The sequence below is a fragment of the Polyodon spathula genome, chromosome 12 (genome assembly GCF_017654505.1).
Source record: "Polyodon spathula isolate WHYD16114869_AA chromosome 12, ASM1765450v1, whole genome shotgun sequence".
In the NCBI taxonomy this organism is placed as follows: Eukaryota; Metazoa; Chordata; class Actinopteri; order Acipenseriformes; family Polyodontidae; genus Polyodon; species Polyodon spathula.
The window spans coordinates 28420729-28657882 of NC_054545.1; the positions used below are offsets into that span (position 1 = coordinate 28420729).

Here is a 237154-nt window from a genome sequence, read left to right on the forward strand (position 1 = left end):
GAATAAAAGGTGTATGTATGTATATATATATATATATATATATATATATATATATATATATATATATATATATATATATATATATATGTGTGTGTGTGTGTGTGTGTGTGTGTGTGTGTGTGTGTGTGTGTGTGTGTGTGTGTATATTGGAAAATACATTTGTATGCTTTGAAAATGCTAAATAAATAAATAAATAATAAAAAATCACCATTAACTTTACCCTCCATTCACAAGATATGTAACTCAAAGACAATAGTCCCCACCCAGACTGATGATTGTGACATGTACCTGTCCAGTAGCACAAATACTGCACACATTTTGGCACAATTAGCAGTGGCACAGAACCATGGTGTGGGACCTTAAGGTCAGGATTAATGGGATCTTGCTCACAGCTTTCAGTGAACTGGTTGATAGCTAGGGCATCTGTCCAGTTCTTTGATGAGTGCTAAATGTACAAATATAAATATATAACAATACCTATTTTTCAGAACTAAAAGAAGCCCTGCGATCTTCTTGTAAAGTGTCACTACTTCAACACAGAGAAGAGACGAGGATATGGAAGCTGAATAAAAGAGGGTAGGTATACTTTTTTTACACAAAGAGTGACTAATGCATGGGGTGCTGAAGTACTAATACCTCAGACACCAAGGAAATTGTGTAAATTGTTGTAATTAATTACATTAATTAAGGAAGTACCTGATGCTCCTGGGATAGCCTGCCTGCTGTGTATGATTGCCAGCTGTGGATAACCAGCAGGTAGGTGTGTTCCAGCACGGCATCGGGTATAAAGAGGTCCTGTTTGTTCACCTCGGAGCTGCTGCAAGCCCTGCCATTTTCACGGCACCTTTTGAGTTATAGTTTGGGGTATTGTGTTTTATTTTGCACTTTTTGTACAGTTTGCTGTATTTGTCCACTGTGTGTTACCATCGCTGGTAACGTCACATGACCATTTGTATTTACTTTCACTTTCTGTTTGTATGTGAATAAATCCTGCACGTCTGTGCCGGCGTTTCAACTTCAACCCCTGTCTTGATCTCCTGCCTGTCACTCAGCAGCGAATGCACACACCCAGAAGCAAGACCCTGTTACATATGGTGGCAGTGATGGGATTCGCTGTGTTTTGCTGAGGCAAGGCGGGACATCAGGAGGAGTTCGTGATTCCAGGGGGGAGGACCCTGGGGAAAGAGCTGATGCCCCAAACCCCTGAAATTTTTTGGGGGGGGACAAGGGCAAGCCCGCAGGTGACACTCAGCAGCCACTGAAGGCACTGCTGAGGGAGCCAGAGAGGGGAGCCAACTGAGACGTGGGTGAAAAGCCACAGAGGGAGGAGCTAGAGCCCTGAAAGCCAGAGGGGGAGGAGCTACCCTCCTCCAAGGCCAAAGTAGGAGGAGCTGCTGTCCTCAAAGACCAGAATAGGAGTGGCTGCCTGCCTGTCTGAAGAGCCAGAGGAGGCACTACAGTCCAAGAAGGAGTAGTTGCCATCCCGAGGGCCAAGGAAGGAGGAGCTACCGTCCTGACAGCCAGAGGAGGAGGAGCAGGAGCTGCCATCCAACAGCCTGAGGAGGAGGTGCTGCCATCCCCGACAGTGAGGAGAGAGAGAAGTGATGGGTTTCTATGGTGGAGGAGTCAAGGAGACCAGATCCACCACAGCCCCGACCTCCACCCCTGTAGTCCATTCCGGTGCCTAAGGGTCAGCTCCCTCGGCCCGTGCTCCCAGACACCCCATCGTCATGTCTGGACCTCTCATCGCTGGGCCTGGGTCCCAAGTCGCGGCACCACCAGGCACGGTCGTTTGCCCAGAATCCTGTTTCGCTCCCCCTGGTGAACCAGACGTCACTACATTGTCGCAGGGGCTCTCGCCTCTGCCTGCACCTGCAGCCGCCCGGTGACCAGCCTGCACTCTGGTCGCCCTATCCACGCCGCCTGGGTTCCCTGTCACCAGTCCTCGGTCCCTTTTTAAGGGGGCACCAGAATGGGCAGGAGCCCTGCACATGAAGAGTGGGTTTTGTGTGTAAATATTGTAAATAAGTGTGTAAATTGTTGTAATTAATTAAAGAAGTACCTGATGCTCCTGGGATAGCCTGCCTGCTGTGTGTGATTGCCAGCTGTGGATAACCAGCAGGTAGGTGTGTTCCAGCACGGCATCAGGTATAAAGAGGTCCTGTTTGTTCACCTCGGAGCTGCTGCAAGGCCTGCCATTTTCACGGCACCTTTTGAGTTATAGTTTGGGGTATTGTGTTTTATTTTGCACTTTTTGTACAGTTTGCTGTATTTGTCCTCTGTGCATTACCATCGCTGGTAACGTCAAACGACCACCTTTATTTTACTTTCGTTTTATGTTTTTGTTAATAAATCATGCGCGCCTGTGCCGGTGTTTCAACACCACGTCTGTCTCTTTGTATGCTTGAACAGCGGCGACCCACATGCGTGACTCGAGGAAGACCCTGTCACAATATATATATAATATATATATATATATATATATAGTATATATATATATAATATATATATATATATATATATATAGATATATATATATATACTTAGCTTTTAAATGCTACAAATTCACTGGGGACGGCTACTTCTATGGGTTGCATGTCCACAACAATTAGCATTGATCCCATAATCCCATAAAAACATACTGAGGGTGAAATGATGCATTCCTTCACTTCAGTCTGGGGTGACCTGAGATGAATTAATTTGATTCCAGATCCTCACGATTCTCTGTGCAAAAAAGTGCCTCCTATTTTCTGTTCTGAATGCCCCTTTGTCTAATCTCCATTTGTGACCCCTGGTCCTTGTTTCTTTTTTCAGGTTGAAAAAGTCCCTTGCGTCGATATTGTCAATACCTTTTAGAATTTTGAATGCTTGATTTAGGTCGCCGCGTAGTCTTCTTTGATCAAGACTGAATAGATTCAATTATTTTAGCCTGTCTGCATATGACATGCCTTTTAAGCCCGGAATAATTCTGGTCGCTCTTCTTTGCACTCTTTCTAGAGCAGCAATATCTTTTTTATAGTGAGGTGACCAGAACTGAACACAATATTCACGATGAGGTCTTACTAGTGCATTGTACAGTTTTAACATTACTTCCCTTGATTTAAATTCAACACTTTTCACATAATGTATCCGAGCATCTTGTTAGCCTTTTTTATAGCTTCCCCACATTGTTTAGATGAAGACATTTCTGAGTCAACAAAAACTCCTAGGTCTTTTTCATAGATTCCTTCTCCAATTTCAGTATCTCCCATATAATATTTATAATGTACATTTTTATTTCCTGCGTGCAGTACCTTACACTTTTCTCTATTAAATGTAATTTGCCATGTGTCTGCCCAGTTCTGAATCTTGTCTAGATCATTTTGAATGACCTTTGCTGCTGCAACAGTGTTTGCCACTCCTCCTATTTTTGTGTCGTCTGCAAATTTAACAAGTTTGCTTACTATACCAGAATCTAAATCATTAATGTAGATTAGGAATAGCAGAGGACCTAATACTGATCCCTGTGGTACACCACTGGTTACCACACTCCATTCTGAGGTTTTTCCTCTAATCAGTACTTTCTGTTTTCTACATGTTAACCACTCCCTAATCCATGTACATGTGTTTCCTTGAATCCCTACTGCGTTCAGGTTGAGAATTAATCTTTTGTGCAGGACTTTGTCAAAAGCTTTCTGGAAATCTAAACAAACCATATCATTGTCGACCCAAGGGACTTTTTCGACCCGAAAAAAAGAAACAAGCACCAGGGGCCACATATGGAGATTAGACAAAGGGGCATTCAGCACAGAAAATAGGACGCACTTTTTTACACAAATAATTGTGAGGGTCTGGAACCAGCTCCCCAGTAATGCTGTTGAAGCTGACACCCTAGGATCCTTCAAGAAGCTGCTTGATGAGATTCCGGGATCAATAAGCTACTAACAGCCAAATGAGCAATATGGGCCGAATGGCCTCCTCATTTGTAAATTTTCTTATGTTCTTATGTTCTTGTGATAAACTAGTTCTTTCAAGAGTTACTCAACTGGGAGAATCAGCAAATGATCAGTGCTCAGGATTGCTGGGCAGAGAGTAGAATATCTGAGCTTTGATTTACCAGCACATATCTAATTTTTGATCAAGTTGACACAGCTGGGAATCCAAGCTGGGTCAGTCAAGTGTAAAACTGGCATGGACATCTGATTCTACAGGGACTCAAAGAAACCCATTTTCTGTAATGCTTGTAGACAGAAGAAACACCTGAGACTTAATAACAATGTATGTTTATTGTACTACAATGACCCCTGTTGGCCAAGCACCCTGTGAGCTCAAAGTCAGACACCTGCAAGGCTCGCCATTGTCCTCCAGAGGTAAGCAGCTCGCTGACATCTGCTCTCGAGTTCTTGGGTGAAAAATTAAGCTGGCTTAGTTCTGGGATCAGAGCTTTCCGGGTCACCTGAGCCATGTAGGGAATTGCTGCAGTGAGGGGAAAAGCGATTGGGCCTTTTCAAATTGGGAGAACACCAGGGGTAAAATAATAATTGTACACACAAAATAATAAAAACTATAAAGATCTCCAAATGCATGTTGTTTTTGCTGACCACAGATTTCATGATTTACGTATAAGGATCTACTGTTCAATTAAACTATTGTAAATCTAAGTAAAATCTGTTTTCACAAAGAACATTGTGAGAATGCTGGGTACCCCAACCCCTACAGTGCCGCCCACATGTATTAACAACCTTGTGATGTGTGTGCTTTCCTTAAACCATTTCATCAACAAAAACAACTAAATGCATTCAAACTGTCAAAGAATAATATTGTATATTGACACAAACAATTTGAGGACAGCTGACCTACAGTGAATGCCATTGTTAACATATCTGTATTATTTTGTTCTGTCAGTTGCAATTTATCCACCTTGATGGAAACAGATTGTAATGCATTCCTTAAATGAGGTACTGACTATTGTCCTATATCCCACCAATTTAGTACAATAAAAGGCTCTGAATTCAAAGAGTAGCTCTTGCCTACTTATTTATTCTCATCATCAAAAAAGCAGACAATCTTACCAAGTTTGAACATTAACCTATTAACCTTTCTTTACAATAATCTATTTATTATAGAACATTTTGAATATATAAATCAATCCAGTGTTTCCTTCTCACCACATTGGCTGCTTCACATAAAGTTTTAGCCCTTTAGCTATGAAAGATCTCTCTCTCTCTCTCTCTCTCTCTCTCTCTCTCTCTCTCTCTCTCTCTCTCTCTATATATATATTATAATATATCATATATATCTATATATCATATTATATACCGTATATATATAGTATATAAAGTTTCGAGAAGGTTACAACAACGGTACAATTTGTTGTACGAGGTTAAATATCTCGCTCAACTATTGGTTTTTAACCAAAATATGTTTAGACAAATGAATTGTATCCAATGTCTAAATATTTATAATGTTAAACAATCGCGTTTGCAAACTAACTGTCATTCATATATATATATATATATATATATATATATATATATATAATATATATATATAATATATATTTTTTGGAATGTATGTTCAGATTTTAGGTACATCTGTTATGTTTTGGGTCATATTGACCCGATGCAATTTCAAACTAATTTAAACAGCCTTAGATTGATTAAATGTTTTTATTTTCAAAGGTTTTACTCTTTTATTCTCTTTTAGTCTAGGAGCTGGCTGCCAACCTGGGAGATTGTCATTTTGGAATGTCTTTACCAGTGAGATGCTGTTGCAATACTGACAGAGAAAATTAGGCTCTGCCTTGTAGATATATATTGTTTGTTTTTTTTGTTTATAAATATCTCCAGACAGGTGCAGCCATTTCCAGAGATAATAATATAATAATAATAATAAAATAACAAATTAAAGAAGTTTGTTTTATTCCTGCACACAAATCTACATCGATAAATGCCATGGGTCACAGTGACCCAAAACATCTTATTTGTACACATGACCTGTTCTAAAAAAAAAAAAATAAACATCTCAAAGGTTCTGTTTTCTGTGTATAAGTTCATGACCCCAACTTAGGAAAAGTCATAAAATATTTTACAGAAAATGAAAAGAAGCATTTAAGCTAAATTCGATTAACCTTTGATCTCAAGGATATTTTATCCTGGGCTTTGGTTATCCTCCCATGATATATATCTATATATATATATATATAGATATCTAATATAATATATATATAATATATATTAGTAATATATATATATATATATATAGCAGTCAAAGTCTGACAAATACATTTTCTCTGATGGGTGGTTGAAGAGAGGGATTTAAAAAAAACACACAGAGACACAGATGTTAGGTTCAGAAGAATAAGCAGCACAATATATGAGCGGTGAGGAGTGAAATGACTTTGGTTGCATTCCCACTCTGACAAATGATCCAAGACACGTGCATAAAGAATATCAAAGCAATCAATATTCTGTTTATGAAGAAATCTGCTCCAACACATAGCACTCAGTCAATAGCAAGTAGTGAGAGCATAGTAAAAGCCAGATCTACAATAACTTTCATTTTAAATTAAAGGTAAAGGTACTTTAATGTAAAGATGATATAAAGGTAACTTTATATCAGCGTTGTCATTATATTATGTTTCAGGCCTGTTTAATATCCTATCATTATTTGCAATCTCTATCATTCTCTGTTTCTTTCTGCTCAATCATTATTTCCCCGGCTTATTAACTAAATATAATTTTTGTAACCACTTGGTTTGCTTCCTTAAAGCAGACTTTCTGAAGTGATGTGTTTTGACAACTAGGGGTGTGCAGCTGCAATTAATGATCCCCTGAAACTTTGGTTTTGTATAGAGAACCTCAATTTACATTTACATGCTTCAGCTGCCACTGTTTGCCATTTCTTAAACAGTCTCACTTTAGAAATCGTCAGTGTCCTTTCAAAGGTAGATCCTGTGGTTGAAAGAGGAAATTATACACACTGAACTTATATACAGACATACGCTATTAGACAGGTAAGACATACAATATTCTGAAAATGTAGTTGATATTAGCTACCCACCTGAGGCTTTACCACAATAAACTGGATATTTCTTGATCAACAGCAAAGCACATTCTGCTTTGTGAGATAATGTAGGGCAACTGACCTACAAATACAAACAAGTGCAAGTTCTTGTAGTTCTTGTAAGTCATTGTATGAGGCTGGATCTAATTCTTTTCAGTCACCGCACTTGTCATCTTACCCAACATAATGCATTAACAGGGTGAGGTACAGTGTTGCCAGTGAAAGGAAACATCTGACCTACTGTATGCAATTCCAATGGTTTTTCTTGGTAATTGATTTTTTTTCTTCCCATTAGGGGTAATGGAATTCTCACCATCTTCACACATTAAAGTGAAATGTTCTTAGCACATCCTCTTTGTAAATGCTATACAGCAGCAAGGGAATCTGTCATAGATGTGGGTAAAGGCCTCAATTGCCATTAACTGGGTATCTGTGTGTTTTTGAGGAGCAGGAGGGTGTTATTGAGGGTCTGAATCATCTTTATTTCTATTTTACTATCTGTCAGCAGCAGTTTATCTGAACCCTATCATATATGTGTTGTATAGTCATGATAGGTTCACTTTATATTGCAACAATATGAAATGGCTAAACTGATAATCTTCTACTTGACATCACCTACTCCATACCTTATACTTTAAAGATCTCTGCATCCCTTAGCATTCAGTAGTCGAGGTACTGCAATTTACAGGAGCTGAAAACTACTTATACAAAGCTGCAGTGCAAAACTATGTAAAAGACGACCAGCATTCAGAATAACTCAGGGTGTGTTCTACATAACCCCATAGACTGGATATATCAAATGTCCAGAGCTCATAGACACTGCTTGATATAACTTGTATTGTTCTGAAGTGATTCATTAAACCATAGCCAAAAAAAACCTTTATTAATTTATTTTACACTTTGTTAAGCAATTATCTCTGATTACTCGAGACACAAGTCACAGAAAACTACCTTCTTGCAGCATTTTTAAATGGCACCTAACTGGAGTTTTGTTATCCATCAATCACCCTTAAACAATTTTAGTACCCCATCCACACTACCTGTGTAATATATGATCAACAAGTGATTCTTATCACTTATCACGTTTTGTACCACAGTCATTTTAGAGTTTTCCAGTGTTTATACTATCCATTTACCACAGTTTACTGCAGAGTGCCTTTTTCAAAACTGCTTTACCGTACCTCTCTGTGCCATGTCTGAGCTATGCTTTATTACACTTCACTATGCCTTTATTATGGTAAACCTTCATAAGGGGAATACGTTATACATCTGAAACATTCTGGTATTTAATGTCCCTTGCTTTTACAGAGACCTGCTATAAGGCAGACATAAAGGAATGTTGGAATGAAGGTCATATTCATGAGCTAGCACACTTTCACAGACAATGCCTAATTATATGCAGGCAGCGGTTTCATTAAACTTTTTCATTGCAAGTCAGTTTATTCATTTATTCATGTATGTATGTATTAATGTATGTATTTGCTGAGTTATGTACACATTACATAGAGTATTTGACAGCTGGGACAGGTTGTAAAAATGTACGGCATAGGTGTGCTTCAGATTCAACTGTCTCAGGGGTGAATAGCATGGAAATCTCATCACCACAAATCTGACACCTGTATCACTTATTGATCCTGTTGTTTGTAATAAAAAAAGCTTTGGTTGTGATTACTGCACTAAGCTAAATAAAACAAGTGCAAATTACATTAGAAAACACAACTTTCTTTTTTTGTTTAAAATGAGGAAGTGCTTGGCGATCTTTCTGCACTTTCTGACTGATGAGACAGAAAATCTGGCCATTGATAATGTGTGAAAGGCTGGGTTGATCAGACCAGCATTTCTCAAATAATCTGCTATCATTGTAGCAAGATTGTTCAAATCATTTGAGTTTCTTTTTTATTTTATTTTATTTTTTATTAAGCAAATACTGATTCACTGACAAGAAAATGTTAGAAAAGAACGCAACAAAGCTCCTTGTTTACATGTTTGTTACCAGACCGGTAACTTGCCTTCTTACGTGAGTGTTTGGAAACATACAGAGCTTACAAGACAGCAAGTCTTGTTGAAAGGTGAAATAATGTACTAAAAGAGCAACAAAACTGCAACTTTACATGTTTTATGCTTAAGTATTGAAAGTAGCATTTAAAAGGGTTGGGATAGGTAACATTATTAAAAGATTTTGACGAATCAACGCCTCGGTTTGAACAATCACCCAACACCAGCTTTTAGCTGAAAGTCAAATTTTCATCATTGATTTCTGTTTTTTAACAAGCATGTGCAAATAATAGGAGAAATATTGTAGCTCACTTAAATAGAAAAAAAAAAAAACTGCCTAGAAGGACTTGCTCTGTGCATTGAATGATTAGGGTTAGGGTTAGGGTTAGGGTTATGATTAGGGTTAGGGTTAGGGTTAGGGTTAGGGTTAGGGTTAGGGTTAGGGTTAGGGTTAGGGTTAGGGTTAGGGTTAGGGTTAGGGTTAGGGTTAGGGTTAGGGTTAGGGTTGCCTTTGTTTCAAAGAGATGTGGAGTTCAGCAGTTTCGAATCAGATGATACAGACTCCGTAGTCTGATTGATTACATTTACCTGTTATGCTGCAATCCATATTTTCAATTTTTTTATTTAGACACTGCAAGATCTTTCAACTCAGGCACCTTTCTTTTGTATTGACGATTTGAAAGCTATAGTGCTACTTTGGATGTTAATTTATTATTTCATGTTCAGTTTTCACACTAGACACTGCAATTTTTTACTTGCCAGGATTATTTTAGTGGACTGAAAATGTCAAGTGTTTATACATTTTAGCGACTTTTACTGTTTTTCATGTACAAATGTATTTTTCATGATGTGCTTTTGCACTGCGCACTGTAGCTTTATAGTTTAATGTTTGTTTTGTGAAAATGACTGTGTGCTGTGCTCTATCTTTGAATTTTAAACATGCCCAATTGTAAATGTAATCTATCTACCTAATGTTAAAAATAACACTTTTCCCTTACCGACAACTTTACGCCCCTTGGGCGTTGACTCAGCAGAATCCTGTAGTAAAGGCAGTTACTTATCAAATTAAGCAGGGCAGTTAATTGATAGGTATTCAAACATATAATAAATGTTACTGATCATTAGTTGTTTTAAAGATTACAAGTCATAAACTATTTATCTATCATTGCAATCAATCTTTTTCTCCTAAGGGATTGGTATAAAAGAGCGGACTAAATTGCTCTATGTAGTATATACTGTATATAGGCTTGTCTATAATAATAAAGCCCTGCTTCCAGCACTTCTAGCCTAGTGCTTTGTTCCAACCATATTCTAAATTACTTAAGGGGTTATGCTATCTCATTATACCTGTTAAACTTGGAGCTTCCCTGCATGACCATGCAATGCTAATTGTATTACTCTTTCAACAGAGGAAAGCCTGTATAGTAAAAAGCACAATTCAGACAGTAATGGTATGTTGGATATTTTAGAAGCTGCTATTGTACGTAGTCGTTTTTTTTTTTCTACAGTTTCTTCTACTATTTTGTTATGTTACTGTTAATGCCAGTCTGGTAGTTTCAAATTCAGACCTGTCCCACAGCCTAGCATTTTAAAGTGGAATGTTTACAATAAGCCAGATAAGATTTCTATCCCGATTTTTTTTACTGAAAACAGCAAACCTTGATGCGTGTACATGCACTGAGCGAATGCTAGCTTGCAGGGGGTCATTATGAAACAGCCTGTTTGAAAAGGTCATTGCCTGGATTCTGAATTCTGCTATGCGTCTATTTCCATACGAATAAATGTGCTTGCCTGGCGTCTCGAGTCCTTGTATGATCTTCATGTTCAGCGTTGAGCCTCAAAGAAGTTACAGCAAACAGCAATCAAAAGGCAATCAGTGGAGGGTTTGCTTTCAAGGACATCTGGAATTGAAACTGCAAGCAGATTCGCGGATTGTCAGAAATCACCATTAAAATGTGTGTGTGTGTGTGTGTGTGTGTGTGTGTGTGTGTGTGTGTGTGTGTGTGTGTGTGTGTGTGTGTGTGTGTGTGTGTACTAAGTTCTGTTGCTATAACACTAAATTGTAATCATTTTTCTCTGTATCAGAACCCACCTGGCACTATACCTGTAAAACCCTAGTTCCCTGTTCCATTTGAGTAAAATAAATGAAAAAAAAAATCTATTATTTACAGCTCAATTTAGGAAAATGGAATCTTCAGGCAAATCAATAAAAATCTTAAATAACTGCTACACTAATGTTCTCAGTGGTATGATAATGGTGGATCCAACTAGTTAAAAAATATGTCTAGAATTTGAGGTTTTATAAAACGCAAGGTAATGCAGGTATCATTCTTTGCTTTTATTTGTTTTTGTATTATGTTTGTTTTTTTGTTTTTTTCCTTGCGGGAATTGTTGCAATCAGATAACTAGTAAGTGGCTTTTAAGAGGCTAACCACTTAGCAAGCTTCTTATTGAAGAAAAGGGGAATTTGTATACTGTCCTAAATTATATTTTATTAATGAAAAAATGACCATTGCTTTCTAAATTCAGTATTTCCTTAAGAATCAGGTTACAAATTGTTTACCACATATGGAAGAGCTGTTAGAAATAGTTTCATAAGTGCTATCCTGTAAACATATTATTAACAGTAATATACACACTGATGTGAACAACAAAGACATGTGTTGGTTATTTATTTAATTAACTATATGTGGGGCCTGAAGATGTATATCAGTATGCTTATCCATTTGATATTAGGGTTGGTGTCACCATCACTGGGAATTGAACACAGCCCCTAGAGTTGATTATGTTCCACAGTCCATACAAAAGGTTGGAGATTTCCCATGCAGATGGAACTGTTGAGATCACAACCCTCATTTGGGAGTCTAGCAAGATGGAATTATTTGGTGCACACAGCAATGTATTCCTGGCTGTAGGATGTTGTTTTTATTCTTTAAAAAAAAATCTCTCCTCAGGAACAGGGAATAATGTTTGTGTAGCCTACTGGATTGTGCCCTTACATTTGAACTTTTTCTACAAGGTTCTTGATTATCTGTGCTGAAAACGTAAATCATCTCTGTTAATTTTAAAGTATATAATAAGCAGCAGCAATGGAGGATTCCCAACACTGCACAGCACAGATTCATCAAGCGTACCTTGGAGGGACCATTTCTTAGGGGATACATCTCATCTCATTTTAGCGCTTTGGTACAAAGGCATTGGTTAAGCATCAAGTCTGCAAATCACCCCTGTTGAGATGTATACCACTGAGAAATACATTACCAACTGTGCCTCAACTTTGAGTTGCTGCTTCTCGCCTGAGGCTTCATCTCTTACTAACTAAACTGATTGTATATGACAGACTATCATTCAACCACCTGTCTTTTTGTTTTCAGATTGGCTATAATAAGAAAACCTTATAAACCTAATATTGTCTGATTTTGTGGCATTTTATAAGCATGTCAAAACCTTTATATGTCTATTTGCCATATGTAGATAGATATCAAGGACATTGCATGGTGTATTAATAGTTGATTGTATTTTTTTAAAGCTCTTCAGCAGATGCCACCACTGTATCTCCAGTTCAGATTATTCAAAGTTTTACTCTCACTAACTCTATTTATTAACTATGACAGAAGTGCATCAAAACCATCTGTTCTTTTAGGTTTTTTTTTCAGAATGCAGACATCTATAAATTGTTTTTATTATAAATTGTGTTTGTTTAATTAACAACTTTTAAATGCATTCCATAAGTAACCCACGATTGAATGTATGAAAAATAGGAACCATGGCAACACTCTAATTCAAGTGTCTCTAACAACACTGTAATTACAGTGTAATAACACTTACACTGTACACATGTTGCGTTGTGTAGTTACAATGCAGAAACATTTAATTTTGTATGAATTAATGTTTAAATATATATATATATAATATGATATATATATATATATATAATATATATATATCATTTTCACGTATATATATATATATATAGTATATATATATATATATAAGTTGCAAACTCCCAGTGGTGTATACATAACCACATATGACATTACAGTGTAGTTAGAAAAATGTAATGTAAAGTGTTACAGGCACAGTTGTTTATTTCATTTTTTTGTTATTAATGTAACACTGGTAGGGTATATTCATGAAGGTCATTTAAAACATGCATGGCTTGTTCTTCTTTTATCAGTTGGTATTGTTAAGAAAGCTCAGGTACAGAGTATCCAAGACTAGGGGGTCTGGGCTGCTAAAGGAGCTAACTTCACTGTATTTGTCTATGAGTCTGTTATTTGCAAGTTACACTGTAACTGTGCCTGTTTCACAGCTTTTACTGTTTATTTTGTTGACATGTGAAGCCATGTCACCATGTTATTGTTACCCACCTGCAATCAATCACAATCCTTAACATTGTCTTTATTTTTCAATGTGTATTAAGATCAATCAAAAGCTTCCCTTATTTCAAAATCATCTCTACCTGAAGTTTCAATAGAGGTAGAGAGTTGTCAAAAAGTACAGGGGGTTTACTCTGCCGGAACTGTGTTTGATCCTGGTTGCTTTGTTCAACATTCATTTTGATCTTCTCAACTGAATCAGTATTTTCTTCAAAAGTCATTTGAAATGCATAGGTTCTGTCTATCCTTTCATTGTGTTTTTCTATGTTCTTCAAGGAACTGACCCCTATTCATAAATAAATGGCATTGACAAATTCAAAGATTTCTCAAATCAGTGTGTCTTCAGTTGACTCAATCTATGTTGCATTGGAGCATTGCCATATGATTAGAAACCATTCTCCTAAGTCCAGGGTAACTGCCAGACAACTAAATGAATAATGTTTTTTACAGGGTGTAGGGTTTGTATGGGTTGCCAGGAGTGTCCTGATCTGACATTACAAATTTGCAAGGTGTCTACAGCATTTAATTTCTTGGGAACGTTAGGAACAGAAATGCGGTCTTAAGAATGACACTGTTGCCATCACTACAATGTATTTTGTAATTTGTGCAGTCTTAAATATTGTGACTAAAACTGATTTGCAACAAAAAGATGCTGTGTTTATATAAAACAGAATGCATGTCATAAAGGGCATTTTCATGACAAATGAATTCGCTATGTAAGGGGCATTCAATGTTCATATATGTGGTATAGATGGCAAATCTGTCCAACCCCCATGGGAATTAAAACAATTAAAATAAATAATGGTCACCATTTAAACAGCCTTTCCTGGAGATTCATTTAATGAAACCTCACTGTTTTACTTAACCAGATATGAGAGAACTCCATCATTTAAAAAACAAAATTGTTCTAATTAAAATTGTTCTCTGTGTTGACCGGGACCAACTACATAAATATGCAAACAGGAACCTGGGCAATTACAGTGTTACAACTTTAAATCTTAATCACGAAACACACTAGTTCAATAAAACATTGCATTCAGAGAGATCAATGCAGTCTCAGCTGCAGCACAGTGTAAAACAATGACTCACATCAACACTGGCGGCAGGATAAAGATTGAAACAGAGGAAAGTCATTTTACATTTGGACATATTCATGAAGTAATAAAGCACTACATGCTAATTCTTTAATAAAAACTACCCAGAGAGACTTGTAGGTAGTCTTTAAGGGTCAGGGTGGTGCAGCAAGTTAATTTACTCTCTGTCTGTGCTTTTTATCTTTGAAGGCCTGGGCTTGAATCACACTCATGCTAAATGATGTTGGCTGTGTAATGCTTGTCTTCATGGAAGTTCTGTGCCTGGTTGGAGCCAGTGCTAATGTATTGGCCTTAGCTCAAAAACAATGCATACTAATAAGATGGTTTAACTATGTACTGTTCTGTTGCTGGCAAACCATGCATATCATTCTCTATTATTAAGGAAAAAACAGGTGTTATTGGGACCCAAGCACTCCTGACACAAGCTCAGTGGAGGCTGCAATACCAAGCTGAGCCTTTCAACTGAGTTTAGGAGATATGAGGATTGATGCATCAATTAATGCTGATGTAATTTAGTGCTGTTTACTCAGTTAGGCAAATCTCATTTCTGGTGCAGAGTACTGGGTATAATCCCTGGTAGCGTTTCTGTGTTGAGCCTACAGTGGTTTGTTTGTGCTAGTGATAGCTTATACATAGTGTTCTGTGTTTCCGGTTTATTCCGAATTTTTTATTGGAAAATTACAGGATTTTTTTTTTTTTTTTTTTTTAACAGGACATAGGTTTTTAATGATTTATACATTTATGATTGTGTCTATTATTCAAGGAAATACACAATATGTTGATTAAAATGTTGTTTTATTTTGACCCTGACGTTGTAATAAGCAGCCCTCCACTGTATCGTCTGGACATCAGAGGATCAAATAACGTTCAACCGTGGTTCTCTGTCACTTTACAAACACATTATCACCTGATTATGATGGCCAATCAAAGTCTGATTATTGTGGCAATTGCTGGGCATGGTAACAACTAGCTTGATCAAAAACTGAATTTAAATACATGAAAACATTATATTTTTAGTGGATGAGGAGTGGGGAGAAAATATAAATCAGTTTATGAATATTTAAAAGAAATCGAATGTTTCGAAGTACACAAAAAGCAAAAATAACGGTAGTGGGTCAGATGAGGCAGAAGACTGCAAATACTGCTGCATTAAGGTAGATGTTCGAGCAGACAGTAAAAGAACATATACAAAAATAAGCAACACATTAAATTAAAACAATAAAGTGAACTGAGGGACACGCAATACATGTATGCAGCTTTTAAACACGCTTTAATAAAAAGAAATAGCAGAATGACTGTGTTAATGAGTTTGTCAGAGCAATGTGCTTTGCTGGCCACTGTTTACAGAGGTACAGTGCCTATAGATAGTAAGGCACTGTACCTCTCAGCGCATCACCCAAAGAACATCACCCAACACGGCACATCACCCAAAGAACATCATCCCTACTGTGAAGCATGGTGGTGGCAGCATCATGTTATGGGGATGTTTCTCATTGTCAGGGACTGGGGCACTTGTCAGGATAGAAGGGAAAATGAATAGAGCAAAGTACAGAGAAGTCCTTGAGGAAAACTGCAAGAAAGCTGAAACTGGGATGGAAGTTCACCTTTCAGCATGACAAAGCCCCAAAGCACACAGCCAAAGCTACATTGGAATATCTAAGGAATAAAAAGGTAAATGTCCTTGAGCCCAGTCAGAGTCCCGACCTAAATCCAATCTAAAATGTGTGGCATGCCTTGAAGATTGCTGTCCATCAACTCTCCCCAAGGAACTTGACAGAGCTTGAACAGTTATGTAAAGAAGAATGGTCAAATATTGCCAAATCTAGGTGTTCAAAGTTGGTAGATACCTATCCCAACAGACTCACAGCTGTAATTGCTGCCAAAGGTACTTCCACCAAGTATTAACTCAGGGGGGTGAAGACTTATTCAATAATGATCTTTCAGTTTTGTATTTTTAATATATAATTTTTTTCTCAATAAAAACTTTTTTCCCCTTAACAGTGTGGAGTATGGTGTATAGATTAGTGGGAAAAAAAATCCTCATTTTAAATGCATGAAACTCTGAGGACACTGACACAACAAAATGGGAAAAAAAGTTCAAGAGGGTGTAGACTTTCTATAGGCACTGTATGTATCGGTGACTTTGTGTGACAGTACTGTCTGTCCATCAGCTAAAACATTGCCTAATGCTGACAATCTTAATCGTAAATATTTGACAGAAAATGGTGATGCTTTGATAAAGCCGATGGCCTGCACCATCCAGTTCTGTCAATTTTCTTTTATTTTTATGATTTCAAGGAGGATAAACCTGGCTTGTTTTGTGATGATGTTTATACCTTCTGTAGATACTATTTCCATCAGCACAGCGATTGCCCAGACATACTCAAAGTTCCAGCTACATGGGAAATTGTGGACTCGACTTGCACAGATTCTGCTTCATAATACATGCCAGGAACATTATGCTATAAGAAACCAGAACTGCTACACATCATATTACATATGTAAAGTGTGTATACTGAGATTTTTTCCCCCCGATTTCTACCAATGTTTCAATTAAAAACTATGTATTACTGATTGTATCCCTATTTTAATTTATGTAAAATAAACTTTATTCCCAGATTTTTTTTTTTTTACTACTTATACAATAGTTGCTGTAGCATCATAAATCTCCATGTATGAGTATTGTGGCAGTTACCGTGTAATGGGTTTATTCAAATTATCAGCATGAAACCTCAGCTGAACTTGAAATCTAACTTTCGGTTAAAAAAAAAAAAAAAAAAACTGAAACTGAAATCTCCCTGACTGGCAAAGCATCAAATCCTTTATTTAATATTCCATGGATGGCTTCAATCTGTAAAATGATTTTTTATTGTACGAAAAACACCTCTAGTGAATTAACGGAGTTTTCAGACTGAAGTTCGTTGTGTGCTGGTACTGGCTAGATACGCACATTAACATATTGAATAAGCAGAAAGAAGCAGAGCAGTTGCACACTTGACTTCTAATTCCTCCTACTGATGCAATCTCACTCTCACAGGTAACCACTGCTCAGGTGACACGGGGAAGATATCAATAGCTGCTTTAGATTAGCCAGGCTGTTGTCCCTAGTAGGAATAAATCTTTACGATTAGTGTAATTCACCTGAAATGAACAGGAAATGAAATGGAGGACTCCAGATACTGTGACATTGATCTGAAGAGCTACGTTCTTTGTAAGCATATGCAATTGTGAATAAGATAGAGAACAAAATCTGTTAAATTCTCTAGAGAATGGTTCAGTGATTGAACAAGATGGATGAATCACATACAAATCCTCTGGGTTCAAGATGACTGAAAGCTGAATTAACACTGGGGCAATTCCTTCTCTGATAGCCAGACCTAAAGCACATATTGATAAATTCAAGTAGTTGCTGAGGTGGATGTCTTAATGGGACAGTTACCTGACCATTATCCCTATTATACAAATATCCTTACTCCATAGCTAGTCATAGTAAAATTTCATGTAATATTGTTTAACACATTCGTTGTTGAATAAAAGCTGATGTCCTTGTCTAATTCAATTTTACTTGCTGAAAATAACAATTCTTTAAATTGGCAAAAGCAATGAAAAGGAGGAAGAACGAACAATAATATCAAACTAAAAGGTCAGCTTTATTGCTGCACAGTTGCTGTCCTTTTCTCCCTGTTGGACTGTCTAAGATGTTGAGAAATTAATCATTTAAACATTCTTCTTGCACTTCAGCCAGGCCTGAGCAGGGCAGGGCCGTTAATTCATTGCTGAAGAACTCTTCATTAAATCGAAGAAGAGAGAGAGTCTGCTTGGAGAGTAATTGGACCTGGCAAGGTCTGACATGTGAGTGAAATGCATTGATTACGGACGCAATAACAATTAAGCACATGACCTTTTGTAATTAGTTTGGACATGAGATGTAGCAGCAGTACCACAGACATTTATTTAAGCTGTTTGATAAGTTTGTAGTGTAGTTTTGTTCATACCACCTTTCAGTGTTCAGTTTTATTGTTTTCTGTGTGTTTCTTTTTCTGTGTTGGGTTTGCAAGCAGCATGTCCCTATGTTTTGAAGGGGGAATTCAACCAGCGATGTTGCCTTTTATACTGTAATAACTAGATTACTTGAGACACTTTCAGCACGACATAATAAATACTATAAACTCTGTGGGAATTAGTATTATTTTGATTGCATGTAACATATAACTACAGTATAGCTGATTTCTGTTGCAGGGAATTAAGTCAAAACTTCCTACCCTGTCTATAATGCACACAATCATGACTGTTAGTTGAAAAGTTTGTAGCTGAATTTATTGAAGTTTGCACTTGACTGAAGTTGGTGTCCAACTCGGAGCTTGTTTCACCGGCTGAGATGAGAGTATACCATTCATCAAGGAAGCATTCTGGCATGCTATTGTTCATTGTGTGCATAATGGTATGTAAAATAAAGTAGGCTATTGAATTCAAAGTGTATATCCAACCAGCTTGCAGCAAATGTATTTCATTTATAATATTCTTTGTTATAGATGAAGGGGCAGGGTGGTGCAGCAAGTTAATTTACTCTTATTAGAGTTTCATTTGTCTGCCACTTATGTAGGGAGAGAGTAGATTCAGGATACCGCGGACAAGAAGTGGATGATAAGGGGCAATTGTCTGTAGAAAAGCATAGAAAAATTAATCAAAACATCTGAGAATTAGAAAACCGCAGGACAGCACCATTAACTCTATGCAGCAGAAATGTAACTATAAATGTAAAGGATGAGTAGAGCATGTTTTTTCACCAATGTATGGCTCCCTCAGCACCAAGTTTTTTGTCGAGAAGAAAATAAAGAGAACAATTATCATAAACCTTGTCAGCAACCGATATTTATTTTGCAAGTCAAATAGCTTGTAATCATACAAAAGTATCCATATTATAGATACAGTACAGCAACCTTCAAAGCAGTATTGATAATACAGTTATTTTACTCAATTCTGACCTGAACACCCCCTGCTCTATTCAGCCCTGGTCCTCTTTTGAGCAATCTGTGCCAAATTATTTAGTGGTGTGGACTTAATGTCAATTTGGGGCTAGACTGACACCACCGAAATCACTTAGGACCTTTTTTTAACCCAGGTTTCCAGAGCTCGGAAGGCAATTAAATTAACCAGATGTTCTACCTGACCCTTCCCCACTGCTGTAGCCCTTTAGTGCAGCTAGGTAGTCACTGGGGATTTAATTGAACGCTCAATACCTGTTTCCAAATCTTTGTGTTTGCTTATGAATATTTATTAAAGGCTCTTTAGATCTAATTCCAACATGGTTATCATATTTGGACTGCTAATGGGGAGGTGAATGGCAGTGGCCTTTGGCTGAACTGTCAAACTGGAATGATTTGTTGCCACTTGATTATTGCGCATCGAAGATGGAAATCTTGAAGAAACAGAGCAGTCCATGACAAAAGTATTAATCAAGCACTGCAACTTAAATGGTGAAAAGAAAGAATTGATCAGTTGAAAGACAATTAAAGAAAGCCAAACAATTATTCAGCTTTATGGTTTAAAACCATTTACATTGTTCACTGTGTGTAAAGGATTGTGTGCATGCATATATAAAGACGGCCACAGCAATAGTCCCTGGCCTGATATATCCAGTGGATGCGTCTTTATGTTCTCTCTTGTGCTGGAGCTGAACATCTGATAGTTAACTTAAGAATTTACACCTGCTATCAAACTATATTACTGTAGGTAAATCATTATGTCAAGGTTAGGTCAACTTTACAGGAACCCCATGGGAAACTCCAATACATTTTACTCAAATGTCTGCCAAAAAAAGCAATTCACAAGCTGCTGCCATGCCCAGTAGCAATAGGATCAATAAGCAAACAGACAGCTCCACTATATGTGTTAAATGTTCTCTATCTAACAAAAGTGCCTGGTGCTGAGGTCCATTTCTGTGCTGCTGTAACTGGCAGTCTATTACTTACAACTGTGTATCACAGTTTTTGTATAAGTTATGTACAGGTTTTTACGATTTTACAAAAACATGGATTATATACAGCTGTCCATTATATAAAATAAACTTTTTTTTTTCTCATTGGGTGGTTGGAATGCAGCATTCCACACACAGTCCACAGTTCCTGTTGCATTTTAGTGGGGAACCGTTGATTTCACACAGACAGGACACAAAGCTGCACTCCCCTGACTGTATGACTCGCCCTGCAAATAACGCACCTATGCTTTAACCAGATTAACCACTAATCCACTAGCGCCCTCTAGTGAGTCAAGCTTCCTTCTGTTTAGCTGTCAATATGCAGTACCTGTACACCAGATGGAGCTTGACCTTACAATTAAAGGCACTTACTGTAACTGATCTTGCCTGAGATTCACATGTCTACAGTGAACGACAAACTTGAGCTGGAAACCGTCAAGCCTGAATTGGAAACATCATACATCTCCACTAAAGTTTTTGTCCTCACCCTAATAGAACCTCATTCCACAATCTTTTGAGCAGAAATAGAGACCACATTGCGTCCTCAAGCCAACAGAGATTTGATTAGTTAGACACTGTTAAAAGATGTAAGGGAATTTTAAGGATGTTAATGAGAGTGGCACTCACAAGCTGTTCTGACATTTAATGAAGGCTGAACCACACTGTTTTAAAGTTCAATGATAGTAAGTGGGAGCTCAAAAATGTTTCTGAAAACTGTTAATAAAAATAAAAAAGTTATGTAACCCTTCATTGTTACTGATTGCTACTGATATTTTATTTCTGTTCATAACCCCGACAGAAATGTTTTAAGTATCATTTAGAATCTTAAAGCATACAGATTGCCTGTTTGTAAAAGACAGGTGATACATGTGACAATTTGTTTTCTTTTTAAAATACAGTGTATGAAAAATGTGACATCCAACCCAGACACATAGCACAGTGAAAAGGAGAGGAGCTTTTTTTTTTTAATTCTTGTTAATATGTGATGTCAACTACAAGGGCTCTTGACACAAAAAAGAACAAATGTCAATGGCATGCTATTTGTCTTCTGAGGCAAGAAATATGTGGGATAACATTCTTGGACAGAAAGGTGGTGAACCATTAGAACAGGCTGCCAGACAGAGATGTGAATCAGATCCTTCAAGAATAGACTTGATGCTGTCATGAACAATACTGTTTAGCCCTTTCTGTGACCATAATATGTCCTTTAGCTAGCCGTCTGGAGGAAGGATGGTCCATTTAACCACAGATTCCCAGAGGTTTTATTTCCCCTACTAATCTGGTTAAGGTTTTCTTTTTGTTTTTCCTCTGATGAGTGTTAATGGACCATGCTTGCATTAAGCAAGCGAGCACAGGTGGGCCGAATGGCCTTTTCTCGTTCTAGAATTTAATTATGTTCTTGGAAATGTGCCTGGACTGCTGGCAGTTACTGCTAAATTTACAGGTTAGACTGTGTCAGCAATAAACAATTCAATTGGACATCATTTACATTGTCTTTACTTTTCATTAGAATAGAGCCATAATTAGCTTTTGACAGGTGTGGTTTGTACAAAATAGCCATATCCCATCATTTTTGCTGGCTGTCATTCATGAAGGTTCTTTCCTGTTAATTTAAGAACAGCTGTTTTTGTCAGTCTAGGTGTGAATGTAACATTTTTATGTGAATTTCCCCAGGGTTGGTGTCTTGTGGCACTGTTTGTAATCCTCTGGTTTACACTAGTACCTGTGCATTACTGTGGCTGGATCATAGTACCATAACACAATGTACCTGAGCTGACTGGCTTGCTGCATTGCTTGCTGTTGCTCAATGAATAGGGAACTTGATCCGTGAGGTACTAGGATCAAAACCTGCTCATACAATATAGTAGTGATACACTTTCTTTACAAATTGTATTGGAGTGGAGTTGAGAACCACACATCTCTTAATAGACACATTTAGTTTCAAGAGGTGTTGTTTATAGTATCAACACACCAGTGGCTGTGAAACATTGAATGTTGGGGATCATCCTTCAAGAACCCCATTGAATGTCAATGTGTTTTTTAAATGTGAGGGGGTGAATAAATATAAGTCACACTATTAAAGCTCAACATAGTTAAGTTAGTGAGATGAACAAATGCTTTAGCCAACTCTATGTCTACAGCATTTACTTACACAATTATAAATCAATATTCTTGGAACTTTTTTGTCCATTATATTTATGGAAATATGGATTTCTAGTAGTACGTTAACAAGATCTTTTTTTTTTTTTTGTTCTAAAATCAGCAAATTATATTGGTCTATTTTATTTTTCTTGAAACTGGATTTCAAGTTCTCTCTGTAATACTTATGCAGTATTATATATTTGTTTTCTAATGCTTATGCAGCTTATCTTTTTTCCCATCTTTCAATTATATATAAAAAGAAAGTCACCTCAATCTAAACACATTTTATTCTCACAGAGTAGAAATCCAAACTTCAAAGGTTGATTTGTGGGATTAACAGCTCCACTCAGCAGCTAATATTCGACAGGCAATATAAATACTGTACTCTAACACTGTTATCCAAGGACAGGTTCTGTGTAAAAATATTTTCATCTCTTTGTTTTCACCTGCATAGTTACTATTGTCTGGGTACCACAAAACACACCTAATGAGAAAACAGCTTTTTTTTTTTTTCAAAATTCTTATTATCAAGAAAAAAATATTCTTATTAAATTAAACTGGTATTGAAAAAAAAACATGCTAACAGTTTAGAGTAAAAAAAAAAGACTCTAGACCATTGAGATTTATATTAATTTGTTGTTTGGTTCTAGTTATACAAAATTCTCTCTTTTAAACCATTCTTGAAGTCAAGACACATGCCATTGATATAGTCAAAATGCAATTGGACAGGTTATAAATGTAACAGACAGTGAATGCAGGTAAACAGATGGCAATGGAAAGACATATTTCGTCTCTTGTCCACTAATAATAGCGAAACAATCGTCTGATAGATAATTTTAGGGTCATCAGAGACACCCTTGTAAACCAAACGGCTGCTGTAAAGAATGTGAGGGGGTGAAGAGAATTAATATCAATGCTAGCACGTCAGGCTGCCTGTAAATCAGGAAATGTAAACAGTAATGTAGGCGAAGTCGCAATGTGGCTGTTTCTACTCCCGAACTATGATTTATTATCGCGATATAGACTAATAAGGTTTTGCGTGAGAACACAGTCGGAAATTAAGTGGAGATAGACTTAGGACAGAGGGTAGAAGACACTTGTCTAAACAAAGAGTGATGCGGGGATGGAATAGATTACTAAGTCATGTTGTTGATGTTAAATTATTGCGATCATTTAAGACCTAACTTCACAAAGTTTTGAGATCAGTCAGCTACTTGGAGCTGGACGAGCTTCGTACAGTTTCTTGTGTTCTATATTATGATACCGCAAAACCCGTCTACATATAGGAGTAAACCACAGTCTGTAAATACTGTGCAAACCTTCTAATGGCCGCTTCTTCAATACCCAGGCACAATTGCAAGCAGAGAGCATGTATGCATGAAACTGGTTTGTTTAAATGTCCATAAAATATTAAAACACACATGCAATGCTGCATCAATATTTAAAATTCCTAAAGCCCACTGCACAAAACGTACACATTGTAGGGTCCAGTATCCTTGTATATACAGTGTACTGCTGACTCTTCTTTTCACATTTCCTTTTGTAGAGTAAGATTAAAGACTGGGAAATTATCTTGCTTTTATACCTCATTTTGCCACCTCGGTTCTACTATTTTCTGCCACCTTAACATATTTTCATTCTCAGTTTAACATTATTCTTTTAGGACATTGCAACAAAATAATTATAGATCAAACGCGTAACTGATCAACCACTGGCAAAATACCTAATATAAAATATACAAAAAATACAAAATATCTTATGTAAATTGAAAAATAAAGATGTCACTTATCAAACTGAAAAATGAAAACTTATTTTTGATTTCAATCAAATCTCCATCTGGATATCCCCTGTGGGTTTTGCAGCTGTTTTCAGTGTAATTTGAAGAATGTTTTTAATTCTGCTTGCAGAATTAGTATGTATGCAAATTAAATTTGTAGATTTTATTTTTCACTTTGACATTATGGACTTTTTGTGTTGATCAGTGGCAAAAACAGAATAAAATGCAGAAAAGTCCAAGGAGGATGAATACTTTTGAGAGCCACTGTATTTTAACCATGGCACCACTATCCTTATAGCTATTTTTAAAAAGTACTAAAACTATATATTTTTTTAAAAGACTGGTAAATATTATCCCTAAAAGGTAACAATGTCCTTTTCTGGTTGGAAAATGTCTAGTTTCTATGGAGTATAGATTATTTGGTTCAGGTCCATCTTAATTAGCAGATTAGTAATTATCTTTTCTTCCAGTGGAGACAATTCATTTATATTAGCTGACCAAGACAGCTCAACTTGCTGTTTCACGACAAATGATGTCTAAGGCGATGTCGGCATGGAATTCCGAGAGTTAAATATCATCAGCAAAGGACAACAGTGGGCGGAAGCGCAAACTCCAGGATCGTTGCATTAATTCAAAGTGCAAGGCAAAACAGGCAAGCAACTGCAGATCAATTGACTGCAAATTTCAACCTGGGGCGTGAGCAGCCAGTTTCATCAAAAACGGTTTGCCGAGAACTCAACAGAGCGGGATACCATAATCGGGTTGCAGTGCACAAACCGCTCATCACACCTGGCAATGCACGTTTGCGAGTCCATTGTTGCAAAGAGCACAGGTAATGGACTACCGAGCAGTGGAGAAATGTGATATAGTTAGATGAATCAATCTTCACCATGTTCTCAACAAATGGGCGAGTGCACGTGTGGCGCCAACCTAAAGAACTCTACAGCCCTGGGTCCTTGGTTCCAACAGTGAAGGGTTCTGGTGGTTCCATAATGTTGTGGGGTGCATTTTGCTGGCATGGTTTTGGTGCACTTATTCCTTAGAAGGCAAGGTCAATGCTCACTGCAGCATAAGGGGCTTATGGCTATAATTTTTAATGAAAGTAAAATGTATGCAAAATTGCCTTTAAATGGGATGTATATGTTGACTTGGTCCCAGGCACTGAGTATGACAATTTTCCACTAACATGAACTGATGATTTCATTTCCATTTACAAAGCCTTGGACTGAAGTGTTTAGTTTCGAAAGTCTAGGAGAAAGAGACAAATCTTTTGTTAAGCAATGCACAGAACCACGATTCAAATTCAGTGATGCAAGACTGCAGAGATTTAAAAGCAGAGCTGAAACTCGAAAGTCTGTGAACAGGGTAATAACACACAGATGTGCTAGTAAAAAATGTAATCTGAACCATTTCTAACAGGAACACAAAACAAAACAAGATAGACAAAAACTCAGCAAATGTGTGACATATAGGTGCTGCAAACCATTCAAAGCAATGCATGCAAAGCCTGGATTTGTGTTCAGCTTCCCTCACAATGACAGTGCATCTACTGCAACACTTTGCTTCTGGTGATTTAAGACCTTTTATTACACCTACAGCACGCTACTTTATCAGAACAGTGAGTAAGTATTGGACTACGAATCATTAACTTGAATACTGTCGCTCCTTTGATCTGTAAGTATGGGGAGTCACGTGCCCTGACTCTAAACGTAAGGCACAGGCAGGATTCTTACAAACACAAAAAAGTCCAAACAAAACAGCAAATGAAATCAGGTAAGTTATATATTCTCTTCATGCTCACATGCTATGCCTTTCAGGCTCTGAATATTCACTTGCTGGTGTGTGTGTTACCCTTGTGATGGGTCACAAGGGTAACACACACGCACATAGCTTTTCTGGCAAATCTATGAATATATTCAGTAATGCTGAGTGAATATTGAAGTTGAAATAAAATGACATGGACAATATTGCAATAGATTTATATTTTTATGTCTCTCTCTCTCTCTCTCTCTCTCTCTCTCTCTCTCTCTCTCTCTCTCTCTCTCTCTCTCTCTCTCTCTCTCTCTCTCCCTCTCTCTATCTCTCTCTCTTGGCAACATAATGTAAAAATGCAGGTATTTAAAATCTCTTTTTTTGTAGAAAATGGAGCTAAAAGCACTTCATCGCTGGTATTTCGATAATCATACTGTAAATGTGATTAACACACTCTTCACCCTGCTAAGATAAAGCTCAACCTCAGGCAGCATGTTATATTCAATTCTGAGAACAGTTCTCTAATAACTAGACACATTTTAGACATTTTATTAGACAGGATTTTTTTATAGCAAACTAAATGAGTTATTTATTTATTTATTTATTTATTTATTTATTTATCTAAATATTTAATCTGTGATGAAATTACTTGCTGATGTCCACTTTGAAAAGAGTGCCTTGGGGAGAGGGCTACAAGACCAGGCAGCGGGAGCAGCAGCAGCAAAATAGATATTAAGTTGAAATAAAGTTACGCAATCGGACATTGTGACATTGCTGAGGTGACAAGGCTTTAACATTGAGGGGTAGTACATTCCAGACAGTTGATGAGCACTCTAAACATACAAGAATGTTGACATGTGTCTGATCCTTAAGAACCCCATAGCTCCTATTGTATAACGTTTAGTAAGACAGAACTATTGGTCAGAATTAATGATCTGTGTATACATCAGGACAATGCATATTTAAAAAACAGATCACAGGTACTGTACTATAAAGCAAGATCTTCCAGATTACTCCTGTGATTAAACACACTTCCGTCTATCTGAAGAGAAAGCATAGCTGGTCCAGGGTAGTAGATTATTTGAATCTTAACCCAATGCATAGAGAACTGTTTTAGACAAGTACCCATTAAGAAGTTGTTGAATTGTCAGCATTATATGTGCATTATGTATACACAATATATAACCTTTCTGCCTAAGTTAAATAAAGGAGACCATCTTCTGTCTAATTAAAATTTTCTAACAGTCCAATAACGTCTGAAGTTGTGTCAGTAGTTTAAAGGTGCATAAGGGTATCCAATTAGCGCACACTGTGTCACACTAACGACTCTCCTGCATTCAGCTTGTCTTCATTTGGACCAAATGGGTACCTGCAAGAAACACCAAGCGTATCAGGGCAGATAGTGGTTAAATAAGAGGTATTAATGGACTCCACTTTTGGTGTAAGCTGGCCCTTAGCAAATATGAAGTCACACAAAATAAATCACAATTCCAGACACTGATCTTCACTGCAGGTTTTTCTTTGTTTGTTGTTAAATTTACTTGGCAGTTTACTATCAGTTGAAATGTGTTTTTATTAAATCTAGAAAGAAGTGGTACAAATCAACCTTTGCTGTCAAAACCAAGAAACTTTGTATGGATTCAGTGAGCTATTTTTATAAACAATAACAAGGGTTCCCCCTACTGGTAAGCGATTCAATAATAACATCATTTTTGGAAACTCTTTTCTGTGTCTGTGTAGTTAAGCTACAATACAATTTTGGTTTATGTGTAATAAAATGGTCATATAATGTTATGAATGTATGTATATATATATATATATATATATATATATATATATATATATATATATATATATATATATATATATATTCAATATATATCTATATTATATATATGATGCTAAATATAGCATTAATATAATACTGACAGATTATATTCGTTTCTAATGTTTACCTGTGAATGGCTGGGTGCGAAAACAGGTCACATTCCAAAATCTTTTAAAACACCAAAAATGTGAGTTATTTGTTTAGATATACAGTGAAATATGTACAAGGAGGTGGGTGTCACAGTGAAGGATGGTGCAGGAGCTCTCAAAATAAAACAAAAAAAACCACTCCAAATTAACAGTCCTGATATCGTCCTTTCTTTATTCCCTTGCTTACAGCCTGTCCACAGAGTTCATCTACTTATTTTAGAACAAAAATAACAGGGTGCACACACCAGGTAACTAGGGAACTAGGGAACCTTCTAACAGCCTCTCTTTAGCTCCTAGTTTTGAGACAGCACACTCATTTTAATACCCAGAGCACCCCCAGCTGAACCCCAATCCCCTGGAGGACAGATGATCTTAATGGTGGCTGATGAGTGTTGCAGAGACCTGCGCAGTTGCGCTGTCTTCTATCACCAAGATGGCCGCCTATAATTGTGATAGCTATCACAGTCCTGCAGATCCTGGTTCAGCACCTCTTATCCTCTTCAACCCATCACATTAACATGAAAGAGTAAAAGCTGTACAAAGAAAAAAAAGTAATCAAGGCTGTTTCAATTTGTTTGAAATTGCACTGGGTCATATGACCTCCTTACAGAACCTCTTCATCTCAGTGACATTTGAAGGCTTGCATGGACGGCTGCCGCAACATTTCGATGGGGTTTAGGTCTGGACTTTGACTCAGCCATTCTGAAACGCAGAATTTCTTCCTCTGCAGGCATTCTTTAATAGATCTGCTTGTATGTTTAGGATCATTGTCTTGCTGCATGACCCACTTTCGGTTTAGCTTTAGCTCATGGACAGATGGTCTGATATTCTCCCATAAAATCTTCTGATACAATGCAGAATTCATGGTTGTGTCAATGATGACAAGCCATCCAGGTCCTGAGGCAGCAAAGCAGCCCCAAATCATCACACCCCCACCACCATGCTTGACGGCTGGGATGAGGTTCTTCTGTTTGATCGCAGTGTTTGGTTTTCGCCAAACATATAGTTTCTCATTGAGGCCAAAAAGTTCTACCTTTGACGTCGTCTGATCTTTATATAGGGTGGGGCCTCCCAAACTCACCCCTGAAGATTTAACTAATTATTTAAACACCTGATTGTAATTATTCCCTTAATTGAGCTGATAAAACCAGGGGTTCACTTACTTTTTCACATACCCTCAATCATAATTATTCATTGTTTGTTTAATTCATATATCACTTTATTTCAAAAGACATGGAATTGGTTAATATAAACCCTGTTGGATATTTAAGAAAATACTGGTTTTGATTCAAGAAGGCTATCATGGTAAAACTATGGATTTTCCATAATTATCATTGGGGTTCACAAACTTTTTCTCTGCACTGTATACTATTCCTTTGAGTAGCATGTGACACATTTAGATTTTGATTAAAAGTTCTTGGTCTGGGTCCATAGCCCAGGCTTTCTCCAGTTCTGAATCCAGTCAGGATTACTGGGTTGAGCTGAAGAGTTGAAAAGATGACTGTCTTCAGCTATTAAGCAGTTGAAACCGACTGAGAAGATTCACAAGAAATATCTCACAGACATGTACAAAATGCTTGCCATACCAAATAAAGATTTGTTTTATTTAATGAAGTATTGTATTAAGTAGTAATAATATTTCTGTTAGTTGATTGATGGTTATCATTCAAGGTTGGCAAATTATGCTTTTAAGAGCCAACACCAAATCTTGCTTTGAGGTGCCAAAGACCAAGCTTTATCTTTTGAAGGGCTAATGCCAATCCAGAATTATACTGTGTGTCTGAGACAAACATCTATGGAAAAAACGCAGACCGCAGAGTCAGTTTCTGCTCACAGGTGTGGGTGACAGTCTTTAAAAGACTGATACCTGCAAAAACGTAAGTCTTGTTAGCTGGGTTCCCATTTCTACATTTTCATTCCCATTGTCAGTGGGCAAACAAATTTGAACTGAATCTGAGTCCATCAAAGAACCGCACACCCTTGCAACCAAGGCCTTTCATGCAAAAGGATCTAATGACAGCACAAAAGGGACATGCCAGAACCGTTTGTGACACGCACACTATGCCCATTTGATGTACTTGGTAAGGAAGGTGGTTGTTTAGCAGTTCATTATTAGCCTTCCCAATCTCTTCTGTGTGGTATCTGTCCATGATGCTGCAAGGAAGCTTCTTGCCTGATCTTGCCTTTTCAGAATTGCCAGAAAAAAAATCACACTTGCTTGAAAAGTGTTTCTGTATTATTACCTTTTATATTTTGCTTATACATATATTATGTACAATATCTACATTTGTCACTTTATTTACTGTATAATTAATTTACTCACACACCAGTGTGTGTGTAGGTATAGTATAAGAGCGTGTTGTCAACAATGGGTATGAAGGAAAATTGATTAATAATGTTAGTAGATTAATAATGATTGGTGTGGGTGTCTTCTCTGTGGGTGGAGGTGCAAGGGTAGGACTGTATGGTGATCCCCGATATAAACTCAGGCTTCACACACTGGATTGCCTGTCTTCACCATTCACACAACATTTATTTACAGTAACTGCTTCCAACCTACACAAAGACCAGCATATTGTACGACTTCATACAACACACATGTTGCACATAAAAGTAACAAGGCTTGTTACAATACAGTAGCCGTTTTACCTTTCTCCTCCATCCTTACCTGGGAACAGTATCGTTGCAATGCTTCATTAAGAACTCACTCTCTGTAGCAGCCAGTCCCAAATAACCTAAAGGGGCGAGGCTCAATAATTTACCTTAATTAAAAGTGTATACCCTAGGAAGGGATTAGATGATTGTATAAAATATTAAATTGCTACCTAAATATGGTAATGCCACCTTGCAAAACATATAAAAATGTTAAAAACAGGTCATAAGACAGGACTAATACAAGTGAAGCAGGGGAAACAAAGATCAATCTTCTGTCCTTAAAGTGCAGTATAGCACAATTGGAGCCAAAAGATCTGAAAAGTCACAGCTTCACATGCAACTGTCTTCTTACTAACATGTTGACTAATGTTTGTCATTTTGTTTGAATAGCGTACTACATAAAAAATGTTCCTTATAATAGAGTGTGGCCCTTAATAAATCACTCAGAACCTTTTCAAAAGAAAGTAGAATAAAATGTAAAAAAAAACAGAAAAATATAAATCCAGCAATCAATAGCACATTGCTCTTTAATAGTCCTTGTGAAGCCATTGTGAGAACATGTGTCTGCAATACAAATGGCAGCAGAAGAGAAAAAAAAAAACCTATTCATAAAATTCATAAAATTCATAAAAACTGGCTAAAGAAAAAGTAGTGGAGACACATCAACATAATACCTTACATAGAATATAGCTTGACATGTACAAATCAGTGATCATATTATACTGTATCTGTGTCAGCAGCTTTGAGCAGTTGCTGTACATAGCATTTTCATGAACAGTGCACTAGAAGGCCCTATAGATTTAAAACTATAAAGTACCTTGTTGAAAGAAATAACCTAGTTTTCCACACTCAAGGACTCAAGTTGCCTTGCTCTAATTTAATGTCTCTAAAACAAATACAGTGGTCTATCTGGATTATTATAACAAAAACAATTATCTGAATTATTATAATTAAAATATGTAATTCCTATCAAATCAAAATTAAAACCGAAAAAGTGTCCTATGTCAGCAGATGGCAGTATTGGGTTTCTTAATAATTGTTCATTACTACAGATTTACTGTATTAGACACCAACAATAAAGGACAGAAATGACGACAAATGTAATCAAACTACCTGATACAAGTATCATGCTGATTGCCCTTTACCTCAATTCAGGAAATCTGATTGATTCTGAAATATCATGTTTCAAGATGTTATGTTCGCTACCATTCATAGTATGTTTTCTTGGCACAGTAAAATGTGATGCCCCATTCTTCAAAAACAAGACAAGTATCAGATTAAAATATTAAAAAAAATAACAATCTCGTATCATGTTATTTTGATTTGTTTCCTAGATATCTCACCAGGGAGTGTTACCATAAGTCTTTATCAATAGCTTCATGAATATTTGACAAGTGGAAGCACTGTTTGTTAGATGAAATTAACCACTGTGACACAACAGCACTTAAGGAAAGGTAAACGGATGACACTTCATTAATTTATTAGACTACTGTAGTTAATTCATGTCTGTGGGATTGCTTTAGATAATGAAGTAATCTGACACATTTTTTATTGAATACAAACAGTAAAAAAAAAAAAAAAACGTAAAACCTTCCAAGCTGATTTATTTATTTTTTAATCTTGGAAAATGTTCAGCCATATCTGAGTTTTAAAGCCCATAATTAGGTCTGAGATCTCATTTTTAAATCTACTTTAACATATTAATTGAAACAAGGCTGTAGGCATGACATTCGACTGCAAAGTCAGACTATCAAAATCCAGGAATGATCTTTTTTTTTTTTTTCTCATGTATTGCCAAAGCGGCTTTCAAGCCAAAGAATTACAAAGTGATGCACATCAAAGATTACGATGCTGTAATGTGTAGAATGTTTTAATAATGTAAAATAAATTCACTTATGCGCTTTACTTGGGGGAAGTAGGTTCCCCTCACTAATAGGTGGTGGAAATAGATAACTTGAGAGGATTGCTAACCAGCAACCTTGAACCCATTTTACATTGAACACCACTACAACTGGAGCTGGCCTGACATTTTTAAAGCAGTTCAGTTGTATCTCAAATATATAACATCAACTTCAGGAATGTGTTTGAGTGGAATTTTCAAAGGGGAGGTTGAGCTATGAACAGTATTTCAGGTAACCAGCAGTGTTTGTGGTCATGTTGTGCCCTCTTTCCTGTGAACTCCATTCAGAGTGCCCTACCCATTATTTAATTTATGGCTGATTGGCTTTGAATGGTGAATGAGCTAGGATTAGGGTTAGGGTTAGTGTTATATCATCCAAAAAGAGTGACACATAAAGTACACTGTAACATATGCATGCAAACATTGTAACAAGTGTTACTTATAAGTTACATTCCCTAAGGCTTTGATTTAAAATGCATAAGCAGCATAGTTAGAAACTTTGAATACCACTACAGAACAATAAAATAATGCATTCACAAAGCATTCATAGGACACAACTCAGGCCATGCTTGATGAGTGGTACAAATAAGTACTTAAATATGTTGTAACTAAAGCTTTGAAAGCTATAACCTGCCCTTAATTAGGTACCTTTTTACTGTGGTTAAACAGAACAGTCTATCTAAGACTACAACCTTGTGAAAAGGGACACAAAATAATGACAGAAAACTTCTGATTGTTAATGCTGCTGCTGCTGCTGCAATTATTATTTGTGCTGGATTTTTCCCTTAAGATGTTCAATGGGGGATGTACAGTACATAGAATATTTGACTATGAGCTTGTATAGTGTACCTTCAAAATGTACTTTTCCATGTGAGTCGTGTATTGAGACGGGTCGGGTTTTCAGTGCCTACACTTTCGACTAAACTTCCAAGGTTAATCAGGGTTAATGCATGTTATACAAAATAACCATTTCTGATTTCTAAGGACACAACAATTTCATAAGAAACAAATATATATATATATATATATATATATATATATATATATATATATATATATATATATATATATATATATAATATATATATATATTAGGTATTTCTCGGAGACGACTGATTGCAAAGCGTATTCACATGTTGTACATATCTTTCTCAAGGGTTATAATATATATATATATAACCTAATCAATCTTTCTGTTCTAGATCAGTGGTTCTCAATCCTGGTCCTGGGGCACCACTGCCTGCTGGTTTTTGTTCCAACTGAGCCTAATTGAACTAATAATGTGCCTAATCTGATTGCTTAAATTATTTTAAACAGATGGATATTTCAACTTAAGTATAAAATTGTATAAGGAACTTGAAATCTCCAATTTCTTATAAGCCACATAATTGAAAGTCAAATTAAGCAAATTATTAGTTCAATTAGGGTTCAATTAAGTAACTGAGAGCTCAGTTGGAATATATAAACTACTTTGTACAGTCTGTTCTGTGTCATAACTTGCATAACTGTTTGAGAGCAATGTATGGGTTGCATTATACAAAATAACACAGGGATTACGATGACTCTCATAGATGTAGAAAATGAGAAATACAATTCCAGCTGAACAATGAGAAATAGGGGCAGTAATAAATGATACTAAAGTTAATAATTGGAAATTGATTTTGAAGATGATTGTGTCAGCAGTTTAAGGTTAAATGCCAGGCGTGAAATGCTGGAAGCGTATATAGGGTTAAAGATCCATTCCATAAAGCTGATCCCTGTTTGACAGTGTGACTGCAATGTACCAGTTAGGTCAGATAGATGCCAATGTGTGCCATCTGGCATTCATTTAACACATTCATAACTACCTTCCCACATATTTCTCTGTCTGTGCTGCTGAAGTTTAGTTGAGGAAAGAGGGCTCTCAAAGCTGGTGTCTGTTTGATATTGAAACCAAGACTAAACTATTAAAATAATGGAGTTATTCAGCTGAAGAAATGCATAGCCAAAAAGCGAGGGTCAGTTTGGGTTCACAAAACAAAAAAATAAGCCTTTGCAGGAGAAGAGCTTTCATAACAAACCTGGTTTCAAAATTATTTATTAAAAAAGGTATCCTTAAAAGCTTAGCAAGAAGAATCTTTTAGAGCTTTGTGCTTTGTGACATTATTAAACATCAAATTTAAGTGCAGAAATAATTGCCAAGGTGTCATAGCAGTAAACATGAAAAACAAATGTACATTTATCGGAAAATAGGTCCTTGTTCTATTTATGCCACCATTTCTCTTATTTTATAAAGACAGTGTGTGAAAATGTTTGTTTACTGCACCGAGCGCAGCAGTAACATTGCAAAACGGATATCTCCTAACATGGTCATCTACCAGAAATACACAAATAGGACCTCCTTTTAAAGATCTCTCCTCTTTCCAATGATGTATTGCAAGCAGGACTGTCTCACAGTGCCTGAGGAAAAAGAGTTAAAGGGCCAGGTTGCCAGCAGGATATTTAACATTGGGTGGACCATCTAGAATTAAATTAGGTGGCTCAAGGATATCTGTCAATGTGAAAAGGCACTTGCTGGTACTTTTTTTATTTTCTGGTCACCTATTGAAAGTTAATGTACCCCCAGGCCAAGGGTACTAGCCAATGAGATGCCAGGATATAAAAAGACAATTTTCTAAGTGTCTCTAATCGCTGTATATTTACATAGTCGTTACTTTGTAAATAAACATGTACTTACACATAATTACAGTGTTATTATGCATAGTTACAATGTCTGTTAAATCTGTTTGCACAATATATGTACAGTGCCGTGAAAAAGTATTTGCCCCCTGTCTGATTTTCTGCATTTTTGCATAATTTTGACAAAGAATGTTATCAGATTTTCAACCAAAATCTAATATTAGATAAAAGGGACCCTGAGTGAACAAATAACACAAAATGTTGATACTTATTTCATTTATTTATTAAAGATGCCAATGCCCCTGTGTGAATAAGTAATCGCCCCCTTAGACTCAATAACTTGGTACGCTACCTTTAGCAGCAATAACTGCACCAAAATGCTTCCTGTAGTTATTGATCAGTCTCTCACAGCACCGTGGAGGAATTTTGGCCCACTCCTTCATACATAACTGCTTCAACTCAGTGACATTTGTGGGTTTTTGAGCAAAAACTTCTAGTTTCAGGTCCTGCCACAATATCTCAATGGGGTCTAGGTCTGGACTTTGACTAGGCCATTCCAAAACTTTAAATTTCTTGTTCTTCAACCATCCTGATGTAGGCTTGCTTGTGTGTTTCTGATCATTGTCTTGCTGCATGACCCAGCTACACTTTAGCTTCAGCTTCAGCTTCAGCTCACGGATGGATGGCCTGACATTCTCCTGTAGAATTTTCTGATACAGAGCAGAATCATTGGTTCCTTCAATGATGGCAAGTCGTCCAGGTCCTGATGCAGCAAAGCATCCCCAAATCATGACAGTACCACCACCATGCTTGACCGTTGGTATGAGGTTCTTACTGTGAAATGCAGTATTTGGTTTTCATCAGACATAACGGGACCCATGTTGGCCAAAAAGTTCCAATTCTGTCCATAGAACATTGTTCCAGAACTCTTGAGGATCATCCAGATGTTTTTTGGCAAACTTGAGACGAGCATTTATGTTCTTCTTAGTGAGCAATGGTTTCCGCCTTGCTACTCTGCCATGTATCCCATTTTCCCACAGTGTCTTTCTGATGGTGGAGGCAACCTTAGCCGAGGAGAGATGGATGTTGTTATATGGTTCTTTGTGACTTCCTGGATGATTTTACCCCTTGACTTGGAGAGATTTTGGCAGGACGGCCACTCCTGGGAAGATTCACTACTGTCCCAAACTTTCTCCATTTTAACAATATGGCTCTGGTTGTGGTTTGGTGGAGCCCCAGAGCCTTAAAAATGGCTTTTAACCCTTTCCAGACTGATAGGCATCAACAACTTGTTTCCAGAGGTCTTCAGGAATTTCTTTTGATCGTAGCATGATGTGCCTTTTGAACCTGTGTGCTGACAACTTCACTCTGATGGTAAGGGCCAAAGTTAGTCAGATTTATATTGGGCAGGGTTGGCCCAAATCAGGCCTGATTGTTAACCAAAGTATTCAAACAGCTGACCCTAACTAACCCTTTAACTGGGTTGCGTTAACAGGGGGAGAAGAACTTTTTCACACCTAAAGATTGCATGTTTGTTTACCTTGCACACCAAACAAATGAAAGCAGCACCAGACTTTGGTGTCATTTTTTCTCTTGGGCTCCAACTATATACTACTACAAATACTTTTTCACGGCACTGTAAGTACATAATTAGGGCCAGGGTTAGGTTTAGAATTAAGGTTAAGGTCAGGTTTAGAGTAACATTTAGAGTTAAGGTTAGCGTTAGGGTTATATCATACTATGCATACAAATATTGTAACAAGTGTTACCCAAAAGTTAGGGTTTGATGTAAAATGCATAAGCAGTATACTGTACAACACTGTTAGAAACGTTGATTGAATACTGCTACGCAACAATACAATAATGCAGGCTCTGCATTTTTTGAGGATATAACATGGGGAACTAATTTGTTAATTGCCGGTGTTTAGGAGGCAATTAAACAACATGCATTTCCTAGTACATCTTTGCATGACTTCATTCCCATGTGTCAAAGTGGTTGAGTAGATGCTCATTAATTGTACTAACACTATCTTTAAACTGTCACTATTATAACAACTTGCTGGTAGTACATAATACACCATTTTCAAATATAAAAGAGCTTTTGATTTATAATTTGAGTTATACATTTCATAATACATTGCACTTGTTAGATGTATATTACATTTTGTAAGATAAATTAGTAAGGTATTAGAAATCACATTTTAGACTTTAGTGGTAACAGCATTTACAGGTACTTTAGCTCACATTAATAGTCAGAAATGGGAGGGTCTGAATCTTCTCCTTTTATGTTTGTTTATATATCCAAGGTCTGCAATTTGACATAAAATGGGATTCAAACGCACAAGCTTAACCCCACACGAGTCACCCTGCACCATGAATGTGATTCTGAAAAAAACAAATCCCTATAATAGTCTTTTTACCTTTCAAAAACAAAACCTAATTTGTTTCTAAGAAAAAAAAAAAAAAAAAAACATTAGTTTATGGTAACATTCAACAGCAATCAGAAAGAAGTTGTGTGTGTGTGTGTGTGTGTGTGTGTGTGTGTGTGTGTGTGTGTGTGTGTGTGTGTATTTTTTTTAAAGCTACAACCAAATTAAAATGGTCTTTAGTTGCAAGTTTAAAAAAGGATAATAATTTAAAAGCCTGGTATTACATTTGTTTTAGTATCATGTTTATTTTAAAAAGTAACCCAAAATAAAGCTTTACCTTTTTATAAAATACATTATACTTGATGACTAGAAAGTAAGTACTGTGGGGCAGGGCAGCTCAGTAAGATGTACTATGAGATTTACATACAGAAAGCTGGTGTGTACCAGGAATTACCACAAGAGGACATAAAGGTTTACCACTTTTGAATATGACAGAACAATCCGATGCAATCTAACAGGAACTAAGATGTGTGATAACTGTGGGGGGTTCCTTCCATGTTTGCTAAACTATGATACTTTTCAATACCCCCTTGTGTATTGCTGAATCCAAAAATGGAAAAGAAAATCCATTAATTTACATCCTAACATATTTCAATGTGAAAACTTCCATCTGGAAAGTAATTGAACCATTAGGCCCTGATCAACTAATTACACAACACAATTAATTGCAGAACATCAATCTTTTCTGACCTTTCTAATGTAATGTCCATTAATAAAGTCAACCCTCTTGCCCAGTTGCCCTATCTAGCCTTCTTCACACAGCAATTAGTTTCTTAATGAGGTGATCCATTTGCACAACTGTTCCAAACTGGACCATAACTACCTCCAGAAATCTTTAGACTGGCCATCTGGTTTCATGAAGTAGTGATTGACATTATAAAGTACCATCATCATACAGGCTTCTTTAGTTTACCATTCTCCAAGAGCTCATCATGTGAGGAGAACATCTGTTTTGGGGTCAAGGACATATAGCACCTTCATGGATCAACAGTAAGAAGCCAGAATGCTGAAACAGATGCTGGAGTATTTGTTTTCAGTTTTTCTTTAGAGTTTTTGAAAAAAAAAAAAGATCTTGTGCGCACCAGATACACATTCCCGTGACTTACTATCTGCACAGAAGTTAATCTCTTGCTGACTGCAACAGAGCTCGGGTGTTCTCGGTGAATAGGTTAGGAGACAATAACTGTATTTTCCTCATGGCATAACTGGTGTGCTTTTAGACTCATGCTATTTTAATGTAAATACACTATTTAATTTATTGCATCCAATTGCATTCTCTTTCTGTGTGGAACATTTCACCCGGTTACCAAAGCAAATGCAAAAGGAGTAATTTGAGTCATGTTTCAGGAGTTGCAACTTCATTATCTTGATTTATCATGAAGAAAAATATGCACCTATATACCCTTTGCATTATACAGAAGGCTATGGCAAACAGCAGTTTATAGCTCCTGAAGACTAACTTGCAAAAGAAAGCTATTTTACCCCATGAAAGTCTTCATGATAACTAATAAATTGAGTCATATCTCAGTGATTTGTGAGTTATTATTGAAACTGACACAATGATGCACATGCCCAATCCTGCTTTTATCCTATAAATAGATAAATAAATAAACAGAACATATTTTAGAAATTCATACCGTATAGTTGGTGAAGTTTTTCTCTGTCTCCGTCTGGTTTGCTGACTGCTGCATAATCCAGTTTATATCCCGCCCGTCATATTTGTTTTCGTCGAGTTGAATTTGTTTGAATTTCAGAAAATCAGAAAACAGTGACAGTGATGTTTTAACCACCATTTTAATGTTTGGAGCATCTTTCTTTTGTAGTGTTTTGTAATTATTTTTTCTGTTAAGTCACAGAATCGATGTTCTGCCATTTTTTCTTGTTGTGAGGAGTGCAGGGGAGAAAGGCGTTCCTTTGAAAAGGGGCAGGACTGACACTGATGTGAACCAATCACATCAGATGGAGACTATTGACCGGTGGTGTAAGGATGTCAGGGCAATAGTTCAAACTATTTTTGATCCAAATCTCCAAAATTTGGTGAACTAATTATATATATATATATATATATATATATATATATATATATATATATATATATATATATATATATATATATATATATATATATATTGCATTTTTTGTAAGGGTAAAAGAAGACTGTTTTAGTACAGCAACCCACTTGCCACTCAGGGGGGACTGTAGATCAAGCAACTGCCTGGGTAGTCTCCTGACCTGTAGCAGTTGAAGCAGCATGCTGAGCTGAACTATCCCTAGCCTGCAAAAATGGAAAGGCCAATGTAACACTTGTTGGGGGCCCAATCCAAGGTCTGCAATTTGACATGAATGGGATTCAAACTCACAAGCTCAAGCCCACACGAGTCACCCTGCACCATGAATGTGATTCTGAAAAAATACAAATCTCTATAAAAGTCTTTTTACCTTTCAAAAACAAAACCTAATTTGTTTCTAGGAAAAAAAAAAAAAGAAAACATTAGTTTATGGTAACATTCAACAGCAATCAGAAAGAAGTTGTGCCTGTATGTGTGTGTGTGTGTGTGTGTGTGTGTGTGTGTGCGTGTGCGTGTGCGTGTGTGTGTGTGCGTGTGTGTGTGTGTGTGTTTGGGGTGGAGGGGGTTGGATCAAGAGGGTATGCAAAAAAAAAAAAAAAAAAAAAGAATTTGGTTTGCATTAATTCAGGGTCACTCCGTAATCCGGCACCACCTCATGTCAGTGCTACTTAAAATAGGATAAAACTGACCAAAACCGCCACCTGTACTGGTCATTATCTCCTAATTCAAAAGGCTTGCCATATGGTGAGTTCAAGCCTACCTCCTCTGGCGTCTCACTTGTCCATCAGAGTGCATACATTTCCTGAACGGATAACAAGGTCAGTTCTAGCGCTTGTGCTTGTAAACTGTATATTATTAAGTTGAGGAAGCAGGCACAGTGTGTGTTATGTCTGTCATTAGGGCTAACAAAATATCTCTGCTGCACTCTAATTGGACATAGGAGGTTGGGATTACTCACACAAGTAATTGGAGTTGATTAGCTGTGAGTTGTTAACTTGGGGATTGGACCAGAAGTTAATATATTTTTGTTGTTTTTTTTTTTTACATTTTGTTTTTTGGCTTCTATAGAAATTGTGAAGTTGTCTATTATTGTTTTTCCATATATATCAAATTCGATTTTTTTTTATTTTTTTTATTTTTTTTGGGGGGGGGGGGGGGGGGGGGTAAGAATGTGGCAAAGTTAATTTCTATAAAAAGTGAACAACTTCCATTGGAATATTTCATTTTTGTCCCACATTTGTGGACAAAATTATCATTTTATTGACCCCTGTATTTTAAGAGAGTTATAAAAGAATTACAACTTTTAAATCAGTAGGAAACTATTTACTATATAACCTATCTGCTCCTGTTATTACTAGTTGATACTGTTACAGTTGTACAGTTCCTCAGAGAAAATGTGTGTTTTGCATTTACTTCAAAGTAAGGCCTGAAATATCCCAATTTAACAAATTAATTTCCTTTAAACAAACTGTTTTTTTTTTGTTTTTTTTTTAATGTCGTCGGTCTTTGGGAGCTGTCAATCACCATATTGTATATGCCACAACAGATTCTTTACGTTTCAGTAGCCAATTGGGAGGCTAAACGTTATCGGGATGAAAACAGCTGCTTGTATAATTATCAAAGAACAATAATATCAACATAAGAACTTACACAGGTCTTAGAGATGAATTACTGCATCAAATTAAAAACCTGGTTATCAGGGAGCCATTGTCTTGAACATAAATGAAAACTCCTTAATCAGGATTGTAAAAGAAAATAATATTGTGACACAAACCTTTGTTTTTGTTCACCACTATTGTCTGCATATCTACATTCAGTTGCAGCAGGGAGCCACCCTATTTGTGTAAAAGGAAGAGCCATTTCCCTCATGGTTGATGTGAGAACAAACCGTTTTGGAAAAGATTTTTAGCACTAAAGCATGAACAATTGCCAGCACTGTCTTGTGATTACAAGTAAAAAAAAAAAAAAAAAAAAAACATGAATTAAAGGGACCTGCCAGAATCTATAGTTACAAATATTATTTAAAGATTCTTTAACAGTATAGGGCACACAAAGCTCTAATAATTGTTGGTAGTACTAATATGTATATGCATAATGCCCATTCACAATGCACAAATACTATTAAGGTAAAAACATTTGGTGCTTTACTCTAAACTCTCAATAGTATATGTTCAGAAATGAAAAAAATGCAGCCATTAAAGCTACCAAACCAGAAATAAACTGCTATATTTATTTTGAGGAGGTTACAAATAGTTCTTATTAGTTCTAGAATTGGAATCTGCCCCTTTCTGTTTCAAAGAACTTTACACATGATTACAGTTAAAGCTATCATATTGTAGAGATCAAGGTACAGCAAGACCATTTAACATTACAAAAATCGTGTCTATCAGTTGAATAAAGTGCTCTTCACTTGAATGTACTTTTTAAATAAGATGAGAAAAATACACTTGACAAAAGGTCAAAAGCAAATGTAATGCTTCAGTCATCACACAATGACTGCAGTTACCCAGCAAGCCTGTTGACAAATGAAGGACGTGATTATCCTTGAGTCAGAAAAATGTGTGTTCAGTGCAATAAGGGCTTAACCATCTTAAGTACATGCCTAGTATGATGTGTGGCTCTTTAAATCGCCAAATGCAACTCCTGATATAAATCATTTTTTACATTGCTTTGACAACTGGAACACAGTATCACTACTTGCTCCTCAGATTCATCAGAGACTTACATTATCGGTAGGGTCCATTCCAAATTACAGCTATTCTGTGTGTTACAATTTCTGGTTTTAGTTACAGGGAACATATGGCATTGTAATTATTAGGTAAATTCAATGATGTATTTATTAGGTATTTTAATTATTTTAATACTGTATTTTAGTAAGGGCTGACAAGTTTATCTTTAAATTAATTCAATGATCCTTTTTATATGATATGTAGAATTTTCAAATATCGTATAATTACATACAACAAGTCCTCTAATAATAGCTATTATATAAGTGATTTTGATTTTGTTTTAATTAAAAAAAAAGTCTGACATGGTGCTGCTTCCTCTGTGGGTCTGACTTCAATAGAAACATGGCAGATTGTGTTGTGAAACCTTTGTGAAATGTTTTTAGTAAAGTTGTACTGTGTTCTGTTACTTTAGGATAACAGGATTTGAAACTACAACCTATAATATATGTTTTGTAATTAAGAGTGTTACATAATTTCTTACTTCAGCAATTTAATCACGTTCCTTTCAAAAGGTCCCGGTACAGTTAGAAGTAGATTTGAGAAGATACCAGACAATTTCAGATTTATTTTCCACCCTTGGATCTAAATCAAATATATCCATTGACTGTATTACAATGAATCCATTCAACTGTAAGTGTTCACTGTATAGCAACTGGATATAAATAATATGGGTAACACTTTATATTAAGGTGCTGCTTATTGATGTGTTATAAATGTTTTATAAACATATAATATATGCCTAACCCTTGGCGGTGCTATGTCGGACCAGGTCCAATATTACAATTTTCCCTTTCCAGCATAGGTCTCTAGTCATTTTTTCTATGGAAAAAGCAGAGTGAAACCGATAGGAGCCGAATGAAGCTGAGATAACACAAACGTAAACAAAGGAGATAGCTCCTTCTGCATCCAGCACTCAAAGAATATTATAGACATTTGCAGAGCTTTTTGAGATGTTATAGCAATAAAATAATGACTTGGATCTCATTATTGAGGCGTTTGGTGATAAAACTAGTGATCAGGAGAGGATTTATCAGTATGCATGTCAATAAAGAGGTATGAGAAAAATACAGAGAACAAGGGGTGGGGCTTGGCTGGAGATACAGTACTGAATGTCCTTTTGTGATTCAATGCCTTTTAACTCTTTTCAGTCCATTTATTCAGCTCTTGTCAGGCATGTCAGGTCTAATTTATTTTCACACGCGCTGTTTATTTTATATGCTCTGTTTAAATTTTTTTTTTTCAAAGTAGAACAGGTTTAAAAGGCATTGCATGGCAAAACGACATCAGTACTGCATCTCCAGCCAAGCCCCACCCCTTGTTCATTGTATTTCTCACATACCTCTTTATAAACATGCATACTCATAAATCCTCTTCTGATCATTCATTTTATCACCAAACGCCTCAATAATGCGATCCAAGTCATTATTTTATTATTATAACATCTTAAAAAGTTTTGCAAATGTCTGTGATATTCTTTGAGCACTGGATGCAGAAGCAGCTATCTTCTTATATTCAAGAGTAAACAGAGTCTTGGACTTAAATGAGACACACTGAGACATCATCAGAGTAAATCTGCAGGCTTCTAGATAACACTGGAAACTGGCTGATAATATCCAAATGATTTCATCAAAAGAGCCTGTAAAAGGACAACTATTCAAAGCAACTGGATATCCATTTCAGAATCACTGCCGCCAGAGTGGATTGAAATATCAAGGTGTGTATTGTTGAAGAACACTGAAGGAAGAATTCCTCTCTATGAAAGATTTATTTGTTGTCAAACTGCAAGACATTTCTTGAGGAGATCCTGCAACTTAAAAGAAGATAGGTGATTGATCAGACCCATTGGGTCAGTCTTAAACACATGAAGTAACTATGAAATGCAAAATACAAGCACAAAAAAGACAGCAGACATAGTAAACATATCTGAAGACATGCTCTGTGCATTAGTGTTGTGTATCATGCTCTCCCTCATCTGGACTCTGTAATGGAGGCTATCTTGAACATGTGTTGTGACTGGGTTATCAGACATTTTTAGTCTGTTGTCTTTTCTTAGTTTTTATTTTGTATTTTATTACAACATAAACATGTAATACACACATATAAGCATCATTGGCAACCCTGTATGGGCATTGTGTTTGCCATGGCTGGTTCTGTGCCAGCTAGATTTTGCAGTGGAGCAGCCATGGTATTGGATTCTCAAATATTTCACATTGCTTTTATTATAGTGGATCCAGCCCCCTATTAATTAGAAAACATTTGGATCAAGTCTGGCAGTGATCTATGTTCAGTCCTTAGTTTAGCCTATTTGAGATCTTAACCAGCAACCTTCATATTAACAAGTGGTACCTTCACTTTATACACAGTTCATAAACTACCTGCACAGCAGATAATTAAATGACTCAAAAAGACTCAAAATCCATTTAAAATGTCCAGCTCTATGGATCAACAAGTCATAAAAAGCAGATGGGAATATACTAAATTTAGAGCACTGTAGGATGCCATTTAGGAGCTACAATGAGTGTCCACAAAAGTGAATTGCAACAGTCCCAGCCACATAAACCTGCTGCATAAACGTAGGTTTTCACTGAGCTTGGCACCTCTCCAAGATTTATAGGAGGCTGGTTGCTGGAGTGGCTTGTGAGCAGTCCAATCGTGTGTTGCTGTGCATTAGGTTAATTTATTTTAGGTTTCTAATCCTCTGTAATTCAACAAAAGCACTGCCAGGAGACACGATGCCTAGAGCAAGCTGGAAGTGCTTTACTCGGAAATCGTCTGTCCGAATATTAATTATGTATCAGTCCCTCCGAAAGACTATAGTCTGTCTATCTAGAGTCTGTATCAGAGTCCGTTCCCCTTCTCCCCCCCCCCCCCCCCCACCCCCCCCACCCCCCACACACACACACACAAGTTATACCATTTATTTAAAACCGTTTATCCACAGATTGAGTAGTAGCACCGACCTTAATCCTGTTAGAAGGCTTAAATCTCTTGATACGATTATGAAGCACTTGCACAAACCTTAGGGGCCTCTTATCACTGCAACTGAGAGAGTATTGTGTATACTCTTTAATAGGGAAGTCAGGCTTTTCACATATTCTACATTGATCAATGGAATGTTGCCATCTGCCTCATTAAATTAGTTTGTAAAACTCAATCTCATCTTGTTCCAATGTCAAACTGGGGTTGCTAGGTTCCATTTGCACTCTACAAACCAAATTTCATTGGGCATTACACAAAGGCCAAACATTGCATGTGTACTGCATTTCTTTTCATATAACTGCCTGTGGCAAAGTGGCTGATAGTGTGCAGGTGATTTAAAGAACACACAGACAATTGTAATCCAGGTGAAAAGGTTTGTTTCATTTATTTTTAAGTCCAGCACCGGAGGATGAAACAAACAGTAAATAATAATGCTGGTAAGTAATACAGTGGTGTGTATTACTTACATTTATAATCCTGGGCTGGTCCCGAAATAGTCCCGTTATTGTATCCCCACATTAAACACAAAACACATACACAAGTCTGTTTAATTTGTGAATTAGTGATTGTGATATAATACAGTTTACAGTGGTACAAGAGAAGTGCTGTCCCGGGTTTGTGCTGGCCTCTGGCGACAGCTCCAGAACATGTTAGCTGTCTATTGATTTACAAACACAGACGATTACTAACAGACACAAACAAACAAAACACTCACAAATAGTCACAGGTTTATTTCAGCAGTGGTTACTGCGTCTCTCATGGTCCTTTAGGTTCAAGTTCACAAACCAAGCGAATGAACAGATTATGATTCTCCGGCCCGCTTATATGCTAACACGCATGTCCCCTTAGTAAACGAATGCAGCTGCCTTTACAATCTGTGTCTGGTACATTGTTTCCCTTTCAAGTTGATACGTTCTTGCAATGGAGTCTCACCTTTTTCCAGACTGACTGACTTCCCGACCCAGTGAAATAAATGTCAAGTCAGCCCGTCCAAAGAACTCTGCCCTTGCTTAGCGCCATGGAAGCATTTGTGAGTGCTCGCTGAAGTACAGTACACCCATATAAAGCTTACTTTCAGGTAATGATAAGATATATCAACCAGTCAAAAACTTCAGCTAATGCCTTCATCAGTTTTGTGACTTTATGGTATGATATCTTAAAAGCTTGCACTGTGACCCCATTTCTTTAAATCCAGAATGCCTAACAGCATGTGACAGGGTCCGGTTACTAATTTAAAATCTGTGAATGCAGTGAAATGTTTAAGGTTGCTTCATTTACTGTAGCATTATTGTGTCTCTTTGTCTGCTATTTGTAATTTCTGTTATTCTACTTTAGCGCTAGACAAGTGTGTTTATTTGTTTCTATGTCTTGATGTGTAGATTTTGTGTTTTGAGAAAAACATACAAACGTCAAACCTGATCTTATGTGCACCCATCTTGTCCTGGTACAGAATGATGATGTGGCAAGAGGGAGGGGACAGGAACTGCCTAAATCCTACAAGTTCTGCTTTGAGCTCCAGTGTTTCTAGAGCAGAGCTCTAAGATAGAGCTGCTGGGAAAAGCTTTCTGTATATAGTGTATATACAAGTATGAACATTCCAGCTGCACTTTTTTTAATTAACCGAAGTGGTCTCGACAGCATTGTTTATATCCTTCTGGTAACACAGTAGATTCACATATACTGCACCACAATTTATTTTAAAAAATCAGTGATCACAATTAATATATACATACTGTTACTGCAAATTTCTGCATTCTATTCTGCATGTTATTTGTATGTTATATCGTTACAATGGAACCCGTTCCAGAGACAAACGTCAGCAACAGCTTCCTTTATGATCCATGTTGGTGGTACTCGAATCTTGTGTCCCCAAAAAACAAACCAATTTTTAACCCATACATGCTGTAAAGATGTAATTATAAACATAATATACAGCAGTACAAAAACAATGTCAACAGTTTAGTGGACAGACTTAAATTTATTGAGACAGACAAAATGGAACAGATACATTGAAATCAGGTCAGCCAAAAACATCAACATTCCATTTTAACTCCAGCAGAAAAACAAACAAACAAAACATAAAAAAACTCACAATATTCTAGTTCTAAATAGATCTAGCTACTCTGAAGACTACTAACTTAAACACATCTGATGCAAATTAATACAGCTACAGAGCCAGATATGGCATATTCAGTTTTTTTTTTTCTTTACCAAGTAAAAAATATAAAATGAATAAAATAAAAACTTTGCAAATATGCCCATTTGTGTCATTGTGCATTACATAGTTTATTAATGTGTAATATAGTATTACATTTTAAAAAGAAAGACAACATAGAACTGACAAACTTACATGCTATGCTTCTATATAACATGTGTAAACCTTTTGCAATCAAGAGCTGCAGTGACAGAGAGAGGGGCCCTTTTCAAGCCATGTCTGTCAATAAGTTTTAAAGCCAAATTAGATCCCAAATGAAGCTGGAGGAGAAATATGTCAGAATTGTCACTATGGTTTACCTGGTGCTGTATAAACTGTTTTTTTTTTTTTTTTTTTTTTTTTTTTTTTAACATACATAAGACAGTTAACAAAGAGATTAAACACAAGCTGTTTTATCTGCCATGGCCTATTACACCAAACTGAACTGTAACTCCTAGGGTGTCTGTCAATGTCAATGTGTGCATATATCTTGTAGCAGGTTTTGTATCTTTTGCCAAGGACAATTTAATTCCCTTTATTCCTTTAAAGTACAGTGTACACTTTGTTCGCCTTGTGGTGTATATATTTCAGGTTTTGGTTATGAGGTCTCTAACAGGTTATCAGGGAACTGAGTTCTGATGTATTATATAAATGCATTTATAAATGCAACTAATTTGATTTGCTAGAAGTAAATGGGCTACACTGTGAGACATCAGTAGATTAGAAGAGTGATCATGCAGTTGCAGAAGGAAATGTATTCCATTTCATTTTCATCCATATGAACCGCAGCACAGTTCAATCCCCGTTTGGGTGAAGTTTACATGTGTAAGAATGAAATTGCTACACTACAATAAAATGAAAAGCCAAAACAGAAAATAAAAACAAAGCAATGCAATAGAAGCTGAAGCTGGGCAAAATCCATCATAATTGAATTTAAGTGAAAGAAATCTGATTTTCTTTCTGCAGTGCTAGGGAAAGATTAAGACCAGGAAGAGTCTTCTGGGGACATATACAGATGGTTAAGCATAACCTTTGCAGATGTTTGACAAGAGAACAGGGGAAACTAGTGCAGAGGCAGAACTGCTTTCCTTCAGCACAATTGTTTGTTTAAAATCCCTGTCTAGTCACTGTCACTGTGATTTCAACTAACACACTGCAAATGTGGGACCCCAGACTGTACACGGGAGTTCAAAAAGTGATCAAAACTTTTAAACTAGAGGAAATGTGATTATTTTGACAGCACTATAGTGTGTGTGTGTGTGTGTGTGTATATATATATATATATATATATATATATATATATATATATATATATATATATATATTACTTTGCCAATGGAACCTGTTGTGGAATAGTAAACCAATATGACTTTATAATGGCTCATAGCAGGATTGCCGTTGTAGTTTTTTTGACATATTTACAGCTGTGCAATGGTTTTGAATAGGTGGCACTGGAAAATAATGCTTTCTTTTTATCTATAGGGCAGGCAAGTGCAGTGTCCTTACTTTTTAACAGAATAACCTCATTTTATAAAATTATGTAGCTGCTCTAAATAATCATTGTTTGCATATTGTGTGTGTATTGGCATGTTTTTAAACAACATACATTTAATTGTCTAAATAAAAAGAAAACTTACCAAGTCTTGCTATTTCAAATATTTCAAATGTGTTTTGCTTGTATTTCATTTGACAATCTTGTAAAGATCTGCACACTTAACATTCCCCGTGAAGGACAAAATGATTATGATTTGGTGAATGCCACATTTCCTGTTTTTTTTTGCCTTTAAATACATAAGACACATCACTATTTGGGCATTATTAGTGCCCCAATATACAAGGCAATGTACCACAATAGAGGACAAACACAATTTGTACAAAACTGTTAAAACTAAGAGATTCCCCAACTATTCTGACCCAAAAGTATAGGGGGTAAGAATGCATGTTGCTTGAAGTTGTTAAACCCTCTATTTTGAACAACAGTTCTAAACAAGATCTTGACCATAGAATTCAAACACCTATAAAACATGAAAATATAATAGTATACAGTGTGTGATTAAATGGACTTGAGCAAACTGCTTTAGATTAGCATTGTATTGACCTGAACTGTGGTTTAGTGAAGTGGTGATTTAAATAATGCAAGACAGCAATTGATGCATCAGTAATTGACAATAACGCATTGGGAAGACACCTAACCTGGTCTAACCATTTCCACCTTGTCCTCTCCACTGTCTTCTTTCTTTACAACTGGAGGGTCACAGCTTACCGCCATACAGGGTTACAGGTTGGGGCACACTCTGATACATACATTCATTTCTGGATTTCTATGAAGTACATTAAAAGGAAGGTAATATCTATCCATGTTAAATAGTGATGTACAGTTGAAAGGGTTTTTTTTTTTTTTTTTATTATTCTGCGATATATGAATTATAATATCTTGCTTGTATGTTCTTGAGCATTAGATTCTCTTGTTAGCAGTGATGTTCCTAATGTTAAATCAAATCACATGCGCAAACTATATATCTAAGAACGTACATGGTATATTACACCCAATGCATGCCCCTTTCAAGAATTTACTAGAGGAGATATTTTGTCAGGGATGTATATTTGGACTAGCCTACCTTAATATCAGGAAAGTTTGGTAAGGCAGGGCAATCCAGTTTTATTTCAATTGTCTTAAATTGAATATTACACCAATCCAATGTCTTATCAGTTATGTTTCCCCTGTTTCGATTGATATTATTCAACATTGCTTTAAAAAAAAAAAAATCATGGACTAGCCTATATATTTGTTCTAGTTGACAACAAGCCCCTTTCATTCACTGGCTGTGTATTTTGTTTTGGTATATAAGATTTGTTTCCCAGAGGAACTGAGTGTACTGATTAATTAATTACCCTCTTTTCTATCTAATTTTCAAAGTTAGGCAAAAAAAAAAGACAACCAACACCACATTAAACTTTTGTCTGTGTTCACTGCTAGCAAGTAGGTACAGTAATAGTATTTAAACACACATGGCATGTCAAAGCTGTGTGCTAGGTCTGCAGTACCTCCTGTATGCCTGTTCATTGAGTTATATCACTAGGTTTGTGCAACATTTACAGCAATCTTTAAATCTAAACTGTTTATGTAGACTACCTTCAATTAGTATGTAGATGTGATCTCTGTGAGTTGATTCCTCTATAGGAAACTTCATAGTATTTCAACTAAATGAAGGGCACAGTTAACCCCAAATTAAACGCATTAAAAACAGTATCTGGTGGTCTCAAGTTGCTAACCTGGGCATGGCGTCATTATGAACCCAACAGGCCTCTTCTTTCTGTACAAGATAATGTCAATTGTCATGCCTCACTTCTTTAAAGACTACTCACACCTTAGAGGTCACGTTACAGTAATATCAGAATTTATCTCCAGATATATCTGGCCGGTAAACTTCATCATGTCTGCTTTCAAAACCTATCAGCTCTGAACACTGTGAACTCCTTCAGTGCCCTATGGCTGACAATGTGTGTTTTGTGAAGTGAGAAATAAAATCCTGCTTCTGAGACCAATGGATTTAGGGGTTGCGGTGGAAACCTAAGAACCAATGTAAAGAATACACCAGACACTGCTAGAGTTATGAGCCGTTGAATGAATAGGGATAGGGGATGTTTTTAAAATCTACTTGGTGTTTCAGTTTTTGTTCATTGTATGAGAAAGGAGAAGAGGTGGAATGGCTTATAATCTGCGCAATCAATGAGAGTCCCTTTCAAGCCATCGGAAAACTACCACACGTATCCGACCTCATCGTCCTTGTCATCCTCCTCATCCTCGTCATCTTCGATAGTGCCTCTCGGGTGAACTCTGACCTTATGCTCCTTCTGCTGCTCAGCCTGCTCCTGATCTTCTTCCTGGTCGTCCAGTAGAACCACTGCACCGCCGCTCCCAAAATCACCAGAGGTCTCCTGGTCCTCCTCTACAGACAATAAAGATCAGCAGCAACAATGAAGACAAGGGCTGAAGCTATGGAGCAGCACTCCAGTGTGCTTATTGACCTCAAAAAGTTTTTACAAAAAGCTATATTACATTGGGACATACCAAAGACTATAAGCGGTAACTGCTGTGTTGTGTTTACCTATTTTTTCCTAGACTGTAGTGGCAGTATGTCAGTTTTGAGTAATTATTTTTCCTAGACCTCTTTTTTATATCTAGAGTTGATCTTCAAATGTAGGAGTTTTTGCCTTCACTTTATTTATTTTTGCTACATATTTTCTGATTAGATCTCCAGTGCTCACTGTACAGTATATGAGTTCCTTTCTACTTACCACAAGTGGGATTTCCATGTTTCCTGGATCCTGCAATCTCATTGCCATATTTATCCACACACCAGCACTGCCCAGTGCTACCATGGCACTGGGTGGACTTGTAATACCCTTCCTCGTTGCATCTTGGGATGAAAACACCTACATACAATGCAAAGTAATATCTTTAATGTTCTAATTCCAAATTAATATGACAGTGTGTATTTTTTGTTTAGGTTTTGTTTAGGCAAACTTAAGCAAACAAACAGACAAACAAACAATACATTCATTTATAAAAAATGTGATAAAAAAAAAATAATCCCAATTAAACATGGCATGCATCTATGCCATGAATCTAAACCATGTGATATAAATTTCATGATTTTTGGTAGAACACTAAAGCACACCCTTTTGTATATACTCAAATGCACAATATTTTCTCAAACTAATACATGATTTTAACTCACTAACAGGTAGGAGAAACAAATCTTGAGGATCAATCTGAGGATGCCTTCAGCAAATCCAATGTGATTGTTAATTAGTAGATTACTAGCCATGCTCTCTAAATTCCTGTGCATTATTTTACTGGATGGTTTATGACTTAATTAAACCCCAAATTGAATCCAAGCACTGAAGTTTTACATAAACTGTATTCTGCTAGGGAACAAGCTAAATATATTCTTCTGAGTAAAAAAAGAAATGGATGAGCATTTCCAAGAAATGGAAAATGGAAGAAAAAAAAATACTCCCTAACATGAAGCTTTGCAATTTCTCCTTTATGGAGCAACATTTTCCAGAATGATTGGAGGGAAAAATGTTTTTAAACCTGACCTGTTTTAGCTCACTGCCGACAAAATGTTATCGTGTTAAAGTAATGAAATAATGCTACCACAATCAAACTTTTATATCTGGAAAGCAAAAAGCATGCCATTGGGTCTTCATCCATCAAACCCGCCTTTTTGACATGAACTAATTACCCAGCAGTACTCACCTACAAGAGTCGTCCGTCTGCTCTGGTTCTGAATCCTGCTAATTTCATTCTGACATGGGAGTCCTGGAAAGGAATTGAAGCAGACAGCGTTATTTCCCAAAGGACATTTTGTAGCAAGCGAGTGGCCTGCGATTCTCCTTCAAAGCAGACAAGGCCTGTTATTTTGCATGGAATATGGAGGTACATTTCCACTGGTGACCCTCACTGTTCTTATAGCTCAGGTGAGTGGACTGGGTTTAATAGAGCTGGACACTGGTTTTCACTGCTGCGCAACTTCTCAATTTTGGTGTTCCAAGTTTGCTAGAAAGTTGTTTTTTTCCCGTTTTTTGGGGGGGTAGGTTGAAAAACTAAATTAAATTAATTTGATGATGACATTTCAATGATTAAAATTTTATCACTGACATCTACTGTAACCAATGTGCTTTTGTATTTTAAATGTGCACATTAGAATATTCAGTGCCAAAAAGAAACTAGGGTCAAGCCATAAGTCTCACTCTGTGGTCTGCAACACAAGCTGTTTTGTCAGGATTTTGCAAAGAGGTTCATTTTTTTAAAAATAGGGTCCTTTACCATCTGGCTTCTGGAAGCAATAGCACCACTCATTGTTGGACAGCTTCCCATCCTTGTAGGAGTCACAGGAGTTGAATAGAGGCTTCATGCATTGCTCGTACTTGTCCAGGTAAATGCCACTCAACTCGCTCTGGTCAAGCAGAAGGTCGTAGTTCATGTCCAGCTTGTTGAACATCCAACCCAGTGAGTCCTTGCAAATGGGGAGGATGCTGGTGTCAAACCCTGGAAAAGAAACCGATGATGGGTGTAATGACATGAGAATACTGTGGGGAGGGTATAATTGTACCTTTACAATTGTAGCTTCAACCTGCTGATAGTTTTGGGCAAGTTCAACCTGAATGAAGTGCCATATGTAGTCATGTAAAATGGAACTGACACTTTTGCAGTGTGTTATAATACCTACAACACCTTACAATAACTAATACCTAGACTCACAGACGGTACCTATTGGTACCTCTCATTTGGGTATAAATAAAAAACACTAAAATAACCCCCAAGTGTTACTTAAGTGTTTGGTACAGTTGTTAATAGCAAGAGTATTCTTCGAAGTAGCATTGTATGAAGGAATAGCCTTTTTAGTGTCTTAAAAGGCTTCAGAGTGCAATATTTAACAAATAATATACAGCAGTATCAGCCTGCAGTTTCAAGTGGTATTAGTCTTAATTTCCCAGTGTGCCATACTGCCTTTAGGATTCTAATGCATAGCAAATGTGGAACAAAAAGTCAGAAAAGATGTATTTTATTCACTCTTTACAAAGACTTCATGGCAAAAACTTTCTTTTCAAAGCTCTACTCCAAATCGTCAAATGCAATTTTTGGGAAGGAAAAAAAGCAACCAATAAGTACACAGCTCGGACATGTAAGTGTTTGTAAGTAGTCGCGTTTTTTTATTTCATTCAGAAAATCAATTGTACAATGTTGCAGCATTTCTGGTAATTATCCTCCATTAAAGGCCTGCTAGATTAAATAAATTAGTCTGCCAAAAGTGTAGTCTAAATAACGTTGTTTGAAGGTTGCTGGATTACAGTGTTAAGAGTCCTAATAACTTGGTTCAGCTCACACAGTTCTGCACTGTGGTGTCATCTTTTGCCATATGGTTCTAAAAATTAACAGGGTAGAGCTTCTTCTAACAGTGATGACCTGCATGCCTGTCCAAACTGTCAGATAGTGTTCTCTAAGCAGTTTGAGATTATAGTTCTTTCATAAGGTTATGTATGTCAGGAGGAACACATTTGAACAATGACAGTGGTACCAGTGACTCACTTATATCTATGAGAGAAAACAAAATCACATCATATGTTTAAAATAAGCTGGTCTGATTATACCATGGCAAACTGCAAGCAAAAATACCACTTTATCCTTTTGTATTTTAAATGTGCAATGCAGTAATCATTCTGTCTTGTGAAAGCTCGATCCCCTGTTCAATGTTATTAAAATGCAATGTTATTAAGCTACCCCCAAATCCATAGCTTACAATAACCTGAATTTGCTTTACAGATTAAAGAAAAAAAACAAAACATTAAAATAGATCAGAACAGACTGAAAGGTGTTTCTTCAAGTGGTTTAGCCCTTATCCAGAAAATTGATAACATGTCTGTGTATATACAGATAAAATAGTATTGGGCACCATGGGCCATCTAACAGGGATATGCAGCTTTTATATATTACATAAAGGATGTGTGTATATTGCAGAAGTACTCACGACCTGTTGCTGAATCTGAGCTTGCTGTGGGTTTCACATCTCTATTGGCATCTTGATGGAGAGCCCCAAACCAGTCCTTCAGCCTGGAGGCCAAGTTCCTCAGCTCCCGGTCATTGCAAGCTAGAAGACAAGCAAACAAGCAATTAACTAGAAGTAGGAGCCACTGTCACAGGAAATTGATAGAGCGGGAAATTAGTCGATATCATCTACACTAGTCATGCAAGAATTTCAGATTTTTAAAAGGGAAGGTTTTCCGATTCCCTTTTGTTATTGTCAACCAGTCTGTATCAGGTTGTGGATCGGTTAAACTGCAGAAGAGGGACAGAATGTGCATTACTAGGTTTTAGTATTTTTATGTGAAAAGAAATACAGTTGGTAGTGTACACAATCGAGGTGCTGCTCAATGTTTGTTTTAATTATAACGAACAATGAATGAAGTATGAAGTGCTGCTGTGCATTTATTTCATAAAATAAAAGATTTAAACAAAAAAACACAAAACAAAACACTTCAGAAACCAAAAAGGCTTGATGGCCAAAACAAACAGACAAACACAGTGAACACTTCTTGTGCTGGTGTGAAGCCAGCACGAATAGCAATTGTTATTCCCTTTGTTTATTTCTACCGTTCCTCCTCTGAACAAAACCCAACCTCAAGTGAGAGATCCCTGTCTCATTTATGCAGCTGTGCCTGGGCTCAATTGATTGTTAATCATTCATTGAGCCGAGACACATTCTACCCATGAATTGATATAGCCGGGAAGGCAATTAATCCTTCCCTGCTGACGTAAAATATCCAGGCACACATACATTTTAAAGAACAATAACCCAAAACAAAACACAAAATACGCACAGGGGCAGGGTGTATCCTACCTCACAGGAATCAATATATGTATCTATGGGGTACCAAAAGGGTGAAATATACACTCAAATGTAAATAGTACACAGAATAGATTTTTTCAGTAATAGTCTTTTTTAAGTCACACTACTCTAGATGCTGAATCTTCTCTCACCGCACATTTCATTAGAAGATGATGCAAGAAAGATGCAGGTTCAAAATAGCACTAAAGAGAGACTAATCTTAATAAATTCATATGTGCATGTTACCAATATATCATCTATGAAATATAGTAGTAATAAAAACTAGGCACATCATATTCAGCACTTGAGCTTGAAAAAGCATATATGATACTGTAACATTATGTTCAATGTTAAACATAGTTTAATTGTTTAATCTAACAAAACAGAAGTTGTTCTCACTGTACAATTGGATGCTTTTGCATTTGGGAACAGGCTGTATATACAAGCATCTGCCCAACATATTAACCATACCCTAACCTGGGAACTGCCAGCTGTTTCTTAATATCCCTGGTATGATTGGTTTAGAAATTAGTAGTTCATAACGTTGAGGGACAAAGAACATAAGGACAACAGTGTTTTGTAGTCTGCAGACAGATTTGTATTAAATGTAACCAAAGATTTTCCAACCCTTCTAGCATTTCAAAGAATTGAAGTGTTATTATGCTATAGGTAAAACTATTTTAGCATCAAATATAAGAAAAAAAAAACTCAAATATACATTTATGTGGACAAAAACCCAGGAAACCCCCCAAACTCATTTTAGATCTCTAACCCTGATATTTATTGCAGATTGAAGACATATTGTGATCTTAACACAGCTGTGTCCACCATTACTACCCCAGTAACCATCAAGATTAAAATACCGAGGTTAATGGCAAGGTATGCAAGCATCAGCTCTTCCGTGCTGAAACTATTATTCAGAATTATAAAGCACTTACAATTTTAATGTTCATGGAGCACTGTAGTTATTTCACAAATCACCTTGTGTATACAGTATAAGATGTACAATGTGTGGAAAAGTTTGTTTAAACATATATCTAATTTAATATATTTAATAATAATAATAATAATAATAATAATAATAATAATAATAATAATAATAATAATAATAATTTAAAACGAATAATTTAAAAAAATTAATTTATCAAGTTCACCAAGACATTTGGATATTTGGATTTGGACCTAACCTCATTACGTTCCAAGGTAATATTAGTTATACCAAGGTTTAATACTTGGTTAATAGATTATTATTATTATTATTATTATTATTATTATTATTATTATTATTATTATTATTATGTATTAATTAATTTATTTTTCCAAAGTGACTCCAGTATTTGATTAGATAGATGAATAAAAATACATTTGTCACTTGGTAGTAAAAATGAAAAATGTCAGCAAATGTATTTCAAAGGTTTACAGAAGCCATCAGATAGACTGCCCTGCTCACTATTGAACTGGGTGAGGTTCAAAAAACCAGCAAAACAGTGGGTGTAATATTACAGTGAAAGTGTGAAATCCAATGATTGTATAGAATCCCTAGTGATTCTACACGATCACTGCCAGTTTAGTGAATGTATGAAATTGAACTATGTTTACACATTCACTGTCACATGTTAATGAAAGTATGAGACATGTATAAAATTGTACATAATAACAATTAAAACAAAAACAGATTTGTATTAATAAAGGAGCTGCTGTACTGTACTTATTACAACATTAGCACTCATAATCCAAACCAAGGATATTGTTATTTATAAAATAAGTCATATAAGCTAGTACAGTCAGAATATAGCAACATACAAGAAACATATAGACTTGCAGAATTTATTTATTTATTAAAAAAAAAAAAAGAAGAATCACATGGGGAGCAACTTTATCTTCAAAGAAATTATAATGTAATACATGACAGGTGCAAAATGACCATTAGAGATTAGGAGATTTTGCCACTGATCAACACAAAAAGTGTCTATAATGTTGAAAAATATAATCTACAAATTGTTCTAATTTAATTACAAATACAAAACAGAAAATAATTGATTGCATAAGTATTCAACCCCTTGAGTCAATATTTGGTAGAGACACCTTTGGCAGCAATTACAGCCATGAGTCTATTTGGATAAGTCTCTACCAGCTTTGCACATTTGGACACCGCAATGCTTTGATTGGGCCACTCAAGGACATTGATCTTTTTGTTTTTGTGCCACTCCAGTGTGGCTTTGGCTGTTTGGGGTCATTCTATAGGCACTGTATATCTATCTATCTATCAATCTATCTATCTATCTATGTGTGTGCGTATATATATATATATATATATATATATATATATATATATATATATATATATTATATAATATATATAATAATATATATAGCTACATAGTGTGTAGCAGGGAGAGGGACATACTCCTCCCTGTCTAAAATAGGTGGAAACATACTTTTTTTTTTTAAAGTTAGTTCTGTTGAGTTGGTAATTGCATGTAAAGTAGCAGCGAGAGGGATAGATTCCTCCCTGTCTAAAACAGGTGGAAACATATGTTTTGTTTAAAGTTAGTTCTGGTGATTTGTTAATTGGTAATTGTTTAATTGTTACTTATCCCCTGCACCTGGCTATCATTGTAAATTAGAGCCAGGTGCAGGGTATTTAAAGAAAGCAACCAGTCTGTTCTGGGCTGCTGGTGTGTGAGGAACCCGGTTGATGGTGATTCTGACCGAAACAAAAAGGTAGTGTGAAAAAGCCTTTTTTGTGTGTTCTGTTTTGTCTGAGTGTGTTATAGATAAACAGCTTAGCTGTCCTGTGTTAGTGAGGTTAACGTGTAGTGTGTAGTAGTTAAAGCTCATGAAAGAGCTAGGTGTTTGTTTTGTTTATTTCTGTTTATTAAAAGTGTGCATAAGCTCTTGAAAAATCAATTTCAGGGTCCTGAATTAAAGGGGCAACGAACCTTGAGTTACAGAATTCATATATATATATATATATATATATATATATATATATATATATATATACTTTCCCTTGCATAAATATTATAGAACCTTGCAAAATATACCCACCAACAGTGCTTGTTTTGGTTTTTTACAATGTCAGGCGGTTGTCCATTGATCAGTCACCTGTCCACTTGCTGCCAATTGGAAACTGGCTGTTGCCTTTTTGAAAAGCATACTCAGAGGTGTACATCTGTTTAAATTGATAGTTTTAAATGTGTACTTCAGGACATGCTTGCCCCATAACTGCGTGGATGCATAATACACTGCTATGCGGCAGGATTGCTCTTAGGCTGCCAGGCAGCAAAAGAACAGACCGGGAGTAAATTGTTTATCTAATGTGTTTAAGGTTAACCAACGAAAGGCAAACTTGTTCACGCATACATTAGATAGACAACTGCCAAGACTCCAAAGCTCTCCTTATTCTGCAGTCTGGTACTACTCCCCCAAAATCAAATGCAAATGTTTTGTTTTTAACTCGGCCATCCCCTATCTACAAGAGCAAGATCATGGTTTTACAAAGTGTCAGACACACCTCAAAGCGGTGTACATATTTAACAAATTAATAAGAGAAATATTTAAAGTAAGACAAATATAGAACACATGCCTAAATAAATGTACCACATTCCTACTTTTTTCAACAGTATCATAATACTACTAATAATAATAATAATAGTAATGATAATAGCATATTCCTGGATGTTTCTTGTGTACCATAAATACAAAAATAAAAAGTATTACTAGCCTAGCTATCAAATAATATGCTGACTGTATGAGAACATCTGCTCTTTTAAAAGTCCTCTATACATGTGTATGACTGCACATTACAAATAAAGAAAAAAAAAAATCAAATCTTGATGGTGTTTGTTTCCCTGTCGTTTATTTTGCATTACAAATATCACTAGTTTTAGAAAAAGGTTAAAAGGTTATTGCTTTTTCTTCTGCATTGTCCACGTTTAGTTATCTATAACATGCCTTGCCTGTGACTTAACATGCTTTTACACCAGTAACACCAGCTTGCTTTGCTTCAAGGCTAGTATTTTTGATAGTTAGAAAGCAATTAAAAACAAAACAGGAAATTATACTAGCAATATCAGTTAGATATACAGTGCCAATAGTAAGTATTCACAGTTTGTTGTGTTATAACCTGAAATCTTGATGCATTTAAACTGGATTTTTTTTTTCCCCTTTGATTTACAGAACCTACTCAACACTTTGAAGAGGCAAGAGAATTTTTATTGTGAAACAGTTAATGACTCATTTTTTTAAAAATGACATGCCTTGGCAAAATTGTTCAAGCTCTGTCAAATTGGATGGGGATCATTGGTGGACAGCAATCTTCAAGTTTTGCCACAGATTCTCAATCGGATTCAAGTCCAGGCTTTAACTGGGCCACGCTAGGACATTCACTTTCTTGTTTTTAAGCCACTCCAGTGTCGTTTGCCTGTGTGCTTGGGGTGATTGTCCTGCTGAAAGGTGAATCTCCGTCCCAGTCTTAGGTGTTTTGCAGACAGAAGTTTTCCTCAAGGATTTACCTATATTTAGCTCCATCCATTACTCCCTCTACCTTGACAAGCTTCCCAGTTCCTACCGGTGAAAAGCATCCCTGTAGTGATGCTGCCATCACCATGTTACACAGTAGGGATGGTGTTACCTGGGTGAAATTTTGTGTTGGGTCTGCACCAGACATAACGCTTTACATTTATGCCAGATAGTTAAACTTTTGTTTCATTGGACTACAAAATTGTTTACCACATCCCTTCAGAGTCTCCCACATGCCTTTTTGCAAATTCCAAGCAGAATTATTTTTATTTATTTATTTTTTTTTTTTTCAGAAATGGCTTGCCACTCTTCCATACAACCAGATTTGTGGAGTACCTCAGCTATTGTGACACATGGACAGTTTCTCCTATGTCAGCCATGGAACACTGTAGGTCTTTCACAGTTGTTATTGGCCTCTTGGTGACTTCTCTGACCAATGCTGTTCTTACCTGGCTGCTCAGTTTGGGAGGACGGCCTGCTCTAAGCAGTTCTGTGTGGCGCCGTATACCTTCCACTTCTTAATGATCGACTTGACTGTGCTCCAAGGAATATTCAATGCCTTTGAAATCTTTTTATAGCCCTCCCCTGATATGTGCCTTTCCACAACTTTATCCCAGAGTTGTTTTGAAAGCTCCTTGGTCTTCATGGTAGTATCTTTGCTTTGAATCCACTACCCAATTGTGGAACCTTACAGAGACAGGTGTCTTTAATCTGAAATCATGTGATGAACCACTTTTATTGCACACAGAAGGACTCTATTTAACTTACTGTGTGACTAATGAAGACAATTGGTTGCAACTGAGCTTATTTTGGAGTGTCATAGCAAAGGGGATGAATACTTATCTAATGAAGACTTTTCAGGTTTTTATTTTTAATTGATTTGTTTTTTCACCCCAACCCACACACACACACATTTATTGACACCTTGAATGTGTTGAAAATGTCGTGTAAATCAAAGGGAAAAAAATCCCACTTAAATGCATCAAGATTTCAGGTTGTAACACAACAAACTGTGAAAACGTCCAAGGGGGGTGAATACTTTCAATAGGCATGGTAACTGTGCTCTGTATTTGAGTGTGTATGCCTGAATATTCAATTTCCTAATGCAGTTTTACTGGGTTTAGGTATTATGGATTTGAACTACGCTGAAAGAATTGATTTTTTTCTAACATGAACTGTATACTGTCATGTTCCCATGGCTGTATTCTCCAGGTAAAATAAATAACACATTTCAATTGCAAACTCTTAACCCCCAAGGAAGGATTAAAAATGAATAAATAAATAAATAGTACAGTCATATTTTCAGCTGATAAGCCTGCCTTGGGACATATAATTGAATGAATAACTTTTTTATATATATATATATATATAACAGATTTTTTTAATCCCCAGTAGGTTACATGCAGAAAACAAAAACTAGCTTTCTCTGTGATATTTGAGGTAACACCATTCCACCAGTACCTGAAGGATGGTTCTGAGGGGGATATTCTCATTTACATTGTAGATTCAATGGAACCAGAAAGATTTCCAAGGTCAACTGAAAAGAGGACAGGTAAACATCCTCATTCTGGACTGCTATTCATATTTGCCAGTGCAATTTAACAGGGTAGCCTAAAATCGTAAATACCTGTAGGAAAAGTCGACACAGCTCGCAAAACCCATTTTATATTTTATTTTAATGGGGCTTGACACAACATCCGACCTGGGCGTACAGCCAAGAAGAGTAGAAACCCAGCACTGCTTTTGTAAGAAGATTTGTCCGAACATGTGTGTTATAGTGGCCCTGACCTGCATATACTCCCTCTATCTGAGTTTGGCAGGAGTAAAGCACAGTAAAGCGGACACAGGGAGATAAGGCTTCCACGCAATCACAGAGCTCGCTCCTTCCCTTAGCTCTATCTTCCATCTCTATCCACCCTCTGGCACGGGTTGCCAACACGTCAATCACGCGCTACTGGTAGCCCACCGGTCACTGATCAATTCTTCTAGGTACACTTGCACAAAGTCAGGGATTTTGTAGGCATATAATCAGGTGTATGATTAAACAATCATAAAATAGGTGCTAATGATCATCAATTCAGTATGTAGGTTGAAACACAATCATTAACTGAAACAGAAACAGCTGTGTAGGAGGAATAAAACTGGGTGAGGAACAGCCAAACTCAGCTAACAAGGTGAGGTTGCTGAAGACAGTTTACTGTCAAAAGTCATACACCATGGTAAGACTGAGCACAGCAACAAGACACAAGGTAGTTATATTGCATCAGCAAGGTCTCTCCCAGGCAGAAATTTCAAGGCAGACAGGGGTTTCCAGATGTGCTGTCCAAGCTCTTTTGAAGAAGCACAAAGAAACGGGCAACGTTGAGGACCGTAGACGCAGTGGTCGGCCAAGGAAACTTACTGCAGCAGATGAAAGACACATCATGCTTACTTCCCTTCGCAACCGAATATGTCCTGCAATGTCATCAGCTCAGAATTGGCAGAAAACAGTGGGACCCTGGTACACTCATCTACTGTCTGGAGAAGTCTGGTGAGAAGTGGCCTTCATGGAAGACTTGCAGCCAAAAAGCGTGGAAACGAGGCCAAGCGACTCAACTATGCACGAAAACACAGGAACTGGGGTGCAGAAAAATGGCAGCAGGTGCTCTGGACTGATGAGTCAAATTTTGAAATATTTGACTGGAGCAGAAGGCAATTTGTTCGCTGAAGGGCCGGAGAGTGGTTCACGAATGAGTGTGTGCAGGCAACAATGAAGTATGGTGGAGGTTCCTTGCAAGTTTGGGGCTGCATTTCTGCAAATGGAGTTGGGGATTTGGTCAGAATTAATGGTCTCCTCAATGCTGAGAAGTACAGGCAGATACTTATCCATCATGCAATACCATCAGGGAGGCATCTGATTGGCCCCAAATTTATTCTGCAGCATGACAAAGACCCCAAACATACAGCGAAAGTCATTAAGAGGCTGCCTAAATCCACAGAAGAACTGTGGTTAGTTCTCCAAGATGTTTGGGCCAACCTACCTGCTGAGTTCCTTCAAAAACTGTGTGCAAGTGTACCTAGAAGAATTGATGCTGTTTTGAAGGCAAAGGGTGGTCGCACCAAATATTGATTTGTTGTAGATTTTTCTTCTGTTCACTCACTTTGCATTTTGTTAATTGATAAATATAAACTATTAACATGTCTATTTTTGAAAGCATTCTTACTTTACAGCATTTTTTCACACCTGCCTAAAACTTTTGCACAGTACTGTGTGTGTATGTGTGTGTGTGTGTGTGTGTGTGTATATATACTGTATATTGTGTGTGTGTGTGTGTGTGTATATATATATATATATATATATATATATATATATATATATATATATATATATATATATATATATATACACACTGTATATATATGTTTGTGTGTGTGTTACTTCATAGTAAACAATACAGGCCTATCAGCAGTTTTGGAATCTAATGATTAGTTACTGAGTTTAAAAGAGTGGGAAAATTAATTTTTGTATCTAAGAGTAAAAGACTACTGTATTTGCCTGATCTGTGGTAAATATTGCAATCTCTTGACTAGACTTAGGCAGGAATTTAATGACATATTTCATGATTTTCAGCAACTGCAATTTTGTGTAGTGTTTACTTAAAATCCGTTTATGCATGTGGATGTAAGTGACATTTCTGAACAAGCGGGGTCATTGTTTAATCTGCATTGTGTTGAGCTGGAAGCTTCAAAACGATATTCAGTTGAAAGCAAGATACCCAGTGTCTGACTTCTGGACTGCAGTGGATAAGGACAAGTGCAGAAATCTCTGCACAACAGCAATGAGAGTGGAGTCCTTATTTGGTTCCACATATCTATGGGAATCTGCCTTTTCAGATATGAACAGATATGGCTGCACTAGTGCACTGATAGTGTAAGGATTATTGTCCACATTGTCTTCCTGCAATGATTTACAGGACTGATCTCAAACTCCAGTGCACTAGAGCAGACATTTTGAAAAGAGCTTTCAAAAATAATTTAAAATTATAGTGAAAAAGTTGCCAGGATTGTCAAGAATGAAAAGAAAAATGACAGGTACATTATATAAACAGTTGTAGCAACACGTGGGGACGTGTAACATTATATTATTCAGAACCCACTACTTACTCTGTAAACAGGGTTATAGTAAGTAAATATACTGAAATCTGTATCATGTACTGTAAATAGACTAGACTTAATATCCTTCACAATAATTCCTTATCAATACATTTAAATCTATTATGCACCTAGATTTCATCAAATATATTTTTAAATAGCACCTATCTTAGGTGCCCAATGTATTGTGGGATTTGTGTTGGTTCATTGTTTAGTTTTAGTATGCCCTCTCATTCGTTTCTATACCTTGCTGACTGTGGCGCCCACAGGCACACTTCTGTTGAACTATTTACATTCATGTGTAGATCCAGGTTTCAGGGGGCAGAAAGTTTCATCGCGTTAGCTGAGGCAGAGGTTTATGAATCACAACCAGCAGGCTGAATAGACATATAAGGGTTTAAAAGGCCAGAGGCGTGTTATTCAAAAGTGCTGATGGTAAAGGCGTTGCAGATACCTCAGTGCATTACATGGGCTTTGATCTCTCAGTAAAGAGCCAAGCCCTGGACAGAGGGAGATTGAAGGGGATGGATTTGAAGAGTGCAGAAACCTGCAGGGGATGAGGCATTCAACTTTATTTGTATTTCTCGGAATTAAAGTGTTTGAAATACTCCTTCAAAACTATGCTACAAATCCTTTAAATTCTTTCCCTTCTCCCCAAAGTGGTATTTTTTCTGAAAAAAACAGACTAATATCTTAAACATGTTTGTCTCATCATGCATTCCTGGAGAAAAGGTAAATGTTCCCAAATGTTGGGAAATAAGATGTTTTAATGTACTGTATGTCATATGAATATATTTCATCCAGTATTAAATACAAAAACGTATCTAAAAGTGTATTGCTACATAAACATAACAAAACTGGAACATGGAAAATGTATTCTTAATTGGGGCACTGTTGCAAGATCCCTACTACTATAATTCTACTATGACGACGACAACTACTACTATGACTACTACTACTACTACTAATAATAATAATAATAATAATAATAATAATAATAATACATTTGAACCCCAAAAAGATGTGCTCACTGTGAAAAAACTGTATGCATGAGAAATTAAGACAATCTTTGTACATTGTACTAGACTGATTTAAGTATCTTATGTTTTTCACTAATTGAAATCCACAGAGGATTTTGTCAGGCATACCAGGTGACTATATGCCAGCAGTAATCTGCAGAGAATGTCCTTGTACTTACCAAGACCATTAACTCTCTGCAATAACTATAAATGATATAACATTCTGCTCTCTTAGCCTCAGAACCCCATTCACTGTACTGTTTGTAAATTCTAGGTCATTTTGGCATGACAATGCAGGTAAATTGCTTTACGACACCTCAGAAAACTGTAGTGGTATTATAGTGCTGTGTTGTTTACTCTGGTAATTCAGTCCTGCCAATACCTCTAAGAAACTGTCTATCATCTCTTTCCCTAAGGCAACTAATATGTAGCTGTTATAATAAATTACAGAGCATCCTGTCTTGCTGTTCCAAGTTTATTGCCATCAACAAAACTAGGAAACTGAAGCTATGTGCAGTTCTGATCAATGTAGTTTCTACACTGAGGCTCTGCTGATCTAGACATCTACTTGAACTGAATAACAGTATTCTGTCTTCTGCTCATCTCTGGAAATGTCTCTCCCAGAAATTGGCTTGTGCTCTAGAGATGACATGCAAAAGGTGCTTTTTTGCATGGTCTGAATAGACAAGGTGCAAAAATGGGCAGCGTGCACTGTTTTTAATTCTGTGATACGACATATTCTGTGATAAAGGCTAAATCATTAATATTTCTTATTAGATTTATCTTAAAATCTACGATTGGATGTTTTTGAAAAGAATATCAGCTTAATCATCAACATTTTCTTGATATCTGTCTTAGCTGTTTACATCAGATATGCTTACCCACCCTATATCCTCATACTTAGCCTTGACAGGTCTTTTAAGGAGAATATTTAGTAAGCCTGACAAATAATCTCCTGAGCAGAAACAACTCCAGAGAATCACATAGAACACATATAACAGGATATGAAACAGATAGCAGCTAATAGGAACATGTAGATGATATTTAAACTGATCCTGGAGGCTAGGAGAAAATGTAGGACTAATTAGGGAATGCTGCACAAAAGGAAAAAGTTATATATTTGTGAGACAGAACTCTTTTAAATTTCCCCCATACAGCCAAGCTGACTACACTGTGACTGCCCATGCACAACACAACTCACTGTTATTGATACAAATGACACACTACATCATTTTGTTTTCTTGCAGGTGGTCTTGAACATGTTAGCTCAATACAAGTAGCTTCTTTTAGTGACGTCCTATCGGGACACCAAACATTTCCTGGTTCTAGATTACAGGGAATTCAGCAATACTTATATTATTTCCCAGATACAATCATGTAATTCTCTCTCTCTCTCTCTCTCTCTCACACACACATTCTCTGTCGAGAAACAAATTAATCAATTCTGTATTTTTTCCTTGCAGATAGAGAAAATCCACAGCAAAACCAAAGCAATTACCAATAATTTACCCCCAACTGAAACACTAAATTGTGGGGCGGTTGTCAATGCCCCTTTTGGAGGTGGATATTGAGAGCTTTAGGTCAACACACCATAGCAATAGGCTTAATTATGCTTGTAACCCATGATAGTTACACTACACAATCATTTATATATCAAAGCAAACATAAGCTTGTTGTGTTTTTTTGTTAGTGTGGGTCGTGGATGTTATTATTCTACTAAAGGTAAACCAGGACTTGGAAAGAGAATAAGAGAAATTGAAAGAGAAACATACCTCTTTGTCAGTGGCCAAACATCCCAGATATTCTATCTTTTTAATATTTGAAAACATTCCACTCTTACACCATGCCAAAGAGGGACACTGCAGAGTCCAATTTTATTGTTATTATTACTCACCAGGCACTTAATATTCCATTACCTGAGATTGCAGATTGAATTATAACCCTAGCAGTTCAAACAGAAACTGCAATTTCTCCTGTTTGGAGGAAGCATGAAATGTCTACACATTCACAAAGTATTGCATAGTATTTGTTTTGGTTTTAAATGTTTTAATTGTTAGGTATCAGTTTTCTCAGAATTATTTACTTTTGTTTAGCATGTATTGAAAATGAACTTGCTGTTACACATCTATCATTTATTTATTAGTGTATGTTATCCAAAGATTATTTATTTTCATATTTCAATAACCTACTAAATAAAAGTTACTGTATCACCATAAGCAAATGGTAGCGATAGTTCTTCGTGGGTAACTCAATTCATGATTCTTCTATGCATACACTATACTCTCTTGCAACCTCTCTATAGAATGTCCAGCATGTTTTATTTTCACAAATGGTGCTTGGTTCTATGGTTCTGGATTGGAAAGCTTTGGAGTGGCTTTTCCTACTTCAGATAAAGTGTCTGCAGCTCAAGCATCAGAAGGGTGCTTGCATAGGCTTCCCTATCCAAGGCTTTAAAATCATTTTTTTAACCTGAAACTAAGACAATGTTAAATATGCCTGTATTGTTTTGCTGAAGACTTATTTTTTGAATATGTAGAAAACAAAAGGTTAACAGGTCATTATCCCTAGTATCTCCTGTTGTAAAAGCATTACTCTGCTAGTCTATGAGACAAACAGGTGGTTTTACAGAACCTGATTGGCACTGATCTTGGATTACCTAAGGTAGTTCAAGATTAGTACTAACCAGGGTCTGTGAAACCAGCCAGAAAAGTATAAAGGAGATATATCTCTGTCCAAAACACATATCCTCAATTATGTATGAAGAAAAACAGGAACAAGGTAAGCAAAATAGAGATAATGTTGTTGATGCTAATAAGATGCAAGGAAGCCCACAGCACTCGTTAGGCTAGTCATGCCCCTGTCTGCTCCATTCTGATGCTGAATCTTTTATGCTGTAGCATTAGAGAGCCCCGAAGAGAACTCAGCAAAATCACAAAGTCAGGCAGTACAGATGCTTCTTCGCATTTTTATTTGTGTAGTTTGAGGTGGGAAAATTGGTTGACAGATAACCGTGATTAACAGTTAGAAGAATAGAAAAATGCTCTCTCTCTCTCTGAAAGAATTATTTACATTTCACAATAACAGAGGTTCAAATGTCACAGAGAACGCCTTGTCTGAATTCTAAATGGGTCTTAACTGTTTTGTTTTCGTTTCAAGCTATTATATTTGTCTGATGATGGAAGGGTCACCGGTATCTGTAATACATTTCCTCTAAGGTTATCTAGAAATCATCAGTCAGGAGCAAGAGAGAATACTGCTGTCAGTTCTGTAATTGTGAAATATATTATTTAAAGCATACATTAAAATAAAAATCTCTGACTGAAAGATTGCAATGCAGACACCGAAACGTAAAAGTAAAGCTGAACTTGAATGTATTATTTAGTTAGGTGTCTTTAAAGGAAAAACATATCCTTGAGAAAAAAGGAGGGGGGTTGGATATGAGTGGCTATGGGTAGGCTTGATAACCATACAGATATAATTACATTACAGAATATATACAATTATATAAAATATGTATGTACATTGAATATATGGATGCCTCAGGTGTTGGGCTGCACGAGACGAAGTCTGTATATTCAGCGTATATGGGGCCTTATTGCATACATATTTTATATAATTGTATATATTCTATAATGTAATTATATCTGTATGGTTATCAATCCAACCCACAGCCTCGCCATGAAGGGACTTATTGCATTTATAATCCAGGTCAAATAGTGGATTTGAAGAAAAAAAAAGCAAAAAATGATTAGCTGTATTATAATATCTTTATTTTTATATAGGACCTTTCATAGTGGCCCACCATCACAAAGTGCTTTATAGAGGTAGGCTGTGAACTGTGCATTATATGCAGAGTCACTTACAATAGTACATTGATTTTATATCTCATCGCAGGATGGAGCACAAGGAGGTTAAGTGACTTGCTCAGGGTCACACATTTGAACCGGTAAACTTCTGGTTACAAGCCCTGCACTTTGACCACTGGACCACACTGCCTCCTAACAAAGTAGTCCCACGTACAACTTTGAACTACACATTAAGTTAATCTGAGTACATTAATTTCACGAACGCAAAAGAAAGTACATTTGTATTTTTTACATTGTGGACATTGCCAGTGAAAACATACACCAGGGGGCGGAGTTTAGACAGCACTGAGGTATTTTTTTTCCTTGTCACTGACAGTGCAGACACACTGAGCAGAACAGGCAGGAGGAATAAAAATAAACACAACAACGTATTATCGGGTTTCAGTAATTATTCAGGTTATGTGTCGAGAGGGGTGGATAATGTGTGTCTTCTTTGTGTTTTTCTGTAGCATTTACAAACTGCTGAACATATATTATTTTAAGTGACAAAGTCGGGGTGACAGTGTATATATCTTCCAGTTCATTTAATTATTCATCCAAATCGGCATGTCTGCTTACTACTTTGGAATTTTTGCAGGTAATTGGTCGCTCAGTTTCACAGTTACAGCTGTACATCTGTAACTGTAAAAGCAAGATGGCTACAACTGTCCATATCCATCCAATATACAGACAGCTGAAACCTTGTTCGACCAATCACATTGCTTGTTTCACATTCCACTGCCATAAATAAAATTATAAAATATATAGGATTATGGATCTATGTTGGATTGCATTAAAGTAACACATATTTCAAGTACTTTTTTGTGTACTTATGTTCACTACATAAAGTCTATGTCCACCCCAATAATATCTAAAGATAGTAGTTAAGAGTTCAAATAAAGCTTAACCATAAGAGAGATAGCAGTCATGCCTACAAAGAACGAAGTATAGTACAGTAGCATGGCTTCAAAGAACAGGACTAAATGAAAAACACAATGTAACAATAAAACCCAGCATGTCTGAAAAGCCATGGGCAGGACCACCTGCAGAGAACACAGCTCACATCATTCCCATTAGTTGCACTCCAGCTGAGTTATGTTGCAACATAGATATGTTATTATTTTTGCACTGGGGTGAAATCTGAACAGTGCAGTGAAGGTGAAACCGATGTAAGTATGCTTGTACTGGAAGAACGTTCAAACCTGAACAATAGATCCTTGATTCTCAACCTCCCTTATCAACACTGTATCTGTATGTGATGGTACTCACAAACCCCTGATTTAAAACTTTGAACACTTTTACTTTAAAGTCTGTTTTGATTAATTACATGCAGTTTATTATTCATGGAACTTTTACTGTACTGGAAATTTCCGGCATATGACTAAAAGGGGATAGTAAAAAAGAATGTCTTACATAATGTGTGTTAAGTAACTGAGCTACTCCATGACACATTTTAGTCTGCTCATCCAGATCCCTGAAGAAAACAGCTCTGTAATGAAGTTAAGTGGGCTGACTCAATGAGTTGCTCTGAGTGGCTTAGTTAACAAACATACTCTTCTTTAGTAAACAGTTGAAAACACTGTGATGAGTCACAGAGTGTACTTGTACACTTTTATACTAATAGATTATTCCTATATTTTTTGGTTGCTGGTATGTTTTATAGCAAAGCTGCCGATAGGCCTCTGCGCGAGCTGACGTGTAAGCCCGCCCCCCTGGGAGCTTACTATACGCAGCACGCGGAGACTCTCTTCCTCTCTTGCTCTTCAGGCCGTGAAGGCTTCTGGAGCGACCTTGCGGCTTGATGGTTATTTTCTCTTTCAGGGAACCGGGGTTGCATCCGCAACCTATCGTTCCCTTTCAATTCGAAAATAACCATCAAGGTATGGGAACAGTCCCAGCATGCGCTGACACAGCTCCATGCTCATTGTTTCTCTCAACAGGGAGAGACACCGCTCCAGCGAGGCAACTCTTTGTGTCGACAAGGTCGCTTCCATGGACACTGAGTCCAGATGCAGACCCAAGAATTCGGTTTGTTGGCTTGGCACGAGGCGGCTCTTTTCTTAATTGATCTTCAGACCTAGCCGCTGAAGATGGTCTGTAACCATTACTGTCTGCTGTGCCAATCGCTCCTTCGATTGCGCACAGACGAGCCAGTCGTCCAGATAGTTCAGCAGTCAGACGCCTTGAGCACGCAAGGGAGATAGAATAGCGTCCATACATTTCGAAAAGGTTCGAGGAGCTAGTGACAGTCCGAATGGGAGGGCATAAAACTCGTACACCCTGCTCTGAAATATGAAACGCAGATAATTCCTGTGACCCGGGCAGATGGGAACGTGAAAGTACGCATCTGTCAGATCCACGGTGGTGAACCAGTCGCCGTGTTGGACAGACTGGATGACGTGCCTGTGCGTAAGCATCCTGAATGATAACCGTTTTAGGTATTTGTTCAGTACTTACAGACCTAAAATAGGGCGGAACCCGCCATCCTTCTTGGGCACTAGGAAGTATTTGGGATAGAAACCCTGGTCGATCAGAGCAGGGTCTACTTGTTGAATGGTACGCTTCCTGAGCTATGCCTGTATTTCCACATTCAGAGCTGAGAACTGAACCGAGTCCTTCACTGCAGTTACGACCACCCCCCTGAAGGGGGGAGGCTTTAACCAGAAATGAACGGTGTATCCGATGGATATAGTCTTGCACACCCAGATGTCGTTGGTCGTTGCAGCATCCACAGGTGGAAAGGACGCTAAACCAGCTTCACTGGCCCCCTGCATAGTAAAGGCCGAAGCCTTGCGAGAAGTCGCAGGAGCAGAGGCCGAAGCCCCCCAAGTAGGCTGCTCCTCCTTAACAAAGTCCGGGAATGCCGGAAGCATTCTGGACTGATAGGACTGGGCTGAAGGCAACTCAAACAGAGATCGCCGGGGAAGCTCTGTCTTAGGCCAATTGATGCCAAAGTGGTGGGTTGCTCTCTCCACCACAGACCACATAGGGTCATCGGTATCCAGCACCTCGGACTCAGTGTCCTGATCCGAGTGCTGGGAGGCTACCTCAGCCTCTATACTGTCCCCTTCCAGGATGTCAAATGCATCCCTGGAAACCGCGTCGATATCCCAGTCCTTCTGAGGTTGCATTGGAAGGGAGGCTACCGGTGGAGGTTGTGGAGGAGCCATAGGCTGGCTAACGACGGACCCAGTTGGTTGTTCTGGGGCTCGAGGCACCGCATTGGCGAGGGACAATCATCATAACCTCCATGAACTGAGACATCTTGGAGGTTAACTCCACCACCCCCATCCTGTCTCTGTATCGCCTATCGCGATAAGGGGAGTGACAGCGTCCTCTGCGTCGAGGCGATCTGCAGGGCGATCTATACTCCAGACAAGGGCATACCCTAGAAGGGGAGGGGCTGCGTGACCGAGCACATCTGGCGGGGACCTCTGACCAGCTGTAATCTGGGAGGCCGGGCTCGTGGAAAGCTGCAGCCGCCCTGGCGACGTCGCCGTAGACGACAGGTGGCTGAAATGGTGTGGGAAGATCCCGAGGAAGGAGAGTGCCCACCCACTGATTTCTTAGCCCTTTGTCGAAGGGTGTGTGTCTGGAAGCCAGCACAAAGGTGGCAAAAGGCCCTATCCGCCAGCGCGGATGCGGTGTGCTCTGGTCCGAGACATGCCACGCAATCATCATGTGGGTCACTGGCAGGCAGCTTTGCCTGACAGGACGCAGCGATGGAAGCCCGACATCTTCGTCATGCACGGCACAACAAACATCGAAGGTGCGTAGAGAATGGAGGGTCTAGCGTCAAAGAGCTGAGCATCGAGCGTCAAAGCGCCTAAGCGTCGAAGCGCCAAGCGTCGAAGCGCTGACGGTCGAGCGTGTAGTGTCGAAGCGCCGAGCGTCAAGCATCGAGCATCGAAGCACTGACGCGTCGAGCGTGTAGCGTCGAAGCACCGAGCGTCGAGCGTCAAAGCGCCGAGCATCGAGAGTCGAAGCGCCGATCGTCGAAGTGGCGAGCGTCGAAGTGGCGAGCGTCGAGCAGTGACGCGTCGAGCAGTGACGCGCCGAGCGTCGAGCACCGAGGTGTGTGCGTCGAGCACCGAGCGCTGAACCATCGAGCGCTGAGCGTCGAGTCCCAAGCGCAGAAGCTCTTCACCAAGCGCCGAGGCGCTGACAACACGCGGAGTGCGAGTACCGAGCATTGAGACACTAGCACGAGACGCCTAAGCGTCAGCTGACCCGCAGAGCGGAGATGCTAGTTCTGGTACAGTGTCTGATGAATACTAACCTAGGTGCTATGGGACTAGTGCTTAGTGACTGTATGAGTGACTGTAGGGTAGGCCGTACAGCTACCACGCGGTGGGGAAACACACAGCCGTGGAAAGATTTATATAGGGCTGCAGAGCAGACTCCACACACACGTAGTCTAGCCAGAGGCAAGACCGAGGCTGCAATGCACGCGTGGCGTGGCCAAAGCCAATAATATATATATATATATATATATATATATATATATATATATATATATATATATATATATACACACACACACATACACAGCTCTGGAAAAAATTAAGAGACCACTGCAAAATTATCAGTTTCTCTAGTTTTACTATTTATAGGTATGTGTTTGGGTAAAATGAACATTTTTGTTTTATTCTATAAACTACTGACAACATTTCTCCCAAATTCCAAATAAAAATATTGTCATTTAGAGCATTTATTTGCAGAAAATGACAACTGGTCAAAATAACAAAAAAGATGTAGTGTTGTCAGACCTCGAATAATGCAAAGAAAATAAGTTCATATTCATTTTTAAATAACACAATACTAATGTTTTAACTTAGGAAGAGTTCAGAAATCAATATTTGGTGGAAAAACCCTGATTTTCAATCACAGCTTTCATGCGTCTTGGCATGCTCTCCACCAGTCTTTCACATTGATGTTGGGTGACTTTATGTCACTCCTGGCGCAAAAATTCAAGCAGCTCGGCTTTGTTTGATGGCTTGTGACCATCCATCTTCCTCTTGTTCACATTCTAGAGGTTTTCAGTGGGGTTCAGGTCAGGAGATTGGGCTGGCCATGACAGGGTCTTGATCTGGTGGTCCTCCATCCACACCTTGATTGACCTGGCTATGTGGCATGGAGCATTGTCCTGCTGGAAAAACCAATCCTCAGAGTTGGGGAGCATTGTCAGAGCAGAAGGAAGCAAGTTTTCTTCCAGGACCTATATGACAAATATAATATATATACAGAACCCAAAAACACACAATTAAATATTTAGAATAATATATAATAAGAAAAAGACGAAGACCACGACAGTAAACAAAACGCGATGCCGAAGCAAAGCGTGAAGGAATATATATAAAGTAATATATAAAATATATATACACACAATTATATAAACCAAAATACCAATAATAAGTGCAACTGAAATAAACTGAAATAAAAGGGGCAAAAACCAGCTTCTCAAGCTTAAGCTTAATGAGTACAGTCTGTGCGAAGCTCTAGTACCTACCGTTACAAAGGCTGAAGACAAAAGAGGAAGAGAGTCTCTGCACGCTGCGTATAGTAAGCTCCCAGGGGGGCAGGCTTACATGGCAGCTCGCGCAGAGGCCTATCGGCAGCTTTGTTATAAATCAGCCAATCCTTACTGCCTGACGGCAATGTCCCATACCTTGATGATTATTTTAGAATTGAAAGTGAACCTCAGTTATTTATTGACTTGTGATTTGTAACAAGGTGATAACATAGTTTCATCAAACAGGGAAATTATACAAGTAAATCGTCACTAAATATTTTCTTAATACATCTACCCCTTTGTCCACAGTCCAGCATAAGGCAGAAACAGAGAGAATGATTAATTTCAGCCTGTACCTGCACACCTTGTCCATTTCTTTTCAGTTGTGTGCCCACAAGTGTGGAACTACGTTGCTTCTGTGAGTAGAACAAGATAGAAGAGAATACCAGAGGCAGAATTCATCCTGTGAATGTAACAATACAGCAGTGTTCTGCAGGCTTTCTGATTGATAAGCAGCCAGATATGGAAACCTTTGTGAACTGCAGGGACGCCTACAGCATACAATGTGAGACTCCTCTTTCAACAATACGGTAGACAATATCGATCATATTGATTTCAATTCAAGCTAATCCCCAGATACAATATGAAATAGATGCTTTTAGTGTTTGTTATACACACACACACACACACATCCACCCTCCTTCAGGTTACGAGCAGGTATTTTTAAGTATAATTTGTAATGCACTTCAAATCACTGCTGTAACCAGACTTTCTGACGCTGCATGTGGGGGGCTGGGGGGGGTGGGAGGGGGACATTCTTGTATTCTATTCAGTTCAAGCCTACTAATTTGGTTTCTTTCTACAAAGAGGTAGCAAGTGTAAAATTGTTATCTGAACTGCAGCATGTTTTTTTTTAAATGCCAATCCTCGGCTAAGATTGATTACTCTCTATTTCTACTTTGGTAGAGCTCAACTTGGCAAACATAGTTAGTCTACTCTAAAATAGATGAAACTTTAAGAACGAAAGGTAAAGAAATGCAGGGAAAAAATATTCTGTAACCTAAATATTTCTTTCTCTAGGTACAATTTATTTAGTCAATTATTGGTTGATTTGCAAGCAGTGTAGATTTTTTCAATGAAGTCTGTTCCGTGTAGATTTATTTATTTAGAAAATCTGTAGGTTCTGTCAGGTTTTTAGTATAGACACTGAACAACCAACACCACCTTAAACTATGTTGCTAATAATGCATTATTATACATAATATATGTGTATATAGCCCCGATCATGTGCGTATTTTTGTATTTTATGTTGTCTGTTATTTGTATTATTATAGTGGTGCATAGAGTGTGGATTATGTAGCACAGGTAATGTATATTTGTATTTAGGCACAGGGATTGCACAATCACTTCACGTGCAGATTAAAATGGGTATTTGTATGGGGACACAGAAATTTATAATTAGTTCACATGCAGACTGTGCCGAGATTCAAGTGAATGATTAGTAATCAAGTCTCAGTACAGCTGCGCAAAAGAGTGACTGATTCACATACACGGGGCTGGGTGTACAGTGAGGAGGTACGGGAGAGAGAGAGGAGAGAAAAAGAAAATAACAACAATTGCTACTCGTGCTGGCTTAGCACCAGCGCGATACTTGTTGTATTTAGGGCTTTGTTTAGTGTATGGGTTTGTCTGTCTATTTTGGCCATCGTGCCTTTTGTTTTGAGTGTTTTGTTTTGTCTTTAAATGTTGTATTTACAATAAACCGGCGCAACAGCTCAATTCACTCACCACTCTGTATCCTGCATTTCCTGACCTGACTTAATCACCAGCCAGCGTCTTTGCAGGTAGTGTGTGATATTAGAATTGAATGCCCACCCAAGAGATGAATAACTACATTAATAACTATGAATAACTAACATTAGTAATAGAGTCGCATCCTGGGCATTGTTACTGTACTGCTGCTGTTATGCCAACCATAAAATTGATCTTTATCCAAGAGCAACTCCAGTTACAGCCAAGCAGTTAACATGTAACCCCTTTACCACTTTAGTTGTATGATCACATTTTTTTCTGAGATTGCAAACCAACCCTTGTTGTATTTCAGAGTTGAGATTCAAACTCCAAACCATCCTCGGAAACCAAACGTAACACTTCAGTGGGTTAACAGGGTCAAATCAATTGAAAACAATGACACACTACTGCAAGATGCTGTAGCACTGCACCATCTGCTAGACACAATTATTTCTTAGCTTGAACAAGACACATTCTCAGTGGTGTCTCTTGTATCGTTCACTTCAATGGAGACTTTCACTTCTGTTTTCAGATGATTCTTCAAAGATCAATGGATGTGACAGTGTAAGGAATGTTTTTGTAGATATGGGCTGTCTTTGAGATGTCATGTCGCAAGGATAGAGACCCACTCTGGTGCATATGGTCCTTCAAATTGTATCACTAGAGACAAAGCACCATATGGCTGGCAGGGCACTACTGCAACAATAAAAATAAATACCTGTAAAGCAAGATTTCAAGCTTGAGTCATTTGACATTTTACCTATGGCACTGTCATTAATATAGCAACCTTTAAAAGTTACCAAATAACAAAAGAGCAAAGTAACACCAACCAGCTAAAGAGCTTTTCTTTTTCCAAACACTCACTTTGAATGCAACAGTCACTCAAATTGACGTTTGAAACAGTGAAGCTCTTGTCGACAAATATCAGGTTGCTCTGATATTGAGATGTCCAGACTTTATTTTTTTTTTTTAATCCTGTCAGTCTGGCACAATGTTAATCTAAAACATCCTCCATCCTAATAAGGGAACACATCTGTCAGAGGTAGAATGATGAATGACAGCACACCAGCAACTGCCGCCCTCTATTTATATGTAGGGCAATTGTGGACAGGTGGGCACAGTTTGATGCCAACCCTGAAGGCCAGCCTGCCTCTTACTTGACTTGAGGGGGGCATGAGCAGTAGGCTTGTTCTGCCCTTATGTGTTTCTATTCCAGAGCCTCTTTTCATTACATTGAGTATGCATGTGGGTCACTGTTTACTGGGAGCTGGGCTTATCTAATACTGTCAAACTTTTTGACTTTGAAGATTCAATCAGGGTGTATCTAAGAAAAGGAGATACATCTGTTGGCTACTAAAGCTGCCAGGCTCTTAATAATGTAAAAGTAATTTTCCAGCTAAACCGTAGTCAAAAAGGTAATGTATTTGATTGGGGTTAACTTCCACATTCCCAGTGTGAAAAAGGGGGAGAGAAGACATAGTACAGTGCAGAAGTGTCTTGAGTTTGGAAACACTTGGATCTGGTATGGTCACGAATTGGTATATAAAGGAAGGACAGCGGATCTGAGAACTAATGCATGAATTCAATAAATAGTGTTGTTTTGTTAAATGTATTATTTGGTTGTTCTATGATGCTATTAAGCACTGTTGTCCAAAACATTTGCCACTCAAAAAAATAAGTAATATAGATACCATCGGCAGGCATGTGATCTCAATCCTCATGGCGTATGAATGTGTACTTTGACCTTTTTAAGCATATCAGAGACAGGTTGGATAAATGCCACATACATAAATCAGAGAAGGGAAATCAGAACAATAATCTCGGTTGAGTGAAGATCTATTACTGCATACCCATGAGAGATAAAGGAGCTGAACTTGAGTGGTGTAATGAAGGACTAGTTAGCCCAGGAATAGACCTGGCATTTATGATTTGATTGGTTTATGGGTGTTTACATGTAACAGGAAACAAAATCTGTCCAAAATCTGTTTGTTCTGTGTGGAGAACCTTGTGTGCCAATTTGCTTGAATTTATAGCTTTATGCCTTAACAGTAAAGCTGTGTGTGTGCGTGTGCCTGTGCCTGTGTGTGCCTGTGCATGTCAATGTGTTCTTAAAGTTAACAGGAAATAGTTTCACAATTATTGGTGTACTGCCAGTGCACTATACTCTCTTAACTTTACTATTTTTGTTATTTTCTTCTGCATCCCAGAAGAAACAAATGAATAAGGAAATGCGAGGACTGGGACAAACCCTCAATATTTTGCTGTTTTCCATTGACTTTCCATGTCTCTGCTGTTAGAGTCTAGAAGATTTAAATAGTGATTTATGTAAGGAATAAACAACAATGACAAACTATGGAGTTTGTCGTAAGATATTCTGTAAGATATTCTTACAGTTGTTTACACATTGTTTATGCCACTTAAAAATTTCTTCCTAATTGATACTTGTTCGATAATGAGATTCAGTTGATTGTTCAGTTGGTAATTAGATTTGTTTTTTGTTCTTTTATAACCTACCCATCATCATAAAAAATATCTGCAACAATATTATAAGGATGCTTTCTTTTTCGATAAGCAATGGATTAATGAAATGTGATATGAGATGCAACATGCTTTTTAACTCTAATCTAAGATCTTCTTCACACAGGCAGGTCCCTCTCCCCCAAGGGCCTGTAACGTATTCAGAATAAAAAAAGATCCCTCCCAAGACATAAGTCCTTCTAAATGAAGTCTAGCCATGCTACACTGATCCTCCACGCTTCATAAAAGCACAGGGGTGGACAGAAATAAACACTAATTATTCTTCACCCCTGAAGAGCCAGGAAACAATGACACAAGAACAAGATAAATTAACAACTTGGCAAACACCACAGATGAACTCTTGTTGAATACAGAACCAGGCAATAAATAGAGCAAACCACCACAGGGGAGAATATGTGACCCAAAAACAGGAGCAGTTCCCCTTCTTCTAGAGACTCACTCTAAGAGAAATAACATTATTTAAATTTCTCTTTTTAATAAAATCACATCAGCGCCCATTCTCCAAATGTGGTTAACCTTTTCACAGCCAAGCTTATTAGAACACTAAGGCCCAAATTTATAAAGAAAGGGGGAACACAGATCGTAAAAAGCCACGTAATGTGCGTGTTCAGTACAGCAGCACGCATTGTCAAAATAACAACCTATTTTATAAGACTACTTAGATAAAGCAGGCAATTCCGCAATCAACCAATTTAAATATCCCTCAACGCAATTAGCGGTGGAGAATTACACACCTCTCACAATAAATAACGGGTTTTGGTCAACCCTGAGTGTGTAGGCTACAAATTCCAAAAGAAAATGAATGGCACACAAAGACCTCAGCCTGGTACTAGCCATAGTGATGAGGGTGCTCAGAAGGAAATACTGAAATTTATATGGAATAATAATACGGAATTGGAGATTTCGGTACAAGCAGTACTTGTAACACATGAAGATGCATTACAAGCTCGAAATACATCACCAGGACAAATGAATAAAATATGGAGTGAGCGGTGGCTTCTTAATAAACAAATGTACCATGTCAGAGTTTGTAGTAGGTTGCTTATACTTTATGACACATCATCCAGTTACTCTGCTTCGCATATTAGTTCAACTTCTTATTTCATATAGAATAATTCCAGGTGTATAGACTTTTCAAACTTCAGAAACAATAAGTTTTATTTACTTACATCCATGGCAGTCAAACGGGTGGATAATCCTTCTATCTTCTTAAAGTCTTATGCGTTACGACTCTCCTATTTCTTATGTTTGTCTGTATTTATTACTATATGTATGATTTGAAAGCATATCTGTATGGTATGTATGGTCAGAAAACTGTATTTGCTCTAGCTACAAACTAACTGCGTCATCTGTCCGTCTGTGCTTTTTTTTTTTTTTACCGTTTTCTTTCCAACTCGAATTTAACAGTACTGCCTGAACCAGTGTTGTTAAATTCCAGAATGCCATATTACAAAACATAAATTCTGAAGGCATTATTAAATAACGGTGGAGGATGACCCCTCATTGTATATGAGACTCTTTTTTTTATTTTGTGCACCTCGGAATATCATTCCATCTTTTCTTAATCTCCTCCACTGTTCTTTTGCCTACACTCCAAGTAAAGGCTCTCATTAGAACCTTGCTTTGTCACCATAGGAAGACCTTTTTAGATGCTTCTAAGAACCTTTTTTTACATGGATTCTACATTCTCTATTTGTAGACTTGTTGTTTTGTCATGTAAGCTATGAAACGCGTATTGAAATTTGGAGTTTGCAAAACAATATGGTTCCAGTATTATAAACTATAATTTACAAACTGACTTGATCAGAAGGGTTAAAAAATGAGCTCTTTGCAAAATGTTATTAAACATTTCTTTGTCCTTGAAAACGATGTCTCCTTCTTTCTGCAGACAAATCTCCCACATCACCTTGCCTTTTATTTAGCCTACTGTCTGACTGCTTTTCAGAGTTCTTAAAATAATCACACAAATATGAGGCCCGCAATTACCATCAGCTTTAATAAATTGGACAGAATATTTATTAGACCTCATTTGCAAAATCTCTTCCCAATTTTAGCAGTTTTGTTCAGAAACACCCAGAATTACATATGCATATACAGAATTACATATGCATCAAGGGCTAAGGCACAGACACATTGCCCCTGCAAATCACGTCTTAATTGTGTCTTTATACCATTGCATGTGATTTATAAATCCCATTCAAGAATTCAGAACCCTCAGAGCCTGTTTTACAGTCATAAAACATGCACAGTCCTTTTATAAATCTGGGCCTGAGTGTCCTGTTTAGATATTGTCTAAGAGAAAACACTTTCATGCATTAATAAAATATAGATTTCAGACAGGACATCAGAAACCTTCAGCGGTATCAATACATTATGTGTCATGAGTTTCAGAAACAGTGCTATCAAATCCCAAAAGCTTAACAATAAGTATCGTATATAACAAATTATACTGTAAAAAATACTTATTATAAAATGGTATTCATACATTTAAGTGTACAAATACTGTCATCAGTATATTTTTAAGTAGGTCTCTGAAAATTGTTCTCCAGATGAGTCATTGCTATTCCACTTGATTCATATTCAAATATCCTCAATAGTTTCTTTCGATTTTCTAAATGTGCTTTTTTTGTATTAAAGAAATATTACCAGAACAGTATTGGCATATGTTAACTCTTGTTTTTATGCTTCAGCAGTAAGAGGTTCCATGGCATTTCAGCTACCGTTGGGTATCTTGAGGGAAGCCCACAGATAACCCTGGTTAGACATTTCATTCTGTTTTGACAGTGACAATAAACTCAACTCTTTCTCATAACACTGACATTCTCTATAGCCTAGAGATGAGTCCTCTGTCTCATTCAGTGGATATTTAACACTAATTTAAGACATTACTGTATATTGCAGATAGAGAATGGCTTTTAAAAAAGGGATGAATTAAGTGCTAGCAGCAAGGTTTTTTTTTTGGACTTTACTGAGCAGAAGAGTAAAATTGAACATATAAACTGACTGCTTTGATAAAGAAAATAGACAAAGGAACTATATTCTCTTTTGAGTGAGAGATTCAATATAAGCCTTGTAGCTGCTGTTATTGTATATGCTGTTTTCATCTCAAAGAAGATGCCATTACTAGCAAAAGGAAATTACAGGAGGTAAAGAATGACAATTTTTCAGTGACAGAATACCTGTAAAATTGGATAGCCGGCCAGAATAATCATCTATCACAGTGCTTTCGATAACAAAAAAAGACCTTTACTGACAGGGGTGTAGTGGCAAAAAGAAAAGTAGCTGAATAGCCTTAAAAAACATTAGAAATTCAGAAAGGAGATTTCCACAAATGGTTTGAATTGAATAATTCTTTATTGCATTTGACAGAGCTATGCCCATGAAGCTCTATAGCCACCTGTATGCTGGCTGAACTGTGATGACCATTGATTGATGACAGCTACAGCCAGTGGGCTGGACAAGAGGCACTCTGGACCACCTTCCCCCAGGACAAGGCATGCTGCAAGGTGGAGGCAGGGGAGGAGGAGGACCAAACAAATATATGATTTTTGGCACCTAAAATGGAACGTGTTTTTTTGTTTGTTTTTCTTTCTAGAATTTTGATGTCATCGTGACATTTTCTTATTACACTTTTCTAGATTTTTGGAAATGGGTGTTCCAAGTGTGGAATGCCTGGAGGGGTAGGCCAGTCAAAATGTGTCAGATGCAAAGGATAATGTGTGAAATTCAAGACGCAAATTTAAGAATCATCATCTTACTAAAATACACTTCCTTAACTCCTGTACACCCTGTTGCAAATCTCATGTTAAGATAGGTTCATTCTTCTACAGCAAAACAAATAGCAAAAGTGAAATGGCACAAAACTACGTTAGTGCTACCCCGCAATTGTCAAAAGAACATTGTTAGAAACTTCACAGCAGATCTCTCAAATAATCTAAAGACAGATTAATCTGTTTGTAATGAATAGGTTTACATATATTATAAATGCAATATGCAAGTATACATACATACCTACAGACTGTGGCTGTTACATCATTGACATCTCAGCTGAGCTCTCCATTTAGATCAATCAAAAAACCTTGAAAAATATTTAAATATAAAATACTTTCTTTGAAAATGTATTCATCTGAAGTAAAGAAATTGTACGTTTTTCACCAGGCACCTTTTTCTTTTTTTTTGAAGTTCATGTTCTAGTAGAGCGATTGTGATAGTCACAATGCTGAGTGACCAATAAACAAGACATATACTAACATAAAGAAGCTTAATTGAATTAGCAGTGGTGTTGACACAGCTTCAGCATAGCCCATTATGGAATCCTTTTTGTGCTTAGAAGGAATCTTAACAGAAACATTCAACAAATAATTAATTTTAACAGTCCTTGGTGATACAAACAAATAAAGATGAGCTTTATTTTTACATCTGCTGTAAACCAAGATAGCCATGGTTAGGTACAGTAAGTAAAAATGGAATGCTTCTGTAATAAAGATTAAAATCTTACAAAGTTGTTGCAAACACCCATTTTAATACAATGGTACAGTCTTGTGATGCTTACTCAATGAAAAATGAGCATAGGCCCTTTTTTATTACCATAAAATGATATGGTACTGGCATGGTACTTTTGCTGTAAACCCTTGTCAAAACAAATGACAGGGTCAAGGTGTTCTTTTAACCAGTAATAAAAGCATGACAGTTATAGTGTGCTACTGCATTTTCCATTGCAAATGCTGCCAGTTACTTGAATTCTATTAAAACATTTACCAGGTTTTTTTGCACTTGTTTTTTTAGTAATATGAAATGAAAAAGTTATTTATAATCCAACAGGTGTACAAAGGACGTCTTCCCAGTCACATTGTAAAATAAAAGAAGAGAACAGGAAAAAACATCATTTATTTAAATGTATATTAATAAAAGGGCATTATGTGGACCTGTGTATGTGAAAGTCTGTTAACATACAATGAATTATGGGCTGCAATCTCATCAGCTGTGTATATAAAGTGTGTACATAAAGTGTATAAATAAGAAGGTGAAAACTGAAAGGTTAAACAGTTCTTCCCATTGTAGGTGTGATGAATGAAGTCATTTTTTCACAGCCTTTAGGCATTTTGATGTAAGGTAATAGAGGAATAATATTCTGTTTGGTTTGATTTTGAACAGATATGTAGATAGGGCTCCATTTACATCAGGAAAGGCTATCAGAGAGAAGGACCCTAAACTTTTCGACTGCCGAGACACTTGTGCTGTGTGCACTCTGACACTAAGTATCAGGAGTTAATATTAAGCTATTCACCTTAACGAATATGAGTTGTGACCGGGATCCAGGAAAAGTATTTGTATGAAGAAAAATACAAATACCAAATAAAATGTTGACTTTAGGTAATGAATAAATGATGGAGCAGCACCACAGCACACAGAAAAGTGACACTTCAGTTCACTCCAGCCCCACCAGACCGCTATTCAGAGAATTATTAAATTTACTTCCATCTCATTGTGATAAGGCGAAGGTGCAACGTGATTATCTGTTCGGCACAGAGATGCTTTGCCATGTCTTTGCATCACTCCGACTAGATCATTGTAACAGCTTTCTGTACTGGTTTCCTCTACAACTGGCAGCTGGTTCAAAAGGCAGCCGACTCAAATCCACTGCGACTGTCACTCAGCAGACTGAGCAGATAACCTCTGTTCTGTTTCAGTGACTCGAGCTGCCTACAAGGCTCCGACTATTAGTTATTTATTTTTTTTGAAGATATGGCAGACAGATGTATACAGGAAACCTTTGACCTTAGTGGAACAACAAACTGGATTGAGGATTGCATATAGAACTGGCAGAAGCCCTAGTTTGATATGAAATGAAGTTTTACAGACTTGCTGCAGGATGTAAATGGAAGCATGAAATCCCTGTTTTTGTGGGCATGTCTGGCATGATAAGGTGTTACTTCAGTGGTGCTGTGGTTTTGTTTTACACTGTGTTTTACATTGTGGGAATGGGCATAGTCCTAGAATATACTGTATTCTTTGTTTCTGCTAGGATGCAGTTTAGTGGGTCTATTGTCCAATATTTACTGCATTGAGTAAATGTACAACCCTGCCCCGACTATTTTTTCCTGCCGTTAATGCCCACACAATTATTAGGAGTCTAAAGCATCAAACTCTCTGGCAACATACTGTAGACAGCAAATGACTACCTATCAACTCATTGAAGAGTTTTTGCACGTCAACAAAAGGGTTGTACGGAGCAGATGGCTGACAAAAAAAAAAAAAAAAACTGAGCATCTCCTCTTAATGGGGTGGCCTGACAGAGTAAATACGTTTGGTCTGCTACTCTGACCTCACAACTCTGAGAGCAGCAGGACTCATCAAGCCTGAACATTGGAAAATGGTTTTCATTTTGAAAGCCATCTTGGGGAATGAAAGAGGAGAACTTGTAGAGAAACTTCAGTTTGTCTTTATCTAACAACTGGAGCACACAATATACAGAAGTAAGTAACAGTAAAAATTCCTTCTTTTCTGTGCAGGGTAAAACTTTAATCAGCCAAATGAATACTGGGAAGGGCTTCTGAACCAGACTTTATATGACCTTTGTTTTGGTCCCAACTTTTTATTCTTTATTTGGTTTTCTTCTCTTTCAAAAGTTGATAGCATCATTTTGTTTTACAGTATGTGTGCCTGAACCAGTTGCACCTTCTGTAAATACTACAAAACAACACCACTCAGGTGTTTTTCAACAGGTGGTCATATAAAAACAGTCAAACAGCATACGGCCAAACTAGAGTTGCCACCTGTCCAAGTTTGATCAGGACAGTCCAGGAATTGGCATCTGTGTCCGGGTGGCAGGAATTAACAAACCTGGATGCCCTAATGTCCAGTTTTAAGTGAAACGCATAAGAAACACCTTTAATATGTTCTTTGACATATCGTATAACGGGACAGTTGCAGTGGAATTTTGGCTTTATTGGTGGTTTGGATTGGATCGCCAATAAATCTTCCATCAATCAGAGTGTGGCATACAGTGTGCAATCCTGCCCTCTGACAGACTGGTGGTATGCAGCACAGGCTAAAGAAGCATGCACTGGACAAGGGAAAGAATGTGTTGGATGTCAAAGTGAATATGAGAATGGCAGTGACTGATGAAGCCAATTTGCTTAAAACATTAAAATCAGACCAAACATTTCCATCAATGGATTTAGGAAATCTGGAAATTCGATCAGAAACTCAGAGGAGTGTAAACTGCACCTGCGCTCTTCAATTGTGCTCTTCCTCGGTGCTGAGTACAACAGCTCGACACCAACCACGCTCTTCATTGACGCCGGCCCTAACGTCGATTGAACTCGGCACTGGGCGCGCTCTCCCTCGACGCCAACTGACTCGGCACTGTTCCCGCTCACTTCGGCACCAACATCGACACTGATTGGTCCATCCACCTCAGCGCCGACACCGACACTGACAGCTCGGCATCGAAGCATACTGCTCGGCACCGACGCCCCCGCGCCATGTCAGTGTGCTCTGCAGGGTCCTCAGCTGGTTTTCACCAGTGTGACCAGTGTGCAGGCAAGCTCCCGAAGCAGAAAGGGCACACCACTTGTACTCTATGCCTCAGACCAGACCACGCGGCCAGGGTGCTGGCAGGAGACTTGGACTGCTCTCCCTGTCAACGGTTCTCTAGAAGATCCAAACGCAGGAGGGCAGCCCTCTCCCCAACAGATTCCCATTCTTCGGGGCAGGGAAGGATGCGATCCATGGTCCAGTGTCCTTCTCAAAGGGCCTCCGGAACCCCGCCTACCACTGTGACTAGGGAGCTCACCCATACCCCTGGTTCACCCTCCCCTACCCCACCACTGGTGCTGAGGTGTAGGCTCCCCTCTGTGGGATCGCGGTGGACACCGCCGAGGGGGCACCACTTGAGAGGGCACTAACCGGGAGGTAGGTGATTGCCACAGTGGTACTGCTCCCCTTTCCCTCATAGGCACAGACGCTCCCCTTCTGAGTCACCGGAGAAACGCCAAAGCTCTGTGTAGCGGCGCTATGAGTTGCTGGCTCAGACAGTGAGAGCCCAGAAGACCACGCTGAAGACCCTGTTACAGGCTCAGGGTAGACTGCCCCCTGCTACCAGGCAGCCCCAGCTTCCCCACTCCCGCTCTCCGTCCCCGGCCCCACCAAGACCCCCAAGCCCTGGCGAGCTGTCTTTTATGTATGGCTTCAAGGTCAGACGTATCCGACCCCCGCCACTTTGGTCAGGCAGGCCACTGCGGGGAGCTCCATACCGCCCCTTCCGCATACATCTCAGAGGGAGGAGTTCCGGGCCCTGATGCAGTGCACAGCTGCTGCCACGGATGTTTCCTGGTCTGCGGAACAAGAGGGAAAGGGGAATTACTTTTTGAAGCAAAAAGGGCACCCACAACATGCCCTTTCTGTAAGTCCCTGCTGCACACCGCCAGAGCCCAAGAAGCTGGCCTGGGCACGTTCTCTCCCATCGGGGACACGGTCACTGTGCTGGTGCAAGAGTCCACCTTCACCAGAAGGGATAAAGACCCTTCCTGCCCATCAGAGCCATGCAGGACAACTGACACCATACAAAAGAAGGGATATGCTTCAGCAGCATTGTCAGTAAGAGCGGCAAACGCCATGTCCATATTAGTGCTCTACCAGTCACAGCTAGGGGCAAGACTGCAGTAGCGGGCAATAGAGACAGACACAGCAGAGCTTCACACGGTGACGGGAGCGATGACTGACCTGATGGGGGAGTAAGGTCAGGCATCAGGGAGGTCTCTGGCAGTGCTGGTGGCCGCTCGCCAACATATTTGGCTGACCCAAGCCAAGGTCGTAGAGACAGAGAAGGTTTCATTGCTGGATGACACTATAACACCAGGGCAGACATTCGGCATGACTGTTGATGTTAGCCTTTAGAGGTCCCACAAGTCCACAGAGGTCGCTTCATTGTTTTCGCACTGTCTATCGCCAGCGCCCTAGGTGGCCTTCCCAGCCTGCTGGGGCAACTGGGCCTGAACTCCGCCCTCCACCCCAGGCCAAAAAAGCAGGCAGAGGTTCTCTGGCTAGAGACCGAGGCCGGGGCCTAAAAAAGATGTGCCCCTCCCAAGCCCATGGGAGACTGCGCCTGAGGGGCTCCGGCTACTGGCTCACATCGATCGACCTGCAAGACACCAACTTCCATGTGCCGATCCATCCCACGAACAGAAAATATCTAAGCTTCAACTTTCAAGGCAATGTGAACTAATTCTGCGTGCTGCCATTTGGCCTCTTGCTGGCGCCCCGCACATTTTCAAAATGCATGGATGCGGCACTGGTTCCACTCAGTCTGCAGTGTATTCGGATCTTGAACTACCTGGACGATTGGCTAGTTTGCACAAATTCACAAGCACGCGCCGAGGCGCACACCAGACATGTTATAGATCATGTGACAGACATCAAGAGAAGAGCAACTTCGTACCGTCTCAGTCCACAGTGTTCCTGGGGATCAAATTGAACAATGTGAGCATGCTTGCCTCACAGTCGGAAGACAGGATTCGGTCGTTGGAAGTCACGCTGTCCCAATGCAGAGTGGATGCTCTTGTACAGGTCAGAATATTTCAAAGGTTGTTGGGGCTGATGACAGCTGCCTCGAGAATCCTTCCCCTAGGGCTGCTCAGAATGCACCCGCTTCAAGCCTGGGTGAATACGCTCATGTTGAACCCGGTACGCGATCAATACCGGCTGCTGCGAGTGTCCAGACAATGCCGGAAGACATTGGAGTGGTGGCTCCGCTCCTGCAATCTGTGCCTCAGATTTTCCATCGGCTCCCCTCACAGAGGGGAAGTTGTCATACGGACAGACATGTTAGAAAGTCTGTAACAAAATTATTCAAATTTGCTTCAGATTGTTATTGTCAATACGTTGTAGGTACATGTACTAGCCTACTATTAAGACACCCTACTATTAAGCTTTATCGATAATGTTTTCACATGTGGCAATACTGTCCTTCCATTACTACATGATATTATACTGTGAGCAAATGCCTATTGTTAAAGTGTAGTGCCACATAAGAACAATAAATGTTATAACTTATTTTTAGAAGGCCTTCTTTGTTGTTCTCCAAGTGGCTGCAGTGACAAAATTTGTAGATGCTATAACTAGTTACTGTAAATGAGATACTGTTTTAGCAGACACATTTCATTAAGTAAACATGTATTTTAATGTTTTTTTTTTTTAAATTGAATTACTAAATAAATAACGTTTGTTAATAATTAACACAATGGCTGTAATAATTCTTACCGTCACAAACAGGCTTTTCAGACTTAGAATTCCAGTGGCTGGAAAAATTTATAAAAAAAAAAAAAAAAAGGTAGGTGGACAGGATCGTCGCTTCCGAAATTGCATCAATTGCATCCCCACAGCTACTTGTCTCAGGTAAGAAATATGTCTCGGTTTGGTCTGTGGAAAAGGTGGCAAGCCTAGTCCAAACAGTTACTTAGACATTTACATGCCCAAGAGTATGGATTTATTATGTATGTATTGTTTACTTTGTACTGTATTGTTCCCTCTATACCCATCATGTTTTCCCATGGTGTCCAAGTCTTTTTAATTAATTATTGTTTTTAATCCAGACCCTGGCAGGGGTTTCACAGGTACAGAGCGGCTGTAATTGTCCTCCCACTGCTAAACTGACCTGTACTCTATGGTTCCATACACAGACTAGTCTCTGCTGTCAGAAGGTATGCCAAAAAGATTAGCTAAGCAGCAGGGAAGCAATTTCAAGCTTCCTGGCAGTTTTAGAGACAGAGTGTGTGTATACATTTTGAATAAAGCCATGCGGACTATCTAGACAAAATTAACTAAAGGAGAATTAATGAAAACAAGCAGTGAAAAAATTGCATGACAGAATGATGTAATGCCAGAAATCACGAAATAAAGGATTAGGATGTACATTAAGTTGAGTACTTCTACACCTTTAACAATAATACTAATTATTGTTGTGAATATCTAACTAGTAGCTTTTGGGTATTAGACAGTGTGTGGAGGTGGAATAAGTTTCCTCAGATTTATTTTTCGTCTGCATCATGTAATAAATAACACACTGAAAACACACACACACACACACACACACACACACATACATATATATATATATATATATATATATATATATATATATATATGAAATGTCATTTCACATAAAATGTGGCAAATCATACCCCCTGCTATACAAGTGTACACAAAATGCTAACAGCATATAGCTCTGTGGGTCCAGTAATACTGTAAGTGTCCTTGAACCTTTCTATCTTTCTCAAATTAGGTTAACATTTATCAGAACACTTCCATACAGAGACTTGCTGCTCTTGCTAAAAGCAAATCTTTCACTCTGGAAAAATCTCTTCACCTCAGTTTAATGCCTTTTTGCTTTGCTGAACCATTGTATTAAAAAAAGCAGCTCCCAGATCATGATATTCCTCTTCGAATTCAATTTAGCCTTTTCTGAATCAGACCAGGTTTATACAGTTCTTTCAATTAATATTTTGGCATCGATAATGTTATGGAAGGAAGGGAAAGAGGAGCTAGGGGCTTATTAATGAAGGCGGCCATTACATTTTTGTGTTGCTTACCCGAGAGAAGAGTTTACATGTGGCATCTATACCACATATTGCCGCTGGAGGATGGTTGTTTAGTTCAAACCAGATGAGTGACAGGCAGTTACAATTTCTGCAAAAGGCATGTTGTGGTCTGTGGTTACTGCCATCCCTGTCTGTACCTGTACCGGGGGAGCTCTGTGTCAGGCATGCATTCAGTGCGTGAAGCAACCTCACATAGTTGACTATCTATGGTGGTCTCGCGTGCGATAAGTCCTCCTTGTCTGTGTGTGCTTCTTGGACCATAACAGTCTTGCCTAATACTAAGCAACGCCAGAAAAAGACATACTTTGTGTAAACTATGCAGGACTGATTTTAACCGTGGGACATGAGAGCAAAAATGATGATGTTTGTGGAAAGTACGAGAGATCACAAAAACACCAAAAAGCCAGAGACACCCAGAAAACCAGAGTTTCAATAACATCTTTTGTTGCCAAAGGAAAAACAGATCTAGACACTTACATATGCAGAAACCTTTACATGTTGTGACTATTCAACAAATCTGTAGTAGACATTTTTCCAGGCACACATTGCAAAGTGTTCTGCAGGAAAGTCACATAGTGAAAGCGTTTCTCTTACAATTATATCATCAACATTACTTTAGAAATTCAGATGATATACACCAAGTGTGAACTTAAAATAGAAGTTAGTTGATAATGAAATTTTACTGATGGTTACTGTTTATCCCCCCATCAAATACATTAACTCTACTTGTAGCCAACCCATTAAGTATTGATTGTGTAAAGCTCCACCATGTTATGTATTTTTGCAAACTTAATTTCTCTGTTTTAGAAAAATAAATTTCCATTTATGAAAATTTGTAAATCTAATATAAACTGTATTTGTAGCCTAATGAACTCAGAGTCTCATCAAAAAAAAAAAAATGTCCTATCATAGGAGAACTTTTTAAAGCAGGCAACAAACACTCTCTATAGCAATGGTTCACAAACTTCGCAGTACTGCAACCATCTTCTACCAATAAAAATTACTTTGAGACCCCACTGCCCTGTGTTACTGCAGGATAGTTAGTATTAAACATGTATTACAAGGCAATATCAACAAAATAAAATAGTAATTGCTTATTTTTACAGCCACATATTTTAATTGCATTTCAGTACTTCCCTAATGGGAGCGGTGAGCTTGCATGAACCGTAATTCTTCAATTTGGGACAGAATGGCTGTGATGTGTGTGGCGTCAGGTTCCAGGAAAGCAGTACACAGAAGGCAGGAATGCTGGGCAAAAACTGTGTGGCTGCACAGTGTTTTATTCAACAAAATAAAGACTTCTGAAAACACAAAATAAAAGGGAACAAGGGCCAAACAAAACAGAGCTACAATACAGAAAATAAACAGAACAAATACCTCAACAAAACAACAGTAGCAGTCTTTTTCTTACAATGCTGTCTCGCTCCTCCAAACACTGTTCCTTCTCCTAACTCCAACCAACACTAATGAGCCTGGAGCTGGGCTTATATACCAGGTCGTTAGGAGTTAATTGCACAATTGACAATCAAACCATACCGAAACAGTACTGAAATATCTGACGAGACTGGAGTTCTTATCGGTATCGTACCAATGCTGTATTACATAACAGCGGATCCATTTCTAACAGATGTGACAGCAGTTGTCATGGAAACGAGTTCAGAACCCAAACATTGCCGATTTAAATCAGGGCTTCTCAAACTCGATCCTGGGGACCCCCTGTGGCTGCTGGTTTTCATTCCAACCGAGCTCTTAATTAACTAGACCCTTAATTGAACTGATAATTTGCTTAATTAGACCTTTTTACTTGTGTTCAGCTCTTAAACAGCTGCAGTTCAAGTTACTTATAAAATGTTATAGCTAACTTGAAATATGCAACTGTTCAAGAGCTGAAAACAAGTAAAAAGGTCTGTTTCAGCAAATTATGAGGTCAATTAAGGGTCTTGTTAAGTAATTGAGAGCTCGACCGAGTTTGAGAAGCCCTGATTTAAACGTACATGAATGTGGACAGGTATATCGCAACTGTATCAGTACTGTACCAGTATTGAAAAGTGAGTTAGGACAAGAAAGTGGTTTCGTACCGGTACATTCAATACCAAAACAAACTGTACTAGTATCGTACCGGTACAAGTATGAACAGGGCTTCATACAACTACATTTTAACTAATAAATAGCCCGTTTTCAAACATCACAAATAAAAAATACAACAGTAACAATAAATACAAATAATAATGCAACGCCCAAAAACTAACACAAAGTATAGGGGGGCGGGCATCCCATCACAGGGACATAAGAAATGTACAAAAACAATAATTGCAGGGGTAAATAGATTTTATTTTATACAACAAAAAGTATTTATCTCTACTAAGAATAGTGCACAATGTATCAAACTGTGTGACTGATATCTGTGTTAAGACTCCAAGATTGGTACATCAAGGCTGTGGGATCATTAATATCTTACTCTATTATCCCCTGTGTGTTTTGAACTTATATGGAACTTACAAATAAATCTGAAATGGTCTGGGTCTGGGTACAACTATACACTGCTTAATTTGATTACAGTACTGTCACATGTGTACAGCTACTACACACTGAGATAATAGGATTCGACATTGTAAATTGCTTCCAACTTTGGAGTTGTTTTTCTTAAACCAGCACAATTTTTATTGTTCTTTCAAACCTGAGCCAATTATATATTTTATTTGGCCAATAAAGAAACTTATTCCATGATGTTATGATCTGTGTATTACTGCAAGATTTATCTGACACAACGCTTGTTGTGACTAGCATAAAGCCAGTGTATACCATTCCTGGAATTTCTAACAAGGCTGTGCTCTTTTGAGTAAAATAAAATGACCTTTCCCTTGTAAGGTCAGTAGACATTCTTGGAGCAAGTACAGACTGTGACAGAGAATGTCAAGTGGTACAGGGAGAAATTAATGTGTGTTTGCTACAAAAAAGAAAAACAAAAGAAAAACGCAGTTCTGTCATTTCCCGAGCAAGGTTAAGACAATAATGAAATCCAAGCAAACAGGGGCTTCCAAATCGAAACTGAAAGTTATTGTTTGAAATCCTGTTATGTGAAATGAAAACTGGATTAAACACCCACAGAGATGTATTGCTATAGACGCTGCTTATGATTCAAAGACATACAGAATTATTCTGTGTTTGCTCCGCTTAATTGACTATGATGATCACATTTGCTGACACACTAATTTACTGACTAAACTTTCAGATAAATGAAAGGTCTTGTGCAATTACAGACTAGCGAGATTCACTCATGATTGTAATTAACAGGCACATTATTGTGATTCCTATTTAAAACTTAATTTGATATGGTTGAATGGCAGCAGGGGTATAACACTGGGTAGCATCTGTTTCACAAATAACAAAATATTAACAGAACACTGTCTTTAAAATCCAAACTGACACACTTAAATTATAACTTAAAGGTCTAAATAAGATCAAATACATGCTAATCTAATGTATATAATGTTCACCCTATATTATTTCTATAGGTGTTTTTATTTGTTTTGTTTTGTTGTTTTTTTAATTAACTTTTAAATTGCACCTGACAAGGTAAAATATGCCTTTTTTTAATGTAGGAAACAAAACAAAAAAATCATAAAACATGTAGTAATTTGCCAATCTTAATTGTAAGATTGTTCAAATGGATTTATTTAGTATTTAGATATTCTGATATTCTTTTAGTATCATTATTGTACTCAGAAATGTATATAAAGGCAGGATGTATTCAACCAGTATTCATATAATAATGATGCATGTGAATTATATTAAATGTACTCTTCACCATAAAGATGTGAAGACTAGATACATACAACCTGTGGTCTACCTAATTTATCATATTTTGTCTTCCTGGCATGCTACCTAGTATTGCGGTTCCTTGAATAGCACATCTTTGAATACTAAATGAAGATCTTCCACTTTGGCGACATGTACATTGGTATCAAATTACTGGAAATGTGTCTTGAAATGAATTAAGCAGCCCGGTGGGTGGCAGTGTCCCAAACATGGATGTGGGGATCGGCAGGATGGAGCCATTCATGGAAGCCAGGCTTGTTGTGACGAACAGTTATAGACCTGAAGTATTGGCTTACTATATATGTACAGTGCTAACATTTTACAGCTCCAGTCCCTACCTTGTGCCGACTGTCGTCCTTCACCCCGGTACCCTGCAATACTGACTCCAATCCAACCAGCTCTATCATTATCACACTACAGTTCTGGGTTTCCGCAGTGTAATATTATTGGGGTGTTTTTTTTGTTTGTTTTGTTTTTGTTTATTTTTTTTTCTTAGTGTTTGTTTTATGTTCCATTATTGTGAACCACTGTAGTATTCAGTTGTGAAAATATTCTGTATTATATTTAAAACAAAATATATATATTTAAAAAATAAATAATAAAATAAAATGTATTGGAGCTTTAAGACCGTCGAAAAAAATATATATATATATATATATATATATATATATATATATATATATATATATATATATATATATATATATTCGCGGTGATGATTTTCAGATTTTGTCCAGTATTGAGATGACAACACTGCATATATTTGACGAAAACAATCTTAATTTAGTTTAGTCAGATTGGCAGCTCAATGTCAAAATGATCTTTAAAAAAAATCTAAAATCGCTGATGCCTATAATTGAAAATTTTAAAATACAGAGTGTAAACTTTTCAAAACATCTGCAGCAAAACAAAGCTCCTCCAAACTAAAATGAGTAGTTTGTTTTATAAAATGTAACTTGAGTAGGATTACCCCAGCTCTCAAACTCCAGTACACAGGGTGTCGGTAAAGATTCCTGTTGAACCATGCAGTGCTTCTAGCTATTAGCTCTACCCATACAACATGCCTTGTTCAGAACCTGCCTGCCAGCCGATACCAGGGCTCCAGCAAACCCTGACTCAACCAAACAACCAACATCTTCGTCCAATGTCTTGAACAAAGCAATCCTAAAACAAATCAAATAGAGCTACAGGAACTAATCTAACAGGAAAACCCACCTGATCAAAGCACAGATACTGAACACAGGCAACCTACATCCTAGCTGTTGCTGTTACCCCAATCTTCAAAGCCTGCACAGGGGCCCTTGTTTTCCCTTTTGGTGAGTGCAAGCCCTACACAGCTGGCACTACCCTGCAGCACCCTGAACACAATCTCTGTGAATGGTAGAGTATGAGGGTTTTCAGAACACAGGTGTACTCAATTACAGTTCATTTTACTCAAGAACACATTTTTTCTCAATCTCGCAGATGGAAACCAGATTGATGCTGTATGGCAAATAGCTTGAATTTATTCACAATCAATGTAATTAGGATTAAAAATTATACTCCACTGTGACAAAATTGGTACTTAACAGTGTAGTTAGCCATGATTCTAAAAAGTGAATCCCATAAAATGTATGCCAATTGCTACTCAACATCTCTATAATAGAATCACATGTTACTTAGAAAACATATTTTCTTACAATCCTGCCAAATGTTGACCTTTATTGTCTTTCTAGTTTCTGAATGTGCGACTAATTAGGAATGCAACACTAAAGCTTGTATTCTGTTGCGGAGGAGTGCTATCTCTGAATGTTAAAATCAGCCCTATGAAATAAGTAGATGAATAAATCATAGTGTGCTGTTTGTATGATAATACCTCACACTGTCTGTAACCTCATCTCATCATTTGAATTTCAACACAAACTATTGTATTTGACTAAAGGAGCATTGCTGGGTCAAGGCTTTCTCAATGAATAACTAAATGAAGCAGAATCTTCCCTCTGTAATACTCTTTGTGTTAACTTAGTACAAGCTGCAATTTATAGACGGTTATGTGCCTCATACTGTACAAGTACATTTCACACCTGTCTCGTTAAATAAGTCCCATTAAAAGCTGATTTGAATTTAACTGGATTAAACATATTAAATTCAACACTAGGCCTGATTTATAACCTTACTACTTAGTTTACTCCTTATCCACCATACATGTAATGGTCTTCCAATTAACAGTGCTTTTACACAAAATTATGACTGGTTGACTGTCACATAGCAACAGCCAAGGAATATGACCTTCCCATACATTACTTCCTGTTTCTCCTGAAAGGAGGTCAAGGAGTACACACAAACGGATGACCAGTGTCTGACTACATTTAAAATATGTGAATTATATTTAAGATGCACTTAATGGAATCTGAGAGAACTGCGCAGTGCATGCTTTTCGTGCTCATAGAGAAAATACAGTTCAGGTGATACAAAGTGCAGTGATGTTGTCTGGGTGTAATGCAGTTCTTTTACGGGACAGCTCTGGATCGTGTTAGCCATCCAAACAATAACAAACAGTAGATGCTTAAACAACAAAACAAACAAACATTCACAATATCTCAGCACAGTTCTCCTTTCTGTTATATCCAGTTTTAACCATTCAGAAAGGAACAGATCACATCACTATGTCACTATGTCCCTTTTATATACCGTCAACCATGACCTATTGGTTAATGAGTGCACCCACTCCTCCAATCCATGGATGCCACACCATTAACCTTCTAGTGTTTCTAGATGGCCGACTTCCTTCTAACCCTGAGAATGAACTTTCGGGCCATCCAGTACAAGGTTTTCCCTTTACTCAGTGCCCTCACAGGTCGGGAAGGAGATCTATAACCAAGAATCATTCAATCTCTGTCACAGTAAGCCATAAAAAGTAAGGCCATCAACAGTGCACACAACAACTGCATATTAAGAAAGTGAATTGCACCTACCGTTCTTCTCATTCTTGGGTCTGACTACCTCCTGGCCAGGCAGACAGGGGCAGGGTCCTTCACACTTCAAAGACATTGTCCTCCCAGACGAACAAGTCTGGAACTCCAGTTTACACTGCAAAGATAATGAAAAATCTCTTGTAAATATAACGATGCAAGGACTGACCTTTCACCACCAAATGTGCACATTTATTAGAACACCCCATTGCTTCTGTTGTTTAGATCTGTTGTGCATATTAAATCAATCCACTGTAACTGGAAATCTGAGAAAACTCTCAAAATAGACAAATCAGTAATTGACTAGTTTAATAGATTTTACTTTAATAGATGACACATGCAATTCATTTAAAAAAGTAAGAGAAGGGGAACATGCAAAGTTCTCCGTATAGGACCATTTGGAGATCACTTCACCACATTGAAGACATTGAGAAATGCCTTCAAACCCGGTCAAATGAGTCAAACCTGGGGCGCGAGCAGCCAGTTTCATCAAAAACGGTCCACAGAGCACTCGGGATACCATAGTCAAGTTGCAGTGCACAAACCAGTCATCTCATCACATGCATGTTTGTGAGTCCAGTGGTGCAAAGAGCACAGGTAATGGACTACTAAGCAGTGGATATGAAATGTGATATGATCAAAAGAATCATCCTTCACCATGTTCTCGACAAATGAACGAGCGCACGTGTGGTGCCAACCTAAAGAACACTACAGCCCTGAGTGCTTGGTTCCAACAGTGAAGGGTTCTGGTGGTTCCGTAATGTTGTGGGGCTCATTTTCCTGGCATGGTTTGGTTAGACTCATTCCCTTAGAAGGCAAGGTCAATGCTAATCACAGCTTAATGGTACTGAGTGATCATCTTCACCCCATATTGCAGCATTTCTTTCCTGCGGGGGGGGGGGGTGTCTTCCAGGATGACAATGCCCCCATCCACAGAGCACGTGTGGTCGCCCAATGGTTTGATGAGCATTACACTGATGTTATCCATTTGGAATGGCCTTCACAGTCACCAGATCTGAACCCAATTGAGCATTTGTGGGATATTCTGGAACGATGCCTGAGACAGCGTTTTCCACCTCCATCAACCAGGTGTGAGTTGATTGACTTTCTCGTGGAAGAATGGTTGGTAGAATCTACTCCATGGCACATACAGGCTGTACTGGATGCACGTGGTGGCCCAACACCCTATTACGTGACTTTACATTGGTGCTTTCATTTTTTTCTCCATTACTTGTACATATGGTTGTACTTGTGTGTGTTTAATAAAGAGCTCAATATTAAAATCTGTACTGTACATTACATTTGAAGAAATTCACTTCAAAGAATAATTGCATCCATTGCTAAGCATAATTGAAGAGCTAAATTGCCACAGATTGAAACTGATGACTAACTACCTCAGAAATACATCCTATATATTCTAGGTGTTAGTGGTAAGAATTTTTTATTCGGTGTATCATTTTAAATTGAATCTCTGTTAGATCGCAATATAGATCCCCTCCACATTCAATTTGTTAGCTTAGTCATCCCAGTCCTAACTTTTACATATTGAATTTGCAGTTTCTATGAGGCTAGTATTAAAGTCATCATTTTCAATTTGATGGCACTTGGATACAGAGGCGACTTGTGGCTTGGAAAACTGATGCTTATTGTCTTCAGATAGTTTATTAACAGTTTTCTGCTGTTTAGATCAAAACAAATAGCATTTTTTTATATAATTTTTTCCTTTCCCCTACTACTGTCAGGCCACTCTTCACATCTCTCACTCAGTGTTCCATCACGTCGCGCGTCCGTTTGTATTGTAAAGTGTAAGCTGTGTGCATTGTCCAATCAGTAGAGTTCTAGGTTGAACCTCTCATGAATGACAGTAAATATCCCAAACAGAAATTTGGAACACGCGCTTTGGCAGACAGCAAGCATGTTATTGGTCAGTTGTGAGTGGTGGTTCATGTTTAATGATTGAAAGCGATACTGACAGAAGCGTATTGAGGCCACCAAAAAAAAAAAATATTTTCACTACTTTTTTTTTTTTTTTTCCTGTAACAGTGGCTAAGCCACACGTCACCTCTGCTTGGATCACAATATTAGGTTCTCTGAATTACATGTGCTGGCAAAAATATCACCATACCAATTTCTATATGTTGAATTATCTTTTCCCAATATTTCAGAAATGCATCCCTCAAATTGTGTTCGCTCTACGATCCCAGAACTTTATTAGGATTCTGTGTTGAAGAGCTCCAGTTACCTACCCCAAGGGGGAGTTGTTGTATTTATTTACTCAAATGAATCCCATTATAAATTACAATGAGACAGTTGTGCTAGCTTTCGTCATGGTGGTACGCCCAATAATTAGGATCCACAGGCTTGACATATACAGAATTAATTGGAAGACTACAAATTAATCAGCAAAGGTAATGTAGTGGGACTGAAGTTAAAGAAAGTCCTAATTACACAGAATTGAATTTGTTTTGCCTTAAATCTTAATGAATTACTGTGAACAACATGGTACATGCCTTTAATGGTGAGAATGTACAGAAAACTCAAATTTGACTTGTACAGAGCATTTGGATTATCTTTTAGAAAGTTCTCACTCAGCCACTGGTAGAACATATCATTACATATATACTGAAGCTACACATGCACTTCTTTAAAAAAAAAATACATGAACTGTTTTTAAAATATTTTCAAATATTTCTTTACATATTGCGTGATGCTTATAATCATTCTAAGGATGGAATAAAGAAGCCTGATCAACATCAACAACATATCAACATGCAAGCTCAACAACATATCAACAGCATATCAACATGCAAGCTGAAAGCAAGTGCAAATCAAGATAAGACATACTGTAGAGAAACATGATAATAACTCCATAAATCATAGTGTAGACATGATGGAACAGAACACAGAACCAGTTAGAATGATTGCAAACACCATAAGAAAGTTAGAGGAAGGTCACAGATTACAAAGCTTTAACCTCAATGTATCTAACCGACAGGAAACAGAGTCTACAATGGGAGTGCATCACAAAATGTCTGTTATGCATACATATCATGGGAAGTCCTGATAATATGATGTAATTGAAGATGTATCTTAAAATCCAGGCTTTATAAGATAAGGCTCTGCCTTTTAATAGGAATTATGCAAGCACACATTCATATAAATAGTGGAATTATGGGGCAGCATTGCTGGGAATAAAGTAGGTCCCAATATGTTACATTATCATTGTGCTATTTTATGTATATGAGTCCTTAAAAATGGATAATTAAACAAAATCCTCCTTTTTACAGTTCAAATTCCTTTTACACACAAGTGTTATTAATACAGTGCATGAAAGCAGGGATGTAACATCTTTCACATTACATTTCCCTTCTCGTAGTCATTCTTGCCATTTACATGATATTAATTATTTGGCTATATGTGGTGCATGGAGTGTCCTGCCCCTTTGTTTATGTTGTTTTGTTATTATGATTTACATTTATATATGTTGACGAAAAGCCGGGTTTTAATTTTTATGCGTCATTTAAACTGAATGACAAACACCAGACCAAACCTACAAGTTTCTTTTATGTTAGCTTTTCTTAGGTTTGTTGTCAAGCACAACAACAGTGAAATTAAACTCCTAAGCATAGTGGTCACATACTGAACATCAGCTCAATTGAAAACAAATGGGTTTCTACACTACAACATAAAATTAATTTCTGTTCCTACAGTCATACAGGCTATTTTTACAAATTTGGCACCTAGAATTTTTTGTAGAATTTTGATGCCATCATGACATAACCGTGTTACACTTTTCTAGATTTGGGTGATGCCCATTCCAAGTGTGGAATGTATACAGACGGGGATGACCAGTGATCATTTGGTATGGTGTGTTTTTTTATATAAATATATATAAAGTCGAGACATACACACCTCCAGACTGTCGCTATTAAAACCACTGAGATCTCAGCAGGGAACGGTCCGTGTAGCTTAATCAATAAAGCCTTAGCTAACAGTCCTTAAGATCATAGCATCGAAATCCCCCTATTGGAAAGTATTTTAATATAAAAGTTCTTGTCTTGCAACAATTATAATAGTCTTTCTTTGAAAATAAATTGATTTGGAGTTAAGAATCATAGAACTACAACTAGGTAAAATTTGAATGTTTCCGTAAATCACGAAAATCAATCGAAAATCTTACAAAGTCATTGCACGCTCCCTTTTTAATACAATGTGCATTTAATTAATTGTACAGTTCTCCAAAATACTAGTATAACCCCTTTTTAATTACCGGCACCCACTAGTCCAGCACTTAGAACTTTGTTGTAAACCCATGTCATAAGACAAAAATGAATTTGAATTTGTTCAGGAATAGTACGGATATGCATCATAGCATGCTACCTTTATTTTTGTTGTAAAAATAGCCAGTTTATGAATTACTGTAAAAATACAGATTTCAGTCTCCACTAAGGACGGTTAGATGTTTAAGTGAACCTGCTATGCAGTGCCCTCTACCACTGTACTCACTTCACTCCATCTAGTAATGTTCCCTTTAGGACAATCACTGCAATCACAACACGTATAACATGTATCTGAAAAGAAATACTGCAAATACAGGAAGCATAGTTTAACTGATTGCTTTGAAAAGCTGTGCAGGACCCTAATGCAAAGGCAGGACACTTTTGATGCAATCCCAAAGGCAGAGATACCTGGTTCTGTTTGTAAACCTACTGGTACTGTTAATGTTGGTGTATCTAGATTTGTATTTAGACACGAGGATTGCACAGCACTTCCAAATCCTTCTCAAGGTTATTTTCCTCAGTGTGTTCCAACATACAGAGCCTGATGTCAAAAATATGCCTTGTTTCTGTTGTTTGATAAATGCTTTGGTTTCTAGATAATTAAAAACATATTACATATTTCAACATCCTGGAATTTACATTTTGCCCTAATTGACTGTTGATAGATAAGTGTTGGTTTGGCAGAGTAATTGGACACTGAGAATTACAAATTAGGCTAAAATCCAATGCATTGTTACCAAAAGCAGCAAGCAATCTGCAGGGACAGTGTAAAGTGATTTTCTAATAACACAGCATGCACCCGCAAATAATTCCTGCTTTATGCAAGGCATATGAGATTATAGAAAGATATTGAACACTAATTTAGGCATTAAAGTGAATGTTTTCCAAGGTGTCTTACAAAAGTGTACTTTACTTAGTGTATGTCAGTGAGTTAATAACTCACACTGGGGTCACGCTGTTGTTGGTGTTACAGTTTTTTTTTTCGATTGTTTCATGAAACTGGGGTCCACTTGATCTTCATCATAACCTAATGAGCACAACATTATTCTTTTTTGCAAAACCGCAAGTCATTTCTCATTGCTTTCACACACAATGCAAATGCTAAGGACATTTTTGCAAAACAGTAAATGCAAAACTCAGCTGAGTAAATCATGTCAAACAAAATTAAAACATTTGGTCACAGCTGATACAAATTACTCAAATGAATATAAACCTCTTCTGCACATGTGCAAAACTTTGCACACTTGTTCAATCAGCAATCAGTCCTTATTCATGCATAAAAGAGGTCACCTCTGAGTTGTTTTTTGCAAGAATGGACCAAGTAAGAGGCCGAGGGCGAGGGCAAAGGAGAGATAGAGGGGCCCACAAAGGAAGAGGGGTTCCGATGCATGGTGGTGGGAGTAGCTCAAAGGGGAATACAAAGAGTTAATGTTTCAAATGAAATCCTTGCCACAATTATTGACTAAGTTGTCAATCATGGGCTTTCCATGAGAGAGGCTGGGCAGCGGGTCCAGCCCAATCTCAGTAGATCAACTGTGGCATTAATAGTAAGAATATTCAAGAATGAGAATAGATAAGTTACAATGCTATGCCACACTGTATTTCAGTACAATATATGTGTAAAACAGTTGTTCTGTCAATGCCCTTCATCTGACCATCAAAAGGTCACAATTTGTACGTATTTATTGTATTTATAGAAATCAAAGACAACCACATGCTGGTGACAGAGGCAAAGTCTTCACTGCGGCACAGGAGGCTGCCATAGTGGATATGATTGTTGTCAACAATTCCATAAGATTTCGAGAGATCCAGACAGCAGTCATTAAAGATCACAACTTGTTCAGAAATATCAACAGTGTGAGTTTGGCCACTATTGATCGGGTTCTTAAAAGACACAAAGTGTCCCAAAAGGTCCCATTCCAAAGAAACAGTGACACCGTGAAGGAGACTAGGCTCCAGTATGTACAGGTAAGGGTTTGTCACTGTAATGCCTTTTCTAACAGTAAAACATTGCATTGCATGCAGCTGGAATATTTTGCAATGTATTTACTTTATGTATACATAAATACTGTGTTTCTATTGTATTTTTATCTTAGAGAACAAAGGATCTTAGAGAATAATGGAGAATAAAGGGGTGCAGACATCACCATGTGTGCCACTATTTCCAGAAATGGTGTTATTTGCCACATCCCTACAACTGGCCCATACAATACAGAATGTCTCCCCTCATTTCTTGATGCATTGCACCAGAGAGTGGTACCACCAGAAGAGAGAGGGTTGGTGAGGCCTGACATGTCCCACTTTGTCATCATATAGGACAATGTTGCTTTCCACCAGTCCCATCTGGTTACTGAATGGTTTGCAGCCCACCATGAATGATGATGCAATTTCTCCCTCCGTACTCTCCTTTTCTCACTCCAATCGATTAATTCTTCTCTGTGTGGAAGTGGAAAGCTTATGATTACCGTTCACATGACCAGATGTCCCTCCTAGATGCAATGAATGCCGGTTGTCTGGCAATCACTGCAGAGGACTGCCAAGCATGGCTGCGCCATGCAAGGAGATTAGTTTTTTTTTTTTTTTCCCCAGCAACAGTATTCATGATTTTTATGTAAGACTCATTTATGTTATTGTGTTTCAAAGATTAAAAAGAAAATGTTCAAACAAAGTTTCTGATGTTTTGACACATTATTTGCTTTTTGCGTCTTTATTGCTGCATGGTTGACTCCACTGCATTCATTTTGCAATGTATACAGGATTTTGATCAGTAGTTTGGGTTTTGGTCATCTTTGGACTGCTACATAATATTTGAAACAATTGTGCAGAATATCACTGAATGCTTACTGTACATTATTTAGAATATGTTTTATTCTGTAGGTTACTATAATTTTGCTCATTGTAATGTTGATCATTTGAATATGAGTAAAAAACACTTTGTTTTGTGTTTGACAGCATTATTTGCTAATGGGTATTTTATTTAGCAGTGCTTCAATGATTAAACTTCAATAATCAAAGCATCTGATGTTTTGGTGCTATGGTTTGCTTTTGCATGGTGTATTATCTCATTTGACACAGTAGTATTTATTTTGCACTCTGCATGGGAATTTGACCCCAGATTGAGCAGTTCAGCATCTTGTGTTAAGAGTTCTGCACATTGGAACTCTGGATTGAAAAATGAGTCAAAGCAATTGTAATGGTACATACTATAATTATAGCATCAACAAATGGCACAGATATATAAAAGAGGTATATTGATAGTTGTAGTTAGTATTTATTGGGCCATTGTAAAATGATTATTGAAATAGAATACAAGTTGTATGTTTTGATGGAGGTAGTTGATTTTGTGTCATGTATTTAATATTTTGAGAGTCTTTGCATTCTGCAAATGAAATGTGTCATTTTGGCCAACGTGTTTCAGTTTGGGGCTGCGTGAATTCGAGAAAAACTGTAATGAGTGAATGTTTAATCTGGATTAACTGATTGACAAACATGCTCACCAGTTATTACACATTAATAATATGTAATTTTAAAAAAGTATATAAACATTTTATATAAAAAACATTTTAGGGTGTGTGTGTGTGTGTGTGTGTGTGTGTGTGTGTGTGTGTGTGTGTGTGTGTGTATATATATATATTAACAGGGGCCGATGCTGTAGCATTTCAAACGTATTTAGAAATGTTACATGGTAAATATACCTGCTACTAAAGCCCACCATGCATAGTCCCCAGCACTTTGTTTGAGTGGGAAAGGGTGTGTTTTGTGTTGAATAGAAGCTGCTTGCCATTGCACATGTTATTGAATTCCAGGAACACAGCAGCCACTGCATTAAGTGATGCAACGGTTTCATTGGCTCCCACTATGATGCTCCTTATGTCGTCCCATGAGCACTGCTGAACAGTTGACCACGACTTAACATGGCACGTCATATCACCAAAAAAAATGTAATAAATACAGACTAGGGATTTTTCTAATTTCACTTACTGTACATTCCCTTATTTTTTGACAAGTCAGTGTAATGTATGTGTTTGATATAACAGATATACTATATACTAGCAATGGCAGATAGTATTAACATCCAGGAGGAGCGTTTTTTATTTTATTTTTTTATTTTTTTATGAAGGGAGGCTCTGCCTCCATGGCAAACTCCTATCTCATGTTAAACACAGTACTAGCTGTAGAAGATTGCATGATCTGAGCATGGGTTTCAATTGGAGGAACCACCCACATCCTCTTTCCCCCTGCTGAACCACTGCAGTAATGAGTATGAGTTCATTTATAAGTGTTGATTGAAATTTTGCATCAGAGGTAAGAAACACGGTATATTTTGTTATTGTTTTATTTTGGTGCATGTCTTGTGCAGAAGTTCAATGTAAAATATAAGCTAACGCAGTTGATTGGCTAATTAAGACTCCTTTTCCCTCTCTAGATTATACTGAAAAACTTTAAAATCTGAAGGGAGGCCACAGACAAAAATTGAAATTGCTAATAAGAACAGGTCATTTCATAGTGGTTGGCATGACAGAATGAATTGGCTGACTGGAGGTGTAGCAAATAACAATAACTTTTCAATGACTTTGCTTGCATGATCAAAGTATGCTTTTATTGATTTAAAATGTCTGGATCAGACTATAAAGCATCAAAGCAAGTTGAGAGACCATGTCAGTCGTGAAGTTAAACTTTAACTTCTGGGGCAGGTTAGTGTGTTTTTAGATTTTTTTTTTTTTTTTTTACTGAAAAATAATATTTATCCCAAAGAAAGGAAGCGGGGAATTCTTCATGTCTTCTCTCTGTCAGTCAGTCACAGAGATGACACTGGGAGCGTGGGAAGGATTTTTTTGTTTGTTTGTTTTGTTTTTATCAATCTATTCTAGAAGAACTCAGAAGGTACACAACATAACAGAAATTATTTACAGAAATTACTGTTTCTGTTTGTTTGTTTTTTTTTAATTACTTTTGAGAGGAGTTTTCCCATCAGCCTACTTTGCTTCAAGATTTAGTTGAGTAATGTATCTTGCTCCAGAACTAAAGTTTGTCTGAATTGCTTCTTTTATATTACATAAATACGTTTCATATATACAGAATGGTATCTAAATTGTGTTGGACATTTATTAAGTTTAACAAATTAAGTCAATAGGGTGTGTTTGATTTTTGTCTGATTTTCACATGCTTTAACAACTTTGTTTAGAAACTATTTTATGCAAAGTATGTTAAAATGATGTGGTCTTGAAATCTAAATGCCATATTAATGTTGTATTTTAAACATACGTTGGCAGTGTGTAACAGTTACGTTTATTAGAATAAATTACAGTAGACTACCGTTTTCTTTTTTCTGCTGGCTGGTGGAGAAAATGCGTTTAACAGCTTTAAATTGGGATAAAATGTTAAGATGATATAAGTGTTTTCAGTCAGAGTAGAATAATAAGATTCTTATATCTGCTCCTGGTGGCTTAAGGGGACCCCAAGACCTCTGCTTTTTTGCTGCAATATTTTTTGACCACCAGCCTCCACTGGTTTATATAATGTATGCTTTATCATATTTGATAAAGGGTGAAGTACCGTGACCTACTGGAAAGCATACAGCAATGTTATGTATTTTTTTATAAACCAGAGAGTTACAAGATCAAACAGATGTATGCCTGTTTCTGGTGGATGCTGACCTAGTCCCCAAGAGGTAGGTTAATATAGTATAGATGCCTTTTAATTTGCCAACCCAGATATTAGTATTCTTGGAAAGCTGTCCTGTTCTGAACATAGTAAAGCATTATCAATCCTGGGAAAACAATCAATCTAACTAAAATTTATATTTTTTTACCAAAACTAATTGGACGATTCAGTAATATGCTTTATATTTTAGTTCATCAAATACCGGCCTCAAATGCATCCTTATACTGACAGAGCAATTCCAATATACAGTTTGGTATCTGAAAACATAAGAAATGGCAAGGTTCCCATTTATTGCACTAGCCAACATACCAGAACAGGCGTTATGTACTGTAGTTATATAACAAAGAAACATATTATAAATGTAGTAGTAGAAGGTGAATATTGAGTGTGGTGAGCTACCTCCCATTACCTTGTTTTATTTCTTTATTCAAAAGTATTCATAACAGCATTGCCTCATACGACACAAACCCTGTACAACTGACACAGCCACATTTACCTTGGAGGAGTATGTGTGCCCGTCGGAGCCACACACAGGGCTGGGGAGAGTCGATGGGCAGGGCTTGCACTTGGCTAGGTTTCCAGCTCCCATCCAGTGTTTATGAGCTAGGTTTCCTCTCTTAAGTTGCAGGCTGCAAAAAAAAAAAGAACAGAGGTGCAGACCATTAGCCAATGGTAATAAATGCGGACAATTTTGTCTGAATAATTAGCTTGTTTAACATTGAACTTTAACAAGGAGCCTCCATTACACAGAAAATATATAAAGCATTTTGGGATATGAATTGTTGAAAATGTGTAGGTGGCATTACAAAAACACACAGTAGCACTCCCTTTTAATAAGTTGTTATGCAATAACTAGTGTCATTGTTTTCTCTCTGATCTTTTGTTCACATCTCTCCACTGCCACCCACATTAAACTAAAAATAAAAATGTTGCCCACTTCTTCCCTTAATAAATTAATTGTCTGTAAAACATATTTCTTTGCAGTTATTGACTTGTTTATTCATAAACTCCATTCATGTGAAATCACTGATTTTGATTGTCAAACTGGAATTCAAAGTGTGTTTTGTTTCTTTGTTTTCCATAAAAAAATCAGATATCCCTGGTTGACAAAAACTACTACTGTGCAGCATTTTTCTCTTTTTTCCTCAAAATAATTCAGCTTGATAAATGCAACTGTCCATAGCAGCTGGAAGATGCTCATACACCTCAGGCAGCTGGAGCAATATTGCATTATTCCTAAAATTAACACTAAGTAATCATCTGCCCAATAGCCTTTCACATTATATTTCTTTTCAGACTGGTTGTTAGTTTGCAGGTTACACTGACAATATTCCCTTCCCTTTTTTATTCTGGCTTTGTTCCATCTTCCTTTAAATACCATTTGAAACAATAATGTGATATTTTTTTCCATCTGCTATATTAAGGAATGTGTGTAAAATGTATGTGTTATTGCATATTTAGTATAGGGTTAAACACATTACACCATGAGTATGGCCTCATATTTACCAATGAGGTAGGCAGAGGATTGTGGACACATGGCAAATGGCAAATGGCAAATGGACCAATGCAATGGATACAGTGATAGTCGGAGCTTGTATTACCACTATTAACCCTATTTAAGCAATGTGTATATTGATCAGATTTCACAGTGCCCAGAAGTTCCATGTGTTTCTGTGCCATGAAACGACGTACTGTAACTTTGTTACTGCCATGCCTCCTCTGCAGTCCTTTAACATTCAGTGAGGATTTTGAGGCTGTGCGTTTCTTTGCCATTGAGGTGGAAAAATACATGAACCTAGTTTGGAAAACCCCAAGGAGATTGACTTGGCTAGCTTTTTTTTTTTTTTTTGATTAACCGCATTAAGGAATAGTTTATTTCCAGTTTATGATCTGAAAGGATTTGCTCAGCAATGTACAAGGGGAAAAAAAGTAAAAGCTGAGGGGCTTCATTATACAGTTGGTTTAATATTCCAAGCAAATCATTAAAAAAAAAAAAAAAAAAATCAGTGACAGGTAAATATTTCATATTCAGTGTAGTATAATGAACATCTTTGCATGCCAACTCTGCACTTACTATGCATTGTGCGCTAATTACTTAAAAGAGTACTGAGCTGATTAAATTTGATTTACAGTAAATAGTAAATTACCGTAGATTGTCCATAATTAGTGCTAATCAGAGTCTGTGAAACCAGCTATAACTATTTCAAATATTATTTAAACTTTTTTTACTAAATGAATCTACTCAATTTTATACACATTTTTAAAAATGTAAATTGCATAAATTGTACTGATAAACCACAATAAAAAGCATCAATAATGAAGTGTGTTGTAAAATAAGACTAGCACTAGAACCTGTCTTGGATAAGCTGGACTCACCTGCATTACATGATGTAACGCATACTAAAACATTTCAAACAAAACTTAATAACCTCAGTCAGCTAATACAAGATTCATCAGATTTGCCAATGTCAACAAGAAGAACTGTACACTTATCCTCTACACTGAGTCCCCATGGAAACTGGTTCCTTACACTCTCCAAACACAAAATAAATGTGTGGAGATTGATTTTTTATTAAGTTATAATAACTCTCAACCCTCCAGCTAGGACACATATTGTCCCCACTTGAAGCACATACAGCATGATGCAGTTACTAAACGCAAAGCATGATGTTAAAAACAATCAGCTCCAAGCTGTGCTGATTCTGTGCCCTACCAAACACTTTTTATTAGCATGTAGGTTTATTAAATTCTCATGCAGATGAGATCGAATTAGGTTTCAAGCCACTGCTTACAATGACAGGATAATTCATTGGAATTCTCCTGCAAATGAAGCTGCACCTGCGTATCCACACACAAAAAAAAAAAAAAAAAAAAAAACAGTGTGTTTCCCAGATCAAGCCATTCTGGGAAAACTATTTGGAAATGTGGTTCATAATTTATATTCCTGTGTCTGTGTGGATTTGCTTATGCAATGCTACTATGTATGTCATTTCAAATTGAAAAAAAATAAAATAAAATTGAAAAGGCAAAGTGACTGTATTGGGTAATCACTGTGAATATCAGTCTGTAAAACAATTTGCTGAGTGTGTGCTTGTGTGTGGTTTTCAATCTTAGTGAATTGCTAAAGATCTCAATTTGATATTCAGCCCCAACTAGTAAAAGCCTTTACTTTCATTACAAGAGGTTTTCTAATGCAACCAGGTGAACACTTCCCAGTTTCTCTATTTTAACTATGGGTGTGTGTATCCTATAAAAGACTAGAAAGCAATAAAAAGGTTACCACTATTCTGGAAAAGAGGTAACTGCCCCTTTCCTTCACAGTATAGCTTAAAAACTAGAACCACATCTCCATCCTCCATCTCTTTCACACTCCACTTCTTTTCGGACGTTCATTGAAATATGTCACCCGGTCTTGGTTGTCTTCCGATGGTTGTCATACTGTATATCTCACCTCATGAGAAGGGCAGCTGCTTCATTCCTAGTAGAAGGCATATACCTTCTATGAGTACGGAAGCAACAAAAAGACAGTAATGTCCCTTTTCCACTGGCACATCCGAGCCATGAGTGGTTGCAACCCTGGTTGTACGGATGGTTTTCCACTACCTATTTGTTGTGCTGAGGGGGAACCAAACCATAAAACTCTTGCCTCAGAACACACCTGAGGAGGACCAATGGCGGGAATAATGATTTTCATCATTGTGTTGCATCATTCAGTACACTCGAAGAAGACAAATAACATGGTGGGTAGCAAGTCAGAGGAGAGAAAAGTACATTTCAGTTGTATTTAGTAATATATGAAGAAGGAAAATGAAGTAAAACACAGTCATAACCTCTGGATCTGACAATCTCAACTCATATACAGTGCCTCTTAATACCACATCATCTACATGCAACTTGGCATGTTCATTGACACGAGCAATCAGGCTCCTCCTAGAAATGTGGTATAACAGGCTTATACTGATGTCTTGATATGAGGCAGTGTAACATGTTTACCTTGCCTTGAGAAGGTATACTGGGGGAATTCAAATATGCCATTTTCTTTAGTTCCATCCTTCCTATGGGCCCCCAATGACAATTGTGGTCTTTCATGCCCTTGGTTCACAGGGATGTTTCACAGCTATCCCCAGGCTCAGTCTCACCACCAGTGTATAACCACTAAACTGTTCAGAAAAAGGTGGATAATCACACCTGTTTATCTTATTTTAGTTTTGTCTCCCTCATGAGGTAATTAAAAAAAAAAGGAATCTGTTGAATGATGCAGTCTAATTAATACTTTGTTCACCTTAGTTGTTGGAAAATGTACAGGCCAAAAAGCAATTAGCTGCTAGCAGCTTTTAACATCTATATAACAAGAAGTGTGTGTTTATTTATTTATTTTTTCTAATGTTAACATTTGTCTTATTTTTACACGTGTGGCTAATAGGCAGTCCTGGAGAATTACTGTAGACGAACAATGGACCTCTTGTAAACTTGGTAAATCTGAATTCATATCTCTTTAAATTTCAATAATATTTTCACACTTCCATTTACTGTTTATGACATTTTCTAGAGGTTCTACTGTAAGCTTGTACTGTAATTACCCTTTCACAACCACATTGGTGGCACTAAATCTATTAAAAAGCAATGACATTTTCCTAAAATGTTAGCCACCGTAAATTCCTATATTGTATGCCTGCTTCTGAAGTATACATTGTCTATCACAAATGTATGTTTTTCTCTCTTTAAGAGACTCTCCTCATGACAGAAGAATACTCCCCTTAAGCAGGCATATACATGAAACACAATTGTTCTCCCTACAAAATCCCCTGCCAGTAGCAAAACATGGAGTATTACTGTGCAGATGGCAAGCTCCTGCTCACATGTATTCTATATAAGCACATGATTCTAGTGTCTCCTTCATAAGAAATAGACAGACCTTTGCGGTTCACTGGTTTAATTTCTCAAATTGGATGTGACAGACCTGAATTTTTCTTTTCTGTGTTGTTGATGAGCACTGTCACAACATTATGCAGGCAATCAGTTTCATTAGGAGGAAATATTAAAACAAATAAATAAAAATGAAAGTGTGCAGCTGCAGGTGGGGGGCCTGGGAAATTGGATTTGATGCTTCAGGACAGGAAGGAGGAAGTTGACTACTTTAGCTACTCTGCCTCAATCACCCGGCTGGTCATTTCAACAGTTTATCTCCTAGAAAAGTGTCTCTATCATAAACCATTCTTTATAACCAAACAATGATTCAAGCACAGCATTTTCAGAATGTCTTTGCAATGCCAATAATGGCTATTATGTGCCAATGCAAGCAGGGGTATATTTAACTTGGTCTCCACTTATTATGTATTTGTGTCATGGCTCACTAATGCAACTGAACGTAGGGAGATTAAGAGGCTTAGAATACCCTTGAGTCATTTGCTGTTATCAAGGGTCTTAACACAAGACAGAGCAATAACAGTGACTGAAACACAAACATCCTTGACCTTGGCAGTGTCCTGGGCCAATTCACTTGGGTAAGTTTTTTGACAGGGTGAACTCAGCTTGACAGGTTATTCATTGGTGACATCAATGAAGATTTAACAACAACTGTAATTGTCTTACATATTGAGGTTGCTTTGGAAACCTGAGAATGGAGGTTGTAATTACTGGATAATTATTGGATTACTGATAATGTGATTGCCAGGATCCATTAGGAGTGGGTAGATGGAGAAAGCTCAGCCTCTATATTAAATATATTGTGGTAAGCAGGTAAACTACAGCATACATTATATAACATGAGATTTGCTTTTGTTATCTTTTGTTATATGTTTTGTAATCTGGGAGCTGCTATTGTTTGAGCACATGTTACAGAAACAGCACATGTGACTAAATGTTATTCACATTCTATAAACCCCTTTAAGCTCAATGCACTTTGTCAACAGGTTTTGAAGTGTTCCTCCATGTCAACTAAAACTGACACCATGGGCAGCATTTTCAAAAGGTCATAAATGATAACTCCAGTGTTAATCAAGAAATCGGTAGGTAGCATTTATTTTGGCATTTTCAATCAGCCGTTAAGCCTATTTTGTTATTAAATAATCGTCAAAAATTCTGTTGATTTACGAAATAATGTTAATCTCGTAACGAGCACTATTTCTTTTGCTTGCGTGTGAATTTAAAAGCAAATCCGTGTTAATTGTCATCGTTTATCAGGAGTTAATTTGCACTTGGAAAAGGAGTATTTTAACTAACGAAAGAATGGAAACACCACTCTAAAATAAATAAACATGCAGGGCTTTCTACCACCCTGCTACACCTCCTGATTAGAGGACCGGAGCCTGAATTGAATTAGGCTGAGCGGACAGTTGAATTATATATAGATAATTCACACGTGCAACAACAATCGTTTTGATGCAAGGAAGACATAATCTAGTGATGTCCCATTGGAAAAGGACATTAAAACATCAAAGGACTGTGAGTTAAAAAAGGCACGATACACAAATGATCTCATGAAAGTGGCTACTCAGCAGAGTAAAAACACTATAAATATCCAAGCAAAGCTGAACATTTTGTGCTCCACATCGAATGTTAAACAAGGTGCTGTCACTCTGCTAAGCAAAGCTGCAGCTTGTGTGAAATAACTTTTATTGAAACTTGTTGAAGTAACTATAAGTAATCTACCTCATATTGTTGTGTGAAGAATTTCTTTAAAAGTAAACTTGCTATATACTTAATCTATATACCATTAATAAGCTTAATGTGATTCTAAGTTTGTCTGCATCTTCTCAGTTGAGGCTGTGTGCTTGGATGTGGGCTTGTGTGTGTGTGTGTGTGTGTGTGTGTGTGTGTGTGTGTGTGTGTGTGTGTGTGTGTGTGTGTGTGTGTGTGTGTGTGTGTGTGTGTGTGTGTGTGTGTGTGTGTGTGTGCGTGTGTGTGTGTGTGTGTGTGTGTGTGTGTGCGTGTGTGAGCAAGCTACTACGTCACAGCCTGCTTGCTTGCTTGCTGGTGTGTGAGGAGACAGGCAATGTCATATTTCAGGTAGTGAGAGTTTTTGAGACTAAGAGATTGACTTTATAGCTTTTCTGATTTCTGTTTATTATTTGTGTACTTAATAAAATACTACTATTGATTAACCATACCTTATGTCTATATGTGAATGTATGTGAATGTATGTTCATCGTAAATCCTTGATCTTTGTAACACATCAATTAAATATTGTTAGTAAGAAAACTAATCAACCCAGATAAACATTAAATGATCAATTATTGAATTGTTCCTACAAGGTTTAACCATGAGTGAAGTCAAGACTCCATTTATAATCCCTAGTCACCCAGATCTTGGCTATTAGGTTCATTATACTTTTGAAAATCAATGGAAAATTGGTTGAAAGCTGTCACCTACCTGTGCACGAACTGATTGTGGTTGGTGCAGATGGCTGTTTGGTAGTCATGTGTCATGCACACCTTATGAGGAGGGCACTTTACTTTCAAGCAGGGGTCTTTTGTGGCATCTAGAGCTGAAAAAAATGTAAAGAATTTTAAAAAAAGAAACAGGAAAATAAGGATAGTATGCACAGTTGGCAAGAGACAAAGAAAAAAGTCTCAATCAATTGTCATACAAACAAAGCAGTGTCATTTCACTTTCAGTAAATCCCCATTTAGCTAGAGGAACTAGAACAATAGTGTCAAGACAGTCGGACATATCGGCTGTGAAGAGACACTGTTCGTGCTCACCATGAAGGATTTATTAGTCAAGTGCTAAGTGCAAATATTATTCACATGTGCTGGGCAAGTTTTATTAAGCTTCACCACAAAGCCTGCTAGATTTGATATAAATACACACACACACACATATAAGGGTATGACGACTACCAATTTCACACAATGTGGTATAGTTAAAGTACAAATATTGTATTATCTGTGATAAATGTTTGTTTGCCAGTTACTGTATATGTTACGGTAAAAGTCAGAATCTGGTCAATATTTTGTTTTACCAGTAAATGTCAACATTTACCAAATAAGGTGGTAAATCCCCAAAATTATGAAGAAATAAATAGCTTTTTTTTACATTTACCGGTTAATCTTATGATTTACCAAATGTCATACAGGTATATTATTAAAGAATGTATTTATTCCTCAAAATGACACTTTGTTTATGACCCAAAACGTGACAAATACAGGCATTATATATATACACACTTATTGCAGCATGGTAGACTCTTGTGGCACTTTTTAGTTACACAGGACACCTGAAGCCTTAAAATGTGTGAAAGCGAGACATTCGGTCTTTAGCCAAAGCCACTTGGTTATTCCTGTAATTTACTACATTTATTTCAGAGATTTACTGCTTTGTTTGGTAAATGTTGACATTTACCAGTGAATCTTAGGATATGCCAATATTCAGACTTTTAATATAACATATATGGAGTGAAGCTAAAATAGTAACGCACCACTGCTAACAGAGATGTTCTGATGACCTCACTTCCTATGTACTAAACAAGCTGCAAAGAGTTGTGGGCTTCTGTGGCAGATGGTCAAGGGTTAGAGAGACTCAGACACAGAAACTGCAGTGAAGCGCCAATGCGCACGTTTAATAAACAAACACTAAACAAAACACATTAGCAAATGTGAAAGTTGCTAATGCACACAAAGGAATTCATTAATGATAAGTGATGGCTTTTCAATGAGAAAATGTTGGTTTTAAATTACATTTTAAAGGAGTAAAACATTAATCACCAGATCTCAATCCAATTAAGCATCTGTGGGATGAGATGAAACAAGTTATTCGGAGTAGAGATCCACTACCAGCCAACTTGACACAACAGTGAGAAGCATTGGAGTCAACATGGGCCAGCATCCCTGTGGAACGCTTTTGACACCTTGTAAAGTTCATGCCCTGACGAATTGAGGCTGTTCTGAGGGCAAAATGGGGTGCAACTCAATATGTCCTTCAATAATTACAAAACATACAGGTCTATATATGTATATATATATATATATATATATAATATATATTATATATAGATATATATATATATACAAAAAAAAGATCATCAGTATAAATATAGTACAGTGGCATGTCTTTACAGACAATAATATGGCTATAGCAAACCTATGATTTTATTATAATCCAAGCCACAATCTCCTTGTGGCTGGTTCTTATATTAAAGAATGTGAGTAATCCTCTCAATCTTATACATGTAAAACGTGGAAAGATGAAATACCAGTGAGCACAGGCCGGGTTACTAGATATTATGCTGATGAATCTCTGTTCTTTTTCAATTTGATCCAAAAATGCATTATCAGACAGGAGAGTGTTTATCAGCCGTAAAAAAAAATATGCAATCATGGATTGTCATTGTTCCTGGTAATGGCTTCTGCTGGAAAAAATAAATGAATCTGAAATCATGTTTGAAACTCTTTCCATCTGAAAATTGGGGCTGGTATTTGTGACCTCTGTGATATGAAATAAGGGCAATAAGCACTGGTAGCATCTTTGTATTTTGATAAGTGTGGCTCTTGTCATTGTAAAGAAGGTGCACAGCATTGCATGAACAACTCAAATATATGTAGGATTCTCTCATCACTTGAAAAAAATACAGGTTGATGTAATGCACAGATATTGATTGTCAGCAGTGTAGAGCACAAAAGAAAGTAGCAGCTTCGGCCCCAAGGAGTCAGGAGACTCTTTGAACCTTGAAAGGAGTCCTAAATGGCAACTCCATAAATAGAGTCCTGAACATCATTAACTAGGTGACCCTGTCTCACAGCTGCTTTATTAATATAAAAACGAAACTGCAGGAAAAAGGTCCAAATGAAATGTATGTTCACAGGGAAAATCTGTCCACATACAAGGCAGAATGGTTCACTGGGGTGGCAATTGGGCCTAGCGATGGATGCATAGCATGGAAATCTAAAAAAATACAGATTTGCTCCACTAGTGTTGTAATGGAGGATTATAGGTGAGGTAGAAGAGGGAAGGGTTGCAATTGTAAAGTGTGAAAGCAAAAAAAAATGAAAATAAAGAATACTTGTCTCTTTTCCCATTTTGGTGTATGTGCCCCAAAACCAGGAACAGAACTCAAACTGATGAAGACATTTATCAAACTTTTTCTCTTCTTCACTATGCTGGGTCAGACTGGTTTATAAAGTCTAGAAGTGTTTAGTCTAGTATGTAACAAAGAATTTTGTTTAAGTGTTAACTGTGCTCATTTTGAGAAGATGAACCTTCTTTAGGACTAACAGAATTCATGCATGTATTATAATAGCCACTGAATAAGGAACAGGCAACTTGGAAGAGGCTATCTATTTAATAAAGTGACATTCTTTGGAGCCTATCAGCAAAAGCAGAAATATAATGAATAATTAGCACATTAATTTGACAACACTTCCAAGTCATTTGTATTTGACAGAGAGAACCATTCATCATTGCTGCTGTTAGCATCACCATGGCAACCACTAGTTCATACTTTCCTGATCCAGAACAACTCAAACACAGCTCCTGTTTGATTATCCAGAGCCTGATCCAAAAGTCTTGATGAAAGTCTTTGACTTTCATGTTACCCAATATAAAACACTGTTGAAGGAATCTGAAGGAAAATAAAGTCCGAAGAGCATTCTACGGAAGTTAGAGATAAAGTAATACAGATACGTAGATTAGGGAAAGGGTACAAAATAATATCCAAGTGTTTGGATATCCCAGTGAGCACAGTTGGATCAATAATCAGGAAGTGGAAGCTGCATCACACCACCCAGGCACTGCCAAGAAAAGGCCGTCCCTCAAAACTCAGTGCTCAAACAAGAAGGAGACTTGTGAGAGAAGCCACAGAGAGGCCAACAATCACTTTGAAGGAGATACAGAGTTCAATGGCTGGGAGTGGAGTAATGGTGCACCAGTCAACCATATCAAGAGCTCTGCATAACACTGGCCTGTATGGGAGGGTGGCAAGAAAGAAGCCATTACTCAAAAAGTACCATCTGAAAGCACGTCTGGAGTTTGCCAGAAAGAATGAGAGTGACCCAGATGTGATGTGGGAAAAGGTTTTGTGGTCAGATGAGACCAAGATAGAGCTTTTTGGCCAAAACTCAAAGCGCTTTGTGTGGCGCAAACCTAACACTGCCCATGCCTCAAGACACACCATCCCTACAGTGAAGCATGGTGGTGGCAGCATCATGCTGTGGGGATGCTTCTCATCAGCAGGGACTGGGCATCTTGTTACAATTGAAGGAATGGAAGGAGGAAAATACAGGAAAATACTGAAAGATAATCCGCTAAAAAACTGCAGTCCGCTAAAAAACTGAAGCTTAGGAGGAAATTTACCTTTCAGCAGGACAATGATCCCAAGCACAAGGCCAAAGCAACATTGGAGTGGCTCAAGAACAAAAAGGTGAATGTCTTACAGTGGCCCAGTCAAAGTCCTGATCTCAATCCCATTGAGAATCTGTGGCACTATTTGAAAATTGTGGTCCACAAGCGTCGTCTAACCAACCTGAACAACGTGGAGCAAATCTGCCAAGAAGAATGGGCCAAAATCACTCCGACACTGTGTGCAAAGCTGGTACATACTTAGCCCAAAAGACTTAAAGCTGTTATTGCAGCAAAAAAAGGGGGCTCTACCAAATATTAATGTGTGGGGGTTAAATACTTATGCAAGCAAGATATTTCATTTTTTTTATTTTTCTTAAAAATATTTCCCAACATAAAACCAATGTCACCTTACATAATTGATTCAGAGTTTCAGTGTTTAAAAATAAAATATCAAAAAGAACGAAATTTCAATGTACCATTTGTAATTCAGTAATATGAGAGAACTGGTCAGGGGTCTGAATACGTTTGCAAGCCACCGTATATTGTCCTAAGCAATTGTTTATCCAGAAGTCCCCTTCGTTTGACAATTTTCTTTGGCTGCAGATATATATTTGGGGAGTACAAACTGAAAAGACAGGACCTTCTACTACCCCAGACAACAGAGTTCAAGGTTACGTTTAGAAGCTGATGTCCACACTACATGTGGTCTCTTTCAGACTGCTCTGCATTGTATATTACACACACACACACACACACACACACACACACACACACACACACACATATATATATATATATATATATACATAATATATATATATATATATGTGTGTGTGTGTGTGTGTGTGTGTTGTGTGTGTGTGTGTGTGTGTATATATATATAACAACTTACAGCTGTTCTGCAGCAATGGAAATAAATTAAGCTGACGCTAACAATTCCTACAGGTGTCCCAACTTTTGTTGATTACTTACAAACCCTCTGTCTGTATAAAAACAGTGTTGGAACAGACTGTGTTACTACACCCTCTTAAGCATTATTTGGACAGTATTGTACTGCAGGAAGTAGTATATTGCTATCATAATCGTGAGAAAAAAACAATTAACAAAGGAAGACAGACAGGCCATTATAACCCTTAAAAGTGTAGGTCTTTCCTTTAGAGAAATTGTAAAGAAAGTCAACGTGTCAGTAAGTATAGTTTCCTACACAATCAAAAGGCACTTGGAAACTGGAAGAAACTCTGACAGGAAGAGGTCTGGCAGACCCAAAGCCACAACAGAATCAGAAGACAAGTTTCTGAGAGTCAACAGCTTGTGTGATAGGCGGCTCACAGGACAACAGCTTTAAGCACAGCTTAATACTGGTCGAAGTAAGCAAGACTCAGTTTCAACTGTGAAGAGAAGACTTCGAGCTGCAGGTTTGACAGGTCGAGTGGCAGTAAGAAAGCCATTGCTAAGATGGCAAAATAAGAAAAAGAGGCTTGCCTGGGCCATGAAGCACCCCCAGTGGACTACTGAAGACTGGAAGAAGGTCTTATGGACCGATGAATCAAAATTTGAAATCTTCGATTCATCACGCAGGGTTTTTGTACGCCGTCGAGTAGGAGAAAGGATGGTTCCTCGGTGTGTGACACCAACTGTCAAACATGGAGGAGGAAGAGTGATGGTCTGGGGCTCTTTTGCTGGATTCAGAGTCGGCGACTCGCACAGAGTGAGTGGCACCCTGAACCAAAACGGCTACCACAGCATTTTGCAGTGCCATGCAAAACCCTCTGGTATACGTCTAGTTGGTCAGGGGTTCATCCTACAGCAAGATAATGACCCAAAACATACCTCCAGGCTATGTCAGAACTACCTTAGAGAAAAGAACAAGATGGTAAGTTTCAAATCATGGAATGGCCAGCACAGTCTCCAGACTAAAACCCCATCGAGCTGGTTTGAAATGAAATGGACAGAAGTGTGAAAGCAAAGCAACCTACAAGTGCAACACATTTGTGGGAACTTCTGCAACAGTGGTGGGAAGAACTTTCCGAACAATATTTGATTTCCATTGTTATATCTGCAGAAGGTGTTATATCTGCAAAAGGTGGCCACTTTGAGTCAAAAATTTAGATTACATTTTGTTAAACAAAACAATTCCATGATTTCTTTTTTATCTCCAATTGTTTATTTGTTCTATGCTTTAATTTCAGAGTACATTGAGACATTAAACTACGTACATTTCAATAAAAACTGGAAAAATGTATATATATATATATATATCAGGGTCAACTCTATATTGTGGTGTATACATATGTGTTTGTGTGTGCTCTGTGCTGATGAGTACTGGTGAATACAATGCATAAGGAACTCATTTTTCATAAATAATTTTTTTGTGTGCATGTATAAATTAAATCACAAACTGACAGAAAATGGAAGAAAATGTTCACTGTAAACAACAAGAAAGAATATGGATATTACCTCATAACTGCTAAAGTTTATTTGACTGTAACTGTCCTTTGCGATATAATCACCATTGCACAACACAAAAGAACAACAAAAATAACTCTTATATAGCACTTTTCAAAGCCAAGGCCATTTGAAAATTCTTAAAAATATTAAATTAAAGAAACAAATACAATCAATTCAATTAAGTACATTTAGAAAATACAAAATAGAATACAAATCCAATAAAAATAGCAGATATATTTTACCTGACTTTCTATCCGTTTTATGTGTATCTTAATATATCCATATTATAATATCTATATATATAATATGTATTTATAGATATATATATATATATATATATATATATATATATATATATATATATATCTATATAATATATATATATATAGATTAGTTTAGATCTGCAAACAATTGAAAATCTTCAAAAGCAACACCAGCAACATGGAATACAAACCTGTTCTTCCCTGGAACAACAACATACGTCAGGATCTATTAAGGTCTGAGGTGAAAGCCTTGCAGTACGGAAATGTAAAGGCAGCTGCATCTCAGACAGTTTAATTATCCAGTGCTGCTGTGTGACTACAGCTTGCCACATTTTCAAAGATTATTATTGGCCTGTGTATGTATCTCCCCATTACTCTGTTCAATTTTGAACAGAGTGCTAGTCTGTTGACCTCTCTGTATCAAAAAATAAATAAATTTGTATCTAAATGCTATTATCTATGAATATGGTATTGTTATTACAATTAGTATTTTTGTTGTTGTTATTTGTAGTAGTACAAAAGGATTAATATCTGATACACTAATAATGTTACAATTAGACAGCTCCCCTCACTTGCATGTTATCATCTAATTAAAAAGCTTGAATGTTCACCTTAATTCAACCCTAAGATATATATATATATATATATATATATATATATATATATATATATATATATATATATATATATATATATATATATATAGTACTGTGCAAAAGTTTTAGGCAGGTGTGAAAAAATGCTGTAAAGTAAGAATGCTTTCAAAAATAGACATGTTAATAGTTTATATTTATCAATTAACAAAATGCAAAGTGAGTGAACAGAAGAAAAATCTACATCAAATCAATATTTGGTGTGACCACCCTTTGCCTTCAAAACAGCATCAGTTCTTCTAGGTACACTTGCACACAGTTTTTGAAGGAACTCGGCAGGTAGGTTGGCCCAAACATCTTGGAGAACTAACCACAGTTCTTCTGTGGATTTAGGCAGCCTCAGTTGCTTCTCTCTCTTCATGTAATCCCAGACAGACTCGATGATGTTGAGATCAGGGCTCTGTGGGGGCCATACCATCACTTCCAGGACTCCTTGTTCTTCTTTACGCTGAAGATAGTTCTTAATGACTTTCACTGTATGTTTGGGGTTGTTGTCATGCTGCAGAATAAATTTGGGGCCAATCAGATGCCTCCCTGATGGTATTGCATGATGGATAAGTATCTGCCTGTACTTCTCAGCATTGAGGAGACCATTAATTCTGACCAAATCCCCAACTCCATTTGCAGAAATGCAGCCCCAAACTTGCAAGGAACCTCCACCATGCTTCACTGTTGCCTGCAGACACTCATTCATGTACCGCTCTCCAGCCCTTCGGCGAACAAACTGCCTTCTGCTACAGCCAAATATTTCAAATTTTGACTCATCAGTCCAGAGCACCTGCTGCCATTTTTCTGCACCCCAGTTCCTGTGTTTTCGTGCATAGTTGAGTCGCTTGGCCTTGTTTCCACGTCGGAGGTATGGCTTTTTGGCCGCAAGTCTTCCATGAAGGCCACTTCTGACCAGACTTCTCCAGACAGTAGATGGGTGTACCAGGGTCCCACTGTTTTCTGCCAATTCTGAGCTGATGGCATTGCTGGACATCTTCCGATTGCGAAGGGAAGTAAGCATGATGTGTCTTTCATCTGCTGCAGTAAGTTTCCTTGGCCGACCACTGCGTCTACGGTCCTCAACGTTGCCCGTTTCTTTGTGCTTCTTCAAAAGAGCTTGGACAGCACATCTGGAAACCCCTGTCTGTCTTGAAATTTCTGCCTGGGAGAGACCTTGCTGATGCAGTATAACTACCTTGTGTCTTGTTGCTGTGCTCAGTCTTGCCATGGTGTATGACTTTTGACAGTAAACTGTCTTCAGCAACCTCACCTTGTTAGCTGAGTTTGGCTGTTCCTCACCCAGTTTTATTCCTCCTATACAGCTGTTTCTGTTTCAGTTAATGATTGTGTTTCAACCTACATATTGAATTGATGATCATTAGCACCTGTTTGGTATAATTGTTTAATCATACACCTGACTATATGCCTACAAAATCCCTGACTTTGTGCAAGTGTACCTAGAAGAATTGATGCTGTTTTGAAGGCAAAGGGTGGTCACACCAAATATGGATTTGATTTAGATTTTTCTTCTGTTCACTCACTTTGCATTTAGTTAATTGATAAATATAAACTATTAACATGTCTATTTTTGAAAGCATTCTTACTTTACAGCATTTTTTCACACCTGCCTAAAACTTTTGCACAGTACTGTATGTGTGTTTTATATATATATATATATATATATATATATATATATATATATATATATATATATATATATATATATATATATATATATAGAGAGAGAGAGAGAGAGAGAGAGAGAGAGAGAGAGAGAGAGAGAGAGAGAATAACAGATGGTTCCACAGACTCATCAAATGCAGCATGAAGAAGTTTTTGAAGCTATAAACCAGACCATCGAAACTTTGGTTTCAGATGCAATGTGACACTTTCAGTTTCAGAAACAATGTGCCACAGAGCTGTCTAGTCTAGTCATTCTGTCCCCCAGTTAAACTTGCTGTTAAAGGCCCTGGTGAACATGCAAAACATGTTAGAGTTGTGTTACAGTAGAGTCAGAATGCAGGGTATTGTTGTTTCCAAAAAAACAAATTCAATAACATGTGTTTTATTCAAATGTAGAATATTGTACGGTATTAATTTTAAATCAAATACAAAATCAGGTTCAGGCTCAGGCTTGATATGTGGGGTTATAATATATTTCATAAGGTAGATGATATCTGTATTGTAGAATAAAACAAAACATCATCAAATAAGATATAGTTTCAAAACAGTGTATAAATGTATAGTTGTGTTCATTGAATTTATGTACACTGTTATCATTTTTAAGAATGGTCGATTATTGTTTTTAACACCAGTCATAACACATATTTTTATATTATTCAATATTTAAAACAAGGGTGTTATTTCTTCTTTTTTTATCTTAGGTGAAGCCTGCTTTATTATGCCTTCCTCAAGATGCTTTCCTCCAGTTATTTTCCATTATACACAATAATTCACGAGGATATGTAGAATCTGGCAGTACCGTATCAAGAAAAAAAAAAAAAAAAAAAATATGAATTTGATCTGCAAGCCTTGGTTAATACATTCTGAAGTAACGATTTTCAGTAATAAGTCAGTGAAAACAATTACGTTTCTGTTATCAAAGGGCTCCAGGTCCACTGCAGTTTGAAAACTATTTTAGTAGTGAAGATGCTATTATCTGACTGCAGTTTTTGATGGCCCATAATCATAACACATGCAGTATACAATTCATTTCAGGTCATTCCCAGGACAAACATCACACCCAAATGGCTTGAATTGTGACAGCTAATACATTCATGTATATGTTTCTATCTCACTCGTGCGCACTGTTCAACCTTTATATAACAGATCATACAGTATCTACGCATTGTGTCAACCAGCCGAGGACTGTGTTTGAATTATGTTTAATAAAGTTATGCATTCTAAAGCAGATCGATACACATTGAAAAAATTGCTATTAATACTGTTTACTATTATGTGTGTTCTCTTATCTCTTATGCATTTTCTGCTAAGATCATTATTTAATATGCTTACTGGCTAGTCCAGCAAAACTTGTCTCTTTTACACTACAGCTTCTAGACAAGATATGATTTTAAAAGGTAGTTGCAGAGGGTGCATAAAATTAAGCAGCCCCTGTGACTGAAAAAAGTGGCTAGTAAGTCTGGTAAATAATGGAAGAAACAGCATTAAGGTATTATTTAAAACACACATAATACAGTATTACACAGGTAAGAAAATACATGTAGATGGTATAACTATACACAATTGTGGTGTGACATTTTTAACTGAAGTGACTTCTTAATAATACAAATATGAACCAGTTTTCGGTGCTGTAGCAGAGCAGTAGGAAAACCGGCAGTATTTTTTTATTTTGTGTTTGTATTATGATTTATTTATGTATTTAAATATGACCGTGAGAGCTGTGTGTTTGTTGATTGTTTAGCAGCATGGATGGGTAGCCCCATCTGTCTTAGAAAATTCGTGCAGAAGGTGGTCGTACCTTGATTTAATTGATTCAATCAAGAGATGGTCACCTGTTTAAAAACCCTGCCATTTCCAGAGAGAGAGAGAAAGAGAGAGAGATTAATTTAAAATGAAACATATAGGTTCAGTGAAGACGATTGCCCAGCCTGACCTTAGGTTTAGTTGGCTATTTTATTTTTGTTTAAATAAACAACACGCAGTGTCTTTTTGTCCTGCAGTACTGCCTTTGTTATTCTTCCTGCATCTGGCCTGATGCCAGCACAATGCCATTCCTATCAAAGGTGCTTTACTTCTTCTAAAACACTATTTACAAATGCTTTAATAAATGAAGGTCATTTTTTTGTAAGGTTCAATCTTTTGCTATAGGTCTGTGTCATCAATACAGGGAGTATTACCACCCCCACACACAAAAAACAGTGACTCTTCAATAGCCTTGTTAATAGGCTGCTGCCCTTTTTCATTTGTATTATAATGCTCCAAGCTCTGTTGTTTAGGAGGAAATAATGAGAACGATGAAGAAGGATCCTTTTCAAATATGCGTTTGCCAGGCTTAGTGGCAGGATGCCTGTCATTATTTAAATTGCATTTTAGCTTTCAGGTTAGCTGTTTATTCTTTGTTCCAACAAACAGAGGTGAACAAAGTGTATATAGCTCAGTCTTGGATTTAGAAGATTGTTTTCTAATATTGGTATTAGCTCAAATTTATTTATTAAATACCTCATTGGTTATTAGCACTAGACCTACAAAAAAAAGTGCTGAAAATCCAAAGCAACAAGCCTGGATAGGCTTTTGCTGCTGTAATCCTGCTTCAGTCGTTGAATAACAGGGCAGAATATTGCATTTTTCAATTGTAATATGTCAAACGATATAGCGTTGAACAAGTATAGACATCTAAGTGTTTGCCTGATTCATCAAATGAACTTCTTCAATTTTTTTTTTTTTTTTATCATTTGTATTTCAATTTCAGTTTAAGTGTCTTGGCTGTTATATTTGTACTCATTTGCATGTCTGATGATTGTGGTTTCTGGTTTAAATCTTTTGCAGCTGGGGGATCATGGGTTTGTTGGAAGAATCCCTAGTTTATTCAGACAAGGCAAGTGTACAGTGCTGTTTCCTCATTATTACACGATGCAATAATTTAGTTACAGTAATTCAAGATTAGGCCATGTCAACAATAAAGTGTACATGTACCATACCATATTGTATAAGTTCCCTTCACTAATTTACTGCTTTCAGTATTCCATAGTTTTTTGATGTGTCAATAGGGAATGACTGACAACTAATATATTGTAATGACCCTGAGCCTGCTATAACCACGTTCAGGAAGGTTCTGTGACCCAGGGTCAACAGTTCAATTGCAGCAGGTGTTCACAAACGTCAGAGACGGGAGGATCACAACCAATAAGGGGCTCAGCTTGTCACGTGAGTAGTACCCAGTTGCAACATTGTTGGCACAAACCAAGGGACGAGATGTTGCGACTATCAGGGGATTGAGAGCCGAAAGCAGTGTCATCCTGGGAATGGTGACTGGTTTACAGGAGGGCATGCACAGGGGGCTAGCCCTGGAGATAAGTAGCGCTTTGCTGCTGCTACTGCTGCTGAGCTGCTGCTGAGACAGAGAGACAAGTTGGCGAGAGAGAAAGAGTGCAACAGAAACAGCCAAGGGGAGCAGAAGCGGGACTACAGAAGCAAGGAACCAGAGACTGCATTTAGTGGCTGTAGCACATGGCCAAAACAGTGTGCTTTGGACTTTTTATTTTATTACTTGTCACAGACTGAGTAGCACTACGCTGCTCAGCTGTAAGTGTACCACTGCCTGTTGAGAACCTGCAAATCCTGTGTGAGCCTCCTTCACTTTCCCCGCAAACACTGCAATATATACAGGACTTACTTTCGTAAAGACTTCCTCGCACTTTAGACCATTCTCTGAAAAAAAATAATGAATTCTAACCACACTTGCATGGCTCCCCCTGCACTCCAAGCACTAATACTTTAAGTAGGTGACCTAACAGTTTCTGATTCTGGAAGACAACACTGCCTTACAGAAAACTGGGTAACTGTAACATAAATAACTACTCTATGTGGGTACAAATCTGTGTGTTTTTAGTTACCGTATTCCTTCAAATTTAAGATGCAGCCCCAATTTACCACCCTCAATTTGAGGAAAAGCATCAAATAAATATGTATTTACAAAGATACAACCTCAATTACACTGTTGAATTGTACAAAACTGACACGAAACAGTGTTGTTGTAGATTAACCACGGAGCTTATTTATTGTGCTGTGTATTATAGTACTTAAGATGGGGCATCTCTATTGTACACACACTCCTCTCTCACTTATAGCATCACGCATCCCGACAGCAGCAAGCACGACATCAGACGACATGTAACCCAGCAACCACAACAGCATTGATCACATTGCAAACACAACAGTCAAAACGGTATGCACAATACCAACTAACAGGACATAACATATGCATATGGAGATTACTCACACCCATTTTTCTCCCAATTTGTGAACAGTGGCAATGCTTGGCAATGCGAAAAATGGGGGGGGGTGGTTAATGACTCTTTGAAAATGGCTGGCTGTATGTCATGGATGATTCAAGATGTTTACAAAACCAAACAGAAAAAAGTCGTCATTCTGTTTGTGTAACGTACAAACACATAAGCCCATCTGTAGAACAGAAGTCAGTCAATCAGTATTATATATATATAATATCTCATATATATATATATATATATATATATAATATATATATAATATAATATATATATAGATAATATATATATATAGCATCTTTACATGGATATTAAACTGTTAGTTTGCAGTTTTCCTATGCTTTTCCCATGTTTACATAATGCATTTAACATAGTATAGTGTACTTTTCCATGGTTTTTAATATGCTTTACCACACCTCTCTGAGTTTAACAATGCTTACCAATAAGTGACCATGCTCTTACTGTACTTCATTTCACTTTCCTATGTTCTTACTATGGTAAGCTTTTATAAGGGAAGGATGGTGTCCTTCCACAGTTAATAATTGTTTCATTTCAATCCTGGATTCACGGGGCGGAACAAGGCCACCTGCTGAGATGTTTTAGAACATAAAGTTAGTAATTCTCGATCGCTACCTGCTGGAATGGCGTTTCCGTTTTTAAGTTTATTTAAGGTCCAGTCCTTCTAGTATAGTCACTCTGGAAGTGCATCCTGAGCCTGGAGTCGTTTAGAATGACAGATTAGCTCCTTGGGAAGCTGGAGTACTGAGAGGATCTTGGTTGGGAGGCAGCTGTTGGGATCTCACCAAGCCATTGAACGGAGACTGGAATGGATTTGACCCTGATTTGAAGCTGCAGTGGAATGATCTGCTGCAGACACAAAATCCTGGGAGTCCTCTGAATCTGAAGAGAGATGCTGTAAGTAATCCACATTTACTCTTTGCTGGTTTAACAAAAATGAATGGGTCTTGCAGTCCACTTTGGTTTACACCTGAATGAAAAAACATGAGACAACTAGAAGGAGGTGACTAAGGTTTAAACAGAATAGATTTGATTGGTGTTAGAAGATGATAGGGCGCACGGGCCTAGTACCACCCCCTGAACCACACTTATAGGTTAACATTCATAGAAAAGTTTAAAATGAAATGAAAAACCTTTCAAGCATTGTGGGTGTCACTGTGAACTATAACTAATGGTCTTTTATTGCAGAATGACGTATCTCTGAATGGCAATTTGTCTTGTCGTAATCTCGTGCAAGACTCCAGTTTAATGTCCTTGCTGGGATGATCAGTTGGCAGTTTGAAAGGCTGAGAGCAGAGCCTGGCTGCTTCTCTTCAGTTATACAGTGTGTATTTTTTTCTCCATATAAAGATAGATAACTGTACTGGCATATAGTGAAGTCACTACTTAACAACTGAACATATAGGATTAATTGCAATGACCTTGGCAGAAAGCTTGTGCTACTAAACTTGGTCTATATTATACTAAAATGACATGCTTGACAAGCTTATCATATGAGTCTCTCTGTCATTCACTTTCATTGGGATTCCAAATCCTGTTATTCTGCGGTAACACAACACAGAACACACAAAGGGTCCATTCAGCATAGCTACAGCAGCCTGTTGCTGAGGCGAATGGCCAATCAGTTTTATTAAAACGGAGGATCTTAGAATAGAAAGACCACAACAGCTGTCATACAGTACAAGACAAATTGAGTGTACTATCTCGCTATCACTTAAATATAATGTAAAGATTCTAATCTAAATAACTCGTGATCAACATTCTGACAGCAACTCGACATGGAACAAAATACCCAGTGCCATGAGTTGTAGCCAACTATGATGCAAAGAGAGGCTGAAAGGCTTAAACCGATAAAAAATACAGTACAATGTGCTAGTAATATTTTATTTTTTGCACTCAAAATTATTCAATTAATTTAGCTCAATAAGAAAATGTAATTCATCCTTGGGTATATTAATTCCAAATAAAAAAAAAAGCTCTTGTTTGTGCATCATGGATTTCAGAAGCAATTTCGGTGCTCTTCAATATGATATACCTGCAGCAGAATGAATTGACTCCTTCTGCCCAAAAAGATAAAATAAATGACGAATCTGTATATAAAAGGGACGGGTTTGTAAAGGTTCAGGTAGTTTTGAAGCGACCACAGGTGAGGTAAGGAAAAGTAACAACAGTCCTAAAGACATCCAATCCAGCCAGACAATGGGATAATAGTATAATAATATAATAATAATATAATAGTAGAAAACAGTAGTGGATGCTTTGAGTAATTTGTTGATGATCATAATGTATCAGAGTAGAAAAGTGCAACATGTGTAAGACTTTTGCACAGCAGTGTGTGTATACATATATATATATTGTAGCGATCCCAGTTAACGCAGGCAGGAGCATCACACAGGCCGGGGCAATCCACACACAGGTGGAGGGCAGGCATGGACCCGGGACTTCTTGCACTAAAGCATAGCACCGATACCGCTGTACAAAAAAGTCGGCTCCTTTGCGAGGAGCGTATATAGAGCTTACGTCTTTGTATGTGATTACCAGTGGATGTCGGGACGATATATATATATATATATATATATATATATAATATATATATATATATATATATTATATATATATATATATATATTTATATATAACATGTACCCACTATTGGGATTCATTAATTGTGGCATAAGGTTGCTGAGTTTCAGTTGTTCTGCCTTGCCATCACCTTCAAAGACATGCAGGTGACAATTTAAGTAAATTGCTGTCTCTGGGGCTCCTCTCCCCAGTTATAAACATCTGCAGTAATATCTGTTATTTCAGTAAGTAATTTCTGTGTTTAGACAGGCAGACAAAAAAAAAATCTAATCAAATGTTGCACTCATATCCATATCACTTAACTTCATACAGAACTTCAGTCCAGGGCACCCTGAAATCCCCTGCAAATCGTTGCAAGATTAAAGACCCTTACACACCAGGTGCCCACCCCTTGGGTGTATTTTATTTTTTATGTAGGTATTCATTTGTTGTTGCTATTATTATTATTATTATTATTATTATTATTATTATTATTATTATTATTATTATTATTATTATTATATAAATATATTGTGTTTATGTGCGGATGGACAAAGGCCGTCCAACATGATTATTTATTATTTAAGATGACGGTGAAAAGCATACTTTTATGTTTTTATTTAAAAAGCTCGTGCAGAAGGTGACCAGTGACCAGAGATGATCATCTGTATAAAAACCTTCAGCTTTCTGCGCCTCAGGAGAAGAGTCTGGTCTGAGTCTTATTGTGTCAAAATAACGTTAAAGACTGACAGGCACTTTTATAACTAGTCTTTCTTATGTCTATGTTTAAATGTAGCAGTTTCAGTCCCAGATACAATCATAGAGTTTTCAATGACAAGATCAGACATGATAGTAAATAGTCATTAAAAAGTACAGTCACAACCATGGTGGATGGTTAAAAAAAGAAATATTTGTCTTCCAATTGCTGGGACTCCTTTGGATCATGTGAATGTGTGGTTCCTAAGAACCAGCAAGTCACAGGAAAGGACGCAAAGAGGAAATGCAAAGGTGTTGCTGAAAATACTCCCTAGAACTATATCAAGAATTTGACATAAGCATGCAGTAATCAATAGAACTGCAACGACTCTAGAGTAGAGTAAACAGTTAGGCTTATCTGATAAAGCAAAACCTAATTGAAAGTCATCTGGTATTTTCTTTACACAGTGTATTTGCATGGATTGGCAATCATTCTTGACATTAAGTAGCATCAAGTTGCAGAAAAATGATGATTGTGTTTTATTATTAATTATAATACAATACATGTACACTCAATTAAGTCTGTCTTGATTCCTCTCATTGGTGTTAAACCACACAGGCGACGAGACACTCTTCAAATTGTAATTCGTCTGAAGTAAATGACAAGTAACTAGGATTGTATTCACTCACTCAATAGTCTAATCAACATTATAATCACCAGCCACCTGGCAAACAAAACAGTGGTGATCTTGTATAATTGTGAAATGCCATTGTTAATCCAGATACTAAACACGTTGCAAGTGTAGGTGTGTAAATCACATACTTTTTACACTCAGCAGACCAGGCTTAGTAGAATTTTAACTAATTGCACTTCAGCTCATAAATAATCTTTACAGTGTCCATTATGAAGAAATTATATACGATTTAGCAGAACACCTGATTGTGGAACTCCTTGTTAGCTCAATCAACACAAAGTATTCAACCTGTGATAACACATTAAATAGTCTTATACTAAAAGATAAATGAAAACAGACAGATAACTGCAAATAAGTGTTTTAGATAAGTTCAGTGGTCTGCGTTCTTCAATGGTGTTATCTTTCCTAGACCTGTAAACAAGATCTGCGGTATTGAACGAGTAGGTGTAAGTGGCTCCCATTGATCTGAATGGGATTTTCCACACTACTGTACAGATAGGTGTGTGACCTGTGTTGCTAGTAATACTCTTTAAATGTATATCCCATCATGTTTAAATAGAGATTGATCATTGGGACTGCCATTAGGATGCCACTATAATACAATATAAGTGTATTAACCTGAAGACACCATTAGCTGACCATTGCATTATTATCTTTATCTGGGACAAATTATGCACAGTGATGTAAATAAAACAACACAATGATATTGGACTATACCAAGGTATGCTGATGGATTACCAGTGTGTATTCCTTCATTACAATTACACTGGCCAAAATTGGGAAATGTATACAACAGAGGTACTGTTATACCAATGGTCGATATGAATTTATATTGCTATGTTCCCTTTAGTGCAGTTTCAATTTTATTGTGATTCTCATACCACATTAAAGATCATATTCCTCCAGACTGGTTTGTCTCCAAGAATGTTAAGAAACCTTTTTATAGGGTAGGCTGATGTTCTATTTTTGGATGAGTAAACTGTCATGACTTTTTGACTAGAGTTTGAGGCTTGTGTGTTGTTAAATGTATTTTGCCTTATTTTATTTTACCTTGTCAGACGTCCCTTCACTGGCAAGGTCTTTATTTCTGGAATGCGTGCAGGAAAGGGTTTCTGTCACCAAAGGTTTTGTGTTTCCCTGTTTCCTTGTTTGAAATGACAGTGCAAGGAGAACTGAGTGGCTTATTCAACCTGGACTTCCTATTCAAGGTTAATCGAGAGCTCGTCCTTTGACTAAATAAACTTGACAGACATTACTTCCAAGTAACTCTTAAATAGTATATAGTAATTAGAAAAGAAACACAAATTATTTGGCAAAAATGTTGTTTATGTCACTATAATACTACATGTATACATTGTTTATATACAGTCCTTAAACGAATGTCTCACTGATAATATATCTATAGGTGTATCAGATGTAAAATCTAATAAATATTTGAAAAGGCACTAAATCATCAGCCGTGCTGTGCTGAAAAGGAAAATCAATGCTTCTTTTAGCAGTAAGTTATAATGGACGTACAGTACAAGTGGATCATTATACATTTATATGGTCATTTTGCATCTTACATGACGTTTCTCATGGTAATAGTTCACATTTACCTGTACTTGTATGTCACACAGGCAGAATTTGAATGCCCAGCATGTTGGTTTATTAAATAAGACTTTTTTCAATGCACATTCTAGTGATTTGTTTTCTTTTTCTGTCTTGCGTTTTTTTTTTTTTTTTAATACAATGTATTGTATTTTCCAATTATGTTTATAGAGTGGCCCTGTGGGAACAGTATGTATCTTGAATCAAAGTTCCAACTGTGAACAGAAAAACGCATTTGATCTTTTCCTGCAAATTAGATGATTCGTGTAGGCCTTTAACTTTTGTACCATTTTCTTATCCTTTATTGGAAAGGTCACTTCTTTAATCATACAAATGTAATGTTAAGGGAAGAAAAATAATATGCTGCCATTTTAAAGGGATGACAAATGGACCTAATCTCATTATTTTGTCATTTTCAAAGAAATGAAGGAAAGAGTCCAATAGATAATATAAAAAAGGAGAGTTTTAAAGTTTATGTTGTGAATAATGGGTTAGTGGCTTTCCAGTGCAATCAGCCACATTCTACCATCATATTTATTAGCAGTCACCAAGAGAGGTAATTTAGCAGTCCTAGTCAAGTTTGTAGTAGGCATAATGGAAACACAAAAATATATGCTATTAATGCCAAGTGTTATCCAAACTTTCAATACGTATGCCACCAAAGAGCTCAGAGATTATCATTGGAATTGGTTATATTCATTTCTCACGTAGATCCTTTGATGTAATCTGGTTGCAGGTTCCTAAGGCTAGATTGGATTTGCAAAAAAAAAAAAAAAAAAAACAGAGCTGTTTTACTGCCACTAGAATTCTATGCCCATATCTATCTGACATTATGGGACAACTACATTCTTCAAAATCCATTTTCAGCCCATGTCTTTAGTCTCTCATTTCCTAAAACAGCCCAAAACTATGTGGAATAGACCAGGATGCTATCAGTGTTGGGTCAAGTGTCTGTCTAAAGTCATCATTATTACATATTTCTTTTCTGGAGCTTGTTTTACAATTTGTATTTACTGTTTATTTTATTTCATTTATTTCATTTATTTATTTATTTATTTTTGCAATTACTCAACGATGAAAGTTTATAAATCCGTTTTTGGGGTTATTGTTCAAGAACTAAAATGCTCCATATAATAATATCTGTAAAGTACAATATCTTATTAACATATAGTTCATCCCCAGCCAACACTGTAAATACAACAAGTTGTAGTTACGAATGTCATAATCACAACTGAACAAGCACAAAATGTCAGTTGGAAGAACAGGACTATACAGCATGCAATATACACAGATGGGCAAGCATCTCCTTACTTCCTGATACCCTAAATGTTGTAAGACATAGAAAGAACTATTCAGTTTTCTCTAGCTATAAGTAAAAATGTAAGTTTGATATATGCACATACTGTAGAGACAGATTCTAATGCATACTGGTGTCTGCACTATATCCCAGATCCCTTGACATGCAGCTTGTATTTACTCAAACTGTATCTAATCAGAGCCAATGAAGATAGAATAAAATGTCTCTCAACAGATAGCCAGCATGAGTATGAATCATAAGCACTAGTTAGTAAAAGTCTGAATCATAAGCCTTAGTTTGAAAAAAAAATACATGCTGGAAATGAATGGAAACAAATGGAGATGAGTTTTGCATGGCAGAGGGAGATGAAGAGATGAGTGGGCAGAGGAGAGGAAGAGAGAAAGCGAGACAGAGAGATACTTGCTGTAATAGAAGCTGCAGCCAACACATGCAATGTATTAGATTTTTGAAGCAATTGATTATAGTGCTGTCCTGTTCCCAGTTTGACTCAGAAAGAGGTCACATGCATTGATTTAAGATAATGCCTGACCGAAGTGCGTTACAGGAAAATTGGTGTAAATGGAAGGATTACTTAAATGCACAGAAGGATGCAAATATATCTCAGTACCATGAATGCAAAAGTCCTCATTCAGGAGGACTGACGTACCAGACCCTCTATGCTAAACCACAGGCCTACTGGATTATGCTGGCACAGTCATTACAGTATAGTAAAGCCTTAAAAAACTTCCAATGAACAGACTCCCAGAAAAAACCTAACAGACTAAAGGTGAAGGAATTCCATTTCATACTCGGATTTACAGCCAACAAAGAAACATTCAGCGGCAGAATCATCACAGACTTACGTGAGAAGGAAAATAAGAGACGGTAAGCTTACATTTGTGTCTGTGACTCAGTGAAAAACACTTCTCTCCAAAGGGCAATGCTCGCTCTGCAGGAATGGTGAATTAACTCAGAAGATTATGTGGTCACTTTTCACAACAAGATCAGACATGAGGCTTAGAAGTGTGTGCCAGGGGTTGAGGGTTATACTTTCTTTTTCTGATTTTGTGCAGATTTAAAAAAAAAAAAAGAAAGGTGTATTAAATATCTCTTCTCTGACATTGTAGAGCAAAGACTACACATGTATTAAGGGGAACTACTAGTACCCTTTCCATAATCTATTATTGAATCGTCTCAGAGAGTAGCACTGTATATTAGTAATGACAGGTTGCATAGCACAGTGAAAGTCAGCAGGCTTGGAAACAGCATGTCTTCAATGCAATGGCACAGGCTTGTGGGAGAAGTGAGGAAGCACTGCTACTTTAAATATTATGCTCAATCGGAAGAACAGGACTACTATTATGCACCACAGACCACACCTAGGAACTCTGTAAGGTATTTTCAAAGAAAAAACAATATTTCATTTTTTAAAACCCAACAGATTTCCTTGCATACATCTCATTTAAATTCAGATCTTTCGGCTCTGGTGTCATACCTGCTTCCTCAATAACATCTCAAAGCAGCTCAGTCATATGCTTCATACAAGTGTGTTAGCTGGCATGTTGTATAGACACTGCTCCAAACAATTAAGAGGTATTCAAAGATGTCTGTATTAAGCAGGTGTGTACAGCTTTGCATTCATTTCCAGTATGCATAAGCAATACCAGGCCTGCATGAGTGTACAGTATAGACTGAACTGTTGGGTATTTGCTTACACGGGATCTGAGGATGTATTTCACTGAAAGAGCCAATGGGAATGATATTCTTTACTGTGTATATTGTGTTTTGTCTCTGTCATTGCATGATGGTGCCTATGGCCTCTTCTCTAAGTTCAGCTGGTACACACCTACAGGATTAGTTCTGTGGGGTGTTTCTTACTGATGTAATAGGGGCAGAGTATGGCAGGAGGACAGGTCAAGATCTATTTTGAGGCCACATGAAATTTTCAAAGATCATCAGGATGTGATGATTGAAAAATATAATGACATACAATGCTAGGGTCTTCTTGTAATTGTCTTCTTGTCAGACACAAGCTGTTTTTTTTTTGTTTTTTTTATATATCATGTCAACAGACAAAGGCTAGATCCCTATCCCTGTGTGCTTTGTGCTCACCTCTCCCTTCCTTGGGTCTCCATTTTGCTGAGCCAGCCCTGGTTGTGCGACCTGTTTCTCCTTCCCTCCCGGCTTTGAAGTCAAGCGCTGTGAAGGCAACAGATCCATGAGTATAATATATTTCTTCCACAGGACTGGCCATGTACTCAGAACATCCACAGTAAGCATTATTGTTACAGCAATAATTGTAGCTGATTCAATACTACTTTAAGAGGATTTGGCATTTAAACAAAAAGAATGAGGTTCTACAAGCTAATGACAAAAGATTACCAAGACAGTGCTTGTCAAGGCAGGTGAAATGTATTTGTTCTTACAATATACAGGTAGTGGACAAAAAAATGGAAGCACCACTGTAGTCACTTTATAGGGCGTTGGGCCACCACATGCGGCCAGTAGAGCCTGTATGCGCCGTGGCATAGAGTCTACCAGCCTCTGGAATTGTGCAGGAGGGGTGTGGCACCATTCTTCCACGAGAAAGTCAATCAACTCACACCTGGTTAATGAAGGAGGAAAACGCTGTTTCAGACATTGTTCCAGAATATCCCATAAATGCTTGATTGGGTTCAGATCTGGTGAGTGAGAAGGCCATGACATATGGATAGCATCAGTGTCATGCTCATCAAACCACTGGGTGACCACACGTGCTCTGTGGATGGAGGCATTGTCATCCTGGATGACACACCACCACCCCCCACCCCCCAGAAAAAAAAAGCTGCAACATGGGGGTGGATAATCACTCAGTAGCATTAAGTAGCGATTAGCATTGATATTGCCTTCTAAGGGAATGAGTGCACCAAAACCATGCCAGGAAAATACACCCTACAACCCTTTACTGTTGGAACCAAGCACTCAGGGCTGTAGAGTTCTTTAGGTTGGCGCCACACGTGCACTCATCCATTTGTCGAGAACATGGTTCAGGATGATTCATATTTCACATTTCTCCACTGCTCGGTAGTCCATTGCCTGTGCTCTTGGCAAACATGCATTGCCAGATATGACTTGGTATCCCTCATTTCGCGTGAGGTTCCACATGTCCATATAGTGGATGGATACAAACTGTTGAAGCCTTGTCAAACATTCAAAATTACTGCGCTGCCTCACAAAATGTAAAGTAATTATCGGTTGTCATCTTGCTTACATTCACCGCTGTACAGCTGTAACTATGAAACTGAGTGACCAATTACTTGCAAAAAATCCCAAAGTAGTAAGCAGACATGACAATTTGGATGAAGAACAATTAAATGAACTGGAAGATAGCAAAACAGAAACCACCACCCCCACCCCCACCCCCCAAAAAAAAAAAAAACACTGTCTTTATGTTCACTCACCCTGACTTTGTCATTTAAAATAATGTATTTTTAGCAGTTTGTAACACTAAAGAAAAACACAAAAAGACACTTGTGCACATCATCCACCCCTCTCTGACACAGATCTTGAACAAATTACTGAAATCCGACACATTTTGTCGTGTCTAAACTCCGCCTCCTGGTGTATTTTTTCAATGGCAATGTGCACACTATCAAAGAAATGATTTACTTTCTTTTACATGTTTTAATTAAATTAATTTACTCGTCTTAACTTAGTGTGTATATACATGGGACTACTTTATTTAACGCTAATAATTATTTGCCTTAAACATGATTTATGCTTTTTTTTTTCTTCAAATCCACTGATTTACCTGGATTATAAATGCAATAAGGCCCTTCAGGGTGTCCATATACGTTGAATATGCAGACTTCTCGGGGGTCACAAGGCCTGGCGGCGTTCATGAATTTGACATAAACTGACACCCAGCCGGGCCTTATTTCATATATATATATATATATATATATATATATATATATATATATATATTATATATAATATATATATATTATATATATATGATATTATCTGAATGATTGTCTGAATAGGAGGGTCAGGAGTGAACAACTGACCATCCTAGAAACATCCTCATATAATATAAAAAAAGATCCAGGGGGTAATTAAAAAGGTATCGGTATTAGTCTACTGACTCCATGGACCTCTGTACCTGTAGTAGCTTTTATTGATGAGTAGGTTGTAAGATTAATCCTGTTAACAACCACATCTCTCTTTAAAATGAACGCAGCTAGAAAGAGCGTTATTGTTTTTCAAAGATCATGTTCTGTAATAAGTATAGTATTAAAAAAAAATAATGAGTTGTTTGCATGACTTCAAGGCATTTCATCTTTCTCCTGCTTCTATTCTGCAGATAAATTATTTCTTTAGCTACTCATTAAATGTGGAATTACAAGAGGCTTGGAGCTTGTATTACAGAATTTATCACAGGAAAAGATTTCTAGGGGAGCTCTTGCAGATATAATGGTGTGGAATCCCAACACATTGTCTATGAAGGTTTTGCTTTGTTTATTACTCATATCTTGTAATGTTTTGTGGCAGATGGTTTTTAATGGGATGACTTGCTGCACTTAAAGCACTGTGTTATAAATATTGCAAATCTTCATTGCACTTGCTTGGATGAATCATGTTGCTCTACGGTAAGAAGGATATGTTGGGGGACTGTTAAAGGAGTTTATAAATATTCACTATGTAAAAGTTTACCTCGGTAATTGTGCAGATTTTCCATGGTAATAAAAATCTCTATGGGCTTTGCAGGTCTTACATATGTTAGGCTTTATTAGAGTTCATTATGCTTTTAATACTGTATGTTAACTCGTATAAGGGAATTTTGCAGTCATAGCTCAGTACAAATTAAGAAGAGATGCCAATAAATGATTATAAAATATAAACACTAATTGTTTTATTGGTTATAAAACAAGGTGATAGTTAAAATAAATATAAATCTTTCAAGAAAACATCTCAATTAAATGACAGCATGTGTTGTAGTTGAAAATCAGAATCATGTAAAAGCACCTGACAGTGGCCTTGAAGATGGTTGTGAACGAACCGACATACATTCAGAGCTTTTGTTGAAATCATTAATTTATATCTATTCTTAAACGGAAGCTTACTGGTGGCGCTATAGGTTTGAACTGAATTAAGAGGGCAATGAGGGCAACACAAGTACCATTTTGGTTGATGTAGCCTAGTGAGGAGAGCAACACAAAAATGTACCCCAAGAAGCTACATTCAAAGAACAGCCTTTAGTGGTGGTGTTATAACCTAGGAGATGTATTTTCCAACCAATATATATGTCCATTTATATTCTACCACATTAAACTTAACTGTCATGCTTCCAAACATTTCCTGTCTACGTCATAACTTTTGTAGACCTTACATAGACTCATCATTTTCAAATGCAAAATATTACTTGGAATCATTTGTTCCAATGGGTTATTTTTGTCTCTGGGCTTCATCTTTCTTCTGGAAAAAAAAAAAAAAAAAAAAAAAAACTTTTCCCATTAGCAATTATTAAATTATTTAAAATGTTTGGGTCTGCTCCAGCTTACCCTGAGGGACCATACAATTTAGAAAGCAGCCATGTTTGAGAGAAGGAAATTTATGAAGGAACAATGCCGAGATCTGCTGAGAATAGCCCTGACAAGCTTCACTGAAATTCACTAAAAATAACTGAATCCAATCAGACTTCTCTGTTATAATAATTGCTGAACCACAGGAACATTCTCAAGGAGGGACTCAAAACATGTCTCAGAAGTAAAAGGCAATCCAATTGGTTTCAAAGACTTTTATCTTGCATCAGCAGTGCTTCTAGCTAAACAGTTCTGAAATCAAGTCTGCTATTTGGGTCTCTTGGCATAGCAGGTGTCATTTTAAACTTTGCTTTTGCAAAACCCTTTCTTGACGCCAGAGCTGCATTATCTCTGCACATACAGGGCAATGTTTTATGCATTCATGATCTGTAATTCATAAGTCCCCGTCCCCCCCCCCCCTCGCTTGACTTTACATGACTTTTCATCTTCATAAAGTCAATGACTCCTGACAAACACACGTCCCTTGTAGCACTTGCCACTTTAGCTCTCTCTCTTAGCACAAGAGGCAGGGAATTGGAATTTAAAGGGCAATTTGGCAGTATTGAAAATGGCATAACACTGCAATTTATCATCCAGCCCAGATTAAGAGACTCGGATTTTTCTGCATACTTCGTTAGGTAAGGAAGGGAGTAGACTCAGGCTGGCAAACTGTTAATGAACTGCAAACAATATAACTGGCATTGATAGACAGAACGGTCCCAAACCAGGCTTTGCAGTGAAAAACCTCTAATGTTGTCAAGTCAGAAGGTTTTGTACACTCAGTGTGTAATACGTGTTTTGTGTCTCTGAATCGGATGACAAATTGTTAACCTGGCCAAATATGAAATGCGTTTTTTTTTACTAACTGAGTGCATTATCCTGGGTTTGTTGACAAACTAAACATCCTTTGCTTTGTAAGCTGTAGTGCCACTCAGTGTTGTTAAGATGAGGTCTTATTTGTATTTCTTAAGAAAGCTTATCCTTCCTGCTTCCCTGGGGGATTTTTATGAAGCTGAAATACAAACACACACACACACACACACACACACACACACACACACACACACACACACACACACACACACACACACATACCTGTGCCCTACTCTTTGCACAGCACTAGCTTAAAAAATACTGGAAGCTTTGTTTGATAATTCAATTTTACATGATATAGATACATGTAGACTAGGGTGTTTGTTTCTAATAAGAAGCAACAAGGGGAGACCTGGAATGGACATCTGAAGTATGCATAGTGCTAAGGGAAGAGGGCAGAAACCCCCTATGGGATCCACCTGCCAGTCATAGCAGTGACACAGAGAGGTGGGGAAGAGGGTGTGTGGGCTTTCCCTCTCTCTGAGTGCCTGGGAGGCAGGCTTTGGGGGGATTTCTGGGCCTATAAAGTAATACTTTGTTGTTCCCTCAGCTCTGCCCCTCTAAGAATGGCCGGGAGAAAAACTGTGAAAGAAATCTAAGAGAGAAGAAAACCAAAAAAGTAGTGGTAGCGTGGAAACCTTGGGCAGACCCCATATGTATAGCGACAGCAGGCTGAGGGAGCAGCGAGTGTTGGATGGAGACCGGGCCATGCAGGCTGCGACGGCCGGGGTAATGCTGCTGAGTGCAGCACCTTTTATTTGTAGTTTTCATTACTGTGTTTTATTTTCCCTTTTTCTTTCGCCTTTTCGTTTTCATTATTCTTTGAGCACCTGCGAGTGTGCCCGCAACCCACTGCGTACCTTAACGTGGTACTCCGGAGGACCTGAATACCATCGTTGGTAGCCAGGCCATGGACAACAGCACCCTCTGCAGGCTAAAATAAATTATTGAAAAGCAACATAAATATAACTGAGCATCTGTGCTGTGTTTTTTCAAACGCACTTTTGTCTCCTGTGTCAGTGACTACCCACATCCTACCATAGTGTTATATTGTATTTTATCAGTAGCTAAAAGGTTAGAGTACAATTATTAAATATTCACAAGAGTGTTCTTTTTTCATATAAGATTAGCAGCCGGCAGCACTGGCTGCTGTGTAATTATTTTGCTTTATCTGTTAATAAAACTCAGCATCATTGATGTTTCTTCGTGGAGATTGAAACATGTTGTATTTCAAACTGAGAAATGTATTTTCATTTTATCTACATTCCAAACAAAACTGATTCAGGTAAGCCAGTGAATGGTCTTGTGCTGTTTACTTTTAAAACCCATTTCTTGAGGGATGAACTGGTTTCCTCTATTGATTCTGGGCTTTAGTTCTATTAAGGATTCAAGACAGGTGCCATGTCTTCAAGACCGGTTCAATTTCAGTTCAAACTGACATTCAAAGCTGCTGCCAGCTGATGTATGACTCCTTTTCTCTTCCAACCTAAGTTATTCCTAATCCTGTCTCTGACTTAAAGGAACTGCACAGTCTGCCACCATATCTCAAATATCTATTCCATCACTGTCACCCAGATAAGGCTGCTCGTAACTCCATCCACAAAGGATGATGCTTTGGATGGAGGCAGGCATGCACTGGGGGTCAGGAGATGTCAGCTTTGCTATGCAGGCTGGAGATCACCTGGACATTGTTGGCCACCAGGAGTCATTCCATCTCCAGTGGCCTCAGTGATGTCCTTAGGAAACAAGTATACTGTGTTGCCATTAATCTGTGTAAATGAAAAATGTACTGCAGCTAGACCACTGCTGCCAGAACAAAACTGAAGACTGAACTCTGGAGAGCTGAAATGTGTCATCTTTATTTATTTATTTTTACGAACTCTCTCCTAACCATTGAGAGTAAGTATGCATAACAAAAAAAAGCTTATTAGAATTTGCTAGGCCATAAAATACTACAGAGAAATTGACATATGAATATGACAATTGGAATATTTTAGGGGAGAATAAAGTATTATACCAGTTTATGTTTATTTTTTTTTAGTCACACCAAATATTTATTAGATTTATTTATAAGAAAAGCTTCTGTGAAAATGTGCTGAATAATTGCAATCTGTGTCTATAAGGTGTTCTGATGTCCAGTTATGCTGTAATTGCAGTCAGTTATCACCTACATATCTATCAATATCTCAAATATATTCCACAGCGACTTTCCTGACACAACATTGATTCATTGTTTACCTGTTACAGATAAATTATTAGATTTGCAAAATGAAGGAAAAAGAATTTGGAGGATGAAATCGACAAGCTAAAAGATTAAGTATACTCTCTTGCTTAAAGGTGTTTTGATGGTAACTCCAAAGAGCCTTTTTATGATGTTTGTAATGGTACCGAGTTGTTCAGTATGCCATTCAGTTCCAGGTTCCAGTTATTGACAATATAATGAAGGCTAGATCAGCCAAACTCTTTGCCATTCCCAAATTTCTAATTTAAAAGTTTATGGTTCATTGCATGGTCCGAAAATGGATGGTAAAAAGTGCTGTTTCCCTGCTATAAGCTTAAATCACAGTGTAGAAAATAAGCATGGAGTGACACATTAAACAATGTCCTTCACGTGCTTAGAAATCATTCAAAAGAAAGCTTTGAAAACCTTGAAAAACGACAACAAAACAGAAACTATTTAATATCTGTTTAATATAAATGTATATATCATACATGCCTTATGTAAATTATGTTTATTTAATAAACATCTCGTCATTCATTTTAGTTGGTGACATTTCACAGAAAGAATTTAATGTATTTACTGCATTTTGATTATAATAATAATAATAATAATAATAATAATAATAATAATAATAATAATAATAATAATAATAATAATAATAATAATAATAATAAAAAAAAAAAATCTGGAATAAACCATTACCCAGATTCTACTAAGCAGTAAATCTATCTTTTACACAGGGCTATATCCCTTGGAAATAATTATAGGTGATAGATCTGCACCGGTGGTTAATGTGTTTCAAAGGTTTCCATTGAAACCTCATTATTTTTAGATATGAGTAAAGAGACTGTATATAAACCCAGTTATAAGCTCCAGCAGACACTTTGATTACATATAAGGGTATGTTTATGGGCTTGTTCACTACAATATTGCCACTCCCTAGTTCTCATTGAAATGAAAAACACCAACAGAAGGCTGGGTTTTATAAAGTCACTGCGATGTGACAAGTGAAGCAGAACGTGATATACAAAGTGATTCTAAACAAAAAACATAATACAACTACAAATGAAACTGTTTTCTTTAAACAGCTTACTACAAAGTTTCCTAAACACTACATTTAAAAAACAGGCTTAAAAATCTTAGCTTTGTGATTAGGGCCATGGCATTCAGTTGGTGTTTTGTACAGTATATTTTAAAGGTCTGATCTCTGTCAGCTCAAGTTGACAAGTAGAGAGGCACAGAGTTGATTATGGAGTTACATTTTACAATCATTTTGAAAGCTTTGTAGTAATGCTGCATGGAATTAAATTTAACATATAGAATATTTTGCTAACACTGTCAGCAATTGGATTATTTGCTATGTGATTAGATCAAATTAGTTTATTTTCTGATATACCCGTACTAAACCCCAACTTTGATGTCCATGCTTTGCGTTGCGTCCATTAAAGTTTATGAAAATTTGCCTGTATTTTATAAAAATATATAACTTGGTTTTAAAGTTTGTTATAACCCTATGTAAGTACTAATTACATCGCCTTAAAAAAAACAAAACAAAAAAACAAACATGGTTGTATATATATATATATATATATATATATATATTATATATTTGTCAATTTTTGTTATATGGAGAACTACAAAGTGGAATGCAATTGAATGTGTTAACTTTATTTAGCAGGTTTTATTCAACTTTCAGTGAAGAAAAATATATTAATTCTATATGGTGAAATAAATTATTAAAATCTAATGTGAAGCCTTTTGCCCTTAACCAGGTCATAATGTCAGCTACAAGGAGTCACATAAACAAGAGACTTGTCTAACACATCCTATGAGTGTGTAATGGCAGTGAAGGGTAGGGTATAGGTTGATCAAATCAACCCCTGAGTCCATTAATGGTTAGGTTGTGAGATTGAATATAATCACATACTGGCATTCCTACTGGAAAAACTTAGGAAATGTGAACAGGAATCCACTAAGGATGTAACCAAGCTATCCAGAACCGATTACATCACACCCACAACTATTATTTGAAGAACAAAAAATACAAATGCTATTAACTTAGGATAGAAAGGACCTGGAGAGTAGGAGATGGAAGGCTTAATATACCATTATCATTTAACTAAGCCACTCCACGTTCATAAAAAAAGGATGAATACGTTCATACAGGAAGATATTTTTACACATTTGGAATAATCGGCTGACCATGTATTTTAAAAAAAAGCACCACCCTTAAAAACATACATGCAATTAAACTGAACCTGGGCAGATACAACCAGAAAGATGGAGAGAAGCCGATCTCTGAGGCAGATGTGGGATGACTCCTACATTCCTTGCATAATTCCTACATTCCTCAGCCTAAGCAATTAGGGCTGCTGGTTCAGCACCACGGACAGCTCAACAGATCAAGTCTATTCATTATGTCTACCACCATACATCACATGGTTTAGATTTAAAGGCATGCAAATAAATAGATAATTACAGGACGGTACACACATTCAGGTATAGTTTTGTAGAGCTTACTGTAGGTAAATTATTACATTTATTTCTACAAAACTAGAATCAAAGTAAGATAAAAAAAAAAAAAAAAACATTGAGCTCTGAATTTATGTATTTATTGTGTCTGTTTTTAAAATGTAGCTGTACATTGCTTCAATAATATGGACCATTACAACCACAAATCTGAGGATTAGAATAAATTTGAAGTGTATTTAATTAGCTCCATTTAATGCAAGCACCCCACTTTCAGCTCCAGAGAGACTTTGAAAGGATCTGGCAAAAACAGCTGAGAACATTGTTTTATGTAAAAAAAAATGTAAAATAAATTAACTTTTTTTGGCATCAATTAAAAAATATGTAGCAGTAGAAATATGTAGCAGTAAACATGTTATAAATAAATAAATAAATTAGAGAAGCATCATGTGTAATTCAATCAATGTATCAAATTATACATTAGTAATTACAATGTATTACCCCCAAATAGTGAGAAACAGTACAGAGCTGTATTTCAAAATTACAGAATGAACATAAAAATATATATTTGAAAAGGATATTAGTTGTTAGATTTTGAGGCAGAAACAATTCCTCATTAAATGGCAAAATAGAATTCAGCCGACTGGTCTCCCTACCATGCAATGATTGCAGCTCAAAAGGGCAAAATCACTGTACAGAGAACGGCAGCAGTTCACATTTTGGTAAACCTTTAATTAGAAGCATTAGTTTCCCAGTCTCCTTGGAGAGATCAGTTACTATGCAAACAGCAGATAGCTCTATAAAGAACCCCAGGTGTTTGGAGGGGTTATGTAATCCTCTGGGAAGCTTGCTTTAGGGTGTCAGGTTTCAGATTCATCATAAGTTATATGAGTGATACCTTAGTTTATTCTTTATTTCATGACAATTAATTAAAAAAACATGCAAGTTAAAATGCATCAATAGCATTTTGACTATGGCTCTTTCAATTATTCAATGGCGTGCTATTTTTTATACATGGTCAGCTTTAACAAAGGAGATCATAGTTTGTTAAACACTTTTTAAACTCTAGGTAGTGTTGGGGATACTTTGGAATAAAATTATAAGAAACCAAGTCAGTTAAGAAAACTTTTTGGCTAGTGCTTTCTGTAGTCTAGTTCTAATACAGGTTAACATTAGCAACACCTATTATCAATGCATGTGTCCTGTAATTGATCTTTATGTTTGCCCCCTATTGACAGTATTATGGCAGCTGTTCCAAGATTGCTGCCCATCCCCTGTATAGGATCAGAAGAGAATGCAGTATGTGCTTGTGTCTATTTATAAGGATTTCAAAAATGCATTGAAACAGAAAGGACAGATATTTTGTGTTCCTAATTTGGTTTGCTGATTTAATACAAAAACATGGGATGTACAGAGTCCTTCACCTTCTAAAGCAAGTGGAAATGCTAGCTCAGGCAGCCCAAGTGTAAAACTGCAAAGCAGAACCCATAAGAGGCAGATAGAGAATGTATATATCCATGCAAGACATTAATTAATGATTCGCAAAACCTATTTATTTTATCCATTCTGCCTTGACAGGATGCCAGCTTCAGTGCACACAGCAAGGGCAGTTGAAAATTGTTTTTTTTTTTTTTTCAAGACTGACAATTGTGCAAGGTTCGCAAAAGCAGTGTTTAGCACTTTTCATTTCGCCATTCACAGCTTACATTCAATCAAGTGTTATTTTATTCAATAGGCAACAAACTAGGCTGGTTTCAAATCATTCTGCTAGATCTGAACAAATATGTTTTTTTTTTAGACTTAATCACAGACATACTGGCCTGGTAAAAGTAATAATACTAAATATGCACATACTGTACACTTGTGCCAACAGGGTTTAACACTCTCTAGTCATTTATGTATTATTTGCATGCATAAGAGTTTTTACTCTAAAAGTTTTGCATACAAGTTTTTACCTGAAAACATCAAGGTTATCGGTCCATAGCCCCGATCTCCTGTTCTGAATGGAATTATGCATTGCTGGACTGCTGGTGAAAAGAAGACAGTCTTCAGGTATTTAGGAAGTTATCAGTTGAGAAGAGTGGAAAAACATATCCCTAGTGATCAGGACATTCATACCAAACTTCAATTAAGACACAAAGTCAGTACTATGGCTTTCTAGAATAAAAATATGTATTGAAAATTGTATTGAGGACAATCATATATATGGTTAAACTCTGCTATATGATAAATTGAGTATCTGAAAATAAATTGTATAATAATACTTTTTAGAGATTAAGCTAAAGCCAGTTGTCATATAGCTTGGTGTATTCTGGGGACTTGTGATACAGAGTCTGCCAACGCTTTTCATTTTTAATTAGAGATGTGGGCTGATAGTCCCGAGAATGGGGTTTAACACTGGAGAACAAGGCTTTTGCAAGCATACAAATTAGACATGCAGCTTTAGAAGAATTATTGGATCGGAGAGGAGCTAGTTGTGATTCTCTTGGCCCTTGTATAACCAGAAGTTGAGTTTTGACTCTGAAAAGTCTGATGCCTCATAGAATCATCTGATTCGGTTTCCCTCCCTTCAGACTGGCTCTTTTTGACATTTTAAAACATACCAGGATCCTTCAGCACCAGCTGTCTTAACTATAATCTTCTATGCAAGTTGCATTAAGGTTTGTACCCTGGATTTAGCGTAGTGTCTTATTTAATAATTTCCATAACTCTAAACACAGTTCCACAATACTTTGTAGCCTAAGCCATTGTAGCTATACAACGTTCCACACCATTGCTCCTCACCTCTCAAAAGCACTACATTTACATAAAAAGTCTCTAACAATTTAAAAACTTGCAATTATGGATTGTATTCCAGTCAGTGGTGCCAGGTGGAGGAAGGTCTTTGGAACAATATACTGCATAAAGCTGCATTTGAGAATCATTCATTTGAGTAAAATATGGTTTAAAAATCATGGCATGTACAATATTCTTCCACTAGACAGTATTATGTGGTAAAAAAAAACAAAAACAAATAATATTAAAATTCTATGCAAATAAAACAATTGATAGGGGCAGGCATTGAAGAAGCATTATATATATATATATATATATATATATATAATATATATATATATATATATATATATATATATATATATTATATATATATATTATAAGCAGTCGTATTCGATCTTAAATTATGTTCATATCTGCTTCTTAAAAAATAAGATTGCAATCACAAACACAGCTCCAGTATCGTCTTTCACTAAGGATCAGACTGTAGGGAATATAACAGTCCCTCTATGCATAGGGACAGTAGGCAATAATGAAGAAGGCAATGATGGGTGTCCCAAATAGACTTAAAGTTTAAGTTTAACTCAGCTTAGCCTTTACACAACTGTAAGTCTAAGAAATCCTTGGTGTGCAATTGTAGATGCTAAGGGTGGAACAGTTTCATTCAAGTGTGGCTCTGGGCTGAGTGTTTAGAAAGTGTCATTCAAATGTACAAATCGGACATAAGTTTTAACCATTAAAACAATAGGTAATATTCACGGAACACTAACTACATTTTATACTGTTAAATTGTCAGCATTTCTTCTTTCTCAATTACCTCTGTATTTCTTTTTCATTTCTTGCTTAAAGCAATATACATCTAAGTGTATAATATTGTATGTATCTGCTCAATTTCCCATGGTATAAATTCTTAATCGTCATGTATTACTTGTTCTGCACTCATGGATATTTGGTATGCTAAATGAAGTCACCAGCATATTTAAACCTTTTGGGCTGTCTCTGAGGAAACCTGAGTAAAGAACGGATCACTAGGGTACTAGGGTGTACCAGTAACACCCGCTCTCCCTAATACACTTTGTAACTCACTGATGCAAGGGCAAGAAACTACCAATACATTCAAAATCACACAGCATGGGGTAAAAAACAGACTTAAAACATATACAAATATTATGCACATTTACAGGATACAACAAAATCCATGGTACTAAAATGTTTTATGTAACTTCATCTGTAATTATGTTACCATTATAAGGACCAGTGTTTGGTTTGTCCAACTATGAAGCAATTCACCGACCTTAACAGATCCCATTGAGCAGATGCTAGTTACAATGAGATGCATCCTGCATTATGTGGGTGGAATATCTCAGGCTCTTTCAAAATAACTAATCAATGTAGCCAACAGTGCTAATCAGCCTGAACAGATCCCGCCTCCAGTACTACTCTGAGGATAAGATTCCTGACCCTGTTTGCACAGAGCTGGTCAGACAACAAGGAACTGCTATCACCGCTAGGTTGCGATTATTGAAGCTTAGACAGAAAGATGAGGATCACTTTGCCTGATTTACCATTAATGTACATAATGCAACCTAAATGGTTGCAGAAGCAATACACTAATGTTCTGTTATTTAGCACACACAATTGCTATGTATACAATTTTACCCATGGAATTTACAGTAGCCTATGGGTAAACTCCCCTTCTCTTCATAAGCCATAAGGCACGACAGGGTGTGGGATATATTCTAATATCCACATGCCCCGGGTGCGTTATAAGTCACAAGGTGAAGCCAAGTATGGATATCTGCCAGTGATTTGCCCGTTTTTGAAAAAGTGCCAACCCATGGTGATATTCTGTAATATCAACACCCCCATGTGACTTATTTTGACCAATCGAGATAGAGTATTTAAAATACCCATTTTATAATTTGAAATGGTATCTTCTGTGCTCATATGGCTATCGTCTTATCAGAAAGATAGCACATCGATCAGCTCAAACAGGGTCTCTGATTAGGTTCAGTACCAGGAGAGAGTGCTCACCACTACCGCACTCTTCCATTCGAGTAATGATTAAGCCAGTGGCGTTGCTAGACCACAATTCTTTGAGTTCATATTTCACTTGATTTACGCAACCCCAAAAAACACCCTCTTCCACACAACCACCACACCAGCTGGAACCCTTTTTACAGGCTGTATATGCCCAGTAAACAATTAGAGATGTAATTTTGCTTTGTGATTCATTGCCCATACCCAGGACATAATCACCTAAGGGGCTACAGTTGAAACAAAGGATGGCTCTCCCCCAGCTGGAAGCCAGTACTATGGATCTGTTGGTTCCATAGAGAAGGTTATATCAATAGAAATAAATTGAGACTCTTCAACTGGGCTTATTTATGACAATTAATCAAACAAGGGCAATTCTTATCAAACTTAAACAAGTGCCCTTTGTAAAAAATTACAGAAATGCATTTTAGAGAATTACAAAAGCTTACAGCAGGGTTTTATTTGGTTGGGCTGCCATGTAACAGAATCATTTGTTCTCAAAATGAATTTGCAAGAACGTAGTCATTTATTTGCCTGTGTACAGAATTGTGGGGTTGAGTACTTGCTGAGCAAATTGATGTGGAGCTGTGATGCATGCTGATCTTTTTTTCTTCAATAGAATAAGAAAAAAACGCACTCACACACACACACACACACACACACACACACACACACACACACACACACACACACACACACACACACACACACAAAATAGGATAGTCCTTGTTGATAGGTTCATAGCACCGGGTCAGAGTAGCATATAATAAATAAATGGTATACATTATAATAAATGTCATACATTATTTGACATTATTTGAATTCAAACATTATACAAATACAATCTGGAGATGAGATTTTAGTGGAAAACCTGTTGCCCTGAGGGTTGAAAAAGTGACAGTGGTCAATAATGACAGTGGCCTTTTTCAACCTGTGTGTGAAAACTGCAGTCATTCTCCGTTTTATTAATTAATTCAGAGGGGTATTCAGTAACACTTGTATGTTTACAGAACACCTGTAACTCTAATTACACTATGTAACACAATTTTTGTTCCTGGGTAGTAAGTGTTATTTCCTAATTGCTTATGCCTCAAAAGTATAGAAAATGGCTATTATTCCCCACAAACTTTGCTTTTGTGACCAGGACAGTGATATTTTGAAATATCACTATTTCCAATGGGAAAATGAGCAAATGTGTGTCTTTTCATTCACATAAAGTCTGAAAAAAAACAACATATGAATCCAAATTAACATGTATTTATACTAAAGTAATACAAAGATGACTACAAAAGATTTAGAAGTGAGTAGTTTTTCGAGATTTACAATTATACTGTAAATACAGTATAATGATTCACTGGGTTATGTATTGGAAAATATTGCTAAAAGCACCTATAGAAACCATTTATAGCTGAACTTTGACTTCTGGAGATATGAAGAGTCCAATATAAAGGGAATCTACACAATACCTGTAAATAACCAGACTTAATAAACTGCAGTCTATTTGTTCAGGTGGGTGCACAGATCAGGCAATTGGTGAATCCAATGGCCGCCTCTAGAGGATTCATTACCCTGCTTGTTGACAGTAAGATTGTCTTTCGCTCCTTTGATTTGCAATTGAATTAATGTGATAAAGAACCCTGGTGGAGGTGCACAAGGGTCAATGCATTACAGTGAACAAAGACCATATTTCCTTTTGAAAAGAATACTGCAGTGAAAGAGTGACAGGCATCAGAGAACACTGCAGTGAAAGAGTGACAGGCATCAAAGAATACTGCAGTGAAAGACTGACAGGCATCAGGGAATACTGCAGTGAAAGAGTGACAGGCATCAGAGAATACTGCAGTGAAAGAGTGACATGCATCAGAGAATACTGTAGTGAAAGAGTGACAGGCATCAGAGAATACTGCAGTGAAAGAGTGACAGGCATCAATCACTCCAGTGACCTTACTTTTTTCTCCTGGAAAAGTAGAAAATGCTGTAGGTTTTTATTTGACCATGGATGAATACGTAGGAGGGTGCCTGCATTTGCTGCATTAAATCAATTTCTAATAGTGCTCAGTGGTGTGTTTGTTTTTTTTTTTTTTTTTTTTTTTTGGGGGGGGGGGGGGGGTTCTTATCCTATATATGTTTAAAGCACAAGAATATAAAAGGTTTCCAGGATGTAAACACTGAAACAAAACATCGCAGAAACTTAAAGTGATTGTAGGTAACAAAAAAATTTAATAAAAAAAAAAAAAAAACCTTGGGAAATATGTTACAGATCCAAGGTCAGGGTTTCCCACACTTTTTTTTTTTTTTTTTTTTTTAACCTGAGATCCACCCATTCAGCTGCATTAAGCACTTCTGCCTACTATTAGCACTTCTTAAGAAAAATGACACATTAAAAACATATTTAAATCTTATTTTTTCTTCATTAGTATTTTATTGTTGCTTTTTGTATAACATATAACATATATACAAACAACGCAGTTGCTTCTGCGCCCAGCCCACTTGGGACTGTGTCACGGCCCATAGTTTGGGAACCCCTGTCCTAGATAATTTCACTACAACATTGACTTCTAAGACAAAGCATGTTACTGTCTGAAAGCATGTCAGTTAAAACAACTAATTGGTTACCGACAGTAATTTTATTTGTATTTAATTTAATTTTATTTACATAATTTAGAAAGCGCATCAGATCACAAAGTAATTTCAGAGCGCTATACAATGTCCTAAACACAGTCTTACATATCAGCCGGTCTAGAATTTATGCAACACATATAAAAGTAATTAAAAAAAATAAGCACAAAACCTACACAACACAACAAACATAAAGATATCGAAATAGAACTTAATAGATTTCTAGATTTAGTGCAATTTACTAAACAAAAATGTTTTTAGTTTTTTTTTTCTGAATCAAATAATCTCTGAGGTGAGGCGGAGTTCAGCTGGACGAGCATTCCAGATCTTTGCACCAATGACTGAGAATGCTTGGGAACCAAACCGTTTTAATTTAAAACGTGGCTGGCGCAAGATCGTAGCATTTGAAGACCTCAGATTCCTATATGGGTTGTAAATCTGCAGTTCGTCAGCCAAATATTTTGGTCGTTGTTGGTAGAGCTTTGTGGATTAGACAAAGTAATTTAAACTGGGCTTGTAGTTCGATTGGGAGCCAATGGAAATCAAGCAATATCTGGGAAGTATGGTCCCGATGATACAGACCATTCAAGAGTCTGGCTGAGGCATTCTGGATGCTCTGGAGCAACCTAGTCCTGCACCATGGCAATCCTACATACAGAGCATTGCCATAGTCAAGACAAGTTGCCACCAGAGCATTCAGGATAGTAGCACAATCTCTGACAGACAAAAATGGTTTGCTGTTTTTTATTATCTGCATAAGGAAAAAAAAAGGTTTTCATTGCATGCCTCATCTGCAGAATAAATTACAGAGAATTATCCAGCCAGTAATGTCATGTAGGCCATGAGCCCTAATCAGGCTTAATGAAGCTGAAGGAGGAGTGGTGGCAATTTGACCCTCCATGTAGAATGAACAAAGTGCAACACTATCTTACTGCATATCTGAGGCGTGAATAACGAATGGAAGTGCACATCAGGTAAGATTTAAGGATCGAGTTTGTTAGCTACCATCACTTTACAATGATGCATGGAACTGCTGCAACACTAATTGTGTATTCCTTCCAAAGGGGTTTTGCTTGGCAAATACAAATGTTTTGTGTCAAGTATAATAATGCAGTATTTGCCATTTCTCAAGATAGCTTTTACTGATACTTTTTTCTGTCTTGATAACCCCTATTTTTATAATGACAGATGTAAAGTGTACATTTCAAGGCCCTTGCATTGTCTGTGGTTTTTTTAGGTTTTTTTAAGCTTTTGTCTGTTGGCTTTGTTATTTCTCATACAGAAGCAATTCTGAGACACCAGCTTTGACCAGCAGGCTTATCCAAGGCCCATTGACTGACTCCCAACTATAGGTGGTGAACATTTAACTCTGTGCTTAATTGAAACTTGTTCCAGATACGTTATCCGTTTTTCATTTTGTCCACTATATCAGATCAGCATACACTGCAAAATGCACTACACACGTAAAACAAAGTCATTATGATCCTACCTTGGTCAAATGGCTTGCTTGGGCTCCAGTTTTTGAAATAGTCATCCTGTAATAGAAAGAAATCATTTTCAAACAAATGAAAACCAACTATAATAACATACATCTCAATAAATTAATAAATGCACTGCACTTTTTTTTTTTAATTTCTAAATATTCTTTCAATTGCTGATGACTGACACAGCATGTAAAAACTACAAATAAAAAAATATGTGAAATATATATTAACAGGTTTATTATCTGTTAATTGTTATGTGCCAGTGAAACAGTGAAACAAGTACTATTAACCTTTAACTGTCAAAGCTTTTTGCTTGCTGTTACAGACCAACGGTTTTCCATTAGAGATGTAAATATCACAGAGCATTATGTAATTATCAAATACTGTCTCCTAATATATTATAATTGCTATTTGTTTTTACATTCATTTGTAATTTATAAAGTATGCACATGTATAAGCCCAAACATTAATTACTTTTATATTTCGTATAACTGGAATACTTTTACTAGACTTAAATATTCATGTTTGCATTGTACAGATATTTAACCTTAGGACAGTTCCATAAAAGACAAGAGCAGCATCTGTGAAACTGAACATTTTGTCCATTACTATTGTGAAATGATTCTGCATCTGGATCTACTCTGAATTACAGGTTTTATTTTAAGGTTGAAGGTACAAGTACTAAAAGTATTAAGAATACAGTGCTTTATGTCCTAAAATATGGTACATAAATGATAATGATTATTTCTCATGAAGACTAGTATCACTTGCAATCACAGGAATTGGGATTTTCGTTGACCAAGTCATCTAAGGTGAGTGTTATGAAAGGAGAATCCAAGAGTTTACTTTTGAAGTTGAGCAGTCCCTGTTCATAAGTTATAAATGAATGAAGCCAAACAAATAATTGTAAAAAAATACATGGATGTTAATCTGAGGCAAGACTGCATAATTAAAGCCATCTAGACTCCTGTTAGAATGAGATATTTTGCTGACAGTATAACTATTGTATAACACAAAAAGCTTATATATATATACTGTGTATAGCGAAATGTGAGGAAGGATGAGTTTTGTGTTAAGATTTCAAAAGCACTCGCTAAACTGGATGTATGCAACATTCAATAGCAAAATAAAATGGAAAATATAACATATAAAACAACTCTAAAATGATATCCACCACAATGACTTATTTCTCCAACTATGGGGGGCAGCAAAATACTAAATAAATACTGAACCAGTAACAGACACCACTGCTTGCATTTCCTGCTGGTGAATTATTTGTCATATGGCTATGGTACTTACTATACTGTAGAACAGTTTCCAATAGATTTCTCAAAACACATGTCATGACATTGAATAACCTTGACGTTGCTGCTATGCTATGACCTCAAAGGGGCTGAACATTTGATGACAGCGCTGATGTTAGATACATCTTTCAATGCCCCACAGCTGAACATGACTAAGATCATCAATACATTTGACCCCTAAGATATCTGTACAGTACAGGATTTTTTTACTTATGTAGCATTGTATAGAGTGCTGTTTTTTCTTATGTGGACCCCTCTGAGAATTCACAAAAAGCAGTGTAATTAGTAACAGCATAGCAAGTGTCCTTGGCAATAAGTTTTCTTTCAGGTGAACGCAATGTTTTTGTTTCAAATTTTACTTAGTAGCTAATGTTTACTGATGTTTTTTGAATTGTGAATATGTCTCAACATTTAAACATTTAAAATTTTAATTCTTAGTCATAACGCATTAACTCACTGGAAAATGCATAACACCATAATATGTGTATTGCAAAGTAGATGCTTTATGAAAACTCAGCTATGTAAGATTCATCTGCTGTTGGGAATTCAGGCTATAAATACATATATAAATAAATTCAGGCTACAAATACAAATAAATGCTACAGGGATGTACATCTCGTAATTTAGAAAGCTTTTGTCACAAATAAACCATCTGTTGGTATTCAGATACAACCAAACCCATTCATTACAATGCAAGGCACAACACTAAACAGGCTTTGCAGCAGTGTTACTTGATGCCAATAAAAAGCATTTAAGTAGGTTTTTGCCTTTGACTAACCAGTGTATCTGTCTGTACATTTCAACTATTGATATCCCTGCACACTTCACTTCAATGTAAAGATTGTCTTGCTGCTTTATGGTTAGAAAACCATTACTGAATATTTAATGGTAATGGATTGAATTGTGATGACAGTAAATCACTGTATGAATACAAATAGCAACCAATAAAACAATTGTGTATACTAAACATATCTCATATTCATGAGGACCTTGGTTGGACAGGGCAGGATATATTGTCAGCATTGTTCCAGGACCCCCTTGTAAATGAGACAATGTAACTGTTTCATAATAAATAAATGTAACGTATATGAAAAGTTGGCTACAATTTTAGCATGTTTTTGAAATTGCCAAATGATTATAATACAATGTCAACTTCAATTTCTCTGTAAACTGTATAAAAGTTGCTCCCACCCCCTTATGTCCTTATTTAAAAGCTAATACTAATGTTGCTATTTTGTTGGTTTTGCATTTCCCTTACAATTTTTATGAGCGTTACAATCATTCTGGCCTAAGTTGGACATTTTTTGCTATAGTTAGATTTAAGCTACCCAGCTACTTTTGATTTCCTCAATGACATGTGATGCTGCAACCTTTTTTGGTGGCTCCAGTTTTATAATTAATGTGGATATATTTTGAGTGGGAGAGAAAATTGTTGAAAAGTTTAGTACAGTCCAAGATCTCATCATAATATATGAAGAAAGATGTGTTTATTATCACACGTAACTCTAAAGCATTCTGCCCAAGCAATATAACTAATTTAAGGCTGTTAAGACTCAAATCCTGAATGAAAAAAGTCATTTTATTCCCCTTTCTCTGGTTTAAGGATAATCCCTGACAAACTCAGTTTTAAACTTTCTATTCCAGTGCTATCTCCAATGTTAGGCAAAACTTATATATATATATATTATATATATAATATATATATATATATATATATATATATATATATATTACTTTCCGTAACTAAAGTCATTATGAAAGGCATCATTTCAGCTAATAGTACACTGGTATCATCGAAGGATTCTTTGTTCTGAAACTACACACACACACACCCTTAATTGTAGGGGCCTGTTTTATAAAACTGTTTCTGATAAATGCCTTCTATAACCCAACTTTCATTGCAAAGCTCTCTGTTTTAATTCTGCCATATGGCCACCTGATACTTCACCAGAGTATAGCTTATATTCTTCTGCCAATATTTCAGCAGTTGTCGTAAAATATGAGACTACTCCACAACTATCTCAGATTTCAATCTTGTATCATCTATTTGTGATAGTGCACTACAGTAGTAGACAAAAGTAATACAACAAAATCATTGAGGCATCCAGGAACTATTGCTTAATTTTCTTTCTAAAATACACATATAGTAGTTTTTTTATTATTATTATTATTATTATTATTATTATTATTATTATTATTATTATTAGAATAAGAATAGGAAGCTTGATCAATATAACTACCTCAGCAGTGTAAAGCCACGATTGTCCAGATAGCTGGATGGATTTCATTTAGAATATAAATTAGTAGTTTAGTGCTTTACTGCTATTCCCTGTAGAACAAGAGGGTGGATAATGATAAGAAAAAAATGAAAGCATACTTGGTGTAAAGTGTTAGGTGCACAACAGGGGTATTGAATGTATGGTAAACTAAAAATATATGACACTGATATTTACACACTATTGCCAGCGATACTTTTCCCCTTGCCAAGAAGGAGGAGAAGGAGAAGGAGAAGGAAAAGGAGAGGAATAAAGCCAGCTAATGCAACAGATGCCATTTTTCATAAACTCAGCTGCTGCCACACACAACAGGCTCTGCTTTGATGTCTCCAGAGGGAGGGATTCAGTCAGACTTTGAAGATGGCAGGTATGATGCATGATACTGGCTTTACAGTTTATAGCATTTCAAAAACTCAAAAAAAAACTAATCTACAGCACAACAGTGTTAATCAGGAGAAGACTCAACTCAATTTATCAGCCCTAGTGATACTGATTGGCTCAACATGACAAAAAACCAAATCAACAAAGGGAAGACTGAGCTCCATGGGTATAAACCTGCCCATGTGGAAAACCATATGTTGCATGTTCACATGCAACATACAGTAGCATGCATTCATCAGACGATGTGAAAGCTACCCCTTTTCATGACTGTAATGGTTCTTTTATAGGACATATATTGCATATGTGTTATACTGGGCCCTGTTTTGGAATGCTCTACATAGAATAATCATGAATAAAAATATATGCTGCCCTGTGTAGATTTTACTTCTGATTGTAGTGCACACTATAGTGTGTGTGTAAGGGGATAGTGTGTAAGAATCTCCTGTTCAAATGAACTAAGAAACTATCAACTAAATTCCAGTTTTGACTTGTTTGCCCTGATACAATAGATACATAATTTGTCTGACATTGCAAAAATATGATTCTGCTTGATTCTGCTTGAATTTACTCAGCTGCCCAGCAACATCCCTGCTTCAGAATGCCAGGACTGCAGGTATACTTGCTGTTATATCTCATCAAATAAAAAATAAAAAACAAGCATGGTATGGTTTGGCTTGGATTGGGTATTTCCATGAAAAATAAAATGAAAGTGAAGTAGGTGGCATAGTAGGAGTTATTCTTTCCTCTGTTCCGGGGTTAATCCAATGATTTTGCTTGTTGCTAGGGGGAATTGTGCTACAGTAAGTGCAGTTCTTTAGATGGACAGACCCAGGATATCACTGACAATCTTAGTACAGGTCAATAAAGGAAATGAGACGGTCCATCTATGTGATCCAGGGGTCTCCAACCCCTGTCTTGGAGAGCTGCTGGTCAGTTACTTAATTGCACCAATTATTGGATTAATCAGTTAAGATTAACAGGTGTTCCAGATCTTTAGCCACTGATGATGTAAAGACACTTATAGAACCTGCAGGATAGGGGCTCTCCAGGACCAAGGTTGGAGACCCCTGTGGTCTAACCTTTTTCTAATAATAATTATTCTGAATGTATGTCACTAAGTTTCATCAATCCTTAACCTTTCTAAATGGTTATACAGTCAAAAAGGAAAATAACTCACCTCCACTTCCTGTATATGAAAGCAAAAGGGGAAAAAAAAAGAAATGGTTACACATCACTGCAGAAGTTGACGTGATGCACAAACACTGAAACCCTAAATCCTCAACTCTTGAGCAGTTTGATTTAAATATAGCCCTATCTTAACTTTTCAGTCATTGCAATCTGTCAGGATTTCTCCCCACAGCACAACACAGCTGTCAAAGGGTGCTCTCTCCAATAGCAATATAAAACTCTCTTCAGATCTCTTTGCGAAAGCTTAATGTCAATATCCTAACAAATCACAGGATTGACAGCAACGAGCACAAACTCTGCTGCTGAAGGGTTATGTGCTTCTCTTCTTACGCTGAGCTGAACCATTACTCAGCTCTCCTGCACCCCTTCGTGAGCAGTTCAGTCTGAAGTCAATACATCTCATTTGCTGGCATCGTCAAAAGGGACTTTTAGTTGCATCCTAATTGTTGGAGTAGTGGTTATAGAAAATGCAGTAACTGGTCTGGACATAATAATGGAAATACAACTAAATGTGTATGGTTATTAACTGTCTAAAGAATGGTAAAATGCATGTTCCAGCATAGCAAACTGCAAACTCCCTATGCAATGTATGATGCTAAACCAAATCAGGGTATAAATATATTTATAGCTTATATGACAGCAGCTTACTTTTTTATGATTTACTAGCAAATTCAAGTTGAAGTGTGGCAGACATTACTTTAAAGATGCAATGCATAACAAATAGTGCAAAGTATTTAAAATCTATTCTTGCAGTCATTCTACTCCAATGACAGAGTGACTGGTTCAATTGCATTGTTCCAAAATATGCCTGGTTGCTAAGCAGATGCAAAGCTCAGTTTAAGGAAAGCAATTCCCTTGAGTTCAGCTTAATTTAAATTTACGTTTCAACACATTTTCTTTTCCATACCTTGTACTGCAATCTTGTTCAGTGTTATATTGTATTATAAAGAAGTTATAAGAACATAAGAACATAAGAAAGTTTACAAACAAGAGGAAGCCATTCGACCCATCTTGCTCGTTTGGTTGTTAGTAGCTTATTGATCCCAGAATCTCATCAAGCAGCTTCTTGAAGGATCCCAGGGTGTCAGCTTCAACAACATTACTGGGGAGTTGATTCCAGACCCTCACAATTCTCTGTGTAAAAAAGTGCCTCTTATTTTCTGTTCTGAATGCCCCTTTGTCTAATCTCCATTTGTGACCCCTGGTCCTTGTTTCTTTTTTCAGGTCGAAAAAGTCCCTTGGGTCGACACTGTCAATACCTTTTAGAATTTTCAATGCTTGAATTAGGTCGCCGCCTAGTCTTCTTTGTTCAAGACTGAACAGATTCAATTCTTTTAGCCTGTCTGCATATGACATGCCTTTTAAGACCGGAATAATTCTGGTCGCTCTTCTTTTCACTCTTTCTAGAGCAGAAATATCTTTTTTATAGCGAGGTGACCAGAACTGAACACAATATTCAAGATGAGGTCTTACTAGTGCATTGTACAGTTTTAACATTACTTCCCTTGATTTAAATTCAACACTTTTCACAATGTATCCAAGCATCTTGTTAGCCTTTTTTATAGCTTCCCCACATTTTCTAGATGAAGACATTTCTGAGTCAACAAAAACTCCTAGGTCTTTTTCATAGATTCCTTCTCCAATTTCAGCTGAGGAAGCAAGCAGATGGTTGTGTTTGCTGTTTTGTGTTTTGTGAATCTTCTAGTCCAGTGAAGGCATCACCCAGCCTGGAAACCTTTATTTTGTAAGTTTTGTTTTGTTATATGTGTTTGAATATCTTTGTTTTGGCCCTTGTGCACTTTTATTTTGCGTTTAATTGTGAATAAAAGTATAATTTTTTTGAACTGCAGTCTGTCTCTGGGCCTCTATCCACTCGCCAGCCTGTCACACACACATACACATATACACACATCCCAGTGGAAAGAGCTGAATGTAAAGCCATGACCCTGCGACTGTGAAATTGGGTGTAAAAAAAGCCTGATGTAAGGACACAAGCAAACAGGGAAGTTTGTCTCAGCAGCAGCTCAATGTGAAGAAGGGATCCATGTCAGGGTAACACTTTGAAGTGAGTGTGAAGGTTAGATGAGTTTGCCTTTATCTCATGTCGTAACATGCTGGCTCCTGTAATAAATACAGTGCTCTGTAATCTGTTTCTGCTGCACAGCTCCCTGCACGCCAGATTTACCACTATAATAAGAACAGGCTCAGGGAAAAAAGAAAAAGATACAAATGCTAGCAAGCCATGTTACTGCTCTCCTATTTGCACAAGAAAGGAGCTTATCAAACTGCAGGTTGCAAACAACCCCTGTGGTCATGGCTCCTTGTTAAAAATATGAGGGCCACCTGTCAACACTGACCACTTTTAGTGCTTGTCCTAAGTAGTTTTTACAGTACAGTGCATGTAACATGATCATCAAATGTATGGAGCTGTACAGTAAATTGTTTTGCCATTTAACATTTAATAATATGGCTGTGCTCAAAAATAAAGGAAACGTTCATACTGTGTTCCCCTTTAAAAGGCTGCCCACAGGATCAGAAATCAGGCAGGATGGTCATGGCTCCCACTTGGCCTATAATGCTATTACATTGTCATTCTTGTTATTAGATGACAAATAACACTGTCTCTTAACTAGAGCTGCTGACTACAGCAATATGAAAGGGGAGGTGATTTGGCTAGTGACAGGATGGACGTGTGTGGTGACGTCAGGCCAGAATGCAGGAAGAAAAACTCAGGCAGTACTGGAGGGAAAATGATGCGGCATGCACCTTTTATTTTCACCAACCAAAAAATAAATAAAATATTAAAAAAAAAAAAAAAAAAAACACTGCTCACAGAGTGAAAAACAAAGTTCAAACACAAACAAAATCATGAACACCAAAACAACCCTTACAGTCCTGCTAGGCAGTAGCCTTCATGGATCCCTTAAGTTTAGTATTTGTTTACTTTCTTTTTGTTTTCTCCTTGCTCCCTCTTGTTCACTCCTCCAAACTCCTGCCCTGAGTGCAGAGAGCTGCAGGCTTTTATGTAGGTGACCTTTTGAGTTTTTTTTTTTTTTAAATTACACTGGCAGAGGACCAGCTGCCAAAACTCGCCTCTGCCAAACACACACACACATAGGTATTCTCTCTTTGCTGGTGGAGGTGGGAGCGGTAAGCAGTCCTCCTATGGAGGTGGATGCAGAACCAGCAGGTACTCTTCCTCTGCTGGTGGAGGTGGAAACAGCAGGTATTCTCCCTCTGCAGTTGGGTACCTGGGCTGTGGACGCACCGACTCCCCCTTCTTGAACTGTGGACGCACCGACTCCCTCCGCTTGGGCTGTGGACACACCGACTCCCCCCTCTTGGGATGTGGATGTTCGGGCTCCCCCTACTCAGATGCAGGACGTATGGGCTCCTCCCACTCAGGTGAAGCAGGTTCACGTGCAGGTTTGGGCTGTGGCTGTTTAGGGTTTCTTCCTCTTGGGTGTTGGCCGGGTCTGGTCTTTTGCCCAGAACCACTCTGTCGCATCCCCAACCAGGTCTCCTACAACTGTGGGTCCCCGTAAGGGCAATCCTCCCAGACGTGCACAAACTCGTCACAGGCGCCACACATAGAAGCCCCTTCCATTCTCCACTGCCATTCTTCAGCTGCCCAGCTGGGGGGTCCAAACTGAGTTGGCACCCGGAACCACCACTTCTTGCTCTGCTGTTCTGGCTGCTGCTGTTGGTGCAGCAGGTTTCTCTGCTGCTTCTTGCAGCTTTTCCTTCTTTCTCCCACCCTTCTCTTCCTCACTCCACACACGAAATAATAAAAAATAATTTAAAAATGAAAAAAACTGCAGTAACCTTTCCGACCTGCATCCAAGAGGTATGGTAATCCCACACAGGACACCACATGTGACAGGATGGACGTGTGTGGTGAAGTTAGGCCAGAATACAGGAAGAAAAACATAGGCAGTACTGCAGGGAAAATGATGGAGTGTGCGCCTTTTATTTTCACCAACAAAAAAATAACTAAAATATTCAAACAAAAAAAAACTATGCTCACAGACTGAAAAACAAAAGTTCAAACACAAACAAAATCACGAACACCAAAACAAACCTTACGGTCCGGCTGGGCAGTAGCCTTCATGGATCCCTTAAGTTTAATTTTTGTTTACTTTCCTTTAGTTTTCTCCTCGCTCCCTCTCGTTCACTCCTCTTTTGCGTGTCACAATCCATTCTGCGCTGTGCAGAAATAAAATGTATGCATCACTGTAACAAAGTGCCCGCCCCTGTGTATTATCTGTTATGTGTTGCGTGTGGTGTGTTTAAATGTTGGTGTATAGACATTGGTACACGGGATATAAACGGGTCTGTGTAACACGAGTGTTTAAAAATGTATATGTGTATTTAGGCACGAGGATTGCACAGCACTTCACGTGCAAGTAAAATGTAGTAATATGTGAGCACGGGGAATTGCACTTTATTAATTCACGTGCTGGGATTCAAGTGAATAATTAATTGGTAATTGAATCCCAGCACAATAGTATATATAGATGCACGTTGGCACATACTGGTTGTTGGGTGTTCGGTGAGCGGAGAACGGGATTGGAGACGGAGGAAATAAGTAAAGTAATAATAATAACAAAGTATCCGCTCACCGTGTTTGTCAGTGTGTCTGTCCGTGCACCGTTTTGTTAAGTTCAGTCTGTTTTTCGTTTGTCTATTTATTTTGGCGTAGAGTGCCGTGTCCTGTGTTTTTCGTGTTTGTGTAAACCTTTTATTTTGTAATAAACCGGCGCCAACAGGCGTCTTCATCATTTCATTTCATCCGTCCTGTGTTTTGTATATTTCATTACCTTTCCTGGTTCTGACGCCGCCCACTTCGGCCGTCCCTGTGACACGTGGTGTCCTAAGTGGGATAACAGCGCCTCCAAGCGTCAGACCAGGAGAGGTGTTTTGTCAAAAAAAAAAAAAAAAAAACCACAGCACAACAAAAAAAAAAAAAAAAAATAAAACATGGAAGGCTGGGACTGGAGAGATGGCTGCCAGGACCTGGAGGAGTTCCTCGGTGGTCTGGAGGACCAGGGCTGGTGCCTTGCCTGTGGGGAGTTTGGGCACCCGGTGGTCCGCTGCCCCTACCAGGAGGGAGAGGAGGAACTGCCGCAGGAGAGGAAGGTGAGGAGGTGGCAGAGAAGGGGAAAGGGGAAGAGGAAGGCAGAGGTCCCACCGCTGTCTCCACAGCCGCACCAGTCTCCTGCAAGGGAGGAAGAGCCGCACCAGTCCCCTGCAAGTGAGGGAGAGCCGCACCAGTCCCCTGTATCAAGGGGAGACTACACACCGCTCCCACCTCCACCACCAGGAGACTACACGCCGCTCCTACCTCCACCGGCAGGCGCAGAGCAGCAGGAGCTGCCTCTGCCTCCGCCACCTCCACCGGCAGGCGCAGAGCAGCAGGAGCTGCCTCTGCCTCCGCCACCTCCACCGGCAGGGGGAGAGCAGCAGGAGCTGCCTCTGCCTCCGCCACCTCCACCGGCAGGCAGCAGGAGAGCAGCAGCAGGAGCTGCCTCTGCCTCCGCCACCTCCACCGGCAGGGGGGAGAGCAGCAGCAGGAGCTGCCTCTGCCTCCGCCACCTCCACCGGCAGGGGGGAGAGCAGCAGGAGCTGCCTCTGCCTCCGCCACCTCCACCGGCAGGGGGAGAGCAGCAGGAGCTGCCTCTGCCTCCGCCACCTCCACCGGCAGGGGGAGAGCAGCAGGAGCTGCCTCTGCCTCCGCCACCTCCACCGGCAGGGGGAGAGCAGCAGGAGCTGCCTCTGCCTCCGCCACCTCCACCGGCAGGAGGAGAGCAGCAGGAGCTGCCTCTGCCTCCGCCACCTCCACCGGCAGGGGGAGAGCAGCAGGAGCTGCCTCTGCCTCCGCCACCTCCACCGGCAGAGGGCAGAGCAGCCTGCTGCCTCTGCCTCCTCCACCAGCCTCCACGCCCTCCACCAGCAGAGGGTGAATGCCTGCTGGGTCCCTGTCCACCAGCAGAGGGTGAATGCCTGCTGGTATCCTTCCACCCACCTGCTGGTATCACTTCCACCAGCAGGGGTGAATGCCTGCTGGTATCACTTCCCCCACCAGCAGAGGGTGAATGCCTGCTGGGTCCCTGTCCACCAGCAGAGGGTGAATGCCTGCTGGGTCCCTGTCCACCAGCAGAGGGTGAATGCCTGCTGGGTCCCTGTCCACCAGCAGAGGGTGAATGCCTGCTGGTATCACTTCCCCCACCAGCAGAGGGTGAATGCCTGCTGGTATCACTTCCCCCACCAGCAGAGGGTGAATGCCTGCTGGTATCACTTCCCCCACCATCACGAGGAGAGGAGCTGGAGCTTCCTCTGCCTCCACCTCCATCAGGGGGAGAGGAGCAGGAGCTGCCTCTCCCTGCACCACAAGGGCCAGGACTAGATGCTGGCGGTCCTCAGCAGCCCTTGCATAGGCTGCTGAGGGAAGCACGGGGAAGAACCTCCCGGCTGCAGTGGCCGAAAAGAGGGCCAACACCCGCACCCCAGCTTGTCCTGACTCCCAGCCCCGCTTCGCCCAGGGATGCCAGCCTCGCTTCGCCCAAGGATGCCAGCCTCGCTTCGCCCAAGGATGCCAGCCTCGCTTCGCCCAAGGATGCCAGCCTCGCTTCGCCCAAGGATGCCAGCCTCGCTTCGCCCAAGGATGCCAGCCTCGCTTCGCCCAAGGATGCCAGCCTCGCTTCGCCCAAGGATGCCAGCCTCGCTTCGCCCAAGGATGCCAGCCTCGCTTCGCCCAAGGATGCCAGCCTCGCTTCGCCCAAGGATGCCTCTGCATCGCCTGGGGATGCCCGCCCTCTGCATCGCCTGGGGTTGCCCGCCGCTCTGCATCGCCTGGGGTTGCCCGCCGCTCTGCATCGCCTGGGGTTGCCCGCCGCTCTGCCGCTCTGCATCGCCTGGGGTTGCCCGCCGCTCTGCATCGCCTGGGGTTGCCCGCCGCTCTGCATCGCCTGGGGTTGCCCGCCGCTCTGCATCGCCTGGGGTTGCCCGCCGCTCTGCATCGCCTGGGGTTGCCCGCCGCTCTGCATCGCCTGGGGTTGCCCGCCGCTCTGCATCGCCTGGGGTTGCCCGCCGCTCTGCATCGCCTGGGGTTGCCCGCCGCTCTGCATCGCCTGGGGTTGCCCGCCGCTCCGCATCACAGCCGGAAGTACTGTGGCCGGAACCCCACGAAGGGGAGCTGCCGGCCACGAAGAAGGGGGAGGAGGTCTGGAGACCGCCAACCCCAGCAGCAGTTTCGCTGCCGGAGGAGGGGGAGGAGGTCTGGAGACCGCCAACCCCAGCAGCAGCAGCAGCCGGAGGAGGGGGAGGAGGTCTGGAGACCGCCAACCCCAGCAGCAGTTTCGCTGCCGGAGAAGGGGGAGGAGGTCTGGAGACCGCCAACCCCAGCAGCAGTTTCGCTGCCGGAGATCGTGGGGGAGGATCCGGAGACCTGCTCCCTCTGCAGTTTCTTCCCTGCAGGAAGAACGGTGGTTGAAGCCCCACCAAGGGGAGCTGCCGGCGCCGAAGGAGGGGGAAGGTCAGGAGACCACACCCCAAGCAGCCTTTCCGCTGCTAGGACTACCCTGGCAGGAGAATGCTACCCTGCTGACAGCATTACGACCTGTGGGCCCCTGGAAGCCTCTGGTCCTGGCCAAGGACTTTGGGCGGGACTTTTGGGCTTTTAAGGGGGGAGGTGGCCATTGAGGCCATGTGTGCTTTGCACAGGAGGGGGTATATGTAACAAAGTGCCCGCCCCTGTGTATTATCTGTTATGTGTTGCGTGTGGTGTGTTTAAATGTTGGTGTATAGACATTGGTACACGGGATATAAACGGGTCTGTGTAACACGAGTGTTTAAAAATGTATATGTGTATTTAGGCACGAGGATTGCACAGCACTTCACGTGCAAGTAAAATGTAGTAATATGTGAGCACGGGGAATTGCACTTTATTAATTCACGTGCTGGGATTCAAGTGAATAATTAATTGGTAATTGAATCCCAGCACAATAGTATATATAGATGCACGTTGGCACATACTGGTTGTTGGGTGTTCGGTGAGCGGAGAACGGGATTGGAGACGGAGGAAATAAGTAAAGTAATAATAATAACAAAGTATCCGCTCACCGTGTTTGTCAGTGTCTGTCCGTGCACCGTTTTGTTAAGTTCAGTCTGTTTTTCCGTTTGTCTATTTATTTTGGCGTAGAGTGCCGTGTCCTGTGTTTTTCGTGTTTGTGTAAACCTTTTATTTTGTAATAAACCGGCGCCAACAGGCGTCTTCATCATTTCATTTCATCCGTCCTGTGTTTTGTATATTTCATTACCTTTCCTGGTTCTGACGCCGCCCACTTCGGCCGTCCCTGTGACAATCACGCAATATGGGAGGAGTGACCGACAATATGTATGATACTGGTATATTCGAAGGTATGCGCCAAGCAAAAAAACAGGTTTGTGACGCGCAGAATAGGGATTGTAAAAGGACTGCATTAACTCCGCGCACACTACCATTCCAGCACTGACTACAAACAGGCAACAATAGGAAATGTGGGTAGCATACAGCTGGTCTGACGACATTTAGATCTGAATGATGCAAGGCACACCCAGCAACAGCAACCCCGACATAGGAGAAGATATGCTGAAAGGGTGTACCGGCCTAGGCACACATATGAGGAGCTCAGCAATGAGCAAGTCGTGTCCAGGTATAATATCAACCGAAACATGCTGACTCATCTATGTCACATGCTGACCTGGCTAGAACAAACCTGCGCAGTCATGCCTTGTCTGATTAATTGGTAGTGTCTGTCTGTATTTGTATCCTGGCTATCGGGACCTTCCAGAAGGTAGCTGGTGATACAGTGGGGATCACCCAGTCAGCTGTGTCCCACCACCTCAACAGGTTCATGATTGCGTTGCTGCGATGTGCTCAGGAACATATTAAATTACCCAATACCAGATCAAACAGAGAGGAGATAATGTGGGGTTTTTATGAGGTTGCACACCTGCCACGCTTGGTAGGTGCAATTGACTGCACACATGTTGCTATTTGGGCACCTGTTCCAGTTGTCCTGTTCTATCAGGATTCCAGTTGTATTCGGAAATTTGAATATCTATTCCATGCCATGTAAACAGGGTATTACGAATTAATCGGTCTATATTCTGGATACCAGTATTCCAAAAACATGATACCGAATACCCACCTAGTATTAGGATACTATTGGAATACTAGCCCTTCTAGACACCTTATTCAGAAAACCATTTTTTTCTAGACACGAGTCGTCGTTTTATAATCTATAATATATAAGATGATGGCTTGTGTGCCCAACAAAGCCTTTGTAAAAACTGTGCACAAATATATTAGTACTTGTATGACCTCAAACTGGTTGCTGACTATGCAATATCTTTTTAGTAGATCAACAGTCAATACTTTTATAATTGTAATCTATATTGTCAGTTATATATATATATAATAATATATATATATGATAGGATATATTTATAATATATATTCTATTGTATTTAATGTCACATTGAGATTAAACCTCTTTTACGAGTGAGACCTAGCCAAGCAGGTAGCAGCAAGTTAATCGGACAACAAGAACAAATACACAATAAAATACAAATAAGACACAGGCAAATCACATTTAAAACAATAATCAAAATACACAAAAGTAGTCAACTATTTAAAACAATTGCAACTCTCAGTCATGAAATCATGCAGTTTACTCTTAAATTGCAATAAAGATATCTGGGTCTGCAGCTTTAGTTTGGACTGGAACTCATTCCAGGAGCATGGGGCATAATAAGCAAAGGATCCTTTACCAGCCTCAGTACGCACATTTGGGATTTTAAAATGCAAAAAAAGAATGAGATCTGAGGTTATGGTTACTATGGGAAACTATTAGGTATTCATTTAAATAAGAGGGTAATTTACATTGAATAGCCTTATATACCAAAAACCGTCTGGGCACTCTTGCTGTGAAAGGCATGCTAACTCTTTCCTCAAGTCAGACCGATGAAACGATCAACCAATCAAAGACCTGTATTTTCTCGGCAGAAGTCCAATCATAAGTTAGCTGAGGAGGGACAAACAGTTCTGTCAACTGTAATTTCTGGCCGTCAATGTTGCTAATTGTACAGAGACTGTTAATTTATTGAGTAATCATAGTCAGCTACAATTAACATTGTAGGAGCGTATTTAAAATTAATCATTATTCTTACAAAAAAAAAATGTCATAACAAAAAAAATCCATTACGGTGACACTCAAAACCTTACAAACCTGGCTCAATCATGATGTTCAAATGGGTGAGTAGAATGAATAACATAACACATTCCTGTGTAGTGTGTATATAAAAATCATTGATTGATGTTAACTTTGCAGGTGAATGAACTCTTTACAGTTACAAATCAAAGATTGTGCTTCCACAGTAGACTTTGTCATGGCATGACTTATATATAAAAAAAAAAATCATTCAGAAAAAAAAAAAAGACAGTATCCAAAGCTTTTTTTTTATTATTATTATTATTATTATTATTATTATTATTATTATTATTATATTATACTTCAAAAACATACAGCTATGTTGGACAAGCTGGCCTTTAAAAGAAACCTATATGGTATTTCCTTGTGATACAATACTTTCCGTATTCAATAAAACAGTAGCGTTATCAGTTCATTAATTTGAAAAGTCGGCGCCTAGCTATGGAGCCAATTGCGTATTTGAATGGTCCATATGCATGTGTGCACGATATATTGTGTGGTCTCGTCTGCTGTCATATCAGTACATACTGTGGCGACACCAATGATAACAGCTTGTCAGGGTACTGCCATTACTAATGGTGACTGTCCATCATTCTGCATTCTCTCTTGGCTGTTGTATGCCGTTGTTATATTGTTAATGAATGCGCAGACAGTTTTGCAAGGAACAAACAGATCTGTGAATTGCTATATTCCAATGTCTCGCGACTGCTTTTTACCATTTTAGAATATCTCTCATTTTGTGCCAAAGCACTATTTTTGCGAGACACAAATTTAGCGAGGGGATTGCACGAAGATCCGGCCCTATCTCTGTATGTGTGAGAAGGAATAATGAACGAGGAAAAGCTGAGCACTAGAAAAGAACTTGCAAGTACATATTATTTTGTCATAAAAAAACACAGCAAGCAATGACAAAGAGAAATGTTTTAAAAGGAATAGAACCATTTTTATCGCTTTATATGAGAAATACACAACGTAGTTGCATGGAGGAGAGATTAGTCAGGTCCAATTAATTTTCACACGCGCTGTTTATTTTACAAGCGCTGTTTAATTTTTTTTTTTTTTCAGAGTAAAACAGATTTAAAAGGCACTGTATCACAAAAGGGCACTTAGTACTGCATCTCCAGCCAAGCCTCACCCCTTGTTCACTGTATTTTTCACATACCTCTTCATAGTTGTGCATACTGATAAATCCTCTCCTGATCACTCGTTTTATCACCAAACACCTCAATTATGCGATTCAAGTCATTATTTTTATACTATAACACCTCAAAAAGCTCTGCAAATGTCTGTGATATTGTTTGAGCACTGGATGCAGAAGCAATTATCTTGTTTTCTTATGTCCGTGTTATCTCTGTGGTGCAGGGGCTATAGGTATTGTTCAGACACGCCCCCCTTTTTCTTTTCACCTTTCGGCTACTATCGGTCTCACTCAACCATTAAAGGTTTTCTCATTTTTTTCAGGAGAAAAAAACAACTAGAGGCCTGTGCTTGACGACTTTTTGAGGATGTTGGTCAGGGTCCGACATCTGGCTGGAAAGGGAAAATTGTAATGAATTGTAATGAATTGTCTGACCTGGTCTGACATATTACTGCAAGTACTATACAGTTAAATTGCTGTACTTCATTACCGAAAAGTTGCTTTTGCCCTTGTTCTTGTATATTCCATTGTTTCTCTTTTTACTGCCTGGTTAAAAATTATTAATTTGAGAATCTACAGAAAACATATGACAGTTATTGTGCAGTTATACTAAAAAAAAGGCTACAGAGGAAAGGTACGCGTACTGTACATACATTGCACATAAAAGTTTTATAATTGCATTTTTACAATAAGTATCTTGTTCCAGATTTTCTATCAGTGCCCATCTCTACTATAAACCCCCTTTGTGTACGCATGTTTCATATTTTTCTGACATTTAACTTTATATAATTCATGTCCCTAAAAACTAATTTAAATGAAGGGGAAAAGCCAGCTGAGTAAATTTTGCAATACATGAGCCGTTTAACCCTCGCTGCTTGGCGCTGAACTACTAAATGAGGTCTCTTAGCCTCAATTAGCATTGTTTTCTTGGGTAAATATTCATTAAAAATACATGATTTAAATATTTTCAAGCATGTACTAAGCTTACCAGTTGAAAAAGATGCAACAAAATCAAATGGCACGTCTTCAAGTAGCTGTACATAAAAAAAAAAAAACACAACATTTGATGTATACTGTCTGAAATGCACAGCTGTGAAAGAAACACATTACAGCAACTGTGCAATTTCAATTTAAAACACAATATCTGATACTATACTAGGTAAAGGCCTTTCATTCAGGAAGTGTGTTAATGTTTCAGCTCCTAGGTCAGCTCTCTTCAGCAGTGTCTTCTAGAAGGGCATAGCATGCCAGTTAATAGGGGAAGCAGTTGGCTGGTTAATGATTTTGAAGGAGCAAGAACAAATCCTCTTTCCAGCGAAATACATAGCAAATGGATGTGCAAAACCAGTAAGATTTATGGAATTATTTTCTTATTACTTCTGGTTGGTGGGATGTGGCATGGCAGAAAAGCCTTGCTGAAAACTATATTGTTGGGATGTAGTATTATTGGGTGTATTATGATTTTTTAAAAAGAAATGTATTTGTTTGGGGTTAAAAACATATACAGGTATTATGATTTAAATGTAATGGTTTGTGTTAATTTAAAATGTGATGTTTTCTTTCTAACTGTTTGGCAGCATGGAGCGGGTTAAAGTCCTGTTCCTCTAAACCTTGTGTAGAATCTGCCTGAGCCTGATTGAATAATTACAGTAATAAGCAATCAGGCTAAGGCACAGGTGTGTAAAAGAGTGGATCAGCCTCTCCTCAGGGTGGGTGTTTGGAAGGAGGAACTTGAATGTGAGCCTGAGCCCAAGCCTGAGTGAAGGCAAGAAGGAAGAGAAAATGAAAACAAAAAGAAAAAGAAAAATGGACAGACCAGCATGATACTTGTGTGTGTGCATTTCAATCAGCTTCCTGGTTTGGGAATGTCACCACAAACACAGGGGTAACAACTTTTAAAAGTTCCCTGAGGTCTGACTTGGGAGCTGGACATTTTCTGAAAATGTATTCTTGAAAGTAACCCAAATACTGATGAAGCCTCTGATGTTCAGCTTTCAAAGAGAGAGCATTTGTTCTGTGCAATGTCTTGAACAAGGATGGTGTTGCATGGATCAATAAACAGAAGGTCTGATCAAGCGCTGATGCAGGGTCAGATTACATATCAACAGTATTTAAAATATCATTCATAAGGGAAAAGGGAAAGTGCTCCCCTTCAGTCTGGCAGGTGTACATGCATCAGCTGTTTAATCTTGTTCAGAGCTGTAAATATTTGTACAGTTGACTCTCGCTAATCTGAACCATCTGGGTTCAGGTTAACAATTTGTAGAGAGTGCTGATTACGATCAGTGGCATACTGTATGAAAAAATTTCCTTTTTAGTCATACTGTTTAGTCATACTGTTTATGTAATCGGTAACAACCTTGTGAATAAAATATGCAGAAATAGCTGTTTCATTATATTAGAATGATTCAGATTATAGGTCACTTTGAATTAGTAGGGTTCATACTGTACTGAATGGTAAAGTTGAGACTTGTAAATCTTTTTTGTGCAGTTGAAAATGTTAGAAATGAGTGCATATCCATTTAACCTTCCAGTGCCGTACATAGTATATTACTATATCCAAACATTTGGAGAACATTGTTACTCTGCATCATTATGTACGCATTGAAGTGGTCATAAAAATATTGAAAATAAAATCAAATTCCATATTTGTCTTCATACAAACCTTTCTTAATTCTGTTATGTTTTCCTCTTTTGTTTTAAAAAAGGCAGCCTATTTTTTTCAGATAAGCAGCTGCAGCAATACCTCGGCTAAATACAGATAGTCTCTCCCCTCCACTGGAGCAAGTTCAAGTCTTAGCAAGGGAGTTCATCTTGTGATAGGAATGCAGAAATTAGTAATAGGACTGGTATTCAACGTCTTTTGTGCTTGTTTATTTATTATGCAGATTAACAGGAAAACCAGTTACAAAATAAAAACTAGCATGAAACAATAGAAGAATCTCACACTGGTAAAAACATTCTTCTTGTCTGGAAATGTGTTTTTGCACTCATTAAACTGTGATAGGGAGCGAGCTGATTTAGCTTTGCGTAAAGCTGGCTTTTGATAATGAGATGTGCAAAATAAAAACAACAAGATTATTTTGATGAAGAAACAAGTAGAGTGATGTAGCCAAGATTCCCTAAATAATCTCACTTAGGATACACTCAAATATGATCAAGGTTCCATTTTCATTTGATATGGGGATCAAAATGAGGTTTAGCAGTGCGAGATATAAAAACAAATGTCAATACTTTGTCAGTCCTATCAAACCCAGTGTTAATTTAAAAAAGCTTAGCAGACACCCCAGCATACTCTTTCATCGCTAGCCGGAAACCTCTGACGATAGCAAACAGAATGTAGGACCTTGTTAAATGTGTTTCTCTCCTCTAAGCAGTGCATAACACTTGTTTTCAGATCACTTATATCCCTGCTGATTTAGGCAGGCAACTGATAGCAAGCCGAGCGTAGCGGGAGGGAGAACAAAGGCAGATTCTGCAGCCAGTAATATGTTCTAAACGTCAGCCATTTCCAACCAACAACAAAAATACCATCCTGTCACAAACACAAATTATAATATTCACTATGAACAGCCCTCTCTCTCAGAGGGTCAAAAACAGACACCACCCGGGAGCTCCAGAATTATCTGAAGATATGTAAACACCAAACTTATTTCTAAGAAAATATATCTACACTTTACTGAAAGGTACTTGTACTTTTGAAATGAACTGCAGGAAATGTACATCACAATCTTTATGATACTGCAAAGTAATGAATTAACTGTTCACCAGAGGCGGAACTTTTCTGGGTACTATACACAGGTGGTTGCTTAGTTAATGTGTTTCTGTCATTCACTTACATTGTAAGAAAAAATAAATCTGGCTTAGCGATGACTAAAAATGTTTTATTAAAAAACCAGGACCCTAAAAAAGAAAATTGTATGTGCCACATAATAACAAGAATATGCAGTTAATGTACCTGTAGACAAGCATCTCCCTTCATTTTAAACTGTGACAGCTGGCTTCACAGACCTTGATTAGCACTAACCCTTAATGTTACCTTATAAAAGGTAATACAGTAAACATGCCAGGTAGTTAGTAGTGTAGGTGCATAATGAAGAAATACAGGACAGGATATAGAAAAAAAAAAATCTTTTTACAATGGAGAGAAAGGGAGAATGTAATAATATACTATATTGTAGATTTAGCACACCCATAAAATGCTACAGCAGTCTTTGAAATTTTCTTTATTTGTATTTAATCTTCACATCTGTGCTCGAAACCCAAGGGTGGTAGAGCACTGGGCAACACCATTGTCAGACTAACACTTTGTGATTACTGCTTGCTGTTTCCAATTACGTCCTGCTTTCTATCTCAAGACAAACAAATAACTAAAGCCCCACCTGAAAACAGGAGTGCTTTTAGATGACAGAGAGATTTGGAAAGCACAATGAGACTAAGTCCTTTTGACGCACTGAAATATCTTAGGGATCTGTTACAAGCAAGGCTCACTCATGTTTAAGTCTCATCTTCCATCAGCCTACAGCCAAGAACCTTGCCCGATTATCTTTGGCACAGTCTAATATAAGCATCTGGGACAAATCCAGGGAAGTCTGCCAGTGCCTCGTCTGTCAATTTAATTGTGTTTACCTTACATTAAAATAAGCTGATGAGGGCCAAGTTTCCAAACAATGACACAACCACATGTTGGAACACAAACAGCAGCTACAAGCGAACAGCCTTCTCTAGTTATAGTTTTAATTACAGCCAAGTTGACGCTATATCTCCATCACTCTGATAGTTTGTCATCACACCATAAGGATACCACTATAATACCAGTGCAGCAAACTACAAAATTATCAGCAATGGCAATGCAATGGATTTGGAACACACATTGCAAAGTGGTGCATTATAGTATCACTTTGAATGGGAAGGTGCGTCATACCATAGCACTGTTTTGGTACAAAAGATCATTTGCTAAAGGAAAATGCTTTGATCCCTGTCCAGCAGCTCCCTGAATCTGTACTATAACTCCCTGTATTCACACATGAGCTGCTTATTTTGGCAAGATTTAGGTTAGCGGTGGAGTCAGCACAACAAACCAATTGCTCTCAAGAACAGCTAGTATGTTATCCTGGCAAGTGTTAAAATTAATACCTGCCAAGCACCCATTCCCTTATTCAAGTTTCCCTGTGTGACCTTGTGTGCAGTCTTATACAGTGCTTCATCTAGCCACAGTTTAAAGCATAATGTCTAAAATCCTTCTTACAGTACCCCTGAGTGTAGTGATTATCACCTCAAAATTCATAGGGCTGCATAATTAAGTAATTGTTTGTCCAGGCCAGCTCAGTGGAGTATTCTGGCTGCTTGATATATTACATAATGTGTCAAATTCTAGATTTCTTCTAGCAGAAAATCACTATGCAAGCACAACAGAGAATGAGCGTGTCATCATCAGTGTGAAAATGAGATAAAAAATCCCCTTCGCTTGACAACTTAGCTTTTTTTTTTTTTTTTAAATGCTGATTGGACAAGTTACAATGCATAAGAAGGTACTTCATCTGAAACTTTAAACTCAATCATTAGATATACTGCTGCACAAAAAAAAAAAAAAAAAAATCAACAAGAAGTCTTTTTTTTTGGCATTACTGAGTAGGCAGGTGCATATGTTCCGAGCTGTACTTTTCCTGTTTGTTACGCTATGGGTTGCACATCAGAGTATAGCCCATCGCTCTTTAGGGTTGAGTCTTTATACTACAGTTTACACAGGCCTGGAATCAGGTTTGGCAACCGCTCCCTCAAAAGACACACTTATTCTAACAAAGCTTATTCTTTTTTTTCTTTTTCTTTTTTCTTGAAGAAACAGCTAGACAGAACTTGCCTGCCAATCACACTCTGCCGCTTGGTGTCTGATAGACAGAAGAAAGAACAATAATAGAAACTGGAAGCAGGCACATCTCACTCCAGTCCCACCTCTGGCGACTGATTACCAGCAAAGCAAGAGAAAGGGAGCAGGATTGCAGTTGACAGACAGTGTCTTAGGCTCAGTTAAGCCACACTAAGTGTGCTTTGATTTTTTATTTTTTTTTGTAATGTGTGGTTGAATAAACTGTTTCTTCCAGCCAGGTAATTGTCTTCTATGCAGACCGAGCTATAGGCATTCCCTATGGTTTATACTGGGAGACTGATTCGGGGTTGATTGGGTCAGCAATTGCTTTGGCTCCTAATCCACACCAAGGCAATAATTAAAGAAAAGCAACTATTTTGAGTAAATTTAATTCTGTGATTAGCCTGAGGCATATTTTACTTGATGTATTTATTTATTATTTTGGGATTGTGAATGTCATACTTTTTGGTGGCGGTTTAAATTTCTATAAAGTAAAAAATGCAGTTGCTATTGGGTTGTATTTCCATTGCGTTATAAAGATGACGCTTGACTTAATGTATTCAGGTAAAAGCAATACTGTAATGATTACTTACAGTAATGACGTGTTTCATATTTTCCATTTTCAGTTATTTTCATGTCCATTAAACCTAAATGAAAGGGCATTTTCAACAAATCTTTATAATAGAAAGTGGACCATGCTTGTTCCTTTATGTCTGCATATACTGTATATGTGTTGCTGAACACACCAAATCCCGCAAGGATGCCTTTTTACCCTGGTGAGAAAGAGCTCATCATTTTCCCTGGCCCTTCTGGTCTGCTCCACAAATCTAAATCACATTAATCATCGAAGTGGCAGGCCCTGCTGAGAGCTACCGTGCTGGGTAATTTACTGTCTAACTTCTATTTATTTGGTCTTCATCAGCTTTTTTATTATACACCTCACTAGAGTGAGCAGAATAGGCTAGACTGGAGGGGGGCCACAAACCAGGGGGGTACAGGCCTAACCGATCTCCCAAACTCTACAAAAAGGGAGTCCTGGACTTGCTTCCACACGGAGCTGGTGGCTTCTAGATTCGTAACAAATATGCTTTTCTGGATTCTTTTATACAGTGGTCCTCAAGATTATGAAATGCACATATCCTTGTTTACCTTTCCTCTATGGTAATGCAAAATACAAGAGCACATGCATCCATCTGAACCTGACTGCAGACCGTGGAACGTGTCTGGTATCAGCTTATGCGATCCAAAAGAGGTGCTTTCCTGACAGCTGAAAAATACTGTGCAAAACATTTCTTCTACCTTTATACTGCTGTTTTGTTTGCAGTCCAGCCTGCTTATAATGACCACTCATGGGACCTGGTTAAAAAGTAGTATTTTCATATCAAGGTGATTTATGATAGCCATGTATTATTTTAGCTGATAGTGTATGGAACACTACCCACATTGCCAAACAGGTACCTCAGCAATAACGACCTATGATGTCACATGGAGAACAAAGCCAGTGCAATTGTATTTTTTTTTCCGAATCCCTCTTGCTGCAGTGATCGGAGACACGCCCCTGTATCAAACCCGAGCGCACTCGGCTGTCAAAACAGATTTAAACATTTAAGTGTAAAACGTTATCGGGATTTTTAACAATTAGAAGGTACGAAAAATTACAGGTACGTTATTTAAACAGTTGTAGCAACAAGTGGGGACGTGTAACGCAATAATAAAACCTTGGGGGCTACTTACTCCAGAATTGTAGACTTAAATCCCTAAACCAAAAACTTTGGTTTTTTGAATATATTAACATATTAAAAAAAAAAAAAAAAAGTCTTCTTTTATCCTGTATCAGTTGCCAATGGCAATTTCTCATATCAGACTCCCCACAGTCAACGTTTACACGTTCCCCTTCTGTTATTTCTTTCAGTTACAGGCTACATTCTCCTGCTGTACAATAGCTGCCCAGAAGGCAGTTGAAACTGCAGGCTATTCATTAAAAAAAAAATAATAATTCAATGGGGCATGATAAAACGTGGCGTCCTCTCTCTTACCGAGTGGTGCATAAAAGAAAGAGCCCTCCCGTGCTTTCGAACGAGCGCTACAGGACAATATGTTCAAGCGAGCAGTGAAGCGAGGGCAGTATAAGCAGCACAACGGATGAAAATGGAGGCTTGGGAAGTGCCCACTGTGAGTACTGCAGGGGGCAGTCTTTCAGGGAATAGTAAAACCAAGTAAATTAACAGCGGACAAGCTGACAAAAATCCCTACATAATCCACAGACTTGCCATGGCCCCCTCAGTGAAGTGTTGAGACTTTAGAATTGAAAACTCTTCAGCGCTACATAAATATAGACAGGTTACCCCAGGATAACGAGTTTAATAGTTTCAGTGCATTTAACCTGAAAAAAAGAGCTTTTATGTACATATTGGTATATTCGATTATTAGTTTATTATTGTATCATTCTTGTACTAGAAGAGTAGTCTGCAGAGTCCTAGAACTATTGACATAATTAAACATGATGTAAAAAAAACAACAACAAAAAAAAAAAACCATGAGAAAGGTATTATGAATATCAAACTGTATTCTCTTAGTAGTCTGGCAGATAACGGGTGTAATCCCTTTCCATAAAAACAACAAACTCGGCAATATCTTTTCACACGGTCCATACTTTTATACTGTATTGCTTAAATATGGAATTCACCAGGTGAGGACTAAAAACATCTAGCAGCACTGGGGAATCCTGCTCTGAGTGACTTTGCTCCTCTGTATCTGCCCTTGAGAGCTCAGTTCTCACTTCCCAGACACCGCCTCCCTGCACCTTAATCAGCACACTGTATAATGGAAAAGGACATGAGAACACAACCTCAGCAAATTCTGCAATTACAGAAATGAGCTCATTAAACACAACTTAGCAGGGAGATGTTTTATAAGACAGTATTCCAGGAAACCGTCTAGACTATTGTATTTTTGGGAGATATTTTTGAACAACTGCCCTCATATTGCCACAATGAAACGCTATAGGGCATCTGAGATAAGGTGCCAATTAATGAGATGTGCATATGATTAAGCAGTGCTCTAGATTCTTAATACATTTCCACTGTGTGTGTTGTCCTGTAATTTGTGTTTCAGTCTGTCAAAACAGCACCTTTCACAAGGAAAAATTAAAAACACCCTCCAACAAGAATAAACCGTATATGGCTGAAATGTATTTTGTTGTAATAATAATTTGCTCACACATCGTCCTACACTCATCAATATACATGTATATTTTAATGAAAACTCCTGTACCATCATTAGCACAAAAAACAGCAGCGGTTAACATGTATAGCATATATTTTAAAAAATGCACCACAATAGATGCTGAATCTTCCTTATCCCAGCTGAGTCCCTCACTTGCATTATTACCCAGGGGATCCGTCACTTGAATTTTTTTCTCCCCAGTTTGATAAAGCTCAAGAGCTGAGCTGAAACTGAATGAGCACAGAACAGCGTGGTGGCTCCTGTTATTTCTGCCTCCCATTAGGTGGCTGTGCTGTACACCAAAACCCTTCTGGGGAAATACAATATGCGGATGGATAAAGTATGTCCAGGACCCCTGCAGAATGTACTGTAACAGATTAACTTTTGAAGTCAAGCATTCTGTCTACTGGACTGAATGTCATATTTAGAAAGTGTTTGCTCAGTCTCTTAAACACTCTCAAGTTCTTTCCTTCTCAGTCTGGGAGCAGGGGATTTTGTCATTTCATTTCAGAGTTTATTAAAGACATTCTTACACAGTAATTTACCTTAGAACAGCCACCAGTGGCTCAGGAAAGGATCTGTTTCCACAGCTTTCTATGTGTTTTTTTTTTTAGAAAACTACTGAAAGAGGACTTTACAGGGTTTCTTTCCATTATACATTTTTAAACAGTTTGTACTGAGTGATGGAACAATACACTGTGATTCCATGTTTCCATAGTGATTTCATGTAGTTCAGACTCTATTATATAGCTATGGCACAGTATGTACTTGTAAGATATGGGCCAGAACTTTTTAAACACCCAGTAGTAGTATAACTTATTTATTTATTTAGATCTGCTTTTTTAACGTTGTCAGTGTGGAGTAGTTTGTGCAGATTCTACATGTAAAGTCTAATTTGAAAGCGTCGTGGAGTATGCTCAGGTGCCAACAAAATGTGAAAAATGTGAAATGTGAAAACCTTGCAGGGGGTGAATACTTTTGCAAACCACTGTGTGTGTGTGTGTGTGTGTGTGTGTGTGTGTGTGTGTGTGTGTGTGTGTGTGTGTGTGCGCGCGTGTGTGTGTGTATTCTACAGATTTGGCGCTATGTTTGTGGGGATGAATTGGTATAACTTGATCAGACAGAAGGTTAAAATAAAAGGAATATATTGTGATTAGTTACCATAACAACTAAATGTAATATACAGATATGTACTGCTAGTAACATTACATGTTCATCAGATTAGCATTATGCAAACATTAACCTAATAATACAGTCCATATTATAACTCCCATTGAATGACCCTACCACATGACTGTATAACATAGTGCACTGTTGTAAAATGTTTATAAAATACAGTAGGGATATACAGCAAACATCGATACAGTACTACAGTAGCATGGCACTTTGAACTGCCCTTCTCTGGCCTAATGAAATGTGGTTTATTTGTCTGCATTCCCAAAGTTCACCCTTAAGAGCTGAGATGAAAAGCTTTGAAAAACATGCTCCGAGATGTGAGCGTTGGTATTTATGGCTGTCTATAATAAACCTCTGTTCTCTTGGATTTAGCCAAGATTTATCTGATGCCAATTAAAAACAAGCAGTGTATAAATTCACAAGTTCCATCATTAGGGGAAGTAGTTTGATCTCCGTAGTGGCTAGAGAAAAAGTTTAAGAGAATCCCTGCTCAGCTACAGACCCCAGGGATCTTCACACAACACTCACAGACATTGATTGCATGAACTACATCTGTGTTAATTGGGATAAATCAATGCAATGCAGTGTAAAACAGACATTTAAAAAGGTGTAATTAAGGGTGTATTATCATGTTTTCATAATTTTCACTCAATCATTAAAGCATTCAGCTTGTCATTTTTACGTGCATTTTAAGCTCATTGAATCTCAGTTCTTTTGTTCTTCCAGACTCAAGGATGTGTGCAACATGGACATGCAAAGTCCTGTGCTGGAAACTATCCCTGCTAACATTCTCTCTCTGTTCCACGTCCTGTAGGGAATGAGACATGTGCTAGGGACCTGAATCACAGCTTAAAATATAAAAGAAACAGAAAGTCTTGAGACTTTTAAAAGTGTAAATTGTACTAGGTATTTAATGAGCTGAGGCAATTGGTGAACACACATTTAAAATAAGAACTGTGCAATCATCACTGTTTGAAAGTGTTATAAAGATAGTATTTTTTCACTGCCAGTTTCTAATGAAACCAAAAATCTGGAAATGGTCCTTTGAGGGATTTTGGGAGCTCGCAGAAGATTTTATTTTATTTTGCAATGGTATTCCACATAGCACTCGCCAGTTTGTTGTGTACGTTGCTTCGCTCTGTTTGTCATGAATAATAAATACACAGTAAGTACTGGTAAGTAAACACAGTAAGCAAGGCTGGACCTGGTCAGTGCATAAGGATGTTGTCTCCATAGGGACACTCTTTCTTCTAGTACAGAACTCAACTAATGTGCAACAATATTAAAGAGAAACTAGATGTGGGTTATTGAGTTATCACTTCTTGTTTAGATTAACACTGTATCATTTTCTGTATCATTTAGCACACATTGTTGACTTTTGAACCTCCTCAATCCTTTTGATCAGTATACCAAACATTTTTTATTTGAAATTGCCCGTGGTACCGTCAGCCAGAGAGCCCTCGGGTACGGACGTTCAGAATACTGAATGTGCAATATTTCGTAAGTTGCTGTGGTCTCATGTCAACCAATAACGGGCTCACAGTCATAGTACATTTTCTCTTAACAAAGGACCAAGGTCTCAGGACCAAGGAAGTTCATAAAACTCAGTGGATGCAAGGAATATCCCATTAAATCTCCTATTACTAGAATAAAATGTGGTATTGCTTACATCCAGAGAGTTGCATGGAGATGATTAAAGGTGTGCCTGATATATGATGAATTCTGAAAGACTCAAACAGAAAATAATCCAAAGTAAATCTATACATAAAGCATAATCAGTTAGTTAAAATACCAATACCTAGGTACAGGGGTTTCTTTGGTTCACCATTTCAATGCTGCCAAAGGATTATTTTTTTTTAAACAAAATTTAAACTGTCAGTGAGAGTTAAAAACAACTCAATTAGCTACCACCCACTTCAAACCAGTAGTCATTATGGGAAATATAGTGTAGAATCACAGCACAATATACATTCTACAACAGCTCTGGCATTAAGGACAGAAATGTTTATTAAACAATCCTGTGGTTTCTTTTTTCCAAACCCCTATCACATGCCTGCATGTATAACACAAAACAAGAATCCCAACACTCCCTATCGGCTACTCTTCATGGAAAAATAATAAAATGCCTATGAATGGAGAAAGCTCTTCCAATGCACACTGTGTTGAAAAAATACCCTTCATAATTGTACTTTAAACAAATGCCAGCAGACATTTCATCAAAAACAATAGAAAGCTATGGGAGAAAGAAATTAAAAAGATAAAGAAAGAGAACTGAAAAAAAAAACATAATTAAAAGAAACGTTAGTGCTACACCAGACTGATTCTTATTTAAACACACATTTGAATCAAAAGTGCAGAGGCCTGGTTAATCAATTGTCCCTATTAAAAAATAAATGATAGTCTATGAAAAAGCAGGTAGTTGGTGCATATATGAAGCACTAAAATATTAATGGTAGCAACTGATGCATATTGCCAAAGCACGGGGAAACAGCACGTCTCAAAGAATTAAAGTAAAATGTATTAGTTACTTAATCATGCACATGTTGTAATACATCTGAGTCTAAGCAGGGGTGAGGGAAACCAGAAACTGACATACAATATTCCACACTACTGGATAGGAAATGCACTCTTCCAAATAATTTATCTTGCGAATGTATCAGCCAATGATCCAGGAAAAACTAGATGGCAGCTTTTTTTTATGCAGTATAGTGAAAAACCTGATATAAGGAACATTTCTCCAGGTCAAATGGGGGTTCTTTATAGTGACGTTAGCCTGTGTATGTATGTGTGTGTGTATATATATATATATACAGTGCCTTGAAAAAGTATTCAGACCCCTGACCAATTCTCTCATATTACTGAATTACAAATGGTACATTGAAATTTCGTTCTGTTCGATTTTTTTTTTTTTTAAACACTTAAACTCAAAATCAATTATTGTAAGGTGACATTGGTTTTATGTTGGGAAATATTTTTAAGAAAAATAAAAAACTGAAATATTTTGCCTTCATTAGTATTCAACCCCCACACATTAATATTTGGTAGAGCCACCTTTTGCTGCAATAACAGCTTTATGTCTTTTGGGCTAAGTATGTACCAGCTTTGTACACAGTGACAGAGTGATTTTGGCCCATTCTTCTTGGCAGATTTGTTCCAGGTTGTTCAGGTTGGTTGGACGATGCTTGTGGACCGCAATTTTCAAATAGTGCCACAGATTCTCAATGGGATTGAGATCAAGACTTTGACTGGGCCACTGTAGGGTATTCACCTTTTTGTTCTTGAGCCACTCCAATGTTGCTTTGGCCTTGTGCTTGGCATCATTGTCCTGCTGAAAGGTGAATTTCCTTCCAAGCTTCAGTTTTTTAGCAGACTGAAGCAGATTCTCTTGCAGTATGTTCCTGTATTTTGCTCCATCCATTCTTCCTTCAATTGTAACAAGATGCCCAGTCCCTGCTGATGAGAAGCATCCCCACAGCATGATGCTACCACCACCATACTTCACTGTAGTGATGGTGTGTCTTGAGGCGTGGGCAGTGTTAGGTTTGAGCCACACATAGTGCTTTGAGTTTAGGCCAAAAAGCTCTATCTTGGTCTCATCTGACCACAAAACCTTTTCCCACATCGCAGCTGGGTCACTTGATTTTACAGCTTTCACTTTGATACAAAAATAATGAAAATATCTACAAAGTGAAAAGCCATTTCCAGAATTCAGTGTATCAAATAATTGATTATTTGAATGCCATTTTTGATTAGAAATGTATAATTTAATTTTTCAATCTTTCATACTGAAGTACAGAACCTTTTTTTTTTTTTTTTTAAGGCAAACTCAAATGATAGCCAACATGCAGCATAATAAAAGGGTTAATGTATTACTTTGTAAAGGCGCAGGATGGGACTGTAACAATGTAAAACTTAAATTATTAAGTAAAGCCGGTGGACAGAGTTGCATTACTGAAGGTTTCAAAGAAACATCATTCTATTTAAATGAACGTCACAGATCTCATATTTACTGTGCACTGCACATCAAAGATTGCTGTAGTAAAGATTTAATTTTATTTGTAAAATCATTGGCTTCTATGAGAAATCTGTCCCGCTTGCATGTGCTAGTGTCATGAAAGATATTAGCAGATCCAAAACTCCCAATAAAGCTCTGTTGCAGGTACCAGCGTCATCAAAATTGAATAAACCACATCAGCACAATGCATGCTCCAATTATAAAGGCTCACAGATAGATCCATTAAAAAAAGAAGCCCTGCTCTCATATTTAAAACAAGATGACATCATTCCCTAAAGGTACAACTGCACATAATTTCCATTTGGAACAGCTGAGTTGACAAAGAACACCACACAGTACCTGTATTAATATCTCCAACTTTAGGGACATGTAACAATTTCGCTTTGGTACTCTATCTGAGAACAGCTGCTTGATTTAATAGGAATGCCGATTTCTGAATCTTTAATAGGGGGAGAAATAGCATGCCAAGCAAAAAATGTACATTGTAGCTCTTTATTGTACAGTATCTGTGTGGGATTGAAAGTAATAGCACCATCGTAATACAAAGCAATTTCATTTTACGTTTAATTTCTCAGAAATATGGCATCATACTTTATAGTAGTTGACCAATTAAGCATTTACGTATTTTTTTAAGAACATTCAAATCAGCCATCACAAGTTGAATTTGTTGATTCAATGCACAGTTCACACAGCAATGCTCAGGTCAAAATTTACGTACAATTCATGTGTAGCAGCTGCAGATATCTTGAGAGAAATGCTGCCTGAAGTCCATAGACTTTTTGAGCAAGCTGAGGTCTTCGTGAGGTTGCTATTAGTCATCCCTGCTTCTTCTGCTGAAGCTGAGAGGAGCATTAGTGCTCTTCGAAGACTAAAGTCATGGCTTTGTAATTCCATGACTCAGAAGTGACTGAATAATGTAGCAGTTTGCCATACTCATCAAGCTGGACTGGACAATTTGGACACGACAACATTGTACCAAATGCAGTGAATGACCACCATAGGAATGTCTTTGGATTGTTTCATTAGACCTGCAGGGTAGGCAACAGATTATTATTGTTTGGGAATTCTTCTTTTATTTTAGATAGAATAACCATGCATGTCCCAGATACAAAAACTGCCCCCCCCCCCCCCCCCCCACACACACACACACACACACACACACACACACACCACTTTTGAAACAAAAGTTACGCCACTGTTCAGACACAAGTGCTCATTAGAAGATGCTTCAATACCTCTTCCATCCACACTTCAGTCAGCAGATTGACTACTCGACTACATTGTTTAATAAGCTATATAAATACCATCTTACAACCAACACAGGGTGGAAATAATACCTGCAAACGAAAGCTGATGGATCAGTGGACCATGTCGACTTATCATAATAAGTAATCACAATTCTGAAGCACAGAAAATTGGATCAGACGCATAACAAAAAGAAAGTACCCATTATTACTTAGCATGAAGAGAGGAACAAAATTGGAAAAGCACACCAATAGGCAGTAAGAACTTTCTTTTAAAGATGATCTGCAATTTAATGTTTCAAACAGAAATGCATGCATTTATTTTCCTGCTGAAAGTCGGTGTAGTTCCTTTCCAAAGATTTTTGCATTATATAAAATCTACCTACTTAATCAAAAAGCCTGTTTATAGCCTTGTAGTTATTGGACACACTTAACATTAAGTGTCATTAACTACAGGTAAACTCCAGTAACCCAGTAATTGCACATGTAATTGCACAGTAACAATGTAATCATGTGGGTGATTACAAAATGGAAAAGGTTCCAGTTTCTAGCATCTTTTGTAAGTACTGTCCACTATATATATTTTTTTATTTACAGTTTAATTACTACGTCTATAACCACTTAAGCAATTATAGTCTAATTACGGCTTAGGTACCTATACTTATTGTAAAGTGTTATCTAAGTGTTTTTTGCTATTATTCTACAGCGGTATTTGCAGAGTACTCTACGTGAATCCTGCAATACAAAGATAGTTTCCTTAAATCTTTATTAGCAAAGGAGTCTCTAGTAAATTAGTTGAAACATCCTGCTGGAACTAATTCCTCAAGGCGCTGGATAAAAAGGATATGGTATAAAATATAGCACACAAGGATAATCCTCGTTTGGCTAAGAATAATTCACTAGCTATCTTTCAATTAGCTCAAAGTTACAGCACTGGACTGAACATCTCTTCTCCATCCTGGGCACTTGACCATAACCCCTGTTAACACAATAGTGAACGCTTGGTGATAATAAATGGAATTCTAGAGCCATACTGACTGCATTACAACACTTTCACACATTACTGTATATTTAGTATATTTATTAAATTAAAATAAAACATCAGAGCAGCAGTAAATAATAGGAATGCAGTGGACTGGTGTTACAAAAACTTTCACAATTTACAGTACAGATGATGCAATAATCTATATACAGTACGTGCTACAATGCTTTTACAATGCTGTTTGTATTTCACCTTCTTTTACACTCGGGCATTGATTTGATCAGACTGAAACATATCATTTGGGTTCATTTATACTGTATTCCCTCAACCCCTGCTCTATCTGCAGTGATGACAAAGGTAAGAAAGCTTTATGGGAGGCTGGCTATATACTACAATGTATAAACAATACAGCAAATCATGTATTTAGCTCTTACTGTTTGGTTTACTTCCAGTACAGCTTAATACAAAATAACGCAGTGTTGTTTATTGGTTCTACATTGACGTTTATTACAGTGTATTGTGTGTGTGTGTGTGTGTGTGTGTGTGTGTGTGTGTGTGTGTGTGTGTGTGTGTGTGTGAGTTTTAATCGAATATGAAGATTAATATCATGAATCAGGAAGGCTGTATGATTCCTAAGTGAGGATGTCATGAGGGAGTTAAAAAGGCTCTTTTCCTGATGAGCCACATATATCTTTGCATCCTATCTAAAGGAATTACTGTTTTCTATAGACTGTAAAACGTAAGTGTTCTTAAAGGGCTTCAGATATACACATCATTCATCTTCCAGTTGAAGAACTAGGTTAAAAAACTGCCTCTCCACAGTAACTGTTTGAATTGAATGGAAATGTTATCCATAACTTAAAGTGCTCAATCATAAGACCTTCAGCAACACTAATACGTTTCCACCTAATTTATTTTAGTACTATTGATCATTTTTATACTGTGAGTGCTGTATAGCGCTTCTGCTTTTTAAAACTGTGAAGAATGTCACTTTTTCTGTGCTAAATGCTGCAGATGTTGGTGCAGTTAAAGAAATAAGTTCTTGAGGTTTCCACTGAGAACGTTGCTTCCGAAAGCAAACGCAGGAATCGCGAGGGCAACACAACCCGAGATTGGGTGCCAACTAGTTGACTTGCACTTGCCAGCCCATATCTTAACCACTGTACAAAAAGGGCAAGGCTTGTTTGGGTGATCATGTGCACTACCTCATTCATCCAGCAGAGGTCAGTGTAATACAGACTCCTCCTATATCTCTTACCCTGGACCCCAACTCACACAGTATGCTTTGTTTCCTTCTACAGGAACAACATGGAAGTGTAGAATAATATCTATTCTATTTTGTCTAGCATACTGTCTCATATGATATTGTTATTATAAGATGTTTTGCAAATGAATAAATAAAAACTAAATGCACATAAAGATAATTCCTTTTTTGTAACTCCTTAGAGATTCATGTTATATAATTCAATTTTTTTCAGTTTTCTAGTTTTCTGTACACATTGCTTTTACATCGCTTATTACAAACAATACATGAATGACAGCTTTGTTATTTGACAGTTTGTGTGTAAAGTATACCCAATGCACAACTCACCAAGAAAAAAGAAAGCTCCTGTGGTCTTTTTGATAAAAATCTAATTTGATAAATGAGAAAATAAACTGTCATTGCTTGAGTATGTTTTACCTAGCATTGGTAAAAGTTCACTAGTGTCAAACATTGTCAAACTCGGACCAACACACTCTTTAGGAATCAAACAGACAGCCCTCGCTGAACAGAAGCAAACAAATATCTACAAACAAAGGGAATCATCACATTCTCACTTCATACACAACAACCCCTGCCAGACCTCAAACTGCTTTAAAATGGAAATATCCAGGCACAGCTCTGCAGTCTGCAGGCATCAGCCATTGTTCCCCTTTTGAAAATTGTGTTTCTCTACCAAAAACTGGCCTTTCAGAATGGGAGAGTCTCTCTCTCTCTCTCTCTCTCTCTCTCTCTCTCTCTCTCTCTCTCTCTCTCTCTCTCTCTCTGTCTCTCTCGTGGAGGATTGTGGGACGGGCTTGCAGAGAGGTGGAACGCCGGTGCGGTAGGACCGGGAAATTTAAAACTTTATTTATCTATTTATCTATCCATTTATTTATTTATTTATTTTGTTTGTTTGATAGTTACTTAGTTGTTCTTTTTGTGTGTTTGTTTGTTCGTAGGTTAGTGGTGTGTGTGTGTTTGTTTGTTTGTTTGTAGGGTGTTTGGAGATCCCGTTATGGGGTCTCGTTCAGGAGGGCTGGGGGCTCTCACCCGCCGACACGGGTTCCGTTGCCTGCCTGACCCCAGGGTTTCGGTGGAGGAGTGCCTGCTGGCAGTAGGAGAGGTGGTGGGGTTTGAGAATATTATATCGGTGTCAAGAATGAATAAAGCGCTGGTAATATTTTTAGTGGAGGTGTCTCTGGTACACAAGCTGGTAGAGGAAGGATTTACAGTGAAAGGTGAATTTGTTCAGGTTTCCCCTCTAGTAACCCCAGTAACGAAAGTTATTATTTCTAATGTGCCTCCGTTTTTAAAAAATGAGCAATTAGAAAAGAGTTTAGCTCAGTTTGGTAAACTGGTGTCCTCGATTAAGGGAATCCCGCTGGGGTGCAAAAATAACAGTGTTAGGCCCGTCATGTCGTTTAGAAGGCAGGCGTTGTCTTACTAAATGATCCTAATCAGGTCATTAATGTTGCCTGGAATTTTAACGTGGAAGGGATGAATTGTGTAGTTTTTGTCAGTTCGGAGACGATGAGGTGTTTTTACTGTGGAGAACAGGGACACCAGAGGAAAGCCTGCCCGAGAAAGGAGGCTAGAGCGGAGACAGGGTAGGATCAGGGTGATGCTGGCGGGGAGGAAGTCGGGGGTGTTGGGGGTGAGCGGGAGGAAGAGTCGGCTCCTGCACCGCAGCCGCAGAGCGAGCCCGTGCTGACCGAGGAGGGGGCGATCCAGAAGGAAACCGGAGCAGAACCACCAACACCACGGCCTCGCACAAAGAGACCCAGCCGCAGTCTGTCACTGACGGGTTCGGAGGATAATACCGCTACTACTGAGAATGGTGAAGAATCATTCAAGGTAGTAGCGAAAAAGACACGATTTCAACGGAAGGCTGCAGAGCTGCCGGATGGCAGAGCGCAGCCAGTGCAGAACTCCGAACCCGTGCAGACAGGGAGACTGCGGGCTCCAGGCGGGGCGTCAGTCCCTCCCAACGCGGAGGAAGAGAACACAGCGCAGGGTGAGCCAGGCGCGGTGCAAGACTCTCCATTTGCTGAATCTCAGCCGCCTGAAATAGTGACGGCTGTGGCAGAGACCGGTGTCGAGGAGTCGGAGGGAGCTGCGGAGGAGCGGATTCTCGGGGGCGAGCGAGAGGACAGCGCGGATGAGATGGAGGGGGAGCTCTCTGACTCCTCGCTTATCTCAGACATCCCTGATAGCCAACCCGTCAGTAAGAAAAAGTTATACACGCTTGAGCAGGTAAATGATTTTATGATAGAAACAAAAGGGAAAAGGGGAGTAGAAATAGAGAGTTTTTTCCCTGATCTAAGGTTATTTCTCCACTCCGCTCACGTTATAACAAGGAAAGCCACAATAGAAGAATTTGATCAGCCAAAACGTTATAGATTAAAAAAAATTGTTCAGAAAATTAAAAAGGATCTTAAAAGTGGTTCAAAATCTCTTGTTTAAAAATGGCTGTGTTTTATGAAACTTCTTTTATTACTTGTTTTAGTCTGTTAGTTTTTTTAGCTATGATGGAAAGGTGCGTTTTTGTTTCTTTTAATCTAAACGGCTGCAGACAGTCTTTTAAGAGGGCGCAGCTAGTCGAGTTTTTAGAGCAGAAGCAGGCGGGGGTGGTGTTTCTGCAGGAAACGCACTCTGATCAGGAGAATGAGGAGGCGTGGCGAGCGGAGTGGAAGGGGCTGTGCGTGATGAGTCACGGCGCTAGTACTAGTGCAGGAGTAGCCGTGCTTTTTAAACCCAGCCTGGGGGCAGTTTTACTAGATATGGATGAAATCGAGAAAGGGAGGATTTTAAAAGTAAGAGCTAGGCTGGGCAGTACAGTGTATGTTTTTATTAATATTTATGCCCCCAATAGAGGGGGGGAACAAATTTTATTTTTTAAGAAATTAAAGCAAGCTCTTTTTAATATTAATAATAATGATGTGGTGGTACTAGGAGGAGATTTTAATTGTACTGTTAATTTTAATATTGATAGAAATAATGATGAACCACACCCTCAGTCCTCCAGAGAGTTGGCTGCATTGTTAGAGTCCAGTGACCTGGTTGACATATGGAGATGCCTGCACCCCAGTTCAAGACAATACACCTGGTCTCAGTATCACACAGACTGTGTATATAGAGCAAGACTAGACCGGTTTTATACTTCTAAAAACGATTTAAATAAATTTATCAAAGCAAGAATCATCCCCAGTAGTCTCTCTGACCACCACTGTCTATTAATTACAGTAATAATTCAATCAGAACCCCACAGAGCATCTTACTGGCATTTCAATGTAAAATTATTACACGATGTAAAATTTAAGCAACAATTCAAACTTTTTTGGATAATTTGGAAAAAAGAAAAAGCACAATATAAAGATTTAAGACAGTGGTGGGACATTGGCAAAATACAAATTAAATGTTTTTGTCAACAATATACTATAAATGCAACCAGGTCACTGAACACAGCCGTGAGAGAACTGGAGTCCAAAATCCTCCTCCTAGAGGAAAGTTTAAATTCAGAATTTATAGAACAGACCCTGGAGAACCTAAAAGAGCAGAAAATCGTGCTGGGGAGCTTGCTGAAGGAAAGAGTGAAGGGGGCGATTGTGCGTTCCAGATTAATGGAGTTGAGAGACATGGATGCCCCCACTAGTTTCTTCTTCAACCTGGAAAGGAAGAGAACGGACAGTAAACAGTTGTGCTGTATCAGGACTCCTGGTGGGAAAGAACTGCACATCCGGGAGGAAATCAGCAGAGAGTAGAGTTTTTACAAGGAACTTTATAATAAAGAACTGTGCAACATAGAGGACACTGAGCGGCTGCTCCAGGGGTTACCCACCCTCAGTGAGAAGGAGCAGATTCAGCTGGACGCACCGCTGACCCACCAGGAGATGACCGCTGCTGTCAAGCAGCTCTCCAGCGGTAAGGTTCCCGGAATCGATGGACTGCCAGCAGAATTTTACAATAATTTCTGGGATATAATGGGGGAGGATTTGTTCCAGGTTCTGAGAGAGAGCCTCAGCCACAAGGAACTGCCTCTTAGCTGCCGTAGGGCAGTGGTTACACTGCTGCCCAAGAAGGGAGACCTTTGCCAGCTTAAGAATTGGAGACCTGTGTTAATTTTATGTTCTGATTTAAAGATTTTATCCAAAACAGAACAGGCATTAAAGTATTGGGGGTGCGCCGCGGAACAGAAAACTACATGAAAAAGAACTGGGAGGGTTTGTTGGACAGGGTGAGGGGACGGCTGCAGAGGTGGAAGGGACTGCTGGCTCAACTGTCCTTCAAGGGCCGGGTGCTTGTTTTTAATCATCTGGTGGCCTCTAGCTGGTGGCACAAGCTGGTATGCCTGGACCCACCCCAGGGCCTGGTGAAGGAGATCCAGAGAGTGTTGCTGGAGTTCTTTTGGAGCGGGAGACATAGTTTGAGGCCGGCAGTCCTCTACCTCCCTAGTGATGAGGGGGGGCAGGGGCTAGTCAGCATTGCCAGCAGGGTGGCAGCCTTCAGACTGCAGGCGGTTCAGAGACTCCTGTACACTGAGGAGGAGGCTCATTGGAAGAGGCTGGCCTGTTTCCTTCTCAATAGAGTTGGGGGGCTGGGGTTAGGAAAACACCTGTTTTTAATTGAGAACACCAGTTTTAGTAAAGCAGGACTTCCTCCTTTTTATCAAAGTATTTTAAAAGCCTGGCAGCTGGTGAGGGGGGAAAGGGATGTGGAGTCCTTGACAGGGCAGGACCTGTTTGAGGAGCCCCTATTTTTTAATCCACTCTTTCCAGTTAAGTTCCTCCAGTCGATGACGCTCTGTGCCAGTTTTTTAAAAGCAGGTGTAACCAGGATGGTCCACCTGTTAAACCTTGAGCTCTCCTGCTGGCTAACTGCCTCCCAGCTAACTGCACAGCTATGTTGGTACTCAGAGAGGCTTGCAGAAAGACTGATGTGTGAGTTGAGGGGCTGCCTCTCCCCGCGGCTCAAAGCAGTCCTGAGGGAGGAGTTGTCCAGAGGCACAGAGCAGAGACAGCTTTCCTTATTTCCAGGGATGATCGTGTCACCAGCAGTAGGTGAGGAAGGTGAGGGGGGTGGAGAGAATGGAGGGACTTTGCTTAAATTGCAGAATGTGGAGGAAATTATCTTTCACACAATGAGTGGAAAACATATATACAAATTGTGTGTTAAAGCCATAGAGTATAGTAGGCTAAGGGGTCTGGTAGACTCTAAGTGGCGAGCTTACTTGGCTGTAGAGGAGGGGCACAGGCCGGTGTGGAGGGTGCTGTACAAGCCACCTCTTGCCAAGACAGTGGGGGACCTGCAGTGGAAGATTCTAGACTGCATTGTGTCCACAGGCAGGTTTCTCCATAGAGTGGACTCCAGCATCAGTGAGCAGTGCGCTTTTTGCTCAGCAGAGGAAACTCTCTTTCATGCCTACAGTGAGTGTGAGAGGCTGTGGCCACTTTTTAATTTACTGCAGGGAATCCTGAATAATTTAGGGGTCGTTTTTAGTAAGGAGCTTTTTATTTTTGGGGTTCTTTACAGTTTTAAAATGAGAAACAGGTGTGTTCTTATTAATTTTTTAATTGGACAGGCAAAATTGGCTATTTTAAAGACAAGGAAAAAAATCAACTCTCTGGTTCTGGACTGACCAGTTTGGTGGTTCAATTCAGGGTGCTCGTGGTCAGCCAGATCAGAGTAGAGTTTGAGTATTTTAAATTGGTCAGTAACCTGGAGGACTTTCAGGAGAGGTGGTGTGTGGGAGACGCCTTGTGTGCTGTGAGTGAGGAGGGGGAGCTCCAGTTTTTGTTCTAATTTTATTTAATTTTTGTTTTACAGTGTTTTATTTTGGCTTTTATCTGTTTTCAACAAAGAAAAAAACACTGTTTAATATTGATTTTTAATGATCCTTTTATTTTGTTTAAAATCTGTTTTTAAGGAGAACATGATGTATTTTAGGATTTTTTAAATTTTGCTGAGGCAGTAGGAATCTTAACTTTTGTTGTGTTTTACCTTTATTTGAATTTTAATGGATTTTATTTGGAATATTTAAATAAAGGATCTTAAAAGTCAAAGTCTCTCTCTCTCTCTCTCTCTCTCTCTCTATCTCTGTGTGTGTGCTGTGTGGTGAGAGGAGAATTAGCGCACAACGTAGATCTGTCAGACATAATCAGGGACACCATATGTTGTGGGAAATTGCTTGATTTAATTGATCAATTCAGGGCTTCCAGTTTTTTTGTTTTTTTTATTCCCTCTTTATTGAACTGACTTTGGTTAAGCATTTAAAATCCTGTAATGTTCTGCAAGAAAATCAATGGCCTTTTAATTCCCTTTCCCTCCAGCACACCACCAACAGCACATGGACTCTTTCTATACATCATACTAACTTTAGAGCACCTCACAGAGATACAGGAGGGCTCGCTTGAAGATGTGTGCCCTTTCAATGTGTGTTGTAAACCCATGCTTTCTACAAATGAAGAACTGTGTGCTGAAAACACATGGGACTTCAACTTGAGTGGTAGCTACAATAGAGTTCCCTGGCATCCATTAATGTGAAGTGGCATTCGTGTTTATCCCAAACAACTTCCCAAGTTTCATTCATTGTTTGTACAACTGCCTCACTTATCACCCAGTCAACAAAGAAGACTAATATACCTTAAATATATACTTATAGCTTTATCTCCAGTGCTTTTCTCACAATCAGTATGAAAGATTCAGTGCAATGTGACCATCAAAACTGGTACGGCTTTTCTCTCTTTTCTCTGACACATTTTTCACATTGGAAGAAGTTGGAGAAGAATTGAGAAAAGGTTGAGAAGGATTTAGGTTTAAAATAAATTAAAAACACAGATGAAGACATCAACTAAAACATGAAATCCCTGCATCTCAAAACCTCTTAAACTACATGATCCTGTTCAAGATCAATGAAATTACTTTAGATGGTTATATCACTGCCAAGCACCCATGGACCACATCACAAAAATCCACACCACACTCTGCAGTAACTGCAGGCACTGAGAGAAAATAAAAATGTAGAGGCATGGAGATAGAACCAGTTTAATGAGATGTTTTGCCCATGATAAAACCTGGATAAATAAAGAACTTTATTCTCCAGTGCCGTACATCAAACACCTTACTTGTGCTTTTTGAAAGTCAGTGAAATGTCAAACAGTGGGTTTCCAAGACTATGTCAACTATTTAAAGCTCATCATATCTCAGTCCATTGGAATCTTTTTAAATGTCTTCCGGTTAATTAAAATGAAAGCATTTTTAATAGGCTCGGGTCCTTCTGACTGTCAGGGAACAGGCCGCTTGTGGGACCAGGAAGGATACATGTTCTAGTTTATTTTAAATTTTGACATCGGCTCGAGTGCCCTTGAGATGGTGTTATCTTTTTCTCCAATTATCATTGCTTTGCCCGCTTGTGAGTGTAACAGCCAGGTAAACCGTGATAAACGCTTTGCCAAACACTTTTCTATAATTGTGCAATTTCCAAACCCCATTCTAATCCGCCAGCCAGCGCTAAACATCTGAGCATGTCGTATTATTCTTTCATATTAATTGCCCTGCACTGCACATGCCATAATATAGCACAATAAATCGGGTGATTCAACAAAGGAAGGTCACACGACTGCCTTCTTGTGTTTCTCTTTTGCAGCTGATAAAGAGTGACCAGTCAGTTCATTTTAATCTGACAGCTACAGCAGGCCATCCAGCCACACTCAGACAATTAATAAGTGCAGGAGCCTCAATCTTGGAGTCAAAGCCATTTCATTCAAAGACATCCAATGTGTAAAAACTTCCCAGAATTCAAGACTTCGGGAACTATCCCTTCCTTCCTGTTGTTTCTGGCTAGTTTTATAGTTCTAATGTTAGAATGTTTATTCCTTTCAGAAAATATGTTTTTGCACTTGCTTCAATATAGAGTCTGGGGTGTTTATTAAAGGATTGTGGTGTACCCAACCCCAGGAGTTTAAGTCAACTACTGTACAGTATGGGTTCCCTGTCCACAATAGGGTAGCAATGCTCTTCAATTGGGTTAGCATATGGTGTTTGCCTTGGGGGTGTGGAAATACAGTATGATTGGAAGAGGTTCTGGCTATTAGATTAGGTTATGCCCATTAGATGGAGGGGAGTGGGTAGTTTTTATGGGGCTTGCAGACAGTAATCAGAGTACAAGCAGATATAGAAAAGGTGTGTGTGTAGCTTTGGGTCTCCAGTCTAGATTTTATTTACAAATGGGTGATCATGCTTTAATTTAATTTTGTAATAATTAATTAATATGCCCTCCTTATGGATTTTCCACATTTTTGACCAAATGCTGGCCTCCTCACCGTTCCAGCTATTACATTTAAATCTGCAGGCAGTCAGGCATAATGAACCTAATTGGTGGAACTCATTGGAAACCCAGTCAAGAGCCTCTTACCTGTTTCCCATTTAAAGGTCAATTAAAGACTAGCTTGTTTGTGCAATACATTGAGGTCTACTAAGCAAAACAAGCTCTATTAGTCTTGATTTTATATATTAAAATGCATTTGATTAGATGAAAAATCCAGTACAATACTTCCACAAAACTACAATGCCAAACAACACATGAAGAAGAGGTCATAGTGGCAGACAGTTCTTAACACATACAAACTAGAATACTAAAACTACTACGTTACCAGTAGTTACCATGTTTAGCCTGATGGTATGAAGTGAATAGACTTCCATTGGCATCTATTTTTACTCCAAATCACAAGTCACAGTAGTCAGCCATTTTGTAGGAAAACAACAACAAAAAAAATTATTTTAATAAACATAGACAGCCAACTCTAACTGAATCTTGCTCTCTAATTGTACTGCAAATTACTTCCCTTAATTTATTTAAAACATGTGCCTTCAGCAAATGGGTTTGTTATTTTTGCTTTGCTGGCTCTTTATTTGTATGCTTGGATGCTTCATTGTCATACTTTGTTGTTATTGTTCTCCTTTGAGCTTTTTCAATTAGGATGTTGCTCGCTCTTTGAAAGCCAGCGCCGCCTCCTCTGTTACTCAGGGGGATTATTATTATTATTATTATTATTATTATTATTATTATTATTATTATTATTATTATTATTTATTTATTTTATTTTATTTTATTTTATTGTTTTTGCTGTTATGTTCCCCTATTTCCATCCTTATCCTTTTTTGTTAATCTTGTCTTCTCTGTAAAGTTGAATTTTCTTCCACCCTCTATAGGCTGATCTGTGTATGTTAAAATTATTTTATAATTCTCCCACCACTGCAAATCAAACTCTGGATACTGTGTGTGTTGCTCTAGGGGGTTGGTTTGTTTGATTGTTTTTTAACAGATCAGGGATAATAGCCTAAATGTTTACATTTTGACACAGTGAGGATTAAGTCACTCTTATAGTTTAAATACTGAAAGTTACTTGTTATACTGAATCATGCCATCATATCCAATTGTGTGTACAGGTGGAGGCACCCAAGGTAACTTTCCCACACACTTCAGTGTTTCTACCATGGGTTTATGGGGTCCAAGCACCCTACAGTAAACCTCAAATTCGTCAATGCATTAGCATTCACCACGTCAGCACTAATTTCCAAATGTTGGCAGCATGTTGAGAGGGATTTGTACTCCCCATGAGTGCCCATGGTTGCAGCCTTGCCAGCTCAAAACATGATGAGTAATCACCTGTGCTACAACAAACAGCACTTTAAACTGTCGACTTGACAACCAGCAGTCAGGCATCTTAAACATCAATTCACAATTACACATGGGTAACTGTAGCAGTCTCTGTAGGTAAAAAGCTATTTACAGCACAAGCTTTCATATTACCAACTATGCAACATTTGACTTGAAAGGTCCATCTCATCACCTAATACTGTAAAACGATTAAGACTTTCTAGTTAAACTATAAAATTGAACTTGGTTCATCCATATCAACTCCCTACCAGTCTCTCAAGTAGATTATATCATCCGCAGCAAACTGAACAGATGGAAACTCACTGCATTCACATCATTAATCTGTTTCCCTTGCCACTATTCTCACTTACAGCTACCGCCGGGCTGGAGGTTGATGCACTAAGGCACAGAACTTGAGTCCCAGGTGGAGCGACTGCATACTAACTAGAGCTCCAGCCTTGCTATTCCACTGGGGGCTGCTGTGTAGGTAAGTGAAGAGCCTCCTAATCAATTGCAACAGGGAGGAAGGTGAGATATTCACAGAGATAGAGATACCAGAGCTAATCACATATATTAATGGCCGAATTCATTAATCACCATAATGTGATTTGACCCCGGTGAGCAGAAATGGTGTCTTTGAAATGCCATGTAGTGTAAGAGAGTTTGAGGAATCAGAGGAATCAATACATGGGAAATCAATTTCAAAAGATCCCTGTACAAGAATTCATACTGTTGTTGCTGAACTATCACCTATTTAAGAGTTAAATATGAAGGAGGCTATTTTAGCTCTTTTTTACTTTATCGTCATGACGACAACAGTGTATTGTGGAACATAATGTGACGAACACACGATATTAAAAATGAATGCCTAGTGTACAAATTGGGTAATAGCCATTTGAAAAATAAAATATGATCTTAACGTACTGCATCAAATCAATTACATTACTTCATATAATCTTTCCTTTTTTTACAAAGATTTCTGTATCCTGGTAGCTGCAGGTCACAATGTGTTAGACTGTTAGAATCAGTCTGAACTACACACACATACCAGGAAACAGCAGCCATGGTGCTTCATTTGAAATAATAGATTTGCTACAGAAGGGGGTACCAGAGATAAAACCTAATAAGTGGTCAGTATGGTATCTTTCTTAAAGGAATGGTTTATACACACTAGATTTGTATGGCATTTACTGTCCCACCTGTTTAATATCCTATAATTGGTATTTTACATATCGTTTAATAGCTGACACGTTCATTGACAAAGGACAACGAAGACTCACACGACATTACTAAACTGGTAAGAATTTAAATATTACAAAAATATAGTTGATTACAAGTACCACGGAACATATACAAGGCACACCAGCTGATACAACTAAATAGCTAATATAATGAATTATGTAAAGTATTTTTCTTACACAAAAAAAAAGTTCAAAAATATATTCTTTAATCAACCATTTAATTGTTCATTAAATGATCTGATGATAATGAATGAGGGAAAAGCAAAGTTTTTTTTTTTTTTTTTTTTTTTTTTTGTGTGCGTTGGTTCTTTCTATATGCTAGAAACTTATTTTACCCCAAAGGTCCTTCTACCCATTGTCTACACAGTACAATCTTGTGATCCGTGTCTCACATCCAGCCTGTGTCACCTGTGGGGGGATTCTTCAGAGAATTATTTTAGGTGGGTGCTGCCTGTCAGCAAACACCAAACCAATTAGCAGCAAGAAAAGTGAAACTGCAGTGTAAGTAGGTCAGTGGTTAGGGGCCTGACTAAGTCTCCAGAAAATGTAGGCCTAACAGATGTTTCTGAAGTGAATAAAAATAACCACCTCATAAACACATGTTGTCGAGCACTCCCAAAATCAATTGATATATTTTTTAATGTACTGATCAATAAAAGCTACGCTGTAATGACATTTAGTGACAAAATAATGAATGTTAAGCTATAAAATATCTGGCCTTTCTCTTCTTAATGGCATTCTGTTTGTCTAGTATCCAAAACACACTAAATCATTAATAAGTAAAGAAATAGACTGTAGAGGTCCTTGGAGGGGCCCTGTAGAATGACATGACTAATTGCAGGGTTAATTGGCTGCACTGGTCCCTGGCAATAGGTCCAAGTTGTTCACAGTGCTGCATTCACTCAGCTGGGGCTGTTTGTTTCACTGTAATTGTGAACAGAGAAGCTCTGTAGATTGCTTTGTTTATTTGGTTGCTTTGGTTGTCATGAATGAGCGGAGCACACATGGGTTGGCTTAGGGTTGATCACCAGTATAGTTGGGGAATGGGTCAGGGTTAATGCTGGTGCAAGGCAGGTTTTGAACAGACTGGGCCTGCAGCAGGTGATCAATTACAATATCTCGGGATGGTTAAGGTTGCTATAAAACATTTCTCAGTATTACAACAGTGAGCGCTAGAAATACATGTGATGTTTCCAAGTTTGTTATTGCTTTTTGTTTGGATCTACAATAGAGTTAAAGAAAAGTATAAAGGGAAAAGGAAATAAAACAATATAACAAAACCCCTCTTTGAGTACCAGTATAATTCTGTTATTGAGAAATAATAAAATAAACTTCAGAAATTCAATTACAATGGTCAGTTTATTTTAGTGTTAAAAAAAAAATAATAAGTGAGTGTTTAGTGTATAATTCTGGAATTGGAAAGTAGTTCCTATACCTGTTGTTTTGACGATTAATAATGAATTGTATTGGGAGTTCCAAATGAAAGCTTTTAAAATCTGTGGGTTGCTGCTTTGTGCAACTGCTAAAAGCATCTCTTATCTCATTGGCTAGAACAGAATCACAGACCGCCCCCTTGGTGAATGCCAGCCACTCAAAAGCTGCTTTATATCTCAGTCAATCCTAAGAGACCAAGAAAGGTTTACGGACCAGTTCCAAGCTCTGCTGTCATTCTTAAGAGCTTTTCTACCTTTTAAAGTATGTACTTTACTTGAAAACTAAATTGCACAGAGACTGCCTTTACATTTTGAGGTGAATGACTTGGCTTTTAAATTGTATTTATTTTATGATCCATTTTTTACAGATGCAGGAGATGCTAAATCTCAAAATTACAAAGCATGTTATTTTATAAAATATGTTCACTACCGCTTAATACCAGTTGAAATATTGACTTTCACAAACATGTACAAAATATTACATGTGCATAACAAAATCTCCCACACAGCCCTGTTCTGTTGTATATCTTTGACAGGATTTAGCTCTGACTGCTCATTAAATTCATGCACTCAACTTCATCCAACACAAGACCTGTCCAGTTAGATTTCATTAGTAGTTTCATTGGTATTTTCAACTTTAACTCTCTTCACTCTGTGCGCCAAACAGGTATGTTCCCTCCAGCTAATAAATGTGTAGTTTGATTGATATAATGAGAGCTAAAACTAAATGGATCAAGGTTTTACAAGAAATACCTATAGTGTCTTATAATCAACTATAACTACATATAGCCATAAGACTTATTATTATTATTAGTATTATTATTATAGGCTGTGTAGTCCAGTGGTTAAAGAAACAGGCTTGTAACTAAAAGATCCCTGGTTCAAATCCCAGCTCAGTCACTGACTCATTGTGTGACCCTGAGCAAGTCACTTAACCTCCTTGTGATCTGTCTTTCAGGTGAGATGTTGTTGTAAGTGACTCTGCAGCTGATGCATAGTTCACACACCCTATCTCATATCTTGTAAAGTGCTTTGTGATGGTGGTCCACTATGAAAGGCACTATATAAAGATTATTATTATTTTATAAATGCATAATAAAATAACTTTACCCTCTTGCAGAGATTGTCATATTTAATATTAAATGCTGTCAAATTGACAATAGCAGCAATCCCTAAAGCACTGGATGCCACCCAAGTTACCATAGTTCGTTTTCAAATAAATAGGTTTAAAAAAAAAAAGAAAACAAATCTTTGCTTTTGACTCTGGCCAGAGGCCAGTTTGATACCAGACTTCCCGTTTTCAAACCTTACACTGATTTATTATTTTTGGCACTCAAACTGCAAAACAAACATGTATGCAAAGCTAACGAATCGAGACTGAAAAAGCTGTCAGCTCCGTTGTTTACAAGACAAATTACCAACCACTTGAACCTTGTTTAACACCACAGTAAATATAAAACAACATGCCCTGCAGTGTGCCATGGTAATGTAACGGGCAGTGCTGTGTGATAACCCGTCATTACGAATTCTGTCTCCTGTCAGTGAGATGAACCTGGCTCTTTTCTCAGAACCATTTTAAGGGAACACATTTTAAAATGTCATTTGAAGCTACTTTATACTGAATATATGAAGCTAGGGTGGCTTGAAGGTAGTAATAATTTGTACAAGTTTTTAGTATTCCTAACATACCATAGTATGTGTTTTCACTTCCAGTATAAATAATTAACCGACCAGTCTAGACAATGTCCACCACCAAAGTGCAGGCTTGGTAATGAAGCATCCTGCTACTTTCCCATCATTAATGACCATGATGCATTATCTGTCTTGGGATAGCTTCCGTTGCTGCAGAGAAGAGATCAGCATTGGTTAATTCAAATTCTCCAAGCCACCCATGATAATAATACAGCATCTCCTTATCTCTTAAGATAAATTACAGTTTCACATTCTTCTAGCTATAGAAAGGCCAAATGTGAAGTCCAAGTCCCTGGTTGAAAGAAATAACCAATATAGTTCAGAGTACCTCTTATGCTGCGACTGCAGAGATTTGAGAAGTGCTTCCTTTTGCTAATTTGCTTCACAGATTAATTCTGACTTTCCCACTTGAATTTAAAGCTGATGTTTTTTTTTTGTTTTTTATCTCTACAGTGGTCTACCTGCATTAGCAGGTAAAAGTAATGAGCTGTTTTGTCTGTTTCTGCTTTCATTAATGCTTAAATAATTTACTAGGGTTTCTTTTGTTTCAAACATGGAACACTGCATGCCAAAAAAAGGTCTAAGGCAATTAGGCCGGCTAGAAGAGGATGCTGACCTGAAGGAATATATTGAATAAGTGAATCTTAAATTAGCTCTAAGGAGCTTAATTAGGTTTTTCCATGAAAGAATCCCTACACCTGATATGCTGAAAGACTGTCTGTGTTGACAGTGGATCCATCAAAGTAGGACAGTCTGCAACATAATGGATCACCTCTGACATACTTGAGAGCTGCAGCCAAGTTCTCTCATGTAAGGACCAGCCAATGAGCCACAAATGCTTACATTGTGCTAGCCTTTGCCACAGGGGCAAGAAAAAAAAAAATTCATAACCAGTGCTGCATGAAGCTATTATCAAATTTGACAAAATAATCTATCGATTTACAATTTTGATTAATAGGTTATTAAGATATCTAACAGTATCAACCCATATATATTTGAAATGATGTACCAATAGATCAATGTAAACTGCAGAAGCACACAACATAGTCCCAATTTAAATTTAAAAAAAAAAACAGACAAAAAAAAAATCACATAAAGCAATTCAATAGAAGCATTTTATAAATCTAATATGCCATGGCCCAACTGAAATATACATATATTCTTTTAAAATGTTTCCTTAGCCTGACCTCTTTCACCTTACTCGTGGCTAATCTATAATCTAAGCAGAAACAACAGTTGAGAACCATGCAGGATATTAAAGAAATGATCCTCTGCCTAACAATAGATGGCTTGGGTCAATGTTGGCCTCTTTGCATCAGGAATCTCTGTTGGAAGACAAAGCCGAGAGAGCCGCCCTGACTGTAGGTAGTTCTCCATTATGCATTATCACAGGAGCAGACTATTGCTCCAGTCTATTAGGTTATGTGCTCATTTAGCTTGTTGTGAATGCTGTTAGCACTCAAGCATAGACGAATATTACTTTTATGAGAACTAGAGGTATCACACAGGGGAAGGAAATCTTGTTTGTATGATTTCTGTGCTATTAAACTTAGCACCCTGTGTTTTATACAGTATACATCGATAATCTAACATTGAAATTATTTTTTATGTGAAGTACAAATACAGTAATATTCATACAGCTTACATTCCCAAAATGTAAACTGTGCTACAAAATATTATAAATGTGCAATATGTATAGCCCATTAACCACACTTAGACCTTTTGTTAAAATTACTGAACAGAACTGAACAAATTACCATTCTATTACATGAGAAATACCTCCAATATAAATTCCCTGTATACCGCTACAAAAATGAGGGAAACACGGTTCCATTCAGTAGAATGTGCTCTATCCTTTTAATGTATAGATATTGCCTCGATGACAGTTCTTGCAGAACATGAAACATGGTCATTTTAATCAATGTTTTCTTAAATATTTTCATATTCCCCAACACTGTTTGTTCAGACTATAATTTCATCATGGAAATGTGCACGTCTCTTCCAATAACCCGGACATCTTACTAATGAGAAAATGAAATAAAAAAAGGAAACAGGGGTCTACAATTCTTGAATAGAGATAGATTAATCTAGGAAATTAGATTGAAACTGGTACAGTAGAATCAGTCACGTTGATATAAATGTAATGTAGATAGCAATAGTTAAATCTTCCCACTTCACTGGATCAGTCAGGACCTCAGCATTATAAAAGCCTGACTGACAAGTGATTTTAATATTTTATATGAGACTGATTGAAACTGATGGAGGCTGGGGGAAATTAGTTGAGCCAGAATGGAAATGATTTCTCCTCAACAATGAGGAGACATCACAAGACAGGAGTATAGAGTGCATACTGCAAATTAGATAGAGACTAACACAGACAGGCATCTCAAGCAGCATCCATTCTAGAATCCACATGCTCTATTGCACAAAACCATCAACTGGTATAGATGGAACTGCCACAAATGTCCTCACCATTACTGGTGCCTGCTATCCCACAATTAAACTTAATTAATATTTAATTACATACATTACACATTAATAAAGCTTGGGTGTGTTTTCGACTCTAAAGTGTTGCAGATTAGTGCATCCCTATGGGGTATCCAATGAACCCATCATTCAACAAAATGAAAATCCACTTAACACCACCTGGGACACAAATTGACAAGAAAAAGTATTACAAAAATTACTTATCAGGGATCCAAGCTTTCCACATTAAATAAAACATATTAAAACCAAACCGAGTAGCAATAATTAAAACCAAAAAATAGTATTAATGTTAGTCTTTGTCATCTGGATTGCTATTGGCAAACTCATTGACCTGATCTTTAGGGTGATTTTTTATGGTTTTCATCCTCTTTGAGCAGCTTGTTCAGTGGTAACAACACACTGGACACTGAAGTGAACTGCAGCTACGTTTCATCATGAATGTCACAGTGCGCCTCATTCTTGACCTCTGTACACCAGAAGCAGTTTTATTTATATTTACATACATGTAAAGCAAAATTGTCTGTGTTGATAATTACATATGATAAATGTATTGATTTGGTTATCAAACAAAAAAAAAGCCCTATATGTTTTTGCCCCACCCCAAGTGTAAAACTGAAAATTCTCTGACATCATTGAAAATCTGCATTATTCTGAAGCAAATGGATTCCTAGGATCCCAGTTTATTATTACTGTAGGTGGTGAAGAGGATTGTCCATTTAGAGCTATAGATGTATTTCTGCCATAAAACTCCATCGTACATTTAGTGTTTTAATAAAAAATGTAAAAGTTATTAACATCATTTATTCTGATCCACACAAAATCCATCATTTTCTATTATTCTCTATCGGGAAAAGGTTAAAAATGTCTTTCTGAAAAGGTGATGATGAAAAACACATACAAAGTTATATAGAAGACATAAGAAGAAAAAGACAAATTAGCGTAACCGTGCAAAGTAGGTGTTCTGTACATCTTTTTATGGAAAAAAGCTTTTACTTTGTCTTGATTTTTTTTATTGTATTTCATATATTTCCATGTAAATAGGTTCCTGCCGTATCGTTCTGTTGTGTGCCCAATTATATGAACATTTCGTGTGCTATGCATCATTCTCATAAAATCAAAAGTTAAGCAACAAAAACAGTAACTAACCACACGAAGCTCATTCAATATGAACCTGCAGCTACTATATACAAAAATAAATATATCACTGGAATATATTGGCCCTTGTAGGGAGAATGAATCAACAAATGTTTTTTGATCAAAAATACTTTAAATGCATAAAATATATATTGTTAATACAATTGTATAAACATTAGAAACAAGCAAGCAAAAACGTGCAGGTCACAGCATGAACCAATGCATACGCTTGCATCACAACACAGAAGTCATGTGGAGTCAATTCAAGGAAGTGACTGACGACTCAAACAAAAACATTACGTACTATGAATATTAACATTTCCACCCCTGTTTCTTCCAATCAGTACGGATCCACCTTACTATAACACACCTTCAACACATCTGGTAAGGGGGGGGGTGGGGAACTCGTCCAAATCTATAACATTCTATAATGCGTCACATTTAAGCATTTTACAGACTGTCTTAACCAGAGACCTGCCAATTTTGTCTGTCTGCCCAGACATCAAGATATGAGAGACTGCAAATGTCTTGCTTAGCTAGGTACACATGCTTTAAGCTATATCAAAATATGAAAATAACATAGAAGTAAAGAAACTTATAATCAAATACATAATTAATACTTTATGTAGAATGTCATCACCCCACACCCTTTTTCGGTTCCATCATTGCCAAAACAACACACAGCAACACTATATTGTGTAAACAGTACAGCATCATTAATAGCAAATGGTTATGGCAAAAGGTGGTGTGTACCCTTGGTATTGATATAAGGGACCCCAGAACCTTCACCTCAGCAGAGAATAGGCAGGACTGAATTCTGGATGAATATACCACTGTGAGTCCAGGATCTGACTGGTTTCCAAGTTTGTTGACATTAAGGTGCATTAAGCAACCTGTTTACTAATACAATAGCTTACAGGCAATATCGACATTCAGACGCAACACAAAAGCTGTCAAATACTTGCTCTGAAAACATGCAGGTGCTAGTAATATAAAAGAGGTATGAGACTCCAAACAGGGCACCAGGGTGATTAGATCTGTCAATGAATGTTTAGTTGAGGCTCTCAAATTCAAAGCTATGATGATCAACAATTGTTTAATTGTAGCACTATTGACCACAGATGATGGCTGTAGAAGAGAATGATGCACATTACAAAACAAAGATGAGCCACTCCTGCAGTGGGGTTCTAATGGCATGTTAAGCCTTGCATACGTCAGCTGTCCCACTTTCTAACAATTTCTGCCTATTACAGTAGTTCTCTACTTTTCCATTTACCCTGTATAATAATGGAGCACGGGAAGCCTTGAAGGATATGTACAGGACAAACATTTCTTTTTATACAATGAAAGCAATAGTCAAGTACCGTCAAAAATCACTTTAATATGGGGTGTCCTCGGGTCACCGCGCACCAGCGACCCCTGTGGTCTGGCAGGGCACCTGCGGGCTTGCCTGTAAGCTGCCCAGAGCTGCATTGTCCTCCAATGCTGTAGCTCTGTTTGGCTGCATGGTGAGTCTGCAGTGTGTAAAAAAGCGGGCAGCTAACAGCACACGCGTCGGAGAACAGTCATCACTGGTGGAAGCGGTGAGCTGAGCTAAACAAAATAATTGGACATTACTAAATTGGGGAGAAAACAACAAAAAACGAATTGGTGACTGCTAAATAAATTTTAAAAAGGCACAAAAGGCTATGAAAGAAAGTAAAAAAGGCAACCAGGATTATCGGAATTTGCAGCTTTAAGAATCCGTGGGAACACCAAGGCACTGCAAATACATTACAAATCAATTAGGGTTGAGGTTTTCTTTAATTTTTTTTTCGTTTACCCAATTAAACTTTTTAACAGCACATTAGTGGAGAGTCAGATTCACCCCCCAACCAACAACTCAATCAACCACTTCATGTACACACCAGGACACAGATGCTGCATAGTTAATATAAATCAGTGTAAATGAACCAGATTGGCATGCTCAACAATAAGATATGGAAATAATGTTCTGTGTAGTTTGTCTGTTTACAATACCATAGAGCTGTGATACTCACTAGTGGCTCTTTCAATTCATTCCAAACCAGGGCCTTGTTCTAACCAAGGTTTTAGCTACAGTACTTAGCTGAATACTTAGCTGCTGGAATAAAGCTAGAACAAAGTCCTGGACTGGAATGGATTGGAAGAGCCACAGGACATATGCCAAGCCCTACTGTTCTTTATCATTATTTATTATTTATTATCGTCATCACTGGTCCTCCTTATCTATTGTTAAATACCTTTGGAATATAGACAAGAAATAAAGGTTTCTGTTGCTTTGTGGAGTTGCAGAAGGAGCAGTACAGTTGAACACCCCTAGTGGTCATTTGGTCAAATACAGCTTTTAAGTCCTTTTGGGAGTTTTTTTCAGCAGCAGCCCTCACAGTTGAAAAAGACAGTAGTAGTAAGCATGATAAATCATGGTGACAGAAACCATAATGCAGAATAGTACAAAACACACACAATAGAACATTAGACAGGTGGGAAGAAATTAAATATGCTGGAAAAGTACATTGCATTAAATATTTCTTCAATTTAAACTGAAAAAGAAACCTACTGCATTAATTGCAGATTTCATAATGCGATCCTTCACAATTGATTCTGCTACCGAGAAGATTAGCTGACAGTTTGCCTCAGGGGTGAACTTATCCAGAATGTAAACGGTATTGCAGTTCTGACTGAGCAAGTTGAATTAAACTCATATCTAGGAGCCTGTCACCACTGATCCAGTTAAATTGTATTATGCCAGAATCTTGATCTAATATGAGAAAATAGCAGACAATTAAGACAAATGAATACTCCTAATAAATATCAATAAATACTGTGTCACTGTCGTCAATCCATTATAAAGAATTGTAAAAACAGTGGTGCCAGCTGAATAAAATGTAACCTTCTGTCTTGGCGCTTATGACGTTTCTAAAACTCCACATGTTATTAATCCCAGCTAATAAACTAGAAGTTCCATTTCCTTGTTATTACAGGTGGATGTTATCAATGAGCTGGTGGAAAGGATATTACAATGGCCTCTGGAAAATAAATGTATTTACTCTTACTTTGTTCCACAGCTGATCTTCTACTTTAAGCTTAGTTGAAGCCAAGACCTTTTATTTTTGTTTGTATTAAATAAAAACCAGTATGCAAATGATTTATTTATTTAGTTTATTTTCTGAGTAAATATCAGGGGTACTATTCTGTGTAAAACTGATGAAGTCAATCACAAGCTACAGTACATTAAGTCTACAGTCTTGCATCATAATAAAAGTAATGTAGTAGTGTGAACAGGCTGGCTGTAGGGTGAGGTCAGACCAGAAAAGAGTACACACGAAGACAGGCAGTTCTGGTAGGTCAAACTGATACACTGCGGCGCTCAGTACATTTATTAAAGAAACGAAAATAAAAGATTGAACAAACACAGCACTTTGGGTCAAAATAGACAAACAAAACAACAAAACAGTAAAGAGACAGTGGACAAACAAACACAGTGAGTCAAAGCAACTTATATTTACTTTTTCCATTGTTTAGTATTTTTTTTTTTAATTCTCTCCTCTCCACACCTGTTCTCCACTCACCACCTAGTGTGTGAAACGTGCATCTATATATACTGTTGTGCCGGGATTCAATTACTAATTAATTATTCACTTGAATCGCAGCATTTGAACTAATTTGTGCATTCCCCTTGCTCACATATTATTAAATAATATAATTGCATGTTAATTGAAGTGCAATCCCTGTGCCTAAATACAACTATATATTTTAAATCACTCGTGCTGCACAGACCCATTTATATCCCGTGCAGCAATAGCTAACACACCACAAGCAACATATAACACAAAATACACACAGGGGCGGAGCACATTGCCACAAGTATGTTAAAATCTTTCTAAATATATACAATGTACATGTATGGGGCACTACAGTAAAAAACAGAAGTCCTACTCTTCTTTTTTGGTATGTCTAACAGTACAGAATCTATGCTGTAGCCCAGCTGCATTGTTAAATCAAGTTAAAATCATTCTAGCGTCTCGTAGTTAACAGGGATATCCAGCACAACCAAATAATATTAATCAAAAGTAAATTACACACTATATTCCACAAAAGTTAGCTTGCACCTTCTGCCAATGAGTTCACAGCCAGTGAATGTTTCCCAGAGCTTGATTGAAAGTGACCTACGCACTGCCCCCAGCAAGTCAAATAAGCTTAGCGCAACAAAGCAATCTGAGTTTGCAGATGGTGCAGTGGTTAAACACGTTACTGGACTACTAGTGCTGCATACTTTGAATGCTGGATCATTATATATACAATTTTTTAATAAACAGCCATTTCAAATAAACAAATATCTAAATATCCCCTACATGGGCAAGCTGTTGAAAGGAAGTAGAAGCTTTAGTCCCTGTGTTGATAGTGTAATTTGTTGTGTGTGGGTTGGAACCTGGAATGTGTCATGCCTTTACTTATGCACATATTAGGTCACAAAACATATACCGTGTTTGATTTATGAAGAACATTCCACCAGCCATTTCAATGCACACAGGGTCATTGGCTGAACCTAAATGATTTGGAATGGCATAATGAACTGGAGAAGATCCAACCAACATTTTTGGGTGCTTGTCACAAAGACGGCTGCAGTGGGTGACGTCAGACCAGAAACAAGAACCAAGACAAAATAAACAGAAAGGTGGAGTTTCACTTGCACTCAGCATTTAATAAATGAACAGATAGAAAATAAAAGGTTTTAAAGAAAACAAAACACAGGAGACGGCACTCGTAGCCAAAAGAAAAAGACAAACAAAACAGACTACTCAGACAAACACGGTGAGCTGGTATTATTCTTATTATTATAACCTCCGTCTCCAATCCTGTTCTCCACTCACCAAACACACAACCCCGAGTGAGTGAATACATGCTGCTTTTATGCAGCTGTACCGAGACTCGATTGCTAATAAATCATTCAATTGGAGTCACGGTACAACTGCATGTGAATTAATAAAGTGCAATTCCCCGTGCTCGCATATTAATACATTTTAACTGCAGGTGAAGTACTGTGCAATCCTCGTGCCTAAATACTAATATACATTTTAAACCACTCGTGTTACACAGACCCATTTATATCCCGTGTACCAATGACTATACACCAACATTAACACACTACACGTAACATACAGCACCGAGATACACACAGAGGCGGGGCAACATTGCCACAGTGCTTCATAGGTTCTCCACCTTCCTCATGCAAGAGGTTCAAATTAAAGGACCCTTTTCGACTGTTACAAATGTCACAGCTGGTAAACTCGCATACATTGTAAAATCAATTGCTTTACTGACCAATTAGTAATATATGAAAATGAAAGATTATTATTGCACTGGGCTGTGAAGCATAACATGGCTGCTCCAGAAATGGCTTCAGCAATAATATTTTTTTTCTTATTTTATTTAATTTTTTGAAAGGCTGTGACCTTCTGAAGAACACAGCAGAGAGGGACGTTATTATTACAAGCACACCAACTTTTGGGGACAAAGATCTGTTAAATTCCTCAATGGCAATAATTTGTCTGCTATCTGTGATCTAGACCATCCGCTTCCTTTTTAAATTAAAAAACTAAATCACTCACTGTGCTCTTTTGTACTTGGCATTAAACCAACAATTTAAGCATTAAACCCTCCAAGAAAGGATGTTACTGTTCTAAACGTTAATGTCAACCCTACATTTTTCATGCCATTATTTTAGCTTGCAGATGTGACTCTCACCTGTTGGTATTACAAAGGGAATTTGCATTAGACTGACTATAATATTATCAAGTGGGTGTGAGGTCAAATGTTACAGAGACACAAATGCATCAGAAAGGTGATAGGGTAATTTCTTTCATTTCTTTACAGGTGAGATTGTAAACATAGCATGCTTGCCTTGTAAACATGCTTGCTTTAAGCTTGTTTTCCTCGTTTGCAAACTAGTTCAGACATGAACTGAAATAAACTGCAGATTACATTCCAGGTCTTGCCATGCTCTTTTTGGAAAACAAACTAGTTCAAGAAGCCTTGGAATGGATACACTACAATGATAACAATGTGCACCCATTCAAATGTAGCACAATTTGTTCTGCATAATCAGCAACCACATCTCAAGAACCCGTAAGTTCGACATTGTGTTTGCTTGTAGCTCCTGTTGCTGCCATATGAAATGTACACGAAGGCACAGCACACTGTAATAAAGGGTACAGTGAGTTGCTTCAATAGGTGCTTATTTGGCTTAGTGCGCTTACCTAATAAAATAAAGGCTTAACAATATTTAGAACAAATAGAATAATTCCACAGTGGCGCAATAGCATGTAGAAACCATGCAAACATCATACAAAATAAGGAAATTGACTCACAAGGAATGGATTAACACAACCGCTTGAAAAACTAGAGACTAGTCATGTCTAATAGTGACACAGGACTTGTCTTTATCACACAGAGGAAGCTTGCCGGGATGTAACACACAAAGAGCTAAAGAATGAAAACTGATCTAAAAGGGGCTGACAAAAGGCATCGCTACAGAGCAAAAGAAATCAATCAAGCAAAATTATATCAAATTATACGGAAGAGTGAAGGGCCAATTGGGAATTGGAGAGAGCGAAACTTTCCAATTAAAAAAAGTAATTATTCTTCCTGCAAGAACAGAATCTGTGGCATTTAATAATATGCTGGAAATCAAGGGGATTGATTGTTTTAAATTGAACTGGCGTTGCACTGGCTGGTTCATGTTTTGACTCAGTCAATAGAATGCAAATGTTGTATTCTCAGAAACCTATTGGAAGAGTTAACTGTGGAGGGCTGTACCTTAACACTAGAACCACTGTGGTTATACTCATATCTAAAATGGCAGTCATACAGGTGTAAACAGGTATATATACATAAAAAGTGTAAAAACTAAATTAGTTTTTAATTTAAAACAAAAGTAGCATGTTTTCTCTTGCGTGGGTCACTCGGTGCAGCACAGAATCCAGGTTGAGCTGCAGCAGCCTGCTGCTTTGTGGTTTTCTGAAAGAAGTGTTTCAGCCGAAGCATTGTGGCTAGCTTCAAGATGAACTCTCTCCTACTGATATTTTCCCTGGTGCATTCCTTGAAGGAATTGATGGCTTCCAGGTCCAGTAGAGATAACAGGATTGTATATTAAAAAAATAGAATATTGTACGTTATAGTCAAAATAAAAACATGTATTGTAAATGGCAGTCTAAATTACTGTTTTGGCGGTTCTAGATAGGCGGGATTATAACTTCCTTATCAAACGCCATGTATTTAGCAAAAGTCATAAACGGACAACCATATAACTTTCAGACACGCAGAGTAATTTAAATTTGAAAACCATCAAAATGACTGCCGTGGCAGTTCTGGTGTTAAAGCCTGTTTCAAAGCTCTTTTGAAAATGTCCGCTCTATTGCACTGGGGTTTCAGACCTGTTCTCTAAATCGCTGCAGGAAAAAAGAATAACAACAAATGATCTGGCTTTTCAGTTCCATACCGCATCATGAATTGACAATAATCCTTACACAATCAGTGCACTAGAGCGGCCATTTTCAAAAGAGCTTTGAAACAGAGTTTAAGGTTATAATTGTAAAAAGTTGTCAGGATGTTAACAATGAAAAGAAAAATTACAGGTACATTATTTAAAGAGTTGTAGCAACACATGGGGTCGTGCAATGCAATATTTTCCCGAATCCTGTTACTTACCCTGTAGAAACCAGACCTTCTAACTTGCTGAGGAAAAAATGTCTTCTATTACCATTGTAGCATCTATTCTGTTACACTGAAAACCAGTTTAAAGGGATCTGTTTACAAGAGAACGCAATCTGCTCTGTGTAACTCTGTTCAATGAAATATTTTCTATGGACATCCAAAACAAAATGCCAATCTACTGTAACCCAATCAAAGGTTTGTAATGTTTGGTAGGTATGTAGGAGATTTTGTATATTTTGTTCTCCTCTATAAAGTACAAGTTAAACCGTTTTATGATGTGAAGAAAATGTATATACAGCTTGTACGAGTCTCAGAAGGAATAAATATATATATATATATATATATATATATATATATATATATATATATATATATATATATATATATATATATATATATAATGGCTGGGTAGAGTGCTGAAAAATATCCTCAGAGACTAATGGCTTCATTTGACAGCTAGTTATACCTATCGACAGGTGGGTTACTTGCGCTGCCGAGTAGGGAGTCAGGTGACCCTCCGCAGCACAACGGAGAGGCGGCAATCCATAATGGGACACATCAGCCTTGCATGGACAAGAAATGCATCCTTGTAACAGTTTATGTAATGAAACATGTCAGTTACATCGAGCAGCGCTTGACAGAGAAGAAGGCAAGGCTGCTCAAGCAGTCCAGTGTCAAGGAAAGAGGTAGCGGAAAATGTGAGCAACCAGTCAGCCAGGGTGCAGCAGCAGGAGATTTATTTCAACCTTCTGCCTTTCCTCCTCCTTTTCACTTTCCTGCTCATATGATGTAAGCTAATGTCTCTCTCTGTCTTTCCAATGAATGGGGGAGGGGTGCCTCTAACAACTTTGTGGAAAATGTTCGATATAGGATTAACTATAGGTTTATAATAGCTTTTCAGTGTTGTCCTACATGCATTGGCACTTGTCTAATTTATAGTGGCATGGCCTACAGCATGTTCCATTAATCCCAGAACAGGGAATTTTATCAACTTGGACTCCAGCTGGATTGAACCTTAACAGGTCACCACACAGTCCTAACCTTACAGCAAACAGGTTTTGGAGGTTCATTAAAGAGGCACAAAAGTTGCCATCCACTGGGTATTTGGTCCCCCACCTGGCAATGCATTGCTCTATATACTAATATAGTCTGCAATCGGCTTCTGGTGTGGTGCAGTCTTTTTAAATTAGATTTCAGTTCATCGTTGATATTGGGGGGGGGGTGGGAATCATGGTAGCACTTTATTTTGCATCGCATAAATACCTCTAAGCAATTAATTGATATGCAAATTACCCTTTTATTGAAGTTCAGTAATATAACAGTCAATAGATATGCAACAGAGAAATTAAACCATATTAAAATGAGAATATATCAGTATTATTACAAAACTGAAATATTTTACTTCATAAATACTGTACACTCAACATACATATGGAATATAAGCACAAACTGGCCAGACACCAAGCACACTCAGAGTGGATAAAAGCAGGGCTGATCTCTGTTCTTCGAGATCGGTAGCCAGCCCACCTCTGCTCTGGGATTGCTCGGTGTAAAAAAGCGATTCTGGCTTCAGGCTTGTGAGATCAGAAGGCGCTTGCATTCCCTCAGAACGTCTGTGCTGTGTGGGGAAACCTGCTATGAGGAGAACAATCATAATTGGACATTTCAACTTGGGGGAAAAATAAAGTTAGTGGTCACTCTAAATTACATTGTAAAAAATAAAGTATGGAAGGCAATTACAAACATAGCACTGGAATTGTTCTCTCTGACATGAGGGGTTCTCCATGAATTTTCTGAAAAAGAGACGTGGCATTAGTGTGAAATATTAGAGTTACCTTAACCAGTGTTGTTTATGTTGTTTAAATTCACTCTGTATTCACCACTTTTGGTCATCACATCCAGGGGACTTTTTAAAACAATTAAGTTAGCATAATCATCTTAAATCTCCTAGTACATCTGGTAACCACTAACCTGTCCCCCTGCAATTCTCTTCTAGTCAGCTTTGAATATAGATATAGATATGATTCTGGGATCACAGCTGAATAACAACATCATTGTTAATGGAGATGCTTTCTTAATTCATGTGTGGGTTCATTAAAAACAATACCATATTCCTTTATGGCCTGTATCGTTTTTATGTTGGTTCTAGAACACTATCAAATCAATCTTCATACCTGAATTCGCCCTACAACAACAAAAATGACAAAAATAACAAACTCATGTTGACCTTCCATAAACCTGCAATCGAAAACATGTGAAATGTGATTCAATTTTGCCACAGAATAGGTAAGTAAAGTCATGATGTTGTATTTTGGAATTTTATCACCCCCTTATATCAGTGATGGGAGGTTCACGGCATTTGATCTTTCCTCTTCCCTTTCTTCATTGAATATACTACAGGGAGCTTCTGCCATAACACCACTCCATTGTTCCCTAAAGGAGTTAGTTTCATAAAGACTTTGTTTGACAGCTGTTGTTGATAATAGCTGCTATTTTAAAAAGTACTGTAGCTCTCTTTTTCACACAAAAGGGGAATAAGTTATCCAACCATTAAATACAATTCTGCTTTGCTAAACTACTAAAAGGATCAAAATAAATCCTATTGTGCAGTGGGAGTGGAGTGACCACAATCAGCATTGTCAGCCACAATGTAACCTAATTATATTGATTTATGTTTTAGTTGGTTTATCAGGACATGTGTGGCATTGAAATTATACAGCCAAGGGAACTCAAGTCTACCGTAACTGTTAATCACGGCAGCATGGGACCTTGTTTTAATCAATGCATTTTTTTCAAAGATAATGGTTCATGCAGGAGGCTTTCATTTTTTTTTTAAACAGAAAACAGGACGACAAAAAACTCCCAGTGTGAATACTGGTAGTTAAATAGTTGTTGCATATATTGATGTGATACAACCATCAGAAAATGTCAGTGTATTAAAAGACTTTATTGGTACTATATTGCCCATTGGAGATTTTTTAGTAAGGGTAGAGAAAAAGCTTCTTTAAAATATGTTCTAATTCCTGGCTGGATACTACATTGAGCACAACCTAAGGAAAAAGCTTTTTGCTGAAGTAGGATTCCACACAACAGCAAACATTTCAGTGCGAGTGATAAATCATGCAATACTCCAGTCACTATAACTGTAGGTTTTCCAAACCTTGCTTTTCTGCCAGCATTTTGAGAGTAAATTCCAGAACTTTGCCATTCCGATGGAAACTTTACACACACTGTACTGTGGAAAGAGCCTGTGGGGAGGTGTTCCATATCAAGCTGACAGGATATCACTTCCACCTAATTGTGGGGCGGTGACAAAATGTTTAAATTCATTTGACACTTGGATCGTGTTTCCAAAAAATGACATAAACTCTCACCCTTCACCCCCAAAAATGCTGTTTCAATGGTATGTAAATGATTTTTTTTTTTTAAATGTTATTCTCAGTTGAGAAAATACTGTGTTATGACAGCTTCACCGTGTTAAAAAAATAAAAGTGTTCAGAATACCAGTTGTGCTGAGTGGGAGTCTAAAATAACAGCCATTTTCAATTCATATTCATCTTTTCTTCTGTGATGAATCCTGGTGACAGTCCCCTATTTTAAAATTCACTACTATGCCATCTTTTACACATTGAACAACCTCTTAAGAGAAAGGAATGTCAAAGGCAATCACCTTCTGGGGTATTCCTGCTGTATTTGATTTGTTTAAAAAATTCTACAGCACTATTTGTATGCCACACTACATTAGTGAAAAACTTCAGAATATGAAAAAGCACAACATTTGAAATAGTCTACATATGAAGCAACTGCCAGGTTAGAGCTAAAGTATACTGTCCAAAGCATAGAGACAATGTTTCATTTGAAAGACAAGCACATGCTGAAAGAGCTGCATTTTTTCTAAATCTTTAAATAAGGTCACTAAAAAAGGTAGACTACAGTAGTGGATTAGGAAGAGCTTTACCCATAGGCTGGTTTAAGAGAACCATCAGGAAAGAACATATTAGGTTAGTTCATCATTGATAACTACTGGCCACTAGCTGGCTGGGTGTAAAGGAACAAAGGGTATTAGATGGATGAAAACAGAGAAGCATTAGGCACAGGCCATTAATCAATGAAGAACACTGGCAATACTTGAACAGTTCCACCCTTCTGCTCAGAGGAATATAGAGGGTGTAAACAGGGACTGCTTTTCAACACTCCCCACATAAAATCTGCAAAATCTCAACAGAATAAACTATTTAATAAAATAAACTGACAACCAGACTGCTTTGCAGCTTCGGCAGTATTGCATGTTGGTTCTTTTTTAAGATGCCAGTAGCTACTATTATGACTCTGTCATAACTCTCAGTCAACGGTGATCAATAAGTGAGGCAAGGTCAAAGGACCGTCTTCATGCTTTGCTAGATGTTTGAGACGATTTTGCTTTTAAAGTTTCACATTTTTCTCCCTTCTGTCTATCAACAGGTCATACCAAAATAAAAAAAAAATAAAGTATTATTGTGATGGGGTTTGGTGGTTTAGCGCTTGTGGGACCGGAAGTGACAACACAGAAGCAGAAAGTGAGGTGCAACCTGCACACCAGCAAGGCAGGGTTTTATTAATTCACAAAGAAAAAGGTGGCATTTCACAAAACAAACAAAAGAAACTACCGGAAATACCAGCAATGGTAATCCCGGGATGGAAAATAAATGAATAAACAAAACAGTCCCAAACACAATAAATCAAAACATGTAAAGTTCAAAGCCATTCCAGCTGTCGCTGCATTGGTGGTGGTGGCGCTGTGATGAAGTCTGGTCTCCTCCAGCTCCCTCTATGGCTCACAACAGCACTCAGTGCCCTGGGACGGGAGAGAAAGGGTCTGGGTGTTCTTGCAAAGGTTCACCGGGGTCCACCGCGGAAAGAGAGGGGAAGGTAGCAGGAATTCCAGACAGGCAGCCATCTCCACTGCACAACTCAGCCGGCTTGCTTATTGTATTCATGATACAAGTCATTAAATAACCTTTTTTTTTAGTGAGGAGCTACACACTAAAATAAACTAAATAAATGAAATGTCAAATGTTTAGATTATAAATCTCTCAATGTCTCCTTATAGTCGAAACATTTGTCATTTCATTTATTTTGTTTCGTTTTCGTAATTATAAATTTAACACTATTGAGTTTGTTTTTTTATATAGTTATGAATGAGCTACACTATATATATATATATATATATATATATATATATATATATATATATATATATATATATATATATATATACACACAGTGTGTAGCTCATTCATAATATATGGATTTAGAATATTGATATTATTGATGCATTGCTACATATTATTCTCCAGCATCATGTGCCTCTCTGTTTATGGCATAATGTATGTACTGTAGAACGTCTAAATGTACTGTACAGTATTACACAAAAATGTTTCCCTATAATGTACATACATATTCCTATACCAATAAAGATAAAATATAGCAAATCACCAATATACTGCAGTATCTCATTATTTCCAACCAGCCTCCATTTTCTAAATAAGCAAAACAATCAGCCATAAGTTTAAAATACAATTCCTTCAAAATAATCAATATGGTGAGGCGCAATGCCTAGCAATCAATGTAAGTGGAGAAACAGAGTGTGATAATGACTGGTATTATTCCTCTCTGGGGATCAGAGCCGAGGCAACTAATACAGTGCTATTTATTATAAGTGTTCATCATTTACGATTAGCGTTTGAAATGTTATTAACCGTGTAACACTGAGCAACATCTCGTCAGGCAGGTTTATCAATAATAATAATAATAATAATAATAATAATAATAATAATAATAATAATAATATACACGCAGCTGAACATAGTGGGTCAATTGCAATGAACTTGCAGAGTTAGTACGGAGCTGCGTATTAAGTTGCGTACCAGCTAGTACAGTATTATGTCGGGATCATCCCCAGCTGCGTATTAACTTAATACCAATTGCAATGGAAAAAGAAATGGGAACAAAGTTGCGGACAAGCTGATCTCCAGTTTTAGTACAGAGCTCTGGGTTAAGCTCTTTATTGTAATGCTACCAGACAGGTACTGAAGGGGGTCGGCTCAAATGTTGAGGGATTGGTTCCACCTAATTATATTTCAAGTGTTATTTTTCATTACAAGATCGAAACGTAACATCTTAATTATTGTTTTTAAATTTAAAATGTTTGAACTTCAGAAAATTATGTACGAAATGTATTTACGCACGAAAGTAAACACTAAAGCTGAATTTCTTAAAAATATTTTCCCATTTTCTTAAACCAAATTCACATGTATAATCTAATTTTCCTAAAACACCACCAAAATTAATGAAACTTCGTTAGAGGGTAAACAAAACTTTTATTAGTCCTCGTTATTTAATTCACAGTCCATTTAGTGCGTTCTTTTTAGTTCATTGACCTAATTGACCCAATAAGGTTGAAATCCCTTCAAGTGTTTGTGGATTAAATATCATTAAAAACCTAAGATTCAATAACAGACTTGTATGTACAGTAGGGTGCAATTTTTTCTATAATTAGTCGTAAATGATTTTATTAATTTCTCAAATTTCTCACATTCATATTACATTTATATATCATTTAAAGTTGTTTTTTTTTTCTTCATAGTTGAAAAATGTCTTGAATTTTATATAAATGTTTTCTTTCTTCTCAAAAATCTACATAATTGTATAAGTGGGCATCATACTGATCTGCTCGCAAATGGGTGGAGATGCAGATGGATCACATTAGTTTACTGTAAAGCTACGTCTCAGTTGGTGCTTATCTTGGCGAGAGCAGAGTTCAAATCAGCATGAAGTTTTAACATCTACTCTCATGTAATGGAAATCATGCTGATTATGTTGCCTGGTTTGTAAAGCTGTGTTGATGCAATGTTTGTGAATACGTGTGCTTTTACAATAACACTGTGAAATTCTGTAGTGTATACAGAACCTTTATTACAGATAATAATAATAATAATAATAATAATAATAATAATAATAATAATAATAATAATAATAATAATAATAATGTGATCTCAACTCTTTCTGTGAAAACCGCAAAGGTAAAGTAATCTGAAAACTGAACAGCCCTTCAATCTAAGGACAGTATTTTTAGTATTCATTCAAGCCCTCTCCTGAGCCATAATCCCTGATAGTAATCACTTTCACATCATGGATCGTTCTAATGGCAGTTTGTTGGAGTTCATCTCACATCTACAGTGAGATAGTCAGAGTCAAACGAGCCCCAGTCTTTATCAGTGGAAGGTGGCTGGATCCTCAGGGATAGGGCAGTGACAGCTTGTAGACACCGAATGAAAATACAAACAACAGCAACCTAGTGAGCAGCATTACTGCTCACACACTAGCATTGCTTAAAATAAAAAAATAAAAAAAAATTAAAAAGCCAATTGCATACAGAGATGAGCTTTAATATATTGTAAGGTGTTGAATGAAACCATGGCAACAAAATGTATCGCTTGATCTAAAGGATCAGTTGTCTAAGTTCTAGTAGCAGATACTCTGTTAGCCCTTACCAGACTCAGTCTGAACTGCCAAGTGGCTCTAAATTAGAATGCTCCCCAAGAAAGGACAGTCCTTTAGAAACTTTACCTTGGTATACCCTGGCAAAAGTATAGTGAAAGCACAGTAGGTGTGGAACAACATTGTAAAAAATAAATTAAAAAAGGCTTGGCATAGTGAAGCAGTCAATGTGTAGAATAGGCATGGGAAACTGCAAAAAATATTGTTTACTTAATGGGTTGTAAAGTTGATTAAAAGTAACAGTTGGACCTGCTGCAGTGGCTATTCCTTAAGATTTTAGTATTACCCACACAATTAGGATTAAGGTTCAGCATCATCAGTCTAAGTCCATTAACAACCAATTAACACAACAGCCTCTCTCTGAGGAGGGTGGAGATTATGGTCATCTTCTGCAGCTGCACAGGTTACACACAGCCCTGGGTGCATATCAGCAGCCTGCTACAATAATGCAAGTTTAATTGCCAGCAGTCTGGAAATGCATAGGAAAAAAACATTGTGATATCTGTGAGCTTCTTGCAAGCAAAAGATATGTTTAAAAGAAACGGGCCCCCTGTGTAAAGGTAGGCCCATGGCAGGTTTGCTTGTGGGTGCTCCTGCCACATAACATAAAAAATATAACAACTACAAACTAATGAGTCCCTGTGGACCACCAGCGAGAACCCAAGGCAAGTGTTTCCACAAATTGGGCGGTTGGCAAATTCAAGTGTGGGCAAATTCTCTGCCCCCACTGCTATGGCAAAAGACTGTGGGAAGTCAGCCAAGCTAAAATCTACTCTTACTTTAAAGTGTAAGAATAGCTAAAGAAAACACCCATGAGCACATACGAGGTCTGGTGCTCTGAACAGTCTCATAATCCACAGAGAAGTAAATTGCACAAGCAATACTTTCCCATATTGCCCAGCTAACATGCATGAAGCGTGCCTGGCAGGGACCTCTTTCTTAGGGGCATCCAATCCTTGGTCTCTCTTTAGAAACTGCCCAGAGCGTAGGGTGTAGGGTTTTGTGAGTAATGTGTAGGGTTTTGTGAGTTGGATAACTATCCAACAAAGGCTAAGATACTTTTTTTTAAAATATAATAACAGTGGTTTTGATGTCTTTAATTTAAATGTCACATTTTGTTTTTTAATGACACACAGAACAAAAGCCTAACAAAATGAAAGACCAACACTGTATAAACCCTGTAAAGCAAGTTGCTATAATTGTACCTAGGCGACAGTCCATGAATCTGAAAACCACTTCATAAATAAAATATTGTCTAAGGATAACTTGTAACAAAACATACACTATGTGTGAAAACAAAACATAAAAAAAGAACATTAAATTATGGTCATTAATTCAGAAAGAATTCTTAACAAAGGCAGGGGGGGAAAAATGTATTGGTTGCACATATCCTCTGTGCCTATTTGCATAACAAAACAACAACTCTGCAAGAAGGCAGATAAATGTCAGCTAATTATCCATATGTTTGCAGAAGGCTTTCTGTTCTAATTGATCGTGGTTAAATATCACAGGCTCTCTTAACTCGACCCCTAAGAAAAGGAGGAACGAGCCTCTGTTCGAGCTGGGATGTGATGGCTATAGAGAACATTGAGAATGTGTCGCGGTCAATGTAAATTGGGCAGAAAGAAAGAAACTTTCAAATATGTCCACTCACTAGTTTCATTGCATTGACAGCTATTACATTTTTTCAAACAGTTTTCAGCTTTTTTTTTCTCAATTTGATGAGACCCTTGAGGAAAACCAGCGACATAACGCAACACAATACAAATGTATCTTTATATAGCACCCTTCTCGCCGAAACAAGAGAGCTCATATGTACAATACACTCCAGCTCCAACTAGTTAGATAAAAGCACATTCAAAAAAAGGATGTTTTCAATTTAGACTTAAGAATCCAATGATTCAACCTGCCTAATTTCAACTAGAATAGAGTAACACAAATTTGGAGATAGGATGACTCTAGTCCACAAAGTACCTTATAAATTATTACTGCAAATTTAAAATGAGATTGGTAACCCACTGGTAACCATTGTAAGGACCTGTACTTTAAATTGTTGTTTTCTAATTTCACTGTTAAAGTGCAGCTGTGGAGGAGTCAGAAACATCTTACAGGGTTAAAAACTGAAAATGTTTTCCAAAAAACATGTGAATGATGCATCCCTTATCTTTGTTTTGGACCAAAATTACATTTTTCATTTAAACTATATCTCACAGTTTGTGTGTATCCCACTATTCAGAAAAAAAAAACAACAGCATTGAGCTTGGATAACGCTTATCTGGTTCTTTGTACCAATATCTCTATATATTACTTGCTGCAAAGCGCTGCTGTCTGATTACTGGATTACTGAGCATTAGTAACTCCACTCCGAGATGGTAACTCTTTCCTGCGATGGTAAATCTAAACAAGACATGAATGGTTGAGAATCTCTAGGGACATAATGTTGTATCACTAGTGGCACGTTTACGAGCTTTCCAATGAAAACAGTAAATAGCGCTGCAGACATTCTTTGCTCACTGAAATTCTTTGCTCACCGTTCTCCAGGATCTCAAGATCCCAAGATATATAGAGTTAATTAACCAGAGTCCAAACATCCCTGTACCTTTTCTACACACCAGTGACTCTCATCAGTTTTCAAACAGTAAAGCTGGCTGAAGCACGCCACTGGAGTTTTTAATGAATAATTATTCTGATAAGTTATAAAAAGTTTGCAGTTCTGTTGAACAAGTAGCATAAACAAGGATCATCTGCCCAAGGTCACAACTGACTCCTGAATCATATAAGTACCAGTTTGTTATCATGTCTCATAGATATGCAGACATTTTTTTTGCTGGGTGCAAATTTACATATCTATAAGGACAGGGCAGTGCTAAGCAGTAGAATAAAAAAAAATAAAAAATTACATTAAACACTTGAAAATCACACACTGTTCAGAGAGCTTAACATTTAAAGGGTCACATACAATTATTACAAATTATATAAAACCTTACAATATCAACTTTTCTTTTTTTTCTGGCAATCCACTGATTTCTTTGGGTGCTGAAATACAGAGTACAATTATCATAGCTTAAACTAAAGAAATGGCAAGTCATTGAAAAAACGTTTTTTTACTTTAATTTTCTTCTTGACTGTTAGGTGAAATCTCTCTGCATCCCAGGATATAACTAACACTGAGCTCAGTTTTATCTGGGAAAGTAAATTCGTAGTCCGAATCAGAGCTAGGCACAGAGATGCTGTTTCAGCAACAACAGAAACGTGATTTCAGCCGGCATCCTTTTAGAAAGTCAGAACAGAAACAAAAGACAAGAGATTTTAGAACAAGGGGGGAAATGAGAAGTATTAGTGTGAGTTGCTGTTAACTAAACAGCCTGAAAATCACTCTGCTCATTATAGTCAAGCTCAGAAAAAAATTAAGATCAGCTGCATCTTAACAGGTCTTTCTGTTAAATTTACTATAGCACTATAGTAATATAGTACATTTAATCATACCACTAATTTGCCTCGACAGCATGTGGTGTGTTTAATCTAAGACAATAAGCCATAACAAGTAGACAATTTAGTACACACTCACCCCCAGCACCCACCTAACATGTAATATGGATTCTCATGTGTTCTAGCAGCTTTCTAAATAATTGCCATAGTTTGCAAAGGAAGTTGCACCTTTTAAGAGCCCTTATAGTCTAGAAATAAATGTTCTATCACATTCCATTATAAAAAAATTTAAAAAGTAATATACTGTATTTCCAAATTCTGTGGAATATATTTCAAAGCCTTACAATGCTATGACGCTCCATACAAAACATATTGCCAGCCTGAATTAAGCTCAATTCAGCTCAAAGCACTACCCTACAGGTTCCACTTGTTGGGCAATATGGATGAGCATGGTGAGTTTGTGGACCTGTCTGTCATCTCTTACACTGTGTGAGAGTATGGAGTGCATTGGAGCAATGGGATGCACTGCTGCATCTCTGAAGGGAGCAGCAGTGATGAATTAATGAAGACAGTCTGTTCGCAACAGAGAAGGACCTTCTGGAAAGACATGAATATTTCATCATTTTCATAGTTTTAAAAAAATGCTGCAGTTTACCATCTTTTTCAATACCAATAATTTTCCAAAGGGGTCTGTCAAGATTAAGTCAAATCACAAAAAAATAATCGACGTCTATCTGAAAGAGAAAACTTCCCCAGGCTTTCCCAGTCATATAATTTTTGAATACTTTATGAACACACTTGATCCACCTTGATTCAGTGACCCAGGTTCACCTCTTCTGCTTTGCTTCAAGCAGTACAGGAAGCAAGCCATCAGCATGCATCATGCACAATGGGTGCTGAATCGAGAAACTGAAGGATAAATATAGGCTGCTTCAAGGTTTAACGCTCACAGAGCGATCAGAATGCAGAATCTGCCAGCAGCATGAAAATTACATTTCATCGATTTTTTTTTTTTTTTTTTTTTAAGTATCAATGTAGCTTTTTATGCTGTCTTAAAAACATAAGCAATTTGCCTTATTGTTTAAGATTCCTTCAAAACCTACTGAATTCTTTCAGGCTCATTTTGGTCCTGCTAACAGAAGCAGGAAAACCATATTTCCAGTGACATATAACCACATAAATCTTGTTTGATCATCTGAAATGTATTTTCTTATTCCACATGATCCACAACAGAAACTTATAGGGAGGTATTTCATCAGGAAGAAGAAGAGGGTGGAAGGATTAAACTAAAGTACCCTGAGTTATGGACGTAGGAACGCTTGTGCTTGTAAACATTCCAAAAAGCCAAATGCACATGATCCTTTTCTTTGATGTATGTGTCTGCTAGGAAGATTTCCTCTTCACTTGATAGCCATTTGTATGGGGAGGATGCACAAAGCACCACAGACCTCCATGCTACCAGTATCTGTCAGTATTCTCCTGTAATCAAGGCTCAACGTGGTAGAGAATGATTTGCCTTTATCTCCTCTCCACCTCCCCTTTTCTCCTGAGGATCACTGGTCATGTCTGCACTCACCAGAATTACCCATTTGTCCTGGATAATGACAAAGGGTGATGTCACTGAGTGAGGTTTGAAAGGGTCATTCTTCAATAAGTGAGGTCATTTTACCTTTTAGTGCTAAGAGACGAGACATTAAAGAAAATACAACTAAGGCTTAAAAAATTCACTTTCCTGCCAATTTTCAAGATTAGCAATATCATCACTGCCACCGCCACCACATTCCTGTTGTGCTGGGGATTGTTTGGTCCTTTTCTTGCTTTTTCTTGTTGAGTTTTTCAAATACAACTGCTCCCTCCTGGTACAAAATTAAGTTATGTGGTGTAGGTCATATAGTCCAGTTTCAATTTGACCTAGAGTGATGCTGACCTAATGGCACAGGAAATGATTGGCTAAAAGGACACAACATATGTAGTGTTACAAAAGATCCACGGGCAAGGGAGGGAGTTATAAATGTATTGGTGCTCAAGGTAAGAAAATTGATTTGAAATATTGAAAGAAAGAAAGAAAGAAAGAAAGAAAGAAAGAAAGAAAGAAAGACAATTTGAACTCCTTTCAAGGCTTAAAATTAAGTCTACTCAATTAATTATAATATTATGTTCTAGGGGCATGAGTTAGGTTCATCTCAGAATAGTTCTTAATGAATAGTTTCTCAAGTTTCCAAAAGACAATCAAAATACAATCAATGCCTTAACTATAAGGTATTGAATTAGAAGAAAATGGCAAATAAAATACATTTGCGTCTCTTTGTTGCAGTATTTGCTTCTGTCACAGCCCACAGAAGACATTATGTGAAAGACTGCTCAGTAATTGTTTCAAACAGACAGATGTACACAAATGGTATATCAAAACCTATTACATAACGAAGCAAAAGCAAAACAGCATCCCAGCTGAACTAATGATCTGTATCTGAAGAGGTCCCTTTAGACAACCTGTTCTTGTTTTCACATTCCTGACCTTCTGAAGTTACTCAGTATTACCCTTCACTGAATCACATTTGATTATTGCATTTTCTATATGTGAATTACAAGCTATGTTTGACTTTATAGTCTGGCTGATGGCATGTATAAAAAATATGTCTAGTTTATTTTCCAAAAAGTACAATAATAATAATAATAATAATAATAATAATAATAATAATAATAATAATAATAATAATAATAGTTAATAGTAACTAGAACTGCCAGGGAGTTTTATGGCTCCCAAGCCCCAGTACCAATACCAAACACTTAAGCAATTATTGGAAGAAGCGGGTTTAGTTCTTGATATTGCACAAGTTTGAAATCAGTAACTTCACCAGTTCTCCAGAAGATTTTGAAAGTTTGTTTTTTTTTCCAAAAAATGCATTGGGCGGCTATCTTGGTTCATGTACAAACACCATTTTTGAAAAAGTCAATTGTACTGACACAAGCATGATGGTTTTTAGGTTTGGAGTTAATCAAGTAAACCATTTTTAAACTGAAGCCGTTTTAAATTTAATTTGAAAATGTAGGTCTGGCAGCCATGTTGTTTAACAAAACAACACCATTTTGCCATATTTGAAATATTGTCACCAGGATGATGTCTACCAAGTCCGGAGTAAGTTGGTTAAATGTTTTTCGAGCAGAAGCAGTTTGTTGTTTGGTGCACATTCTGATGAATTTGGTAGCAGCCAGTTTGCTAGTAAAACTTAACGCAGCAACTTCTGCTTTGCAAAATTGAAGCAGGTTTGGTTGCAGGTGATATATGCCAAGTGTCAAATCAATCACTTCACTGGTTTCCAAGAAGAAGATTTCGATAGGTTTCTAAAAAAAATGTGTAAGACGTTTGGAGTTAATCAAGTAAACCATTTTTAAACTGAAGCAGTTTTAAATTTAAGATGTAATTGTTCTTCTGGCAGCCATATTGTTTTACCAAACATCACCTTTTTGACATATTTGTATTTCATTGTCACCGGGACAATGCCTACCAAGTTTGGATTTTGTTGGTCAAACAGCTTTCATATAAACCCAGTTTGCTGTTATGGGCGCGTTTTTGTAAAATTTGTGGCAGCCCTTTTGATAATAAACTTTATCGCAGCAACTTCTGCTTCGCAAACATGAAGCGGGTTTGGCCGCCATCTTGGTTGATGCAATTTTGAACTGTAATCAACATGGGATGATAGCTACCAGGTTTCATGTTGACTGGTTACACCGTGTGTGAACAGGAGCAGATTGAAGTTGATGGAAGAATAATAATAATAAGAAAAATTAATATAATAATAATAGGTATTTTCACCAAGGCACAGCAGGGGAGTCAGTGTTCCGTTTAGCTTGGTAGCTCAGAGGTTAAAGAAGAGAGCAATGGTAACATTAGACAGCAGCCATGAACACTACCTTGAGCTTCCCTCTGGATTTCTTGTCTTACCTAGCAACACCTTGCCTACGTGATCTTATTTCTATGGAAATGACGGCACCATATGAAGGATGTTACATGACTGTCTCAAACATTACAGCAACAAATGCACAGTTATGGCCAAAAGTTTTCCATCACCCTATAGAATTAATTAATTATCCTTCAAATGAAACCTGCTGAATATGTTACGTTAACATATTGAATTACATAGTAGTTTTCCCTGTAATTGAAAAGGTGACATTTTGAAATCTAACCATGAAATACTGTACCACTATTATGGCTTCCAGTAGACTTTTGCAATGTCATTTTGTAGTTTCTTTGATTACATGATGTTAAATAAAAGATCTAAATTAGTTATGTCTCAATCCTAAAATACTAGATGATTTAAAACTTAGCTGAACCTCATTTAATGCATACCAATGACAACTCTGTTCAAATACCTCCAACTGTTTTGCCTTGATCTGTTATGGTGTCATGGCACTTGTTATTTGCATAAGATTTTTTTTTTCTATTTTTACCATAATCAAGCAGCGACAGTTAATTACTGATATAAAGGTGTGTGAATGAACATGACGAGCTTCCTTCACAATCCCACAGTGTGCCCCCATGCTTGTGAAAATCTGTTCTTTTTTATTTATTTATTTATTTATTTATTGTTTGGCTCAAATTCCTATGAGCTCTACATTTGAAAATGAATGACTGTAGATTTTCTATTTCAGTCTCAGGTTTTTAGTGAGCATGATACCGTCTCAGGGGAATTACTACGGATTATTCTACAGGCCAGCAGCCTTCTGTTCATTTAATTTTAAAAGGCTGTTTACCTCCAGTATTTGGGCCACTTAACATAATTTGTTTAAGTAAATCTGACATATATTTTTCTTGTGCAGATAAACATTCTAACTGCTGCATGTCTAGCGACTGACGTTGTCATATGTTGTCATATGCGATTCACATAGAGCAAGAGTGGTAGAACTGTGGAGAGTAGCGTGGTTTAAGATTAAAGGATTCAATCAAAATTGTAGCTTTGTCATGCACCTACTTTAAAAATACACATGGCCATATTTAATATATAATATAATATGCTGTCTACATCACGTTTCAGGACAAAGCTTTTGAATTGTGTCACAGAACACTACGCTAATTTATGCATTGTGTGGTTGCCACCATCCCTCAGTCTCTTGCAGTGGTCTCTTTCAGCTCTTCAGCTATCAGTTTAAACCAAAACAGGTCAGGGCAGACAGAAAGTCATTTCTTTCCATCTGATAGATGGCTGTTTGAGAGGCCTTGGTTTTTATCACAGTTTCTTAGTTGACAAGTGTCTCTTTGAATAACTGCTCAGCCACTATGGAGCCCAAAGGTTAGCTCAGCATGGTGTGGGTGCGCTGTGTAATATTCTCAAAAGCAGTTCATACTGTGATAATTGTTTCCCATGTATTGTACAAAAGCTTTCTAACTGGCTTCTATAAACCACCTGACTTCGGGTCAGTAAAACAATCAAACTGGTTCTCGAAGTGTTAAATATAACTTCACTATAACTCAGAGTTAGAATAGAACATTTATATCATTAGTATCATTATTCATATAACTTTATTCATGTTACCTTTACTGTGTCATTGTCTGATTAAAGAAAGACTTGCAGAGTGGGTTACTTTATGGGTCTCATCCATAACTATAAAACACACAATCGTAGAATATGCAGTAATGCCAAAAGAACTGTGGTATATATTTGTACTAAGTTGCTTTTCGTATTACTATATATTTAGCTTCAAAGAGCAAAGGTGCTGAATTATATCCTGGCTTTCTTATACAGAGTTGTTGCTGGAGTGTTCTCAGGCAGGCTATTTGAAATAAACTTGATTGCATGAATCTTTATGGTTGTAAACCAAAGGCTCTCACCCAAAAACAAAGGAACCCTACTCTTCTATTTGTCCCGTTTTGATATCTGTTCGAAGTGATAACAGATTTTGTGAATCATCAGTTGACCCTGAATCACAATGCTATTGTTACTACAGATGTCACTCAAGCCCTTTTGTCTCTCAGGGCCTTCTTTATACCTTTCACAGTCATGTGGGGTATGCATTGTATGAATTATTGGTGAGTATTTCTCATTCCCTGTTTAATTTATTAACTCTGGGACACAGCGTGGTAGAGATTGATTTCAATACAGCACTGTGCCTTTTTCAAAAAAGCCTACATTAAAACTGAGTGAGAACGAGCTCGCATCACACTTTGTTTTGTGTCAAATCATTGAAGATGTAATATATCCCTGCTTGCACAGACAGCTGGCTTCAGCAAACTGCATTATGTGCTGCACAAATTTTACCTGTGTCATTTTTTTAAATTCTGTAAAAGCAATTAAAACAAAGAAAAGAAAAAAGTAAGACTTGACAATTCAAATCTTAAAAATGACTTTGAAACCTGCTTGGCACTACCGTGCTCCGTGAGTCAACTCCTTTCAACAGTGTGAACTTAGAAGCCTGGTTACGGCGCAAGAAACAACGTAGACATAACAAAAAAATGCTGGGTAGTAGTTTTAACAACCAAAGCTATTTTTCCAGCTATTAAGATTGAAGTTAGCCATAACGGGTCATGTGCATAGGTCATTATAAAAAGACTGCTAAATGGCTGATAAATGCTTGAATTCACATGTGAAGTCACTGTAGCTAAGACGCTGGACCGAGACAATAATCTGTTGCCGAGAAGTAACAAACTAGGAATTACATTTTAAATCAGCAGTCCAGATACTGATTAATTAATACCTTTATATTGCCAGAGGGGAAACCATAACAAACAACTTTGTCCATTTCTAATACAAATAAAACACAGCAACCAGTAGCCAGATTCATTCAGCTAAGAGTAAAGGTTTGTATTGCTTTACTCAGGATGTTTCACTGCTCTTCCTATTCTGTTATCACATGGGTGCTGTGATTGCTAGTCATGTGATGTCATAATGAGCACACTATTGGAAATAGATTTTTTTTTTTAATTATGTAGATGAGGAATAAAGATGCTTCAACCAGTACCAGCATTCTGCTTTGTCCAGTAAAAAACTCAGCCATGCACATGATAACAATGCCACGGCAAGTCATCTTGACCAGTTCTACTTTCAAATCTTTCTGGAGACACATTGGAGATCTTTCTATGAGAAATGCATCAGTGCAGTGAAACCTGGCTTTCAAACATTATGTGTCTCAAAAAGGCAATTGAACACAATCCAAGCCTAGCAAAACAAAAAATCTGACACCAACTGGACTCTCTTAAGATCTGAAGACCAATCAAACCACCTGGAGTATTAAGGGGTGACTGCCTCTTTTTGTAAGTCCCTTCAAAGTTGGAAAGGTGGACAGTTCTAGAAAACACACCGTTATAGTTACTGCAGTGACAGGAGCAACACTTTAAATCGGGGGGTCGCTAACGTGCTAGGAACTGACAGCAACTCATTTAGATGTAGAAGCACTTAAATCAGCGCTGGTACCTCGCAATGCCTTGAGATGCATATCCTTCATTATTACAGTAGCCGCCGTGGCTCTAGCCTCTGAAAAAATGCATTTACCGTAATCTAATTTAAAAAAAAAATGTAAACCAGTCACTCACATCACGAAATTTGTTCCAGTATCGGTCCTTGTCATATTGGGAGACGGTGCTCAACCATTTGTCATTGTCCAAGGAATTTCCATTGTTGTTATTTTTAACGGTGATCATTTCTGGACGACTGCCTTCAACTTGCAGGAGAGGCAAAGCGAAGAACCCCAGGAAAAAGTGTAACAGCATCTGAAAACAGACGAAAAGAGAATAAAAACAAGACACGCAATAAAGAAAAAAATAACACTAGAAAAAATGAATAGATTAAAACTCAGCCTACGTTTTATATTAGAGGTACTGTTTTGTTGAAGTTCTAAGTCAAGAAAACAGATGCAACGATTAGGAATGAAAGCTACCAGGGAAAAGGGGTTACATTGCTATGCACTTTTGTACAAACACAGTAATTCAGCCAGCAATCTGACGTTTAAGATACTTTCCCTTTCTACACATAGCATTAGCAGCCCATTGAACAAAACAGTCAAACTAAAAATGCAACAACAAAAAAAAGCATAAATAAATAAATAAATAACCTTCTCTGTTTAGATGCTTCGTTTCTCTTTCAGATCAGGTTAGATTTGGTCTTCCACTGTAGGTTCTTTGATGATGAAGGTTTAGCTCTGGTTTCTTTGAAGCTAAAATCCCACAGATTCTCTGAAAGACTGTATTTATCTGTGCGTGTTTATTTTAAAATATATATTAATTAAACGCAAGGAGGTATTGCGCCACCTCCCAATTCCAATGTGAAACTGACACAAAATTGCAAATGCATACACAGTAGGAGGAATGAAGCATATAACAATAAGCACAGGCTCCCCCTTCAGAAACCGATACGGCACCTCCCCGTACACCGCTGTCTCTTCCGCTGGCAGCAGGTTCATTTACATAGAAGGCAGGTGAAAATCCCGATGCACCAACGAGATTGTGCCTCTATGCAGGAAGAAAGTATTAAAATAACATCATTGCATCATTCCTATTGACAATGGGTTGATAGAATGGGTTTATTAATTATGAATTACTTTGAATAAGTAAAACCAAATGTGATTTTTTAGAGCGTAAATGTGTTCAATTAATATTAGAGTTAAAGAGATTTTTTTGTTTGTTTTAATGGAACTAATTTTTCATATTAAAAGGCAACCCTTTAAAGCGATACATTATCCTTATTTCCTTATTTGGTTTATAGGTCTATTTCGATTCAGTGCTATAAATGTTTCTCAAAACATTTTGAAAAAAAATATTTTTACTGGATGATAAACAGAATCTTGTATGTACCCTCATCTAATTTCCAGTATAGTAAGTGCCAAAATTGTGTGGTAGCGGTGTGAAATTAGCGAGATAAGCAGATGAATAGTGTGAATACTCTGAAAGCTGTTCTTTCAGAACCACGGAAGTAGTGCTGAAGTCGACGAGTGGAAGGAAGGAGCAGTTTCTTAGCGTTAAGTGCTCTTATTGCAGTATAGAGATAACAGTTAATGCGGGGTGCTAAAGAAGAACACTGTGAAACATAAAGAAGTGTGTCATCACGGGGAGTGTAATGGTCTACCCACCAATACCTCAGTAACAATGGTACTCTCCATTAGTTTCTCTCCTGATTTACTTCAGGTTTATGCTGTGTTCGCCGATCTCTCCTCCTCAAGCCAGGACCGTTGGGACTCACGCTGCTGCTAGCCAGTGTAGGGGATTGTATGTAAGAACAGATGAGAAGCCCAGACTGCGTTTTATGAGCACTACCTGTGCGGTGATGAACGATAGGTCTGACAGGCAGTAAAGATACAAGGATGGTTGAGAATATAGGTATTTTATATGTACAAGGCAGTCTACAGCTGCTCTGTGCTTTACACTCCAACACACAAAAACACATTCTGGTACGTGATTTGTAATATGTATAAGGGGACATTAAATCCCAAAATATTGTAATCCTTTCCAACTTCAAACCATATTTCTCCCGTTTGATAAGCTTTTTTTTTTTTTTTTTTTTTTTTTTTTTTTTGTTATATATACAATACAGCACAACATATTGTAGTTTCTTTTTAATGTGTTCTAGGCTCGAATGCAGTCCACCCATTTTTAAGAATATGGCACATGAAAACAGTAAGCAAGTAAAACAAAAGAAAAGAAATCTGCACAACGGGGTGATAAAGTCGCTAAGTAGGCCTATTGTAATAATTCATAAGAATATATATATATAGGCTACTTCAAGCAACGCATGCAGGAAATTAGTTACCAAGGGAGGATTTCTCCACATTGTATTACTTCAGCTGTTACTATTTCGACTTATTCTTAAATATTGGATAGAACAGAAAAGAACAGCTGCCCCTTCCTTCCCCTCCCTGTACCGTCCACACACACATACACGCACACCCTTATCGATTTGCTATTTTACTGGTGCCTAGAAGCAACTCATACCCAGATATACTATATATGTGTTTTCATAAACAGGCTACACTTCGCTTGTTGATAATATTATTGAGAACTTGAAAAGTAAGTGTGTGTGAGGCGATATAAAGCTCAAGCGGCCGACTTGTTTCAGATTAGTAAAAGAGGGACTTGCACGCATTCAAACCTATGTACGCTTATTCAGGCTTGTGCCCCTGTCAATGCAAAATCTCCTGCTGGTATGCCTGTCACATTGAGTAGTTTACAAGCACACAGGCATTTGTCTCCCGAATAAAAAGCTATTCTCGTGTTTTTCCATCACAGTAGGATCTATTCTCAGTGTTATAGCTTTGATATATGTACCGCTATGGCCAAAAGTTTTGCATCCTAGAATTTCAGAATTGAGGCATCATTTAGATATTTTATTAAACAGCGTGTAATCAAAGAAACTACACAATTTGATTGCAAAAGTCTACAGGAAGCCATAATAGTTGTATAGTTTTGTGTTGGATTTGTCAGTTTTTCGTTAAGTAGGGCATATATGGAAAACTCCGTTTTTATTATTAAAATACAGTTTTACATTAACCCGCTCCCCTTCAGAGAACGAGATGTGTGAGTCTTGGCCTATCTGGGCTTCTTTAATTACAGTTCAGAATAGTTTCATGAATAGCAACCTTTTTTGTGTGCATACTGCAATCGGGTGATTTAAACGATTTCAATATGCACTTTATATGAAGCAATTAATTGCTGCATCTACAACAAAAAGGCATTGCCACAATGTCTCTGACAGATGCCAACAGTGCTAATGACTGAATTTGATTAATGTTTGACTACATGGCTGGTGTCTAAAACTCTACCTTCTGCATTTACATTTTACATCAATCTTCATGTAACCTATAGTACCCATAAGATATACTCTAACATGAAGGAACAGACAGCACAAGAGTAGGAGAAGGCTGATGAAATATATTAACATTTTCACTAGATAGATACAACCCTGGAATTCACATCCTAAGAATTTCAGTGCTTATTGCTCATATAAAAATAGTGCAGTTTCACTGTAGGCTGCCTACTGTAGTATTAGCCAGGTTTATGTACCTACAGCTATGGCAGAACATTCTGCATCACCTAGAATTTTAGGTTTGAAACATAATAATAAATAAATACAAATCTGAACATAATTAAGAAATGTTATTTAACATCATTTAATTGAAGAAACTACAAACAAATACACCCTATTTACAAATGTGAACTGCAATACACAGTAGTCTACTAATCCAAGATTCAGTTCCTTGCAATGTATTCTGATTTTGCA

The 237154-nt window shown here is 37.7% G+C and overlaps 1 protein-coding gene across 6 annotated transcripts; it reads right to left on the reverse strand.

Annotated features, from left to right (window-relative positions):
• Positions 1-47514: 47514 nt before the first annotated feature.
• On the reverse strand, positions 47515-234275 carry LOC121323828 (testican-1-like). 6 transcript variants are annotated; one of them, XM_041265087.1, is made up of 13 exons: positions 233997-234275; positions 233479-233655; positions 160457-160465; positions 155324-155369; positions 137389-137475; positions 115192-115306; positions 108317-108449; positions 97880-97994; positions 55292-55408; positions 53587-53808; positions 53017-53079; positions 52050-52187; positions 47515-51700 (listed from the first exon to the last, which is right to left on the reverse strand). In XM_041265087.1, the coding sequence occupies exons 2-13, from the start codon at positions 233653-233655 to the stop codon at positions 51510-51512; spliced, it is 1413 nt and encodes a 470-aa protein (XP_041121021.1). In that variant the 5' UTR covers positions 233997-234275; the 3' UTR covers positions 47515-51509. The 6 variants fall into 6 exon arrangements, with proteins under 6 accessions (XP_041121021.1, XP_041121020.1, XP_041121022.1 ...); XM_041265086.1 differs by having other exon boundaries at positions 55289-55408; positions 233997-234274; XM_041265088.1 differs by lacking the exon at positions 160457-160465 and having other exon boundaries at positions 55289-55408; positions 233997-234274.
• Positions 234276-237154: the final 2879 nt, after the last annotated feature.

What these genes read in the sequence shown, in the direction of transcription:
- LOC121323828 (XM_041265086.1), bottom strand. Translation starts at nt 233,655, where the DNA reads ATGCTGTTACACTTTTTCCTGGGGTTCTTCGCTTTGCCTCTCCTGCAA. An exon ending in CACAATCAGTTCGTGCACAG is followed by an intron (nt 108,450 to 115,191) that starts GTAGGTGACAGC and finishes TTTTTTTTGCAG; the next exon opens with CCTGCAACTTAAGAGAGGAA. An exon ending in CAGACGGACGACTCTTGTAG is followed by an intron (nt 52,188 to 53,016) that starts GTGAGTACTGCT and finishes CATTGTATGTAG; the next exon opens with GTGTTTTCATCCCAAGATGC.